Raw genomic sequence first — 265442 nt, forward strand, 5'->3', positions numbered from 1 at the left:
TTTGGCAAAAAAAATAAAAAATGCTTCCCTGGATTTTCCATTGCCAGTGAAGGTAACACCAAGCAGTGGGGGTTAGCAGCCAGTAGCTGCTTGGATTACCCTTAGCTAGCAATACAAAAAATGCAGCGGGAGCCCATATATATTTTTTTTAATTATTTATTTAAATAACTAAAAATAAAATGGGCTTCCCTGTATTTTGATTGCTGGACATCACAGTGCTATAAAAATAAATCTTTAAAAAAATGACGTAGCGCTCCGCGGTATTTTTGATTCTCAGCGCAGATAAAGCAGACAGCTATGGGTTGCCACCCCCATCTGCCTACCGTTACCTTGGTTGGCAATCAAAATACAGGGAAGCCCATTAATTTTTTCTATTTAAAAACTAGTTAAAAAAAAAAATGACGTTGGGTCCCCCCATTTTTGATAGCCAGCTAGGGTAAAGCAGACGGCTGTAGCCTGAAAACCACAGCTGGCAGCTTTACCGTGATTGGGGATCCAATGTGGAGGTCCCCTCAGGCTCTTTTTTATAATTATTTTATAAATATTAATAATTACACAATAAAAGTAGGGTCCCCCCCAAATTGGATCACCAGCCAAGGTAAAGCGGACAGCTGTGGTCTGGTATTCTCAGGGTGGGAAGGTCCATAGTTATTGGGCCTTCACAGCCTAAAAATAGCAGGCCGCAGGCACCCCAGACGTGGCGCATCCACTAGATGCGCCAATCCTGGCGCTTCACCCCAGCTCATCCCGTGCCCTGGTGCAGTGGCAAACGGGGTAATAAATCGGGTTGATACTAGCTGTAAAGTCACCTGAGATCAAGCCCAGCAGTTTGTGATGTCATGGCGTCTATTAGATACCCAACATCATAAACTGTCAGTAATAACAAAAAAAAAAAAAATCGACAAAAGAAATTTATTTGAAAAAACAGTCCCCAAAACATTTCCTCTTTCACCAATTTATTGTAAGAAAAAATATAAAGGGGTCCCACGACGACTCTGAACCATCTAGAATATGGGGGGGAGACACTCAGGGAACGTATCCCCCATTTTCTAGGAGTGTGGACCCTTCATGTGAGGAGTGTGGGTGCAATGAATCTGCACTCACTCTTCTCGGGTCCACAGCAGCAGAGTCCATGTCGTAATGGTTGCTACCAAAGCTGCAATGCCCTGCTCATGAGGTAAGGGCATGCCTAATCAGGAGAATTACTGTAGAGGAAGCTCTGCTCACTGGTATATAGGTGCTCAGAGGTAATAATAGATAAAATTAGTGAGTAACCTCGGCACTCTAAATCTCCCAGACTAAGTCAGTAAGTCACAACGGATAGTAATGCAAAATCACTCTTTATTGGTCCGTATTAAGAAAAATAAATTTTTCATAAGCATATATGTTTTTGTCCAAAACAAGTTACAAATGACGTTTCGGCCTGAGCCTTCGTCAGATTGGACTTATCTGCATGTAATCATGAAAAATGACAATAATCAGTATCACATAAGAGTGAGAGAACAATAACATAAACTCGAACAATGTAGAGGTACAATTGGGATGCAGCAAAAAAATTGCAACACAGCAAGAAATGAAACACATGATACAAATGTCATAATACAGTACAAGGACAATATAGTAATGACAAATATGGGGTCAGAGTAGGCTTAGACAGCTCTGGTACGAAAGAGATGTCAATCATAAAGTAACATGTGCAGTAGGTGTAGAGCTACAGTATGCATGGCAGAGCTAATGGGTAGACCGACCATAGAAAAAGAACGGAGAAAAAGTGGAGAAAAAGTGGAGAAAAAATGGAGAAAAAAATGGAGAAAAAGTGGAGAAAAAATGGAGAAAAAGTGGAGAAATAATGGAGAAAAAATGGAGAAAAAGTGGAGAAAAAAATGGAGAAAAAGTGGAGAAATAATAGAGAAAAAATGGAGAAAAAGTGGAGAAAAAATGGAGAAAAAAGTGGAGAAAAAAGTGGAGAAAAAGTGGAGAAAAAGTGGAGAAATAGTGGAGAAAAAGTGGAGAAAAAGTGGAGAATAAGTGGAGAATAAGTGGAGAAATAGTGGAGCACCCTTTGGTGCCTTTCATGTGGCACTAAGGGGTGCTTAGCTTTGTATTTAGCCAAAAAAATGAAAAAAAAAAAAAGACGTAGGGTTCCCCCTAGTTTTGTAGCCAGCTAGGGTAAAGCAGACGGCTGCAGCCTGCAGACCACAGCTGGCAACCTCACCTTGGCTGGTAATCCAAAACTGAGGGCACCCCACGCTGTTATTTTAAATTAAATAAATAATTAAAAAAAAAAAACACGTAGGGGTCCCCCCAAAATTGGATCACCAGCCAAGGTAAAGCAGACAGCTGGGGCCTGATATTCTCAGACTAGGGAGGTCCATGGTTATTGGACTCTCCCCAGCCTAAAAATAGCAGGCCGCAGCCGCCCCAGAAGTGGCGCATCCATTAGATGCGCCAATCCTGGTGCTTCGCCCCAGCTCATCCCGCGCCCTGGTGCGGTGGCAAACGGGGTAATATATGGGGTTAATACCAGATGTGTAATGTCACCTGGCATCAAGCCCTGGGGTTGGTGAGGTCAGGCATCTATCAGATACCCGACATCACCAACCCAGTCAGTAATAAAAAAAAATAGACGACAAACACATTTTTATTTGAAAAAACACTCCCCAAAACATTCCCTCTTTAACCAATTTATTAGAATGAAAAACAAATCCAGGTCTGGTGTAATCCAAGGGGTTGCCATGACGATCCACACTGTCCCAGTCAATGAAGAGCAGGATGTTCCCCATTGGCTGGGAGAGCAATGCAGTGACCTGAGCTAACATCAATGGGTCAGCCCAGGTCACTGCAGGGGGATGACAAGTGCTGCTGTCAGCGAGGTACATTACCTGCGCTGATCTCCAGCACTGCCGACAGCCCCTGTCACTGAGTTCAATGACCGGCGCCTTCACAGCAAGTCTCGCGAGAGGCCCGTGACGTCACCGCTAGTCAGTCTCGGGTCGGAAGCGAGAGAAGGGATGTGACAAGCGGCGGCCATGGAGGACAGTGACAGCGCTGAGGTCGGGATGGCGGGACTTCATCACCGCAGGTAAGCCGAGCGGGACCATGTGTGTGTATGTGTATGTGTATGTGTATGTGTGTGTGTGTGTGTGTGTGTGTGAGTGTGTGTGTACATGCCGCGGGCAGGAGGGGGCGGAGCGAGCTGAGCGGGGAAGTGTGGGCTTCCTGCACGTAACTAGGATAAACATCGGGTTACTAACCAAAGCGCTTTGGTTGGATACCCGAAGTTTATCTTGGTTACCAGCTTGTGGCAGGCTGCCAGCGATGGCTCCTGCACACTGTAGCTGTAAAAAGCCCTGCTTTTTGCTGCTAGAACCGTTCTCGAACGTTTCTAGAACTATCGAGCTTTTGCAAAAAGCTCGAGTTCTAGTTCGATCTAGAACAGCCCCCAAAATCACTCGAGCCTAGAACTGGAGAACCACGAACCGCGAACCGCGCTCAACTCTACTGGAGACCTTATGCTACTAACTCTGATTTAAGATCTGGAATTGGAAAATACACCTGATTATCACACTATTCAGTCAATTATATAAAAATATACATGTCTGTGCTAAACCAAAAACATCTTATATAAAGACCTGTTTATTGCAAAAAGAAAACAAAACATATACATTTTATACACGATTTACTAGTTTCCACTTTTCTATAAAATATACACTTTTTGTAAACACATATTTTTTTACATACCACCTGCATGTGCTTCTCAACAATAATGTCGTTTTCTGCACTGGAATGCCTCTGACCAAACCTGGAGAGAAATTTACACAACACGCACAGACTTGCATACAACGTGCTCGTGATATACATCTATAATCAGTTTGCAGTCTCTAAAAATGGGTAGAGTAGGTGCAGGGTGTTTCTACGGACTCTTTACAGTTTTCCTCCTCACTTCGTTCTAGGCACATGTCTTACAAGACTGGGTGAGTCTACCCACCTGGGTACTGAACCCTGGTGTCACCAAAGCACACACTGACAATTGTCTTTCACAGATGTTACCTGGACCATCATTAAGAAGAGCTCTCATGGCAGAGAAAGCTTACCACCCTTTATCCACAGACCTTCCTCAGTCAGCTGGCTCCCTGCATGTCACACTCCATTCCTTGTTGATTTGCTTGCTCCTGTAGGGATTTAAGAACACAAGGAGTCACAGAAGTCACTGACGTGACCGGTGTCACCGAGGCATGGTCTTTATGCATGGTAAAGGACTCCTCAACTCTAGGCCCGTTCACTGCTTCTTGGTCAGCTGCACCTGTGTGGGGATCTCCATCCAATTCCATCAGCTCAGATCTAGACTTTCTTTTCGGCATACCTAATTCATTTGACAACAGGAAAAAATCTACAACCTACATACACATCTAAAAACTCTTACCCACTCCTGTTCTACCCATCTAGAGAGGCATTAATGCATCACTGTCTCCTGTATCAATAGGATTGGAGGGAGTGGTCGAATTTAGACTACCTCATGTGGTGTAAACAGCAGCACATCCAGTGCAGAATCGACCACCATCTGGTTTTATCTATAAAAACAAAAACTAAAAAATATTCATTAGATCATTCTTATAACTTTATCTCTGATCATAATACAGTTAGTGGTCATCTATACATCACATGACTAAAAATACTAAATAAATAAATAAACAAACAAATAAACATATAAGACAAGACTTTCCTATTTCAGTTAACAGATATACCTCATAGTAATCTAATAAACATAACCTGTGGGAAAAAGATCAGCTTCAAAACCTAAATAATATGCCTGCTGCACCCTCGAAGAAACTGGAGAATATAATTAATACCTTATTCCCCCCTTGTTTAATTGTTTATTTACCAATATGGCAAAATTCAGAGTTTTTATACTGGTATTCCCTAAAAGAAAAATAAAACAGCAGGTAATAAATTAGCTACATACTAAAACCTAAAATGAACAAACACTGAAAATAACGTATATCTTACAACAATATACATTGCTGGGGAATTTTAAAACCTTACGATAAACAACACTGTATCCATAAAGAAAAGAAAAACCTTTAATAGTAGAAATAACTGAGACATGATTAAATGACAGCTGTGACTGGGCGACTAACCTGCAAAAATATATATATTGTTTAGAAATAATCATAAAAACAGAAAAGGTGACAGAGTCACAAAATAAAAATATATTGTTCAAATAAATCGCCATTAAAAAACAAAACAACACTAAATCGCACATCCCATGAAATTTAATATTCCCTATTCAGGTATCAGCAGTAAACTAAAAATGGGAAATCCTGAACTCTGAGGGTTAAACCAAACTTATGTCACTATTGGGGAAAGACACATTCCATCCTTATCTCTGACTATTTATCAATTCAGTAAAAATTTCACTTACTTATCTTTGACTTGCATGTATTGGATAGCTGAGTAAACAAATATACTATTTATACTTATTCAAATGTGTTAGTCATATATACCAGAGAACACCTCCCACCGGGGATGGGTGGAGAGCTTTGAACAAAGAGCCATTGTAAGGGGTGTGGCTTATGAGGTGTACTGCCATCAGTGGGTGTAGCAAGACGGCTGCCACAGGAAGTTCCAGGCACCTGACTTCCGGGTGTAGCATCCATGTTGTGACTCCCTGGGTGTACTGGGAGTGGCTGGAACTACGTAGTAAACCAGGGATACTTTTAGTGCCTGTAAATTTGCATTCCAGCATACAAAGGAGAGATTTGATTAGCACCAAATATGATGACTTCTAAAGGAAAACAATGAGGCAGAGCTAGAGAAAAACATTTAGTGATTCTACAAACAGCAACACACAGTGAATAGGGTCTTTGTCCTTCAGTATACTCTCACTGGAGATTTAATCTGAACTTCAGTACATGGGTTGCAGCCTGCCATCTAGTGGTAGTCCAACGATTTTACACAAGTTTTTACAATCTTTTATATATTTTCCCGCTCTTTTTTTTTTGTAACTAGGGCGACAGCGTTCTCAGCTCCTACTAAAAACAATCTCTTCTTGAACAGAGTATACAGTGCTCTATTGGACCGGCCATTCCAACTGAACCCTTTTTCCCTCCTCCCTGTTATGCAATAAGGACACACTTAGACGTCCAACGTAGAATACAAACCGTTCCTCGTACGTTCCTTTTTCCGGCATCTCACATAGCAGTGCATGAGTTAATACTCAGGGGAAATACGCTGATTAAAAACACTTATTTACCACCACCGGAATCCCTCCCCCTCTTTCCCGTGTATAGAGGACGCACATTTCGGCGTCCAACACGTGGATACTAATACCGTTCTCCACTTGTTCCTATTACCAGCTATAAACACAAGAATCGATGTGTTATAAAAAACACTGGGGGACACGCCGATTCCCTTATCTCTCTGTTCCAAAAACAAACCAACAATTACAAAATGCTGAAAAACGCATAAACCAGTTAATTTCTCTCTAATCCAAAGCAAAATAACACTTGTCTTTCTTTCAAATCATTACAGCTCCTTCGTTTGCTTTACTATACAAAGGCTGCAGCCACCTCCTGTTTGTTAGCCCACTGACCCCTCCTTTCTCCTCACTCCAAAGAGCTGCGCTGTCTCTGCCTCTCTGCTGGGCGCATGACCCTCCTTCTTCCTTGCTTCCTGCTCTCTTCTGTTCTCAGCGAAAAAATGCAGGCTGCGTAATTCGATCTCAACTCTGTCTCTGTGTAAGCAGCCAGTGAGGGACTGACCCCCCCTTCTCACATTCTTTGTTCTCAATAGAAAGACTGTCAGGGATGTCCCTGGGCTCTACCAGACCCCCGCTGTCTGCCTCTTCGCTCTAAACAGCGATGGGTAATTCACTAACACCCTTAGCTTCCTTTGTGTAAGAGACTGCAGGCACAGCTGCGTAATTTGACTCCCCTCTTCTTCTTAGTGAAGAAGATAGACTGCAGGCACGCTGGGCTTCTCCACCATCTCTATAGCTAGCAACAGACAATTAACTCTCCGAGAACCAAACAGAGAAATCACAAGCCTGATTAACCATACACTATATACAAATCAACAGCTACTCAAAAAGCCCCCCATTTCTACCTTCCTTACAGCTCAGAAATACAGACAGTCAGATCCTTTAACACCTACACCTAGCCCCTATGGGGACTGGGTCCTTCTCTAGGTCACCGGCGAGTGACAGTCACACAGTTAGGTCTCCGGTGCACTACCATTCTCCGGACTAGTGACCACCCCCTTTCGCCAGGTGTCTCTCGAACCACAGGTAAAACAGCACACACAATGTATATGATTCTTACCGCGGAATGGAGGGTGATCAAGTCCTCGATATCGAGCAACACCTGGATACTTGTGGAGTAGCCCCCAGACGTCCGGAAAATGGAAGATCTGACTCACCCTTCTTGGTGGCCCCACACTTGGTGCGCCAACTGTCAAGGTTAAAATGACGATGATGATGATGAGACTCAAAGGATCTCTCGGGATCTGGCTGCTGTTTCAAATTAAAATGTCATGAGTGCACTTCGAGACTAAACAACTGGACAGCAAGTCAGTTACATCTATCTCCATGACTGGCTCTCACCAAGTAATCTTTATTATTTGAAAAAAACTCTAGACTGAGCAGTAAGGGGGTGTAAACAAAAGTTTTAGTCCAATCAAGTATCGTAGGTCGGGGCTTCATGACGTATAGAGATCTGCACATCCTCCTTGGATTGGTCAGTCCAGGCTCCAGGAATTTCTTTTGTCCATCTGTCTCATGTGCAAAACAGGAAATGGCAGCCATCTTCAAGCTGTATATACTGTGTCTAAGGAAAATACACTGAATATGCAATATAGAGTTAGGTGCAGAAATATTTTGACAGTGACACAATTTTCGCGAGTTGGGCTCTGCATGCCACCACATTGGATTTGAAATGAAACCTCTACAACAGAATTCAAGTGCAGATTGTAACGTTTAATTTGAAGGTTTGAACAAAAATATCTGATAGAAATTGTAGGAATTGTACACATTTATTTACAAACACTCCACATTTTAGGAGGTCAAAAGTAATTGGACAAATAAACCAAACCCAAACAAAATATTTTTATTTTCAATATTTTGTTGCGAATCCTTTGGAGGCAATCCCTGCCTTAAGTCTGGAACCCATGGACATCACCAAACGCTGGGTTTCCTCCTTCTTAATGCTTTGCCAGGCCTTTACAGCCGCAGCCTTCAGGTCTTGCTTGTTTGTGGGTCTTTCCGTCTTAAGTCTGGATTTGAGCAAGTGAAATGCATGCTCAATTGGGTTAAGATCTGGTGATTGACTTGGCCATTGCAGAATGTTCCACTTTTTTACACTCATGAACTCCTGGGTAGCTTTGGCTGTATGCTTGGGGTCATTGTCCATCTGTACTATGAAGCGCAGTCCGATCAACTTTGCGGCATTTGGCTGAATCTGGGCTGAAAGTATATCCCGGTACACTTCAGAATTCATCCGGCTACTCTTGTCTGCTGTTATGTCATCAATAAACACAAGTGACCCAGTACCATTGAAAGCCATGCATGCCCATGCCATCACGTTGCCTCCACCATGTTTTACAGAGGATGTGGTGTGCCTTGGATCATGTGCCGTTCCCTTTCTTCTCCAAACTTTTTTCTTCCCATCATTCTGGTACAGGTTGATCTTTGTCTCATCTGTCCATAGAATACTTTTCCAGAACTGAGCTGGCTTCATGAGGTGTTTTTCAGCAAATTTAACTCTGGCCTGTCTATTTTTGGAATTGATGAATGGTTTGCATCTAGATGTGAACCCTTTGTATTTACTTTCATGGAGTCTTCTCTTTACTGTTGACTTAGAGACAGATACACCTACTTCACTGAGAGTGTTCTGGACTTCAGTTGATGTTGTGAACGGGTTCTTCTTCACCAAAGAAAGTATGCGGCGATCATCCACCACTGTTGTCATCCGTGGACGCCCAGGCCTTTTTGAGTTCCCAAGCTCACCAGTCAATTCCTTTGAAGAGGAGGCTATGCATTACAGAGCTATGATTCCTAAACCCTTTCTCCGATTTGGATGTGAAAATTCTCATATTGCAGCTGGGAGTGTGCACTTTCATCCCATATTATATATATAATTGTATTTCTGAACATGTTTTTGTAAACAGCTAAAATAACAAAACTTGTCACTGTCCAAATATTTCTGGCCCTGACTGTACATGTTAGTAAGAAACAAAGCATTCACAAATATGTGTGTTAGTTCACATCTACTGAACTATATAACTGAGTCTATGAAATGGCTGAATTAAGTATTTTTGGATACTCAATTCTTTATCCTCAACAATTGCACCTGACAGGTTCACTTTAAAGGGAACCTGTCACCAGATTTGGGGCCTATAAGCTGCGGCCACCACCAGTGGACTCTTATATACACATTCTAACATGCTGTATACATACCTCCCAACCGTCCTGGATACAGCGGGACTGTAGCGGATTTCAGTGGGTGTCACGATAGTGAGGCTTTTGTCCCGTGGCTCCGCCCACCCGCTCTCTCCCCATCTGACTTTCTCCCCCTCCTAATGCACATGAGCAGAGCCGAGCGCTGCTTCCCTGCTCTGGCTCTGTGCTGCCGCTATTATGGGTAGGCGGCAGCAGCATTTTCCTGGCTGCCGGCGCTTTAAATCGGCACCTGCAGCTCAGCGTGCACTCACTGCTCTCAACTGAGCTGCTTGTCTATGGAAGTTCATCTGTGGGCGGAGCTACCGAGCAACATGCTGAGCTCTGTCCACAGATGAAGAGACTGGAGGAAGAGGAGCTGCAACACCAAGGAACGATGTATGTGACCCCCACCTACCCAGAGCTGTATGCCCCAGCCCCCTCCTCACCAGAGCTATATGCCTCCAGCCACCCCCCCTCACCAGATCTGTATGGCCCCCAGCCCCCTCCCACCAGATATGTATCCCAGCCCCCCTCACCAGATCTGTATGCCCCAGTTCCCTCCTCACCAGAGCTATATTCCTCCAGCCACCCTCCCCTCACCAGATCTGTGTGCCCCCCAGCCCCCACACCAGATTTGTATGCCCCCATCCCCCCCATCGGAGCTGTATGTGCCCCCAGAGCTGTATAAGCCCCAACACCAGAGCTATATGCCCCTTAGTAATATCTATGCTACCAGTAATTTGTATGCCCCACAGTAAAGTTTATTTCCCCCAGTAATGTGTATACCCCTTAGTAACGTGTATGCCCCTCAGTGAAAAACACAGACGTTCTTCACTTATGTGTTAAACACGCATATGTCCCTTCATACTCCGTGATTCACGGCACACAGTGGTTGTCCATGTGCAATCCATGATACGTGATCCGTACTCCGTGATTGCACATGGACATATACTCACCTGACCCCACTCCTGCTCTCCGTGGTGCTGAAGAGTCCCACGATTCAGCATCCAGCCACCGCTCTCTCACCTCTGCAGCTACTTCCGGGTCGGCTCTGGCTGCATAAATGAATATGCATGCCATAATGAACCAGGCAGGAAGAAGCAGAGAGCAGCTGCCGAACTCTGCATCGCTGGAGAAGGTGAGTTGAAAAAGCTTTTTATTTTAAATGTCCGTGTTTTTCTGGTACGTGTTTCACGGATCACACCATAGTGTGGTCTGTGGGACATCAGTGATGCCAGAAAAAAACTGGACATGTTTCTGTGCGGCATTCACGGATATGCATGTACGCCGCACGGAGACACGGTCAGTGAAAAATCTCTGATGTGTGAGCAGACCCATTGATTATAATGTGTCTGCATAGGTCAGTGATTCTGATACGTAGAAAAACTAGCACATACATACCAGAATCACTGACATCTGAAACAGGCCTAATATGTATGCCCCTCAAGTACTGTCTATGCCCCCAGCCCCTCCTGTGCTGTATATACTGTAGCCCCCAGCCCCTCCTGTGCTGTATATACTGTAGCCCCCAGCCCCTCCTGTGCTGTATATACTATAGATACATATATATATATATATATATATATGCTGTTTATGTATCACAAGGGAGGATGGGAGTTTTATATATTAGTATATAAAACCCCCATCCTCCCTTGTGATACATACACAGCGGTGTCAGTGTGCACTGTGCATGGCTAGGTCTGTTAAAGTGATGCCAAGTGATCACATGCCGAGGAGGAGCTGGGTAGAAACAAGCGGGGTAAGTGAGTGCGGCTGCTGCCAGCTTCCCCATATTATTACCTCCAATGTGTGTATATGTATGATGTATATATCTATGTATGTCAGTGTAGATGACTGTGTATAGATTTGTCTCTTTATATGTATTTTAGGGAATTTGTCTTCAAATATGTACCGTATATGTGCCTATGCCTACGATCAGGACTCACTGTGTCCTGGAGGCAGCGGGTCCTGACCTGCGGGGCTGCACGTCTCCTCCGCAGGAGACCACAGCTGCCTGTGCCCACGATCAGGACTCGCTGTGTCCTGGAGGCAGCGGGTCCTGACCTGAGGGGCTGCACGTCTCCTCCGCAGGAGACCACAGCTGGCTGTGCCCACGATCAGGACTCGCTGTGTCCTGGAGGCAGCGGGTCCTGACCTGCGAGGCTGCACGTCTCCTCCGCAGGAGACCACAGCTACCTGTGCCCACGATCAGGACTCGCTGTGTCCTGGAGGCAGCAGGTCCTGACCTGCGGGGCTGCAAGTCTCTGCAGGAGAACGCAGCTGCCTGTGCCCACGATCAGGGTTCAGCGCGCTGTGGTCTCCTGCTGTGTTCTCCCCACGGAGGACGCATGCAACTGCAGCAAACAATTGATATGCTGCAGTCTGGAAAGACGCTCCGCAGGTCAGTGTTTGCTGCAGAAAAAACAAGCACAGTGGGCACGAGATTTCTAGAAATCCCTCCACTGTGCTTGTACTGTACAATGCAGCGTTTTAGACACAGCAAAAACACGCTACATCCAAAATGCTGCAAATACTGATCGTGGGCACGCAGCTTTAAACAATGTGATCAGCAGTGCTGAAAAGGATTGGATGTGGTTAGGGGGCGTAGCTTCCTCACTGGACTCGGGGAGCCTCATGACCCTGGTGAGGGCCAACCTAGTATCGCCCTCTAAGTTCACCAGCCGAAAAACAAGTGTGTTGTGTGTCCATGGGGACTTTAAAGTCTATCCCACTGCACAGGTAATGATAAACACCCCAGCCGGAAAGCAATACCATGATGTGAGGGTGGTTTTAAATCTGCACTACAACCTAATAGTTGGGAGGGACATCCCCTTGTTTTCTGTCCTATCGCCAACTATAGTGCCACCTGGTGAACGTGAGTCAGCACAAATGTCGGCCATGTTGCCTTGTACGGAAGCGGTGCAAGAACCTTGTGTCCCTAAGGAAGAGGTGCAGGCTATAAGGGGGACCTCCACTCTGGTGGGAAGGGTGAACCATAAGGTTACATTAAAGCCATATTGGGTGCCTGTGACTTAACGGCAAGCCATTCCACAGGAGGTGAATTTGAGTGTTCAACTGCCGGTCACTAGAGGGTTCCGAAGTGAGTGGGCTAGCCTAGTAGTCCACTGTATGGCATATGTTCACCCCCTCAGGGTTGAACAAAGGAGGGGGGATATGTGACGCAGTACAGGGTATGGTGGTGGATGGCAGATTTATTCTACCTAGCAAATGCCTTTTGCACTGGTGAGCAGCAGGGAAGAGGTTAATCCTGGCCTGACTCTTTTCTGCTAGGTCAGGTTCTGTGGTGCACAGGTTTATAATTGGGACATCAAAAAAAGCCAGCCAGAACTCCTCACTTTGTGGGTGAATGGGCTGGGGAGCTGGTGGAAATTTAGATGCTGAAACATGTTTTTTTGTGGACTGGTAGGTCCTGGACAGTTTGCTGAGCTGAATGCCAAGCTAACCTTTCTTTTCACTTTCTTTAAGCTGTGATGAAAGACTGTTTAAGTGTGATTAAAACACTGTTTTAGGACTGTGAATCCGCCTGAGCTTCTTTCCTGCGTCCCTGCCTATGCCTACCAGAGCTAAACCCCTATAGTACATATATAAATACTTATCCAGACTCCTCTGAGGTTGTGCAATTACAGGCACAACACTGCAGACAAATAATGGAGAAAACCAAGACTTAGGGGTACTTTGCACGTTGCGACATCGCAGGTGCGATATCGGTGGGGTCAAATCGAATGTGACGCACATTCGGCGTCGCTGTCGACATCGCAGTATGTGAATCCTTTTACATACAATTAATGAGCGCAAAAGCGTCGTTATCGTATTATCGGTGTAGGGTCCATTTCCATAATTTTGCAGCAGCGACGGTACGATGTTCCTCATTCCAGCAGGCAGCACACATCACTGTGTGTGAAGCCGTAGGAGCGAGGAACATCACCTTACCTGCGTCCTGGCTGCAATGAGGAAGGAAGGAGGTGGGCGGGATGTTTACGTCCCGCTCATCTCCGCCCCTCCGCATCTATTGGCCGCCTGCCGTGTGACGTCGCTGTGACGCCGCACGGCCCGCCCCCTTAGGAAGGAGGCAGGTCGCGGGCCAGAGCGACGTCGCAGGGCAGGTAAGTGCATGTGAAGCTGCCGTAGCGATAATGTTCGCTACGGCAGCAATCACAAGATATCGCTGCTGCGACGGGGGCGAGGACTATCGCGCTCGACATCGCAGCATCGGCTTGCGATGTCGTAGTGTGCAAAGTAACCCTTACTGCTAGTTACTCATAGTTATGAGAAATAAGTAAACTATAAGAGGAAAACAGTTCAGATCTTATACTAGAAATAATAACATATGCAGCTAATGATAGATGTGTTATCCAAAAAGAAAATATAGAGCAATAGTCCATGTGCATTGTATATATCACATTATGTATTTTTATTCACTATATGAACGAATGATATTGCAGCCCACCCCAATAAAAAAAACCTAGAATTTCCCCTTCCCTCTCAATCCCAGTTATCTGACATTCATTGCAGTTAAAGCCATCATCTATGGCACAGACCAATGGTTGTGTTGACTGCAAATACAATTGTTTGGTGAGCATTAATTTTGGGTGCATGTGCTCTTATGGCCAGAAAACTGCTCCCTTGATGAGTCCACCAATGAAACGCGTAGGAGGGTCCACGAGCACTTCATAGCACTTAGGTTGCTGTTGCTCTCAAGGGGAAATGTGTGGCCTTGGTATTTGTGCCACACCCTACTATCTATCTATCAGCCTGTGGATTGACTCCCCACCATGACAGTGCTTGATGGTGTTGGTGAGATCCTTCTGTTTACATGCTATTGTTTCTGCTCAGGTGCTCTCTATATATTCTTTCTGGATCTCAGAGAACAGTGTAAGGAATGACTTGAGCACAACTATATTGGAGCAGTTCACGTGTTGGTTTAGGCAAACTATTGTGCTTGATATATTTATCTTCCCACAGCGTACACACACGGCTCCGCTCTGTACACTGTTGTGAATACATTTGAATTAGATTCCAGTTTGTGGCTCCATCTTGTGGTCAGTGCTGGTAGTGTAGTTGACTTACTGAATAGGAACCAGACAGCTGAGGAGGATTGGCAATCAGGCCATTCGGATTGGGCCTATATAACTGAGTAGTTTCCTCCTGTTTCTTGCCGGTGCTCAATGTATCTCCTGTGTGCTAAGGACATTCTGAAACCAGCCCTTTTCTCTGTGTCTACAAGAATTCCTATCAGATAAGTTGGTCTTTGTACCTCTGCTTATGGTTTCCACTTTCTTGTTATTTTGCTTGTGTGGAGTTCTTGGTGAAGTTTCATCATTTCCTACTGGGAGTATCTGTGTACCTTGCTCCATGGTCTTATATGTATTGTGTTTTGTCATGCCAGAGTACTGATATAGTGGGGGAGGGAGTCCAGTTTGTGTCTAGATTTTGGAGAGCTTTTTGTTCTAGGCTGGGAATTGAGTTGTCCTTCTCCACGTTTCATTCTCAGACCAATGGACAGACTGAGAGGACAAATCAGACTTTGGAAACTTATTTGAGATGTTTTGTGTCAGCTGATCAGGATGACTGGGTTTCTTTTTTGTCTTTGGCTGAGTTTGCTCTTAATAATAGAGCTAGTTTGGCCACTTTGATGTCTCTTTTCTTTTACAATTTTGGGTTTCATCCTCAGTTTTCTTCGGGGCAGATGGAGGCTTCAGCCTGCCTGGGTGTTGATTCTGCAGTAGAGAAAATGCAGCAAATTTGGGGTCAAGTGGTGGATAAATTGTCCCACTCCCAGGAAAATGCCAGTTTTCCAACCGCATAGGACTGTGAGTCCCCGGTTTAAGGTAGGGGACTTGGTCTGGTTGTCTTCCAGACATGTTCCTATGAAAGTTTCTTCTCCGATATTTAAGCCATGGTTTATTGGACCTTATAAGATTTTGGAGATAATTAATCCTGTTTCTTTTCATTTGGCTCTCCCAGAGGCTTTCAAGATTCACAATGTCTTTCATAAGTCTTTGTTGAAAAAGTATATTGAACCAGTAGTGCCCATTGCTGCGCCTCCTGATCCTGTGTTGGTCGAAGGGGATCTGGAATATGTAATGGAGAAGATTTTGGATTCCCATATTACCAGACAGAAGCTCCAGTACCTGGTCAAGTGGAAAGTTTATGGTCAGGAGGATAATTCTTGGGTGGATGCTTCCGACATACATGCTGATTGTTTGATCCATGCTTTTCATCGAGCCCATCCTGACAAACCCGGGGGTTCTGGTGAGAGTTCGATGACCCCTCCTCAGGAGAGGGGTACTGTTGTGAATACATTTGAATTACATACCAGTTTGGGGCTCCTTTTTGTGGTCAGTGCTTGTAGTGCAGTTGACTTGCTGAATGGAAACCAGACAGCTGAGGAGGATTGGCAATCAGGCCATTCAGATTGGGCCTATATAACTGAGTAGTTTCTTCCTGTTCCTTGCCGGTGCTCAATGTATCTCCTGTGTGCTAAGGACATTCTGAAACCAGCCCTTTTCTCTATGTCTACAAGAACTCCTCTCAGATAAGTTGGTCTTTGTACCTCTGCTTAAGGTTTCCACTTTCTTGTTATTTTGCCTGTGTGGAGTTCTTTGTGGAGTTGGATCATTCCCTACTGGGAGTATCTGTGTACCTTGCTACATGTTCTGCTATGTATTGTGTTTTGTCATGCTTGGTACAAAATTCAGTCCCTCCTCTATATCAGTGTTTTTCTTGAATCCCAGTAACACCAGAGTACTGATATAGTGGGGGAGAGCCTGTGCAGGCTCAGTATTTTTCCATATCAGGCGTGCTGGTATTTACTAGGGTTTTTACGGCTGCAGACAGTGCTCTTTCCTATCCTTTCCTATGCAGATAGTTTGGGCCTCATCTTTGCTGAATTGTTCTCTAGCTACATATTGTGTTTTCCTATATCACCGTAGTCTTTACATGTGGGGGGCTATTTATATCTTTGGGGACTCCTCCTAGGCAGGTTAGCTTTTTTAATATTTCTCTCTGGAAGAATATTTAGTTCTCCAGCTGTGTCGAGGCGACCAGCTCATCGGAGGCATGCCCCACGGCTACTTCTAGTTGTGTGTCAGTATTAGGTCTGCAGTCCGTTAAGGTTCCAGCCACTCTGGTTATTTTTTGGGTTTTCGAGTTTTTGTCCTTTTCTGATCTTTCTCGGTCACTAAATCATAACAGTACACGTCTTCTCTCTGCACACGTTGTACACACATGGCTCCGCTTCTCACATGATACACACACAATTCCGCTCCGTACATGTCTTCTCTCTGCACACATCGTACACACATAACTCCACTCTGTACACATCGTACACACACGGCTCCGCTCCGTACAAGTCGTACACACATGGCTCCGCTCCGTACATGTCTTCTCTCTGCACACGTCGTACACACACACAACTACACTCCGTACACGTCGTACTCACACGGCTCCGCTCTGTATACGTCGGTAACACACGTCTCCGCTCCGTACACATCATCTCTCTGCACAGGTCGTACACACACACAACTCCACTCCGTACACGTCGTACATGTCCCGCCCGGTGTTGGTCGGGACACTCGGATCCAGGATCGTGACTCGAGTGGGGTTCCGGAGCTATCCGGTGCCGGGAATATTTACAAGGGAGAAGTTTGTGATGCCCCCTGTGGATTGCTGTAATGGGAGTACCGCCGCTGCTGTTTGGAGTATCGGGGCAGATGGACTTGAGCAGCCTGATGTTAGTCCCTCCACAGGTAGGGAATGCCCCGGACTCGGGGGAAATTGGTGGATAGTTGGGAGGACAGGGTACAGGGATCAGGGTACTCACTGTGATAGTCGTGGTGCTGGATGAGGATTATAAAGTAGACGAACACGCTGTGGTAAACCAAAGTCTCTGTATACTGCTGCCACTACGGGGAGTCCGTCCAGGTGTCCGCTCCCACCGGAGTCACTTGGTAATTCGGACCCTGCCTCCGTGCAGAATTGTATCTGTCTGTTGAGCCCCTTGGCTTGAAGCTGTTGGGGCCCCGCTACCTATGTGAAGTGTAGCTGTGCTCTTGATGGCTGGCACTTTGGATTTCAGTGGGTTGTTTTATCTGGAGAACCCTCTCCCCTGCATTGTGCTGATGCCTTCAATCTCTGAGCTCTTAGGGAAGTTCATGAAAATACTCTCCCTCCCAGGTTATCAGGACGTTGAATAGATTCCTGACCTAGGGTCCTGTACCCCGTTGTGCTCTGTACCAGTCCATTTATTGGGCTTGCTAGTGTCGACTGTCCTCCAAGACCATGTCCGTCGCACCCTTTTCCAATGTCACTGCTACCGGTCCCCGACTCTTGTGGTCCTGGACCACCATCTGCGACCCAACCAAGGTCTCACTCCTCGGGAGCTACTACTCGCAGCTCCTCACTCTTTGAGGGCTCTCACTGCTCTGCTCTCCACTTCCTCCCTTCCACCAGTCTGCCTGACCCCTAGGTGGGTGGCCCTGCTCCAATTTGACCATCCTACTGGTGTGTCTGACAGGTTTGATGTGAGGTGTGGTTGAGATTTGTTGTGCTGATGGAGGTGACACCGGTTATTAGGAATCTGGAACCAGGTGTGGTATGTCCAGGATGTAATGCTCTGTAGCACCCTGATGTAGTCAGGGGCGCTACATACAGACACCGTTCCGCTCTGTACACATCTTCTCTCTACACACGTTGTACAAACACGGCTCCGCGCATGCTGTAAATCCCTCTTGACACCACTAATAAACTTCCCCTCATCCAGCACCATGACACCCAGCACAGCAGAGTGCTGCATACACTGAGGAGCTGATCATGTGACCCCTGACTCCTCCCCTCCATGTGACATCATCACAGGTCCTGTAAGCACAGAGCAGCCATATATCTAGTAGTGATGGGCAGTCCGGCTCTTTTTGGTGATCCGGTTCCTATGGCTCCGTTCACCAAAAAGAGCCGGATCTTTCATCTCGTTCTCGGCTCCTTATTAAATATGTGTTCACCCCAGGTGAACACATATTTAAGATTATAGAACCGCCGCCAAAGCCCCGCCCACCTGTGTCTAAGCCCCGCCCACATACAAATGACCAATTAGACTGCTGAGTGGGCGGAGTTTAGTCGCGGGTGGGCGGGGTTTGATGGCGAAAACAGCCGTTTAGATATTTTTAGTGGCTCACACTAGTGATCCGTCTCCTGTCGTTCACAGCAAGGAGCCGGATCTTTGTGTCGGATCGTTCGCGACCGACACATCACTAATATCTAGTGTGCGTCTCTGCAGGAGGAGGTATGTGGAGATTCCCCATTATTGGACGCAGGCGGCATTAATTCTTTCAGCTCTGAGACGTAGTAGAAGACTATATAGGTAATATAGTCTTCTACTAGGAATTGCTCCCACTAGCCAGTTTCCTACTCCACACTGATGAGGGGCAAATACCCCGAAACAGCTGTCTGGATGGATACCATGTTTTGGCATAGGTGGTTTCCTTGACTGGAGACTGCCCTTCCCGTGGTTTTTCCTTCCCGGTGAAAGACCTGGCTAGTTACCTGCCAGCGTTGAGAAACATGTGATGGTGTCTCCGCGGCTTCCTTGTTTTTCATATTTCCCAGGGGGCATTGCTCTAGAATCACTGCGTTGAGAAAACACGTGATGGTGCTCTGCGGTGCTGGATGTTGATCTCCCTAAGGTCAACCATCCTTACCTATATATATATATATATATATATATATATATATATAGTGATGTGATCACTGGTGATGTGCACGAGGGGGGATATGTGTCGCTGCGACCACTACAATCAGTGATGTGAACCCGGATGTAGTACTCCAACATAGTAGGTGCTTAGAGGGTTAATTTGTATTACCTGGGCGGGGTTTGTTGTGGACAGCTAAAGAGATGGGTGGGATGGCTGTTCACCATATCTCCACCTTGGGATGTGGTCCCAGAGGTAAAAGCCAGGCCTCTGGACACACTCATGGTTCTGCTCTGTATTTTCCTGTGCTGGAGGAAGTAGATCTGTCTTTTTGTCAATGGATTGTGACTGATGATAATAAACCAGGTGAAAATCGACACGTGAGGTGTTCCTGCATCCATCTACTGCTGAGAGAGTGGCTCTACGACAAGTGGTGGAGAATGCGGGCAGGAATCACAGGGCCGTTTATACCTGCTACAGAGGAGCTGGATGTCCTGAGTGAAGGCAGCCATGAGCCAGGGAACATGGTCAGACACCATGGAGGATCTGATTAAGCACCTGGTGCAGGCCCAACAACAACAGCAGCAGGCCCAGCAGGAGACAAACAAGCTGTTGATACAGCAGCTGCAGCAACAACGGGAGCAACAGCAGCGGCAGATAGACGTCCTAGCAGAGGTAATCCGTGGTAGTGCGACCAGTAGGCGAGCTATACAAAAGATGACTCCGGGGGATGATGTTGAGGCCATAAAAATTTCAGACCTCTCCATTCTTTGTAGGTGGGAATCGACAGTGTATCAAATACTTATTTTTCCCACTGTATAATTTTAGATAGAAATAATACAATTTTTGCATAAATCAATAGTACAGATGACAAATCTAAAGTTTGTAAAATATGTCATTAGATCACTTTACTTTGAATTTCCAATCTCAGGCTTTTCTTAGGTACAGCTCACTAAATGTTTCACATCAGATTGCTTCAGTCTATGAAGAGGGAGGAGGGAGCAAGTTTGTTGTGTATCATACACCAGGAACAAATAAAATGATAACAGAACTAATAACTTGATGTTTTGGCTTCTATACCTATACAAGTCCTCATATACAGTTAGGTCCAGAAATATTTGGACAGTGACACAAGTTTTGTTATTTTAGCTGTTTACAAAAAACATGTTCAGAAATACAATTATATATATAATATGGGCTGAAATTGCACACTCCCAGCTGCAATATGAGAATTTTCACATCCAAATCGGAGAAAGGGTTTAGGAATCATAGCTCTGTAATGCATAGCCTCCTCTTTTTAAAGGGACAAAAAGTAATTGGACAAGGGACTCTAAGGCTGCAATTAACTCTGAAGGCGTCTCCCTCGTTAACCTGTAATCAATGAAGTAGTTAAAAGTTCTGGGGTTGATTACAGGTGTGTGGTTTTGCATTTGGAAGCTGTTGCTGTGACCAGACAACATGCGGTCTAAGGAACTCTAAATTGAGGTGAAGCAGAACATCCTGAGGCTGAAAAAAAAGAAAAAATCCATCAGAGAGATAGCAGACATGCTTGGAGTAGCAAAATCAACAGTCGGGTACATTCTGAGAAAAAAGGAATTGACTGGTGAGCTTGGGAACTCAAAAAGGCCTGGGCATCCACGGATGACAACAGTGGTGGATGATCGCCACATACTTTCTTTGGTGAAGAAGAACCCGTTCACAACATCAACTGAAGTCCAGAACACTCTCAGTGAAGTAGGTGTATCTGTCTCTAAGTCAACAGTAAAGAGAAGACTCCATGAAAGTAAATACAAAGGGTTCACATCTAGATGCAAACCATTCATCAATTCCAAAAATAGACAGGCCAGAGTTAAATTTGCTGAAAAACACCTCATGAAGCCAGCTCAGTTCTGGAAAAGTATTCTATGGACAGATGAGACAAAGATCAACCTGTACCAGAATGATGGGAAGAAAAAAGTTTGGAGAAGAAAGGGAACGGCACATGATCCAAGGCACACCACATCCTCTGTAAAACATGGTGGAGGCAACGTGATGGCATGGGCATGCATGGCTTTCAATGGCACTGGGTCACTTGTGTTTATTGATGACATAACAGCAGACAAGAGTAGCCGGATGAATTCTGAAGTGTACCGGGATATACTTTCAGCCCAGATTCAGCCAAATGCCGCAAAGTTGATCGGACTGCGCTTCATAGTACAGATGGACAATGACCCCAAGCATACAGCCAAAGCTACCCAGGAGTTCAAGAGTGCAAAAAAGTGGAACATTCTGCAATGGCCAAGTCAATCACCAGATCTTAACCCAATTGAGCATGCATTTCACTTGCTCAAATCCAGACTTAAGACGGAAAGACCCACAAACAAGCAAGACCTGAAGGCTGCGGCTGTAAAGGCCTGGCAAAGCATTAAGAAGGAGGAAACCCAGCGTTTGGTGATGTCCATGGGTTCCAGAATTAAGGTAGTGATTGCCTCCAAAGGATTCGCAACAAAATATTGAAAATAAAAATATTTTGTTTGGGTTTGGTTTATTTGTCCAATTACTTTTGACCTCCTAAAATGTGGAGTGTTTGTAAAGAAATGTGTACAATTCCTACAATTTCTATCAGATATTTTTGTTCAAACCTTCAAATTAAACGTTATAATCTGCACTTGAATTCTGTTGTAGAGGTTTCATTTCAAATCCAATGTGGTGGCATGCAGAGCCCAACTCGCGAAAATTGTGTCACTGTCCAAATATTTCTGGACCTAACTGTATGTCCTCATCTATCCTGTTGCTGTATTTTCCCTGTATATATTATGTATATTGTATAGAAGCTATCCTCCCAAAAGTACATGAGCTCAAAACAAAAACAAACAAGCATCAAGAATACAAAGAGAACATACAGTATACTGGACTATTGATTTATGCACAGTTTATTGAAAGTTTAAATATGCTTTAAGAAGTAATTACTTTAATCTTGTTATCCTGTTCACGCTAGCAATTCTGAGATGAGTGCAGGCCTTCCTTCCTTCTGAGTGTGTTTATTTTTTACCCTTGCCTGTAGAGGAGGAGCTTCACTGGTGCTCAAGTGCAGCACAGACTTATCTCAGCTAAAGGTACCGTCACACTAAGCAACATCGCTAGCAACATCGCTGCTGAGGCACAACTTGCTAGCGATGTTGCTGTGTGTGACATCCAGCAACAACCTGGCCCCTGCTGTGAGGTCGTTGGTTGTTGCTGAATGTCCTGGACCATTTTTTAGTTGTTGCTCTCCCGCTGTGAAGCACACATCGCTGTGTGTGACAGCGACAGAGCAACAACTAAATGTGCAGTGAGCAGGGAGCCGGCTTCTGTGGACGCTGGTAACCAATGTAAATATCGGGTAACCAAGAAGCACTTTCCTTGGTTACCCGATATTTACCGTCGTTACCAGCGTCCGCCGCTCTCACACTGACAGTGCCGGCTCCCTGCACACGTAGCTGGAGTACACATCGGGTAATTAACCCGATGTGTACTGTGGCTAGGAGTGCAGGGAACAAGGAGCCGGCACTGGCAGTGTGAGAGCGGCGGACGCTGGTAACGAAGGTAAATATCGGGTAACCAAGGGAAGGGCTTCTTGGTTACCTGATGTTTACCGTGGTTACCAGCGTCCGCAGAAGCTGGCTCCCTGCTGCCTGCACACGTAGCAGAGTACACATCGGGTAATTAACCCGATGTGTACTGTGGCTAGGTGTGCAGGGAGCCAGCGCTAAGCGGTGTGCGCTGGTAACCAAGGTAAATATCGGGTTGGTTACCCGATATTTACCTTAGTTACCAAGCGCAGCATGCTTCCACATGTAGTGACGCTCCAGCGATCCCTGCCAGGTCAGGTTGCTGGTGGAATCGCTGGAGGGTCGCTTAGTGTGACATGTCACCAGCGACCTCCTAGCAACTTACCAGCGATCCCTATCAGGTTGTATCGTTGTTGGGATCGCTGGTAAGTTGTTTAGTGTGACTGGGCCTTAAGACAAAGCCTAGATCCTCAGGCTACATACATTCACACACAGCGTTTTTGCGGATCCGTTTTTTGCAGAGAAATGCAGTGACTCTGGGCATCCCAGCAAAGTCAGTGGGTTTCAAAATATGACATTCAGACACATCGTTTTGTGAGGATCCGTTTTTGGGCTCAAAAACGGATCCTCACAAAGAATGAGCATGTCAGTTTGTGTAGCGTTTTTCTAATCTGCTTTTGCTATTAAAAACATTATCTATCAGCTCAAAAATCTTTCAGGTGATGCAGTTTTTTAAAAAGCTGATCTGCTTTTGCAGCTGAATAATGGATCCTCAAACGCAGCAAAAACTCTGTGTGTAAATGACGCCTTAGATCAGGAACAGAATAGCCATTTATAGGACATTTCATAACTTTCCCAAATTCCCATGAAAAAATATTCAGCACATTCTGCATTGAACTATTGTATCCAATTTATTATATATTTTAGGAGTCCATCCATTTTATACCAACTCTGACTCCACCAAAATGAACACCGACTCCGACTCCACAGCACTGCTTTGTAGGACACCATTGTTAGGCCCCAGGCTGTCATGACAATATATTGGGATGTGTCTGTGGGGAACACAGGCCTCCCCACTCAGACAAAATGTAAAATGAATAACACTGAGAGTTCTCATTAGTTTATAGATTCATTATCTGACTGAAAAGATGGTAACTATTGATGAGTGGACACTACCATGCTCGGTCGGGTACTTAGTACTCGTAACTAGTGATGAGCGAGCACTACCATGCTCAGTCGGGTGCTCAGTACTCGTAACTAGTGATGAGTGGGCACTACCATTAGCAGGGGCTCGGTACTTGTAACTAGTGATGAGCGGGCATTACCATACTTAGGTGCTCGGTACTTGTAACTAGTGATGAGCGGGCATTACCATACTTAGGTGCTCGGTACTTGTAACTAGTGATGAGCGGGCACTACCATGCTCAGGTACTCGGTACTCGTAACTAGTGATGAGCGGGCACTACCATGTTCGGGTGCTCAGTACTTGTAACTAGTGATGAGCGAGCACTACTGTGCTTTCGTAACGAGCAGGTTGGGCGCTCTGATTGGCTCGACTCGTGTACAAAGTAAAAGGAAGTCAACGGGAAATTCCAGCATTTTTCCAGATTTTCCAGAAATATGGTCGAGGTTCCTATTGACTAACATTATACTTGGTATACAAGTCGAGCCAATCTGAGCATTCGACCTGCTTGTTACTTGTGTGCCACCCCAGCAGCGGATCAAACCGCTCGGATCCGGGGGTAGTGTCCGTTCGTGGCTCGAGGATCTCTGGACTCGGGGGCTTAGGACCACACTCCAAAGTAAAAGGGAGTATTTACAGGGGAATTTGATATAGTTTGTGACGCCACCTGTGGTGTGCGGTAATTGGGAGTACCGCCGCTGATGTTGGGAGTACCCGGGGTGATGGAGTGGGGCAGCTAGGTGACGTTGCCCTCCACAGGTAGGGATAGCCAACGGGACTCTGGATGGTTATGCGGGGACGCAGTGCAGGGGTCAGTCGAGTACTCAGTCAGCAATGAAGCAGACGCTGACAACAGGGTAAACCAAGTCTGTGAACGCCGCTGCCTCTCAAGGGGGGCTTGTCCAGGTCCTGTCCCATGCAGTGCTGCTGGTGGTCTTGTACCTGCCTCCTGGGACTAAGTTTTAGATTGTCCGTTGTGGTCCGGTAGCTTGGAGCTATCCGGGCCCCGCTCCCCACTGTGGCTAAGTGGAGGAGCCTGCTCTCAGGGCTCATGCTTGGGATTTCAGTGGGCCGCTTGCTAGGAAAGCCCTATCCCCCTCGTTGCGATAGTGCCCCGATTCTGGAGCTGTAAGAACAGTCCATAAAGGCCCCGTTCTCAGGTTAATTGCCGGGTTGCCTGAAGCTTCTCCCCGACCTAGGGTCCGTGTACCCCGTCATGCCTTCGGTCCCAGACTGGTGACAGGACCAGGCTGCCGGCCGTCCTCCTTGACGGGTTCCAGGCACCTAGCCTCAATCCCCTGCGACCAGGGTTCCGACTCCTCTAGGTCCAGACCACCGTCTGCGACCTAGTTTACTTCCCCTGGGAGCCGCTACTCCCAGCTTCCTCAGAGCTCCTCTCAGCTCGAGGGCTACCACTCGACTCTCGGGAGCTGTTACTCCCAGCTCCTCACACTCTGGGAGCTACTTCTGTTCTCCCTTAACACCTCCCACCTCCCTGTCTGACCCCTAAGTGTGCGGCCCTATTCCTGCTTGAGTAGCCCACTGGTGTGCCTGACAGGTGTGGTGCAAGATGCATCTAGGATTTGTGAATGCTGATGGAGGCAGCACTGCAGGATGGAGACCCAGAACCATGGTGGTTGAATACCGCACGGGGAGGACAGTTTGTGCAGTACCCTGTGACGACCTGAATAGTCCAGGGGCGTCACACTTGTACCGAGCACCCGAGCATGGTAGTGCTCGCTCATCACTATTGACTGCTTTCCAGACTCCTCCGGTCTCTCCATCACTTTATATTATATTATTACCAAGTTTTCATTCAGACATTAAACGTATCAAATACTGAGGATCTGAATATTGATTATTTTTTTTATCTACTGGATAATGAGGTACAAAAAAATATATTTCCTGTAAGATAAAATGGAGGAGTTGGATATTTTCCTCAGATAAAATAATGGATGCTTTCTTACCTCAGTGAACTGGCTGAAGGGGGCACTTTGCAGCCTATTGCGGTAGTTGAGTGGACGAGTGAGAAGCAGAGTCTCCTTTACTATCACATGTGTGTGAAGAGAGCAGCATTTGACATTCTACTTTATAGGATCCAAGAATACTACATCTGCACATTATATCTTCTCATATGTTTCCCCTTTTTATCTCCAGTAATTGTTTTATTACACGGGATTCTTTATGATGTTACATCATCATCTTCTCCTCATTCAGGTCGCTACAATATCGGATTCTCACAGTGGAGATGTTCTATATGACAGACTTTTCCTTACTGACCCTTCACGGATGGATAAGGACAGGGACAAGATGGCCCTAGAGGTCCTCTTCCGGCTTACTGGAGAGGTGAGAGATTCTGATGACGTCACATTACATCATTCTTATCTATGGGAATAACAGATGGACAGAACTGGAGAGGTGAGGACTCTGGAAATGTCTGTAGTGAGATTTATTAATGTGTCTCTCCATAACCAGGATTACACAGTAGTGAAGAAGACCTCTAGTGAATGCTGTCAGGCCCCTGTGTCTGAGGGATGGGGAAGATCCCTGAGGCCAATCACAAGGCCTCCACCTCATCCCCTGATACATGAGGACATCAATGACCAGAAGATCCTAAAACTCATGTACAAGATGATTGAGCTGCTGACTGGAGAGGTGACCCTGCTGGGAATGCTGGGACATTATACAGTAACGCTATGAAGGGATCTGGGGATGATCATTGTATGTGTCAGGTTCCTATAAGGTGTCAGGATGTCGCTGTCTATTTCTCCATGGAGGAGTGGGAGTATTTAGAAGAACACAAAGATCCGTACAAGGACGTCATGATGGTGGATCCCCAGCCCCTCACATCACCAGGTAATAGGACTAAATACACATGGCCTATAATTATCTGTATGTAAAGAGTGAATTCAGTCCCTGTATGTGTTTCCTCCAGTTCTATCCAGTAAGAGGACAACTCCAGAGAGATGTCCCCGTCCTCTTCTCCCACAGGACTGTAATCAAGGAAATCCCAATGTTCCTCAGGATTATCAGGTAGATGGAGAGAAGGAGTCATGAAATCTCCCTATGATGTGTAGATGGCTGTGAAGGTCTTGTGTTCAGTCTTGTTTTATCCTCCAGTATTATATGTTTTATACTTGTGTAATGAGAACGGTGGACATGGCAGGATTAGAGCTGATCATAGATGTGACTTCTTCATCTGTCTGTGAATTTTACAATATTTGTTTCAGGGTGAAGATCTGACCCATGTTAATACTACAGAGATATATGCATACCTCCCAACTTTTAAAGAAGGAAAAGAGGGACAAAGTTTGCGGCGCGCGTAGCGCGCCGCGGCAAATTTTTAGGCCACGCCCCCTAACCACACCCATTTCACAGTCACGCCCATATCCACTCCCCATCCACACCCATTCAGCACAAACACGCAGGCAGCCGGCGGGCCTCCAGCACGGACACGCAGGCAGCCAGCGGGCCTCCAGCACGGACACGCAGGCAGCCGGCGGGCCTCCAGCACGGACACGCAGGCAGCCGGCGGGCCTCCAGCACGGACACGCAGGCAGCCACAGTGAGGCGGCCGGTCGCCTTCACAGACAGGCGGCCGGCCGCCTTCACAGACAGGCGGCGGGCCGCCCGCACAGAGAGGCGGCCAGCCGCCCGCAGAGAGAGGCGGCCGGCCGCCCGCACAATGAGGCGGCGGGCCGCCCGCACAGACAGGCGGCAGGGGGGCGCCCGCACAGACAGGCGGCAGGGGGGCGCCCGCACAGACAGGCGGCAGGGGGGCGCCCGCACAGACAGGCGGCAGGGGGGCGCCCGCACAGACAGGCGGCAGGGGGGCGCCCGCACAGACAGGCGGCGGGGGGGCGCCTGCACAGACAGGCGGCAGGGGGGCGCCCGCACAGACAGGCGGCAGGGGGGCGCCCGCACAGACAGGCGGCAGGGGGGCGCCCGCACAGACAGGCGGCAGGGGGGCGCCCGCACAGACAGGCGGCAGGGGGGCGCCCGCACAGACAGGCGGCAGGGGGGTGCCCGCACAGACAGGCGGCAGGGGGGCGCCCGCACAGACAGGCGGCAGGGGGTGAGGGGGGAGGGAGGGAAATCAGTGCTGGGGAGATTAGTTTACTGTACCAGCAGCAGCACAGGCAGCGCTCCTCTCTATGCCACGTCTACTAGGATGGTAGGAGGGAAAAGCAGGGAGGCGGAGAGAGAGTGGGTGGGCGGAGCCCGGGAGCCGGCCGTCCCGCCCGTGGCAACGGGACAAACAACGTAAAGCGTGAAAGTCCCGCTGTATCCGGGACGGTTGGGAGGTATGCAGCATGTTAGAATGTGTACATAAGATCCCGCTGGTGGTGGCCGCAGCTTATAGGCCCCAAATCTGGTGACAGGTTCCCTTTAAAGTGAACCTGTCAGGTGCAATATGCACTCAGAGCCAGGAGCAGTTCTGGGTGTATATTGCTAATCCCTGCCTAACCGTCCCTGTATACACTAGCATAGATAAAGAGATCAAGAACAAATATTTTTAAAGATCTTATATCTTATGCTAATGAGCGCGGGGACTAGTCACAAGGGCGTTACTTCACTTGGCTAGTCGGCTCGCATAGCATGTTAGCATGTTATTACGCCCCTGTGTGAGTACTAACACGCTATATGAGCCGACTAGCCAAGTGAAGTAACGCCCTTGGGACTAGTCCCCGCGCTAATTAGCATAAGATATAAGCTCTTTAAAAATACTTTTTCTATAGATGCCTTTATCTATGCTAGTGTATACAGGGACAGTTAGGGAGGGATTAGCAATATACACCCAGAACTGCTCCTGGCTCTGAGTGCAGATTGCACCTGATAGGTTCCCTTTAAAGGGAACCTGTCACCAGAAATTTAGCAAAAAAAATAAAAGATTCCCCTCTGCAGCTCCTGGGCTGCATTCTGGAAAGGTTCCTGTTGCTATTGTGCCCCCTTTGAGACCTAAAATAATACTTTATGAAGTCTTACCTTTTTGTATGCAAATCTGTTTTTATGGTCACGGGGGCGGGCTGCCTGGCGTCCGTTATTCCCCCTCCTGCCGTTGTACGCCGTCCCCCATTGCTCATTTCCATACATGAGGACGCCTTCCTCATGTAACTGTCCTCCTGAAGTTTTGTGCATGCCCAGTGCCACTCTCGCGGGAGTAAGCACTGTGCAAAGTGTGAACGCTTTTGAGGTGATTGCGCAGGCGCGAGATTATGGGCGGCGCTGTGATTGTCATCAGCAGCGTCATCCAAGTACCTTCCCATAATCTCGTGCCCGCGCTTCTCACTCTGCCTCCACCGTTATGCGCAAGCACTGGCCATATGAACCACGTTACCTATTACCATGGGCGCGAGATTATGGGCGGCGCTGTGATTGTCATCAGCAGCGTCATCCAAGAACCTGCCCATAATCTCGTGCCCGCGCTTCTCACTCTGCCTCCACCGTTATGCGCAAGCACTGGCCATATGAACCACGTTACCTATTACCATGGGCGCGAGATTATGGGCGGCGCTGTGATTGTCATCAGCAGCGTCATCCAAGTACCTGCCCATAATCTCGTGCCCGCGCTTCTCACTCTGCCTCCACCGTTATGTGCAAGCACTGGCCATATGAACCACGTTACCTATTATCATGGGCGCGAGATTATGGGCGGCGCTGTGATTGTCATCAGCAAAGTCATCCAAGTACCCGCCCATAATCTCGTGCAAGCAGTAATAGGTAACATGGTTCATATGGCCAGCACTTGCGCATAACGGTGGAGTCAGAGGGAAAAGTGCGGGCACGAGATTATGGGCGGGTACTTGGTTAACGCTGCTGATGACAATCACAGCGCCGCCCATAATCTCGTGCCTGCGCAATCACCTGAAAAAGCGTTCACATGCGCAAAACTTCGGGAGGACAGTTACATGAGGAAGGCGTCCTTGTGTATGTAAATGAGCAATGGGGGACTGCGTAAAGCGGCAGGAGGGGGAATAACGGACGCCAGACAGCCCGCCCCCGTGACCATAAAAACACATTTGCATACAAAAAGGTAAGACTTCATAAAGTATTTTTGTAGGTCTCAAAGGGGGCACAATAACAACAGGAACCTTTCTAGAAGCAGCCCAGGAGCTGCAGAGGGGAATCTTTTATTTTTATTGTGAAATTTCTGCTGACATGTTCCCTTTAACTGGTAGGGGAGCCAGGATAAAGCAGAGCTGAAGTTGTTGGGAAGCTAGGACCCAGCAGCTCTGCTCCACAGGCAGGAGACCACTGATCAGTAATAGAAGCCTGCAGATGCCACTCTGCATAGGTTATTACTGGCCAGTGCTATCTGCAGGAGAGAGAAGTGCTGATTGCACGGTCTCCTCAGCTTCCTGACTCCCCGCGTGTCTGCAGCAGTGAGAAGCCGCACACGGGGAATCAGAGAGAACAGCTGCAGACAAACGCAGGCTCCGGGACTGGGGGGGGTCGGCTCTGCTGCAGGGGGGGGGGGCTCTGCTGCAGGGGGGGGGTCGCTCTGCTGCAGGGGGGTCGCTCTGCTGCAGGGGGGTCGCTCTGCTGCAGGGGGTGATTCATACCTCAGCAGCAGTCACAGGAGTAGGTGCGCGCTCGGCTCTGTAATGAATAGTAGAAGGGAGAAACAGCGAGGCGGGGCTACAGTGGGTGGGTGGAGCCGTGACAAACAGCCTCACGGGCGGGACCCGGGATCAAAGGCTCAGAAGAGGGACTGTCCCGCTGTATCCGGGACGGTTGGGAGGTATGTATATGTGAGGGGTGATGAGCGGTGTAAGGCTATGTGCGCACTGGGAAATGGAATTTTCTTGAGAAAATTCCGCATGCTCTCAAAGATTACCGCACCCGCGGTAAAAAACCGCGGCAAACCGCACCCGAAAACAGGATGCGGTTTGCCGCGGTTTGCTGCGGTTTCACTGCGGTATTGTTCGCAGTTTTGCCGCGGTTTTGCCGCGTGCGGGTTGGGATGTGCTTTATTGCATTCAATGCAATAAAGCACATTGGAAAAAAAAAAAAAAGTCATTTAATTCTGAGATAGTAGATAAACAGAAGAATAGATAGAGGACAGATAGATAGATAGATAGAGGGATAGATAGAGGACAGATCGCTGCATCTCCCACGGTCGGCAGTGAGTTCACATTACCGGCCGTGGGAAATGACCGGTAATTACCTCTGCTGTCTGCTGCATTCATTCAGCGCTGTGTCTGTGACACATCGCGGCTGGATGTCAGCAGCACAGGACCTGTGGATTATGCCGGAGCTGTGGATTACGCCGGAGCTTTGGTGCGGGAGGGGTTAATAAAAGGGTTAACGAGGCTTGTTGGTTTTATTTAAAATAAAGGATTTTTCGGTGTCTGTGTTTTTTTCACTTTACTTACGGGTTGATCATGTCAGCTGTCACATAGACGCTGCCATGATCAAGCCTGGGGTTAATGGCGGTGATCCACCACCATTAACCCCTTATTACCCTGACCGCCACTGCTACACGGCGGCAGGAAGAGCCGAGGACACTCCCGGTGCTGCCGCATAATGCATTCGACAGTCCCGGGGCAGCTGCGGCTGATATTCTCGGCTGCGGGAGGGGGAGTGAGGCGGGGGACATTAACCCTGCCCCTCTCCCTCCCCAGCCTGAGAATACCGGGCTGCCGCTGTGTGCTTACCTCGGCTGGATGGTAAATATGCAGCGGAGCCCACGTTCTTTGTTTTCTATATTTCCGTTTGCTTTCTATGTGTGTTCTATGTGTCTGTGTCTGTGTTTTATGTCTCTGATGTGTGTGTGTCTGTGATGTCTGTGTGTGTTTACTCTCTGCTCCGCTTCCTCTTCCTGTAATGACATCACTTCCCTGCAAAACCGCAGCAAGTGATGTACATTACCGGAGGTAAACCACGAAATACCGCAGGGAATAACGCAGGAAAACGCAGTGAACCGCACAGAATTTGCTTCCTGCGTTATTCCCTGCGGGATTTCATGATTAACATTGGAGTCAATGGAGTGAAATCCCGCAGCGATGTGCGGAAAAGAAGTGACATGCACTTGTTTTTGCTGCGGGATTCCCGCAGCAAAACATGCAGCTGTCAAATTCCGCATAGTGCGCACAGGATTTTTTTTCTCCATAGGATTTGCTGGTGGTTCACTGCAGAGATGTTATGAACATTTTCTGCAGCGAAACATGCAGCAAATCCGCGAAAAATCCGCGGCAAAATCCGGTAAGTGCGCACAGGGCCTAAAGAGGAGATTCCTACGTATGACTACCCAGGTGAGTAGTAACCGCTAAATGCAGAGAAGTTACAGATTCATCTCAGTCACCAGCTGTGGGTGCTTTATCTGTGATTTAGTCCGACCATATCACAAGTATCTTTATCATTAGTGGGTCTGAGTCCAACTCCATCTTCTGTGATAGCAGCTTCTGTCTATGGAAATGTACACTGAAAGCCTTGTGGGAGGGGGCAGCTCCCAGAGCTCTGCTACATGCTAAAAATAATATCTCACTAATTAAGTGATACATCATTAGATTCAGAATCTCTGTACCTACGTTATGCTGCTCTTAGATGAGGTAGCAAAAAAATGCTGACAGATTCCCTTTTAATATAGCTGATCTTATGCATAAAGTCCGGGGACCATGTAACCTGTGAATGATCATAGATTGAAACATTATCTCACTTGAGGAAGAGAAGAGAACAATATCAGAATTTATAATTATTTCTCATTGTTTAAGGTAAATCCAAGATCTGATTCCAAAGAATTTATTCATTTCTGAAAATCGATTGATCGAATATTTTTATAGGGAACTTATTCTCCCTTTACAGATATCACTTCATAATAAATAATCCATGAAAGGGAAATGTCCCTCAAACCAAAAAGCCAGGGTGAAGACTGAATAGAACGTTTTTATAACAAATACCAAAACAAATCTACTAGTATAAGTCTCTAGTTTAATAATGTGACAGTTATTATTCCATTCTATTTCCAAAGTTCGGCACCAGGTAACAAATTAAGAAGATTAGTATTATCCCACAGTGGGTTCATTGGGGCTGGGCAGCTCACCCACATGATCTTTTCAAATGTCTCCCAAAATGTAGTTATATTATAAATAATTCTAAATTAAAAGGGTGGTTCACCCATATTTTTTATTGTCTAGATCGATATTATATTGAGAAACAATGTTTCTCTCAAATACCTTGTGTTGGCAATAGTGCCTGTGAGAGGCGATATTGCAGATCGCTGTTCCCCACTCTGGTGACATCACATCAAGTACCGCACACGTCACATCCATGCAGCCGGCTGCATTCTTCCAGACTCTCTGAGCTGTGAGCGGTGTTTCACTGGATCCAGTGACAGCGGGTAACCTCAGTGACAGCTCAGCTGATCACGCTACTCACCTCAGTTGCTGCATGGAGCTGACAGGAGCTGCGGTGTCTGCTGCAGCTCCGGTCACCTCCATGCAGCAGAGCTGGAAGCGACGCTGGACCATCCTGGATTACGCCGGACATGGAGGGCTTTTTGGGGCTTATTAAATTGGTGATGAGGGAATTTGTTAATGTTTTTTATTTCTAATAAATTATTTTTTCAGGTGTGTGTGTGTTTATTTACTGTAATTTACAGATAAATCATGGAAGGTATCTCGGGGAGACGCCTGACATGATTAATCTAGGATTTAGTGGCAGCTATGGGCTGCCATTAACTCCTTATTACCCCGATTTGCCAACGCACCAGGGTAAATCGGGAAGAGCCGGGTACAGTCCCAGAACTGTCGCATCTAATGTATGCGGCAATTCTGGGCGGCTGCTGACTGATATTGTTAGGCTGGGGGGCTCCCCATAACGTGGAGCTCCCCATCCTGAGAATACCAGCCTTCAGCCGTATGGCTTTATCTGGCTGCTATTAAAATTGGGGGGGACCGCACGCCGTTTTTTTTTAATTATTTAATTATTTATTTCATTGCACAGTATAGACCCGCCCACCAGCTGCTGTGATTGGGTGCAGTGAGACACCTGTCACTCAGCGTGTGGGCGTGTCTCACTGCAACCAATCATAGGCGCCTGTGGGCGGGGAAAGCAGGGAATACGAGATTGTTTAATGAGCGGCCGGCTTTTTCAAAATAGTAAAAGCCGCCGCAGCAGTGTGAACGCCGTGCAGCGCCGCGCCGGAGATCGGGGATCGGTGAGTATGAGAGAGGGCTGCTAACTTCAGTCACTTGGGGGATTAGCGGTCACCGGTGAGCCCTTCACGGGTGACCGCTAATCAGGACGCGGCACAGACAGAGCCGCAGCATGACAATGAAGTCAGGTGAAGTTCACCCAAGTTCATTCTGACAGTGCGGCTCTGTCTGTGTCTGCTGTCATCTGCCATTCAGCTCTGCTACATGGCTGTTATGTGTCTGCTGTCTGCGGGCATGTAGCAGAGCTGAATGGCAGATGACATAGTAAAAACTACCATTACACACACTAGTAAAATCATTAATTTATTCAGAAAAAGCATCGCACTTGCGTTTCACTCGGACCTAACGTGAACTAAAATCAGCCGAGTTTTTTTCAGCCCAGTCGGACCGATTTTACTATCATAGATGTGTTTCCAGCCTCAGAAGACGGCTGATGCTCCCTCTCGCACCCACTCAGCTCTCCCGCTATTTGACCCTGGGATCTGATGGTTGTCATGGCAGCTGGAGATCAAATAATGATCTCCTGGTCTGCCAGTTATGATGGCCTGTTAGGCCCTGCCAAGAGCAGGATCTAAAACAGGGGTCTCAAACTCGGCTGGGTATATAGGCCACACATAGTAAAGAACATTTATTTGGGGGGCCGCATTCTTTGCAGGACAAAGTTAGATTTTTAGTAATAACATAATTTTTTTATATTCACATTAGGATCACTTTTTTACATTTTTCACTCTTTTTTATTTATTTATTTTTTTTTAAATAGCATTCATTGTATGGGTTATGGTACGGTTCTATAGCTTTAATTATTACGGATGTGGCGATAACATGCGCTTTTTTTGTTTATTTTAGTTGATATATAAAAAAGCATTTTTAATGGTAAAAAAATCCATGCTTTATTTAGAATTTTTTTTTACATTTTCTCCCCTTTTTGTAAGTAATATTGTTTTACAATTAGCGCCATATAGTAATTTAGGCCAAAATCTTGTGGTAATTTTCCCATGGGGTCTTCATCCTGTAGTAATCACCATCCTCCATAAAAAATACCCATAGTAGTAAGCCATGTCCTCAAATGATTCTGGTGGATGAAATGATCTGAACCACCAGAATTTAAATCCTAAAGGGGGCTTTACACGCTACGATATTGTTAATGTTTTATCGTCGGGGTCACGTTGTTTGTGACGCACATCCGGCGTCATTAACGATATCGTAGCGTGTAACAGTTTTGTGCGATCTAAAACGATCGCAAAAGCGGCACAAATCGTTTGCTGTGGAGAGCTCGTCCTAAAACCAAAAATTGTTTATTTCTAATTAGCGATGTTGTTCCTCGTTCCTGCGGCAGCACACATCGCTGTGTGTGACACCGCAGGAGCGAGGAACATGTCCTTACCTGCCTCCACCGGCTATGCGGAAGGAAGGAGGTGGGCTCGGGTCCGGCGCTGCTGCTGCTGCTCGATGGCTCGAGCGGTGGGTCGGATCCGGGGACTCGAGCGGCGCTCCTTGCCCGTGAGTGAAAGGGGGTAGTGCGGTTTGGGGGATTTGGTCCGTGATGCCACCCACGGTTTGTGGTGAGGTTGGAGCACCACCGCTGCTGTTGACGGGGATCCCGGGAGCGATGGCAGGGAGCAGCTGGGATGTTTCTCTCCCCTCCGTAGGGTAGGGGGGTTGGTGGTCCCGGGGCCCGGGGAGGCGACGGGGAGGCAGGGTCGGGCAAGGTGCAGGGTCACTTGGACTGCGCAGCGCGGTGCCGGATGGCACGGTAGTACTCACTCAGCCACAAATGGATGCAAAGTCTCTGGTAAAACAAACGGCTGGATGGACGGGTTCCGCAGCCGGCTGCTGTGGTTTCTCCCGGACGGTTGGTGGTGGTTGCCTTTCCCTGCACCTTTTGTGTATCTTCGGTCCCGATGGCTTCCCACCGGTAACCCGCTCCCCAGCGTGTATATGGGCCGGAGGAGCCCTTTTGCCCGCAGGCTCTGGCCCTGGGAACTCTAGCTGTGGCGGTAGCTGTATTTCCCTTGTTCTGGTTGGACGGTTGCCTTCAATCGGGTCTTGGCTGTTTGGAAACCCCTGGGGTTCCGGTCACTAACGGATTTGACCTGTTTAACGGCGACTCCAAGCCTGGTCGGGGTCCGCAGGCCCTGCCGGTTTGTGCTGACTTCACTTCGCTCCCCGGTTCGGTACCGGCGGGCCACCACCCGTCCATGGTCCTACGGTTCCGCGTTGATCTGCCTCTCCTGCAGACGGCCACCACCGTCTGCCAACCTTGCTCTCGGTGCCCGGGCCACGTACCCGGACACAGTTAGTTTGCTCCTCTACTACTACTTCCCTAACTGCACTCGAGCTCTGCCCGAGCTGAACTCTCAACTCCACTGCACTCAACTCAACTGACTTCCTTCTCCCGCCTCCAGGACTGTGAACTCCTCAGTGGGTGGGGCCAACTGCCTGGCTCCACCCCACCTGGTGTGGACATCAGCCCCTGGAGGGGGCAACAAGGATTTGTGTCTGACTGATGTGCCTATATCGGGGTGGGGGTGTTGTGTTGTAGCCCCTGTGACGACCTGGCTAGTCCAGGGCGCCACATTCCCCCTTGGTTAAATGCAGACCGTCCGCGGGCTGCCCGTCCATCACCGGTTTTATTTTTTTCAAAACTGCAAAAGGTAAAAACATATGAAAACATTCAATAAAAGCATATTTATGAACTTCCCTTAGCGGGAGGCATGGCACTTTAACGTTACAAAAACATTTTTTATTAATAACGGTCGTCTTCCGCTCTCCCACCCAAACAACCTGGCCCTGATGCTGCCCCTAAGAAGTGGGCAGCACCCCTTGACCCCAGTCCAGATCCAGGCTGCCCGAGCGGGAACGGGTACGGTGTCTCGTACCCTACGGTCACTTCAGGGGACCCCACGTCCATGGGGGACCCCTGACCCCCGGAGGATCGCCACCGGTTGCGGTGGTGGCGGGCCTGGGCCATCACTTTCCTCCAGGCCCATCCTCCAAATCAGCCTCTCCGGAGGCGGCAACGGAAATATGCCCAAAATATTTACATTTCCACTAGTTTGTGGGTGCCCTGCTAGTTCTCAGGCATGTTCATAAGCAGTTTTTTATGCAACGGTACAAAGGGTCCCCACGGGGACTACTTGCTGGCAACAGCCGGATCAATCACAGTCGACAATCAGGTAAAACTTCGGTTTGATTACTTTTCATTTAACAGGTTAACGGTACTGGTGGTCCCAACGGGGATAACGGTGCAACGGAGGGACCGCTGCCTTCACTTTAGATCCACAACGCAGGCCGGATGAGGGGGCTGGGCCGGTTCTTGGGCCTTCTGGCCTCCTCTCAACTTGGCATCCAGGGCAAACCAGCCCCTCTCTCCACAGTGCCGCGTGTACGTGACTAAGTCGCCTGGGAGCAGGTTGCGGCCCGGGTGGCCCTCTGGCAGATGAGCATTAACGTCCCGGCGGGCCACAAACACCTCGGCCTCCAGGTCCGGCTCAAAAATAAATCCATATCCCCGACGGATATCAAACCTTCTTACTTGCCCCTTGTGGATCGGGCCCCGTACCCGGAAGGTGGCTCTGTGGAGGCTCTCCTTTTCCTGTATGGTGCGGGCTATCAGCTCAGCCTTCCGCTTCTCCCTCTCCGCAATCTCTCGGCCCAGCCGGGTCGGTTCCCTGTCCCAGTAAGGGGCTGCTGCTTGCCCCTGCGCGCGGGTCGGGCCCCGCGGGATTTCCACTACACTGCCCACTACTGGCGCCCTCGGTGGAAGATCCCGCGGTGACATGGCCTGGGGCGCTGCCTTGCAGCAACAACCCGGCGCAGCCTCAGCCGAGGCATGGGGGATGGGTACAGGGGTCCTCTCCCGCTTGACCTCCGCCTCCTCCTGCACGGGACGGATCACCGGAGCCAGAACGGGACTAGGCACGGTCACTTCTGGGGCCACTGGTACGTCTTCGCCGACAGGTGACGCCTTCGGGAGCTTCCAGGGAAGCGGCTCGGGGCGGCTGCGGGCTTCAGCTGCAGGCTGGTCCGCTTGGGCGGACAGGCTGGGTTCCGCTACCGGTAGTAGGGGTAGCGGGCCTAGTGGCGGGGCGGCAGCAGCCAACTCGGGTAGCGGGGGAGGCAGCAGGGCGAGCGTGCGCAGACCGGTCCCCTCAGCCGCGACGACTGATCCTGTAGGAACACAGGGGCGTGGGTCGCTTACCCGCTCTTCCAAATCTTCCTCCACCTCGCGTCTCCGTATGGCCGGCACCACGTCCGCCATGTCGGCCTCCCACTCCTCCAGGAGGAGCTGCATTCGGACCTGCAGGCGGCTGCTCAGCTGAACGGTCCGGATCTCCACCCACGCCGCGGTGCCAGGCGCGCGCGGGGACTGCGGCTGCGGTGTTATCGGACGGACGGTGCATACTGGCAGCGGTATCTTCCAGGAACCAAATATGGCCGCAGAGTCCTGGCGTCCCTGCTTTTATAGCCGCGGTTTACATGCGGCCGGACGCCATCCGTCCCCCTTGGTCTTTTCTCAGCACCTTCTCTTCAGGGGCGGGGCTTCGGCTTTCGCGCCTCCACTGCTCGAGAAGACGCTCGAGCGGGAAAATCTTCGTGGCGAAGATGGCGGATTTAGAAATTTTTCGGCCGGACACCGCCGGCGCGACACAAGGCGCACCTCTACCAGCCGGTAGAACGGTAAGATCCTGTTCGTAACGCCAAGTTGTCGCGGGCGGGGAGGGCGCTGCGCTCACCACACTCGGGTCCGGCGCTGCTGCTGCTGCTCGGTGGCTCGAGCGGTGGGCCGGATCCGGGTACTCGAGTGGCGCTCCTCGCCCGTGAGTGAAAGGGGGTAGTGCGGTTTGGGGGATTTGGTCCGTGACGCCACAAACGGTTTGTGGTGAGGTTGGAGCACCACCGCTGCTGTTGACAGGGATCCCGGGAGCGATGGCAGGGAGCAGCTGGGATGTTTCTCTCCCCTCCGTGGGTAGGGGGGTTGGTGGTCCCGGGGCCCGGGGAGGTGACGGGGAGGCAGGGTCGGGCAAGGTGCAGGGTCGCTTGGACTGCGCAGTGCGGTGCCGGACGGCACGGTAGTACTCACTCAGCCACAAATGGATGCAAAGTCTCTGGTAAAACAAACGGCTGGATGGACGGGTCCCGCAGCCGGCTGCTGTGGTTTCTCCCGGACGGTTGGTGGTGGTTGCCTTTCCCTGCACCTTTTGTGTATCTTCGGTCCCGATGGCTTCCCACCGGTAACCCGCTCCCCAGCGTGTATATGGGCCGGAGGAGCCCTTTTGCCCGCAGGCTCTGGCCCTGGGAACTCTAGCTGTGGCGGTAGCTGTATTTCCCTTGTTCTGGTTGGACGGTTGCCTTCAATCGGGTCTTGGCTGTTTGGAAACCCCTGGGGTTCCGGTCACTAACGGATTTGACCTGTTTAACGGTGACTCCAAGCCTGGTCGGGGTCCGCAGGCCCTGCCGGTTTGTGCTGACTTCACTTCGCTCCCCGGTTCGGTACCGGCGGGCCACCGCCCATCCCCGGTCCTACGGTTCCGCGTTGATCTGCCTCTCCTGCAAACGGCCACCACCGTCTGCCAACCTTGCTCTCGGTGCCCGGGCCACGTACCCGGACACAGTCAGTTTGCTCCTCTACTACTACTTCCCTAACTGCACTCGAGCTCTGCCCGAGCTGAACTCTCAACTCCACTGCACTCAACTCAACTGACTTCCTTCTCCCGCCTCCAGGACTCTGAACTCCTCAGTGGGTGGGGCCAACCGCCTGGCTCCACCCCACCTGGTGTGGACATCAGCCCCTGGAGGGGGGCAACAAGGATTTGTGTCTGACTGATGTGCCTATCTCGGGGTGGGGGTGTTGTGTTGTAGTCCCTGTGACGACCTGGCTAGTCCAGGGCGCCACACTGGTCATCATCTTGTAGTAATGTGCCCATCCTTGTCCTCATCTTGTAGTAAGGTACCCATCCCGGTCCCCATCCTGTAGTAATGTGTCCATCCTTGCCCCCATCCTTGTACTAATTTTGTAGTAATGAGCCCATCCTGCTCCCCTTCTTGTAGTAATGTACACATTCTTGTTCCTTGTAATAATATGCCAATCCTGGTCCCTATCCTGTAGTAATGTGCCCATCTTGGTCTCCATCCTGTAGTATTGTGCCTCTTCTGGTCCCCATCTTTTAGTAATGTGCCCATCCTTTTCCCCATCCTGTAGTAATGTGCCCATCCTTGTCCCCATCTTAGGCTACAAACGCACACTGCTTTTTTATCGCATTTTTGGTGCAGTTTTGTTGTCAGAACTTTCTGACATTTGACTTCAAAGCAAAATATATGAGAAGTCAGATTTGCTGTGCGCACGTTGCAGTTTGTGATCCCTTTTTTTGACAAAAGTTTGTGACAAAAAATAAGCAGCATGTTCAGTCTTTCCTGCCTTTTTGTTAATATTTGTCACCCATTGAAATCAATGAGGGGATGAAAATCGCATGACAAAACACAAGGTTACAAATTGTTTGCGTTTTGCATACATTTTACCCACAGTTTTGTTAACAAAAACACAGCTCACCAACTTGGTTCCAGAATGACAAAATCAATGCTGGAGTGATTTTGGCACGTTGGTGTTGGTGTTTCTCTCTCTCCAAGTACTACATACTCACCAATCACTGGCGCGCGCAGCTGTCACACTACTCCCGCGACCTCTCATTCTTCTTCTCGACCCGCTCATTAGCCTCATCAGATATTTACTGCACCCGCTCATTAGGCTCATACATATTCAGTCCTCCCCCGTCTTTGATTGGTTGCAGACACACGCACCCCCATGTTGAGTGACAGCTGTCTGACTGCAACCAGCTACAGCCGCCAGGATGACATGACGTGTCTACATCGTACAGTACAATAAATAATTTTAAAAAATGGCGTGCGGTCCCCCCAATTGTGATACCCAGCCAAGGTAAAGCCTTACAGCTGAGGGGTGGTATTTTCACGTTGGGGAGACCCACGATATTGGGAGCCCCCCAGCCTAAAAATATCAGCCAGTAGCTACCCGAAATTGCCGCATCCATTAAATGCGACAGCTCCGAGACTTTACCGGCTCTTCCTGATTACCCTGATGCAGTGGCAATCGGGGTAATAAGGAGTTAATGGCAGCCCATAGCTGCCACTAAGTCCTAGCTTAGTGATGGCAGTCGTCAATGAGACACCCCACATCTATTCTGTAAGTGAAAGTAAATAACCACAAACAGCCAAAAAATCCTTTATTTGAAGTAAAAGAAAAAGCCCCCTCTTTCACCACTTTTTTTAACCCTTCAAACACCCCTTCATGTCCGAAGTAATGCACTTCTGGGGCAGCTGTGGGCTGCTATTGTCAGGCCAGAAAGGGACAAATAACGATGGCTCTTCCTACCCTAATAATATCAGCCCCCAGTTGTCTGCTGCACCTTGGATGGTATTAGAAAAATTGGGGATCCCACGTCATATATATATATATATTTTTTATATATATATATATATATATATATATATATATATATATATATATATATATATATATTTTTTTTATATATATATATATATATATATATATTTTTTATATATATATATATATATATATATATATATATATACACACAGTATATATACTGTATATTATATATAGAATTTGTTTTTTTAAATCAAATAATTAAAAATAAAGCATGGGATCCTCTCTATTTTTCATAACCAGCCAAGGTACAGCGGACAGCTGAGGGTTGCAGCCTGCAGCTGCTGCTGTTCCTGCGCTGGATATGAAAGAAGGGGGGAACCCACATCATTTTTTTTTCCCCTAAAAAAACGGCTGGCCAAGCTGGCTATCGCTCTATCTTTTCTTTCTTATAATCTATTCTATATGTTCTTTCTATCTATCCATCTTTTCTAGCTATCTATCCATTACTTTATCATATTTTGTTTCTCCTTTAAAAAAACGCAATATCAAAATGGTACCTACATTACAAGCATTTCGAGGCTCTCTCTGACAAGGTGCAGTTTTGGTTGCAGTTTCTGTGCAGAAAAAACTGCAGCATGCGCATATAGCCTTATAGTAATGTCCCATCCTATTGTAATTTCCCCTTATATGCTGTTCTTCATATACACATGAAAAAAAAAGATTCTTCTTACCTGTCCTCCATTCCATCGGTGTACTCTTCAGGATGCTCTCTACTGTGATTGGGCCGCACGCTGTAGGCTGTACTCCTATGAATCACCGGAAAAGACAGGGCAGGCAAAGGGAGCAAGTCCAGCCTCTTCTGCACTGAGGAAAGATGAGACGCACACTGGCCAAGATGTATGTGGAGTGCGTGTCTTAAACCAACCTGTGTGGTTGCGCTGAGGAACCGAGCGACATGTGCTGGGTAGGATGACTGCAGGGGGTATCTATACTCCAGCTTGTGAGCTGCGCATTATCGCAGCACTGCACAAGTGTGAATGGAAGGAAGGGCCTGTGCTCATCCCGCTAGAAACCGAGGATCATACCGATGTGGGCGGCGTTTGTTGCTACCGCTGTGAAAGATAAGCAGGGTTGTGCTGCTCAGGAGCCCCTATGCCGAGGTTGAGACGGGGAGGGTAGGGAGGCCAGGAACAGAGGCTTACCTTGATTCCACAGGACTGAAGGTACCTGGGCTGTTCCTGTGGTGCGCTTCCTTAATTGTCCTCTTCTGTCCCCTGGCCGCACTTCGCTGTGGTGGGCAAGCGGGCTGGTGAGTTCTGGCTAGGAACTTTATGTCTCCCTGTCTTAACCCTAAACGCCGACACGCTAGGGTTTTATGATCCTGCCTTCCAGACCTGAGAGACAACAATGTGACTTTTTCATCCTGTGCTCTCCGTCTCTAGGTGGGATGACAGAGTGACCCATACACTCTGTTGCCCTCAGAAGACGCTTGTTTTCTGAAATACAAAAGGAGAGATTAATGCAAAGAAATGGCGATTGTGGAAAAACCGGGGCTATTGGAAAAAATTCTCTATAATGAGGCAGCAGGAGTCACTTTGGCCTCTTTCTGGCCTATGATCCAGCGATATCCGGCTTTTTAAAGGGAACCTGTCACCAGGATTTTCCCTTGTGAGCTGCGGCCACAACCTGTGAGCTCTTATATACAGCATTCTAGAGCTTTCAGTGCAGTATAAGGTGGCTAACTTGACTTTATTTTTTTTCTGGACAGGTTATCAAAAAATTACAGATAATATTTTTAAGGGGTAATTGGAAAATAACGATAAGTCATGATGTTTATAAGTGATACATCTCTACAGACCCTAATTCTGATATGAACACATCAGCTCCATTCACTTTAAACTGTAAAATTATAATTACAGTAATAATCATCTGTTAGGACAGGGCAAAATAGTGCTTTATTTTTATGGAATGTCCTAGTATTTCTGGAGGGTTGGCAACACAGGTGCGGTGGTCGGTAAGCTTTGGAATGCTATTAACTTGATCATATCGAGGCGTGTCACGAATGAAAATGAGGCATGTCAGGTGATCACGGAGTCATCCGATGATTGATACGGCCAAGACACATCAGCGCACATACGCATGAATCGGCGTGCATTCAGTATAACACAATGAGCACCGGAAACTATATACCATAGGTATATTTGAAATGCTTCATTACAGAAAAAGGTAAAACTTATGGATAGCAGCATTGGACCCATGAAAGAGAATCTGCCAGCAAGTTTTTGCTACCTCATCTAAGTGCAGCATGATGAAGGCAAAGAGATGCTTAATCTAACAATGTATCACTTAGATTACTGGCTGCAGCCGTTCTGACACAGTGCAAGATATATTATTTTTCACATGCATAAGAGCCCTGGGAGCTGCCCCAGCCCACACCGGGCTTTCAGTGTACATTTCCATAGACAGAAGCTACCAATCACAGAAGGGGGCGGAGTCAGACTACATACAGCTCAAGTGCTGCTGACACCCAATAATGATGACGTTCAGATGCCTAAGCTAACATTGCAGGTAAACAAAAGCAGACTTTGGGATAAGAGATGGCTGGCTGTAAACTGCTGGTTAATTTATAGCATGCTAGCTTCAGATTACATAGCAAAAATGTCCTGACTAAGTCCTTTTGAAGTGGTTACAGATATGCAATTGACATCAGAATATTTAACAGAAAGTGCAAATGACAATAAATACATATCTAATATCACTGTGCGATTATAAAAAAAAATACATATGCATCATATAAAGGTGATGATATAATACATTACATAGTATAGAAAACAAAATATATAATATATTTTTAGTGTATGTGTATGAAGTATATTTTGTGTTGTGCAAAATAAAGAATGTGATAAAAAAAAAACATCAAAATTGATATTTAAAATTCTTCTAGTGTGTGTCAGGTAAAATATATTTTTGTACCGTGTTAGCCAGTAGAGATAAAAAAAGTTTGTTTAAAACAACTGAAAGGCCCAGTAGTTAATACCTTTTAATGTATAACTGAAAAGATGGTAATAATAGCAAGCTTTCGAGACTACTCAGGTCTCTTCTTCAGGCGTGGTATAACACAAAATCTGAAGATTCAGATTTTGTGTTATACCATGCCTGATTAAGAGACCTGAGTAGTCTCGAAAGCTTGCTATTATTACCATCTTTTCAGTTAGCCATTAAAAGGTATCAACTACTGAGGACTCTCAGTTCTTTTAAAGAAACTTTTTTTACAAGTGTGTGTGTGTGTTATATATATATATATATATATATATATATATATATATATATATATATATATATATATATATATATATTGCTGCGATGCGAGGTAGCGTAGGAAAACACACAATTCAAATAAAGTCCAGCAGCTTATTAAACAAGAGATAAATCGCACTCCGGGTACATAACAAACAAAAATCTCTTTCTTCAAAAAGGGACCCACGGCTTACTGGCCATCACACTCTCACGGTTTTTCAGTCCGATAATTCAGCTGTTCGCCCACACAGGTTTGGAACCACTTTCCTCAGTGGTATCCAGAGAGGCCTCAATACCTCCGTGCAGTGGAGCAGCCTCTCCACGCAGGCTGCTTTTCACACACACTCTGCCTCCTGGCAGTCTCTCAGTCTGGCTCCTGCCAGTTTCTCTCGGTCTGGCTCCTGCCAACCTCTCAACACAGGCTGACGTTCCATCCTGAGGCTCCTGCCTCTTGGAGATTAGCAACCTCTCTCCTCTCAGAGCCTGCTTCTCCTACAGTGCTGTTCCACACACTGCCTTCTCAGACTCCACACCGTCTGCTGTGTGCCAAACAGACTCCATTAAAAAACCATGTAGCCTGTCAGATACATGTGAAACACACCCGTGGGCGGGGTATGTACGTGGCCAGACCAAATGACCTATAATACAAACAAGTGGCACTACAATTACCACAGCGAACTTTCAGGCTTCCACCACTTCTGTGGTTCATACTGGCCATTAGCAACGTAGCAGGTCGCCATCTCACTATATATATATATATATATATATATTTCTGTATATAATAAGAAACTAATACATACTCACTCCTTTGGTATACTACAAATTAGATGTGATGAAGAAGTACAAATGATAAAAAAAGGAAAAGAGAAGAACTGAAATAAAAAGTATAATACATAATTACAGCTTTCTGTATACGGTAATACTTTTTTATGTACATGAATATATAGGGTGGGCCATAAGTATGGATATACCCTGATAAAATGGAAGTGGTTGCTGATATCACCTTACCGTTTGTGGCATATTAGGACATTGGAGGGGCAAAACATTTGAGGCCGGGTGATGCCCATGGCAGCCATCTGCAAAGCCGCTGTTTTGAATTTAACTTTACTTTTTATTATCAGGGTGTATCCATACTTATGGCCCACCCTGTATACACATGCATATACACATATGTGGGCTAAATGGGAAAAAAGGTAAAAAAAATAAATATGAAAAAAGCTCTTGAACTGTTTTTGTCTTGGTAAATAATTACATATTGCTCCATAACTTGCAATTTCTATGGATATTTTTCAAAAATGTTAGGAAAATATAATTTTAAAGGATATTTTATTAAAAAAAATAATCTTTATTCTTGACAGATAACTGTACATGGAGATTAGATGGAACAATGACAGCTTCAATTTTTAAACCAGATGACCTTAATATCATACAAGACACAACTGAACTGAATGCCATTATTCCAGATATCCCATTATCCCTTCACAGCAAAGAACTATCATTTGATAGTGTTAAACAAGTCCTATCTTTGGATTTATCCCAGACTGTTAAGAATAATAAAACTCACAAAAGATACATGAAAAATCAAACTACTCTTATAGCAAAGAAGTCATTTTCAAGTGTAGAATATGAAAAAAGTTTTCCCCCAAAAATGTCTTTTGTTGCAGATCAAAAAATTCACACAGAGGAGAAAAAAATGTCTTCAAAGTGTGGTGAAAATAATCAGAAATCAGGACTTTTTGGACATGAGATAATTTATACTGGAGATAAGCCATATTCATGTTCAGATTGTGGGAAACATTTTGTAAAAAAACCAAAACTTGTTCTACATCAAAGAATTCACACAGGAGAAAAACTATATTCATGTTCAGAATGTGGGAAATCTATTGTAGATAAATCACATTATATTAGACATCAGAGAAGTCACACAGGGTAAACACCATATTTATGTTCCGTTTGTGGGAAATATTTGGTAGATAAATTCAATCTCCTTATACATCACAAAAGTCACACAGGGGAAAAGCCATATTCATGTTCAGAATGTGGGAAATGTTTTGCTTGCAAAACATATCTCGTTAAGCACCAGAAAATACATACAGGGGAGAAGCCTTTTTCATGTTCAGAATGTGGAAATGTTTTGCAAGTAAAACAAATCTTAGGCACCAAAAAATGCATACCGGTGAAAAGCCTTTTTCCTGCTCAGAGTGTGAGAAATGTTTTACACAGAAGTCAGATCTTGTAGTTCATCAAAGAATTCACACAGGGGAGAAGCCATATTTATGTTTAGAATGTGGGAAATGTTTTTCATATAAAAAACGTCTTGTTGAACATTGGAAAATTCACACAGGAGAGAAGCCATTTTCATATTCAGAATGTGGGAAATGTTTTGCAAAGAAATCACAGCTTATTTCACATCTAAGAACTCATACAGGGCAGAAACCTTTTTCATGTGCAGAATGTGGAAAATGTTTTACACGGAAGTCAGATCTTGTAACCCATCGGAGAAGTCACACAGGAGAGATGCCATTTTTTTGTTCTGAATGCGGAAAATGTTTTTCAAATAAATCATGTTTTATTAGACACCAGAAAGCTCACTCAGAGGAGAAGCCATTTTCGTGTTCAGACTGTGGGAAATGTTTTTCAAATCAATCATATTTTATTAGTCACCAGAAAGCTCACTCAGTGGAGAAAGAGAAGCTATTTTCATGTTCAGATTGTAGGAAATGTTTTCCAAGAAAAACACAGCTTATTTCACATCAAAGAACTCACACTCGGGAGAAGCCTTTTTCATGTTCAGAATGTGGGAGAGGTTTTGCAGAGAAAAAATATCTTGTTAAACACCAGAAATTACATACGGGGGAGAAGCCTTTTTCAAGTTCAAAATGGAAAATGTTTTACCCAGAAATGCCACCTTTTTGAACATCACAAATCTAACATGGGTAGAAGCCATATACAAGATAAGTGTTTTACTTGAACTTCATATTTTGCTAGGACAGCAATAAAATGTCACATGGAGAGAACCATATATTTGAACAAACTGTACAAGAAACACATAATAAACAGAGCTGAAGTACAAATAAAAGAAAGATAAAGCAATTTAGAATATATATTATGATTAATAATATTTGCAGTTCGACATCTGTTATGTAAAAAGCAATATTGTATGTGCATTGAATATTTCGTATTTTTTTTTTATATGCACTATATACCCAACAATTCCTCCTCCCTCTATTTCCTATACCCAATCTTAGTGATCTGCCATTTATTGCAGAATCTTTCAATCCATTCAATTCCATGTGTGAACAAATCTCTTTTACTTATCTAAGTTGCAATAATAAACAGGTTCATATTTCAAATGAATAATAATCTATAGAATCCATTCCTTCTTTGTAATTCCTCCAGAGAAGATCGGGTAAATACATGTTGAGGATGAGACTACAAAGGGTCTCTTAAGGTCAAATTGCAAATTTCAAATTATAATGTCATGTGTGCACACAAGAAATAAATAACAGACTTAAATCGGTTATTATGAACCTTCTCTCCATGACTGACGCCAGTGAGATTCTGACTCTCTTTACTGTTTGAAACTTTTTATAGCTTTAGAGAAGTGAAAGGTGTAGACAAAATACAGCCCAATCAAGTGTCACAGGCTGGAATCAGGATGTATAGGAATTTGCATAGCCTCTGCTGTATTGGTTGTTCCAAACTTTAGGAATTCCTTTGTTCCTCAGCTTCTTTGGGAGTTGGCCAGGATGTAGGAGCCATCTTTAAGTTACATGTGCTGGTATATTGTATTAAGGAAAATCACTGAATATGCAATATTTATGTGTGTATATATATATATTAGGTTACATCAACTAAACTATATATTTGAGTCTATGAAATGGCTGAATTAAGTACCGTATTTTTCGCTTTATAAGACGCACCTGATTATAAGACGCACCCCCAAATTTGGTGGAGGAATAGAGAATTTTTTAATAAATGGGGTCCGTCTTATAATGCCAGTGTCCGTCTAACAAATAATATAGGGTATATGTCCCTCATAGCCCCCTCATCCTAAAATTAGCCCCCTTAATCTGCATATGGCCACCTTATATTGAACACGTCCCCCAGTGATGCCACATTTCCACTGTGGCTGGCACACAGGCCTACTGTGGCTGGCACACAGGCCCACTGTTGCTGGCACACAGGCCCACTGTGGCTGGCACACAGGCCCACTGTGGCTGGCACACAGGCCCCCTATTGCTGCACACAGGCCCACTGTGGCAGGCACACATCACCCTTTGTTAGATATCGCCCCCATGTTGCTGCTTTTAGTAAAATAAACTCTTTCCTTACCTTCTGCAGCACTGTCTTGTCTCGTGTCTCCCTCCTCGGGGTTGAGCTCCTCCTGTCTCCTGCACTTCCTACTTCCTGGTTCTAGTGCCGGTCATGTGATCGGGACAGCAGAGCGATATCTCTGCGTGCATGATCACAGCACCAGGAGGGAGACCGGGCAGACACACTGGAGGAGGTGAGTAAAGAGTTTATTATTTTACTATGGGCAGCAGCATGGGGGCCATATCTAACACAGGGGGAGGGGGCATGTGCGATCAAAGGTAAGCACAGGCAGATATAATATGCCCCGCTGCCCCAGCCCATCAGCGCGATGCAGTTTCAGCACCACGCTTGATGGACAGCGGCTGTGCATATTATATGAGCGGGAGCAGGAGATCTAACGCTGCCGCCCACAGCTTCACCTGCCCCCACCAGCCCCCAGCACCGCTCCAGAGCGGCCCGCACCTCTACTGGACATATATATATATACCCCCCTCCCGTATATTCGGATTATAAGACACACCCCCTACTTTCCCCCAAAGTTTGGGGGAACAAAAGTGCGTCTTATAAAGCGAAAAATATGGTATTTTTGGTTACTTAATTCTTATCCTCAACATACATAAGATCTTGTCTGGACTCCAATGAGGTTGTACAATTGTAGGCACAACACTGCAAACAAATATTGGAGAAAAACACGACTTACTGCTCCACCTGCAGAACCGAAGATAATCCGCTCTCAAGCGGGTAAGGTAGGTAACTAGACTACTACAAGGAATGGAAGGCCTCCCATATGATGAGAGGTTGAAAAATTTAGATATGTTTAGCTTAGCAAAAAGACGTCTCAGAGGCGAGCTCATTTATATGTATAAATACATGTTTGGTCCATTTAAAGGACTGGCACATGACTTAAGGCCCCGTCACACTAAGAAACATCGCTAGCAACATCGCTGGTAACGAACAACTTTTGTGAAGTTGCTAGCGATGTTGCTGTGTGTGACATCCAGCAACAACCTGGCCCCTGCTGTGAGGTCGTTGGTTGTTGCTGAATGTCCTGGGCCATTTTTTAGTTGTTGCTGTCCCGCTGTGAAGCACAGATCGCTGTGTGTGACAGCGAGACAGCAACAACTAATGTGCAGGCAGCAGGAGCCGGCTTCTGCGGAGGCTGGTATCCACAGTAAACATCGGGTAACCAAGAAGCCCTGTCCTTGGTTACCCGATGTTTACTGTGGATACCAGCCTCCGCCGCTCTCACTGTCAGTGCTGGCTCCTGCTCTGTGCACATGTAGCTGCAGGACACATCGGGTTAATTAACCCGATGTGTGCTGTAGCTTGGAGAGCAGGGAGCCAGCGCTCAGTGTGCGCTGCTCCCTGCTCTCTGCACGTGTAGCTCCGTGCAGTGGTAACCAAGGTAAATATCGGGTTGGTTACCCGATATTTACCTTAGTTACCAAGCGCAGCATCTTCCATGCAGCGCTGGGGGCTGGTCACTGGTTGCTGGTGAGCTCACCAGCAACTCGTGTAGCCACGCTCCAGCGATCCCTGCCAGGTCAGGTTGCTGGTGGGATCGCTGGAGCGTCGCTAGTGTGACATCTCACCAGCAACCTCCTAGCAACTTACCAGCGATCCCTATCGTTGTTGGGATCGCTGGTAAGTTGCTTAGTGTGACGGTACCTTTATTCCTTCCAAAGGCAATACTAAGGAGCAGGGGGCAAACACTGCGAGTGGAAGAAAAGTGATTCCAGTAGCTTTACAGTTAGAGCAGTCAAACTGTGGAATGTCCTACCACAAGAGGTAGTAATGGCAGATACTATAACGGCTTTTAAAAAAAAGGGCTGGATGATTTCCTCAGTACACACAACATTGTTGGTTATAAATGACTTAGTGACAAAATGTAGAACTGGTGGAGGAAGGTTGAACTAGATGGACCTAGGGCTTTTTTCAACCTAAGTAACTAAGGAATATCAAGAACAGACTGTGCACACAAAGAACAAGGATCCATATATTCCAAAATATCACACAGGGAAATGCCTCTAAAAGGTGAGACATGTTTTACTTCACAAACATATTTTGTTACCAGCAACAAAATCACTATATATTTTGGAAAAACTACAAACAAAAGACAATAACATAGAGACAGCCATAGTAACGAGAAGTAAATTACTATATAAAAAGAAAGCAGTTCAGATCTTATATTAGAAATAATAATATATGCAGTTATTGATAGACATGTTATCCAAAAAGAATATAAAGAACAATAGTTCATGTGCATTGTATATTTCACATGTATTTAGAAATTCACCATATGGACAATGTTATTGCAACCCACTAAAAAAAACTAGAATTTTTCATTCATTACAGTTAAGTCCATAATCTATGGCATAGACTAATGGTTGTGTCGGTGGCTTACGGTAACAAAATACAATTGCTTGGTGTCCATTAATTTTGAGTGCATGTGCTCTTATGAACACCAATGAAAGGCGTAGGGTGGTCCACGAGAACTTCATAGCACTTAGGTGTAGGCTGTTGCTGTCAAGGGGAAATGTGTGACCTTGGTATTTGTGCCCCCCTCCCCAGTTTCTGATTGTCAGGATTCACTCCCCACCCTGACGATGCTCAAAGGTGTCAGTGAGATCCTTCTATTTACAGATTATTGTTTGTGCTCAAGTATTGTATATACACTGGAGGTCAAAATTAAAGAACAAGACACAATTTCCTAAATGCTAAGGTCATTGTGTTGTCTTATGTGATTATTTCCTAACATGAGTAAACTTGCAATATTTTAAAGTTATTTCATAAATTGAATTTTTTCAAAAGAACATAAAAACGTAACTGAGAAAATGAAAAAGAACACTGATTAAAACTAGAAAACATTTTCAGATACCTGCAAGTTATTGGTGTTAATATGGCACCTGGTGCTAATTTCCTTAATTATCTGACATACCCTATTTAACTGGCAGCTTAAATTTTCAGTTTGCACTGATTTAGTAAAAATGGTGTGCCATTCCAAAGTGACTGAAACCCTCCGGCACCAGGTTGTCCAGAAGAAGGCCAAAGGGGTGACCCTATCAGCCATAGGCTGGTTTCAGACGTCTGTGTTTTAGGTACGTGTGACATCCGTTTTTAACACGGATGTCACACGTACCCATGTTACCCTATCGTGTACTTTCACACGGCCATGTTTTCACACGGACCGTGTGGCCCTGCTATTTCACACGGAGACGTGCCTGTTTTTTCTCCAGCAGCACGGGTGTCACACGGACCACACACTGATGTGATCGATGTGACATCAGTGTGACACGTACCGGAGAAAACACGGGTTTTTAAATAAAAAAAATTTCTATATTTACCTGTTCCAGCGATGCTGTCTCTGGCTCTGCTGCCTCCCGCTCCTGACCCCCGCTCATTATTTTCATTGATTATTCACTGGAGTGAGCAGCTGGGAGCAGGGGCATCGCGGTGACAGCGCAGGAGACAGCACCGCCGAGGACAGCATGGCTGGGGACATCGCTAGTGACAGGTGAGTATCCTGCCAGCAGTGTGTGTGCAGGGACGTCCAGGAGGTCATCGGAGTTCCCAATGAACTCTGATGACCTCGTGATGACACCCCTGCGACAACTGCGCTACAGCAATTGTCATGATGGTGATTTCCAGGGGTTCATGAGAGTACATTGGGAACCCTGATGAGTCTCTGGATGTCACTGCACAAACTGCTGTATACTCACCTGTCACCGGCGATGTCCCCGGTGATGTTCCCGGTGGTGCTGTCCTCGGCTGTGCTGTACCCAGCCTGTCCCCGCGATGCTCTAGCTTCCAGATCCGCAGGCAGTGAATAATCAATGAAAATAATGAGCAGGGATCAGGAGCGGGACGCAGCAGAGCCGGAGACAACATCGCTGAATACAGGTAAATATAGAACATCTTTTCATTACAGAGACACGTGTTTTACCCGGTACGTGTCACACGTATGCAAACACGGATGTCACATGTGTGACACACGCGTGACACACATATTACCATAACCATGCGTGTGACAGGTACCTGATTAAACACGGATGTCTGAAACCAGCTATAGCAAGAGAAGCAGGTCGTTCCAAGTCTGTGATTTCAAGAATATTGCATCTTTACAACAGCATAAACTCTTTCAAGTCCCTCAAGAAGGGTGGGCACCATCAAAAGACAGATGCAAGAGAGGCCAGGATAATGCGGAGACTCTTCATGGGTAATCATTTCAACACTGCTGCTGGAATTGCTCGCTAGTTCAGCACTGAACAAGGTAAGGATTTGTCTCGTCATACAGTGTCACAACGTTTAAGAGCATTTGGACTGAAAGCCCACTCTGCAGTGACCAAACCTGTCAGCAGAAAAAAATCAAACGGCTAGACTCACTTTTGGTGAGGAGCATGTTGTGTGGACAGAGGAGAAGTGGTCCACAGTTCATTTTAATGATGAAAGCAGGTTTAATTTATTTAAGTCTGATGGGAAACGTTATGTTCATCGACAAACTGGAGAAAGACTGAACCCAAAGTGTGTTAAGAAGTCACTGAAAGATGGTGGAGGAAGTGTCATAGTTTGGGGAATGTTTCCTGCAGCAGGAGTTGGACCTCTCATTGAGCTACATGGCAGAGTGAATGCAAGTGTGGATCAGAACCTTCTTCAACAACACGTGGTTCCTTACTTCCGTTCATTACTCAATCAGCCAGCAATTTTCATGCAGGACAATGCCCCCTGTCACACAACAAAATGGGTAAAGCAGTTCCTTGAAACAGAAAACAATGAAATGGCCAGCCCAAGGTCCTGATCTAAACCAATTGGAAACCTTTGGAAAATCCTTGGTGACAAAGTTATGGCCAGGATACCCACAACAGTCAAAGAACTGTGGAAGAGACTGGAAGAAGAGTGGCCCAAAATCACACCAGAGCAGTGTGAGAGACTAGTGATGTCCTGTGGCTGCATATGTGCTGAAGTCATTCAAAGCAAAGGCCTGTACACGTCCTACTGAGTGGTGACTGCGGTTACCTTCAGAAAATTTACTTATAATCTTTCTCTGTGCTGCAGTCATTGCTGTTCTCTAATTATGATCATCACATTTTGGGCAAAATAATGGTTTTATGTAGTCGGCTACAGGCTCTACGGTAGGGACGGGCTGCACCTCAATGGGGAAGGTGCAGCTGTGCTGGGGGGAGAAAATGGTCAGACGGATGGAGGAGCTTTTAAACTAGGATCGGGGGGGGAGGGAGGCTAGTGGAGCAAATAAGGGGAGAGATAGAGGGTCAATGAAGGATTAGGAGGGATGGGACATACAAGGAACGTAGGGAGGCTAGGAGTAATAAAGGTGTTAATAGGATTAAATGTCTACTGGCAAATGCAAGAAGTCTTGCAAACAAAATGAATGAATTGGAGACTCTTATGTCAACCATGGATTATGATGTGGTGGGCATTACGGAAACCTGGCTGGATGAAAGCCATGACTGGGTGACAAACATACAGGGTTATAGTACATTTAGGAAGGACAGGAAAGGCCAAAAAGGTGGTGGGGTGTGTATATTTATTAAATCTAACCTAAAACCTGTGTTGTATGATGACATTGAGGGGAACAGCAACAATGTAGAGTCAGTATGGGTAAATGTACATGGGGAGGGGAATAATGGAAAAATGCTAATTGGAGTTTGCTATAAGCCTCCTAACATACCTCAACAAATAGAGGGTGAAATGCTGGAACAAATTGAAAAGGCAGCTAATAATAATAATCGGGTTCTTATTATGGGGGATTTCAACTATCCAGACATACAGTGGGACATAGAATCTTCTGGTTCTGCTAAAAGCTGTAAGTTCTTATCTACCATTCAAGACCATTTCCTCTCTCAGATGGTAGATGAACCGACGAGGGGAGATAATTTGCTAGATCTAGTCCTGTCAAATAGACCGGATACAATTTCAGATCTACAGGTCCGGGAGCACTTGGGCACCAGCGATCATAATATGGTAAGCTTCAACATAATATTCAATAGAACATTTCAAAGGGGGAATGCTAAAACCTGGAATTTTAGGAAAGCTGATTTCAACAAATTAAGGGAAGAGCTTAAATGTGTAGATTGGGACAAAGTCATAATAACTGGGGATACCGAACATAAATGGGGTAAGTTTAAGGATATACTACTAGAGTCCTGTAAAAAACGTATACCCTCTGGTAATAAAATGTCCAGGAATAAAAAGAAACCACTATGGATAAATAAGACTGCACAAAGTATAATAAAACAAAAACAAAGGGCATTTAAAATCTTAAAGGCTGAGAATACAGAAATAGCATTTCAGAAGTATAAAGATATCAATAGGAAATGTAAAAAAGAAATCAAACAAGCAAAATTAGCTACTGAAACAAAAATCGCCAATGACATTAAAATAAATCCCAAAATCTTTTATAAATACATTAATGCCAAAAGGAAAACAAAGGATAGTATCGGCCCCTTAAAATATATTAACAAGTTAGTTATAGAGGACAAACAAAAGACTGAGATATTAAATAGGCATTTCTCATCTGTATTCACCAAGGAACTGACTGTACCAGGGATCATTCAACAAGTGAAAAATCAAAGTTCACCACCCGATATAATTAATTTAACACAAGATGAAGTACGCCTACGTCTGAGTAAATTAAACATTGACAAATCCCCAGGGCCAGATGGCATTCATCCACGAATATTGAGGGAATTGAGCTCCGTAATCGACAGACCGATGTATCTCATCTTTTTAGACTCACTTGTAACAGGGTTGGTGCCTCAGGATTGGAGGATTGCTGATGTGGTACCGATATTTAAGAAAGGTAAGAGGGTAGATCCAGGCAACTACCGTCCAGTAAGCCTGACATCAGTAGTATGCAAAGTTTTTGAGGGCATTTTAAGGGATGACATGCAAAAATATATTGCAGAAAATAATATGATAACTGACAAACAGCATGGATTCATGAAAGATAAGTCGTGTCTAACCAACCTGTTGGGGTTCTATGAGGGGGTAAGTTCAAACCTGGATATTGGTAATGCAGCTGATGTGATTTATTTGGACTTTGCAAAGGCATTTGATACTGTTCCCACATAATAGCCTTATACTACAGCTCCAGAAGAAAGGACTAGGGGAAACTATATGCAACTGGGTAAGGAATTGGCTAAAAATAGGAAACAAAGAGTAGTCATAAATGGTACATTCTCTAAATGGGCTATAGTTAGCAGTGGGGTGCCGCAGGGATCTGTGCTTGGACCGATTCTTTTTAATCTCTTTATTAATGACCTTGTGGATGGGATTGATAGTACAGTGTCAGTCTTTGCCGATGACACCAAACTATGTAGGATATTAAAAACTGACCTGGATAGTACAATATTACAAAAAGATCTGGATAAGATGTCAGAATGGGCAGATACTTGGCAAATGAGATTTAATGTTGATAAATGTAAAGTAATGCACCTAGGACGGAGTAATCATATAGCTGCGTATACATTAAATGGAAGTAAACTCGGGACTACAGAACAGGAGAAGGACTTGGGTATTCTCATTACAAATAAGCTGAGCAGCAGCACTCAATGTTGTCACGCTCCCCGGCTCCCCTGTCACGCTCTCCGGCTCCCCTGCCACGCTCCCCGGCTCCCCTGCCACGCTCCCCGGCTTCCCTGCCTCGCTCCCCGGCTCCTCTGCCAGGCGTCCCCCGCTCCACAGCCTCCATGCCCCATCACCTGCGGTCCCCAGGCAGCCCGGTCCCCGCTCCCGGCGCCCGTCGGCAACTCTGCTCCAGCCCGGCTCTCCTGCCTCCTGTTCACCGCTCCCTGCTCTGGCTTCTGGCACCCGGGCCTCACGCATGCGCATTAGGGCGTGCGCGGTCATTGACCCTCTCTTAAAGGGCCAGTGTCCTCAAACAGGATATTAAAGAATCAGGTACAGGGTATATAGGGAGATCCTTTCCAAGTGGGCGGGGCCTGTTCTTCGTGTTTTGCTAAGCTAGGAGTCAGGTCCCCTTGTGTCTTGTGGTATACTTACCTATCTCTCTCCTAGAGCAGCTCCTGCGTCGCCAACCGGTCCTGACGATACCCGAACCCCGAACGGTGAATGCCTGCCATCCCGTCAGTTCATACCATCTCCGATCCCTGTGGTGACCCGTCTTCTCGCTCCGTCGGTTCCGGACTCTGCCTGACGTCATCTCGGCCTCCGAACCTGAGCTCCGTCACCCGGACTACCTTCAGTGACTCCGTGGTCCCAGGGACTTCTACTCTCCACACCTCTGAACGGACTGTCCTGCTACCCGTAGTGCTCCGGCTACCGGGCACCTTGCCTTTGGTGAGGTGTTCAGCCCAGTGGATCCACCTCCTGGGTCTGCCCGTCCACCTGGCCCTAACAAATGTCAAGCAGCAGCTGCTAAAGCAAACAAGATTTTAGGGTGTATAAAAAGAGAGATTAGATCCCGTGATCCCAACGTATTGTTACCCCTCTATAAATCACTTGTAAGGCCACATCTGGAATACGGGATCCAGTTTTGGGCTCCACATTTTAAAAAGGACATTCAGAAATTAGAGTCAGTTCAAAGGCGGCAACTAGACTACTACAAGGAATGGAAGGCCTCCCATATGATGACAGGTTGAAAAAGTTAGATATGTTTAGCTTAGAAAAAAGACGTCTCAGAGGAGATCTCATTTATATGTATAAATACATGTGTAGTCAATATAAAGGACTGGCACATGACTTATTTCTTCCAAAGACAGTACTAAGGACCAGGGGGCACTCACTGCAAGTGGAAGAAAAGCGATTCCGACAGCTAAATAGGAAAGGGTTCTTTACAGTTAGAGCAGTCAGACTGTGGAATGCCCTACCACAAGAGGTAGTAATGGCAGATACTATAACAGCTTTCAAAAAAGGGCTGGATGATTTCCTCAGTATACAAAACATTGTTGGTTATAAATGACTTAGTGACTAAATGTAGAACTGGTGGAGGAAGGTTGAACTAGATGGACCTAGGTCTTTTTTCAACCTAAGTAACTATGTAACTATGTAACTATGTTGTAAAATCAGATGATGTACCCCTCACAAAAAAAACCTTCAAATGTTAATGTAGATTACGTTATTGCTGTGACCATACATTGTTCTCCAATTTTGATCTCCAATGTGTATATTCTTTCTGGATTTGAGAGATCAGTGGAAGGAATGACTTGAGCACAACTGTATAATTATTATTTGTAGCAGTTCAACTGTTGGTTTAGACAAACCATTGTGCTTGATATATTTATCTTCCCACACCGTACACACACGACTCCGCTCCGCACACCTCGTACACACACGGCTCCACTCCACACACCTCGTACACACACACACGGCTCTGCTCCGTACACACGCGGCTCTGCTTCGTACACCTCGTACACACACGACTCCGCTCCGCACACCTCGTACACACACATGGCTCCACTCCGCACACCTCGTACACACACACACACACACACACACGGCTCGGCTCCGTACACACGCGGCTCTGCTTCGTACACCTCGTACACACACGGCTCCGCTCCGCACACACGGCTCTGCTCCGCACACACGTGGCTCTGCTCGTACACACACACACGCGGCTCGGCTCCATACACCTCGTACACACACACACACACACACGGCTCTGCTCCATCCACACTGTAAACCCCTCCTGACCCCACACATAACCTTCACCTCATCCAGCACCATGACACCCAGCACAGCAGAGTCCTGCATACACTGAGGAGCTGATCATGTGACCCCTGACTCCTCCCCTCCATGTGACATCATCACAGGTCCTGTAAGCACAGAGCAGCCATATCTAGTGTGCGGCTCTAATTGACCCTAGAATGTATGACCTGCAGTCAGGTCATGGGCGTGACCGTTTTGGTTGGGGGGCGTGCCAATGTTTTTTCCTGTCCACTCTAATCATGCAAGGGGGGCTTTCGCGTCCCCCTGTACCCCCCCATCTGGAGCTCTTACCCCCACACACACTTCTATTATAATCCACTCTATGCCCACGTGGACTTAGAATAAACATTGTTTTTCTGTATGGAAAGGTCGGGCTGGAAACATCCGGCTGCATTTTGTACACGCCCCATCACATGACAAGTTACGTCATACCTGGCAGGAGCCCGTACATTCTAGCATCTACTGTGCGGCTCTGCAGAAGGAGGTATGTGGAGATTCCCCATTACTGGGGCAGGGGGCATTAACCCCTTCAGCTCTGAGACTTTCTTGGGGTTTTCCTCTCGCTGATTTCTATGAATCGTGAGGTTTTTGTTCCTCTTCCTCTGATAGATACAAACGCCCCAACTATGAGAGGCCGGAAGTGAGGAAACCCGTATTCACATAGTATGATTCCCATTTTCATAAGCCCCACACACAGTATAATGTAGCCACAGTTATGAAAAAAAGACCTCGCATCACCTCACGTAGGTGCTCTGGAGAAAACGGACAATAATATAGGATAACTCCGGCACACTACTTATTTCCCATAAGAACCAAGGAGACACAGTAAATTGATTTAAAAAATCTTTTTCTTTTGTTTTGCTGGTGCAAATGTGAAAAAGTGCTGTACAAGGGTCCGCCAAGTAACGTTTCGGCCAATCGGCCTTCCTCAGGTCGGACAAACTGAATATTTACAATAGTGAAGACACAAAACAAAACAAAAAGACATCCATCAATATAGGTAATAAGGCATATTTAAGATACAAGATCATGTATGAACAAGTGTATAATCAGGTACAACGAATTAATGGAGAGACAATGGTACAGAATCCAGGGTATTGGTCACAGTACAGGGACTGAACAATGAATCAGGGAGACAAGTCTTAAAGAGGAATAGTGGGTATTGCTAATATAGATATGTATAAAGGGGGCTTTACACGCTACGATATCGTTAATGTTTTATCGTCGGGGTCACATTGTTAGTGACGCACATCCGACGTCATTAACAATATCGCAGCGTGTAATACCAGCGACCTTAGGCGACCTCAAAAATGGTGAAAATCGTTCACCATGGAGAGGTCGTCCCAAACTCAAAAATTGGTAAGGGTTGTTTAGCGTTGTGGTTCATCGCTCATGCGGCAGCACACATCGCTATGTGTGACACCGCATGAGCGAGGAACGTCTCCTTACCTGTCGCCGGCCGCAATGCAGAAGGAAGAGGTGGGCGGGATGTTTACATCATGCTCAGCTCCGCCCCTCCGCTTTCATTGGCCGGCCGCTTAGTGACATTGCGGTGACGTCGCTGTGATGCCAAACGTCCCTCCCCCTTGAAGGAGGGATTGTTCGGCAGTCACAGCGACGCCGCTGACCAGGTAAGTATGTGTGACGCTGCGTAGCGATAATGTTCACTACGGCAGCGATCACAAACAATTGCATGCGCGACGGGGGCGGGTACTTACACGCTCGCTATCGCTAGAAATTGCTAGCGATATCGCTACTGTGTAAAGCCCCCTTAAGTCATATGAGTATCTATGTTTATAAGAGAAGATTTAGTCATATGTTCTCATGTTTAGAGTATGACTAGAGTCAGTGGTGGCATGCATGGCGTCACCGTTAACCTGTGAGAGAATGGGATGTGGGGGTAGGAGGATATGTAGAACATATGTGAGGGGGGACCGCTCACCTGGAGAGCAACAGGATATGAAGGAGTAGAAGATATAAGTAGATGTACTTGACCTGTAGTGTGAAAAATAAGCGATAAGAACAAGTGAAAGATATGGATAAGGCAGGCTAGGTAGTAAGTAATGACATACCGTATGCTGAACAACAGGGTAAATGGTGGTGTATATAGGAGTACCTATATGTGGTTGTATTGCGGGTAGTGGGTGACTCTGAAACCAAGGACAACATGTTAGGTTATGTCATAAGGCATATTAAACGCTAGCAAAGTAATATAGGTCCTGGACTTACACAGTGGGATATGTAAGGAATACCTATCGTCAGAACACATCAAGTACAATGCTCCTATAGTAGCCGCGGTGTGGTGACTGGTAATCATGTAAAGGGAGTCACCAGAGTTGGTAAATATAACATGAGACCTGTGTGTGGAAATAAAATGAACAGAATCCAAGAGGGCAACATATGGCAGGAGGGAAGAAGACATTAAGGGAAGACGGTTACCTCATGGGTCACCTGTGTTGGCGTATGTTTCCAGCACGCTTTAATGTACAGGAATCATTATGCTTCCATGCTATGTGTATGCTTCCAGCACATTTGAGTGCTAAGGGATCATATTATTCCAGAGCAGTTGTAGCTGTGCCATATTATAGATGTAGGGGATAAAGAAAACAGTAAGTGTCAGAAGAGAGGGTGGAAGAGGAACAAGAGAACATTAGTAGTAATGAAGAGGATAAGGAAGGGTTAAAGATATATCATAACTCAAATGATAACTCACGACCAGGGGCTAGGGACCCTGATATGGTCAAGGAGTATATGGAGTAAATCGGGACCTTATCCAGGTAGTTGCCTGAATAAGAGGAAAGGATATGGGAATTGTGTAGAATGTCACAGGAGGAATGTAGGTAAAGGACGAGAGGAAAAAGATGGAGAAGGTGGTGTATACCTATGGCTCCAATGGTTTGGCATAGGAGTAGAGTCCAGGATATGATGGTGGGAGTCCAGGCAACCACCGGCTGAAGATAAAAGGGTGAGGATTTAAATCAATGTTGGAGGTGTCATGAGGGAGGTCTGCTGCTATCCATGTGTGCCACTTACCGAGTGTCAGAGGTGCTGGAGGGCTGATCCGCACGTCCTATGGAGTGCAGCGCATGTTAGAAAGGGGTGTGTTTAATAGGGATGGTGCCGCGACGTCACTTCCTGTTTCGGATAGGACGCATGATGCTGGAGCAAGGAGCGTGGTGTACCGTGCATGCGCGGGTGGGGATACAAGTTATAGTGATAGACAGGGAGTGGAGGCGTTGTCATGTGCGTCACTACCGCTACTTGGAACGCGGAAGTGAGGTGGTGGAACGCACGTGTCTAGGGGGCCGTGCCAGGAGGTCACATGGTGAAACTGGCCAATGGTCCTGGACGGGATTTGCTGCTCCAGTGCTCGGGCTGGTGATAGGCTGTATAGGGCTGGAGGAGTGACGTGCGTGTTCTACCACAGGGGTGATGCTAATTCTTTAAAAAAGGGGAAGAGAGGGGGAAAAAAGAAAACAGAGAACGGATGGAATAAATGGTGCACATGCTCGACATATAAGGAATAAGAGTAATAAGGTAGTAAAGTAACACTGTATACAGTGTGAGTATGTTCTCAGGATCTAAATAGTAGTGGCATTGAGGCTTTTAAAGGGTAACCTCATAATGGAAATCAAATGGTGATCTACAAGGTGCATATGCAAATGACTGTCGTGCATATGGGTAAAATGATCCATACAATGTGGTGCTTATAATAGGGGAATGGAACAGTGTTGACAGTGTTATCTTGTACAATACTTATAAATAGGTAATGGAAAGAAAACCATAGGAAAACATCATCATGATTACCAGATGGTGAGCCGCAGTAAATATACAGGTACTGACTTGCATACGTGTATGAAGGAAAAAACATATTATTACTATGTCATACAACAACCATGGAACACATGTAAAACAATCATTAGAAACCAAGCTCATATTTACAATTCAACCCATGGGGTTCAAGGGTACCCAGGGTATGAATCCAACGTGATTCTCTTTCACGGAGTAATTTGACCCTATCACCTCCCCTACGGTTGATACCCACATGGTCAATGACCTGAAATTTGAGTTGGGAAATCCTGTGGCCAGCCGACATGAAGTGGAAAGGGATGGGTAATAGAGTCCTTCCACATCTGATGTCGGATTTGTGTTTATTGATGCGGTCCCGGATATGTTGGGTGGTCTCCCCAACATATCCGAGACCGCATGGGCATTTTATATAGTAGACGACAAGGTACTGACGCAAGTGAAAAAATCTCTGATGGGGAAGGATTTACCCGTTCTGAGGTGTGTGAATGAACATCCCCTGGTGACATTGGAGCATTGGGCACATCTGAGACATGGGAAAGTGCCGAATTGTGGGTTACCGAGAAATTTTTGTTTGGGACCCTTGACCATATCAGGGTCCCTAGCCCCTGGTCGTGAGTTATCATTTGAGGTATGATATATCTTTAACCCTTCCTTATGCTCTTCATTACTACTAATGTTCTCTTGTTCCTCTTCCACCCTCTCTTCTGACACTTACTGTTTTCTTTTTCCCCTACATCTATAATATGGCACAGCTACAACTGCTCTGGAATAATATGATCCCTGAGCACTCAAATGTGCTGGAAGCATACATAGCATGGAATCATAATGATTCCTGTACATTAAAGCGTGCTGGAAACATACCCCAACACAGGTGACCCATGAGGTAACCGTCTTCCTTTAATGTCTTCTTCCCTCCTGCCATATGTTTCCCTCTTGGATTCTGTTCATTTTATTTCCACACACAGGTCTCATGTTATATTTACTAACTCTGGTGACTCCCTTTACATGATTACCAGTCACCACACCGCGGCTACTATAGGAGCATTGTACTTGATGTGTTCTGACGATAGGTATTCCTTACATATCCCACTGTGTAAGTCCAGGACCTATATTACTTTGCTAGCGTTTAATATGCCTTATGACATAACCTAATATGTTGTCCTTGGTTTCAGAGTCACCTACTACCCGCAATACAACCACATATAGGTACTCCTATATACACCACCATTTACCCTGTTGTTCAGCATACGGTATGTCATTACTTACTACCTAGCCTGCCTTATCCATATCTTTCACTTGTTCTTATCGCTTATTTTTCACACTACAGGTCAAGTACATCTACTTATATCTTCTACTCCTTCATATCCTGTTGCTCTCCAGGTGAGCGGTCCCCCCCTCACATATGTTCTACATATCCTCCTACCCCCACATCCCATTCCCTCACAGCTTAACGGTGACACCATGCATGCCACCACTGACTCTAGTCATACTCTAAACATGAGAACATATGACTACATCTTCTCTTATACAGTGCCTACAAGTAGTATTCAACCCCCTGCAGATTTAGCAGGTTTACACATTCGGAATTAACTTGGCATTGTGACATTTGGACTGTAGATCAGCCTGGAAGTGTGAAATGCACTGCAGCAAAAAAGAATGTTATTTCTTTTTTTTTTTTTTTTTAAATTGTGAAAAGTTTATTCAGAGGGTCATTTATTATTCAACCCCTCAAACCACCAGAATTCTGTTTGGTTCCCCTAAAGTATTAAGAAGTATTTCAGGCACAACGAACAATGAGCTTCACATGTTTGGATTAATTATCTCTTTTTCCAGCCTTTTCTGACTAATTAAGACCCTCCCCAAACTTGTGAACAGCACTCATACTTGGTCAACATGGGAAAGACAAAGGACCATTCCAAGGCCATCAGAGACAAGATCGTGGAGGGTCACAAGGCTGGCAAGGGGTACAAAACCCTTTCCAAGGAGTTGGGCCTACCTGTCTCCACTGTTGGGAGCATCATCCGGAAGTGGAAGGCTTATGGAACTACTGTTAGCCTTCCACGGCCTGGAGGACAGCCTTTGAAAGTTTCCACCCGTGCCGAGGCCAGGCTTGTCCGAAGAGTCAAGGCTAACCCAAGGACAACAAGGAAGGAGCTCCAGGAAGATCTCATGGCAGTGGGGACATTGGTTTCAGTCTATACCATAAGTAACGTACTCCACCGCAATGGTCTCCGTTCCAGACGAGCCCGTAAGGTACCTTTACTTTCAAAGCGTCATGTCAAGGCTCGTCTACAGTTTGCTCATGATCACTTGGAGGACTCTGAGACAGACTGGTTCAAGGTTCTCTGGTCTGATGAGACCAAGATCGAGATGTTTGGTGCCAACCACACACGTGACGTTTGGAGACTGGATGGCACTGCATACGACCCCAAGAATACCATCCCTACAGTCAAGCGTGGTGGTGGCAGCATCATGCTGTGGGGCTGCTTCTCAGCCAAGGGGCCTGGCCATCTGGTCCGCATCCATGGGAAGATGGATAGCACGGCCTACCTGGAGATTTTGGCCAAGAACCTCCACTCCTCCATCAAGGATCTTAAGATGGGTCGTCATTTCATCTTCCAACAAGACAACGACCCAAAGCACACAGCCAAGAAAACCAAGGGCTGGTTCAAGAGGGAAAAAATCAAGGTGTTGCAGTGGCCTAGTCAGTCTCCTGACCTTAACCCAATTGAAAACTTGTGGAAGGAGCTCAAGATTAAAGTCCACATGAGACACCCAAAGAACCTAGATAACATGGAGAAGATCTACATGGAGGAGTGGGCCAAGATAACTCCAGAGACCTGTGCCGGCCTGATCAGGTCTTATAAAAGACGATTATTAGCTGTAATTGCAAACAAGGGTTATTCCACAAAATATTAAACCTAGGGGTTGAATAATAATTGACCCACACTTTTATGTTGAAAATGTATTAAAATTTAACTGAGCAACATAACTTGTTGGTTTGTAAGATTTATGCATCTGTTAATAAATCCTGCTCTTGTTTGAAATTTGCAGGCTCTAACTTATTTGTATCTTATCAAACCTGCTAAATCTGCAGGGGGTTGAATACTACTTGTAGGCACTGTAAACATAGATACTCATATGACTTATACGTATCTATATTAGCAATACCCACTATTCCTCTTTAAAGGGAACCTGTCATCAGAAATTTGGCTTTCAACCTAAAAGTTTCCCCCTCTGCAGCTCGTGGGCTGCATTCTAGCAAGGTTTCTATACTTTTTGCGCCCCCTTTTAAACCAAAATAAATACCTTATAAAACTGTACCTTTCGGTTTGAAAATCTTGTAAATCGTCCATGGGGGCGGGCCGTGTGGCATCCGTTGCTGTATCTTACGCCGTCCCCCATGCTCCAAATCATCCCTCAGAACGCTGCCCACTGCGCCTGAGGTCCCGTGCACGCCGGGACACCTAGTGACGTGGTCGCAGGCATGAGAGTATGGGCGGCGCTGTGATTGGATCACAAGTGCCCGCCCATACTCTCGTGCCCGCCCTTTCCCCACTGCCTCCAGCGTTCTGCGCCGGCCCGACGTCACCTCCTTCCCATCGTACCCTGCAGCAGGAAATAGATGGAGCAGGCCACTACAGGAGAAGCGGAGAGGATCTGAGCGACGTACAGAGGGGAGAGCGCGCCCACGAGAGTATGGGCGCGCACTTGCGATGCAATCACAGCGCCGCCCATACTCTCGTGCGTGCGACCACGTCACCAGGTGTCCCGGCGTGCACGGGACCTCGGGCGCAGTGGGCGGCGTTCTGAGGGATGATTTGGAGCATGGGGGACAGCGTAAGATACAGCAACGGACGCCACACGGCCCGCCCCCATGGACGATTTACAAGATTTTCAAATCGAAAGGTACAGTTTTATAAAGTATTTATTTTGGTTTAAAAGGGGGCACAAAAAGTATAGAAACCTTACTAGAATGCAGCCCACGAGCTGCAGAGGGGGAAACTTTTAGGTTGAAAACCAAATTTCTGATGACAGGTTCCCTTTAAGACTTGTCTCCCTGATTCATCGTTCAGTCCCTGTACTGTGACCAATACCCTGGATTCTGTACCATTGTCTCCCCATTAATTCGCTGTACCTGATTATACACTTCTTCATACATGATCTTGTATCTTAAATATGCCTTATTACCTATATTGATGGATGTCTTTTTGTTTTGTTTTGTGTCTTCACTATTGTAAATATTCAGTTTGTCCGACCTGAGGAAGGCCGATTGGCCGAAACGTTACTTGGCGGACCCTTGTACAGCACTTTTTCACATTTGCACCAGCAAAATAAAAGAAAAAGATTTTTTAAATCAATTTACTGTGTCTCCTTGGTTCTTATGGGAAATAAGTAATGTAGCCACAGTACCGCCATCTCCCCACAGTGTAATGTTCCCACAGTACCGCCATCCCCCACAAACAGTATAATGTTCCCACAGTACTGCCATCCTCCCACACACACAGTATAATGTTCTCACAGTACCGCCATCCCCCCCACACACAGTATAATGTTCCCACAGTATCGCCATCCCCCCACACACAGTATAATATTCCCTCCATACTGCCATCCTCCCACGCACAGTATAATGTTCCTACAGTACCGCCATCCCCCCACACACAGTGTAATGTTCCCACAATACTGCCATCCTCCCACACACACATTATAATGTTCTCACAGTACCGCCATCCCCCCACACACAGTATAATGTTCCCAAAGTATCGCCATCCCCACACACAGTGTAATGTTCTCACAGTACCGCCATCCCCCCCCACACACAGTATAATGTTCTCACAGTACTGCCATCCTCCCACACACACAGTATAATGTTCTCACAGTAGCGCCATCCCCCCACACACAGCATAATGTTCTCACAGTACTGAAATCCCCCCACACACACTATAATGTTTTCACAGTGCCGCAATCCCCCCACACACAGTATAATGTTCTCACAGTACTGCCATCCCCCCACACACAGTATAATGTTCTCACAGTACTGCCATCCCCCCCCACAGTCTGGTCCTCACTCAGCCCCTTTCCTGCTGCAGATCCCGGTGACCCCAGGATACGGCACCGACCTCCCGCACCAGTTTCCCCAGTCTGGTGGATCCGGTGGTCGTCAGGAGCTATAGATGTATGAGGGGCTGTTATCTGTTGTCTGAGCTGTACAGTGTAATGGAGACATTCTGGGGAAAGATTATTCCAGAAGTAGAAACTTTGTATCTTTTTTTCTCCATGTAGTTGTATTTTTATGACTTTGTTCTAGGACACAATTGTGGAACGTTTTATCTTTTTTTTTTGTCAGTATAGTGAATTTTAACTTGTTTTTTTTATTTTATTTGTCACTTTTCTAGGACACCATTGTTGGGCTCCCGGCTGTCAATATCTCAGGATGTGTCTGTGGGGAACACAGGCCTCCCCTCCCCCCTTTTCGTTTGCTTCAGACAAAATGTAAAATAATCAAAACTGAGAGTCCTCAAGCTTTATTATCTAACTGACTGAAAAGATGGTAACTAGTGATGAGCAAGCACTGCCATGCTCGGGTGCTCGGTACTCGTAACCAATGATGAGCGAGCACTGCCATGTTCGGGTGCTCAATACTCGTAACTAGTGATGAGCGGGCACTACCATGCTCGGGTGCTCGGTACTCGTAACTAGTAATGAGTGAGCACTACCATGATCGGGTGCTTGGTACTCGTAACCAATGGCACTACCAAGATCGGGTGCTCGGTACTCGTAAAAAGTGATGAGAGAGTATTACCGTGCTTGGTACTTGTAATGAGCAGATCGGATGCTCTAATGGGCTCAACTTGTGTACCAAATAAAATGAAGTCAACGGGGAACTCGAGCATTTTAAGATCTTTCAGAAATATGCTTTATTTTCCCATTGACTGCCATTACACTCAGTATACAAGTCAAGCCGATCCGAGCATCCAACTCGTTACACGTATTGAGCATGGTAGTGCTCGTTCCTCACTAATGGTAACAATTAGCCACTTTCCAGACTCCTCCGGTGTCTCCATCACTTTATGTTTGTTGTTATCTTTTCAATCAAACATTAAAGGCATCAACTACTGAGGATCCGAATATTGAATATTTTACTATTTACTGGATCACAAGGTACAAAGATGGATTTTTCCTGTAAGATAAAATGGAAGAGACTGGATATTTTTATTTTTTCCTGAACTAAAATAATAAATGCTTTCTTACCTCAGATATAGGGAAGAATCTTGCTCTATGTCTTCATCAAGAATCCAAAATGTTCTCTTTTTGTTTTGTTGAAAGATATTTTTTTTGTACTTAAAAACTTTTTTAAAGTTTTGTTTGTTTTTTTGAGTGAACTGTCGTGGGGGGGAATTGCGCTTAGCTCATTTCAGCCTTTTGTGGTAATTGAGTGGATGATCCAAGAATAAAACATCTACATGTTATATCTCCTCATATGTTTCCCCTTTTTATCTCCAGTAATTGTATTATTACAACGGATTCTTTATGATGTTACATCAGCTCATTTCTTCAGCGCTCTATTGGGAGACCCAGACGATTGGGTGTATAGCACTGCCTCCGGAGGCCACACAAAGCAATTACACTAAAAAGTGTAAGGCCCCTCCCCTTCTGGCTATACACCCCCAGTGGGATCACTGGCTCACCAGTTTTCTGCTTTGTGCGAAGGAGGTCAGACATCCACGCATAGCTCCACTGTTTGTAGTCAGCAGTAGCTGCTGGCTATATCGGATGAAAGAAAAGAGGGCCCATATGGGGCCCCCAGCATGCTCCCTTCTCACCCGCGGTGGTGCTTGTAAGGTTGAGGTACCTATTGCTGGTACAGAGGCTGGAGCCCACATGCTGTTTTCCTTCCACATCCCCTTAGGGCTCTGTGGAAGTGGGATCTTACCGGCCTCCAAGCCCTGAGGCCGGGCTCCATCCACAGACCCAGAGAACCTGCTGGATTTGGAGCGGGAGTGCCGTTCAGGGACAAGGCCCTGCAACTTTCAGGTACTCTGTGTCCCCGGCAGGCACGGACACTCTCAAGGCTTGCTGAGCGTTATAGTGCGCCGGGGACAGTAGCGCTGTGCGCTGGGGTTAGGTCACTGCAGCTTTGCTGAGTGACGTTACATGTTGGGAACTACTGCGCCGACCGCTGCTGGAGCGGCGGCGCAGCTGCGACTTGTGGTGCGCCGGGGACTTTACGCCGACCGCGCTTTTACGGCGGCGGCGCTTCTAACTTTAGCCCCCGGCTTCTGCGGCCTAGCGCCGCTTCGTTCCCGCCCCCACCCTGTCAATCAGGGTAGGGGAGAGACGCTGCTCAATTGGCAGCGCCGAGGGCTGGAGCTTTATTTACATGCTCCAGCCCTCTCACTAGGCACAGTGGGAAGCAGGCTTCCCGCTCTTCGTCTGTATACGCCCAGGGCCCGCCCCCCTCTCCACAAGGACGCCGGCAGCCATTACACATGCGGTCTGGCTGGGGAAAGGCAGCAGGCTCTGGGAGACCCAGACTAAAGGGATTTCGGCGACCACACACCCGCTCCTAAGCGGGCGGTAAGCTGCACTTTAGTGCTGGCCCCACTTGTGCCTCAGTGTTAAATTAGTGTACTTTTTTCTTAGTACCATATATATTTATAGTTGCACTGTAAGGTCGCTTCTTGGCTGGACACCCTGTACTGCTCTGAGGAGGCAGCAACATGTCATCCGCAAAACGCAAGGGTGCCAAGGCACAGGCTGTGTACACTGTTTGTACTGCATGTGGGGCTGATCTACCGGCAGGCTCCAAAGACTCACATTGTATGCAATGTTCAGTCCCAGTGGCACTCCGTCAGCCAGAGCCTAATGTGGTGGTAGCCCAGGCAGAGACGCCCGTGAACCCTGCCCCGGTGACGGGGACAGACTTTGCAGTTTTTGCTGACAAAATGTCTGTGACTATGTTAAAAATCCTGGAGACCTTGCAGTCCAGGCCAGTTACTCAGACCATGGACACTGCTGTGTCTATGCTCTCCGGTCCCCCTCAGTTGGAACTAATCCGTACTTCAAGGGGGTCTCAAGCATCACAAGCTGAAGTCTCTGACTCAGATGACAGTCCCAGGCAGCCTAAGCGAGCTCGCTGGGAAAGACCCTCCACGTCCTCACACTGCTCAGGGTCTCAGCGAGAAGAGTCTCTCTGTGATGAGACTGAGGACGGTGATCAGGATTCTAATCCTGAGGCTCCTTTCAATCTGGATGCCCCTGATGGTGACGCCATGGTTAATGACCTTATATCGGCGATTAATAGACTGTTGGATATTTCTCCCCCAGCCCCTTCTGAAGAGGAGGCAGCGGCACAGCAGGAGAAGTTCCATTTCCTGTATCCCAAGCGTAAATTAAGTGCTTTTTTGGACCACTCTGACTTCAGAGAATCGATCCAGAAACACGACGCTCATCCAGATAAGCGTTTCTCTAAACGTTCTAAGGATACCCGTTACCCTTTTCCTGCTGAGGTGACCAAACGCTGGACCCAGTGTCCAAAGGTGGATCCCCCAATTTCCAAGCTTGCGGCTAGATCCATAGTCGCAGTAGAGGATGGCGCTTCACTTAAAGATGCCAACGACAGACAGATGGACCTTTGGTTGAAATCTGTCTATGAAGCTATCGGCGCGTCGTTTGCTCCAGCATTCGCGGCCGTGTGGGCACTCCAAGCTATTTCAGCTGGTTTAGCACAGGTGGATGCTATCATACATCCAGCAGTGACGCAGGTGGCGTCCCTAACTTCGCAAATGTCTGCGTTTGCGACCTATGCTATCAATGCTGTCCTAGAATCTACGAGCCGTACCGCTATGGCGTCCGCCAATTCTGTGGTTTTGCGCAGAGCCTTGTGGTTAAAGGACTGGAAAGCAGATGCTGGTTCCAAAAAATGCTTAACCAGCCTGCCATTATCCAGAGACAGACTGTTTGGTGAGCCATTGGCTGAAATCATAAAACAGTCCAAGGGTAAGGACTCTTCCTTACCACAGCCCAGAACAAGTAAACCTCAACAGAAAAAGTGGCAGTCGAGGTTTCGGTCCTTTCGAGGCTCGGGCAAGGCCCAATTCTCCTCGTCCAAAAGGACTCAGAAAGAACAAGGGAACTCAGATTCCTGGCGGGCTCACTCACGCCCCAGGAAAGCAAATGGAGGAACCGCTTCCAAAGCGGCTACCTCATGACTTTCGGCCTCCTCCCTCCGCATCCTCGGTCGGTGGCAGGCTCTCCCGCTTTTGCGACATTTGGCTGTCACAGGTCAAGGACCGGTGGGTAACAGACATTTTGTCTCGCGGGTACAGAATCGAGTTCAGTTCTCGACCTCCACTTCGGTTCTTCAGAACCTCCCCACACCCCAACCGAGCAGATGCCCTGCTGCAGGCGGTGGACTCTCTAAGAGCAGAAGGAGTCGTGATCCCTGTCCCCCCTCAGGAACGAGGGCGAGGATTTTACTCCAATCTCTTTGTGGTTCCAAAAAAGGACGGCTCCTTCCGTCCTGTTCTGGACCTAAAACTGCTCAACAAGCATGTGAACGCCAGGCGGTTCCGGATGGAATCCCTCCGCTCAGTCATTGCCTCAATGTCTCAAGGAGATTTCATAGCATCAATAGACATCAAAGATGCTTATCTCCACGTGCCGATTGCTACAGAGCACCAACGCTTTCTACGCTTCGTGATAGGAGACGACCATCTTCAGTTCGTAGCTCTGCCATTTGGTCTGGCGACAGCCCCTCGGGTGTTCACCAAGATCATGGCGGCAGTGGTAGCAGTCTTGCACTCTCACGGACACTCTGTGATCCCTTACTTGGACGATCTACTGGTCAAGGCACCCTCTCAAGAGGCATGCCAACTCAGCCTGAATGTTGCACTGGAGACTCTCCAGGCGTTCGGGTGGATCATCAACTTCCCAAAGTCAAATCTGTCACCGACCCAATCACTAACGTATCTTGGCATGGAGTTTCATACTCTCTCAGCGATAGTGAAGCTTCCGCTGGACAAGCAGCGGTCTCTACAGACTGGGGTGCAGGCTCTCCTTCAAAGTCAGTCGCACTCCTTAAGACGCCTCATGCACTTCCTCGGGAAGATGGTGGCGGCAATAGAGGCGGTTCCGTTTGCGCAGTTTCATCTGCGTCCACTTCAATGGGACATTCTCCGCCAATGGGACGGGAAGTCAACATCCCTAGACAGGAAAGTCTCCCTTTCCCAGACGGCCAAGGACTCTCTGCAGTGGTGGCTTCTTCCCACCTCATTATCACAGGGAAGATCCTTCCTACCACCGTCTTGGGCGGTGGTCACGACAGACGCGAGTCTGTCAGGGTGGGGAGCAGTGTTTCTCCACCACAGGGCTCAGGGTACGTGGACTCAGCAGGAGTCCACCCTTCAGATCAATGTTCTGGAAATCAGAGCAGTGTATCTTGCCCTACTAGCCTTCCAGCAGTGGCTGGAGGGAAAGCAGATCCGAATTCAGTCGGACAACTCCACAGCGGTGGCATACATCAACCACCAAGGGGGGACACGCAGTCGGCAAGCCTTCCAGGAAGTCCGGCGGATTCTGATGTGGGTGGAAGCCACAGCCTCCACCATATCCGCAGTTCACATCCCCGGCGTAGAAAACTGGGAAGCAGACTTCCTCAGTCGCCAGGGCATGGACGCAGGGGAATGGTCCCTTCACCCAGACGTGTTTCAGGAAATCTGTCGCCGCTGGGGGGTGCCGGACGTCGACCTAATGGCGTCACGGCACAACAACAAGGTTCCAACCTTCATGGCAAGGTCTCGCGATCAAAGAGCGCTGGCGGCAGACGCCCTAGTGCAAGATTGGTCGCAGTTCCGGCTCCCTTATGTGTTTCCACCTCTGGCACTCTTGCCCAGAGTGCTACGCAAGATCAGATCCGATTGCAGCCGCGTCATACTTGTCGCCCCAGACTGGCCGAGGAGGGCGTGGTATCCGGATCTGTGGCAGCTCACGGTCGGCCAACCGTGGGCACTACCAGACCGACCAGACTTACTGTCCCAAGGGCCGTTTTTCCATCGGAATTCTGCGGCCCTGAACCTGACTGTGTGGCCATTGAGTCCTGGATCCTAGCGTCTTCAGGATTGTCCCAAGGGGTCGTTGCCACCATGAGACAGGCTAGGAAGCCCACGTCCGCTAAGATCTACCACAGAACGTGGAGGATATTCTTATCCTGGTCCTCTGCTCAGGGAGTGTCTCCCTGGCCATTTGCATTGCCTACCTTTCTTTCTTTCCTGCAATCTGGGTTAGAAAAAGGTTTGTCGCTCAGCTCCCTTAAAGGTCAGGTCTCGGCGCTATCCGTCTTTTTTCAGAGGCGTTTGGCACGCCTTCCTAAGGTGCGCACGTTCCTGCAGGGGGTTTGTCATATTGTACCCCCGTACAAGCGGCCGTTAGATCCATGGGATCTGAACAGGGTACTAGTTGCCCTCCAGAAGCCGCCCTTCGAGCCTCTGAGGGAGGTTTCACTTTCTAGACTATCACAGAAAGTGGCTTTTCTGGTAGCGATCACATCTCTTCGGAGAGTGTCTGAGCTGGCAGCACTATCATCCAAGGCTCCCTTCCTGGTCTTCCACCAGGACAAGGTTGTGCTGCGCCCCATTCAGGAGTTTCTCCCGAAGGTGGTATCCTCTTTTCATCTTAATCAGGATATCTCTTTGCCTTCGTTTTGTCCTCATGCAGTTCATCGGTATGAGAAAGATTTACATTTGTTAGATCTGGTGAGAGCACTCAGAATCTACATTTCCCGCACGGCGCCCTTGCGCCGTTCGGATGCACTCTTTGTCCTTGTCGCTGGTCAGCGCAAAGGGTCGCAGGCTTCTAAGGCCACCCTGGCTCGATGGATCAAAGAACCAATTCTTGAAGCCTACCGTTCTGCTGGGCTTCCGGTTCCTTCAGGGCTGAAGGCCCATTCTACCAGAGCCGTGGGTGCATCCTGGGCATTACGACACCAGGCTACGGCTCAACAGGTGTGCCAGGCAGCTACCTGGTCGAGTCTGCACACTTTCACCAAACATTATCAGGTGCATACCTATGCTTCGGCGGACGCCAGCCTAGGTAGAAGAGTCCTGCAGGCGGCAGTTGCCTCCTCGTAGGGGAGGGCTGTCTTGCAGCTCTAACATGAGGTATTTCTTTACCCACCCAGGGACAGCTTTTGGACGTCCCAATCGTCTGGGTCTCCCAATAGAGCGCTGAAGAAGAAGGGAATTTTGTTACTTACCGTAAATTCCTTTTCTTCTAGCTCTTATTGGGAGACCCAGCACCCGCCCTGTTGTCCTTCGGGATTTTTGGTTTGTTTGCGGGTACACATGTTGTTCATGTTGAACGGTTTTCAGTTCTCCGTTGTTACTCGGAGAGAATTTGTTTAAACCAGTTATTGGCTTTCCTCCTTCTTGCTTTTGCACTAAAACTGGTGAGCCAGTGATCCCACTGGGGGTGTATAGCCAGAAGGGGAGGGGCCTTACACTTTTTAGTGTAATTGCTTTGTGTGGCCTCCGGAGGCAGTGCTATACACCCAATCGTCTGGGTCTCCCAATAAGAGCTAGAAGAAAAGGAATTTACGGTAAGTAACAAAATTCCCTTCTTTCTCCCCATTCAGGTCCCTACAATATCGGATCCTCTCAATGGAGATCTTCTATATAAGAGAATTTTCCTGATTGATGGACAGGTACAAGATGGTGGAGAGGATGTTACACCTCACCCTAGAGATCCTCTTCCGGCTTACTGGAGAGGTGAGAGATTGTGATGACGTCACATTACATCATTCTTATCTATGGGAATAACAGATGGACAGAACTGGAGAGGTGAGGACTCTGGAAATGTCTGTAGTGAGATTTATTAATGTGTCTCTCCATAACCAGAATTACACAGTAGTGAAGAAGACCTCTAGTGAGCGCTGTCAGGACCCTGTCTCTGAGGGATGGAGAAGACCCCTGAGTCCAATCACTGGGCCTCCACCTCACCCCCTGATACATGAGGACATCAATGACCAGAAGATCCTAGAACTTACCTACAAGATGATTGAGCTGCTGACTGGAGAGGTGACACTGCTGGGAATGCTGGGACATTATACAGTAATGCTATGAAGGAATCAGGGGGTGACGGTATCATTGTATGTGTCAGGTTCCTATAAGGTGTCAGGATGTCACCATCTATTTCTCCATGGAAGAGTGGGAGTATTTAGAAGAACACAAAGACCTGTACAAGGACGTCATGATGGAAATTTCCCAGCCTCTCACATCACCAGGTAATGGACAGGACTAAATATACACGGCCTATTATTCTCTGTTTGTAAAGAATGACGTCCCTGTATATGTTTCCTCCAGTTCTATCCAGTAATAGGACAACACCAAAGAGATGTCCCCATCCTTTTCTTCCACAGGACTGTAAACAAGAAAATCCCAGTGTTATTCAGGATCATCAGGTAGATGCAGAGAAGGTGTCATGAAATCTCCTTATGATGTTTAGACGGCTGTGAAGGTCTTGTGCTCAGTCTTGTTTTATCCACCAGTATTATATGTATTATACTTGTGTAATGAGAACGGTGGAGATGGCAGGATTGGAGCTGATCATAGATGTGACTTCTCCATCTGTCTGTAACTATTACGATATTTGTTTCAGGGTGAAGATCTGACCCATATTAATACTATAGAGACATATGTGAGGGTCAATGAGTGGTGTAAAGAGGAGATTCCTACATATATCTACGTAGGTGAGTAGTAACCAGTAAATGCACAGAAGTCACAGACTCTTCCCAGTCACCAGCTGTGGCTGTTTTATCTGTGGTGTAGCTTGATCATTAGTGGGTCTGAGCTTTGTCTTGAGCTGTAGTCCAACTCGGCCCTATTTTAATAAATTTGACAGTTATTATTACCTTCTATTTCCTAAGTTCGGCATCGGGTAACAAATGAGGGAGGTTAGTATTAATCCATAGTGGGGGCTGCCTGCACCTGTGCAGATACCTGGATCCGTCTCCTGTCCTGGATGTCAGCTGCCACAGTCCCGGTCACTGCCCTAGAAGTGGTAGCTGGCATCCGCCTCACAGTAGGTGCTTAATTAAGCTCCTCCCACTAAAGGGTAAGCCCGGGTCCCCCCTGTGGTCCAGTGGGTCCACTACTCCCACTCACTGCCTCTACTCCGGCCATGAGTGCTACAATAATCCACTACAATGATCGAGCATTGTAGTGAATATCAGTGATCAGGGCACTGAAAGTTAGTGTCCCAGAAAGGGAAAAAATATAAAAAAAAGTAAAAAAAAAAAGATAAAGCTATTAAAACAAAAAATTAAATTTGAAATTGTAAAATCAAGCAAAGTACACATTTGGTATCGCCGCATCCTTAACAACCCGATCAATAAAACCGTCACACTAGTTAACCCCTTCAGTGATCACGGTAGAAAAAAAGAAAACTGTTTTTGCTATGTCTTCTCATCATACAGCTGACAAAAAAGTGGAATAAAATGCAATCAAAACTTCTTAAATAAATAAAAATGGTACCGCTGAAAATGTCATCTTGTCCCCCAAAAATCAGGCTACTACATACCTCCAACAGCAAAAAAAAAATAAAAAAAGCTATTGCTGTCAGAATAGAGCAATGAAAAAACTATTTTTTTCTATAAAAGTTTTAATGGTATAAAAGCATCAAAACATATATATATATATATATAAATATGGTATCACCGTAATTGTACTTACCTGAAGAATGAAGCTATCTTATCACTTTTATGACATGATGAGCGGCGTAAAAAAAAAGAAAATTCCTGAATTACTATTTCTTCATGATTCTGCATCACAAAAAGTGGAATAGAAAGCGACCAATAAATATTATGCGGCACAAAATGGTAGTAATAAAATTTCCAACACATCTCACAAAAAACAAGGCTTCACATGACCGTGTTAGCAGAAAAATAAAAGAACTAGCCTTCAAACTCCAGTCATGCCAAAAACCTTTAAACGTGGTATTGCTGTAATTGTACTGACCGGAAAAATAAAGCCATTCACTCACTAATACTGCAACGTGAAGGCTTAAAAATAAACAAAAGATCGCAGTAAGGCTCAGTTCATATTTATCCTTCGCTCAATACTGAGTGCTTACACCTGCGATTACATGTAATTCTCTGAAAAAACATGATTCAGTCAAAATTCAGAAACTGACAATTCACTGTAATGAGGCAGAGGGAGTCAGTTTGAACTTCTGTCTGACCAGTGATCCAGATCTTTTTAGGTGTGCGCAAAAGTACAGTCATCAACAGTTTTATTCAACTTTGAAAAGATGGACACCGCTCAACAGAGGCCAAACAAATGTCCAGGGTAACTCTGCTGCTTCATTAGTGAATGGATCCGTTGGGGGTCTCATCTGAATTACGTGTTGTGGAGATGTAGATGGAAACCCCTATGTAAGTGCTCAGCATAGACCACAGAATAAATGTGGACTGATCCAAAGTGTTCTGTACCCAACTAGTATTCAACTCAACCCACAAAAACACAAGTCCCCACTTAGGACTGTTAACAAAAATATAAGGGGCTTCCACGTTACTGGTAGCACAAAGTTCAATTCCTCCCTGTAGCCGATCTTTCAGTGCATTGGCCAGTCAGCTTTAGAATGCTATTAACTTGCTGATTAACCCTATATCTGCATGTTATTAGCTTTTGGGGACATGACAGGTTACCATTAATATATATAGGACTGATATTTTTACCCTCAAGAGCCTGAAAGATTCTTTTTATCTATTTAGAATTCTACAAATGTCCATTATATAAGAACTTGTACTGGAGCTGCTATTGTTGAGCCTGAGAAGCCAGAAAATAAAAATCTTCCTTTCTTAAAGGAGGAAGTGAAGTTAATTTTTAGCCTTGGCCAAGTGTTAATTTCTGTACTATAACAGCAGAGCATTATTTTAGCCTGAGTTTTCAGTTTCTGTGGTAAATGAACTGACTAACTTCAAAGAGCATTGCGATAAACAACACGAAAAGACATTATACTAATGCCAAGATGTATCTCCAAGCTGTGCGCAGTTGATGGCTCTAATATAGATTTCTTCACTAGATGTGTTGGCATCACTCCAAATCAAACTCCATTATGTGTTCAATTCTAAGAAATTCAGATTACTGTACAATCTCTCGCTCCTGAAATGGGGAGCACTAATACTTTCCCTAGTTTTCTGGTCAGAATCAGAGCACAAATTTTGCTGGAATAGTTTGCCAGAACCAATAAGAACCCTGAAGTGCCAGAACAGCAGAGAACCAGAAGAGAAGAAATCCCAACAAAATGACTCCATGTCCATCAAGAGAGAGGGATTATTAGTGGTTAATCCGCGCTGTCGGTTAATAACAATACTGTACGTTATTCAAGAAACGTGGTTTATGGATTCAATGAGTTTGAAGATGCTTTGCTTCTTCATTAGGAAAGACCATCAGATTGTGGTTTTTCATTTTTCTGATGAAGAAGCGAAGCAGCTTCGAAAAGTTTGAATCAATCTAACATGTTTATTGAATAACGCACAGCATCATTATTGACCAGCAGCGCAGATTAACCACTAATCATCCCTCTCTCCTACTTATCAGCTATTTCAGCCTTTGGGTATGCAGCAAGGGTAATTGTTATGCCTTTTTTCTTCCACCGAGGTGAGCACATATGATCTCTATTTCTTTTTCTCTTAGATAACACCCTTTGTGCTGTTTCCCCCTCCTAGCATTCCATTTACCTCTGTGAATTTATGTATAGGTGTAGTGACTATTTTGACTCCACAAGAACTTTCTGGAAATTAGCACATAGGGGATGTTTGCAAACTGAATATGCCAAATAGTGCCCAATAAATAGTGCCCAGCTTACGCTTCTCTCGACACGTACACCTTAAATTTGTAAGCAAGTTATTCCCACTACAGCAATGCTAAACATGGGGAAGCTAACAGTGTTTGGGCACATGGCAAAGCTGAAAAGTGAGGGGGACATTTGGCTTTTGGAGCCCACATTTTGCTGAATTGGTTTATGGAAACTGTACTGCTTTTAGAGGCTTTAAGCTTCTGGTAATGTGGAAACCCTCTATTTTTTCATTTACAAATGTCGGGGGAAGCAGAAGGAATAAGAAAGCTTGAACATCATGCTCTACTGGTTCCTGCTCTGAGGTGTACTCTTAGCTTTTGAACAGTTATTGTTTTAGTAAATAAGTACATTTTGCCACATAACTTGTAATTTATCTGGATATTTTTTAGAAATGTTATAAAAATATTTTTAGGGACAATTTATTAAAAAAAAATAATTTTCATGTTTGGCAGATGGCTGTACTAGGAGTTCAGATGGAAAACTGACATCATCAATTTTTAAATCAGATGACCTTGATGTCACACAAGAGATAACTGAAGTGAATGCCATTATTCCAGATATCCCATCATCCCTTCACAGCAAAGAACTATCAATTGATCCTTTTAACAAGGTCCTATCTTCTGATTCATCTCAGACTATTAAGAAACATCAAACTCTCAAAAAAAGCATTAAAAATCAAACTGCTCTTACAGCAAAGAAGACATTTCCAAGTGTAAAAGATGGAAAAACATTTTCACTCAAAATGTCTTTTGTTGCACATAAAATAATTCACTCAGAGGAGAAAAGATTTTCTTCTACAGAATTTGGCAAATATTTTAACCAGAAATCGGAGCTTGTTAGACATGAAAGCATTCACACAGTTGAGAAACCATATTCTTGTTTTGAATGTGGGAAATGTTTTGCTGGTAAATCACATCTTGTTAAGCACAGGAAAATACATACAGGGGAGAAGCCTTTTTCCTGCTCAGAATGTGGGAAGTGTTTTGCACGTAAAGCACATCTTGTTGATCATCAGAGAACTCACACAGGGGAGAAACCGTATTCCTGTTCAGACTGTGGGAAATGTTTTAAACAGAAGTCAGATCTTGTAACTCATCAGAGAGTTCACACAGGGGAGAAGCCATATTCCTGTTTAGAATGTGGGAAATGTTTTTCATGTAAACAACTTCTTGTTGAACATCGGAGAATTCACACAGGGGAAAGGCCATTCTCATGTTCAGAATGTGAAAAATGTTTTGCAAGGAAAACACAGCTTAATTCACATCGAAGAACTCATACAGGGGAGAAGCCTTTTTCATGTTCAGAATGTGGAAAATGTTTTTCAAATCAATCAAATTTTAATAGACACCAGAAAACTCACACAGAAGAGAAGCCATTTTCATGTTCAGAATGTGGGAAATGTTTTACACGGAATGCAGAACTTGTAACTCATCAGAGAATTCACACAGGGGAGAAGCCATATTTATGTTCAGAATGTGGGAAATGCTTTGCAGGTAAAGCATATCTTGTTAAACACCAGAGAACTCACACAGGGGAGAAGCCCTTTTCATGTTCACAATGTGGAAAATGTTTTACCCAGAAGTGTAATCTTCTTGAACATCACAAATCTCACAAGAGGAGAAGCCATATACGAGGGGCTGGTGATAAGTCTTTGGCTTTGTGATCCTTTTTTGTTTCTATGGTATCGAATGTTAAATGGCATGAAAGCCTTGTGTCGATATGTTTTCAAAATTTTGTGTTTGTTGCATATGGAAACAGTGGGAAAACCAAAATGACGTGCGTAATGAGATATTCACAGCAACTGAGAGCAGAGGACATATACATTTTTGTTTCTTCAGGGAAAGTCCGTGAAGGATATTTATGGTGATATGTCGCAGACATTGGAGGATGAATGCTCTTTATATTCCACAGTTAAGAACTGAGTTGCCAAATTTAAAACGGGCCACTTGAGTACCAATGATGAGGACAACTGAGAGTGGTGGTTGTTCTGGAGATAGTCGATGCTGTGCACAACCTCATACTAGACAGTTAACGAATTTCAGCTAAAGCAATTGTAGACATCATGGGAATTTCCTGTGAACGTGTTTGTGTCATTATCCATGAACATTTAGACATAAGGAAGCTATCTGCAAAGTGGGTCCTCAAATGTTTGACAACAGATCAGTGAAGCAGGAGAGTGAAAACATTCTGGTCCATTTGTCAGCGTTTCCAGACTGATAAGAACTTCCTGGAGTGACTGGTCACAATGGACGATACCTGGATTTATTTGTATGACCCTGAAAATAAGGAGCAGTCAGAAGAGTGGAGGCACAGTGGTTCTCCTTGTCCAAAGAATTTCAGGGTACAAAAATCAGCCACTAAGGTGATGGCGTCTGTGTTCTTGGATAAGGAGGGTGTGTTGCTTGTGGACTACCTTTAAAAGGGTTCCACCATCAATGCAAGGTATTACATTGAACTTTTGGACCAATTGAAGGCAGCTCTGAAAGCCAAAAGGCAAGGCAAGCTGTCCAAAGGAAACTTGTTCCTGCAAGACAATGCCTCTGCTCACACTGCACAAGTGACCACGGCAAAACTGGCAGAGCTGGGCTTCCAGCTGGTTGACCACCCACCTTATTCACCAGATCTAGCTCCTTCTGATTATTCTCCTGTTTCCAAACCTGAAGAAACATCTCAAGGGTACCAAATTTCACACCATTTCTGATGCCATGGCTGCTATGGATGCCTGGTTTGAGTTACAACCGAAATCCTTCTTTTTGCTAAGCTTACAGAACTTGAAATACCAATGTAAGAAGTGTGCTGATATCAGTGGAGAGTATGTGGAATAAATGTAAAGTTTCATCATCCTATCTCATTTCTTTCTGGGTAAAGCCAAAGACTTATTAGAAGCCCCTAGTAGAAAATAAGTGTTTTACTTCATATTTTCTCACACGGAGAGAAACCATATATTTTAACAAACTATATAAGAAACACATAACAGAGACAGTCATTGTAAACACATAATTAAAAGAGAGAGGAAAAGCATTTTAGAACCTGCATTATTATAAAAAATATGTAGTTTATAATAGACATCTGTTATGTAAAAAGCAATATACCATGTGCATGGACTATTTTGCATTGCTATATTTTTAAAGATCCTCTATATGGACGAGCATCGCAACACTCTCCTCAAGCCTCCCAAAAATATCCAACAATTCCTCCTCCCTATTCGTCCTAATACTCCATCTCAGTGATAAAACCACGGCTCACTGCTCAACCTGAAGAACTGAAGACAATCAGCTCTCAAGGAATACCAAGAATGGACTGTGCACATAAAAAGCAGGATCTATATATTCCAAAATCTCACACAGGGAAATGCCCCTAAAAGGTGAGAAATGTTTTACTTGACAAACATATGTTGTTTATGAGCATTAAAATCATGGGGAGAAACCTGTTAAAAAAAAGGACCATGACAGAAATAGTCATAGTTGCGACAAGCAAACTAGAAAAGGAAAGCAATTTAGATCTTATATTAGAAATAATTACATATGCAATTACTAATAGATATAGGTTATCCAAAATGAAGAGCAATAGTCCATTGTGCATTAATATATTTTTATTCTCACTATATGGACAATTGTATTGCAAACCCCCCAACACTCTCAAAAAACCCCTATAATTTCCATAGTCTCTATGAACGCCTTTATCTTACCTATATTATAATAATAAAAAATATGTTCTAATTACGATTTACATATACGATCCAGTGTTTCTTTGTTAAAACATTTGAAGTGATAAAAACAAAAATTTCCCTTACCCATGACAGCATCGTACATAAAAGAGTGTATCTGTCCTCAGGAACAGGAAACCTATTGAAAATAAAATGGACGGCACCTCTCCAAAGCTCCAGTGTGGTTTCCTGTTCCTGGAAGAGGGTAACGAATAAAGCATGTGTACCTGGGGAAGCTTTTCCAACAGATGGGGATCCTGTGTGGGAGGCTGCCAGGATCCTGATGCCATTGGAGGCTATCACGCAGTGAAGGAGTTTGTGAGGCTGCCTGGTATCCCCCGCTGGGGAACCGTCCCATGTGAGTGCGCCACGAGGTTACTCAGAGTCTCTGGAGAGGTAGCATCACGGCTGGCCGCTTCCTGGTCGGAAAGGCGCAGAGGCAGCATTGTCACGTTCCGGAAGATGCACACAGTTGTGCTCACAGGTGCAGGTCCCATACCACTTCCAGGGTAAAGGTCTAAGAGAGGTGGCTGTGAGTGTCTCCAACATCATGGAAAATCCCACGGTGCCCAGCAGCAATGCTGATGATCCCAAGCCTGCTCCTAGCGCGGTAGCTTCTGGAGCGCAGGATGGGTGAGTGTTTCCCCCAAATGTCATATACTGATCCCTTATTATTATTATTATTATTATTATTAATAATGTTTTAGGCCAGGAAGGCGGTGGTGAAGACCAAGAATAGGAAGTGCATGCTGTGCAGGAAAAGGTTACCGAGAGCCTATGAGAAAAGCTCTGACAGTCTTGTATAGAGAAGACTGTGTACAATTGACAATTTAAGACAGCTGTCTTTAATTTAGGTAACAAGTTGATTAGGAGTGTCTAAGTGGTCTGTAGGAGACAGAACTCTTAATGGTTCGTAGGGGATCAAATATTTCTCTCTGCAAAATGCAAATACATATAATATGATTTTCTGGATTATATTTTGGATATTCTCTCAACGTTTAAAATTTACGTACTCTTAAAATTATAGACTGGTCATGTCTTTGTCAGTGGGCAACCTTACAAAATCACGAAGGGATCAAATAATTATTTCCTTCACTCTAGGCACAGGCACTCTAGGCACAGGGTATTTCCGGTCCATAAGAGCATTCTCTATCTAATAAAAAAAAGAGTGGAGAAAAACAGTCAAAAAAAGTGTCAGTTCCCCAGATTTAAAGCGGACATATCCATTCACAGCAGAGCTGTCAGGCGTGGGAATAATTACCTTAGATATATGCAGCAATAGCTAAAATATGAAAAAATGTTGCCCTTCCTTTTGAGGACTTGGGATCACTGAAGGATCCCCTAGATAAAAAGGCGGATACTTTTCCTAAAAGAGGCTTGGGAAGCAGCAGCTTGTTCTTTTATGACACTTGTACAGCAAGACCCTTGATAAAGTTGCTTCAAGAGATAATCACAAATAAAAAATAAATGTGTCAAAGTAAGCAAATACTGGGGGCTCTGCCAACCATTCAGAAAGCTGCAAGTTTCCTGGCGGACACATCAGTGGACAGTGTAAGGTTGGCCACACACGCTTGTACTCTCTCCAATTGTGAAAGGAGAGTACTGAGGTTAAAAAATTGGAATGCAGATTTTTAGAAAAAAACGAGGTTATGATCCGTGCTGTGTCAGGGAGATTACCTGTCCAGGTCAGCTTTGGATGATATCTTAGAGAAAGTGGCAGACCGAAGAATTTTATGCCTCCTCCTCCCGTAACTAGTTTCAGAAGTGCCTTTTGTGCCTCGGGGTCGGGTGGGGGGAAGGAAGTGTCAAAGGGAAGCAAGGAGCTCACTTGGGGGAGAGATAAGGGACAAACCAAAGGCTCCCTGTTTTATAAGCCCCCTTTAAGAGAATACCCCAAATCGCAATGATGCCAGGCTCCAGGTGGTGGTGGGGGTTAAAACATTATTTTCCCCAGTGGGCCGCTTTACTGGACTTAGAGTGGGTTCTAAATACGTTATCTAAGGGACTCAAATTAACTTTTTCCTCCCTCCCTCCTCAACGGGTAATGAGTTTCCTTCCACATAGCTTTAAAAAAAAAAAAAAAAAAAAAAATTCTGGAACAAGAAGTGCGACTCTTGTTGAAGAAATAGGTGTCAGTTAGGGAGCCAGAGTTAGAGGTCGCATTGGAGTTCTACAGCAATCTATTCCTGGTTAAAAAAAAGTCTTAGTTACTTACCGGTAACGGGATTTTCATGAGCCCATGACAGCACCACCTGAGAGGTCTGCCCCTTCAGGACAGGAAACCCACTGAAATAAAAAGGCGGTACCTCTCTACCGCATCAGTTGGTTTACAGAGCATGAGAGGCACGCCCAACAAGGTTAATTAACCACCACCAAAGGAAGAGGAGGATAAGGAGAACACCACTAACACTCCCCGAAGCGTGACCACAACCAGTGAATAGGGGGGGGGGGGACTAAGGGTGCTGTCATGGGCTCATGAAAATCCCGTTACCGGTAAGTAACTAAGACTTTTCCCCCTCGCCCATGACAGCACCACCAGAGAGATTTATAGAGATCTACCACTTTAGGGAGGGACCACCGCCTGTAACACCCGTCTCCCAAAGGACAGGTCAGTTGTGGAGGCTAAGTCCTGTCTATAATGGTGAAAGAAAGTAGAAGGGGACGACCAAGTAGCCGCCCGACAGATCTGTTCAATGGAGGCATCCGCCCTTTTCGCCCAAGAGGTAGAGATGGATCTAGTGGAATGCGCCTTGATCCCCCCCCCCCCCCCCCCCGGGAAGAGGAGTGCTCTTGGCCGAGTACGCAAGGGAGATAGCGTCCCTAATCCATCTAGCAAGGGTACATTTTGTAGCCCCCTTGCACTTAGAAGCCCCCTGGAAAGTGATGAACAGTGACTGTGCCCTCCTCCATTCACTAGTCCTATCGAGGTATGTAACCAGGGCCCTCCTGACATCCAGAGTGTGGAGCCTGGCCTCTTTAGTATTGTGCGGGGGGTCACAGGGAGGAGAGTACAATCTCCTGGGTACGGTGGAAGGGACTTGCTACCTTAGGAAGATATCCCGGATCAGTGCGTAACACCACTCTATCCCCCAAGACCTGCAGGTAGGGGTGAAGTATCGACAACGCCTGGAGGTCGCTCACCCGCCTAGCCGATGTGAGGGCAACTAGAAGAAAAACCTTCAGGGTTAAATGCTTCAAGGAAACCTCCCCCAAGGGTTCAAAGGGTAGCTCCGTGAGGGCGTCAAGGACAAGGTTTTGGTCCCAAGGGGGAACGCAGGGAATACATGCCGGCCCTGCCCTAGCCCGGGAGCAAATAAACCTAGCCACTTATCTATCCTGTGCGAGGCTGAGATTAAAGAAAGCCCCTAGGGCTGAGACTTGCACCTTGAGGGTACTGGTGGAGAGACCCAACTCCACCCCTCTCTGGAGTAACTCGAGTATGGACGGGATGGGAGGTGGGTCCTCCGCCCGAACGCCAGTCTGGAGGAGAAAACGTTTCCACACCCGTCCATATATAGCCGTAGTCACTGGCTTCCTACTACCGAGAAGGGTATCCACCAGTCCTGGGGAGAACCCCCGGTCAGTCAACAGTCGCCTTTCAAAAGCCAGGCCATCAAATGGAAAGCCGGGTCCTGGGGGTGATGAACTGGGCCTTGGCTGAGGAGAGGCCGGTCGTCTGGAAGAAGCCAGGGATCGGCCAGAAACATTCTCCGAAGCCAATAGAACCAGGCCTGTTTGGGCCAAAAGGGGGCAATGAGAATGATGGTAGTCCGGTCGTCTCTGATCTTCCGGAGGACAGAGGACAGTAGTACTAGGGGAGGAAATGCGTACAGGAGGCCCCGGGACCACGAAATCTGAAGGCCATCCACTGCTACCGGATGATCCCTGGGGTTGAGGGAGCAGAACCCCTCCACTTTCCGATTCGCCCTGGTCGCGAACAAGTCCAGCTCGGGTGTCCCCCATCGCCGACAGATGAGACGAAAAATCCCCGGATCTAGGGACCACTCTCCCTGGCTGAGGCGGTGCCTGCTCAGGAAGTCCGCCTCCTCGTTCTCTGCCCCCCGTATATGAAGTGCCGTGAGGGCCAATAGATTCTGTTCTGCCAGCTGAAAGATCCGAAGGGACAGGAATAGCAGTGCCCGGGACCTGGTCCCCCCCTGATGGTTGATATACGCCACCGTCACCCTGTTGTCTGAAAGGATCCGCACCTGGCGCCCGTGCAGGGATGGCAAAAATGCTTCTAAGGCTTTCAACACCGCCATGAGTTCCCTGAAATTGGAGGAGTGGGAACCCATCTGAGCGTCCCAGGGGCCCTGAACCCCTCGATGCCGAAGATGCGCCCCCACCCCCAGCAACTGGCGTCGGTGACTATAGTGTCTGAGATGTGGGGGCACCACGGGACTCCCCGCAGGAGATGGGAGGTGTGCTGCCACCATCGCAGGGAGGCCAAGGCTTCTCGGGACAGGGACAGTTTGTTTTTCAAACAGTATGGGGAGATAAGGTATGTACACCAGTGACTATGTAAGGGGAATACATGGAATAGCAGAAACTGCTGTGTGAATACTGACATGAAAAATTCAATAGCTGTATGTTAGGATGAAATGTGAAAAATGGAACCTGCATTACTGCCATGAATATATGAATAAAGAGAAATTTAGCTACTGAATTGATCAATGCAATAGAGCCCCAACACTACGCCAATGTATTTCTCTACGTTGGGGTCCCTAGCTTGTGTGTGTCCTCTCATGCAGTTAAAAAACTTACCGTGTATGGGAAGCTGAGACCCAGGCTATATATACGATGTGGATTGGCAATAGGTGTGTATGGGGAGGGTTCACAAACGAAAAACTACTAACAAATACAAAATAACGTTTGGAACTCCATTCTATGTCTGAACTGGGTGCAAAAACCTAAAAAAACATCACTATGGGGAGATAAGGTATGCAACACCAGTGACTATGTAAGGGGAATACATGGAATAGCAGAAACTGCTGTGTGAATACTGACATGAAAAATTCAATAGCTGTATGTAAGGATGAAATGTGAAAAATGGAACCTGCATTACTGCCATGAATATATGAATAAAGAGAAATTTAGCTACTGAATTGATCAATTCAATAGAGCCCCAACACTACGCCAAAGTATTTCTCTACGTTGGGGTCCCTAGCTTGTGTGTGTCCTCTCATGCAGTTAAAAAACTTACCGTGTATGGGAAGCTGAGACCCAGGCTATATATACGATGTGGATTGGCAATAGGTGTGTATGGGGAGGGTTCACAAACGAAAAACTACTAACAAATACAAAATAACGTTTGGAACTCCATTCTATGTCTGAACTGGGTGCAAAAACCTAAAAAAACATCACTATGGGGAGATAAGGTATGCACACCAGTGACTATGTAAGGGGAATACATGGAATAGCAGAAACTGCTGTGTGAATACTGACATGAAAAATTCAATAGCTGTATGTAAGGATGAAATGTGAAAAATGGAAACTGCATTACTGCCATGAATATATGAATAAAGAGAAATTTAGCTACTGAATTGATCAATGAAATAGAGCCCCAACACTACGCCAAAGTATTTCTCTACGTTGGGGTCCCTAGCTTGTGTGTGTCCTCTCATGCAGTTAAAAAACTTACCGTGTATGGGAAGCTGAGACCCAGGCTATATATACGATGTGGATTGGCAATAGGTGTGTATGGGGAGGGTTCACAAACGAAAAACTACTAACAAATACAAAATAGCGTTTGGAACTCCATTCTATGTCTGAACTGGGTGCAAAAACCTAAAAAAACATCACTATGGGGAGATAAGGTATGCACACCAGTGACTATGTAAGGGGAATACATGGAATAGCAGAAACTGCTGTGTGAATACTGACATGAAAAATTCAATAGCTGTATGTAAGGATGAAATGTGAAAAATGGAACCTGCATTACTGCCATGAATATATGAATAAAGAGAAATTTAGCTACTGAATTGATCAATGCAATAGAGCCCCAACACTACGCCAAAGTATTTCTCTACGTTGGGGTCCCTAGCTTGTGTGTGTCCTCTCATGCAGTTAAAAAACTTACCGTGTATGGGAAGCTGAGACCCAGGCTATATATACGATGTGGATTGGCAATAGGTGTGTATGGGGAGGGTTCACAAATGAAAAACTACTAACAAATACAAAATAACGTTTGGAACTCCATTCTATGTCTGAACTGGGTGCAAAAACCTAAAAAAACATCACTATGGGGAGATAAGGTATGCACACCAGTGACTATGTAAGGGGAATACATGGAATAGCAGAAACTGCTGTGTGAATACTGACATGAAAAATTCAATAGCTGTATGTAAGGATGAAATGTGAAAAATGGAACCTGCATTACTGCCATGAATATATGAATAAAGAGAAATTTAGCTACTGAATTGATCAATGCAATAGAGCCCCAACACTACGCCAAAGTATTTCTCTACGTTGGGGTCCCTAGCTTGTGTGTGTCCTCTCATGCAGTTAAAAAACTTACCGTGTATGGGAAGCTGAGACCCAGGCTATATATACGATGTGGATTGGCAATAGGTGTGTATGGGGAGGGTTCACAAACGAAAAACTACTAACAAATACAAAATAACGTTTGGAACTCCATTCTATGTCTGAACTGGGTGCAAAAACCTAAAAAAACATCACTATGGTGAGATAAGGTATGCACACCAGTGACTATGTAAGGGGAATACATGGAATAGCAGAAACTGCTGTGTGAATACTGACATGAAAAATTCAATAGCTGTATGTAAGGATGAAATGTGAAAAATGGAACCTGCATTACTGCCATGAATATATGAATAAAGAGAAATTTAGCTACTGAATTGATCAATGCAATAGAGCCCCAACACTACGCCAAAGTGTTAACTGCATGAGAGGACACACACAAGCTAGGGACCCCAACGTAGAGAAATACTTTGGCGTAGTGTTGGGGCTCTATTGCATTGATCAATTCAGTAGCTAAATTTCTCTTTATTCATATATTCATGGCAGTAATGCAGGTTCCATTTTTCACATTTCATCCTTACATACAGCTGTTGAATTTTTCATGTCAGTATTCACACAGCAGTTTCTGCTATTCCATGTATTCCCCTTACATAGTCACTGGTGTGCATACCTTATCTCCCCATAGTGATGTTTTTTTAGGTTTTTGCACCCAGTTCAGACATAGAATGGAGTTCCAAACGTTATTTTGTATTTGTTAGTAGTTTTTCGTTTGTGAACCCTCCCCATACACACCTATTGCCAATCCACATCGTATATATAGCCTGGGTCTCAGCTTCCCATACACGGTAAGTTTTTTAACTGCATGAGAGGACACACACAAGCTAGGGACCCCAACGTAGAGAAATACTTTGGCGTAGTGTTGGGGCTCTATTGCATTGATCAATTCAGTAGCTAAATTTCTCTTTATTCATATATTCATGGCAGTAATGCAGGTTCCATTTTTCACATTTCATTCTTACATACAGCTATTGAATTTTTCATGTCAGTATTCACACAGCAGTTTCTGCTATTCCATGTATTCCCCTTACATAGTCACTGGTGTGCATACCTTATCTCCCCATAGTGATGTTTTTTTAGGTTTTTGCACCCAGTTCAGACATAGAATGGAGTTCCAAACGTTATTTTGTATTTGTTTTTCAAACAGTGACCGAACCACTGCTGAACCCGGAGTACCTCCCACTGTAGCACCCTGGTATGGAATTGTGCCCATGTCACCCCTGGAATGCAGGCGGTCAGGGAACCCAACACTGACATGGCTGTGCGTAAGGTCAAGCGAGGATGGGCCTGTATGGAGGAGATCAGAGACCTTATTTTGGTGATCTTTTCTGTAGGGAGCTGACACAATTGGCTGGTGAAATCCAGGATGAGGCCCAGGAAGAGTTGACGCTGCAAAGGTTGTATCCTGGACTTCTCCCAGTTTACCATCTATCCCAGATCGTGGAGGATGACTTTGACCCTGGACAATATGCGGGAACAGTGGTCCACCAAGCGGCCCACCAGCAGAAAGTCGTCGAGGTATGGAATGATCAAAACCTCCTGTTCCCTGATGTGGGCGAAAACCTCTGCCATCACTTTGGTAAAGATCCTTGGAGCCATAGAAAGCCCAAATGGCAGCGCTGAAAATTGGAAGTGTCTTAAACTGCCCTGCATGAAGAGACCAAACCTCAGGAACTGCTGGTGGGGTTGATAAATAGGGATGTGATAATATGCGTCCCTTAAGTCGAGAACGACCATGACACAATCCGGAAAGAGCAGGCAAATAGCAGATTTTATGGCTTCCATCTTGAAGGACCGTTCCACGAGATGGCGATTCTGGTTCTTCAGATTGATAATCGTGCAGAAGGTGGAGTCGGGCTTCTGAATCAGGAAGAGGGGGGAGTAGAACCCCATACCCTTCCTGACCCCTGGGAACGTCCTGAACGACCCTCTTTTCCAGCAGGGAGCTCACTTCTGCCTGCAGTGCCTGTTGCTGGATCGGTGACTGTAGGGACGTTATAACGAAAGACCCCCGAGGGGGCGAAGTGAACTCCAACCTCAGCCCGGTCGACACGAGCTGAAGCAGCCATTGGTTGGCCGAGATTCTCTTCCAGGCTGTAAGGAACTGGGATAACCGGCCTCCCACTGGGCACCCGGCGTCATTGTGCAGGCTTACATTTGCCATCAGGGTGTTTACCAAAGAGGAACCCTGAGGATCTCTTCCCGCGATCCTTCCACCGGTCCTGCGGTTTCTGTGACCCTTTGCCAAAGTATTGGCGCCTCCGAAAGGGCTGGCTCCCCGTAGACGGACCTGGGACGACTGGAAACCCTTGCTTCTTATCTGACGCCTTGGTAAGGAGGTCATCCAGACTAGATCCAAAGAGGTAAGGTACCTTGGATTGGGTATCCCCCCTCCAATTCTTCAGCCAAAGAGCCCTTCGCGCTGAGTTAGAGAGGCCCGTTGACCTCGCAAGGAGCTTGAGGGAGTCGATGGAGGCGTCTGCCATAAACGCCGCCACTCCCTGAAGCAGTGGGAGCGAGGCAACTATGTCCTTCCTTGGTGTATCCCCTTTCAGCTGATCCTCCAACTGCTGGAGCCACACCATCAAAGAGCGTGCCACACATGCACTTGAAACAGCCGGCCGCAGGCCTCCGGCCGCCAATTCCCAGGCACCCCTTAGGAAGCCGTCCACCTTCCTGTCTAGTTGGTCTTTAAGTGACCCCATATCCTCAAGTGGCAAGGTGGTGGAACGGGAAGCCTTGGCAATGGCCACATCAATCTTAGGGGTCCTATCCCAGGAACCCGAAGCTCCCCCCTCCACCGGGTATTTCCGTTTCAGCGAGGAGGTGAGATTCAACCGCCGATCCACCTTCCCCCATTGGTCGTCAATGAGGGACTCAACCTTCTGGGGAATCGGGAAACCTCTGCACTTCTTGGCATCAATGCCCCCAAACATAATATCCTGGGTCAACTCCGGCCACTTGGGGTCCACTATGCCCATGGTAGACCTTACGGCTTTGATCAAGTGTCCTACATCTGCGGCTGAAAAGCAGGGCCTACCCCCATCATCCGAAGAGGAGGAGGAAGAGTCCGAGTCAGACGTGTCAGCCACAGAGGAGGCTGAAGATCCCGAACCCTGGCCCGAAACCTCTGGTAGGGGGGAACGGTGAGACTTCCTGCGTTTGTTATGACCCTTGAGCGACTTCAGGGAGTTTTGCACCTCCGCTCGGATGATGTCTCTCAATTCTGCTGCCAACCCAAGGGCTTCTTTTGCAAGGGTTTGCTGGATACAGGCAGCGTACAGGGCTTTGGCGTATTCTGGGGCCAAGGATGACTGACAGATAGCACATTCCTTAAGTTTCTTCTTAGATGCACACTTTCTAGATGCCTAAGGAAAGGGGGGCAAGAAAACAAAAAAGGGGCTTTTAACACCCTGCTGACCACGAAGATCCACTCACCCCCTGACGCAAGAAGTACTACCAGATCCGATGGCTGAACCCTGTCCTTGGGTCTATCCCTCCTGGGACTGCCCGACCGACCGCTTCCTCCACCGGACCGGGTGCTCCTGGATTCGCACGCCGACGTCCGCCGGGTGCTGCGTGCAGGAGAAGTGGCATGCCGCTCACCACTGCGGGGTGAATGGGTGGCCCTGGATTTGCATGCAGATGCCTGCTGGGTGCTGCGTGCAGGTGAAGCAGGCTGCCGCTCACCGCTGCGGAGTGAATCGCCGTCCATTCCGGAGAGATCATACTCACGTTCCTGGTCGGTTTAAGAATCACCGCTGGTCCATGGGCAGCGCCATCTTGGATCCGGGTGCGCATGCTCAGACAGTAGCTTCCTGTCCGCACCGCGCATGTCTCCGCGTCACCTCCGGTCTTCGCTCCAGCGTGCAGCACGGCAGGGACAAGCCTTACGGCGGCAGCCATGCGTGCGCACAGTCCTGGAGCGACGTCGACCGAGCTCCAGCTCCAGGTCCGCGCCTCACCGCCGCATGGGTCTGAGACCGTGGGGGGGTGCTTCCAAGCCTGGACACCGGCTTCAGGTAAGAGACTCGGCTTCCACACCAGGCCAGGCCTGGGACAGCGATCCGTGGGTGTCCCATCGGGACAGGAAACCTAAACTGATGCGGTAGAGAGGTACCGCATTTTTATTTCAGTGGGTTTCCTGTCCTCAAGGGGCGGACCTCTCAGGTGGTGCTGTCATGGGCGAGGGGGGGAAAAAAACAAACTAAAAACGTTCAGAACCATTTTCAACCTAAAATCTCTGAACCACTACATAAAAAGGTAGAAAAACTCAAAACGGAAACCCCAAAATCGGCAGTGAAACACCTCTTTCCATTCTGCTACATGGCAGTGATAGATTTAAAGAACACATACTATCACGTCCCGATCCACAAAGGCCATCAGAAATATCTCCAACTAGCGGTAAAGATCGACGAGAACCTAGTTCACCTGCAATATCAGTGTTTCCCATTTGGCATCTCATTAGCTCCAAGGGTTTTCACCAAGATTGTAGTCAAAATGAAATCCTATATAAGAAAGAGAGATACAGTATCTAGGTAATTCCTTATTTAGATGACTTTCTAGTAGTGGGAAGGCCAGAAAGGGACTATTTTTAGTGACGGTCAACCAGGTACTCTCAGTTTTGGCAGAGTTGGAGTGGCTAATAAACGGGGCAAAATCTAAAACAAACCCTGCTCAGTTCCAGGTTTTTCTAGGGATCTGTTTAGACTCAACCCGCCAATATTGTTTCATTCCAACTAAAAAAAATATTCCGGATAAGGCAGAGAGTTCTTACTGCTCAGAGTCAGCAGAAAACGTCTCTAAGAGAAGCAATGTCCCTATTAGGTTCTCTGACAGCCATGATTACAGCCATTCAGTGGGCACAGTTCCACACGAGAGATCTTTAGTGGCAAATTCTATCAGCGCAATAGGCAGAAGTGGCTCATCTAGATCACACTTTCCAGAAAACGTTTGGGGTTCTTTGGACAAACAAAACCTTTTAAAGGGAGTTCCTTGGGCTACTGAATACCCCATGGTTATTAAGACACCAGCCCAGTTAGCTGGAGAGCTCACCTACAGGGTCAGTACTTCCAGGGGGGTTGGAGTCCTGCTTTCAGAGACAGCTTCTCAAATCTTAATAATTTTATTTCATTTTTTCAGGATCTCATTTATATCTCATCTCATCATGTCTCATCTCATGGCTCATCTCAACGCCTTTCACTCCATACACAGTAGCCGACGGAGCTCATCAGGAGATTTTTTTCATTTTTCAAAGAAGCATAATAGCCTTAGGTGTTAAAGCCTCCAGGATCAGAGCGGTGTGACCACCGCTCTGATCCTGGAGGCTTTAACACCTAAGGCTATTATGCCTGATGAGATCCTGAAAAAATGAAATAAAATTATATGGACTCTGGATAAAGATCATGATGGGCAAGATTTGACGAGATCATGTGAAGATGAAATGTAATCATATGGACTCGGTTTAAAGAAATTATTGGAGGTCTCTAGGCACCTAGAAGACAGAATTGGAGATAAGTGGATAAGTTCCATATTTCTGAATTATTAGTATTCATGAGCTGATATATATCTCAGGAATACAGGGTCATTTTTAAGGCAAGTCGTTGAGGAAGATCATTGAGGGATAGCTCCTTCCTCATAATTATTGTTTGCCTTTACTATTTTAACTCTTGTAATGTGGATGTGCCAGAGATAATGGTGGTACTCACCACTTTTTGAGACGTTTATATTACTACCCAATAGGGATAGAGAAGGGATTGTTAAGGGCGAGCCGCCGAGGAATGGGGGCATCGTTTAACTTAGGATGTGCTCCATTGTTAGGTAGGGACATTTTTTGAGGGGAAGACTAGGGATTGAATATAGTCCTACCCGTCTCTCTGAGTATTGACGCTTTCCCGGGTGGAAGTATTGGTTGTCATCCACTCTAAAACCTCTCTGTTTGTCTTTAATGAAGTGGGTGAGACTACCTATTGTCTTTTATTTTATGTATTATTGACATTCATTTTTTGGTGTATTGTACGTTTGGGTCAAAGGACTCCTTTTTAATATATCCAAATAAAGTATATAATTTTTTAAAAAAATTCTTCTTTGTCACTCAAAGTGAATAGGTATATTTCTGATAGAAAAAAGATGATAATTACTCACCGATAATTGGATTTTCCAGAGCCATGACGGCACCGTGCTAGTTCCCTCCCTGGTTTGGTGGCAAAGTTTTTTTCACAATAAAAAAAAAAGGGGGGGGGGGATATGTACAGTATATAACACAAAAGGGTTCCTCCTGTATGGTAGTGGATATCTATTAATATGGCAGTTATCTCTTATGCTCTGAAAACACACTGGGACTTTGGCGAGATGGTGCCCCTTTTTATATTATAGTAATTCTCTTTTTTCATGCTAAATACTTGGTCGAGACATCAATATAATAATGGCATTCAAATAACGCTTCATCAACCCATCACCAGCCAGTATGTGTACAACTACGGATACAAAGTGTTACTGAGTGCACGGAGGGTGTAGAAACATGAAAGGAGGGATCAGATTCTGAGGAAAAGTTATGAAGGGAGAAAAAGGAATCATGAGATAAGTGATGTGATAGATAGACCCGTCTAAATAAAAAACAATTAGGGTATGATTAAAACTGTGGATACTTGGAATTACCGTGTATCCCTGAAAATAAAACCCTATCATTTTATTTTGCCACGAAAAATGCGATAGGGCTTATTCTCGGGGATAACACGGGTGAAAGTTTACCCCCCAAATAAATGCAGATCCCCATTCCCAGGAGAATCATTTACCAGACCCAGGTCCTCATGCGATCTTCGGTGGACGCTCCCAGGAGGTACCGTATTTTTCGCTTTATAAGATGTACCGGATTATAAGACGCACCCCCAAATTTGGTGAAGGAATAGAGAATTTTTTTTAATAAATGGGGTCCGTCTTATAATGCCAGTGTCCGTCTAAGAAATCATATAGAGTATATGTCCCTCATAGCCCCCCCATCCTAAAATTAGCCCCCTTAATCTGGATATGGCCACCGTATATTGAATATAGCGTTCTTGTGCTGGCACACATCCCCTAGTGATGCAACATGTCCCCTATTGCTGGCACACTGCCCCCTGTGGCTGGCACATGGCCCCTATGGCTGGCACACGGCTTCTGTGGCTGGCACACATGGCCCCCTGTGGCTGGCACACACGGCCCCCTGTGGCTGGCACACACTGCCCCCTGTGGCTGGCACACACGGCCCCCTGTGGCTGGCACACACGGCCCCCTGTGGCTGTCACACATCACCCTGTGTTAGATATCGCCCCCATGCTGCTGCTTTTAGTAAAATAAACTCTTTCCTTACCTTCTCCAGCACTGTGCTCCCTCGTGTCCCCCTCCTTGGGGTTGAGCTCCGGCCTCCTGCCTGCATTTCCTGGTTCGCGGCCCCGGTCATGTGATCGGCACAGCAGAGTGAAATCTCTGCATGCATGATCACAGCACCAGGAGGGAGACCGGGGAGACACGCTGGAGGGGGTAAGTAAAGAGGTTTTTTTTATTTTATTATGGGCAGCAGCATGGGGGCCATAGCTAACACAGGGGTGCATGTGCGATCAAAGGAAGCACAGGCAGATATAATATGCGCAGCTCCCCCAGCCCATCGCCGCGGTGCGGTTTCAGCACCACAGTGATGGACAGCGGCTGTGCATATTATATTAGCGGGAGCAGGAGATCAAAGGCTCCCTCCCGCAGCTTCACCAGCCCCCCCAGCAGCCCCCAGCACCGCTCCAGAGCGGCCCCCACCTCCCCTGGACCCTGCAGTATATAATCCGTATATTCGGTTTATAAGACGTACCCCCTACTTTCCCCCAAAATTTGGGGGAACAAAAGTGCGTCTTATAAAGCGAAAAATATGGTATGTTTCATGTGGTCCTACCCAGTTTCTGGTCGAAATCACATACATCAGATCACACAAACACACTCACCACATCCGTCGATAATGAGTGCTTCCGCCCAGCAGAGGAACCTGGGACGCAGTGCAGTGGAGAGGACGGACCTCTGACCTTTCTGGTGCCATCCGCTCTGTGGCAGCATATTGCGATGGACTTTATCAATGACCTGCTGAAGTCCTCTGGCTGCACAGTCATCTGTTAGTAGTGGACAGGTTTTCCACAATGATCCATTTCATTCCTATGACTGGTTTACCCTCTGCGTCCAGCACATCTAACTGCATGGACTACCACTCCACATCATGTCTGACAGAGGCATCCAGTTCATTTTTTGTTTCTGGAGGGCCAAGGGTAAGCTGCTGAATTGTTACCTTGGACTTCTCAATGGCCTATCATCCGCAGTCCAACGGCGAAGTAGAGCGGGTCAACCAAATCCTGACAAATTTCCTGTGGCACTTTGTCGACGAAGCACCACAGTAAACGGGTCAAGTTCCTTCGTTGGGCGGAGTTCTCATACAATATTTACGTGAGTGAATCCTTTCCTAAATCTCCATTTCACGTAGAATATGGACAACAGCCCAAAATCCCGTTCCCAGCAGAGATCACCTTTGGCAATCCAGCAGCCGATGATCTTGTCAAAACTTTCTCTGAAATCTGGGCAGAGACCAAGTCCTCCTTGGACCAGACATATGAAGAGGCATGCTAATAAAGGAAGCTTAGACCCTCATTCGTTCCGGTCCAGAGACAAAGTATGGCTCTCTTCCAGATATGTCCGCCTCAAGTTGCCATCCTACCAGCTCGGTCCCTATTTTATCTGTCTCTTCAAGGTGCTCCAGCAGATTGAGGTATAAGGAAAGCACCCGGCTTCCTTACAAATTCCCAGCTTGTTCCATGTGTTTCTCCTCAAACCCGTCATCCTATGCCATTACTACAGGGATACAGGTACCTCTCCTCCACTAGTCAGTGATGAAGACACCTTTAAGGTAACATTCATCCTAGCTGTAAAAGGGTTTGAGGTAAAACCTCTGTAGCGCATGGTCCCGGCGCGGAACCCCTGCACGCTCCCGCTGTCATGCCTTGGCGGGGGAGCCATTCTCACCTGTCCGGCGGTTCCATGCGCCATGTTCCTGCAGCGGGAGCCTGCCGCAACCTCCTCCTGCTGCCAGGCCACATGCAGGCCTTTTGGGAGCGCCTGAAGGGTGCGCGCGAGGCCACACCCCATTCTTAAAAGGCCAGCGTCCTATTACACGAAATTGATCTTTGAGGTCAGCAATCACTCTTAAGATATTTAAGGCACTCTTCCATTAGTAGTCATCTGGCAAGAAGCTTCTTAGGGGTCTTGTTGCAGGCACATCAGGGGTTGGCCGAAACAAACTGCAGAACATCTTGGTGCAGCTTTGGCCACCAGTAATGCTGAGAGATTAGCTGAATAGACCTTCTATCCAGTGTGGCCGGCCAACTTGGAGGAAGGACCCCACTGCAGAACACGCTTCCTGTCTACTTCAGAAATTAACGTCTTTCCAGGACGGACTCAAGACATGTCTATTGGAGACACTGGATCATCTTGGAAGACTCGATATTGTGCTGAGGCTCCTTCTCTTGATTGTCTGACAGAAAATATCTGGACAGCACGTCTGCCTTGACGTTGTTCTCGGACGGGTGGAAGTGCAGAGCGTAATAAAAGCGGACAAACAATAATAACCACCAGGCTTGACGTGGATTCGACTTCATAAGTTCTTTCAGGTTATCAATCAAGTTCAAATAATAAAATACATATCAAGTATAGAAAAACATAATTTCGTCATTATGTATCTATTATAATATTAGAAATCAATAATAATATCCTTAATAATCACAAGAATCAACCTAATTCTTGTTATTTTCATTGGCATCACTGCCAGAGAGGGGAGAGACATATGTCCCGCCCCCACGCCAGCCGTCGGGCTGCTCGGATCCGCAGTGTGGCTCAAGGGATTCTTCCGGACCTGGGGGTCGCACGGACACGTCAAATAAAAGGGGATGTATTTGTACGGGATTTGCCGTAGACACTCTGTGACGCCACCCACGGTGTTTGGTGAAGTGTGGCACCACCACTGCTGTTGTGGGGCACCCGGGGGCGATGGGATGGCAGCTGGATGTTAACCCCTCCGTGGGTAGGAATGGATGCCCCAGGGCCCAGTGTCTCTGTGCTGAGGATGGTGATTGCAGGGGGCGGCGCGCCCGGTCAGACCGAGGAATGTTAGTTTACTCACAATTGAATGAATCACAAAAGTCCAATGGTAAACCAAGGTGCTGGTGGCCGGCCGCCGCAGCCGGGTGTATTCTGGTCCCTCACCCGGGGAGATGGTCTGTGTCCCTTTCCTCTACACTGTGTTTTTGGTGTGGTGGACTTCCCGGTGTGGAACACGGGAGTCTGCTCCCGGTACTTTGGTTGAGAGTCTTGCCCGCTGATGCTGACCCTTGAGATCTACCGGGCCCTGGCGGATGCCCTATCCCCCGGGGTGGGTGGTTGTCTGCTTTCAGGACTTTGGGTGGGAGAGGACCTATAATCCTGTCCTCAACTGGTTAATTAACAAAGCCGGTTGTTCCGGTCTCTGCTTCAGGGTCCAGGTACCCCCTCTGTGCACGGTTTCCGGGTCGGTTCTCCGGTGTCGGTACTGGCGGGCTCCAACCCTGCCCCGGTCCACCTCGGATCTCCGGCAGCCATCTTCCCGTCTCCTGACAGACAGGGACCACCATCTGCCACCTAGCCAGTACACCGGGGCTCCAACCTCGACGCCTTTCCTTTTTGGCTCTGCACTTGAGCTTCACTTTCTCCTCAACTCTCCTCCTACTCCACTCAACTTGAACTTCAAACTCCCACTGACTCTTTTCCCGCCCCGGGTTCTCTAGACCCCTAGGTGGGCGTTCTCGATCTGCCTGGTACTGCCCACTGGTTTGCCTTTCCTACCCTGGGGGGGTGACTAGGGTTTTGTTGGCTAAGTGTAACTCTGTGAGGGAAGGTGTTATGCGGGGGTCTATTCTGTGTGAACACCTGGCGGCGCCAGGGCGTCACACAAATAAGAGTAGAAAAGAAGAGCATAACATGCATATGTAAGTGAAATCGTATATTGCACATTTAGATTTCACCTAAGCTTTGTGCAAGTCATCCATCCAGGGGATGTGAGTATGACCTGTGATTGGCACCCATAGCAGTCATATTTGTCTGAAGCTTTTCCAAGAAGAGTCTCCATATGCAGGGCTGTATTTTGCCTCCATGCTACCCTAGGCACTTTAAGTGGTCGCGCCCCTTAGTGACAACGTAAAACTGAGTTTTCCCACATGACATCTGTTTAAGGTAGATCTACTCTGTAAAACACTTTAAAAAGTATCAATGAGAAATGTAGGGCACTAACCCCCCCAATGGGGATCACCACAGGCACATCAAAACATAGCATGAGTATAAAATATTCCCACCACACCGTCCCCAGTTATATACTGTGACTGTCACACTGCCCCTAATAAACTAAAACACCACACTGTCCTCACTTATAAATTATACCCACCACACCTTCCTCAATTATGAAATATGATCTGTTCATTGTGAGGAGGGAGCAGCATGATGTGAGGACAATGTCCCATGCATGCTGTTCACTCCTCACAGTGTCCCATGCATACTGCCTCCTCTTCACAATGTCCCATGCATGCTGCTCCCTCCTCACAATGTCCCATGCATGCTGCTCCCTCCTCACAGTATCCCATGCATGCTGCCCCTCCTCACAATGTCCCATGCATGCGGCCCCCTCCTCACAATGTCCCATGCATGCTGCCCCCTCCTCACAATGTCCCATGCATGCTGCCCCCTCCTCACAATGTCCCATGCATGCTGCCCCCTCCTCACAATGTCCCATGAATGCTGCCCCCTCATCACAATGTCCCATGCATGCTGCTCCCTCCTCACAGTGCCCCATGCATGCTACCCCCTCCTCACAGTGTCCCATGCATGCTGCCCCCTCCTCACAATGTCCCATGCATGCTGCCCCCTCCTCACAATGTCCCATGCATGCTGCTCCCTCCTCACAATTTCCCATGCATGCTGCCCCCTCCTCACAATGTCCCATGCATGCTGCCCCTCCTCACAATGTCCCATGCATGCTGCCCCCTCCTCACAATGTCCCATGCATGCTGCCCCCTCCTCACAATGTCCCATACATGCTGCCCCCTCCTCACAATGTCCCATGCTTGCTGCTCCCTCCTCACAGTGTCCCATGCATGCTGCCCCCTCCTCACAGTGTCCCATGCATGCGGCCCCCTCCTCACAGTGTCCCATGCATGCTGCCCCCTCCTCACAGTGTCCCATGCATGCTGCCCCTCCTCACAATGTCCCATGCATGCTGCCCCCTCCTCACAGTGTCCCATGCATGCTGCTCCCTCCTCAGTGTCCCATGCATGCTGCTCCCTCCTCACAGTGTCCCATGCATGCTGCCCCCTCCTCTCAGTGTCCCATGCATGCTGCTTCCTCCTCACAGTGTCCCATGCATGCTGCCCCCTCCTCACAGTGTCCCATGCATGCTGCCCCCTCCTCACAGTGTCCCATGCATGCTGCCCCCTCCTCAGTGTCCCATGCATGATGCCCCCTCCTCACAGTGTCCCATACATGCTGCCCCCTCCTCACAGTGTCTTATGCATGCTGCCCCCTCCTCACAGTGTCCCATGCATGCTGCCCCCTCCTCACAGTGCCCCATGCATGCTGCTCCCTCCTCACAATGTCCCATGCATGCTGCCCCCTCGTCACGGTGTCCCATGCATGCTGCCTCCTCCTCACAGTGTCCCATGCATGCTGCCTCCTCCTCACAGTGTCCCATGCATGCTGCCCCCTCCTCACAGTGTCCCATGCATGCTGCCTTCTCTTCACAGTGTCCCATGCATGCTGCCCCCTCCTCACAGTGTCCCATACATGCTGCCCCTCTCCATGAGCTGCTAATGCTGCCTTCCTCTTTTCCATAATGACACCTCCATGTTGCCCCACTCATGCTAAGACCACCACACTAACGTTTATGCTGAGACACCCCCCCACACACACACACACTATTCCACTCTTGATATTGACTCCCCTACATGGCTCCACTCCATACTGAGCCCACACATGCTGCCCCTTCTCCATAATGAGCTCCCAATGCTGCCACCCTCTTATTCTGAGTCCTTACACTCCCCCCACCCAATCGATTTTGTCATTGCACTATCCCTCAACCCTTGTCCTCTGTCTCTAGCATCAGCCTCTATCTTCCCTCAGCATCAGCCTCTATCTTCCCTCAGCATCATCCTCTATCTTCCCACAGCATTAGCCTCTATCTTCCCTCAGCATCAGCCTCTCTCCCCCAGCCTCCCCAAGCATCAGCCTCTATCTTCCCTCAGCATCAGCCTCTCACCCCCAGTCTCCCCAAGCATCAGCCTCTATCTTCCTTCAGCATCAGCCTCTCTCCCCCAGTCTCAGCCTCTGACTCCCCCCAGCCTCAGCCTGCCCCAGTCTCCGCCTCAGCCTCCCCCCAGTCTCAGCCTCCCCCCAGTCTCAGCCTCCCCCCAGTCTCAGCCTCCCCCCAGTCTCAGCCTCAGCCTCCCCCCAGTATCAGCCTCTCCCCAGTCTCAGTCTTAGCCTCCCCCCAGTCTCAGCCTCAGCCTCCCCCCAGTCTCAGCCTCCCCCCAGTCTCAGCCAGTTTTTATCTTCCCCTGCAGGAATTTTGCAAAACATGCCCAAAGAGGGAGTAGCTGTAGAAAAGCAGCTCTGAAGGAGCTGCCAAGCAAAGGAAGTGAACAGTATTTGACAGATATTTTTTCTGTGATGTTTTGGCCATAACGGCCTTGTTCACAGAGTTTACTGTCGTTGGTGGTTTAGTGTGTTGTGGGTATATGATTGCAAAAAATTCCCAAAGAAGAGTATAGCTGTCATTGGTGGTTCAGTATCCTAATGTAATGGCTAGAAAAGCAACCCTGCGGGAATTTACTGTCATCTGTGGTTCAGGGTTTGATGGGTATAGCTAGGCAATCGGCCCTGGGTGAGTAAGCTCGCCTTTGCTCTGTGGGAATCTATCTTATTCCAGGGCCGATTGCCTAACTATACCCATCAAACACTGAACCACTGATGACAGTGACCAGGTAACTTGCACCAAACACCTGCCACGGGTGCTTGGTGTATTGTGGCATCCCTAGCTTACTCTGGGTTATCTGAACTGGATTTACTGGGAGTGCAGGGATGTCTGTGAATATAGGAGGATCGTTATCTCTAAACAGATTCGCTCTTTATGTGCATAAGAACTGATAAGTTTATTAGCAAGCACAGACAGTTCACCTGGGCAGTGAATTATCCACCATGAACATCTAACACATTGTATGTCTTTTATCTTCAGAACGTCTCATTCTCATTGACATTGATGTGAATAGACTTTGGACAGATGAAAACGGCGGTTTTTAAGGAAGTTTTTGCAAAAATCGAACCAAAATTTTACAACTAAATAAATATATTTCTTAAACCATATACATTTTTACTAATATTGCAGGTTTAGGCCCAGTCTCAGCCTCTGCCTCCCTCCAGCCTCCCCCCAGTCTCAGCCTCTGCCTCCCTCCAGCCTCCCCCCAGTCTCAGCCTCCCTCCAGTCTCAGCCTCCCTCCAGCCTCCCCCCAGTCTCATCCTCCCTCCAGCCTCCTCCCAGTCTCAGCCTCCCTCCAGCCTTCCCCCAGTCTCAGCCTCCCTCCAGCCTCAGCCTCTTCCCAGTCTCAGCCTCCCTCCAGCCTCCCCCCAGTCTCAGCCTCCCTCCAGCCTCCCCCCAGTCTCAGCCTGTGCCTCCCTCCAGCCTCCCCCCAGTCTCAGCCTCTGCCTCCCTCCTGTCTCAGCCTCTGCCTCCCTCCAGCCTCCCCCCAGTCTCAGCCTCTGCCTCCCAACAGCCTCAGCCTCTGCCTCCCCCCAGTCTCAGCCTCCCTCCACCTCTGCCTCCCTCCAGCCTCCCCCCAGTCTCAGCCTCTGCCTCCCTCCAGCCTCCCCCCAGTTTCATTTAACCTACAATAATTGTACAGGAATCCATAAATTCTTAATCAAAAGTGAATTTTTATTTTTACTCATAATTTTCTCATAATATAATTCAAAGATAGACATAGGACAACAGTTTCGTGAACATCAGGGAATGATAGTATAGCCGCACATATATAAATAAGATGACGATTTCCAAGCAGATGGTGACCAGCACTCATGTATTATATATCAGACTCCAGTATTTATAGACACTAATGCAGGAATTGGTACATATTTAATTCTGTTCTCACACCAGTGTGTTTTCACATGAAAAATATTTCAAATATGACCCCTGTTGTCTAAAGAGACAAAATGATTTTTAATAGTATAGCAACTAAATGTCACACTGGGACCATAGATGGATACCACTTAGCGTTCGAACCCGTATAGTCAGAATAACTGACTCAAATTTACTTCAAATGGTCTTGGTGTAATGACATGCATATATGTATCCATATATGGACCACAAGTGATGTTCCTATCCCTCAAATGGGACCCATAGTATTAAGGTAGTATCTCAAACTTCCATATTTGTGGGCATTCATGCAGAAGTTAGTATATTTTTGATTCTGTTATCATACCAATGTATCTTCACATGAAAGGATCTTATGTAACCCCTTTTATCTAATGAGGCATATGACACATCACACCGGGACCATACATGGACACTATCTATCATACGGACCAGCAAAGTCAAAGTAACTGACCCAAATTAACTTTAATTGATGGTGCCAAGCAATGCATAGGTCCTAAGGTAAAAATACGAAAACACATATGTACCCATATATAGACCACCAATGATATACCTATATCTTAAATGGGGAATTTACTGTCATCTGTGGTTCAGGGTTTGATGGGTATAGCTAGGCAATCGGCCCTGGGTGAGTAAGCTCGCCTTTGCTCTGTGGGAATCTATCTTATTCCAAGGCCGATTGCCTAACTATACCCATCAAACACTGAACCACTGATGACAGTGACCAGGTAACTTGCACCAAACACCTGCCACGGGTGCTTGGTGTATTGTGGCATCCCTAGCTTACTCTGGGTTATCTGAACTGGATTTACTGGGAGTGCAGGGATGTCTGTGAATATAGGAGGATCGTTATCTCTAAACTGATTCGCTCTTTATGTGCATAAGAACTGATAAGTTTATTAGCAAGCACAGACAGTTCACCTGGGCAGTGAATTATCCACCATGAACATCTAACACATTGTATGTCTTTTATCTTCAGAACGTCTCATTCTCATTGACATTGATGTGAGTAGACTTTGGACAGCTGAAAACGGCGGTTTTTAAGGAAGTTTTTGCAAAAATCGAACCAAAATTTTACAACTAAATAAATATATTTCTTAAACCATATACATTTTTACTAATATTGCAGGTTTAGGCCCAGTCTCAGCCTCTGCCTCCCTCCAGCCTCCCCCCAGTCTCAGCCTCTGCCTCCCTCCAGCCTCCCCCCAGTCTCAGCCTCCCTCCAGTCTCAGCCTCCCTCCAGCCTTCCCCCAGTCTCATCCTCCCTCCAGCCTCCCCCCAGTCTCAGCCTCCCTCCAGCCTTCCCCCAGTCTCAGCCTCCCTCCAGCCTCAGCCTCTTCCCAGTCTCAGCCTCCCTCCAGCCTCCCCCCAGTCTCAGCCTCCCTCCAGCCTCCCCCCAGTCTCAGCCTGTGCCTCCCTCCAGCCTCCCCCCAGTCTCAGCCTCTGCCTCCCTCCTGTCTCAGCCTCTGCCTCCCTCCAGCCTCCCCCCAGTCTCAGCCTCTGCCTCCCAACAGCCTCAGCCTCTGCCTCCCACCAGCCTCCCCCCAGTCTCAGCCTCCCTCCGCCTCTGCCTCCCTCCAGCCTCCCTCAGTCTCAGCCTCTGCCTCCCTCCAGTCTCCCCCCAGTCTCAGCATCCCCCCAGTCTCAGCCTCTGCCTCCCTCCAGCCTCCCCCAAGTCTCAGCCTCTGCCTCCCTCTAGCCTCCCCCCAGTCTCAGCCTCCCTCCAGCCTCCCCCCAGTCTCAGCCTCTGCCTCCCTCCAGCCTCCCCCCAGTCTCAGCCTCTCTCCAGCCTCCCCCCAGTTTCAGCCTCTGCCTCCCTCCAGCCTCCCCCCATCTCCAGTCTGCATTAGAGACACCCCCACGCTCCTTATGAATTTTCAGCTCTGCGAGCACTTACCTGATCCAGTGCCTGCCGCCATCTTCCTGGCTCATGTGAGTATCCTCTTCTGACACCGGCTTCCATCGCGTCGTCCTCCGCGGCGTCCTGCTGTGAACTCTGCATGTGACGTCCACACAGCAGTGGACGCAGCACAGAGGAAGGAGCGGATTGGCGTGCGCCTGTGACCCCAGAATTGCAGGCGCCGGCAGTTCCGGGGTCAATCAGCTCCCTGTGCTCGGTGGCCGCAGTTTGTTTGCATTCGTGTCTTAATTGATGCGGACACAAATAAACGGAGGTGCGCCTCTCCCCCCCTCCGGGGGGTAAAAAAAAAAATTAAATATTTTTTTTTTTTTGCTGCCAGAGGGTGCCGCCCCCCGCAACCTGCCGACCCCCGCAACCTGCTGCCCCAGGCACCGGACCACGGGTGCCTAATGGTAAATACGGCCCTGTCCATATACAATAATTTTTTCGTATATAAAAGTATTATTAATAGTTTGGATGACTTCAGCTATGTCTGGTATATGAGTTGTTCTCCAATGTCTTGTCAAGACTGTTTTTGCTATAACCAGAATTTTACACATTAATACTCGGGTCATTGGTGAGAAGGCTTGAAGTCCAATAAACAGAATCGCCATTACTGGATCTGGAGGGATTGGAAATGAGAAAACCTCAGACAACAGCCGGAATACAGATCTCCAGAATCCTGTTACGTTACCTTATTACAGTCCCATAGAGTGTGTTTCAAGGTGACCATACCCCCACAGTCTCACCAGCATTTCGGAGAGGCATTATGATACATTAAGGTGATTCTCACTGGAATGTAATACCATCTTAATAATGCCTTAATAAGGCCAAACAATACTATATAGTAAGCTATGTAAATTGTATGGTAAGGCTTCTGCCTCCTCTATTCTCATCCATGGCATTTTAGCAACTTCCTGAACCCTCTGAGATAGAAATGAAATTTGGGTGGCTATGTAATAGTTCCAGATATTCGGAATGCCAAGGCCACTGGCTTTTTTATCTTTGCTTAGTATCTTTGCCGCTATTCTGGATCTGAGGAATTTCCAGATAAATTATATACCAAGGTAAATCGTGTAAAGTAGATATTATTTGCAAACCTAAATGTCTTACTACTTTTGTTAAAAAATAATTTTATTTGATAATCATTCACAAACATACATAAACAAAAAAATTAAAAAGTAAGGAGGAAGTAAGGAGAAATCTCCCTATCCTATTTCCTTCCTACCGTACGGGGGTCGGCGTCCTAGATCAATGACGCCCCCGTTCAACGATGACTAAGTCCCTATAGTCCGCCCTCCTTAAACAGAATAGTGCACCCCATCTAACAGATAGAAATCTTAGAATTTTATCACCACAGTGAAAATAGTGCACAGTCCAGGATGATTTGAGGTTGCTAATAGTATAGCAAAGAGGTTATGGGATGGGGCTTAGGGGTCGTCAGCTGTTTTGTCAAATCTGTCAGTGTGCTCGAATAGATAGCTGTAAAGCACAGTTTAGATAATTATGCTGTTTAAGAGTATTCAGCACAGAAGTGTGCTCAATTTAAGACAATTTTTGAGACACAATTCATAATAAGGATTATCCACAATTACAAAGATGCCCGACGCGTTTCGCCCATTAACATCTTAATGGTGTAGGGCTCATCAGGGGCTTGAAGACAATTGCTTGATAGACTCCTTATTTTGATATCTGTTAACATATAAAAACATACAGAAAGTCCTTGTTACTGTCACGCTCCCGGTGTCCCAGCAGCCCTCCTTACCCACTGAGCCGGTTCCTGCATCGCACCACCGCTCCATACCCACTGATCCAGTCGTACCTGCATTGCACCACCGCTCTGTACCCACTGATCCAGTCGTACCTGCATTGCACCACCGCTCTGTACCCACTGATCCAGTCGCACCTGCATCGCACCACCGCTCCATACCCACTGATCCAGTCGTACCTGCATTGCACCACCGCTCTGTACCCACTGATCCAGTCGCACCTGCATCGCACCACCGCTCCGTACCCACCGATCCGGCCTCACCGTCATTGCACTGCTCCTTACCCACTGATCCACTCCACGTGTCCACCGGTCATGGCTGCCGCTCGTGCTCTCCTGTGTCCTGCTCCTGGTCTCATGAGTCTGACTCTGAGTATTAGCCTCATGCCTCTGTATAGGACCAGGCCGCGCCCACTCTCCTGGTTTTATGGACCCAGCACACCTGAAGCAGGATGTGACATACGGCTGTGCTGGATATATAAGACTGGCCTTTCCATAGGGGCGTTGCCTGATCAACGTGTCTAGAAGCTTTGTCTTTTGTGCTAGGTGCTCAGGCCCCCTGGTGCCGTGTCCTGTAGACTTCTTGTCTTTGCTCCCTGGTACCTGTGCCTGTCTTCCTTACCGTCCTGAAGAACTTTGTGACTCTGCTGACCTGGTTATACCTGTCCCGGCCACGCCAGTGCTCCGGCTGCCGTGTACCCTGCCCTCCGGTGGGATACTCGGTCCAGTGGATCCACCTCCTGGGCTTACCAGTCCTCCCTGCCCTGACAGTTTGATCAGGCCATGGATCCCGCTGGAGCACAAACATCTGAGCTGGCCGAACTACGCCAGGAACTGGTGCAACAGCGTGACACCTTACACCGGATGCTAAAATTCCTGGCGTCCATGGACTACCGGTTATATACGCTGCAGACCGCTGCCTCGTCTGAGTCCACGCAGCAACCAGTCTCCGGCTCCGAACCAGTTTCCGCCACGGCCTCGCAACTTCGCCTCGCTGCTCCGCCTCGCTATGCAGGGGATCCCAAGTCCTGCCGCGGCTTCTTGAACCAGTGCTCCCTGCATTTCAAGTTGCTTCCTCATTTGTTTGTCTCAGACCAGGCTAAAGTGGCGTTCCTGATGTCGCACTTGGAAGGCGAAGCTCTAGCCTGGATTAACCCCCTGTGGGAGACTGAGGGTCCAATGACCACTAACATCCGGGAATTCCTGCACGCTTTCCGAAGTACATTCGATGAACCCGGACGTACCACCACAGTGACCTCTTCGCTCCTCCGGCTACGCCAAGGGACCCTGACCGTCGGCCAATACGCCATCCAGTTCCGCACGCTCGCCTCTGAGCTGGGCTGGAACAATGAGGCCTTGACGGCGGCCTTTTGGGAAGGACTCTCTGGCCGCGTCAAAGACGAGCTTGCTGGCCGTGACGTTCCACGCACCTTGGACGCTTTAATATCCTTAGCCACCCGGATTGACCTCCGTTTCCAGGAGCGAACCAAAGAGGTATTCCGGGAGAAGCTACCACCCCGTCACGCCTTGTCCCCGCAGAGGCCTACCGCTCCTTTGCCCCTGCCTTCCTGTGACATGTTCCCGGAACCCATGCAAATTGACCGACTGAACCAAGCCAAGCAACGCCGTGCAGAACGGCTCGCCCTGGGCCTGTGCTTCTATTGTGGAGACGGGTCACACATGCTTCGGGCATGCCCTGAGAAACCTGGTAGACCCCAGGCCCAAGGGATGGTGGGAACCGCTACCCTTGGCACCGGAATCCCCTCCGTTCCACTTACACAGACTGTCCAGGTGACGACGAAGAAGACCAGGTTCACAGCAGAGGCCCACATCGATTCTGGGGCGGCGGGTAATTTCATACACCAGTCTGCAGTGGACCGATACCAAGTACCTGTGATCCCGCTTGCCAAGCCCCTCTGGTTCGCCTCCGTGGACGGCAAACTGCTATACGAACCTGTCCGATATACCACTGAACCAGTAAGACTCCAGGTTGGCACATTGCATACTGAGACCATCACCTTCTTTGTGATCCCAAGGATGGCTCCTGAGCTCCTGTTGGGCCTGCCCTGGCTTCAACTTCATGACCCTGCCATTAGTTGGCACTCTGGCGCTATTAACCGCTGGGGGTCCTCGTGTCATGACCACTGCCTACAGCCCGTTCCTCGGCCCCTGTCACCCGAGCCTGCTATGCCGCAGGAAGAAGAAGAGGCGACGACTCAGTCCAGCGGTGTACCACAGCTCCTGGCACTTGTGCCTGTGGTGCCACCGGATCCAGAAGCACAGTCGACGCAGTCCAGCGTCGTTCCACCATCCCTGGCACTTGAGACTTTGATGCCCCCTGCTACTGAGGATGACACACCTTCCTGTACCCGGTCCGAGACGCCCGAACCGGTCGCCCACGACTCCAGTCCTGCTTCTGACTGTCTTCCCTTATCCGTTGCCTCCGTTGCCGCTGACTTGGGTTCTCCGATACGGGACATAGTGGCCATGAAAACGGTCCGGGGTAGGCAGTCCTTCCTGGTCGATTGGGTGGATTGCGGCCCCGAGGCTCGGTCCTGGTTGTCCCGGAAGTACGTTGCTGCCCCTCTTCGGCGCGCCTACATGTCCCGGCCGCGGGGAGGGGGGCTTCAAGGGGGGGGTACTGTCACGCTCCCGGTGTCCCAGCAGCCCTCCTTACCCACTGAGCCGGTTCCTGCATCGCACCACCGCTCCATACCCACTGATCCAGTCGTACCTGCATTGCACCACCGCTCTGTACCCACTGATCCAGTCGTACCTGCATTGCACCACCGCTCTGTACCCACTGATCCAGTCGCACCTGCATCGCACCACCGCTCCATACCCACTGATCCAGTCGTACCTGCATTGCACCACCGCTCTGTACCCACTGATCCAGTCGCACCTGCATCGCACCACCGCTCCGTACCCACCGATCCGGCCTCACCGTCATTGCACTGCTCCTTACCCACTGATCCACTCCACGTGTCCACCGGTCATGGCTGCCGCTCGTGCTCTCCTGTGTCCTGCTCCTGGTCTCATGAGTCTGACTCTGAGTATTAGCCTCATGCCTCTGTATAGGACCAGGCCGCGCCCACTCTCCTGGTTTTATGGACCCAGCACACCTGAAGCAGGATGTGACATACGGCTGTGCTGGATATATAAGACTGGCCTTTCCATAGGGGCGTTGCCTGATCAACGTGTCTAGAAGCTTTGTCTTTTGTGCTAGGTGCTCAGGCCCCCTGGTGCCGTGTCCTGTAGACTTCTTGTCTTTGCTCCCTGGTACCTGTGCCTGTCTTCCTTACCGTCCTGAAGAACTTTGTGACTCTGCTGACCTGGTTATACCTGTCCCGGCCACGCCAGTGCTCCGGCTGCCGTGTACCCTGCCCCCCGGTGGGATACTCGGTCCAGTGGATCCACCTCCTGGGCTTACCAGTCCTCCCTGCCCTGACAGTTACCTATATGTGCAGTAACCCCTTTCCACTATAGTGTACTTTTATATATACTGACCGGAGTGAGTACGGTCCTATTGGTCACTGGGCTAGCGACAGGGATATTATGATCCTAGGATCCAACTGGTACCTCATCTGGATGATCATCTGTGTATATATATACACGTATCATTCAATATGTTGAATAGTATCATATCTTATCCTGTCTCATATCTTTAACCATGGGAAAAGCATCCTCTTAAGGGCAACGATGTAAAAGGATACTAAGATATGCATTAAAAGGACATGTTGTCTATATCCATACTTAGGTACCTAATAGTAGTCCACAATACAGGCAAGACAGATCATAGGTTACCTTATTGCATTTGAACTCAAAACAACATAGTTGCCACTTGAGGGGTATTGTGTAACACGACCACCATAATCAGCAAGGCAGCCAACCTGTCAAAAGCCCGAGGGAACCAGTCATCATATTTGTCCCCCACGGACTGTATCTCACTACATCTCGTTAGTTCAAAAAGAAAAATACCTTAAGGATGTATGCGGGTAGTAGAATTCATCCCCAAGATGGATAAACCTCCATATGTAGTCAGGGGTTACAGTAAACACGACAAAGATCCTAAATATAAAATGAATCTGCATTAACCCTATGTCCTCATGCACATTCCTTGATTATAACCAAAGTAGGAGCATACCTAGTTGCTGACCACAGCAGGAGCAGCCGTTTATAACATGCAGTGGTGACCTCAGCAAACCGATTATCTAGTAATAAATGCCTTTGGTTTTCAGAATTATGCCCTCAGACCTCTATACCAGGATCAATCTCCATACATAGTCATGGCTCACAGTGTATAGGACCCAAACCTAGGCACAAGGAGAAACTTAATTACCCCTCTATCACCATGCTAATCGTTAATTTATATACAGTGAGGAGGCATACCTGATTGCTAACCCCAAATGGAGCAATCGTTTATGTTAGATAATAATGACAGCAAGTAAGGTATCTAATAAAGAAAATAACTCACGTTCTGGAATCATATTCTCAAAGCCCAAGGAATATGGGTCCTACCTTACGTCCGTCTGCGTGGAATATAGGTCCTGAACTGGTACAGCAGAGCCATTCCTGCAGCGGTTCCCGGTTTTTAAATGAATTATTGGCGCCATGCTAAAGAGAAACCGGAAGTGACGTTACGCCTCATCTTCCCTATAGTAAATGTAAGGGGGAGGTGATCACATTTACTCGTCACGTGGTCGGGTGAGGCGCATCTAATAATGGCCTCCCCTGAACCCGTGATATTGGTTCCTAGTCGCTTTTGCGAATATCACGTTCCGTGTTAGCGCATGCGCTGTAGTACTATACATTAGTAATCTAGTGTTGGGAAAAAGAAACCGGAAATGACGTTACGCTTCAGCCTAGCCTATGCTGAATGCCAGGGGGAGGTGATTTTACTTACTGGTCACATGGTCGGGTGAGGTACACCTAATAATGACCTCCCCTAGATGCGTGATACTGGTTCCTAGTCATTTTTAATAGTATCACGTTCCGTGTTAGCGCATGCGCAGTAGTGCTCTAGATCAATAATATAGCGTTAGGGACCAATGCCAGCACGGCTGTGGTACAGGGCAATTGTTAATTAAATAAGGTCGCTTCCGTTACCGACGGTGATATGCTCAAATTTGACAGTGTATGTATTCTACCATGAGGTATATATTCCAAGGGATGAACAAGTGGACCAATATGAGTTCCCTGACATTAGAAATAACGTAACAATGTACTGGGGGTTACTTATTCTAGCAACAAGGACCAAGCACACACACATTTATGTATGTTATCATCCAGATTCTGATAATAGCATATTTTTTCATGGCTCTAACTGGTTTTTAGAGTAATAATACAGGGGGGGGAGTTGTCTACTACAGACCTAGTATCCCACAAAAAATTGGGTGGCTCGGAATTATTTGTCTAAATAAAAGGCGTATAGCTAATATGTTCATTAAGACCATCTGGATGCACCGAGGCCATCCAAAAGATCCACCTCGCTTCTCTCTGCAGAAGAAGGGTATTCCAATCCCCTTTTCTTACAGGTTCTGGTATCGTCTCAATGGATGAGAACTTAATCTCATCCGTCTGGCCTGCATGTACCATATTGATGTGTCGGGCTATCGGCGTATCACGTTGGTTACGTATATCACCAAGATGTTCTCCTATCCGAACCCTGAACTCTCGTTTAGTTTTTCCTACATAGTTCTTGGGGCATCCACAACTAAATAGGTATATGACTTCTTGAGTTTTACAATTGGCGAAACTCCTATTCTTACATATTCTCCCCGTTTTAGCACTTTGGAACTCTCTTGATGGTAGAATAAACCTGCAAAATTTGCAGGTTCCACATTTGAAGGTTCTATTTTCACGTGTCGTTAGCCACATACTCCCAGTGTTCTCAGGGGCTTCATAGTGACTTTTTACTACAAAATCCTTTAGATTGCGGCCTCTACGGAAGGTTACCGAAGGGTAGGGGAGAATGTTGTCTTTAATATCGGGGTCCTGTTTAAGGATTCCCCAATATTTTCTAAGAATTTTCATCACTTGAGCATTCTGGTCGTCAAATGTCCCAACCAATCTAGTCTTTCCTCCTAGTTTTTCTTCATGTTTTGTATTAAGTAATTCATGTCTATCTCTACCTGCCGCAAAATTGAAGGCTTGATGAATCACTTTCTCCGGGTATCCCCTATCGAGGAATCTCCTACTAAGTTGGGATGCCTGCCTCTTGAACTCATAATTGTCCGAACAGTTCCTGCGCACTCTAAGGAACTGTCCTTTTGGTATTCCTTTCTTCAAATTGATTGGATGATAGCTATTCCATTGGAGAAAATTGTTTGTAGCGCTGGGTTTCCTATATAGGGTAGTTTGTAAGCTCCCGTCCGTTTCTTTTTTTATATAGATGTCCAGGAAGGCGATCTTGTCAATTCCAATTTCATATGTGAATCTCAAACCAATCTGATTATTGTTCAATTCCTTCACAAATTCCTTAACCCCTTCACGACCTTTGACGGATCTAGCCGTCATGGTGCCCTGGTACTTAAAGACCCATGACGGCTAGATCCGTCATGGCGAAATCGCGGCCCCAGAGCACCGGGCACCGCGATCGGTTTTAAAAAACTGTAGATTCGGGAAGGAGAGGACTTGTACCTGACCTCAGGAGGGGTGGTGTCTCCTTCCCGGACCTACGGAGGCTGTGATTGGCTGAACGGCGTTCGTCAGCCAATCACAGCCAGTGTTATGTTTCAGCCATTGAAAATGGCTGAAGCATTGCAATCCAGCTATGTCAGTGCTGCTGCAGCACTGGCCATTGGCTGGAGCTCAGTGAGCTTTACTGCACCCGCCCCCAGCTCTGATTGGAGAGATCGGCCTTGTGACCGATTTCTCCAAGCAGCACCGTGCCTCTGGAACCGGGTGAGCTCGCTGTAGGAGATCGCTCTCCTTAGCTTCTCCCTCCGTGGAATCTGAGGAGAGCGATCCCTGCAGGCGCCCATCTGTGAGTCACAGCCCTCGATCCACCGCTGCCCTGCTCCATGTGCTTCGCCCCCTGCTCTCCCGCTGCGCTCCTGCATGTGACGCCGCTACTCAGCAGTAAGAGCAAGCGGCGTCAGATGCAGGGGGTGGCGCAGCGGGAGGAGAGCGTCACGGCGGCCGCTGCACTCGCCCCATCTGCTGCTCCACCGCCCCAGCATCTGCCGCTCCCCTCTCCCCATCAGTCACTGCCCTCGCCCCATCTGCTGCTCCACCGCCCCAGCATCTGCCGCTCCCCTCTCCCCATCAGTCACTGCCCTCGCCCCATCTGCTGCTCCACCGCCCAGCATCTGCCGCTCCCCTCTCCCCATCAGTCACTGCTCTCGCCCCATCTGCTGCTCCACCGCCCAGCATCTGCCGCTCCCCTCTCCCCATCAGTCACTGCTCTCGCCCCATCTGCTGCTCCACCGCCCAGCATCTGCCGCTCCCCTCTCCCCATCAGTCACTGCTCTCGCCCCATCTGCTGCTCCACCGCCCCAGCATCTGCCGCTCCCCTCTCCCCATCAGTCACTGCTCTCGCCCCATCTGCTGCTCCACTGCCCCAGCATCTGCCGCTCCCCTCTCCCCATCAGTCACTGCTCTCGCCCCATCTGCTGCTCCACCGCCCAGCATCTGCCGCTCCCCTCTCCCCATCAGTCACTGCTCTCGCCCCATCTGCCGCTCCACCGCCCCAGCATCTGCCGCTCCCCTCTCCCCATCAGTCACTGCTCTCGCCCCATCTGCTGCTCCACCGCCCCTGCATCTGCCGCTCCCCTCTCCCCATCAGTCACTGCTCTCGCCCCATCTGCTGCTCCACCGCCCAGCATCTGCCGCTCCCCTCTCCCCATCAGTCACTGCTCTCGCCCCATCTGCTGCTCCACCGCCCAGCATCTGCCGCTCCCCTCTCCCCATCAGTCACTGCTCTCGCCCCATCTGCTGCTCCACCGCCCAGCATCTGCCGCTCCCCTCTCCCCATCAGTCACTGCTCTCGCCCCATCTGCTGCTCCACCGCCCAGCATCTGCCGCTCCCCTCTCCCCATCAGTCACTGCTCTCGCCCCATCTGCTGCTCCACCGCCCAGCATCTGCCGCTCCCCTCTCCCCATCAGTCACTGCTCTCGCCCCATCTGCTGCTCCACCGCCCCAGCATCTGCCGCTCCCCTCTCCCCATCAGTCACTGCTCTCGCCCCATCTGCTGCTCCACCGCCCCAGCATCTGCCGCTCCCCTCTCCCCATCAGTCACTGCTCTCGCCCCATCTGCTGCTCCACCGCCCCAGCATCTGCCGCTCCCCTCTCCCCATCAGTCACTGCTCTCGCCCCATCTGCTGCTCCACCGCCCAGCATCTGCCGCTCCTCTCTCCCCATCAGTCACTGCTCTCGCCCCATCTGCTGCTCCACCGCCCCTGCATCTGCCGCTACCCTCTCCCCATCAGTCACTGCTCTCGCCCCATCTGCTGCTCCACCGCCCAGCATCTGCCGCTCCCCTCTCCCCATCAGTCACTGCTCTCGCCCCATCTGCTGCTCCACCGCCCCAGCATCTGCCGCTCCCCTCTCCCCATCAGTCACTGCTCTCGCCCCATCTGCTGCTCCACCGCCCCTGCATCTGCCGCTCCCCTCTCCCCATCAGCCACTGCTCTCTCCCCATCTGCCGCTCCACAGCCCCTGCATCTGCCGCTCCACCGCCCCAGCATCTGCCGCTCCACTCTCCCCTGCATCTGCAGCTCCACTCTCCCCTGCATCTGCCGCTCCACTCTCCCCTGCATCTGCCGCTGCACTCCCCAGCATCTGCCGCTGCACTCCCCAGCATCTGCCGCCGCACTCTCCCCATCAGTCGCCGCACTCTCCCCATCAGCCGCTCCACCGCCCCCGCATCAGGCGCCGCACTCTCCCCATCAGCTGCTCCACCGCCCCTGCATCTGCCGCCGCACTCTCCCCATCTGCCGCCGCACTCTCCCAATCAGCCACAGTTCTCTCCCCATCTGCCGCTGCGCCCCTGCATCAGCCACCTCACTCCCCCATCAGCCTCTGCGCCCCTGCATCTGCCACCTCACTCCCCCATCAGCCTCTGCGCCCCTGCATCTGCCACCTCACTCCCCCATCAGCCTCTGCCCCCTCCCTGATCTGCTGCCTGCTCTCTCTCATCCCCTTAATCCTCTGCCCCCTCCCCCCCCCCCTCCCGGATCTGCTGCAATCCTGCTGCCTAGATCCATTCTGTAAGGTAGCTATCCCCAATCTCACCTCCCACTCCCCTTCCACCCTTCCCCTCGCCCCCCCTTCCTCCGCCACTCCTGCATCCGTTGTGCCCTCACCCATCCTCCACCGCTCCTCCATCCGCCACGCCCTCCCATCCTCCGCTGTGCCCCCTCACCCATCCTCCGCCGCTCCTCCATCCGCCGCGCCCTCTCCCATCCTCCACCGCGCCCCCTCTCCCATCTTCCGCCGCCCCCTCTCCTATCCTCCGCCGCGCCCCCTCACCCATCCTCCGCCGCTCCTGCATCCGTTGCGCCCTTCTATCCTCCATCCATCTTTTTTCCATCCCACCTAGTCCCCCCCTTTTTGCAGCACATCCATGCGTTCGTCCTAATTTTTTTTTCTGTAAACTAAGAAAGAAATACAAATAAACTTAGTTTAGGGCCAGTAAAATTATACTGTAGTAATCATCAACTACAGTATTTTTTACTGAATATTGTAAGGGTCAGCCCAGTGCCACACATGAGAGCGATGCTCGAGTCTCACACCGCATCATCCAGCACGGTCGCTCTCTTCCAGACAGGAGTGTGCGGCTGTGTCGGGTGATGTGATGCGAGATTTGTGCATTGCTCTCACGTGTGGCACTTGCCTTAGTGTCAGTTGCAGGTGCATATATTTTTTTTTTTTTTACTGACGTCTGTATTTTTTATTATGCCAAACTAATATTTCTTTGTATTGGGGGGGGTCTAGTTTCCAACATGGGGTCACATGTGGGGGAGCTCCACTGTTTGGGCACATCAGGGGGCTCTCCAAACACGACATGGTGCGGCTAACGATTCCAGCTAATTTTCCATTTAAAAAGTCAAATGACGCTCCTTTCCTCTGGAGCTCTGCCGTGTGCCCAAACAGTGTTTTTCTGCCATATATGAAGTATCAGCGTACTCAGAACAAATTGCCCAACAAATTTTGCGGTCCACTTTATCCTGTTACCCCTGTACAAATGAAAAAATGGAGCCTAAAATAACATTTTGTGGAAAAAAAAGTACTTTTTTGTTTTTATGCCTCAATGTATGAAGCACGTGAGGGTTCAAAGTGCTCATTACCCATGTAGATTTATGCCATGGGGGTTTAGTTTCCAAAATGAGGTCACTTGTGGGGGAGCTACATTGTTTAGGCACCTCAGGGGGTCTCCAAATGCAACATGGCGTACGCTAATAATTCCAACTAATTTTGCTGTGAAATGGCGCTCCTTCTCTTCTGAGCCCCGCTGTGTGCCCAGACAATTACTTTCCACCACATATGAGGTATCTGTGTACTCAGGAGAAATTGCACAATACATTGTATGGTGCATTTTTTCCTGATACCCTTGTGGAAAAAAAGCTACCTGGTTGAAATAACAATTTCATGGTAAAAAAAAAATATATATATTTTCACGGCTGAACGTTCTTAACTTTTGTGAAACCTCCAGGGGTTCAAAGTGTTCAGTAAACATCTAGATAAATTCAATGAGGGGTCTAGTTTCCAAAATGGGGTCACTTGTGGGGGAGCTCCATTGTTTAGGCACCTCAGGGGGTCTCCAAACACAACATGGCATCCACTAACGATTCCAGACAATTTTGCGTTTGAAAAGTCAATTGTCGCACCTTGCCTTCCGAGCCCTGCTGTGCGCCCAAACATTTGATTTCCACCACATATGAGGTATCTGTGTACTCAGGAGAACATGCACAATACATTTTATGTTGCAATTTTTCCTGATACCCTTGTGAAAAAAAAAGCTACCTGGTTGAAGTAACAATTTCGTGGTAATTTTTTTTTTTATTTTCATTGCCCAAAGTTATTAACTTTTGTGAAGCCCCCAGAGGTTCAAAGTGCTCAATAAACATCTAGATAAATTCCATGAGGGGTCTAGTTTCCAAAATGGGGTCACTTGTGGGGGAGCTCCATTGTTTAGGAACCTCAGGGGGTCTCCAAACGCAACATCACATCTGCTAATTATTCCAGACAATTTTGCTTTCAAAAATTCAAATGATGCTCCTTCTCTTCCGAGCCTTGCCGTGCGCCAAAACAATTGATTTTCCCCACATATGAGATATCGGTGTACTCAGGAGAAATTGCACAATTAATTTTATGGTGCATTTTTCCTGATACCCTTGTGAAAATGCTAAATTTTATGGCTAAAGTAACATTTTTGTGTAAAAAAGTAAAATTTTCATTTTTTCCTTCCACATTGCTTTGGTTGCTGTAAAGCTCCTAAAGGGTTAATAAACTTCTTGGATGTAGTTTTGAGCAGTGTGAGGGGTGCAGATTTTAGAATGGGGTCACTTTTGGGTATTTTCTGTCACCTAGGCCTCTCAAAGTCACTCCAAATGTGATGTGGTACCTAAAAAAATTTTTTTGTAAATTTTGTTGGAAAAATGAAAAATTGCTGATGAACTTTGAACCCTTCTAACTTCCTAACGGAAAAAAAATTTGTTTCGAAAATTGCGCTGGTGTAAAGTAGACAAGTGGGAAATGTTACATAGTAACTATTTTGTGTGACATATCTCACAGATTTATGGGCATAAAATTTCAAATTTTGAAAATTGCGAAATTTTCAAAATGTTCGCCAAATTTCCAAACTTTTCACACATAAACGCAAAAAATATCGGCCTAAATTTACAATTGACATGAAGTACAATATGTCACGAAAAAACAATCTCAGAATCGCCAGGATCCGTTGAAGCGTTCCAGAGTTATAACCTGTCAAACTGACACTGGTCAGAAATGTAAAAAATGGCCGGGTCTTTAAGGTGAAAACAGGCTGGGGGCTGAAGGGGTTAAAGGACTGGATACTTCCGGTCCATACTACCAGAATGTCGTCAATATAACGACCCCATAGTATAATTTGTGAGCTGTGGTTGTCCCCATCGTCCCTAAAGACAATGGTGTTCTCCCACCAACCCAGGAGCAGGTTCGCGTACGTGGGGGCACATGGGCTCCCCATCGCTGTGCCCCTGAGTTGGTGGTAGAACTTGGAATTGAACAAGAACGCGTTCCTGGTAAGAACAAACTGTAAGAGTTCTCCTATAAATTTATTATGAGCAGCAAATTGATTACCTCTCATACTTAAGAAATAATTAACTGCTTCTAACCCTTTGTCATGAGTGATGCTGGTATATAGTGATTCCACATCAATCGAAGCGAGGATCATGTTATCACTTAGAGTGATGTCTTCAATTTTAGCAAGTAAGTCCAAGGTATCTCGTATGTAGGAAGGTAGAGTGGTAACGAAAGGTCTCAAAATTTGGTCAATATAAGTACTACAGTTTTGGGTTATTGAATCTATCCCTGAGACTATGGGCCTGCCTCGTATGGGATTAGTCCCTTTGTGAATTTTTGGGATGGAATAAAAAGTTGCCAGTTTAGGGAAGCGTGGAAGTAGAAACTCATACTCATTGATAGAGATGAGTTTCTGTTGTTTTGCCAGGTCCAAAATCTGTTTAAGTTGTACAAGATATTGGGGGGTGGGATCTGTTCTCAGCTGCTCATAGGATTTATGATCCCTCAAGAGCTGGGTGCACATCTGTACATAAGTGACCCGATCCAGGATCACTATGTTACCCCCTTTGTCTGAGGGTTTGATTATGATGTTGTTATTCGATTCTAGGGAACGTATGGCATTCCTCTCCTCTTGTGTAATATTGGATACACTAGCGTTCTTTTTAGGTTGTATGTTCTTGACCTCGTCTGTTACTATACTACAAAATAGGTCAAGGTTAGCATAGTCACCGATTGGGGGACTCTTTTTGCTTTTATTTTTAAGAGTCGAGAAAGGTCCCGCCCCTATTTCACGTATTCCCTCATTTTCTAATTCAATTAAGGTATCAATATCCTCCAACATATCCCTTGACACCCCAAGGTCTTGACATCTTTTTCTGTCCTCATGGGCAAAATGTTTCCTCCACTTTAGCTTCCTTACAAAGAGATGAATGTCTTTAACCCAATTGAAAGCATCAAAGCGTGTGGTTGGTACAAATGTTAGACCTGCTCTCAACATTTTTTCCTCATCAGATGATAATACATATTTGGACAAATTAATAATTTGTAACTGAAGTTCTCTGTTAGTTGTTACTACATTAGTTTTGGTCTTGACTCCACTCCGCTCCTCAGATTGTAAACACTGCTCCTGCCCTGCTCTAAAAAAGAGGAGGATGAGCCAGAGGAGGCAGAGGAGGATGATGGAGCTCGTGGTGTAAATGTTTTCATTAGATTACTGTCGTTTTGAAATCCATTGTTTTGGTAACCAAAACTCTTCCCTCTTCTCCAACTGCCTTGGCCTCTCCATCTCCTTTTGGGTTCTTTGTACCCACCAGATGTATTTGCCCTAGAATCAGTATCTGAAGTCTCACCGTCAGTGGAAGAGACGTCCACTGTAGACAGTGTTTTAGTGAGAAACCTATAGGCCTGTCTATCCTTAAAATCTGCCAGGTCTCTGATAAACCTCTTATGTTTTCTCTCTTTCAGTGTTGTACGATACCTATCAACAGAGGTTTTAAGTGACAATTCTCTCGTCTTAAAATCGCTTTCTGTTTTACACTTAAGTATATCATTAATTATTTCCTGTAGCTTAGTGGACGTCTGTTCCAGGGTCACTTTTTCTTCATCCCTCAAAAGAGTCATGAAGCGAATCGAGGAAGCTATTGATTCCTCCTCCCACTTCCTAAGGAGCTCCGGAGACTTACATCTGTTTGCTGGAGTGAGCTGAATTCTGAGTCCTCTAGGCACTATTTTTTGTTGACTATAATTGTCCAACGATTGCACCTCCCACCAAGATTTAATGTTTTCTTTGTAGGCTTGGTATAATTGTTCAAATTTAGTTTTAAGCGAAACAGTTTTATTTAAAGATTCATCAGTGGATGCTTCTGAAAAAACCTCTCTAGCATCGTCAAGCCAAGTCTGATCGCTAATTGGCCCTGACAAAAAACCGGCCATCCCCTAATACAATAAATTATATACCAAGGTAAATCGTGTAAAGTAGATATTATTTGCAAACCTAAATGTCTTACTACTTTTGTTAAAAAATAATTTTATTTGATAATCATTCACAAACATACATAAACAAAAAAATTAAAAAGTAAGGAGGAAGTAAGGAGAAATCTCCCTATCCTATTTCCTTCCTACCGTACGGGGCTCGGCGTCCTAGGTCAATGACGCCCCCGTTCAACGATGACTAAGTCCCTATAGTCCGCCCTCCTTAAACAGAATAGTGCACCCCATCTAACAGATAGAAATCTTAGAATTTTATCACCACAGTGAAAATAGTGCACAGTCCAGGATGATTTGAGGTTGCTAATAGTATAGCAAAGAGGTTATGGGATGGGGCTTAGGGGTCGTCACCTGTTTTGTCAAATCTGTCAGTGTGCTCGAATAGATAGCTGTAAAGCACAGTTTAGATAATTATGCTGTTTAAGAGTATTCAGCACAGAAGTGTGCTCAATTTAAGACAATTTTTGAGACACAATTCATAATAAGGATTGTCCACAATTACAAAGATGCCCGACGCGTTTCGCCCATTAACATCTTAATGGTGTAGGGCTCATCAGGGGCTTGAAGACAATTGCTTGATAGACTCCTTATTTTGATATCTGTTAACATATAAAAACATACAGAAAGTCCTTGTTACCTATATGTGCAGTAACCCCTTTCCACTATAGTGTACTTTTATATATACTGACCGGAGTGAGTACGGTCCTATTGGTCACTGGGCTAGCGACAGGGATATTATGATCCTAGGATCCAACTGGTACCTCATCTGGATGATCATCTGTGTATATATATACACGTATCATTCAATATGTTGAATAGTATCATATCTTATCCTGTCTCATATCTTTAACCATGGGAAAAGCATCCTCTTAAGGGCAACGATGTATAAGGATACTAAGATATGCATTAAAAGGACATGTTGTCTATATCCATACTTAGGTACCTAATAGTAGTCTACAATACAGGCAAGACAGATCATAGGTTACCTTATTGCATTTGAACTCAAAACAACATAGTTGCCACTTGAGGGGTATTGTGTAACACGAACACCATAATCAGCAAGGCAGCCAACCTGTCAAAAGCCCGAGGGAACCAGTCATCATATTTGTCCCCCACGGACTGTATCTCACTACATCTCGTTAGTTCAAAAAGAAAAATACCTTAAGGATGTATGCGGGTAGTAGAATTCATCCCCAAGATGGATAAACCTCCATATGTAGTCAGGGGTTACAGTAAACACGACAAAGATCCTAAATATAAAATGAATCTGCATTAACCCTATGTCCTCATGCACATTCCTTGATTATAACCAAAGTAGGAGCATACCTAGTTGCTGACCACAGCAGGAGCAGCCGTTTATAACATGCAGTGGTGACCTCAGCAAACCGATTATCTAGTAATAAATGCCTTTGGTTTTCAGAATTATGCCCTCAGACCTCTATACCAGGATCAATCTCCATACATAGTCATGGCTCACAGTGTATAGGACCCAAACCTAGGCACAAGGAGAAACTTAATTACCCCTCTATCACCATGCTAATCGTTAATTTATATACAGTGAGGAGGCATACTGATTGCTAACCCCAAATGGAGCAATCATTTATGTTAGATAATAATGACAGCAACTAAGGTATCTAATAAAGAAAAGAACTCCTTCACGTTCTGGAATCATATTCTCAAAGCCCAAGGAATATGGGTCCTACCTTTCGTCCGTCTGCGTGGAATATAGGTCCTGAACTGGTACAGCAGAGCCATTCCTGCAGCGGTTCCCGGTTTTTAAATGAATTATTGGCGCCATGCTAAAGAGAAACCGGAAGTGACGTTACGCCTCATCTTCCCTATAGTAAATGTAAGGGGGAAGTGATCACATTTACTCGTCACGTGGTCGGGTGAGGCGCATCTAATAATGGCCTCCCCTGAACCCGTGATATTGGTTCCTAGTCGCTTTTGCGAATATCACGTTCCGTGTTAGCGCATGCGCTGTAGTGCTATACATTAGTAATCTAGTGTTGGGAAAAAGAAACCGGAAATGACGTTACGCTTCAGCCTAGCCTATGCCGAATGCCAGGGGGAGGTGATTTTACTTACTGGTCACATGGTCAGGTGAGGTACACCTAATAATGACCTCCCCTAGATGCGTGATACTGGTTCCTATTCATTTTTAATAGTCCATCCAGATTCTGATAATAGCATATTTTTTCATGGCTCTAACTGTTTTTTAGAGTAATAATACAGGGGGGGGAGTTGTCTACTACAGACCTAGTATCCCACAAAAAATTGGGTGGCTCGGAATTATTTGTCTAAATAAAAGGCGTATAGCTAATATGTTCATTAAGACCATCTGGATGCACCGAGGCCATGCAAAAGATCCACCTCGCTTCTCTCTGCAGAAGAAGGGTATTCCAATCCCCTTTTCTTACAGGTTCTGGTATCGTCTCAATGGATGAGAACTTAATCCCATCCGTCTGGCCTGCATGTACCATATTGATGTGTCGGGCTATCGGCGTATCACGTTGGTTACGTATATCACCAAGATGTTCTCCTATCCGAACCCTGAACTCTCGTTTAGTTTTTCCTACATAGTTCTTGGGGCATCCACAACTAAATAGGTATATGACTCCTTGAGTTTTACAATTGGCGAAACTCCTATTCTTATATATTCTCCCCGTTTTAGCACTTTGGAACTCTCTTGATGGTAGAATAAACCTGCAAAATTTGCAGGTTCCACATTTGAAGATTCCATTTTCACGTGTCGTTAGCCACATACTCCCAGTGTTCTCAGGGGCTTCGTAGTGACTTTTTACTACAAAATCCTTTAGATTGCGGCCTCTACGGAAGGTTACCGAAGGGTAGGGGAGAATGTTGTCTTTAATATCGGGGTCCTGTTTAAGGATTCCCCAATATTTTCTAAGAATTTTCATCACTTGAGCATTCTGGTCGTCAAATGTCTCAACCAATCTAGTCTTTCCTCCTAGTTTTTCTTCATGTTTTGTATTAAGTAATTCATGTCTATCTCTACCTGCCGCAAAATTGAAGGCTTGATGAATCACTTTCTCCGGGTATCCCCTATCGAGGAATCTCCTACTAAGTTGGGATGCCTGCCTCTTGAACTCATAATTGTCCGAACAGTTCCTGCGCACTCTAAGGAACTGTCCTTTTGGTATTCCTTTCTTCAAATTGATTGGATGATAGCTATTCCATTGGAGAAAATTGTTTGTAGCGCTGGGTTTCCTATATAGGGTAGTTTGTAAGCTCCCATCCGTTTCTTTTTTTATATAGATGTCCAGGAAGGCGATCTTGTCAATTCCAATTTCATATGTGAATCTCAAACCAATCTGATTATTGTTCAATTCTTCAACAAATTCCTTAAAGGACTGGATACTTCCGGCCCATACTACCAGAATGTCGTCAATATAACGACCCCATAGTATAATTTGTGAGCTGTGGTTGTCCCCATCGTCCCTAAAGACAATGGTGTTTTCCCACCAACCCAGGAGCAGGTTCGCGTACGTGGGGGCACATGGGCTCCCCATCGCTGTGCCCCTGAGTTGGTGGTAGAACTTGGAATTGAACAAGAACGCGTTCCTGGTAAGAACAAACTGTAAGAGTTCTCCTATGAATTTATTATGAGCAGCAAATTGATTACCTCTCATACTTAAGAAATAAGTAACTGCTTCTAACCCTTTGTCATGAGGGATGCTGGTATATAGTGATTCCACATCAATCGAAGCGAGGATCATGTTATCACTAAGAGTGACGTCTTCAATTTTAGCAAGTAAGTCCAAGGTATCTCGTATGTAGGGAGGTAGCGTGGTAACGAAAGGTCTCAAAATTTGGTCAATATAAGTACTACAGTTTTGGGTTATTGAATCTATCCCTGAGACTATGGGCCTGCCTCGTATTGAGTTCAAATGCAATAAGGTAACCTATGATCTGTCTTGCCTGTATTGTAGACTACTATTAGGTACCTAAGTATGGATATAGACAACATGTCCTTTTAATGCATATCTTAGTATCCTTATACATCGTTGCCCTTAAGAGGATGCTTTTCCCATGGTTAAAAATATGAGACAGGATAAGATATGATACTATTCAACATATTGAATGATACGTATATATATATATATATACACAGATGATCATCCAGATGAGGTACCAGTTGGATCCTAGGATCATAATATCCCTGTCGCTAGCCCAGTGACCAATAGGACCGTACTCACTTCGGTCAGTATATATAAAAGTACACTATAGTGGAAAGGGGTTACTGCACATATAGGTAACAAGGACTTTCTGTATGTTTTTATATGTTAACAGATATCAAAATAAGGAGTCTATCAAGCAATTGTCTTCAAGCCCCTGATGAGCCCTACACCATTAAGATGTTAATGGGCGAAACGCGTCGGGCATCTTTGTAATTGTGGACAATCCTTATTATGAATTGTGTCTCAAAAATTGTCTTAAATTGAGCACACTTCTGTGCTGAATACTCTTAAACAGCATAATTATCTAAACTGTGCTTTACAGCTATCTATTCGAGCACACTGACAGATTTGACAAAACAGGTGACGACCCCTAAGCCCCATCCCATAACCTCTTTGCTATACTATTAGCAACCTCAAATCATCCTGGACTGTGCACTATTTTCACTGTGGTGATAAAATTCGAAGATTTCTGTTAGATGGGGTGCACTATTCTGTTTAAGGAGGGCGGACTATAGGGACTTAGTCATCGTTGAACGGGGGCGTCATTGACCTAGGACGCCGAGCCCCGTACGGTAGGAAGGAAATAGGATAGGGAGATTTCTCCTTACTTCCTCCTTACTTTTTATTTTTTTTGTTTATGTATGTTTGTGAATGATTATCAAATAAAATTATTTTTTAACAAAAGTAGTAAGACATTTAGGTTTGCGAATTTCCAGATAAACCTGGAAGTTATTGCATGTAAATTTTGACAGAAATGCCTGGGAAGGGCTACAGGAAGCATCCTAAATAGATAAAGGATTTTGGGTAGGAAAAGCATTTTGAAGGTTGCTATCCTTCCCACCCAGGACACGCCTGCTTTAGGCATGTTTCACACATAAGAGAAAAACACAGACATTTTTCACTGACATGCTAAAAACGCATGGTTCTCCGTGTGCCGTGATTCATGGCACACGTGGATTCTCCATGTGCAATCTGTGATACGTGCTCCTTTTTCCATGATTGCACATGGAGGTATACTCACCTGTCATCGCTCCTACTGTCCGTGGTGCTGAACTGTTTGGCTCTGCTGTGTTTCCACCTCCGCTGCAGCTACTTCCGGGTCGGCTGTGCCTGCATACATGAATATGCATGCCAGTAATTAGCCGGCTCTGAAGCAGCAGACAGCAGAGGCCAAACACAGCATCGCTCGAGAAGGTGAGTTAAACATTTTTTTTATTTTCAATGTCCGTGTTTTTCTGGTGTTTCACAGATCACACCATAGTGTGGTCCGTGGGACATCAGTGATACCAGAAAAAAACTGACATCTCCTTGCGGAGCACACGGACATGTCCGAGATTCTGGTACTTAGAAAAACTGTCACATATGTACCAGAATCACTGATGTGTGAAAGAGGCCTTAGAGAGGTTTACCGTTTCAGATGACAATTTTTCTATCAGTGGTTTAAAATTACTATTTGCAAGGGATGAGATAGGAGTTAACTTCACCCCCAGATAAGTGACTCTTTTAGTTGCCAGTCAAGTTCAAATTTAGACCTAAGATTGCAGAGCAGATCTTGTGGGATATTACACAGTAGCACCTGGGATTTCGTTTTATTTAGTTTTAAATAATCAAAACCATAAAAAATCCAGGCTGTGTGTGATTGTGCTTCTGTAGGAGGCCAGAGCGGGTTGATCTTTTTTAAGAATTATTATGTCCACATAATCCACATACAACACGTTTTGGTTAGCAACCTTTCTTCTTCAGGTATAATATAAGCAATAACATAAAAAGCAATATAATATCCCCTTAAATAGAAAGGTTCTTTTTTGAACAAATTAACTAAAGGGTTTGGTGAAAGACTAGGATAATTGATAAACACACCCTGAAGTTAGGCTGACAACAGAGAATGAGGAAGCATTAGTTTTAACATTAAATTGTAGAAAATGTATTCCAATGAGATATAGTTTGTAATAAAATAGGGTTCCAAAGTAATTCAATAGGTTTAACGCCACAGATAAAGAGTTTTCAGGGTCCGACAATGTTAATATAATGTCATCCGCATAGAGAGTGAGGACATGATCCTCACCCTCCACTGGGATTCCTCTAATATTGGGATCTTGATGAATTGCCTGGGCAAGTGGCTCAAGGGATAAGTTAAAGATCAGAGGGGATAGTGGCCATCCTTGTCGGGTACCGTTTGAGAGGGGGAAACAGTTAGAGATAGATCCATTAATAAAAACCCTAGCAATTATCGAACCCTTTTTGACACCCGTCACTCCTAGCTCTCCTTCCCTTCCCCTTGGCCCTTCTTGTGCACCCTTCTAATACTACCCTTCTTTTCTTCAGTTCTTACTCTTTCTTACCTCGTTCTTACTTTTTTCTTTTCTTTTGATCAAAAAATTAAAGTTTGGAAGTGCATATAACCTCAGTGGGGTATTAGAATTTTTTCAATGTAAAGGTGTGGACACAAAAGAGATTCTCCACATGATGTGAAAAACTGATTTACAACAACTGATATATAAGTAATCCTTCTGTTTCAAATGTAAGAATATATAGTAGTTTTAGCTACAATAAGTTGTTAGTTAATATAGGGCATAATTGTGGCAATAATATGAGGAATACAGGATGAAAATCAATCTAAGTCTGTAACAAGATGTATACGTCATGTTGATGATACTGATGATCTTTTTCTCTTTCTGTTCTTTGTCTTTTTGTTGTGAATTATTCAATAAAGAAAGATTATACATAAAAACCCTAGCAGACGGAGAAGAGTAGAAGGACGAATTTGGCCTCAAGATGTCACCTTTAAAACCAAAGCGTTCTAGAGCTAAGAAGGCGAGTCGTCAAAAAATGCGGTCAAACATCTTCTCGGCGTCTAATGAAACAGCTAAGAACGGGGTCTTTGTTTTCTCTATTCTATGTAGGATGTGGATTAGTCTTCTTGAGTTGTCTGCACTTTGTCTACCCTGTCTGAAATCCGTTTGATCGACTCTGATTAAACAAGGCATAATTAGGGCCAGTCTGAGGGCGAGGAGTTTAGAAAAAATTTTGATATCGCAGTTAAGGAGCGATATTGGGCGTAAGTTCTGTGGGGAATCTTTGGACTTCCCTGGTTTTAGACTAGTTATTATAAGGGCCTCTTGGTTTTCCCTGGGAAATTTTCCTCTAGATATGGCTTGTTGAAAGAACTTCTTTAAATGTGGGGATAAGATAGAGGAGAAGGTTTTGTAATATTTATTAGAGAACCCATTGGGGCCAGGAGCTTTACTTTGAGGGAGTTTTTTTTAATGATGGTTTCTATTCCCTCTGTGGATATGGGTTTGTTTGAAACTAATAGGTGGGATTCAGACAATTGTGGGAGGGCCAGGGACTTCAAGAAGTCTGTAATATTAGAGATATCCGGTTTAGGCACTTACTGGTTCTCTTGTAGGTTATATAGCTTACAGTAGTAATCCTTGAAACAATTAGATATTTTTTGGGGATTTAATATTTTCTCTTGTGTATTTGGGTGAATTACATAGGGGATCCTGTTTTTCTGTCTTTTAGCTTTCAGTCTGGTGGCTAGCAGTATACTGGCTTTATTGTCTTGTGAACAGTAAAGAGACTTGCGGGTTAATCGCTTTTCATATGTATATAGTAAGCATTCTCGTAAATCACTTCTAAGAGCTATTATTTGGGATGCAATAGAGGGATTTGGATTTTTTTTGTTAATGTCCTCCAGCGAATGTATCTCATCCACCAGGGATTTGACTTTTCCTGTAGTTTCTTTCTTTAAAGGGAACCTGTCACCAGTTTTTTCACTATTAAACCAAAAATATCACCTTCTGCAGCTCCTGGGCTGCATTCTAGGAAGGTGCACCTTGTTGCTGGCCCCCCTTGCAGACCCCTAAAAGAACTTTATAAAATCTTACAGTTTCCTATGCAAATGAGTTTGGTTGGCCAGATGGGCGGGCTCTAATTCGGCTCCTGTCTCCCCTCCTGCCGCTGTTCGCCGTCCCCCAGTTATGATTTACATGGATGACACCTCCCCGTCATCATCCACACTGCTGTAGTCTCGCGCAGGCGCATTTCGCTGTGCCCCTATCGCGGGGCTGAGCATAAAGTTTCCCTCTCGCGAGTGTTGGTGATGTAGTTGCGCAGGCGTGAGATTATGGGCGGGTACGAGCAGGGCCGGCTCCAGGTTTTTGTGGGCCCTGGGTGAAAGAGTCTCAGTGGGCCCCATCCACACATAGACATGCACAGATACATACACATACAGGCTTACGTACACATACTTATTTAAAGAGAAATTCACAAAAACACATAAATAGACATAAATCTATACACAGTCATATACACTGACATACATAGATATACATCATACATGCACACACACACATTATTTTTATATATTTATCCTGTATATATATTTCTAATATTGAGAAGCCGGCAACAGCCTGATTCACCTCCCGGCTTGTCTAACAGACATGGCCGCACATAGAGCACACTAACACTGCTGTATGTACATCACAAGAGAGGCTGGGGACACACACATTACTGGGGGGAATACATATTACTGAGGAAAGGGGTATACAGCAATGGAGGGCATACAGCTCTAGAGGAGAGCAGTGACTCTGAGGTGGGGGGCCAAACAGCTGTGATGTGGGGGGGGTGACATGCAGCTCTGGGGGTATACAGCTCTGGGGTGGGGGAGGACATACAGCTCTGGGGGGTATACAGCACTGGGGTGGGGGGACATACAGCTCTGAGGGGGGTATACAGCACCTGGGTGGAGGGAACATACAGCTCTGAGGGGATATACAGCATCTGGGTGGAGGGGACATACAACTCTGGGGTTATAATAGTATGCAGCCCCCCATATTGTGTTATGAAGCCCCCATTGTCCTCCATATAGTATTATGTAGCCCCCATATGCACTATGCAACCCCCATATAACATTAAGCAGCCCCCATATAGCACAATGCAGACCCATATAGCATTAGGCACCTTCATGTAGTATACAGCCCACATATAGCACGATACAGACCCAGATAGCATTAGGCACCCTCATGTAGTATACAGCCCCTATATACCACAGTGCAGAGCCAGATAGCATTAGGCACCCTCATGTAGTATACAGCTTGTATATAGCACAGCCTGTATATAGCACAGTGCAGCGCCAGATAGCAGTAGGCACCCTCATGTAGCATACAGCTTGTATATATCACAGCCTGTATATAGCACAGTGCAAAGCCAGATAGCAATAGGCACCCTCATGTAGCATACAGCTTGTATATAGCACAGCCTGTATATAGCACAGTGCAGAGCCAGATAGCAATAGGCACCCTCATGTGGCATACAGCTTGTATATATAACAGCCTGTGTATAGCACAGTGCAGAGCCAGATAGCAATAGGCACCCTCATGTAGTATAGAGCTTGTATATAGCACAGCCTGTATATAGCACACTGCAGAGCCAGATAGCAGTAGGCACCCTCATGTAGTATACAGCTTGTATATAGCACAGCCTGTATATAGCACAGTGCAGAGCCAGATAGCAGTAGGCACCCTCATGTAGCATACAGGTTGTATATAGCACAGCCTGTGTACAGCACAGTGCAGAGTCAGATAGCAATAGGCACCCTCATGTAGCATACAGCTTGTATATAGGCTATATACAAGCTGTATGCTACATGAGGCTGCCTATTGCTATCTGGCTCTGCACTGTGCTATATACAGGCTGTGCTATATAATATAGCACAGCCTGTATACAGCACAGTGCAGAGCCACATAGCAATAGGCTGCCTCATGTAGTATACAGTGATTAATACTCACTTCTCCTCGTTCCCCCGCTGATCCGGTCTCCTCGGTGCGTCCATTGCTGTCGCTTGCTCTGACCTCTCAGCCGGCGCGCAGTGATGACATCACCGCGCTCTGCTGCAGAGCTGTCAGAACGCCGACAGTTACAGTGGGGAGAATGATAAGAGAGGCAAGCACCTGCGATGCTGATACAATTGAAAGCGCGATCCTCGGCAGGGGGAGGGGGGCGGTGACAGCGCAGCCACCGGGCCCCCCTGAGTAACAGTGCGCCACACCTGCCACCGCGAGTGGGCCCCCCGGCAGCTCAAGGTCCCCGGCATTTGACCGGGTTTGCCGGGTGATGGCGCCGGCCCTGGGTACGAGGATGACGCTGGTGAGGCCATACACAATCTCGTGCCTGCGCAACTCTATCACCGGCGTGAGCGAAACTTTATGCTCGATAGGGTCACAGCGAAATGCGCCTGCGCGAGACTACAGCAGTGTGGATGATGACGGGGGAGGTGTCATCCATGTAAATCATAACTGGGGGACGGCGAACAGCGGCAGGAGGGGAGACAGGAGCCGAATTAGAGCCCGCCCATCTGGCCAACCAAACTCATTTGCATAGGAAACAGTAAGATTTTATAAAGTTCTTTTAGGGGTCTGCAAGGGGGGCCAGCAACAAGGGGCACCTTCCTAGAATGCAGCCCAGGAGCTGCAGAAGGTGATATTTTTGGTTTAATAGGGAAAAAACTGGTGACAGGTTCCCTTTAAGATATTTCCTAGTTTAATAAAGATTCCTCTCATGAATGCCTTATGGGCATTCCATAAAATTTCAGGATCTCTTGTATATGGTACATTTATGTCGAAATATTCCAGCAGATGTTTTTCTAGTAAAGTATGGATTTTGGGTCAGAAAAGAGAAATTCGTTGTTGCGCCAAGGAAAGGACGGTGAGACCTTTATAAGGTCTTCAACTTCCATTGTAATGGGAGTGTGGTCTGACCACATGATAGTATTGATTTTTGAGGACACCAGGAGTGACAGAGTATCTACATCCACCAGGAACATATCTAGTCTTGAGTATGAGTTGTGGTGGGCCACTGAATAAAAGGATTCATCCATTTCTGATGGATACAGAACCCTCCATGCGTCATACACCTCCTCCTGCCAGAGAATGTCTCGCAGTGAAGTATGTCTAGTAGAAGTGTTAGGGGTACTTTGCACACTACGATATCGCAGGTGCGATGTCGGTGGGGTCAAATCGAAAGTGACGCACATCCGGCGTCGCTGTCGATATCGTAGTGTGTAAATCCTTGATGATACGATTAACGAGCGCAAAAGCGTCATAATCGTATCATCGGTGTAGGGTCCGACATTTCTATAATTACGCTGCAGCGACGGTCCGATGTTGTTCCTCGTTCCTGCGGCAGCACACATCGCTGTGTGAAGCCGCAGGAGCGAGGAACATCTCCTACCTGCGTCAGTGCGGCTCACGCCGGCTATGCGTAAGGACGGAGGTAGGCGGGATGTTTACGTCCCGCTCATCTCCGCCCCTCCGCTTCTATTGGCTGCCTGCCGTGTTACGTCGCTGTGACGCCGCACGACCCGCCCCCTTAGTAAGGAGGCGGTTTGCCGGCCGGAGCGACGTCGCACGGCAGGTGAGTGCATGTGAAGCTGCCGGAGCGATAATGTTCACTATGGCAGCAATAACAAGATATCGCAGCTGCGACGGGGGCGGGTACTATTGTGCTCGGCATCGCAAGCATCGGCTTGCGATGTCGTAGTGTGCAAAGTACTCCTTAGAGCAACCCATTTGTGGATCAACTGGGGCGTTCGTTAAAATCTCCTCCAATAATACACCTTTCTTGTATTTTTTGATCACTTTGATCAGTTTCTTTAAAAATCTGGGTTGGTGTCTGTTAGGTGCGTATGCTGATACTATAGTATATATCAGACCTGTGAAAAGTTGGAGTTCTGCACTGGGAATTGGTGAAAAAAAATAAAAATAAATAGAAAATAAAGCAAAAAAAATAAAATGGAAAAACACTTTCTATGTAAGAAGTAAACAGAAAAGTGAAAATATTTGCTACTATCACCACATCCAGAACAGGATGATCTATATACTGCTATTTATGCAAACTGTGAACACAGTAAAAAAAAAAAAATGATATATATATTAAAAGATTAAAAAGTCATCACACATGGCCGAGCAGTACACACCTACTACTCTCACACATTTTCACTCCGCAGATAAAACATAAACCTGTCTTTGCTCTGCACATGTTGTATCCACGCGGCTCCGCACACACCAAACACACGCAGCTCTGCTCCATACACCTCGTCCACACGCGGCTCCGCTCCGTACACCTCGTACACACGCGGCTCCGCTCCGTACACCTCGTACACACGCGGCTCCGCTCCGTACTCCTCGTACACACGCGGCTCCGCTCCGTACTCCTCGTACACACGCGGCTCCGCTCCGTACTCCTCGTACACACGCGGCTCCGCTCCCTACACCTCGTACACACGCGGCTCCGCTCCGTACACCTCGTACACACGCGGCTCCGCTCCGTACACCTCGTCCACACGCGGCTCCGCTCCGTACACCTCGTACACACGCGGCTCCGCTCCGTACTCCTCGTACACACGCGGCTCCGCTCCCTACACCTCGTACACACGCGGCTCCGCTCCGTACTCCTCGTACACACGCGGCTCCGCTCCCTACACCTCGTACACACGCGGCTCTGCTCCGTACACCTCGTACACACACGGCTCCGCTCCGTACACCTCGTACACACACGGCTCCGCTCCCTACACCTCGTACACACACTGCTCCGCTCCTTACACCTCGTACACACACGGCTCCGCTTCGTACACCTCGTACACACGCGGCTCCGCTCCGTACACCTCGTACACACACGGCTCTGCTCCGTACACCTCGTACACACGCAGCTCCGCTCCGCACACCTCGTACACACGGCTCTGCCCCGTACACCTCGTACACACGCGGCTCTGCTCCGTACACCTAGTACACACACGGCTCCGCTCCGTACACCTAGTACACACACGGCTCCGCTCCGTACACCTCGTACATACGCAGCTCCGCTCCGCACACCTCGTACACACACGGCTCCGCTCCATTCACCTCGTACACACATTGCTCCGCTCCGTACACCTCGTACACACGGCTCTGCTATATCCACACTGTAAACCCCTTCTGACCCCACACATAAACTTCTCATCCAGCCCCATGACACCCAGCACAGCAGAGTCCTGCATACACTGAGGAGCTGATCATGTGACCCCTGACTCCTCCCCTCCATGTGACATCATCACAGGTCCTGTAAGCACAGGGTAGATGCTAGAATGTAGGGCTCGTTCCCGTTATGACGTAATTTGTCACGTAATAGGGGGCGTGTTCAAATTGCATCGACCTCTAGCTGGGAGGGTGCGGGGCGAAGCCTACATGATTATAGTGGAGGAAACATGCCCACTAACCAAGGCGGTGACGCCTACCACCCTGGAAGGAACCCGTTCATTCTAGGCTCAACTGTAAGAGCATACATATATCTAGTGTGCGGCTCTGCAGGTGAAGTTGAGCCTAGAATGTACGGGCTCCTTCCAGGGTGGTAGGCGTGGCAATGTTTCCTCCCATCCACTCTAATCATGCAGGCTCCGCCCCCTGCCCCCCATCTGGAGCTCTCACCCCCAGACCCCGCTTCTATTATAATCACCTCTGTGCCCACGTGGACTTAGAAGATAATGTTTATTCCGGCAGGAAAACATCCAGCTGCATTTTGAACACGCCCCTATCATGTGACAAATTACGTCACACCAGGAAGGAGCCCATACATTCTAGCATCTACCAGCGGCTCTGCAGGAGGAGGTATGTGGAGATTCCCCATTACTGGGCATTAACCCCTTCAGCTCTGAGACTTTCTTGGGGTTTTTCTCTCGCTGATTTCTATGAATCGTGAGGTTTTTGTTCCTTTTCCTCTGATAGATACAAACGCCCCAACTATGAGAGGCAGGAAGTGAGGAGACCCCCATATTCACATTCTTCGTGTTTCCCCAAAAATAGACCAGTGTCTTATATATGTTTTGCTCTGAAAAATGCGCTAGGGCTTATTTTCAGGGGAACACGGTTGGGGGAAAGTTTAAACCATATCCCCCAAAATGCAGATCCCCCCTCTTCCCAGGAGTGTCACACTTACAAGACCCTGGACATCTGCGTGGCTCCGAGAACCATCCCTGCTTTTGGCTGACACTTGCACACATCAGATCGCACACACACGCGCCACATCCTGCGATACCGGTTGGTTGCGGCAGTCAGAGAATCCTGGGACGCAGTGCAGTGGAGCACAAGGATTTTCTGTAGAATGCATTGATGCGTTCCACCGTTGGGTCCTCCATGCGTTCCACCGCAGGTTCTCGCGCTCTACTGCACTGCGTGCCAGTATTCTTTGCCAGTATCGCCGGATGTGGTGTGTGCCATCTGACGTGTGTGTGGGTGCGCAATCTGACTTGTGTGTGGGTGCGCAATCTGACGTGTGTGTGGGTGCGCGATCTGACGTGTGTGTGGGTGCGCGATCTGACGTGTGTGTGGGTGCGCGATCTGACGTGTGTGTGGGTGCGCGATCTGACGCGTGTGTGGGTGCGCGATCTGACGTGTGTGTGGGTGCGCGATCTGACGTGTATGTGGGTGCGCCATCTGACGTGTGTGTGGGTGCGCCATCTGACGTGTGTGTGGGTGCGCCATCTGACGTGTGTGTGGGTGCGCCATCTGACGTGTGTGTGGGTGCACCATCTGATGTGTGTGTGGGTGTGCCATCTGATGTGGGTGTGCCATCTGATGTGGGTGTGCCATCTGACGTGCGTGTGCCATCTGACGTGCGTGTGGGTGTGCCATCTGACGTGTGTGTGGGTGTCTGATCTGACGTGTGTGTGGGTGCGCCATCTGACGTGTGTGTGGGTGCGCCATCTGACGTGTGTGTGGGTGCGCCATCTGACGTGTGTGGATGTGCCATCTGAGGTATGTGTGGGTGGGCCATCTGATGTGTGTGGGTGGGCCATCTGATGTGTGTGGGTGCACCATCTGACGTGTGTGTGGGTGTGCCATCTGATGTGTGTGGGTGCACCATCTGACGTGTGTGTGGGTGTGCCATCTGATGTGTGTGGGTGTGCCATCTGACGTGGTTGTGCCATCTGACGTGGGTGTGGGTGCGCCATCTGACGTTTGTGTGGCTGCGCCATCTGACGTGTGTGGGTGCGCGATCCACTGCAGCCCGTTCGACGTCTGGTGAGTATGATTGTGGAGTCTTCTATCTGCAGTATTCACTTTTTAAGCTGCATGGACACTTCATTATTGAACCGCGGCTAGGGTTTATTTTCAGGGTAGGTCTTATATTTAAGCTTTACTCCGAAAATGCTGAAAATTCCTACTAGTGCTTATTTTCGGGGGAAACACTGTAGTATGATTCACCTGTTCATGACCTCCACACAGTATAACGTTCCCACAGTACGAGTATCCCACCTACACACATTATGATACTACAAGATGCCACCTGTTAGGGCCAGATGGATGGGCAGACCCGGGAGGTGGATCCACTGGGCCGAACTCCCCGATGAGGGAAAGGAGTCCGGTAGCCGGAGCACTTTAGGTAGCAAGACAGTCCGTGCACTAGAGCACAATGGAGAAGTCCCTGGGACCACGGGGTCACTGATGGTGGTCCGGGTGACGGAGCTCAGGTTCGGAAGCCGGGATGATGTCAGGCGGGGTCCGGAACCGTTGGAGCGAGATGACGGGTCACCGCAGGGAACAGAGATGGTATGGACTGTCAGGATGGCAGATAGGCAGCGTTCGGGGTTCGAGATACAGCAGGACCGGATGGCAATGCAGGATCGGCTCTAGAAGAGAGAGAGGTAAGTATCTCACAGAAACACAAGACCTGACTCCTAGCTTGGGAAACACGAAGAACAGGCCCCGCCCCCTTGGACATTAAACCCCTTTATACCCTGTACCTTAGTGCATCATTTCCTGTTAGTGGACACTGGCCCTTTAAGAAAGGGTCAGTGACCGCGCGCGCGCCCTAATGCGCATGCGCGCGGCCCGGGTGCCAGAAGCCAGGGCAGGAAGCTGAGAGGAGGAAGCAGCAGAGCCGGGCAGGGGCTGGGAAGCCGACGGGCGCCGGGAGCGGGGACCAGGAGGCCTGGGAAGCGCGGGCAATGGAGGCTGGAGAGCGGGGAGCGTGGCAGGTGAGCCGGGGAGCGGAGCAGAGGACCCGGGGAGCGTGACAGTACCCCCCCCCCACGCCCCCTCCCCGCAACCGGGACAGGAAGGCACGGATCAGAGGAGTGCCCACATTCTCCCTGGGCTCCCAGGACCTATCCTCAGGACCATACCCTGCCCAGTCCACCAGAAAGAACTGTCGACCTCGTACGGTCTTCATGGCCACGATATCCCTTACCGCATAGATGTCGTCCTCAGCAATAGGAGGAGGAGCCGGACTGGCAGCAGCGGAGAAGGGACCAAGGACAACCGGCTTGAGCAGAGAGACGTGGAAGGAGTTGGGTATCCTCATCGTGGCCGGGAGCTGCAGTTTGTAGGAGACCTCATTGATCTTGCCGAGGACTTTAAACGGTCCGATGTAGCGAGGTCCCAGCTTGTAGGATGGTAACTTCAATCGGACGTACTTAGAAGCAAGCCAGAAGAGATCTCCTGGAGAGAAACATGGAGGATCCAGACGTCTCTTGTCCGCGTGTCTCTTCATCCGCAGAGATGCACGTGCAAGGGACGCCTTAACTGAGTCCCAAATGGTTGTAAAGTCACGGAGTACTGCATCAGCAGCAGGGATATCCGAGGAAGAGGATACAGGCAATGGAACAGACGGCTGAAGTCCGTAGACGACATGGAAGGGAGAACTGGAGGAGGACTCACTGACGTGGTGATTATGGGAGAATTCAGCCCAAGGAAGAAGCGTGGACCAATCGTCATGATGGGCGTTGACGTAGTGACGTAAGAAGGAGGTCAATATCTGATTGACCCGTTCCACATGCCGTTCGACTGAGGATGGTAGGCAGAAGAAAAGTCCAGAGTTACTCCCAGATGTTTACAGAGAGCCCTCCAGAAGCGGGAGGTGAACTGAGTTCCTCTGTCGGACACAATATGTGATGGAAAGCCATGCAAGCGGAAGATGTGATGTATATAGGCGTCCGCGAGTTCCTGGGCAGAGGGCAGTCCAGCCATAGGGACGAAATGGGCCATTTTAGAGAACCGATCCACCACGACCCATATGACTGTGTGTCCGGAGGACAAGGGCAAGTCCGTAATAAAGTCCATCGCAATGTGTTGCCAGGGAACTGAGGGTATAGGCAGAGGCAGAAGACGGCCATATGGCAGGTGTTTGGGCGTCTTGTTCCTGGCACAAGAGGAGCAGGCAGAGACAAAAGAGGCGACGTCCGTGCGAAGGGATGGCCACCAGTAATGACGTACAATCGCACTCCATGTTCTCTTCTGACCCGCATGACCGGCTGTTTTCGAGGCATGGCCCCAGTGTAACACTTTTTGCCTGTCAGTCTCAGAGACATAGGTCTTCCCGGGCGGTATCTGGGCCAGGGTGACAGGAGCCACCGGAATAATCTTACTAGGACAGATGATGGGTTGGGATGTCTCCTCCTCTTGCTCCATGGGCATGAAAGACCTAGACAAGGCATCAGCGCGTACATTCTTGTCCGCAGGTCGGAAATGGAGCTGGAAGTCGAACCTGGCAAAGAACAAGGACCACCTGGCTTGCCGTGGGTTCAGTCGCTGAGCAGACCGCAGGTATTCCAGGTTTTTGTGGTCCGTGTAAATAATGACGGGGTACACTGCTCCTTCCAGTAGATAGCGCCATTCCTCCAGAGCCAGTTTGACTGCCAATAGCTCTCGGTCACCGATGGTGTAATTGCGTTCAGTCGCGGAGAAGCTCTTGGAGAAGAAACCGCAAGTCACCATCTTCCCGGAGGAGGACTTCTGCATGAGCACTGCTCCGGCTGCCGAGGAGGAGGCATCCACCTCCAAGGTGAACTGGCGGTTTAACTCTGGACGGTGGAGTACAGGAGAGGAGGCAAAGGCTCGCTTTAGAGAGCCAAATGCGGCGTCGGCCGCAGGTGACCAGTCCTTTGGATTAGCCCCCTTCTTGGTCAAGGCGGAGAGAGGAGCAGTCAGAGCAGAGAAGTGAGGAATGAACTGGCGGTAATAGTTGGCGAATCCCAAAAAGCGTTGGATTGCCTTCAGTCCAGAAGGAGGAGGCCAGTTGAGAATAGAAGAGACCTTCTTTGGATCCATCTGCAGTCCGGTATCGGTGATGAGGTAACCCAGGAAGGGGAGAGAAGACTGTTCGAAGACACACTTCTCGTACTTGGCGTACAGACGATTCTCTCGCAGTCTTTGTAGAACCAGTTGCACGTTCTCTCGGTGGGTCTGGAGGTCCGGAGAGAAGACAAGGATGTCATCCAGATATACCACCACACAGACGTAGAGAAGGTCCCGGAACACGTCGTTCACTAATTCTTGGAAGACTGCTGGTGCGTTACACAGGCCGAAGGGCATCACGCAATATTCATAGTGCCCATCGCGAGTGTTGAACGCGGTCTTCCATTCGTCCCCCGAGCGGATACGGACCAGGTTGTAGGCACCCCGAAGATCCAACTTGGTGAACACACGAGCTCCTCTGAGCCGATCAAACAATTCGGGGATGAGCGGCAGGGGGTACTTGTTTTTTACGGTGATTTGGTTCAATCCCCGGTAGTCTATGTATGGGCGTAGGTCGCCCTCTTTCTTCTTTACGAAGAAGAAGCCTGCTCCAGCAGGAGAGGAGGATCTCCGAATGAATCCCCTAGCCAGGCTCTCTGTGATGTACGTAGACATGGCCCTTGTTTCGGCTGGAGACAGTGGATATATCCGTCCTCGAGGTGGTGTAGTTCCCGGGAGCAGGTCAATGGCACAATCGTAAGGACGATGTGGCGGAAGTACCTCTGACTCCTTCTTATCAAAGACGTCCGCGAAGGACCAATAGGCTGAGGGCAGTCCCGGTAGGGACTCTGGAACCGGAGGTCGCCGGATGGGTTGTATGGTCTTCAGACAGTTCTCATGACAAGAAGACCCCCATCGAGTGATATCACCAGTGCCCCAGCTGACTGAGGGTTCGTGTGTCCGCAACCAAGGAAGGCCCAGCAGGATTTGATGTGACATGTGTGGGAGGACGTAGAGAGCGATGTTCTCGGTGTGCAGAGCACCGATACGCAGTTCAAGCGGCTTGGTGATCCAGGAGATGGTGTCAGAGAGGGGTCTCCCATCCACAGAGGCAATCACAAGAGGTTTGGCGAGTGGAGTAACAGGCACCTGGTACTTGTCCACCGTGGCCTGCTGGATGAAATTGCCTGCTGCCCCAGAATCGAGGTACGCCTCAGCCGTGAACCGCGTCTCTCCCGTTGTCACTTGCACAGTCCATGTAACCGGGTCTGAGAGAGTCCCAGCACCTAGGGTGGCCTCTCCTACCAACCCTAGGCTTTGGAGTTTCCCGGCCTCTCTGGACAGGAGCGTAGCAGGTGTGTGCCTTCTCCGCAGTAGAAGCAGAGGCCCTTGGCGAGCCGCTCTGCTCGACGTTGTTCAGACTGTCGCACACGGTCAATCTGCATGGGCTCATGGACGGAGACACCAGAGGCCGTTGACTGGAGTACGGCGGGCTTCTGTGGAGGAGAGGAATGCCGTACTGGACGTCTCTCACGGGACACCTCTTTGGACCGCTCCTGAAAGCGAATGTCCACTCGAGTCGCTAGGGTAATCAGGGCGTCCAGGGTGGACGGTACGTCACGACCAGCCAGCTCATCTTTGATTCGACCCGAGAGTCCTTCCCAGAAGGCGGCGGTTAGGGCCTCGTTATTCCACCCGAGTTCCGAAGCCAAGGTGCGGAAACGGATGGCGTATTGACCCACCGTCAGAGTTCCCTGACGTAACCGGAGAAGAGATGAAGCAGACGCGGAGGCGCGTCCAGGCTCGTCAAAGGTGCCGCGAAAGGCCTGCAGGAACTCCTGGAGGTTCTTGGTCATAGGGTCCCCCTTCTCCCACAAGGGGTTCATCCACGCCAGTGCCTCGCCCTCTAGATGAGACATCATGAAGGCGACCTTGGCTTGGTGGGAGGCAAACAAATGCGGCAGCTGCGTGAAATGGAGGGAGCATTGGTTTATAAACCCCCTGCAGGTCTTAGGATCTCCGGCGTACCGGGGTGGTGAGGCCAAACGAAGTCTGGAAGCATCCGAGGAGGCTGCCACGGGAGCGGGAGCCGTGGATTGACTAGTGGAGACCCGGGGCGCTGAAAATGTGACCGAGGCTTGTAGCGTGTTCAAGCGGGCGTCCACGGAAGTCATAAAGTTCAGCATGCGGGTCTGGACTTCACGCTGGCGTTGGAGTTCCTCATACAAGGCCGCTAGTGCTTCGGCGGGATCCATGGCCTGTTCTTACTGTTAGGGCCAGATGGATGGGCAGACCCGGGAGGTGGATCCACTGGGCCGAACTCCCCGATGAGGGAAAGGAGTCCGGTAGCCGGAGCACTTTAGGTAGCAAGACAGTCCGTGCACTAGAGCACAATGGAGAAGTCCCTGGGACCACGGGGTCACTGATGGTGGTCCGGGTGACGGAGCTCAGGTTCGGAAGCCGGGATGATGTCAGGCGGGGTCCGGAACCGTTGGAGCGAGATGACGGGTCACCGCAGGGAACAGAGATGGTATGGACTGTCAGGATGGCAGATAGGCAGCGTTCGGGGTTCGAGATACAGCAGGACCGGATGGCAATGCAGGATCGGCTCTAGAAGAGAGAGAGGTAAGTATCTCACAGAAACACAAGGAGACCTGACTCCTAGCTTGGGAAACACGAAGAACAGGCCCCGCCCCCTTGGACATTAAACCCCTTTATACCCTGTACCTTAGTGCATCATTTCCTGTTAGTGGACACTGGCCCTTTAAGAAAGGGTCAGTGACCGCGCGCGCGCCCTAATGCGCATGCGCGCGGCCCGGGTGCCAGAAGCCAGGGCAGGAAGCTGAGAGGAGGAAGCAGCAGAGCCGGGCAGGGGCTGGGAAGCCGACGGGCGCCGGGAGCGGGGACCAGGAGGCCTGGGAAGCGCGGGCAATGGAGGCTGGAGAGCGGGGAGCGTGGCAGGTGAGCCGGGGAGCGGAGCAGAGGACCCGGGGAGCGTGACACCACCTATATATAAATCATCCCCCCCGTCCCCCATTCCTGCTGCAGATCCCGGTGACCCCAGGACACAACACCGAGCTCCTGGACCAGTTTCCCCTGTCTGGAGCTGTGGATCCGGCGGTCGGCAGTGGCGCTATAGATGTATGAGGGGCTGTTATGTGAGGTCTGAGCTGCACATTGTAATGGAGGCATTCTGGAGACACATTAGCCATTGTCAATATAGTTCAAGTTTAGCTTGCATTTTTAATTTGCTTTATGTTTTCATAATGTCACCTTTCTGGGACACCATTGTTAGGCCCCCGGCTGTCATGACAATATATCAGGATGTGTCTATGAGGAATACAGGCCTCCCCTCCCCCTCTTTGCTTCAGACAAAATGTAAATGAATCAAAAGTGAGAGTCCTCAGTAGTTAATATCTTTTAATCCCTTCCCATCCTTGGTTATACCTCTAATGTCTAAGCACTGTGCCCCCTCTATCGACACTGGGAACTCTGCTTATTTCACAGTTGCGTGACAGTACCCTGCGCTGTTCCTGGCTGTTCAACCCCCTAAATGCCACAATCGATTTCAATCAATGCACTTAGCGGATTGGGAGAGAAATTGCGCTCCCGCTCCCCTCCAATCGGTGCCCCTGCAATGTAATCGCAAAGGTCTGATTGTTCCCATGGTGACCCAATGTCGTCATGCTGACTTCCGGGTAACCAAGCTCAAGGAAGCCGCAGAGATCAAGCCAGGAGCCTGATCCCTGATGCCCTGACATTTACACTGTACTGCAATGATCAAGCATTGCAGTATATTGTAGCTGCAATCAGAACAATGAAAGGTAATGTTCCATATAGGTACGAAGTAAAAAAAAATAAATAAAAAAGGACAAAAAAATGAAAAAAGTATTCCAATGAATATATATATATTTATGTAAAAAAAAAAGTACACATATTTGGTATTGCCGCGTCTGTCACAACCCGATCTATAAAACTCACATTAGTCAACCTCTTCAGTGAAAAAGTAAATAAAAAAGGATCAAAAACTGTCTTTTCATCGTACAGCTAATAAAAAAGTGATCAAAAAGTCATATATAAATAAAAATGGTACCACTGACCACGTTATCAACAAGCCACCTTACAGGGCGTGGCCTGCACGCTGATGGCAACAGCTGCTTGAAGGAGAGCTCTGTGCTGACAGCAGGATAAACCGGCTCTTATCAGCTCACAGATAACAGGATTACCAGGTTACAGGAGGTGTGAGTAACCCCAGCCCCCAGCTATGCCTAAGGGGAGACCTAAAAAAACTGGCACTCCAGCCAAACTGATGGTCTTCTACCCCCGGGATAGGGATCTCTCCTCACCAAGCAAGATGGCGCTGGCTTCCCACTCAGCTTCTTCCCACTCCTCACAAGGAGATACAGGCTGCTTGAGAGGCTGCACAGGCATTCCTCTGACAGAGGAAACAATGCAATCTCTGCTGAAAACGCTGAGGGCTTCCTTGCAGGCTGATCTCAGAGAAATAGTAAGAGAGCTGAAGGAAGAGATCAGGTCTCTGGGTGATCGCACAGAGCATGTAGAAACTAGAATGGCTGAACTTGCAACATCACATAACAATCTGATAGATGCTAAAACAGCTTTGGAAAAGGAGGTGGAGGCACTAAAACTTAAAATCAGTGATATAGAGGACAGATCCCGAAGAAATAACCTAAAAATCAGAGGGATTCCCTCATCAGTAGCAGATAAAGACCTCCAGGAATACTTCCACAAATTTCTGCAGCTTATACTCCCTGGATGGGACACCAGAGACCTGATAGTGGACAGGATTCATAGAGTCCCTAAATCCAAAGGCATAGATCCAGCTCTGCCTAAAGATGTCCTGGCTAGACTTCATTTCTATAAAACAAAAGAAGCTGTGCTTCACACACTGAGGGGAAATCCAGCCCTGCCAGACACTTTCATGGGACTAAAAATCTTCCCAGATCTTTCTGCTGCAACTCTTAATAAAAGAAGAGAATTTGCCCACCTTTCTAAACTCCTTAGAGATCAAGACATCAAGTACAAGCGGGGTTTTCCGGTGAAGATGATAATTTTCAAAGATGGAGGCACTCACATATGTCATACTCCTCAGCTGAGCAAATTGCTGGATGACTGGGGAATAGCCCACCCACCAAACCCTGGTGGGCAGGAGAATCATGGAGGCCCTCCAGACAGGATTAACCCTGAATGGTCAGTAGCTTAGCTGGGACTCCTTCCTGCTTATGGCACCTGCTGTCCCTGCTCCTGTGACACAGGATGTCACGTAGCCCCCCTGATGTTCTCGCCTATGGCGAGCGGTTATACACCGGGCACCCTACTCGGGGCAAACCGGTGTTGTTGGAATTTTTTTTGGTTTTGTTCCTCTTCTCACAAATGTTCCTTAATTTTTCTGGAAATTTCTCTCAATTCCTTGCTGGTCTAGCCCCTCTCATCCCTGATGGCGTTCCTAGGAATTCAAACCCCCCTGCGGCTCCAATATGAGAATTAAGATATTGTCTATTAATGTGAACGGACTCAACTCCCCAGCAAAAAGGTCAATGATGTGGAGAGAGGTGAAGGCATCTAACTGTGATATAGCGTGCATTCAGGAGACCCACCTTCTTTCCACAGATAATAAACGGCTACTTCATCCAAGGTTCCAACACACCTTTTTTGCTAATGACTCAAAAAAAAGAGGAGGAGTGGCCATTTTAATAAAGAACTCAGTGGCCTTTAAATTGATAAATGTCAGTTATGGAGCGGATGGAAGATATATTATTTTGTCTTGTTATATCAACAGCGTCCCTTATACCTTGGCAACGGTCTACTCCCCAAATTCATCACAATTGACCTTTGCTAGGAAATTTTTCCAAGCATTCAAAGATACTGCCACAGGGGCGGAAATCATCTGTGGAGACTTTAATATACCTGTAATACGCTCCATGGATTGCTCCAACACCAGCATCCCACATGCTAAGGAACTTAAGCATCTCATCAATGAATTCCATTTTCATGACATCTGGAGATATTTGCATGCATCAGAAAGAGACTATACATTCTTCTCTTCCAGGCATCGCTCATACAGTAGAATTGATTTTTTTTTGGTCGACAGCAAATCTATAAGTAATTGTGTGGCAGCTGATATTGGTTTAATTACTTGGACAGATCATGCGCCGATCTCTTTGTCTGTTCAGGGTAGCTTTAATGTTCAAAATTCCCCTGGGTGGAGACTGAATACCAGCTTGCTTGGTAGGCAGAAGGTACATGATGAAGTAGAGTCAGTGTTAACAGAATATTTTAAACTTAATAATAATGGGGAAATTTCTGACGAGACCCTGTGGGCTGCTCATAAAGCAGTAGTCAGAGGGCAGCTCATAAAAATAGCCTCCATCCAAAAAAGGAAAAAAGACGCAGATATTAAATATATATTAACCCGTATTCATCACCTTGAATCCCTGAATAAAGCCAAAGCATCCCCTAACTTGACTAAAGAAATTGTAACCCATAGATTCCAACTAAGATCCCTACTCCTGCAAAAATACGAACATAATCTTAAAAAAAATAGATCGACATTTTATGCTATTTGGGATAGAGCGGGGTCCTTATTGGCAAGAAGGACGAAAAAACGTGAGATCCAATCTAAAATAGAATTCCTGAGGGACCCAATCACTAGACATCCCATTGAAATAGCAGAAGCATTTGCGAAATACTATGAGGCCCTGTATAATCTTAGATATGATTCCAATACGTCACAGCCGACTCAAGTGGATATACAGGGTTTCCTAGACACCCTGGATCTTCCCCGGGTCTCAGATGAGCAATTAGAGGAACTTAATCTTCCCTTTACTACACATGAAATCCTAGGTGCCATCAAAATGACTAAGTCTAACTCTGCCCCAGGCCCCGATGGGCTGCCATACGAATATTACAAACAATTTACATCCACTCTGTCCCCCTTTATGTCAAAAACCTTCAATTTTTGGCAAAATAAAGGGTCAATTTCCCCAGACAACTTAGAAGCGATTATTATCACGCTACCCAAGCCAGGGAAACCTGCAGACACCCAGGGTAATTTTAGGCCCATTTCACTCCTAAATTGTGATGTTAAAATTTATGCCAAACTAGTGGCAGATAGACTTCATAAAGTGATCCCGACTTTAGTGGCTCCAGACCAAGTTGGGTTTCTGACAGGGAGGCAATCTAAGGATGGCATAAGACGGATGCTTGACTTGATTGGACTGGTGGAGATATCGGGTGAACCCAGTGCATTCCTGTCTCTTGATGCTGAAAAAGCCTTTGACAGGGTGCACTGGGGATACCTGGAGAGAGTTCTAACAAAATTCGGGTTCTTGGGGAAAATCAAGTCATCCATTCTAGCCCTCTACTCTTACCCAAATGCGTCAGTGTTGGCATCGGGGTTTCTGTCATCTAAATTTCAAATAAGTAATGGCACCCGCCAGGGGTGTCCATTGTCTCCCGCTATTTTTCCTTTAGTGGTGGAACCTCTGGCGGAAGCTATACGAAAAAACATAGCCATTTTTGGTATAAGAGTTGGGGAATTTGAACATAAACTTGGTTTATACGCAGACGATGTGATAATTTCCTGTTCTAACCTTGCAGTGTCGATTCCAGCAGTGGTGAACACACTATCAAACTTTTCTAAAGTGTCGTATTATAAGCTTAATGCGGCAAAGACTTTGATACTGCCGTTTAATGTACCGGTGGAGGCCAGGAGTGCGCTGGAGGGGGCCTTTCAATTCAAATGGTGTGACAGGGGGATACCTTATTTGGGTATTAAGCTGACACCATCGCAGATGTTAATTAAAGAAAATTTGGAACCTCTGATCCAAAATTTAGAAAAGGAATTGGGAAGGTATAAAAAAATATCATTGTCCTGGATGGCCAGGATACAGTCCTTTAAAATGGTTTTCTTACCCAAAATATTGTATGTGCTCAGATGCCTTCCCATCAAAATTTCTCACAAAACCCTGATGAAACTTCAATCGTTGACTAACAAATTTGTCTGGGGTAATAAAAGGGCTAGGGTCGCAGGTAAAGTGTTATACCCCCCATATGACTTAGGGGGATTGGGCAACCCAAACATATCGGCATATTATAAAGCCTTACTAATTGAATCACTAAAGGAATGGTGGCGTCCAGGTAATTCACATAGATGGGCTCAGATTGAAAATTTCCTGTCCCGCCAGGGCTCGGTCAGAAGAATGTTGGAAGCAGAATATTTGAGCCGTTCACGGTTCTCCCCGTGTGTTCCCACCATGTCAGCCTCCCTGGAGGTCTGGCGAAATGACTTGATTCATAAGATTCAGATTCCTCTTTCAGAGATTTCCCTCAAGTCGTTGGAATCTCAAATCCCCTTTTTGAATCTGGCCAGGTGGGAGGGATCGGGCATTACAGTGCTGGCGGATCTATACTCTGATTTGGGTGTTAACCCCTTTAATGAAATAGTACGGGAACACCCCTCTTTAAAGGGCTGTTTCTATCAACACATCCAAATTAGTCATTTTCTGGCCTCTAAATTTCCTCCAAAGTCGAATCCTCTGTTACCTACAACAAAGGCTTTGGTATTTAAAAAGATAATTAAATCCAAAGGTATCTCCTCGACATACAAATGGCTCAATAACCCCCCCGAAGAGCAAAAATCTCCTTATATGAATAAATGGGACGTGGAGTTGAGTGTCTCTACCTCTCCTTCAAACTGGCACTCGGCATCAGCAAATATCCAAAAATATTCCAAGTGTATAAATCATCTGGAGCAACTGAAAAAAGTACACCTGCGATGGTATCGGTCCCCAGCCAACTTAGCACAGTTCCTCCCAAATTATTCGCCACATTGTTGGAAGGGCTGCCTCCAAAGGGGTACTCTTGGTCACTGCTGGTGGGCTTGTCCCAAGGTTTTCTTGTTCAGGTTGGAGGTGTTTGGCCTGATGGGTGAGCTGACAGGCAATCCTATTAATCCGAATCCAGGTCTCGCAGTGCTAAACGTGGGTATAGAGGAGTTCTCTTGGGAATCCAGGGGTTTATTAGTTCACATTCTAGTAGCTGCCAGATATTGCATAAGTTTGCACTGGAAATCCCCAAAGACGCCTACATTAGTTGAACTATATAACCAAATTAATCTCCAATGCCAATACGAGTTCTGTCTGGCTCACTCCATCCGCGCCAAAAACAAAATACTTCAGATTTGGGACACGTGGCAAAACTCTGTATATGCATCCCCTGTCAGGCATCTGTCTCCAGGGCAAACTGTTGATAATTAAAAATGGGTCAAATAGGGTCAAAGAGAGTGTTACGCAGGGAGTTCACCCATAACACATGTCAATATTCAAGGTGTTTAAATCTCTGTTGTTGTTACTGCTCGGGCTACCCCGAAACGCCATCCAATTCCCTCCCCCCCCTCCCCCTCCCTGGTTGCTTCCTTGCAACCATCCATGGTTCTCCCCCTCTCCCCCATCTCTCTCTCCCCTCCCTTTTCTTATCTTCCTTTCTCACTCTCTGGTTCTGGTTGTTTGGATAATAATAATAATAATAATAATTTTATTCACTTATATAGCGCTATTAATTCCACAGCGCTTTACATACATTGGCAATACTGTCCCCATTGGGGCTCACAATCTAGAGTCCCTATCTGTATGTCTTTGGAGTGTGGGAGGAAACCGGGGTACCCGGAGGAAACCCACGCAAACACGGGGAGAACATACAAACTCCTTGCAGATAGTGTCCTTGGTGGGATTTGAACCCAGGACCCCAGCGCTGCAAGACTGCAGTGCTAACCACTGAGCCACCGTGCCGCCGGTTGTTTGGATCCCTCGTTTTGAGGATTAAAGAGTAAATTGGTAGGTTGACTCTATATGTATTGGGTATTGATTAACCTAAAAAAAGTTGCAACTTGCATCAGACATGATTGGTGGTGGTGTGACAGGAAATGTGAATCATAATCAAAGGTGATACTACCACATGTTACAGCATTGTTTTCTTTGTGTATTATTGCCAATGATACCTGAATTTCTCCTTTTTGTAATGTAACTTCCTACAATAAAAAATTGATTGGATTAAAAAAAAAAAACAAGCCACCTTACAGCTCCGTCTGCGAAAAAATAAAAAAGGTATAGGTCTCAGTATATAGTAATGTAAAAACTATTCTTTTTTGCTATAAACGTTTTTTTGTGTAAAAGCAGCAAAACATTAAAAAAATATATAAATATGGTATCGCTCTAATTAAACTGACCTGAAGAATAAAACTGTCTTACCATTGTTATGACATGGTGAACGTTATAAAAATAACAAAAAAAACCCACAATTCCTGAATTGCTATTTTTTCTTGATTCTGCCTCAGAAAAATCAGAATAGAGAGCAATCAAAAAATAAAATAATGTGTTTCAAAATAGTACCAATAAAAACACCAACTCATCTGGTAAAAAACAAGCCCCCATATGACAAAAAAAAATTTAAAAAAACTATAGCTTTCATAATTTACTGATTCAAAAATCTTTATTTTGTAAGAAAGCATTCTTAGTATGATAGCAGCCAAACCTAAAAAAAATTATAAATCTGTTATCGTACTGACCAGAGGAAAAAGCCCGCTAATGACCTATACCGTAAGGTGAACGGTGTAAAGAATAAATAAAGCCAATTCTTCTACTACCATTGATTTGTTCATTCTGCTTACTAAAGAACGCAGTACAGCGCAGCTCATATTTATCCAGCTCTCTACTCTGAGATCCTTACAACGGGGATTACATGTAAATCTCTAAAAATCTTGATTCAGACAAAATTCCAAACTAAAAATTCACTGTAATGAGGCAGAGGCAGTCACTTTGAACTGCCATCTTACCTGTGGTGCGATGGTGTCCATGTTTTTATACTTTTTATTTTTAGGCGTGCACAATACTGTGATTAAGTTTTGTTCACCTTTCAAAAGATGGACACCGCTGAACAGAAGCCAAACAGAGTCCAGAGTAACTCTACTGCCTCATTAGTGAATGGATCCATCGGGGGTTTCACCTGAATCACGTATTTCGGAAATGTAGATGGAAACCCTTATGTAAGTGCTCAACATAGAGTACAGAATAAATGGGAACTGATCTAAAATGTTCTGCACCCAAATCGCCACCAAATAATTTCAACTCAACCCACAAAAAACACAAATCCTCACTCAGGTCTTTCATCTGTTAACAGAAATATAGGGGGCTTTCCTGTTACTGGTTGCACATAAGCCCTGGAAAAACGCTATGGCTCACCTAATAAAAGAAATCCACCGAAATCTGAGCTATAAAATTCAAATGGCCCCCTCCCTTCTGAGACCCACAATGTGCCTAAACCACAGTTAATGTTCGTATGTTTGGAATTATTGTAGTGAGGAGAGCCTGCTTAATTTGCGAGGTGCAGGTTTCCAGAAGCACAAGCTGGGCACAATATACTGGGCACTTAAGACCTTCTTCTGCCCATTACATTTATTTGCAATTTTTAATTCTGCAACGTTCACTCTGTTTTACATCATGGGTGTATTGCAAAGGCTAAATCATTGCTACACCTGTAAATTAATTTCCAGAGGAGTCAAATTTCTAAAACTTGGTCATTTGAGGGAATTTCTGTTGTTCTGGCACTTGGGGGCCACTGGAAATGGAGTCCACAAACTAATATAGGAAAATCTGTACTCCAAAGATCCAATGGCGCTCCTTCCCTCCCAAGCCCTTCGGTGCATCCATATAGTATAGTACCGTTGAGTCACGTAGTGTATTGCCACATTAAGGAGAAATTGTGTGACATATTATGGGCCTTTTTTTTTTTTTTTACCTGTTCCCCTGGTGAAAATTAGAAATCTGGATTTAAAACATCATTTTAGTGGTAAAAATGTAATTGTTTTTTGTTCACCGTTCGATAGTATATAATTTTGTGACACACCTGTAGTGTCAATATGCTCACTGCACCCCTGGATGAATTAATTGAAAGGTGCAATTTATAAAATGAGGTAACTTGTGGGGGGAGTTTCTGCTGATATGGCACCTCAGGGCCAATGTGACATGGCACCCACAAACTATTCCAACTAAAACTGAATTCAGATATGGCGCTCGTTCCATTCTTCACTTTGAACTGAGCCTCAAAAGTTGTTATTGACCACATATGGGGTATTAGCGCTCTCAGGAGAAATTGCACAAGAAATTGTATTGTCAATTTTTTCCTGTGACCCTTCAATGAAAAATTGAGGGTTTAAGCAACATTTTTATGGTAAAAATGTATTTCTGTTTTCACGGCTCAACGTTATAAAATTCTGTGAAGCACCTGAGGATTCAAGGTGCTCAGCAAACATCTAGAAAAATTCCTTGAGTGGTCTAGTTTCCAAAATTGGGTCGCTTGTGGGGAGTTTCCGCTGTTTAAGCGGGTCTCCAAACGTGACATGGCGTCCGCTATCCCAGACAATTTTGCGCTCTAAATTTCCAGTGGCGATCCTTCCCTTCCAAGCCCTGCCATGTGCCCAAAATGTAGATTTCCATCACACATGGGGTATTGGTGTACTCAGGAAAAAATAGAAAACAAATTGTACAATGCATTGTCTCCTGATACCCTTGTGAAAATGCAAAATTTAGGGCTGAAGTAACATTTTGTGGGAAAAAGTAACATTTTCATGTTTTCCTATCACATTCCTTTAGTTCCAGTGAAGCACCTAAAGGGTTAATAAACTTCTTGGATGTGGTTTTGAGTAGTTTTAGGGGTGCAGTTTTTAGAATGGCATCACTTTGGGTATTTTCTGTCACCTCAAATGTGATGTAGTGACTGAAAAAAAGATTTTGTAAAAAAATGTTTTTAAAAAAAAGGAAAACATTTTGATGAACTTTGACCTCCTTTCATTTCCTAGCAAAAACCAATTATGTTTCAAAAATTGCGCTGATGTAAAGTAGACATGTGGGAAATGTTATTTATCAACTATTTTGTGTGATAACTCTCTGTAGTTTACGGGCATGAAAATTAAATGTTTGCAAAGTGCAAAATGTTCAAAAATATTTGACAAATAAATGCAAAAAATATTGTCTACATTTTCATGTACAATATGTCACGAAAAAACAATCCCAGAATCACTGGGATCAGTTGAAGAATTCCAGAGGTATAACCTGTCAAAGTGACACTGGTTGAAAAAATTGGCCTAGTCATGAAGATGAAAACAGGCTGGGGGGATGAAGGGGTTAATATCTGACTGAAAAGATGGTAACTAGTGATGAGCGAGCACTACAATGCTCGGGTGCTCAATACTTGTAACTAGTGATGGGCGAATACTACCATGCTCGGGTGATTGATACTCATAACTAGTGATGAGCGGGCACTACCATACTCTGGGGCTCAGTACTCGTGATGAGCGAGCACTACCATGCTCGGGTGCTCTGTACTCGTAACTAGTGATGAGCGGGCACTACCATGCTCGGGTGCTCTGTACTCGTAACTAGTGATGAGCGGGCACTACCATGCTCAGGTGCTCGGTACTCGTAACTAGTGATGAGCGAGCACTACCATGCTCAGTACTCGTAACTAGTGATGAGCGGGCACTACCATGCTCAGGTGCTCGGTACTCGTAACTAGTGATGAGCGAGCACTACCATGATTGGGTGCTCAGTACTCGTAACTAGTGATGAGTGAGCACTACCATGCTCAGGTACTCGTAACGAGCAGTCAGATGCTCGGACAAGCTCTTCCAGAAATATGCTTGCGTTTACCATTGATTTCCTTATACTCGGGTACACAAGTCGAGAGTGTCGGAGTGCTTGTTATGAGTATGGAGCATGGTAGTGCTCGCTCATCACTAGTGGTACTGTTTAGCTGCTTTCCAGACTCCTCCGGTCTATCCATCACCTTATATTACATTTGTTACCATCTTTTCAGTCAGACATTAAACGTATCAACTACTGAGGACTCTGAATATTGATTTATTTTTCTATCTACTGGATAAAAAGGTACAAAGATATATTTTTCCTGTAAGATGAAATGGAGGCGGCTGGATATTTTCCTCAGATAAAATAATGGACGCTTTCTTACCTCACATACATGATAGATGCTTCCTTTATGTCTTCATCAAGAATCCAGAATGTTCTTTTTTTGTTTTGTTGAAACTGATATTTTATGTTTCAATTAAAAACTTTTGTAAACTGGCTGAGAAGTGCGCTTAGCTCATGTCAGCCTTTTGCGTTAGATCAGTAGACGAGTGAGAAGCGGAGTCTCCTTTACTATCACATCTGAGTCACGAGTGCAGCGATTGACATTCCAGTTTATACTATATAAAAATACATCTACATGTTATATCTCCTCATGTTTCCCCTTATTATCTCCAATTATTGTATCATTACTTGGCATCTTTGATTTTACATCGGCTCATTGTCTTCTCATTCAAGTTCCTACAACATTGAATCCTCTAAGTGGAGATCTTCTATAGAAGAGAATTCTCCTGATTGACTCTTAAAGCATGGATATGGACAGGGACAAGATGGCGGAGAGGATATTACACCTCACTCTAGAGATCCTCTTCAGGCTTACTGGACAGGTGAGAGATTCTGATGACGTCACATTACATCATTCTTATCTATGGGAATAACAGATGGACAGAACTGGAGAGGTGAGGACACTGGAAATGTCTGTAGTGCGAAGTATTAATGTGTCTCTCCATAACCAGGATTACACAGTAGTTAAGAAGACCTCTAGTGAGCGCTGTCAGGCACCTATATCTGAGGGATGGGGAAGACCCCTGAGCCCAGTCATGGTGCCTCCACCTCACCCCCAGATACATGAGGACATCAATGCCCAGAAGATCCTAGAACTGACCTACAAGATGATTGAGCTGCTGACTGGAGAGGTGACACTGCTGGGAATGCTGGGACATTATACAATAACGCTCTGAAGTGATCGGGGGATGACGGTATCATTGTATGTGTCAGATTCCTATAAGGTGTCAGGATGTCGCCGTCTATTTCTCCATAGAGGAGTGGGAATATTTAGAAGGACACCAAGATCAGTACAAGGACGTCATGATGGAGGTTCCCCAGCCCCTCACATCACCAGGTAATAGGACTAAATACACACGACCTATAATTATCTCTATGTAAAGAATGAATTCAGTCCCTGTATGTGTCTCCTCCAGTTCTATCCAGTGAGAGAACAACACCAGAGAGATGTCCCCGTCCTCTTCTTCCACAGCACTATAAACATGAAGATCCCAATGTTCCTCAGGGTCATCAGGTAGATGGAGAGAAGTTGTCATGAAATCTCTCCTATGATGTGTAGACGGCTGTGAAGGTCTTGTGCTCAGTCTTGTTTTATCCACAAGTATTATATGTTTTACACTTGTGTAATGAGAGCGGTGGAGATGGCAGGATTAGAGCTGATCATAGATGTGACTTCTCCATCTGTCTGTGACTTTTACAATAATTGTTTCAGGGTGAAGATCTGACCTATATTAATACTACAGGGACATATGTGAGGTGTGATGAGTGGTGTAAAGAGGAGATTCCTACATACGACTACCCAGGTGAGTAGTAATCACTTAATGCAGAGAAGTCGCAGATTTTCCTTAGTCACTGGCTGTGTTTGGTTTATCTGCCGTGTAGTCTGGCCATATCTCAATCAAGTGGTCACCATTCTCCTCCTAAACAATTACGCGCCAATGACTTTGTGCATTGGAAGGCTCTCTGTTGGATTGAGACTGGTTTTGTCAAGAGCTGAAAACCCAAAGGATCCACACTACATGATGGAATTAGAAGATGCTGACCTTTACCTGCCCGGATCTCTAAACTACAAAGACAAATAACACCGGATGTAGAATGTGCTGACAACTTACAAAATCATGGAATCATGAAGAAAAATATGATCCGTTTGGTGGATCTTGTTTTTAAGACAAAATCACTAGAGATGAGAGGGTCGAGCAGGTCAGATGCTCTAAAAGTGCTCAGCTTGAGTACTGAGTATGATGTAAGTAAATAATTGGGCAGTTCGTTTCTCCGCCCAAATGCAGCCAGCCATTAAGAGAGCACTTCCGGGGAAAAAAGGAAAAGTGTTTTGGTTTTTTTTGACACACTACATCTGAACACAATGCTTTAATCCCAGTGAGAGCCATTCAGAGACTTGAATGTCTCTCGCTGGGGTGCCTGCACACATCATGTAGTGAAGCAACCATGTGTCTTGTGATCATTGTTTTGTTGACTAAACATCCGAGCACCTGTAATACTCAGCCGAGTACCTTAGCACCCCGATGCTCGATTGAGTACCGAACAGAGGCAAGGATGCTTGCTCAACATTACAAATCACCATGAGAGCGGAGTGTGAATTTTTTTTTTTCTTTAATCTTTGCTTTTTCTTTTACACTCCAGTATAAAGAGTAGAAGCTAAAACACAGGAAAGAGAATACAAATATCTGTTTTCCTTTTTTTTTGTCTTTAAAAACTTTCCTGACCTCCACTCACTCAGAAAAGGATATTTATAGACGTTGTCCAGTTACAATTCCCATTGCAGTTAATGCCGTATATTGCTACCAGTGCCTCCAGTTCCTTTTGCATTGTCTTCCACCCGGTCCACACCTGAAACCTCAGAGTTCCATGGTCATCATCCTTCTACCTCAACCTATTCAAAATCAGCCAAGCACTATAAGCCACAAGTCATGCAGTAGTCACTTATGCTTTTTGCTGACTCTACTGGCTGGGGTTTAGTAGCCCATCAACCCGGCCCTGCCCTAGAAGTGGAAGAGACTGAGTGCACCGACGCTCAACCACTTGTTTTGGAGGATGAGTCAGTGGGAATGCTGGTAGACATGGTCTGCAGATCACCACAGCTCAGAGGATGATGAAATACAACTGCTGCAGCTTTCGTCAGTGTGCAGACTGAGAAGTAGGGCAGGGCTGAGGAGTGAGTGGAAGACAATGCGAGGGATGATGACGAGATGCTCGACCCTTCCTGAAGCGAAGGCCGTGATAGTGACATGCGCAGTTCTGATAAGAAGGTGTTCAGGTCAACGTACCAGCAGCACAGCAAAAGAGGGAGCATAGGGTAAAAGCTCTGTGGACGGTCCATAGCCAGTAAGTTGTTGGCTTCTGACGGCCATCGTGCCAGTGCAAACCTCCCAGCAAAGCCAGCTGAAAAGACCTACCTGTCATGGCATTTTTTTCTCCAGGAATGTGCTGATGACTGGTGGTTTTCAAGATGTGCCGTCAGAGCCTGAAGGGAGGGAAAAATCTTCTCAACCTGAGCACCACCTGCATGATGTGTCATATGACTTCCAGGCACGAGGTGCAGTGGAGTAGTTCCTGAGAAATCATGAAAGAACTCCGGCTCCTATTGCTCACTCTTCAGCTGTGGTGTCGGCATCTTGCTTCCACTCATGATCACCAAGGCCACCTTCCTCCCCACAAGCAGATGATGTGGCAGTGACAGCACCACGACCACTACCAGAATCATCTATTATATCCACATCGTTCCATGGAAGTCTGCAGCTCTCCATCCCCTAAACCCTCAATAGAAAGAGGAAATACCCCCCTATCCACTCACGAGCCCTGACCCTGAATGATGGCATTTTCAAAATGCTTTCCTTTGAAATGCTGTCATTCAGGCTGGTGAGACAGGCAGTTTCCAACAAATTATGTCTGTGGCTGTACACCAGTATATTGTTCCCAACCGCCACTATTTTTCCAGGAGTGCCATCTCTGCCTTGCACACACACTTGTGGCCGAACAAATCCGTTGTTTACTTCGCAATGCCATAAGAGGAAAAGTCCATGTAACTATGTATCCTTGGACCAGTAAGCACGGGCAGGGACGGTATATCCCTAAGTGCACACTGGCTAAACGTAGTGATGGCTCTGCTTGAGATGCCAGCTGAATGCTATTATCCTGCTGCTTAACCCTATATCTGCAGACATAGAATCATAGAATGGTAGAGTTGGAAGGGCCATCGGGTCCAACCCCCTGCTACTGCAGGTTTTCCTAAATCATCCCAGCTATATGTTTATCTAGCTTCCACTTGACGTTTTCCATTGATGGAGAGCTCACTACCTCACGCGGTAGCCTGTTCCATTCTTTGACTGCCCTCACTGTCAGAAAGTTTTTCCTAATGTCTAATCTGAATCTCCTTCCTTTTATTTTCATCCCATTGCTTCTTGTACTTCCTTGTGCTAATGAGAATAGGGTAGTTCCCTGTGCACTGTGACTTTTTTTCAGATATTTGTAGACCCCTATTAAATCTCCTCTCAGCCTTCTTTTTTGCAAACTAAACATCCCTAGTTCTTTTAGCAGGTCTTCATATGACATGGCTTCAAACCTTCTACCATCTTGGTTGCTCTTCTCTGGATGTGCGCCAATATCTCGATGTCTTTCTTGAATTGGGGTGCCCAATGTAATCCTGTTGGGGGACACCACAAGAACAAGTTCCCATTAATAAAGGTCTGATATTTTATTAAAAATGAGCGGACCCGTGGAAGTTCGGTTCAGACGAACTTTAAATTAAGATCAGTTTGACACCTGAACTTGACCTAAACCCCAATGGAACTTACAAGCTGGGCAGTTGGGGTCTCTGCCAACATATAGCCAGCCATAAACAGATCACTTCCAGGGGCGTTCTTTTCCCATTTTTCTTTTTTTGGTGCACACTACATCTGATCACGCTGTTGTTAGTCCCAGTGCGAGACGTTCAAACACTGCAAGCGTCTCGCACTGGGCTGAGAACCGAGCATAGTAATGCTCGCGCGACTGGTTTTAATACATAAAGCACCCAACTCCGAATCTTTGATTTTTGTGTAAAGTCTGTGTTTCGTACAAACACCGAATACCAAACCTCGGGTTCGCTCATCTCTAATTTTTATCTTCAAGAGCCTGAAAGATTTTTTTCTATGTTTTGAATTCTACAAATGTAAATTATATAAGAACTTATACTGGAGCCGCCATTGTTGAGTCTAAGAAGACCGAAAATAAAAATCTTCCCTTCATAAAAGAGGAAGTGAAATACATTTTTAGCATTGGCCAAGTGTGCATTTCTGTACAATAACAGCAGATTATTACTTTATCTTGAGTTTTCAGTTTCTGTGCGAAATGAGCTGACTAACTTAAAAGAGAATTGTGATAAACTACACGAAAAAACATTACACCTATGCCAAGATATCTCTAAGCTGTGCATGGTTTATGGATCTAATATACATTTATTCACATTTTCAGTAGATGTGTTGGCATCACTCCACGTCTACCTTCATTATGTTTTTGATCCTAAGGAATTCAGATTACTCCACAATCTCTCCTGAAATGGGGAGCACTAATACTTTCTCTCCTTCCCTGGTCAGAATCCGAATGCAAATTTTGCTGGAATAGTTTCCAGAAACCATTTCCAAAAACCTAAGGTGCTAGAACGGCAGAGAGTCAGAACGGAAGAAATCCCAACAAAATTACTTTATTTCCCCCAGTGAATTCATCTATAGGTGTAGTGACAATTTTGACTCCACCAAAACGTTATAATTAGAACAGTGGATGTTGCAAAGTGATAATTCCATTTGTGCAATTTTAGTGCCCAATTGTGCCCAACTTGTGCTTCTGCAGATATACTGTATACACTATAAATTTGTAAGTGGCTTATAGCCACTACAGCAATGCTAAACACGTGGTGGCTACTAGTGTTTGATCACACTGTAAGACTCAGAAGTGAGGGGGACATTTGACTTTGGGAGACAAGATTTTAATGAATTGGTTTATGGAAACTCTACTACATTTTAGAGACTTTCAGCTTCTAGTAATGTGGAAACCCTCTACTTTTCCATTCCAAATGTCAGACGAAACAGAAGTAATAAGAAGGGTTAAACATTCATGCTCTACTGGTTCCTAGTAATTACATTTTGCCATATAACTTACAATTTTTATGTACATCTTTTAGAACTGTTCTAAAAATATAATTTTTAGGGACACTTTATTAAAAAAATAAAAATCTTCTTTCTTGGCAGATGATCGCAGCAGGAGATCAGATGGAAAACTGACATCAATTTTTAAATCCGATGACCTTGATTTCACACAAGAGATAACTGAAATGGATGCCATTACTGAAGATATTCCATCATCCTTTCACAGTAAAGAACTATTATTTGATCCTATTAAACAGGTCCTATCTTCTGATTTATCTCAGACTACTAAGAAAAATGGCATGAAAAATCGAACTTCTCTTACAGCAAAGAAGACATCAAAATGTGTGGAACACCAGATAATTCACACAGGGGAGAAGCCATATTCGTATTCAGACTGTGGGACATGTTTTAAACCGAAGTCAGATTTTGTAACTTATCAGAGAATTCATACAGGGGAGAAGCCATTTCCATGTTTAGAATGTGGGAAATTTTTTGCAAGGAAGTCACAGCTTAATTCACATCGAAGAACTCACACTGGGGAGAAGCCTTTTTCATGTTCAGAATGTGGAAAATGTTTTTCAAATCAATCAAATTTTATTAGACACCAGAAAACTCACAAAGAGGAGAAGCCATTTTTATGTTCAGAATGTGGGAAATGTTTTACACAGAAGTCAGATCTTGTAACTCATCAAAGAATTCACACAGGGGAGAAGCCATATTTATGTTCAGAATGTGGGAAATGTTTTTCATGTAAAACACTTTTTGTTGAACATCGGAGAATTCACACAGGGGAGAAGCCATATTCCTGTTCAGAATGTGAGAAATGTTTTGCAAGGAAGTCACAGCTTAATTCACATCGAAGAACTCATACAGGGGAGAAGCCTTTTTCATGTTCAGAATGTGGAAAATGTTTTTCAAATCAATCAAATTTTACTAGACACCAGAAAACTCACACAGAGGAGAAGCCATATTCATGTTCAGAATGTGGGAAATGCTTTGCAGAGAAAGCATATCTTGTTAATCACCAGAGAATTCACACAGGGGAGAAGCCCTTTTCATGTGCAGAATGTGGAAAATGTTTTACCCAGAAATGTAATCTTCTTGAACATCACAAATCTCACATGCGGAGAAGCCATATAGAAAATGTACATAGTTACATACCGGTAATGTGTTTTTTCACAACACCTGACAGCCAGCTCAGCAGCTAAGTTGGGTTATGGGGTTCCTGTCAGATCTATATTAGAGTTCCTGCAGAGAGGGTTGGATCTAGGTGTCTACTAACACTCTAAAAGTGTAGGTTTTAGCAGCCCTCTATAACGTTGACCTACCAGGTAACTCTTGAGTGTTTATTTATTAAAGCTTGCTGAAGATCAACATCTGTTGACCAAATTTGCCTTGGTGGGATTTTAATCTTGTAGTGTCGACCCTGACTGAGCCTTTTTTTGAACACATTGATGCTGTATTAATTAAGCTGCTCTCATTTAAGAATGTTCTCCTGGTAGCCTTAACATCAGCCCTTAAGGCCTATTTACACACAACGATATCGCTAACAAGATATCGTCGGGGTCACGGTGTTGGCAACGCACATCCGGCCTCGTTAGCAATGTCATTGTGTGTGACACCTTTTTGCGATCAGTAACGATTGCAAAAAGGTGTCAAATCATTCGTCGTGTACACGTCGTTCATTTTTAAAAAATCGTTCCTCGTTTGGAACGCAGGTTGTTTGTCATTCCTGCGGCAGCACACGTTGCTATGTGTGACACCGCAGGAACGAGGAACAACATCGTACCTGCCGCTGCCGGCAATGAGGAAGGAAGTAGGTGGGCAGGATGTTCTGGCCGCTCATCTCCGCCCCTCCGCTTCTGTTGGGCGGCCGCTTAGTGACGCCGCTGTGATGCCGAACGAACCTCCCCCTTAAAGGAGAGATTGTTCGGCGGCCTCAGCGACGTCGGTGAACAGGTAATTGCGTGTGACGCTGCTGTAGCGATATTGTTCGCTACGGCAGCGATCACTCCGTGACGCGCCTTCGACGTGGGCGGGTGCTATCGCTCTCGACATTAATAGCGATGTCGCAGTGTGTAAAGCCCGCTTTAGATTGAGTGATGTTCAGGCCCTATCAGTAGACCAGGGGTCTCAAACTCGGCTAGGTGTATGAGCCGCACATAGACAAAAAATAATTTTGGGGGCTGCCTTGATTGCAGGACAAAGTGACATTTTATTAATACCATATTTTTTTCTCTACACCTTTAGATCACTATATATACCAAACAAATCTATGGTTTTAAACTTATATCCCCTGGGTAGTCATGGGAGTAAAGAGAAAAAATTCCAGCAAGAGAATCTTCTAAAATCTAAGACTTTAATTAATCCATAAAAAAATATTCCATTACAATACGTGCATAAAACCAAAAAAGGAAATATTCCGACGCCACATCATAGAGGTCCAGAAACAACCCGAACCTCTATGATGTGGCATTGGAATAGTTCCTTTTTTGGTTTTATGCACGTATTGTAATGGAAACTTTTTTTATGGATTTTAGAAGATTCTCTCGCTGGAATTTTTTCTCTTTACTCTCAGTGTACCCCCCGCTTGCTCACCAGGATTTGTGCTGGAGATAGTCTTCTGGATGGGGTGAGCTGATCCTTAAATGTTTGTTCCTGGGTAGTCATGTTACAATGCATAATAATGTGAATACCCGGAGAAATACACTCTCCTACATAAGATATAAACCAAAAAACAATGGAGATTTTATGTGTATATATAATTAAGGAATCTTTATTGAACATTTACAAAAATGTATGTTAAAAAATACAAGATTTGATGTAAGATGGAAAATAGACACTGTGCCTGTGCTAAACCCACAAAATATTACATAAAGTGGATACAATCATCTGCCCAAATGGATAGGGACATAAAGTGCAGTTGTGCATATAAGGTGCAATTAAATTGAGTTCCCACAAGAGGTCGCCTGTATACCAACACATCTAATCACAGTTACTAAGCATAAGGGTAGCGGTAGGGCAGGGGTCCCCAACCTTTTTGACCTTGAGAGCCACATTCGACTTTGAAAGTTGGTCGAGAGTCACATTGTAGAAATCAAGACGTAGTCAAAGCCAATTTAGCAGTAGAAAACAGGAAACAACAATTTTTAAATAAAGAATCTTCCCCATATTGATATCAGAGAGAAAAAGTGACCTCCATACACAACACAATCCACTATACCAAGACCAATAATACCACATACAAGGGAGAAATATTGCCACACTGTGACTAGACAACCTATTACCACCACATAGTAACTGAATAAAGGCACATACAAGAGAGTAATACCACTACACCATAATTAGACCACGTAGTAACCGAATATTACCACATACAGGGGAGAAATACTGCGACACTATGACCAGATCACATATCATATCACCGATCATGGATATAATCTGGTATATATGGCCCCATTCTGGTATATATGTTCCCATCATGGCCCCATCCTAGTATATATGTTCCCATCATGGCCCTTTTTTGGTATTTATGCTCCCATTATGTACCCATCCTGGTTTATATTGCTCCATCATGTCCCCATCCTGGTGTATATCCCCATCCTCCTGGTATATAGCCTTTCCATCCTCCTGGTATATAGCCTCCCCATCCTCCTGGTATATAGCCTCCCCATCCTCCTTGTATATAGCCTCCCCATCCTCCTTGTATATAGCCTCCCCATCCTCCTTGTATATAGCCTCCCCATCCTCCTGGTATATAGCCTCCCCATCCTCCTGGTATATAGCCTCTTCATCCTCCTGGTATTTAGTCCCACCACAGCACACAGTAAAAAAAGAAAAGATTGTTCTATCCTACCCTGCGCTCCCCCGGCGTTAAGTTTACATTTTATCCTTTTCTTCTAAGTAGTATAGTTTTACAATTAGCACCCTATAGTAATTTTGGCCAACATCTTTTACTAATGTCTCCTGTCCTTGTCCCCACCCTATAGTAATGTGCCCATCCTGTAGTATTGTGCCAATCTTGTAGTAATGTGCCCATCCTTGTCCCCGTTTACAAATGTGACCCATCCTTGTCTCCATCCTGTAGTAATGTGCCCCTCCTTGACCCCATCCTCTAGTAATGTGCTCCATCCTTGTCCCCTTTTACTAATGTGCACATGCAGGTTCTCTTTTTGTAGTAATGTCCCCTTTACTGAACCTCTTCTTGTAGAATGTCCCATCCTGGTCCCCTATTGTGCCATTCTACACAAACAAACACACACACACACTAGCAATGTCCCATCCTGGTTGCCTATTGTGCCATCCCACACACATACACACACACACACACTAGCAATGTCCCATCCTGATTGCCTATTGTGCCATCCCACACACATACACACACACACACTAGCAATGTCCCATCCTGGTCCCCTATTGTGCCATTCTACATACACTAGCACTGTCCCATCCTGGTCCCTTATTGTGCCATTCTACACACTAGCACTGCCCCTTGCTGGTCCCCTATTGTGCATGCACGAGCTCCCCGTCGATGATTGCGTCCACTGTCAGCACTTTATCTAAATTTCAAATCAACGTACCGGGTCCACTTGCCAGCGGGACGCATTCGGTTCGCGGGCCGCGTGTTTGAGACTTCTGCAGTAGACCCGTCTTTCACTCAGACTCTAGACAATAGAATTATCTTGAGATGAGATACAGCGTAAGGTGGCATCCACATTTAGAACTCAGTAGAACTCTGGAGGTGGTTCATCCTTTTAAAACAATCCGAAGAATCATAAGGAGAAGCTACATACTCTAGACAGTAAGAGGTGTCTTATGAAGTACTTAGCAGTCACGAGCTCTTGGAGAGTAAATGACTCCTTATTTGTCGTCTTTCAGTGTCAGGAGAAGGGGCTTAGGGCTTCGAAATGTACACTTGCTAGGTGGATTAAAGAAGCCATTAGTTTAGCCTATTCTATTATCGGCAAGATTGTTCCAGATTGGTTGAAAGCTCACTCGACAAGAGGTATGGCATTCTCCTGGGGGCGCAGAAGTCCGATGTATCGATCAAGCAGATTTGTAAGACAGCAACATTGTCTTCTTCCTCTCCGTTTTACAGGCACTACAGACTGGATTTGTCTTCTGCCTCTGATCTCTTATTTGATAGAAAGGTTCCTAGAGGCTGTGGTTGCTTCTTAAAATCCTTATTCTCTGTAACTCTCTCCGTGGTACTGTCGTGGGTGAATGAAAATTCGTAGTTTACTTACCAGTAATGCATTTTTGTAAGAACCAAAGACAGTATTTGTATATTGACTTTCTTCATGTTGTTAGGTGTTTGTTTAAAACAAAATAAATAAAAATTTATATACTAGCTGTAGTACCCAACGTTGCCCGAGATAGTAACTTATGTTTCTCTCCCTCTGTCTCCCTCCTCCCTTCCTCTCTGTCTGTCTGTCTCTCTCTATCCATCTCGCTGTCTGTCTGCCTCTATCTCCCTCTGACTGTCTCTTTCCCTGTCTGCCTCTCTCTCACTGTGTCTCTGTATGGTTTGTCTGTCTGCCTCTCTAACTCTGTTTCTCTCTCTGTCTCTCCCTATCGCTCTGTTGCTCTCTCTGTTGCTCTTTCTTTGTCTCTTTCATTCTGTCTCGCTCTCTCTCTGTCTCTCTATCCATCTCTCCACCGAAATCATATTAGCTGACACATAAGCTGTCTTTTACTAAAAATGTCCTTTGTTGCCTATAGCAACCAGAGATCCTATTAATGACCTGTTCCAGCTCCATTGACTTTAATGTAAGCAGGTTTTTTGACCATTCTAAAGCGCAGGGTTACATTTTCCTCTCAAAACATAATTATGACGTTCCCTGAGTAAAATGAGGTGACTGTGCAAATTTCTTTAGCGAACACACATACACATACTTACACACACACACACACACACATACACACACACACACACACACATACACACACACACACACACACACACACACACACACACACATACATACACACACATACATACATACACACACACATTCAGCTTTATATATCTTATACAGTGGAACCTTGGTTAACGAGAACAATACGTTCTGGGAGTGTGCTTGTTAACCAAGTTACTTGTTCAGCAAAGCAAGATTTCCCATAGGAAATAATTGCAATGCAGACAATTCGTTCCACAACTTGTTAAATGTCCCATCCTGGTCCCCTATTGTGCCATTCCACACACGTGCAAACACGCACAGACACGCATAAACACACAAGCACGCACGCACACACACACATATTATGCTCACCTTACCTTCTGTTCCATCGCCGGCCTCCTGGATCTTGCAGTTCGCCGCGAGGATTCCTCCCTCGTCGCGATGTACCGGCGAACTACAAGAACCATGAGGCCGGCGATGGAAGGTAAGGTGAGCATAATACTGTATGTGTGTGCGTGAGTGTGTGCGTTTGTGTGGACTGCAAGAGCGGGTCAGAGCGCGGTGGATGTACGGAACCGGAAGTGTGTGCGGTGAGTATTTTGCTCGTACAGCAAAGCTTTCTTGTAAACCGAGTTACAAATTTACAGCAAGCTTTGCTCATTAGGCGAAATACTCGCTAACTGGGTTACTCGTTAAGCGAGGTTCCACTGTATATATTTACAGTCATATGAAAAAGTTTGGGCACCCCTATTAATGTTAACCTTTTTTCTTTATAACAATTTGGGTTTTTGCAACAGTTATTTCAGTTTCATATACCTAATAACTGATGGACTGAGTAATATTTCTGGATTGAAATGAGGTTTATTGTACTAACAGAAAATGTGCAATCTGCATTTAAACAAAATTGGACCGGTGCAAAAGTATGGGCACCCTTATCAATTTCTTGATTTGAACACTCCTATCTACTTTTTACTGACTTACTAAAGCACTAAATTGGTTTTGTAACCTTATTGAGCTTTGAACTTCATAGGCAGGTGTATCCAATCATGAGAAAAGGTATTTAAGGTGGCCACTTGCAAGTTGTTCTCCTATTTGAATCTCTTATGAAGAGTGGCATCATGGGCTCCTCAAAACAACTCTCAAATGATCTGAAAACAAAGATTATTCAACATAGTTGTTCAGGGAAAGGATACAAAAAGTTGTCTCAGAGATTTAAACTGTCAGTTTCCACTGTGAGGAACATAGTAAGGAAATGGAAGAACACAGGTACAGTTCTTGTTAAGCCCAGAAGTGGCAGGCCAAGAAAAATATGAGAAAGGCAGAGAAGAAGAATGGTGAGAACAGTCAAGGACAATCCACAGACCACCTCCAAAGACCTGCAGCATCATCTTGCTGCAGATGGTGTCTATGTGCATCGGTCAACAATACAGCACACTTTGCACAAGGAGAAGCTGTATGGGAGAATGATGCGAAAGAAGCCGTTTCTGCAAGCATGCCACAAACAGAGTCGCCTGAGGTATGCAAAAGCACATTTGGACAAGCCAGTTAAATTTTGGAAGAAGGTCCTGTGGACTGATGAAACAAAGATTGAGTTGTTTGGTCATACAAAAAGGCGTTATGCATGGAGGCCAACAAACACGGCATTCCAAGAAAAGCACTTGCTACCCACAGTAAAATTTGGTGGAGGTTCCATCATGCTTTGGGGCTGTGTGGCCAATGCCGACATCGGGAATCTTGTTAAAGTTGAGGGTCGCATGGATTCAACTCAGTATCAGCAGATTCTTGACAATAATGTGCAAGAATCAGTGACGAAGTTGAAGTTACGCAGGGGATGGATATTTCAGCAAGACAATGATCCAAAACACCGCTCCAAATCTACTCAGGCATTCATGCAGAGGAACAATTACAATGTTCTGGAATGGCCATTCCAGTCCCCAGACCTGAATATCATTGAACATCTGTGGGATGATTTGAAGCGTGCTGTCCATGCTCGGCTACCATCAAACTCAACTGAACTGGAATTGTTTTGTAAACAGGAATGGTCAAATATACCTTCATCCAGGATCCAGGAACTCATTAAAAGTTACAGGAAGCGACTAGAGGCTGTTATTTTTTACAAAAGGAGGATCTACAAAATATTAATGTCACTTTTATGTTGAGGTGCCCATACTTTTGCACCGGTCAAATTTTGTTTAAATGCGGATTGCACATTTTCTGTTAGTACAATAAACTTCATTTCAATCAAGAAATATTACTTAGTCCGTCAGTTATTAGATATATGAAACTGAAATAGCTGTTGCAAAAACCCAAATTGTTGTAAAGAAAAAAGGTTAATATTAATAGGGGTGCCCAAACTTTTTCATATGACTGTATGTACGTGTTTGGTGGTGTGGTTATGTATATAGGTTAAGAAAAAAGGTTAACAATGTCCACTTGGAGGTCTCATTCTCTGTAATCCAACTGATGCGTGGTAGAGGTACTTCCCTTTTATTCAGTAGGTTTCCTGTTCTCAAAGGGCCAATCCCCTCTCTCCGTGGTGCTGTCATGGGTGAATAAAAAAAGTGTTTTACTTGAACTTCATATTTTGTTTGACACAAAGAAAATATCACATGGAGAGAAACCGTATATTTTAACAAACTATGTAAGAAATAAATAACAGTCATAGTAAAGACATAAAAGAAAAAGGGAAAGCATTTTAGAACTTAATTAGCATTAGTAATATACAAGTGCATCTCAATAAATTAGAATATCATCAAAAAGTTAATTTATTTCAGTAATTCAAGACAAAAAGTGAAAATATTATATAGTCATTACACACAGAGGGATCTATTTCAAGTGTTTATTTCTGTTAATGTTGATGATTATGGCTTGCAGCCAATGAAAACCCAAAAGCCATTATATCAGAAAATTAGAATATTATGTAAGACTGATTGAAAAAATGATTTTAAACTCAGAAATGTTGGGCTACTGAAAAGTCTGTAAAGTAAATGCAATCAGTACTTGGTCGAGGCTCCTTTTGCATGAATTAATGCATCAATGCGGTGTAGAATAGAGCCGATCAGCCTGTGGCACTGCTGAGGTGTTATGGAAGCCCAGGTTGCTTTGATAGCTGCCTTCAGCTCATCTGCATTGTTGGGTCTGGTGTCTCTCATCTTCCCTTAGACAATACCTCATAGATTCTCTATGGGGTTTAGGTAGGGCGAGTTTGCTGGCCAATCAAGCACAGTGATAGTGTGGTTATTAAACCAGGTATTGGTAATTTTGGCAGTGTGGACAGGTGCCAAGTCCTGCTGGAAAATGAAATTTCCATCTCCAAAAACCTTGGCGGCAGAGGGAAACATGAAGTGCCCTAAAATTTCCTTGTATACAGCTGCGCTGACATTGGGCTTGATAAAACACAGTGGACCTACACCAACAGATGACATGGCTCCCCAAACCATCAATGATTTTGGAAACTTCACACTAGACCTCAATTAGGATGGATTGTGACCTCTCTACTCTTCCTCCAGACTCTGAGACCTTGATTTCCAAATATTTATGAAAAATTACAAACCCAGGAGTGAGTAAAACATGCTGAAGTGGTGCATGTGTTTTATTAAGCTACTAGCTGTACTACCCGGCTTCGCACGGGTCAATAACTGCTGTTAAAATAGAATGTATTAACAAAAATGTATTCTGCACACAAAAACCACAAAACAAATAGAAATGTAATTATTAAAAGTCAAAAACTGAGCTAATAGAAGCATTTCACAACATATATTTCAACACCACAGATATTCCACACAGATGTCAGAAAGTTCATGTCTTGTTTTCATGTCTGCAAGCCTCGCTTCCCTCTCCTAAGAAAGTTCATTGACCCTTGAGCAAGCAGCTCTTGTTCTCTAGTCTGCAAGCCTCGCTTCCCTCTCCTCAGAAAGTTCATTGGCTCTTGAGGAAGCAGCTGCTGTTTTCGTGTGTGTCAGCCTTGTTTCTCTGTCTTCACATTTTTCATTGGCCCGTAATGCAGCTTTTCTTTTCGCATCAGCTGACATTCGTGCCAAGGAATTCCTTTTCTTATGAGGCATTATTCTGGTAAAAATAGTCTGTAACTGACAGTTTCTATATCCTCTCACATAGAGGTAATGTGACTGACATCAGCCTTTCCACCAACACACCCTAACTGACATCCTGTTACCTCACACACGCTTTGTTATACTGAGAATGTCCTTTGTTGCCTACATTAACCAATCAGAGCTCAGAATAAATAACTGTAGCAAAATAGCTGAGCTGTGATTGATAAATCCCCAGGCAACATAACAACAGAAAGCCCTCCCCCCTGAAAGTATATATTAGCTCAAACATACACATAATAGACAGGTCATGTGACTGACAGCTGCCGTATTTCCTATATGGTACATTTGTTGTTCTTGTAGTTTGGCTGCTTATTAATCGGATTTTTATTTTTGAAGGATAATACCAGACTTGTGTGTGTTTTAGGGCGATTATGTGGTGAGGTTGGTATATGTCTGGTGAAATGTGTGCTGAGGATGTACCAGACTTGTGTGTGTTTTAGAGTGATTATGTGGCGAGGTTGGTGTATGTGTGGTGAAATGTGTGCTGACGGTGGTATATGTGATCAAGCATGTGGTAGTGTGTGGCGCATTTTGTGTGTGTGTTCATATCCCCGAGTGTGGTGAGTATTCCATGTCGGGGCCCCACCTTAGCAACTGTACGGTATATACTCTTTGGTGCCATCACTCTCATTCTTTAAGTCCCCTTTTTTTTTTACATCTGGCAGCTGTCAATTTGTCTCCAACACTTTTCGTTTCACTTTTTCCCCATTATGTAGATAGGGGCAAAATTGGTAAATTGGAATGCGCGGGGTTAAAATTTCGCCTCACAACATAGCCTATGACGCTCTCGGGGTCCAGACGTGTGAGTGTGCAAAATTTTGTGGCTGTAGCTGCAACGGTGCAGGTGCCAATCCCGGACATACATACATACATAGATACATACACACATTCAGCTTTATATATTAGATGTTCCCATGATCAGGAGGACACTGCAGTAGAACGCAGTATCCATGACCGTGATCAGGATTCTGGGCGCAGCTTATTTTTACTGTGTTCTAGCACTGAGAACACTTGCGTCTCCGCAAGCATAAATTGACCTGCTCTGGCTTGGAAAGCCGTGCCACAGGTTAGTTTACGCTGCATATAAAAAAGCTCAGTGGCTGTAACACTCGCCGCTGGTGTTGAGGCGGCGAGCAGGAGTGGACCCACTGGACCTGGGCTTACCCTTTAGTGGCAGTGGCATAACTAGGCGCCTGCTGCGAGGCAGATGTCAAGTACCACTCGCAGGACAATGACCGGGACTGTGGCAGCTGACACCGAGGACAGGAAATGGACTTGGGTATGGACACAGGTGCAGGTGAGTACAGCCGGGATCGCTGGGGCAGGCAGGTTTGGTGGGCACAGAGACAGGCAATAGCCACAGGGAAACAGGATCTGACAGGAAGCAGACATTACACTAACTGATCAAGGATGTTGTGCAGGCACCTCCTCTAGTGGGAGTATACCTTAAGTACCTAGTGACTCTCAGCCATAATGAGTCAGCGTCCCTGGTAGGGAGAGGCAGGGTAGTGCAGGGACGCCAACGCTACAGTACCCCCTTTTATGCCTCCTCTTTACCAGGCTTGAAGGAAGTTTCTTCTCCAGCAAGATGTTTTTGGAAGCTGTAGGAATGGCCGGTGGAAGAGGTAGAGCAAATGGCTGTTGCTTGAGAGGCCTCTTCTTGGACCCTGAAAGGCAGTCTCCACCAGCTTCCAGGGTAGTCATCAGTGAGGCTTCAAAGATCAGAATAGGAGGTGAAAAAAATCCAGCACCAGCAAATAAAATGTAAAAATTTTATTTAAGCATAATTAAAAAGCACATAACAAAAATTGTTAGAGCGGGTACAGAGCAAAGAAACATCAATGCGTTTCAAGCGATAAAAGGCTCTTAATCATCACAAAATTACATTGTTCTTGAGTGAGTCAGGATCTCGATGCCGGCCTGTGTGCATGACGTAGAACGCGTCATACACCCAGGCTTCAGAAGAAAGAGGACAAGGATGGCCAAAAGAGGAGGCGCCGCACCTGGAGAACGGAGACACTCATCTAACCAGTCTGCACCATATCAACCATTTAGGTGAGTATTTTAAAGTAATTTTTACGTTCTACACCGTGGCCTGCGCGCTTATATACACAGCATGTTAGAATCATGTATATAAGAGCCCACTGGTGGTAGCCGCAGCTTATAGTCACCAAATCTGGTGGCAGGTTCCCTTTAAAATAATTTCCAGATGGTACCCAGCTCTTTATGCCTTACATAAATGATATCCAGAAGTTTCGGACCTATGCTGGCACTGTGGGAGGTTGGTCGGAACAATGACTCATATCTGGTGGTCACATCTGGACTTGCAGGTCTTTTGGAAGGGAGTGATTAAGGTAATCAAAGAAGTTACAGGAGTTATACATGTCCCCACCTCCAGAGGTTACATAGTTACTTAGGTTGAAAAAAGACCTAGGTCCATCTAGTTCAACCTTCGTGGTGACTTTACCATGTATGGTCGCTATGTCTAAATCCTAGTACAAGAAGTTTTTCTTGTGACACCTTCCCCAAGCTGCTGTGACAGTAATTCCCCGATACTGAAGGTAAGCAGAGCTGCCATACTTAGCGGCAGGGGCGTGCTGGCCCGGGAGGCAAGCAGGCAATTGCCCCCCGGGCCGCCCTCTCAAACGCTGTTAAGGGTCGACCGCCTGCTGCATGATGTCATTATAACAGTGAACTGCGCCCGACCGTGTCTCCTGTATTGTGATGCCACGGTGCCTGCACTGACACATTTACAGGTGCAAACAGTGTCAGCCGGCAGCATTATAGTACAGGAGACACGGCCGCGCGCAGTTCACTGTGCGCAGCCATGTGTGTTATGACGTCATGCCAGGGCCACCATCAGCGCATTACTGCCCTGGTTTAGGGGTCGCCCGGTGAGCAGAAGCAAAGATCCTCGCCGCTCACAGAAAGCTGCCCTCCCCCTGCAGCTCTGCACTAACCTATGTGATCGGTGCAGGGGAGGAAGCTACCGTGAGATGAACAGAGGCTGTTGGACTCCAGTAGGTGAAATGAGTAATTTCAGGACCTTACAGGTCATGTGCCTGATCACATGACCGATGACCCGGCAGGCCCTGTTCTTCAGCTGCTGCAGCCTCCATGCAGCTCCCAGTGTCTCCTCTCCTGCCTGTACCAATCAGAAACTGCAAGATGTGGTAATGTATAGTGTGTGTAAGTAAATATGCTTGTTGTAGAGCTGTGTGTGTAAATGTGCCGCATTTAACTGAGTTGTGTTTGTTAATAGATGCATGTATTAGAGCTACAGTTAGGTCCAGAAATATTTGGACAGTGACACAAGTTTTGTTATTTTAGCTGTTTACAAAAACATGTTCAGAAATACAATTATATATATATATAATATGGGCTGAAAGTGCACACTCCCAGCTGCAATATGAGAGTTTTCACATCCAAATCGGAGAAAGGGTTTAGGAATCATAGCTCTGTAATGCATAGCCTCCTCTTTTTCAAGGAACCAAAAGTAATTGGACAAGGGACTCTAAGGGCTGCAATTAACTCTGAAGGAGTCTCCCTCGTTAACCTGTAATCAATGAAGTAGTTAAAAGGTCTGGGGTTGATTACAGGTGTGTGGTTTTGCATTTGGAAGCTGTTGCTGTTACCAGACAACATGCGGTCTAAGGAACTCTCAATTGAGGTGAAGCAGAACATCCTGAGGCTGAAAAAAAAGAAAAAATCCATCAGAGAGATAGCAGACATGCTTGGAGTAGCAAAATGAACAGTCGGGTACATTCTGAGAAAAAAAGGAATTGACTGGTGAGCTTGGGAACTCAAAAAGGCCTGGGCGTCCACGGATGACAACAGTGGTGGATGATCGCCGCATACTTTCTTTGGTGAAGAAGAACCCGTTCACAACATCAACTGAAGTCCAGAACACTCTCAGTGAAGTAGGTGTATCTGTCTCTAAGTCAACAGTAAAGAGAAGACTCCATGAAAGTAAATACAAAGGGTTCACATCTAGATGCAAACCATTCATCAATTCCAAAAATAGACAGGCCAGAGTTAAATTTGCTGAAAAACACCTCATGAAGCCAGCTCAGTTCTGGAAAAGTATTCTATGGACAGATGAGACAAAGATCAACCTGTACCAGAATGATGGGAAGAAAAAAGTTTGGAGAAGAAAGGGAACGGCACATAATCCAAGGCACACCACATCCTCTGTAAAACATGGTGGAGCAACGTGATGGCATGGGCATGCATGGCTTTCAATGGCACTGGGTCACTTGTGTTTATTGATGACATAACAGCAGACAAGAGTAGCCGGATGAATTCTGAAGTGTACCGGGATATACTTTCAGCCCAGATTCAGCCAAATACCGCAAAGTTGATCGGACGACGCTTCATAGTACAGATGGACAATGACCCCAAGCATACAGCCAAAGCTACCCAGGAGTTCATGAGTGCAAAAAAGTGGAACATTCTGCAATGGCCAAGTCAATCACCAGATCTTAACCCAATTGAGCATGCATTTCACTTGCTCAAATCCAGACTTAAGACGGAAAGACCCACAAACATGCAAGACCTGAAGGCTGCGGCTGTAAAGGCCTGGCAAAGCATTAAGAAGGAGGAAACCCAGCGTTTGGTGATGTCCATGGGTTCCAGACTTAAGGCAGTGATTGCCTCCAAAGGATTCGCAACAAAATATTGAAAATAAAAATATTTTGTTTGGGTTTGGTTTATTTGTCCAATTACTTTTGACCTCCTAAAATGTGGAGTGTTTGTAAAGAAATGTGTGCAATTCCTACAATTTCTATCAGATATTTTTGTTCAAACCTTCAAATTAAACGTTACAATCTGCACTTTAATTCTGTTGTAGAGGTTTCATTTCAAATCCAATGTGGTGGCATGCAGAGCCCAACTCGCGAAAATTGTGTCACTGTCCAAATATTTCTGGACCTAACTCTATGTATGTAGGTGCATGTAGTAGGGCTATGTGTTTGTATATATGCATGTAGTGGAGCTGTGTGTGTTTATATTTGAATGAAGCAGAGCCGTGTGTGTGTATATCCCTGTGGCAGAGCCGTGTGTGTGTATAGGCCTGTGGCAGAGCCGTGTGTGTGTATAGGCCTGTGGCAGAGCCATGTGTGTGTATAGGCCTGTGGCAGAGCCGTGTGTGTGTGTTTGTATAGGCTTGTGACAGCCGTGTGTGTTTGTATAGGCTTGTGGCAGAGCCGTGTGTGTGTGTATAGGCCTGTGGAAGATGCCGTGTGTGTGTGTGTGTGGGTATAGGCCTGTGGCAGAGCCGTGTGTGTATAGGCCTGTTTCAGAGCCGTATGTGTGTAGGTCTGTGGCAGAGCAGTGTGTGTGTATAGGCCTGTGGCAGAGCCGTGTGTTCGTGTGTGTGTGTATAGGCCTGTGGCAGAGCCGTGTGTGTGTGTATAGGCCTGTGGCAGAGCCGTGTGTGTGTATAGGCCTGTGGCAGAGCCGTGTGCTCGTGTGTGTGTGTGTGTGTATAGGCCTGTGGCAGAGCCGTGTGTGTGTGTATATGCCTGTGGTAGAGCTGTGTGTGTGTGTGTGTATAGGCCTGTGGCAGAGCCGTGTGTGTGTATAGGCCTGTGGCATAGCCGTGTGTGTGTGTATAGGCCTGTGGCAGAGCCGTGTGTGTGTATATGCCTGTGGCAGAGCTGTGTGTGTGTATAGGCCTGTGGCAGAGCCGTGTGTGTGTGTGTGTATAGGCCTGTGGCAGAGCCGTGTGTGTGTATAGGCCTGTGGCAGAGCCGTGTGTGTGTGTATAGGCCTGTGGCAGAGCCATGTGTGTGTGTGTATAGGCCTGTGGCAGTGCCGTGTGTGTGTGTATAGGCCTGTGGCAGAGCCGTGTGTGTGTGTATAGGCCTGTGGCAGAGCCGTGTGTGTGTGTATAGGCCTGTGGCAGAGCCGTGTGTGTGTGTATAGGACTATGGCAGAGCCGTGTGTGTGTGTATAGGCCTATGGCAGAGCCGTGTGTGTGTATAGGCCTATGGTAGAGCCATGTGTGTGTATAGGCCTATGGCAGAGCCGTGTGTGTGTGTGTATAGGCCTGTGGCAGAGCCGTGTGTGTGTGTATAGGCCTGTGGCAGAGCCGTGTGTGTGTGTATACTGTGGCAGAGCCGTGTGTGTGTATAGGCCTGTGGAAGATGCCGTGTGTGTGTATAGGCCTGTGGCAGAGCCGTGTGTGTATAACATATATACACTGTATAAAGACACTAACAATAGAGTTATTACCTCCCTATTCTACCCTGGTACATTTATTAGTAATCATGACCCCTGCCCTTTACACCGCCAGGGATGTTTTAATAGGAAAAATGTTTTTTTCTATTTTCTGCTGTGTAATTGTCGCGGGCGGAGGGGACGCGCTCGCCATGCTCGGGTCCGGAGCTTCTGCTGCTGCTGCTCGGTGGCTCGAGCGGTGGGCCGGACCCGGGGACTCGAGCAGCGCTCCTCACCCGTGAGTGAAAAAGGATGGTTTGTTTGGGGAGAGAGTTCGTGACGCCACCCACAGGACGTGGTGATGATGGCTGCTGATGACGGGGATTCTGGGAGAGATGGTAGGGAGCAGCTAGGATGTTGTCCCCTCCGTGGGTAGGGGGTCGGTGCTCCCGGGGCCCGGTGATGTAACGGTGAGGCTGGATGGCCGGGGTGCAGGGTTGCAGGGACAGCGCGGCGCGGTGCCGGACAGCACTGGTGTACTCACTCAGACAATCAATGACAGAGTCTCTGGTAAACCAAACGGCCGGATAGACGGGTCCCGCAGCCGGCTGCAGTGTTGTTGTACTCTCCCCGGACGGCTGATGGTGGCTGTCTTTCCCTGCACCTGTGTAAACTGTGTTGACTCCATGGTTTCCCAACGGTAGTCCGCTCCCCGGCGTATAGGTACCGTAGGAGCCCTTTTGCCGCAGGCGCTGGCCCTTGGATCTCTAGCCTGTGGCGGTGGCTGTATATCCTCACGGTGTGGACTGTTGCCTTCTGTCGGGACTTGGTTGTTAGGAAACCCTGGGGTTCCTGTCACACTCGGATTTGACTATTGTCGGCGGCTCTAAACCTGGTCGGGGTCCGATGGCCCTGCCTGTGTGCTTAGCTTCACTCCGCTCCCCGGTTCGGTACCGGTAGGCCACCGCCCAACCCCGATCCTACGGTTCCACAGAGTTCCGCTAACTCCTGCAGACGGCCACCACCGTCTGCCAACCTTGCTGTCAGTGCCTGGGCTCCTACCCAGACACACGCAGTTTGTGACCTCTCACTTTCACCTCCTAAACTGATCTACTGCTTTTCCCGCCTCCAGGCCTGTGAACTCCTCGGTGGGTGGGGCCAAACGCCTGGCTCTGCCCCACCTGGTGTGGACGCCTCCTCTTTCGGCCATCTTTGTCCTCCTTCTTCTGAAGTCTGGGTGCATAACGCATCCTATCTCATCCACAATAGCCGGCATTGAGGTCCTACGCACTACAATTCTTTGATCTGATCAGGGCAGGGCAGATCAAAGTGCGCCTGCGCAGGACCTCAATGCCGGCGCGTGTGCATGACGTAGGATGTGTCATGCACGCCGACTTCAGAAGAAGGAGGGCAAAGATGGAAGTGGAGTTTTTTCCAGAATGGCAATGAGACTGTGGAAGGTTTGAGGGGTGAGGTGGAGCTAGGGTGGAACCTGGGCGGAGTCTCAAAGGGCCTGAAAATATTGCCAGTATGGGGCCCTGAAATTCCTATGCAGTAAGCATGGTTTTGCTCCCATATCTATATAGTAAGCTCAGTTATGGTACAATATTTGAGTAGTAAGCTTAGTTATGGTACTATTGGTATGCAGTAAGATTGTTCTGTTTCCGTATATATGTAGGAGGCTTGGTTCTGTTGCTGGTTCTATGTTGATGACTGAGTAAGTACGATTTTGTTCCTGTATTGATACACTAAGCTCTGTTCTGCTCCCATATCTCTGTAGTAAGCTTGGTTCTGCACCCATATCTCTGTAGTAAGCTCAGTTCTGCACCCATATCTCTGCAGTAAGCTCGATTCTGCTCTCATATCTCTGCAGTAAGCTCCGTTCTGCTCCCATATCTCTGTAGTAAGCGCGGTTCTGCTCCCATATCCCTATAGTAAGCTCGGTTCTGCTCCCATATCCCTATAGTAAGCTCGGTTCTGCTCCCATATCTCTGTAGTAGGCCCAGTTGTGCTCCCATATCTCTACAGTAAGCTCGGTTCTGTTCCCTTATTTCTAGTAAGCTCGGTTCTGCTCCCATATCTCTGTAGTAGGCCCGGTTCTGCTCCCATATCTCTGTAGTAAGCTCGGTTCTGCTCCCATATCTCTGTAGTAAGCTCGGTTCTGCTCCCATATGTCTGTAGTAAGTTCGGTTCTGCTCCCATCTCTCTGTAGTAAGTTCGGTTCTGCTCCCGTATCTCTGTAATAAGCTTGGTACTGTTCCCTTCTCTCTCCAGTAAGCTCAATTCTGCTCCCATATCTCTGTAGTAAGCTCGGTTCTGCTCCCATATCTCTGTAGTAAGCTTGGTTCTGCTCCCATATCTCTGTAGTAAGTTCGGTTCTGCTCCCGTATCTCTGTAATAAGCTTGGTACTGTTCCCATATCTCTATAGTAAGCTCAGTTCTGCTCCCTTATCTCTGTAGTAAGTTCGGTTCTGCTCCCATATCTCTGTAGTAAGCTCGGTTCTGCTCCCATATCTCTGTAGTAAGCTTGGTTCTGCTCCCTTATCTCTGTAGTAAGTTCGGTTCTGCTCCCATATCTCTGTAGTAAGCTCGGTTCTGCTCCCATATCTCTGTAGTAAGCTCGGTTCTGCTCCCATATCTCTGTAGTAAGCTCGGTTCTGCTCCCATATCTCTATAGTAAGCTCAGTTCTGCTCCCTTATCTCTGTAGTAAGTTCGATTCTGCTCCCATATCTCTGTAGTAAGCTCGGTTCTGCTCCCATCTCTCTGTAGTAAGCTCAGTTCTGTTCCCTTCTCTCTCCAGTAAGCTCAATTCTGCTCCCATATCTCTATAGTAAGCTCAGTTCTGCTCCCTTATCTCTGTAGTAAGTTCGGTTCTGCTCCCATCTCTCTGTAGTAAGCTCGGTTCTGTTCCCTTCTCTCTCCAGTAAGCTCAATTCTGCTCCCATATCTCTGTAGTAAGCTTGGTTCTGCACCCTTATCTCTGTAGTAAACTCAGTTATTTTCCCTAATCTCTGTAGTAAGCTCGGTTCTGCTCCATTTCTATAGTAATCTCGGTTCTGCTCCCATATCTCTGTAGTCAGCTCGGTTCTGCTCCCATATCTCTATAGTAAGCTCGGTTCTGCTCCCATATCTCTGTAGTCAGCTCGGTTCTGCTCCCATATCTCTATAGTAAGTTCAGTTCTGCTCCCGTATTTCTGTAGTAAGCTCGGTTCTGTTCCCATATCTCTATAGTAAGCTCGGTTCTGCTCCCGTATTTATGTAGTAAGCTCGGTTCTGCTCCCATATCTCTGTAGTAAGCTCAGTTCTGCTCTTGTATCTCTGTAGTAAGCTCTGTTCTGCTCTCATATCTCTGTAGTAAGCTCAGTTCTGCTACCATATCTCGGTTCTGCTGCCATAAGCTCGCTTCAGTTCCCGTATCTATGTAGTCATTTTGGTTCTGTTGCGGTATCTATGTACACAGTAAGCTAGGCTCTATTCCCATATATATGCACCAGCCTGTTCATAAAGCCTGCTACCACTGCCACTTTAATGCAGCGGCCAGAGATGAACATTCCAATAGTGGGCTGCCGTAACTTGAGGGCAACTGCTTTGTGATTTCCCCCCTGACTAAATTGTGCCAGCCCCTGTTTAGCGGAATGGCTTGCTGAAATCTCGTCTATTTATTCCATAGAGACCTTCATCATCCATTCCCAACAGGAGGGGACAAATACGGCCACTGATGGATTAATTGGGAGACTTTTCTGGCCTCCCCCTCTTTCTAAATATCTTGAGATACTGTAATTATTGAATGATCCTGTGCTCTCTGCCCTTCTTCTCTATTCCCTTCTTTCTATCTGTCTCTTTTTATACCTGTTGATCTCCCCTCTTCTCTATTCCCTTCTTTCTATCTGTCTCTTTTTATACCTGTTGATCTCCCCTCTTCTCTATTCCCTTCTTTCTATCTGTCCCTTTTTATACCTGTTGATCTCCCCTCTTCTCTATTCCCTTCTTTCTATCTGTCCCTTTTTATACCTGTTGAACTCCCCTCTTCTCTGTTCCCTTCTTTCTATCTGTCCCTTTTTATACCTGTTGATCTCCTCTCTTCTCTATTCCCTTCTATCTGTCCCTTTTTATACCTGTTGATCTCCCCTCTTCTCTATTCCCTTCTTTCTATCTGTCCCTTTTTATACCTGTTGATCTCCCCTCTTCTCTATTCCCTTCTTTCTATCTGTACCTTTTTATACCTGTTGATCTCCCCTCTTCTCTATTCCCTTCTTTCTATCTGTCCCTTTTTATACCTGTTGATCTCCCCTCTTCTCTATTCCCTTCTTTCTATCTGTCCCTTTTTATACCTGTTGATCTCCCCTCTTCTCTATTCCCTTCTTTCTACCTGTACCTTTTTATACCTGTTGATCTCCCCTCTTCTCTATTCCATTCTTTCTATCTGTCCCTTTTTATACCTGTTGATCTCCCCTCTTCTCTATTCCCTTCTTTCTATCTGTCCCTTTTTATACCTGTTGATCTCCCCTCTTCTCTATTCCCTTCTTTCTATCTGTCCCTTTTTATACCTGTTGATCTCCCCTCTTCTCTATTCCCTTCTTTCTATCTGTCCCTTTTTATACCTGTTGATCTCCCCTCTTCTCTATTCCCTTCTTTCTATCTGTCCCTTTTTATACCTGTTGATCTCCCCTCTTCTCTACTCCCTTCTTTCTATCTGTACCGTTTTATACCTGTTGATCTCCCCTCTTCTCTATTCCCTTCTTTCTATCTGTACCTTTTTATACCTGTTGATCTCCCCTCTTCTCTATTTCCTTCTTTCTATCTGTCCCTTTTTATACCTGTTGATCTCCCCTCTTCTCTATTTCCTTCTTTCTATCTGTCCCTTTTTATACCTGTTGATCTCCCCTCTTCTCTATTCCCTTCTTTCTATCTGTCTCTTTTTATACCTGTTGATCTCCCCTCTTCTCTATTCCCTTCTTTCTATCTGTCTCTTTTTATACCTGTTGATCTCCCCTCTTCTCTATTCCCTTCTTTCTATCTGCCCCTTTTTATACCTGTTGATCTCCCCTCTTCTCTATTTCCTTCTTTCTATCTGTCCCTTTTTATACCTGTTGATCTCCCCTCTTATCTTTCCCCTAATTGTAACTGAAGCTCTTTGTTATTGGTGGAATTCTTCCCTATCTCCCCTCTTTTTCTTCTCATATCGTTCTTTTATTTTGATGACTTTTCTGTTTGAAAACTAATAAAAATCTAACAATGAAACTGAGTATTTCCTTTGGAAAGTGGGTGGGATTATTTTTTCTTTCTCTCTTGTACACACTACATCTGATAAGCCTTATTTGCGCACTAGGAGTTTTTCGGGTGTGTTTTTGGGCTCCAAACTGCATGACTTTGCTTCCCAGCAAACTCTATGACTTTTCATTTTTGCTGTCCGCACACAACTTTTTATTTTTGCTCCGTTTTTTAGCTAAAAAAATAGACATTTTTAATTCTTTCCTGCATTTTTCACCCATGCAATGCACTGGAGAAACGCAGCAAAACGCAGTGATCAAAAATGCAGTTAAAAACGCACCGAAACGCGGTAAGTATGCACAAAAACGCATCAAAATAACGCTGTGTGCGCACATAGCCCAACGCTGATATTACCCCCAGTACGAGGCATTCAAACACTACAAGCGGCTCACACCGGACCGAGCACTGAGTGTACACCAGCACAGTGATGCTCGCGAGAGTGGTCAGCATACGTAAAGCACCCGAACAGTGTTTGTTTGTTTTTTTTTGTGAAGTCTGTGTTTAGGACGACCACAGAACTTCACTGTTTGGGTCCGCTCATCTCTAGTCATCTCTACTCCTGACATGACATCACTGATGGACACAGATAAAAAAGGGCCCCAGTGCAAAACCTGTAAATGGGCCTTTTCAGTGCAATAACTCATCGAAAAGCAAATGTACAATTCCACCGACTTTGGAAGTAAAGTTGGACCCCCACAAACCTCACAGGATGCACCAATGATATAGCGACCCCTGCGTCATCTCACCTAGCACCATGACACCCAGCACAGCAGAGTCCTGCATACACTGAGGAGCTGATCATGTGACCCCTGACTCCTCCCCTCCATGTGACATCATCACAGGTCCTGGAAGCACAGAGCAGCCATATATCTACGGTTGAGCTTAGAATGTATGGGTTCCTCCTCTCCACTATACTCATGCTGGCTTTGACCCCCCCCCACCCCCCCATCTGGAGCTCTTACTCCCTCCCCCGCTTCCATTATAATCAACTCTATGCCCACGTGGACTTAGAAAATTATGTTTATTCCGTCTGGAAACATGGGCTGCATTTTGAACACCCCCACTCCGTCACGTGACAAATGTGTCATACCAGGAAGGAGCCCGTACATTCTAGGCTTAACCCTTCAGGTGGAGGTATGTGGAGATTCCTCATTACTGGGCGCAGGGGGCATTAACCCTTTAGTACTGAGATTGTTTTGGTGGGGTTTTTTTGCCACTTTCTAAGGATCAGCACACACAGCGAGTAATACGAAGCGAAAGGAATGTGATAAAAAAATCACATTCCACTCGGACCAATATTACTCTATGCGGCAGCTCCATTGAGTGATTTTTTTTCTCAGCCCTAATCGGACCGAGAAAACAGTCTCAGCATGCTGCGGGTGCAATGCGAGCTTGTTTCACTTGCACCCATTCAAGTCTATGGGACGAGAGAAACATCGCAGTGCACTCGCATTACAGCGGAGAGCAATGTGATTCTCGCATCAGGTGGCAACGGAGGAGATAGGGATTTAAATCCCTCCCCTCCGCAGCACCGACCCTCCCCTCTGCAGCTGTGGTCTGATCGCACCTCAATCGCATGACACTCGGCTCCCGCTGTGCACTCGCACTTATCCCCGTGTGCCCCCAGCCTAAGAACCAAAACGTTTTTGTTCCTTTTCCTCTAATAGATACAGACGAGCAATACCAAAATATGTATATGCAGCACGCAGGGGGGCAGGGGTTGTCAGGCACGGGGCTCTCACGTACCTGAGTTACTCGTTTCCAGGCTAGTGGGATGATCTGGGATGTTCCAGTGGCCTGCCCGGCTTCATGCCCAGAGGTGTACACCAATAGAGAGATGGATAGGATGAATGTCGTGATGCCACCTGTGCATACCTCCCAACTTTTAAAGAAGGAAAAGAGGGACAAAGTTTGCGGCGCGCGTAGCGCGCCGCGGCAAATTTTTAGGCCACGCCCCCTAACCACACCCATTTCACAGTCACGCCCATATCCACTCCCCATCCACACCCATTCAGCACAAACACGCAGGCAGCCGGCGGGCCTCCAGCACGGACACGCAGGCAGCCGGCGGGCCTCCAGCACGGACACGCAGGCAGCCGGCGGGCCTCCAGCACGGACACGCAGGCAGCCGGCGGGCCTCCAGCACGGACACGCAGGCAGCCGGCGGGCCTCCAGCACGGACACGCAGGCAGCCGGCGGGCCTCCAGCACGGACACGCAGGCAGCCGGCGGGCCTCCAGCACGGACACGCAGGCAGCCGGCGGGCCTCCAGCACGGACACGCAGGCAGCCGGCGGGCCTCCAGCACGGACACGCAGGCAGCCGGCGGGCCTCCAGCACGGACACGCAGGCAGCCGGCGGGCCTCCAGCACGGACACGCAGGCAGCCGGCGGGCCTCCAGCACGGACACGCAGGCAGCCGGCGGGCCTCCAGCACGGACACGCAGGCAGCCGGCGGGCCTCCAGCACGGACACGCAGGCAGCCGGCGGGCCTCCAGCACGGACACGCAGGCAGCCGGCGGGCCTCCAGCACGGACACGCAGGCAGCCGGCGGGCCTCCAGCACGGACACGCAGGCAGCCGGCGGGCCTCCAGCACGGACACGCAGGCAGCCGGCGGGCCTCCAGCACGGACACGCAGGCAGCCGGCGGGCCTCCAGCACGGACACGCAGGCAGCCGGCGGGCCTCCAGCACGGACACGCAGGCAGCCGGCGGGCCTCCAGCACGGACACGCAGGCAGCCGGCGGGCCTCCAGCACGGACACGCAGGCAGCCGGCGGGCCTCCAGCACGGACACGCAGGCAGCCGGCGGGCCTCCAGCACGGACACGCAGGCAGCCGGCGGGCCTCCAGCACGGACACGCAGGCAGCCGGCGGGCCTCCAGCACGGACACGCAGGCAGCCGGCGGGCCTCCAGCACGGACACGCAGGCAGCCGGCGGGCCTCCAGCACGGACACGCAGGCAGCCGGCGGGCCTCCAGCACGGACACGCAGGCAGCCGGCGGGCCTCCAGCACGGACACGCAGGCAGCCGGCGGGCCTCCAGCACGGACACGCAGGCAGCCGGCGGGCCTCCAGCACGGACACGCAGGCAGCCGGCGGGGCCTCCAGCACGGACACGCAGGCAGCCGGCGGGCCTCCAGCACGGACACGCAGGCAGCCGGCGGGCCTCCAGCACGGACACGCAGGCAGCCGGCGGGCCTCCAGCACGGACACGCAGGCAGCCGGCGGGCCTCCAGCACGGACACGCAGGCAGCCGGCGGGCCTCCAGCACGGACACGCAGGCAGCCGGCGGGCCTCCAGCACGGACACGCAGGCAGCCGGCGGGCCTCCAGCACGGACACGCAGGCAGCCGGCGGGCCCTCCAGCACGGACACGCAGGCAGCCGGCGGGCCTCCAGCACGGACACGCAGGCAGCCGGCGGGCCTCCAGCACGGACACGCAGGCAGCCGGCGGGCCTCCAGCACGGACACGCAGGCAGCCGGCGGGCCTCCAGCACGGACACGCAGGCAGCCGGCGGGCCTCCAGCACGGACACGCAGGCAGCCGGCGGGCCTCCAGCACGGACACGCAGGCAGCCGGCGGGCCTCCAGCACGGACACGCAGGCAGCCGGCGGGCCTCCAGCACGGACACGCAGGCAGCCGGCGGGCCTCCAGCACGGACACGCAGGCAGCCGGCGGGCCTCCAGCACGGACACGCAGGCAGCCGGCGGGCCTCCAGCACGGACACGCAGGCAGCCGGCGGGCCTCCAGCACGGACACGCAGGCAGCCGGCGGGCCTCCAGCACGGACACGCAGGCAGCCGGCGGGCCTCCAGCACGGACACGCAGGCAGCCGGCGGGCCTCCAGCACGGACACGCAGGCAGCCGGCGGGCCTCCAGCACGGACACGCAGGCAGCCGGCGGGCCTCCAGCACGGACACGCAGGCAGCCGGCGGGCCTCCAGCACGGACACGCAGGCAGCCGGCGGGCCTCCAGCACGGACACGCAGGCAGCCGGCGGGCCTCCAGCACGGACACGCAGGCAGCCGGCGGGCCTCCAGCACGGACACGCAGGCAGCCGGCGGGCCTCCAGCACGGACACGCAGGCAGCCGGCGGGCCTCCAGCACGGACACGCAGGCAGCCGGCGGGCCTCCAGCACGGACACGCAGGCAGCCGGCGGGCCTCCAGCACGGACACGCAGGCAGCCGGCGGGCCTCCAGCACGGACACGCAGGCAGCCGGCGGGCCTCCAGCACGGACACGCAGGCAGCCGGCGGGCCTCCAGCACGGACACGCAGGCAGCCGGCGGGCCTCCAGCACGGACACGCAGGCAGCCGGCGGGCCTCCAGCACGGACACGCAGGCAGCCGGCGGGCCTCCAGCACGGACACGCAGGCAGCCGGCGGGCCTCCAGCACGGACACGCAGGCAGCCGGCGGGCCTCCAGCACGGACACGCAGGCAGCCGGCGGGCCTCCAGCACGGACACGCAGGCAGCCGGCGGGCCTCCAGCACGGACACGCAGGCAGCCGGCGGGCCTCCAGCACGGACACGCAGGCAGCCGGCGGGCCTCCAGCACGGACACGCAGGCAGCCGGCGGGCCTCCAGCACGGACACGCAGGCAGCCGGCGGGCCTCCAGCACGGACACGCAGGCAGCCGGCGGGCCTCCAGCACGGACACGCAGGCAGCCGGCGGGCCTCCAGCACGGACACGCAGGCAGCCGGCGGGCCTCCAGCACGGACACGCAGGCAGCCGGCGGGCCTCCAGCACGGACACGCAGGCAGCCGGCGGGCCTCCAGCACGGACACGCAGGCAGCCGGCGGGCCTCCAGCACGGACACGCAGGCAGCCGGCGGGCCTCCAGCACGGACACGCAGGCAGCCGGCGGGCCTCCAGCACGGACACGCAGGCAGCCGGCGGGCCTCCAGCACGGACACGCAGGCAGCCGGCGGGCCTCCAGCACGGACACGCAGGCAGCCGGCGGGCCTCCAGCACGGACACGCAGGCAGCCGGCGGGCCTCCAGCACGGACACGCAGGCAGCCGGCGGGCCTCCAGCACGGACACGCAGGCAGCCGGCGGGCCTCCAGCACGGACACGCAGGCAGCCGGCGGGCCTCCAGCACGGACACGCAGGCAGCCGGCGGGCCTCCAGCACGGACACGCAGGCAGCCGGCGGGCCTCCAGCACGGACACGCAGGCAGCCGGCGGGCCTCCAGCACGGACACGCAGGCAGCCGGCGGGCCTCCAGCACGGACACGCAGGCAGCCGGCGGGCCTCCAGCACGGACACGCAGGCAGCCGGCGGGCCTCCAGCACGGACACGCAGGCAGCCGGCGGGCCTCCAGCACGGACACGCAGGCAGCCGGCGGGCCTCCAGCACGGACACGCAGGCAGCCGGCGGGCCTCCAGCACGGACACGCAGGCAGCCGGCGGGCCTCCAGCACGGACACGCAGGCAGCCGGCGGGCCTCCAGCACGGACACGCAGGCAGCCGGCGGGCCTCCAGCACGGACACGCAGGCAGCCGGCGGGCCTCCAGCACGGACACGCAGGCAGCCGGCGGGCCTCCAGCACGGACACGCAGGCAGCCGGCGGGCCTCCAGCACGGACACGCAGGCAGCCGGCGGGCCTCCAGCACGGACACGCAGGCAGCCGGCGGGCCTCCAGCACGGACACGCAGGCAGCCGGCGGGCCTCCAGCACGGACACGCAGGCAGCCGGCGGGCCTCCAGCACGGACACGCAGGCAGCCACAGTGAGGCGGCCGGTCGCCTTCACAGACAGGCGGCCGGCCGCCTTCACAGACAGGCGGCGGGCCGCCCGCACAGAGAGGCGGCCAGCCGCCCGCAGAGAGAGGCGGCCGGGCCGCCCGCAGAATGAGGCGGCGGGCCGCCCGCACAGACAGGCGGCGGGGGGCGCCCGCACAGACAGGCGGCAGGGGGGGCGCCCGCACAGACAGGCGGCAGGGGGGCGCCCGCACAGACAGGTGGCGGGCCGACCGCACAGACAGGCGGCCGGCCGACCGCACAGACAGGCTCCGGCCGGGGGTGAGGGGGGAGGGAGGGAAATCAGCGCTGGGGAGATTAGTTTACTGTACCAGCAGCAGCACAGGCAGCGCTCCTCTCTATGCCACGTCTACTAGGATGGTAGGAGGGAAAAGCAGGGAGGCGGAGAGAGAGTGGGTGGGCGGAGCCCGGGAGCCGGCCGTCCCGCCCGTGGCAACGGGACAAACAACGTAAAGCGTGAAAGTCCCGCTGTATCCGGGACGGTTGGGAGGTATGCAGCATGTTAGAATGTGTACATAAGATCCCGCTGGTGGTGGCCGCAGCTTATAGGCCCCAAATCTGGTGACAGGTTCCCTTTAAAGTGAACCTGTCAGGTGCAATATGCACTCAGAGCCAGGAGCAGTTCTGGGCACATATTGCTAATCCCTGCCTAACCGTCCCTGTATACACTAGCATAGATAAAGAGATCAAGAACAAATATTTTTAAAGATCTTATATCTTATGCTAATGAGCGCGGGGACTAGTCACAAGGGCGTTACTTCACTTGGCTAGTCGGCTCGCATAGCATGTTAGCATGTTATTACGCCCCTGTGTGAGTACTAACACGCTATGTGAGCCGACTAGCCAAGTGAAGTAACGCCCTTGGGACTAGTCCCCGCGCTAATTAGCATAAGATATAAGCTCTTTAAAAATACTTTTTCTATAGATGCCTTTATCTATGCTAGTGTATACAGGGACAGTTAGGGAGGGATTAGCAATATACACCCAGAACTGCTCCTGGCTCTGAGTGCAGATTGCACCTGATAGGTTCCCTTTAAAGGGAAACTGTCACCAGAAATTTAGCAAAAAAAATAAAAGATTCCCCCTCTGCAGCTCCTGGGCTGCATTCTGGAAAGGTTCCTGTTGCTATTGTGCCCCCTTTGAGACTTAAAATAATACTTTATGAAGTCTTACCTTTTTGTATGCAAATCTGTTTTTATGGTCACGGGGGCGGGCTGCCTGGCGTCCGTTATTCCCCCTCCTGCCGTTGTACGCCGTCCCCCATTGCTCATTTCCATACATGAGGACGCCTTCCTCATGTAACTGTCCTCCTGAAGTTTTGTGCATGCCCAGTGCCACTCTCGCGGGAGTGAGCACTGTGCAAAGTGTGAACGCTTTTGAGGTGATTGCGCAGGCGCGAGATTATGGGCGGCGCTGTGATTGTCATCAGCAGCGTCATCCAAGTACCCGCCCATAATCTCGTGCCCGCGCTTCTCACTCTGCCTCCACCGTTATGCGCAAGCACTGGCCATATGAACCACGTTACCTATTACCATGGGCGCGAGATTATGGGCGGCGCTGTGATTGTCATCAGCAGCGTCATCCAAGTACCCGCCCATAATCTCGTGCCCGCGCTTCTCACTCTGCCTCCACCGTTATGCGCAAGCACTGGCCATATGAACCACGTTACCTATTACCATGGGCGCGAGATTATGGGCGGTGCTGTGATTGTCACCAGCAGCGTCATCCAAGTACCCGCCCATAATCTCGTGCCCGCGCTTCTCACTCTGCCTCCACCGTTATGCGCAAGCACTGGCCATATGAACCACGTTACCTATTACCATGGGCGCGAGATTATGGGCGGCGCTGTGATTGTCATCAGCAAAGTCATCCAAGTACCCGCCCATAATCTCGTGCAAGCAGTAATAGGTAACATGGTTCATATGGCCAGCACTTGCGCATAACGGTGGAGTCAGAGGGAAAAGTGCGGGCACGAGATTATGGGCGGGTACTTGGTTAACGCTGCTGATGACAATCACAGCGCCGCCCATAATCTCGTGCCTGCGCAATCACCTGAAAAAGCGTTCACATGCGCAAAACTTCGGGAGGACAGTTACATGAGGAAGGTGTCCTTGTGTATGTAAATGAGTAATGGGGGACTGCGTAAAGCGGCAGGAGGGGGAATAACGGACGCCAGACAGCCCGCCCCCGTGACCATAAAAACACATTTGCATACAAAAAGGTAAGACTTCATAAAGTATTTTTGTAGGTCTCAAAGGGGGCACAATAACAACAGGAACCTTTCCAGAATGCAGCCCAGGAGCTGCAGAGGGGAAGCTTTTACTTTTATTGTGAAATTTCTGCTGACAGGTTCCCTTTAACTGGTAGAGGAGCCAGGATAAAGCAGAGCTGAAGCTGTTGGGAAGCTAGGACCCAGCAGCTCTGCTCCACAGGCAGGAGACCACTGATCGGTAAGCTAATAGAAGCCTGCAGATGCCACTCTGCATAGGTTATTGCCACTGCTATCTGCAGGAGAGAGAAGTGCTGATTGCACGGTCTCCTCAGCTTCCTGATCCCCGTGTGTCTGCAGCAGTGAGAAGCCGCACACGGGGAATCAGAGAACAGCTGCAGAGAAACGCAGGCTCCGGGACTGGGGGGGTCGGCTCTGGTGCAGGGGGGGGGGGGCTCTGCTGCAGGGGGGGGGGGGTCGCTCTGCTGCAGGGGGGTCGCTCTGCTGCAGGGGGTGATTCATACCTCAGCAGCAGTCACAGGAGTAGGTGCGCGCTCGGCTCTGTAATGAATAGTAGAAGGGAGAAACAGCGAGGCGGGGCTACAGTGGGTGGGTGGAGCCGGGATAAACAGCCTCACGGGCGGGACCCGGGATCAAAGGCTCAGAAGAGGGACTGTCCCGCTGTATCCGGGACGGTTGGGAGGTATGCCTGTGGTATGCGGTCAGGGAAACTGCCGCCGCTGCTGGTGCTCAGCAGCTGATGGTTTTGCAGCAGAGATGGTATCGCTCCCCACAGGCAGAGCAGGCCCCAGGGAGGATAATGAGGGGAATAGAGATGGCTTTAAGTGCCAAGGCACGGGGGGGCGGCGGCGGCGGGAACAAAGAGTCTAAACCAGTTGTTGCGGTTCCAGGTGGTTTACTCAGTCTTTAGAGCTGCTCGCCCCGGGTTATGCCGGTTACCTGCTGTGATGGGCTCCGTTGAACCCGGATCCTTTCAGAGGTGAGACTAGTGAGGTGATCGGGGGCTCTTTCCTCCTAGCACCATGTGTGTTGGATCCCTGTGGCTTGAAGCTACTTGGGGACCCCAGTCTGTCTCGAGTAGTACTCTTGTGACGCCCTGGGCAAGCCAGGGGTCACAGGTCATCACACCACCACACCCTACATCCCAGTTAGGAACACCAAAGCTAAACTAAAATCCTTGTTGCCTTCCTCCAGAGGCTGATGATTCACACCAGGGGGTGGGCCAGGCGGTTGGCTCCGCCCACCGAGGAGTTCACAGCTCTGGAGGCGGGAAGAACCAGTCAGTCAGCTCAGGGAAGAGCTTGAGTTAAGTCAGGGAAGTGAGGAGATAGAGTTTGGAGGAGGAAGTGGAAGGAGTGAAGTGAAGGAAGTAAAGTGGAAAAGGAGGAAAGTGAGAGCGGTGACAGTAAGAAAGCCTGAGGTAGTCCAGCTGAGTGCAGGACAGGGTCAGCAAGGTCAGCAACGGCGGTGACTGTCTGGAGGGGGACCGTTTGGAAGTTCCTGGAAGGACCGCGGACGGGTAGTGACCCGGCGGTCTGGAGCAGCGGACCAAAGGACAGTCAGCACCAGGGCAGGGGCCTCTCGGACCCCAGCAAGGCTTGGAGTCGCCAGAATTTGCCACATCCGTTAGTGAAGGGGACGCAGATCCCCCAACAACCAAGTCCCGATAGAAGGCAACAGCCCAACCATTGTAGCAGAAACACCGCCACCGCCAGGGCACCAGTTTCTCAGGGCCAGCGCCTGCGGGCAAAGAGTAGAGCTCCTCCGGTCCAGCTTGAAACCGGGGAGCGGGTTACCGGTGGGAACCCATCGCTACCAAAACAGAAACAAAGGTGCAAGGAAAAGGGACATCACCGTCACCTACTGGGAGAGCAAGTGCAGCCGTCCGTGGGAACCGTCTTTCCAGCCGTGTGGTTTACCGTAAAACTGTGTCAACGTCTCAGGCTGAGTGAGTACCACAGTGCCGCAAGGCACAGCGCTGCCCCCGCGTCCCTGCGCCCACCAGGCCAAGCATCTCCCATCTCATCACCGGGCCCCGGGAACACCAACCCCTACCCACGGAGGGGCAACGCAACACTTGGCTGCTCCGCATCACCATCCCCGGGATCCCCATATTGAGCAGCGGTGGTGAAATCACCACAACCGTGGGTGGCGTCACGGACAATAAACTATCCCCACACCCAACAACCCCCTTTCACTCACGGGCGAGGAGTGCCGCTCGAGAACCCCCGGGATCCGGCCCACAGCTCGAGCCACCACTGAGCAGCAGCCGCCGGACCCGAGCAGAAGGGGTGAGCGTAGTGTGCTGGCACCCTCCTCCCCGCCCGCGACAACTTGGCGTCACGAACAGGATCTTACCGCTCTGCCGTTTGGTAGAGGTGCGCCTTGTTACCGCCGGAGGTATCCGGCTGAAAAATTTCAGAAGTCGCCATCTTTGGCGCGAAAAGTTCCCGCTCGAGCGTCTTCTCGAGTAGCAGAGGCGCGAAGGCCAAAACCCCGCCCCGAGAGAGGAGGGGCCGAAAAGAGCTAAGGGGGACGCGATGGCGGCTGGCTGCATGTAGCTGCAGCTAAAAAGCAGGGACGCCAGGACTCTGCAGCCATACTGGGTTCCTGGAAGGCACGATTGCCGAGCTGTACAACCCAACTCCCAACGAGGAAGCGCCCGGCACGGCGACGTGGGTGAGGGACCGGACCGTCCCGCTGAGTAACCGTCTGCAGGCCCATATGCAACTCCTCCTGGAGGAGTGGGAGACCGACATGGCGGACGTGGTGGCTGCTATGTGGAGACGCGAGGTTGAAGAGGAGTTGGAGGAGCGGGTAAGCGACCCACGCCCCTGTCTTCCTAAGGGATCGGCCGTTGGAGCTGAGGGGCCCGGCCGGCTTCCGCTCACCCTGCCTCTCTCCCCGCTACCCGTGATAGCTGCTGCCGACCCGCCATTAGGCCCGCTACCTGCCCAACCGGTAGCGATACCCTGCCCAGCCGCTCCGGCGGACCAGCCGGCTGCAGACGTCCAGGACGGCCCTGAAGTACACCAGGGGGAACCGCGAGGACCGCGGCCTCTTAACAGCATGGTGACAGAAGTCCCAGTAGAGACTGTGCCAGACCCTGAGCCCGTGACCGTGGCCTGGATGAAGGCCCGGGTGATTCAGTTCCACCAGCGTCAGCGGGAACAAATCCTCCAGATGATGGAGCAGTGGACCAGTGAGGTGGAGATGCTGATTACAACTACCCCAATGTACGAAAGGGGAATAGATGTAGCAGAACCGACTGGTGACCCACGTCCCTATGTCCTACCAGGACCGGCCGCTGCGGCTGAGGGGCCCGGCCTAGTCTCGGCCTATGCATCACCCTTGCCGTTACTTCTGGGGCGCCTCAGTGTAAGCTCGCCTGATTTGCTGCTCCGTGCTACCGCGGAGGGGGCTGAAGTGCTGGATGCTGGAGGCCAAGAGGCTGCGGCAGCTGGCGGTGACCCGCCTGACGCAGGAACAAGAGATGATGACCTCGGCCCCAGCCCCGGGTCCGCTGCTGAGCTTGAAGAGGCAAGTGAGCGTTCCCGCTATGTGGGAGACCCCGTGGTTTACCACACCCCGCGTACCGGTGGAAATGGGTACCGGGTGCCCCTGTCACAGCAGGCATGTCAGTGCATGTTTGATATGCTGGTGGAGGGTGATGGATCCGCTCTAGCTGAATACTCGGAGTAAGGGCAGCGGATGCCCGCTGCAGCAGTCCCCGTTGGGACCACAAGAGTGGTTTGTTGGTTTGAAAGTTGGAAAAGTTTACAGAAAATGATAAGAAAAATGATTACCGTGTACTTCACCTGATTTCAAAAAGTGATTTGCAACCGGCCGGAGCCGGCACCGTTGTCCCAATGGGGACCGTTTAAAAAGTTTGCATGGGAACTATCCATGGACAAGCCCGTGAACTTGCAGGGCAACTACAAACGTTAAGTGGCTTGTAAATATGTTGTTTTACCGTACCGTTTTCCGCAGTTGCCGCCTCCGGAGAGGCAGGTTGGAGGGAGGGCCCTCAGCAGAGCAGGCTGGGGCCCAGCCACCAAAGGAACCGGTGGCTACCCTCTGGAGGGGAAGGACAGATCCCGCTCGGGTAACTTGTGCTGGACTGTGGGTCAAGGGGTGCTGCCTGGGCTTTAGGGGCAGCATCAGGGCCAGGTTGCTTGGGTGGGAGAGAGCGGAAACCGTACCCGTAAAACCGTTTAGTAACGTTTAAGAAATGTGCCTCCCGTTATGGGAAGATTCATTAAAAATGTATATATGTTACCGTTTACAATGTTATATTTTGCAGAAAAATAAAACCGGTGTTGGACGGGCAGCCCGCGGACGGTCTGCATTTTGCTAAGGGGGAATGTGACGCCCTGGGCAAGCCAGGGGTCACAGGTCATCACACCACCACACCCTACATCCCAGTTAGGAACACCAAAGCTAAACTAAAATCCTTGTTGCCTTCCTCCAGAGGCTGATGATTCACACCAGGGGGTGGGCCAGGCGGTTGGCTCCGCCCACCGAGGAGTTCACAGCTCTGGAGGCGGGAAGAACCAGTCAGTCAGCTCAGGGAAGAGCTTGAGTTAAGTCAGGGAAGTGAGGAGATAGAGTTTGGAGGAGGAAGTGGAAGGAGTGAAGTGAAGGAAGTAAAGTGGAAAAGGAGGAAAGTGAGAGCGGTGACAGTAAGAAAGCCTGAGGTAGTCCAGCTGAGTGCAGGACAGGGTCAGCAAGGTCAGCAACGGCGGTGACTGTCTGGAGGGGGACCGTTTGGAAGTTCCTGGAAGGACCGCGGACGGGTAGTGACCCGGCGGTCTGGAGCAGCGGACCAAAGGACAGTCAGCACCAGGGCAGGGGCCTCTCGGACCCCGGCAAGGCTTGGAGTCGCCAGAATTTGCCACAACCGTTAGTGAAGGGGACGCAGATCCCCCAACAACCAAGTCCCGATAGAAGGCAACAGCCCAACCATTGTAGCAGAAACACCGCCACCGCCAGGGCACCAGTTTCTCAGGGCCAGCGCCTGCGGGCAAAGAGTAGAGCTCCTCCGGTCCAGCTTGAAACCGGGGAGCGGGTTACCGGTGGGAACCCATCGCTACCAACACAGAAACAAAGGTGCAAGGAAAAGGGACATCACCGTCACCTACTGGGAGAGCAAGTGCAGCCGTCCGTGGGAACCGTCTTTCCAGCCGTGTGGTTTACCGTAAAACTGTGTCAATGTCTCAGGCTGAGTGAGTACCACAGTGCCGCAAGGCACAGCGCTGCCCCTGCGTCCCTGCGCCCACCAGGCCAAGCATCTCCCATCTCATCACCGGGCCCCGGGAACACCAACCCCTACCCACGGAGGGGCAACGCAACACCTGGCTGCTCCGCATCACCATCACCTGGAATCCCCATATTGAGCAGCGGTGATGAAATCACCACAACCGTGGGTGGCGTCACGGACAATAAACTATCCCCACACCCAACAACCCCCTTTCACTCACGGGCGAGGAGTGCCGCTCGAGAACCCCCGGGATCCGGCCCACAGCTCGAGCCACCACTGATCAGCAGCCGCCGGACCCGAGCAGAAGGGGTGAGCGTAGTGTGCTGGCACCCTCCTCCCCGCCCGCGACACTCTTGTCCCTATTTGCAGGCACCACGGCTCCGTCGTGGGGCCTGGATGTGTTCAAGCCCCCGGATCCTATATGGCACTGTGCTTTCGGGCTCTTTGTGGCCAGGGAAGCTTGAAACCTCCCTATCCCGGCAGATTCGGAGGAACCAACATAAGTATGATTTCTCCTGGGGTCCTGCACCCTGTGTGGCACCGGTCCCAAGAGAGCAATGAAGCTCTCTCCTCGGTGACCGCTGGTGAAACTCCTGTGTCCCACCGGAGCACCAGTGAGGCACATCTGCTCCATTCCTCTCCTGCTCGAAAACTCCTCAAAACTGTTATGTTGACTCCTAACTCCCCGTTGGTGGCTGCTCCTCCGAAGAGCCCCTGTCACTAGTGGGTGGTGTCCTTCATGTTCGAAGGCACACTTAAGACCCGACCCTAGCCCGGTCCCCATTGGGGAGAGCTATTTGATTGTGAATGTGAGCGTGTAAGTGGTGAAACCAATACCGACCTCCTCTGGATCCGGGTGTAGCATTACACCTTAAATCAGGTGCAATACTCTGTGGCGACTGAAGCCTCAGGGGCGCCACATATACAGGAAATTAACAATAAATATAAACCTTTATTGGGTCTATTAAAAGATAAAATCACACAAACAGACAAAAAATGGGGACTGCCCAAATCAGCCAATGTCCCACATGGAGAATTCACATAGAAGAAAAAAACATGATATGGGGACAAAAAAAACCCACACTCGGTTATTCTTACACAAACTGTTGTCAAGCGACCAACAGCTTCCCAAAATTCATAAGGGGAATATAGCCTAGTTAGCCAGAGAGTTATTAGACATGGCAGAGAAGGAGCATGTGAATGAGTGTGATCTGCAATTAGTACCTAACCACGCTACATGGGTGACTTGACAAATTACTAAAGCCTAGAATTACATAAGAAAGAAAATACACTCCAAGTATTTGTAGCGCCCAGGAAAGGGTGTACTCGGTCCCGGGCGGTAACAAATGGGAATGTCTCTCTGAAGGCCCTTGCCCGGTTCCATGCCCTGGTCTCCTTTTTGTAAGGGGGTATATTTACAAGGGGTGAATAGAGTTAATGTCATGTGACGCCACCTGCGGGTTGCGGTTAAGGATAGAGAACCGCTGCTGCTAAATGTGAGTACTCCCAGAGCTGGTGGTGATTGCAGCAATGGTCTTAGGCCCTCCGCAGGTAGAGCCGTGCCTGGGAGATGATGAGGGATAATAACAGAGACCACACCAGGTTGTCTTTAACAGTCTATACTCACTTGGACCCAGGAGTTGCTGGTTTAAGTCCCTTGGAGTATCAGTGCCAATGTAGTGACCCAGGTTGCTCTGTCCCCGGTACTCTCTGTTGGTTGGGTCCCCGTAGCATGGAGCGTTTGGGGCCCGACTGTTCCTTTTGGGGGTACAGTCTCCTTCTCCATATGGCAGGCAGTGCGGACCCTGTGTGGGAGGTAAGTGTCCGAACCCCGATCCTACTTTACTGCTGATGCCCCCGGATTATTTGGTTCGGTGAAGGTGTCCTCACCGGGCAGGTATTTATTAAGCCTTATAGAACTGGTGCCTGATCTGGGGCCCTGTACGTGCTCTGGTCCCAGCGGTATCTCTGGTACCCGACCTAGCGACCTCTCTCCTGTGCCCCCGGGTCACCACTACACGGACCCAGCTCAGGCACGTCCGCACACCTCTCCTGTGTACTGCACTCTCTAGACTCCCTACTGACTGCTGACCCCTCCCACTAGGCTGGCTAATCCCAGGGACTCGTTCCTTTCCATGGCGACCATCCCCTTATATGGTTAACCTACTATGCCCGGTGTGGAGTGGAGAACTAGGATTTTGGTTGTGCTTTGGTGGTATCGGCACTGGTACTCCAGGTCCCAGGGGGTAGGTCCTGCATCCCCAAGAGGATGCAGTTCTTTGTAGTGCCCTGAGGGTCACAGGGGCGCTACACATTTCTAAAACAAAAAGCCCAGCCACACATTGTACAGAAACCTATGGTTCAAAAATAAATAACTGAATGTCAGATATGTCTATCCAATAGGGGGTGATACTGTTATCCTTATCACAATCCAAACCCCTGACAGTTACTGACAAATATGATAATGACCATATGGATCAATATACAAAAAGTAATGACAAAGAAAAGGTGTTACCACCATACACCAAAGGGGGGAGCGCTAATATCACAGCCACACCATACCCTCCCATCTGGCAACACTCTGACCTCAATCATCCAAGCTCCTGGACCTCCTGACTAGGGCTGAGCGGGCCCGGGCTGTAAATGTCCGGATCCGCGCGGTTTCAGCACTATTCCCGGGCCCGATCCGGGCCCGGGATTCCGGCAGCAGGATCTGGAACCGGCAATTAATAAAAAATGAAAAAAAAAACAATAAATAAATAGCGTTTCATACTTACCAGACTCTGTCATGGCGGCACACTTGCTTCCGGGTCGCGCTTTCACTTCCTGTGCTGTCATACAGCTTTCCATGTTTTCCCCGCCCACCGGCCATCCTCTCAGCTGTGATTGGTTCCTGGCTGACGCGCCCCCAACCTGTGACAGTGTCTGCTATGCAGTCATCGCTTATCGCGGTCAGTACGACGCTGCACTCAGAGCGGGCGGTCGTGCTCTATGGCTGCTCGCTCTAACATGTAGCAGAGCCGGAGGTGTCGCCGCGGGACTTCTCCTGTGGATTACGTCGGAGCTGCAGGGTGGTTGGGGTTAATAAAGTGGTGAAGGAGGAGTGTTTTGCATTTTATTTCGAATAAAGGATTTTTCCGTGTGTCTGTGTTTATTTACTGTCACAGGTTTGTGTGATGCAGGTATCTGACAGACGCCTGTACCATCACAAACCTAGAGATTAGCAGCAGCTATGTGCCGCTATTAACCCCTGCTATTACCCCGACTGGCACCGCATCACGCCAGCGGGAAGATCCGGTATCGCATCGGTATGTCGCATCTAACAGATGCGACATACCGGACGGCTGCGGGCTGAGGATATACCAGCCCCCCGGCCGGCGTTATCTTGGCTGGATGTGAAGATTAGGGGGACCGCACGTCGTTTTTTTTTTTACTTTCACCGGAATCACAGGTGCGAGGGGCTCTGGCAGCACCCGGCAGCCTCGCACGTGTGACTCCGGGCACTGGATAAACAGCACAGATACTGCGCGACGGCTGGGGCTGCAGCCGAGCGCTATAACTGTGCTGCCCAGTGTGTTTACCACCGTGACCGACAGTGCACTGCTTTCCCCGCCCACCGGCCATCCTGGAGCCTGTGATTGGTTGCAGTTAGCTGACGCGCTGCCACTCAGGATGGGGGCGTGTCTAGCTGCAACCAACACACGCCGGTGGGCGGGGAAAACTATGAATATTGAATTGTCGGCTCCGGAAGGTAACAGCGTGACCCGGAAGGAGTGTGCCGCCATTACAGCGCCTCGGTGAGTATGTCGCGCTCGCTGCTAGCCCCCTAGCCCCTCCACAAACGTTTTAACCCTCCGGATTCCGGTCCCCATTGACTTATATGGGCACCAGATTCCGGAGCGGATCGGACTTATTTTTAAGTCTGTTAACGACTCGCCGGCCCCGGATTATTGCCATCCCGCTCAACTCTACTCCTGACGCATTTCGTTGGACTCCTCAGAGGAGAAGCAATGGCCAGTAGAGCACTCTTAATATTGCAAAAAGACTGGCATTATAGACAAATGTCTGGGCTTAATATTTTACGTGGACGGGCATTATAAACACGTGTCCAGGCTGTGCTGGAGACAGAGAGGTAGGGGAGGTAGAGGCTTTCAAGGTGGTAGATCATCAGTGGTACAATCTACAGTACCGCCATCTCCCCACACAGTATAATGTATCCGCAGTACCGCCATCTCCCCACACACAGTATAATGTATCTGCAGTACCGCCATCTCCCCACACACAGTATAATGTACCCACAGTATCGCCATCCCCCCCCACACACACAGTATAATGTACCCACAGTACTGCTATCTCCCCACATACAGTATAATGTACCCACAAAACGGCCATCCCCCACACATAGTATAATGTTCCCACAGTGCTGCCATCCGCCCACACACAGTATAATGTATCCACAGTACCACCATCCCCCCACACACAGAATAATGTTCCCACAGTACTGCCATCCCCCCACACACAGTATAATGTACACACAGTACCACCATCTCCCCACTTATAGTATAATGTACCAACAAAACGGCCATCCCCCACACACAGTATAATGTACCCACAGTAACGCCATCCCACCACACACAGTATAATGTACCCACAGTACCGCCATCCCCCCACACACAGTATAATGTACCCACAGTACCGCCATCCCCCCGCACAGTGTAATGTTCCCTCAGTACTGCCACCCCCCCACCCACAGTATAATGCTCCCAACAGTACCACCATCCCCCCAACCCACAGTATAATGTTCCCACAGTGCTGCCATGCCCTCCCACACAGTATAATGTTCCCACAGTACCACCATCCCCCCAACACACAGTAAAATGTTCCCACAGTACTGCCATCCCCACACAGTATAATGCTTCCACAGTACCGCCATCTCCCCACACACAGTATAATGTACTCACAGTACCGCCATCCCCCCACACACAGTGTAATGTTCCCACAAAACCGCCATCCCCCCCCACACACAGTATAATGTACCCACAGTACTTCCATCCCCCCACAAATGGTATAATGTACCCACAGTACTGCTATCCCCCGACATCCTCCCACAGTCTGATCTTCAGCCCCATTCTTGATAGAGTACGAGCCTTTAATAGGCAAGTAGTCTCTGACTGAGTGCTCAGGTATGGAGGAGAAAGCAATGGAGCTTGTGTCCGGCAGTGTGTTTTGTGCCTGGGGCACATGGTTAATGTTATTAGAAAAAAAAAATGGGATTGTGGAATGTGCCAGGGGGTGCCCTGGTATTTTTGGCTTGATTAGGGTACGAGCCCCTCCCCTCTCTGCGTCATGGATCTCACCCCATAGTTTTGGATTGTTGGTTTAACCCTTTGGCTTATATGTTCCCCACCTCCCTGCTAGCTGCCTCTTCCGGCACTGGCTGACAAGAGCTCCCCACCCTCCCTCCCGGTTTTGTGGTTTTGTGGTTTTGTAATTTGCTAAGGAGAATTCTTTACAAGTCACAGCTGACGGTATTTTCAATAGGAAAGGGACCGAGGACGCGTATGCCCTACAGGAGCTGGAGGGGCAACTGTTTTGGTTCAGAGAGAGATGTCACTCACGTTCTGAGTGGAATTCTATTAAAGTGAGTTTAAGGTTAAAATAAAGCTGTGGCCGACCCTGTCCACTAAAGGTTACGAAGTTGTTGTGTTTTATTTCTGTGCCGGGACACATGGGTACGGGTTATGGGCTTGGTTCATGTCATCAGTCTGATATAGATGATCTCAGGACAGCACCATTGTAATAGACATTCTGGGGACATATTATCCCAGAAGTAGACCTTTTATCTTTTTTAATCAGTGGCGCTGTATTTTAGCTCTGTATTTTTTAATTGTTTTATATTTTTAATGTCACTTTCCAGGACACCTTTATTAGGCCCCCGGTTGTCATGGCGATGTTTTGGGATATGTCTATGGGGAACACAGGCCTCCCCTCCCTCCTTTCTTCATTTGCATAAGATAAACTGTAAAATAATCCAAGTTGATTCCTATTAATGACTGTAGCATTGGTAACTATTAGCCGCTTTTCCTCCTGTCTCCATCACTTTATATTATATTTGCTACCATCTTTTCATTCAGCCATTAAAGGCATCAACTACTTAGTAGAGATGAGTGAACACGAACTGTAAAGTTCGGTGTTCGTACCAAACACAGAATAAAAACCCAGTGTTGGAGTTAGGGTGATTTATACAGTGTGTCCACCCATATCCTGTCCACCACCATTAACTTGAGAATGGCGGCAGCTATATGCATAGAAGTGGTGTCTAGGTAGAGTAAAGTAGCCATGCGCTACGCAATGAAACCACCTATAGCGCCACCTGGTGGAGAACAACGGAGTTAGCATTTTTATCTCGAAAACGGAACGAGATAGAAAATAAAAAAGTGAATTACAAAGTTGTAGGGCATCATCAATTCAATACGAATCGACACCTTGCATACAGAAATGCTATGATTAGAACGTGTAAAACTCACAAGGCTGCGGACGTGAAGGGATACCTCACGGAGACCTTCCTACAAGTCATTGGGTATGGTGGCTGCGTGGAGTGGCCTCCACGCTCACACGACATGACCCCATTGGATTTTTTCTGTGAGGTCACATCAAACAGCAGGTGTATGCGACCCCTCCACTAACATTGCAGGACCTACGACGACGTATCACAGTTGCTTGTGCAAACGTGTCACCTATCATATTGCACAATGTGCAGCAAGATACAGTATGCTGTCCAGACTCCAGATGTGCATTGCAGCTGACGGTGGCCACTTAGAGCATCAAAATTAAATGAGCGCCATATGCGTCACCAGCATTCAATGTTTTGGGGGGTCATGGGTTTCATATCAGGGCCGGACTGGGACTCACATTCAGCCCTGGCATTTGGGGGTACACAGGCCCATTTGTCGCGTGGTGAATGTGTGATACCTTTGTGCACTTGTAGATTGTGTAACACAACCATATAACGTAGTCACAGCTGTGACCAGCTTACAGTCCTATTTATTGCTTTATTTGCTGCTATTTTCCCTACAGAGCTCATAGATAATGAAGAGGATGCTGCCCTCTATAGTGCTGTGGCTTCTTCATATTGCTGATGGGCAGGGATACAAAATCAGATTTTTTTTCCACCAATTTCTGAGACCCATAACTTTGCTTTTTTTGGAAAGGGGGAATGGAAGGAAGCTGTAGTTTTCACTGGTGATAATTTTGGACACATATCACTTAGGGAAGGTGCAATGCCATTTTTTGGGGGCAGATCCCACCATGGACACCACTATGAAAAATACTGGAATGACCATATGCATCTACTCGCTGTGCACAGGTTCAGGATTTTCAGCATCTTTTAACCAGTTCAGGTTTCTAAAACCACCCAGTGATTAAAAGCAGTGACTGCTCCATTCTTCTGGTGTTTACCACTCGGAAGACGCTCTGTACTTTACTATGCAGGTCAATAGGAAGGCTCGGAAGATGCCCGGACGTCTTTTTTGTTGCGTTTTACCATTGCTTTTTCTTAGAAGCGCAGTAAAAAATGTGACAAAAACAATGAGAAAACACGGAAAAAAAAAAATATGGTCAAAAAGCAGAGAAAAATGCCCTGAAAGTGGTTTTCCGGTTTTGGAAACCCATTCCCTGGATTGTTTGTTTGAAAACAAACTGCTTTATTGTCTCTCCCCGTCCTGCTATTGTCTGCAACGCTGATGTCACGTCACAATGACTGCGCTGAAACCAATCAATTATAGACAGCAGACACAACAGCAGTTTATAATTTTTATAACAAAAAGGAAGCATCAGACATCAAGAGGATGTGAGCAGTTAGTATCATGTTAGGGGCACTTACATGAATATATCACTAGAACCACCATGAGTACATTAATGCATCCCTGGAATAAAGTTTGTAAGGATTTAATGAGGATTTGGTGAGATTATTCTCAGTTTCAGCTCAAAAAATCAATATGAACATAAGCTAATTTACACTGTTTTTGGATAAGAATCTCGCCAAATTCTCCTCAATCTCAAAACAGTTTTGAAGATTTTTTTTAGATTTCAACTTGAAGCCATGAAGCTTGTTTTGGATTGGTAAATGTGTACAAGATCAGATCCACTGTCATTACAGAGGTGCAGCACCAGAACCACCATCTGTACATAAATGCAACACCAGAATCAGCGTCAGTACATGAATGCATCTCAATAATCACCATCAGTACATAAATGCAGTGCAAGAACCATTAGCACATGAATGCAGCATCAGAACCAAGCTCAGCACATGAATGCACAGCCAGAACCACCTTCAGCACATGAATACAAAGCTAGAACCAAGGTCAGCACGTGAATGCAACGCCGTAACCACCGTTAGCACATGAATGCAAAGCCAAAACCACCGTCAGCACATAAATGTAGCACCAGAACCACCATCAGCACATGAATGCAGAGTCAAAATTACCATCAGTACATGAATAAATAGCCAACCTTAGCCCCATGTACAATTGCATTGTACAAACCAACTCCCAGGTTGTCCTGAAAAATGATAAGGAGATGCTGTGAGTTGGGAGTTGTTATCAGGCATCATCAGATTGCGGAGCATAGAGAAACCACAGTACTGATGAGATTCAGGCAGTATCACATTGATTTACATGCAGGTACCTTATAGGTGATGTAATCTCAAATCAGAGTTGTTCCCGTGCCTTGTGTCTCCATGAAATAAAGACACCATGATGAGATGTCGCGCACAGTGCTCAAGTGTCCAGATTTCCCTCTTCTCCACCTTCCGCAACACTTCCCAACATGGCGCTCTTAAAAATAAAAGTATCATTATACTGCCCCATAAATGTCTCCTATTCTGCACTCCTGAAAAAAAAATTGCAGTGCTTCCTTCACAAAATATCCCCTCCACAAACTGAACCTCTCCATCATATTCCCCCACAGGCTACCCCTCTCCATCATATTCCCCCCCCTGCTGCCCCTCTCCATTATATTATCCCCAGGCTTCCCCTCTCCATTATATTCCCCCCAGGCTGTCCCTCTCCATTATATTCCCCCCAGACTGTCCCTCTCCATCATATTCCCCCACAGGCTACCCCTCTCCATCATATTTCCCCACAGGCTGCCCCTATCCATCATATTCCCCCATAGGCTGCCCCTCTCCATCATATTCCCCCCCATGCTGCCCCTCTCCATTATATTACCCCCAGGCTGTCCCTCTCCATCATACTCTGCCACAGGCTGCCCCTCTCCATTATATTACCCCCAGACTGTCCCTCTCCATTATATTCCCCCCAGACTGTCCCTCTCCATCATATTTCCCCACAGGCTGCCCCTATCCATCATATTCCCCCATAGGCTGCCCCTCTCCATCATATTCCCCCCCATGCTGCCCCTCTCCATTATATTACCCCCAGGCTGTCCCTCTCCATCATACTCTGCCACAGGCTGCCCCTCTCCATTATATTACCCCCAGGCTGTCCCTCTCCATCATATTTCCCCCACAGGCTGCCCCTATCCATCATATTCCCCCACAAGCTGCCCCTCTCCATCATATTCCCCCCAGGCTGCCCCTCTTCATCATATTCTCTCCCGCCAGGCTGCCTCTCTCCATCATATTCCCCCTACGCTGCCGCTATCCATCATATTTCCCCCAGGCTGCCCCTCTCCATCATAGGCTATGTTCACATTTCCGTTGTTTTGCATCAGTCACCTGTGTTGCTTGACGCTTGTGACTGATGCGTTGTACAACGAGTGACAAGAAATGGAATTCATTGTCATGAGAAAGCGCATTCCGTTGTAAAATGAGAAAAAGAGAACGATCAGCTGATCACTCTCATTATCCGGCCGCCGGGAGATCAGCTGATCGCTCTCATTAGCCGGCCGCCGGGAGATCAGCTGATCGCTCTCAAAAGCTGGCGACCGGCTTTTGAGAGCGATCAGCTGATCTCCCTCATAAGCCGGTCGCTGGCTTTTGAGAGCAATCAGCTGATCTCCCGGACGCCGGCTTTTGAGAGCAATCAGCTGATCTATTGTGAACGATCAGCTGAATGCTCTCATAAGTTGGCCGCCGGGAGATCAGCTGATCTCTTTCATAAGCCGGCCGCCGGGAGATCAGCTGATCGCTCCCAAAAGCCGGCGGCCGGGACATCAGCTGATCGCTCACAGAAGCCGGCCGCCGGGAGATCAGCTGATCGTTCGGCCGCCGAGAGAGAGACAGTCATTTGAATGATTAAACACAAGATCTGAGCATGCGCAGTGAAAACATAAGGATTCCGCTGCTCAAAAAACGTTACATGCTGCGTTTCTGCCGCCCGACGGTCAGTCGTTCCACGACTGATCAGCCGGTTGGCGGACGCAACGCAAGGGCATCAGTCGCAATCCTCCACTCATACAAGTCAATGGGAAACAACGGAATCTGCCAAACGGATTGCGTTGTTTATCGGAACGGCGGATTGTGACTGATCATAAACAACAGAAATGTGAACATAGTCATTTTCCCCCCCAGGCTGCCCCTCTCCATCATATTCCACCCAGGCTGACCCTCTACATCATATTCCCCCCAGGCTGCCCCTCTCCATAATATCCCTGCTTCTCTCTCACACACCCACACCCAGAGCCAGGCTTCACACACACACACACACACACCCAGCCAGGCCATATACACACACAGCCAGGCCTCATACACACACACACACACAGCCAGGCCTCACACACACACACACACACACGCACAAACACCAGGCCTCATACACAGACACACACACCCAAGCCTCATACACACACACACACACACACACACCCAAGCCTCATACACACACACACACACACAGCCAGGCCTCATACACACACACAGCCAGGCCTCATATACACACACACACACACACACACACACACACAGCCAGGCCTCATACACACACACACACAGCCAGGCCTCATACACACACACACACAAACACAGCCAGGCCTCATACACACACACACACACAGCCAGGCCTCATACACACACACACACACACACACACACACGCACAAACACCAGGCCTCATACACAGACACACACACCCAAGCCTCATACACACACACACACACACACACCCAAGCCTCATACACACACACACACACCCAAGCCTCATACACACACACACACACACACACACACACCCAAGCCTCATACACACACACACACACACACCCAAGCCTCATACACACACACACACACACCCAAGCCTCATACACACACACACACACACACACACCCAAGCCTCATACACACACACACACACACCCAAGCCTCATACACACACACACACACACACACACAGCCAGGCCTCATATACACACACACACACACACACACAGCCAGGCCTCATACACACACACACACACACAGCCAGGCCTCATACACACACACACACACACACAGCCAGGCCTCATACACACACATAGACACACACACACACAGCCAGGCCTCATACACACACACACACAAACACAGCCAGGCCTCATACACACACACACACATACACACAGCCAGGCCTCATACACACACACACACACACACACACACACACACAGCCAGGCCTCATACACACACACACACACACATAACCAGGCCTCATACACACACACAGCCAGGCCTCATACACATACACACACACACACACACACACACAGCCAGGCCTCGTACACAGACACACACAGTTCCTCTCCAAAACATTCCTCCCCACACTGCTTCAGTACAAAATCCCCCCCTCCCACCTTACAGACACACATTGTCCATCTGTATAAAGTACTCCCTCCACTTTTTTTTGCAAAGCTGTGCCCTCTTTCACTCATCTTGTGCCCTAATCCTCTCCCCTCCTCTCTCATCCACGTTGATAAAACTTTTCATCTTCGGCTCCGTGAAGCGCTTACCGGAACCCGACGTGTGTCTGCGCACCATGTGATGACGTCAGCAGTGCAGTATCATCATGACGCTGCCGCACTTCAGGGCCCGGTCACCGCGCTGCATTGATCAGGGAAGCAGGGAGCAGCATTGGCGCCCACATCTCGCGGGCCGGATGGAGGCTCGATCTACTGTCACTGTCTAATCACCAGGAGCAGGGGCCGGCACAGAGCACACCACCCCCTCCTCCTGCTCCTGCGGATTTTAACTGTGCAGCGAGTGCAGCATAATCGTGCAGCTCAAGGCAAATGCTGCCTGCCGTTCATGCTGCAAAGGAGAGAGTGGCCGCAGATCGAGCGGCCCACTACAGGGACTGGCCCATCTATGGCCAATCCGGCCCTGCCTCTGTCTATATCATATTACATATTATACGGTCGGCTACCAGCAGCATTGAAAATTGGCGGCGGGGGCCGCTCACCGGACCCCGCCGCTATAGTGGCGGCCGGCGGGTGGCGGCAGCCACAAAATAATTTTAAACAGCAGGCAGTGCGGGAGAGGCGGGGGGCGGCCCCCCCACCCCTCCACCGGCCAGCCCACCTGCCCCTCCCGCCTGTCAGTCCGGGCCTGTAAAATTCATATCATAGCATTTCTGTATACAAGGTGTCGATTCGTATTGAATTGATGATGCCCTACAACTTTGTATTTCACTTTTTTTCTCTATCTCGTTCCGTTTTCGAGATAAAAATGCTAACTCCGTTGTTTTCCACGAGGTGGCGCTATAGGTGGTTTCATTGCGTAACACATGGCTACTTTACTACACCTAGACACCACTTCTGTGCTTATAGCTGCCGCCATTCTCAAGGTAATGGCGGTGGACAGGATATGGGTGGACACACTGTATATGCAAAGCACTTGAGAGAGCATTGCTGTGCTTAGGAACGCTCAGTGCTCGGCCCAGTGAAAGTCGTATGAAGTGTCTGACCGGTATGCACTGGGGGAAAAATCAGCGTGATCCGATGTAGTGTGCACAATAAATAAATAAAAAATACCCACCCTTCGGCAGTTGTGCTCTGTTTATGGCTAGCTGCATGTCTGCGGAGAGCCGGACTGCCCCTCAATGACTTCCAATAGGGTTTAGGTCAAGTCCAAGTCTAGAACTGAACTTTATATAAAGGTCCGCTCATCGCTATTACTCTGAATTTTGATTATTTTTCTATCTACTGGATAATGAGGTTCAAAGATATAATTTTCCTGTAAGATAAGATGGAGGCGGCTGTATATTTCTCTCTTTCTGCCTCAGATACTGTAGATAATGGCTGCTCTCTCCATTACCTCAGATATATGGAAGATGCCTTCTCTTTGTTTTCATCAAGAATGGAAACTGTTCTGTTTCTCTCTTACTAAAACTAATAAAAATGTTTTCACTTTAAACCATTTTTAAACTTTTGGTTTGAATTTTGATGGGTGAACTGTCTGAAGGGGGCGTTTTGCTCATTGCCGCCTATTGCAGTAGTTGAGTGAGAAGCGGAGTCCCCTTTACTATCGCATCTGAGTGACGAGTGCAGCGAGTATCCGGTGTTTATGATATTCCAGTTTATACGATCCAAGAATGTAAAATCTACACGTTCTGTCTCCTCATATGTTAACCCCTTATTATCCCCAGTAATTGTATATTACGTGAGATTCTTTATGATTTTCCATCTTCTCAGCCAATTTCCTACAATATCGGATCCTCTCAGTGTAGATCTTCTATATAAGACAATTTTTTTGATTGACCCTTCAAGGATGGACAGGGATATGGACAAGATGGAGAAGAGGATATTAGACCTCACCCTAGAGATCCTCTTCCGGCTTACTGGAGAGGTGAGAGATTCTGATGACGCTACATTACATCATTCTTATCTATGGGAATAACAGATGGACAGAACTGGAGAGGTGAGGACTCTGGGAATGTCTGTAGTGAGCTTTATTAATGTGTCTCTCCATGACCAGGATTACACAGTAGTGAAGAAGACCTCTAGTGAGCGCTGTCAGGACCCTGTGTCTGAGGGATGGGGAAGATCCCTGAGCCCAATCACGGGGCCTCCACCTCAGCTCCCGATACATGAGGACATCAATGACCAGAAGATCCTAGAACTCACTTACAAGATGATTGAGCTGCTGACTGGAGAGGTGACACTGCTGGGACATTATACAGTAACGCTATGAAGGGATCAGGGGATGACGGTATCATTGTATGTGTCAGGTTTCTATAAGGTGTCAGGATGTCGCCGTCTATTTCTCCATGGAGGAGTGGGAGTATTTAGAAGAACACAAAGATCTGTACAAGGACGTCATGATGGAGGTTCCCCAGCCCCTCACATCACCAGGTAATAGACAGGACTAAATACCCACGACCTATAAGTATCTGTATGTAAAGAATGAATTCAGTCCCTGTATGTGTTTCCTCCAGTTCTATCCAGTAAGAGGACAACACCAGAGAGATGTCCCCGTCCTCTTCTCCCACAGGACTGTAAACAAGAAAATCCCAATGTTCCTCAGGATCATCAGGTAGATGGAGGGAAGCTGTCATGAAATCTCCTGTATGATGTGTAGACGGCTGTGAAGGACTTGTGTTCAGTTTTGTTTTATCCACCAGTATTATATGTCGCGGGCGGGGAGGACGCCGCTGCTGCTGCGCTCTCGCTCGGGTCCGGCGCTGCTGCAGCTGCTGCTCGGTGGCTCGAGCGATGGGCCGGATCCGGTGGCTCGAGCGATGGGCCGGATCCGGTGGCTCAAGCGGCGCTCCTCGCCCGTGAGTGAAAGGGGTGGTTGGTTTGGGGGATTTAGTCCGTGACGCCACCCACGGGTTGTGGTGAAGATGGGCACCACCGCTGCTGGTGACGGGGATCCCGGGAGCGATGGTAGGGAGCAGCTGGGATGTTGTTTTCCCCCTCTGTGGGTAGGGGTCGGTGGTCCCGGGGCCCGATGATGTGACGGGGAGGCAGGGTTGGTGAGGTGCAGGGACAGCGCGGCGTGGTGCCGGATGGCACGGGTGTACTCACTCAGTAAGAAATGTACAAAGTCCTCGGTAAACCAAACGGCTGGATGGACAGGTCCCGCAGCCGGCTGCTGTGTCTCTCTCCCCGGACAGGTGATGGCGACTGTCTTTCCCTGCACCTTGATGTTCTCGTTTGACTACTATGGATCCTCAACGGTAGTCCGCTCCCCGGTGTATGGGTACCGGAGGAGCCCGTTTGCCCGCAGGCGCTGGCCCTTGGGTCTCTAGCCTTAGGCGGTAGCTGTATACCCTCACGGTGTGGGCGGTTGCCTTCAATCGGTACTTTTGCTGTTAGAAAACCCCTGGGGTTCTGGTCACATTCGGATTTGACTATTGTCGGCGGCTCCAAGCCTGGTCGGGGTCCGATGGCCCTGCCTGTGCGTGCTGGCTTCACTTCGCTCCCCGGCCGGTACTGGCGGGCCGTCGCCCGACCCCGGTCCTACGGTTCCGCGTTGCTCCACCACTCCTGCAGACGGCCACCACCGTCTGCCAACCTTGCTGTCAGTGCCTGGGCCACAAACCCAGACACCCAAGCGTTTACTCCTCACTCCTCAAACTCCAAACTCTATCTGTCACTTTTCCCGCCTCCAGGACTGTGAACTCCTCGGTGGGTGGGGCCAACCACTTGGCTCCGCCCCACCTGGTGTGGACATCAGACCCTGGAGGGAGGCAACAAGGGTTTTGTGTTTGGCTGGTGTCCCTGTCTAATGTGGGTGGGGGTGTTTGTGTATTATCTGTGACGACCTGGCTAGGCCAGGGCGCCACATTATATGTTTTATAAATTTATATTTTCTTGCTACAATGGCAACCAATCAACGCCTTGCTTCCAAATAGCAACTGCTCATGATTGATCGGAGGACATGGGGAGTTAAAAATTCAGATTCTGAAGCCCTTCAATCAGCATCATGTAATAGTACCTAAAAGTGAACATCGGTTTACAGTGGCTCATTATCTTCCTATTCAGGTCCCTACAATATCGGATCATCTCAGTGGAGATCTTCTATATAAGAGAATTCCCCTGATTGACCTGTCAAGGATGGATATGGACAGGGACAAGATGGCAGAGAGGATATTACACATCACCCTAGAGATCCTCTTCCGGCTTACTGGAGAGGTGAGAGATTCTGATGACGTCACATTACATCATTCTTATTTATGGGAATACCAGATGGACAGAACTGGAGAGGTGAGGACTCTGGGAATGTCTGTAGTGAGATTTATTACTGTGTCTCTCCATAACCAGGATTACACAGTAGTGAAGAATACCTCTAGTGAGCGCTGTCAGGACCCTGTGTCTGAGGGATGGGGAAGACCCCTGAGCCCAATCACGGGACCTCGACCTTACCCCCTGATACGTGACGACGTCAATGAGCAGAAGATCCTAGAACTCACCTACACGATGATTGAGCTGCTGACTGGAGAGGTGACACTGCTGCTGGGAATGCTGGGACATTATACAGTAACGCTATGAAGGGATCGGGGATGACGGTATTGTTGTATGTGTCAGGTTCCTGTAAGGTGTCAGGATGTCGCCGTCTATTTTTCCATGGAGGAGTGGGAGTATTTAGAAGGACACAAAGGTTTGTACAAGGATGTCATGATGGAGGTTCCCCAGCTCCTCACATCACCAGGTAATAGACAGGACTAAATTACACACAGCCTATAATTATCTGTATGTAAAGAATGAATTCACTCCCTGTATGTGTTTCCTCCAGTTCTATCCAGTAAGAGGACAACACCAGAGAGATGTCCCCGTCCTCTTCTCCCACAGGACTGTAAACAAGAAAATCCCAATGTTCCTCAGGATCATCAGGTAGATGGAGAGAAGGTGTCATGAAATCTCCCTATGATGTGTAGACGGCTGTGAAGGTCTTGTGCTCAGTCTTGTTTTATCCTCTAGTATTGTATGTTTTATACTTGTGTAATGAGAACGGTGGAGAGAGCTGATCATAGATGTGACTTCTCCATCCGTCTGTAACTTTTACAATATTTCTTTCAGGGTGAAGATCTGATCCATATTAATACTACAGAGACCTATGTGAGGGGTGATGAGTGGTGTAAAGATGAGATTCCTACAGATAACCGCCCAGGTGAGTAGTGACCACTAAATGCAGAGAAGTCGCAGATTATTCTCAGTCACCGGCTGTGGCTGCTTTATCTGCGGTGTAGTCTGGCCAAAGGATCCACGCTACCTGCTGGAATTTGAAGATGCTGACGTTTACCTGCCCAGATCTCTAAACTATAAAGACAAATGACACCTTATGAAGAATGTGCAGACAACTTAGAAATTCATGGTAAGAAATATATAATCCAAATAGTGGGTCTTGTTTTTAAGACGAATCACTAGAGATGAGTGAGCATTAAAATGCTCTTGTGCTCGGTCCTCGAGTCGAGCAGGTGAGATGCTCTAAAACTGCTCAACTGGAGTAACAAGTACAATGGAAGTCAATAATTGGGAAGTTTGTCTGTCCACCCACCTACAGTCAGCCATAAAGAGAGCATTTCCTGGGGGAGGTAAAGCTGTTTTTGTTATATATTTGACACACTACATCCGTAAACGTTGCCTTAACCCCAGTGAGAGCCATTCAGAGACTGCAAATGCCTCTCTCTGGGGTGCCTGCACACATCATGCAGTGAAGCAACCTTGTACGTTGTATCACGGATGCAACATATGAGCACCCATGATACCCGAGAACTGCGAGTTCCAGAGCACCCCGATGCTCGATCGAGTACCGAACAATGACCACAAGTGACCTAATTTTATAAACTGCACCCTTCAATTAATTCATCCCTTGGTGCAGTGAGCATATTGACACTATAGGTGTGTAACAAGATGTTCTACTATTGGGCGGGGAACAAAAGAGTACATTACTTACCGGTAATGGGATTTTCCTGAGTCCACGACAGCACCCACGAGAGAGGGATCCGCCCCCTCCAGGACAGGAAACCTACAGATAAAAAAGGGGCAGTCCCCCTCCCTCATCAGTTGGTTGCAGAGAACCGGGAGAGGAACCGCCAATGAATGAATACACAAAAAAGCCAGACCCCAGGACACTAAATGGTGACAAACAAACAAGAAAGGGTAGGGGTGTAAAGGGTGCTGTCGTGGACTCAGGAAAATCCCATTACCGGTAAGTAATGTACTCTTTTCCTTTCGTCACGACAGCACCCACGAGAGACTTAGAGAGATTACACTCAGAGGGAGGGAAAAACCCATGCGAAGGGCCAAGCCTCCAACGGAAGACAGCGGAAGAACAAAGGCTAGCCGGCAAAGACCGGAAAAGCGGACGGAGAGGACAGGATACAGCCGTACAATACCACCGAAGGAGACACAGGCCACATCCATCCAAGGAGGAGGCAACCGCCCAGGAGAAGGATCCGACACCGAGGAGGCCAGGGGAACTCGCAGCATCACAGACGAGAGGGGAACAGTATCCCACAGCCATCGGGACAAGGGACGGCACGCCACGCGAGGACCACCGCCGGAATCCTGAAAGACAAAGAACAAAAAACAAAGACCAACCCCGCCGCCAAGGGGCCGACCGAGCGACACAGACGAGGACAGACCCCCCCCAACGAACAGGCAGCGAAACGAAGAACGGAGAAGACACCCTGCACGGGAAGAAAAAACTCCGAAGACACCCGCTCGGCAGAAGAACAACCGGACCGGAACACCGCAAGGCAGGAAGGACCAACGGACAGGGCCGGACAGGCGCGAACATGCCCCCCAGAAGCAAGGGCGACCAAGAGACAGCACCGCAACGGACGAGGAGGAGAAGAGACGTAGAGGCGAAGCAGGAAGTCCAAGGCGCCAGGCCAGGCGGAAGGCCAGGGAGGCGCAAGGCGGCAGCGGCGCAAGGCCAAGGCAGGAAGGACCAACCAGGAGCGTCGCAAGAAGCAAGCCCATACCACCAGGAGGCCCCAAGGCACAGAGGCCAAGAGGTATAGAGGTACAGAGGCCAAGAGGCCCCAAGGCCCAGAGGCCCAGAGCCCAAGAGGCCCAGAGCCCAAGAGGCCCAGACCCCAATAGGTCCCGAGCCCAAGAGGCACAGAGGCCCAGAGACCAAGAGGCCCAGAGGCCAAGAGGCACAGCGCCCAAGAGGCACAGCGCCCAAGAGGCACAGAGACCAAGAGGCACAGAGACCAAGAGGCACAGAGGCCAAGCGGCACAGAGGCCAAGAGGCACAGAGGCATAGAGGCACGGAGGCAGGGAGGATAAGAGGCCCAAAGGCCCGGAGGCCCAGAGTCCAAGAGGGCCAGAGGTCAAGAGACCCCGAGGCAGAGAGGCGAAGAGGCACAGAGGGCAAGAAGCACAGAGGCACGGAGCGGAGGCCAAGAGGCAAGAGGCAATGCGGCACAAGGGCCAAGAGGCACAGAGGCCAAGAGGAACAGAGGCCAAAAGGCACAGAGGCCAAACGGCACAGAGGCCAAACGGCACAGAGGCCAAGAGGCACAGAGGCCAAGAGGCACAGAGGCCAAAACGGCACAGAGGCCAAGAGGCACAGAGTCCAAACGGCACCGAGGCCAAACGGCACCGAGGCCAAGAGGCACAGAGGCACAGAGGCCAAAGGGCACAGAGGCCAAGAGGCACAGGGGCCAAGAGGCACAGCGGCACAAGGGCCAAAACGACAAAGGCCAAGAGGCACAGAGGCCAAGAGGCACAGAGGCAGAGAGGCCGGAGCCAGGAGGCACAGGGTCAGGAGGCCCAAGCCAGCAGGCACAGAGACCAGGAAGGCCCAGAGGCCAAGAAGGCCCAGAGGCCAAGAAGGCACAGAGGCCAAGAAGGCACAGAGGCCAAGAGGCACAGAGGCCAAGAGGCACAGAGGCCAAGAGGCACAGAGGCACAAGGCCGGAGTCAAGAGGCACATAGGCCAAGAGACCAAGAGGTACAGCGGCCGGACACAGCAGGCACACAGGCATGGGGCCGGGAGGCCCAGAAGCCAAGAAGGCCCAGAGGCCAAGACAGCACAGAGACCAAGAAGCCAAGAGGCACAGAAGGCCAAGAGGCACAGAGGCCAAGAGACACAGAGGCCCGAGCCAGAAGGCACAGAGGCACGGGGCCAGGAGGCCCAGAGGCCCGGAAGGCACACAGAGGCCCGGAAGGCACACAGAGGCCCGGAAGGCACACAGAGGCCCGGAAGGCACACAGAGGCCCGGAAGCCACACAGAGGCCCGGAAGCCACACAGAGGCCCGGAAGCCACACAGAGGCCAGGAAGCCACACAGAGGCCAGGAAGCCACACAGAGGCCAGGAAGCCACACAGAGGCCAAGAAGCCACACAGAGGCCAAGAAGCCACACAGAGGCCAGGAAGGCACACAGAGGCCAGGAAGCCACACAGAGGCCAGGAAGCCACACAGAGGCCAGGAAGCCTACACAGCAGCCAGGGAGCCACACAGAGGCCAGGGAGCCACACACAGAGGCCAGGCAGCCACAGAGACCAGGAACCCGAGAGGCCAGAGGCACCGAGGCAGGCGGCATGAGGCCAGGAGGCAACCGAGGCACGTGGCCAGGAGCCCAAGGCGCAGAGACAGTACACACAGAGGCACGAAGGCAGGAGGCACCGAGGCCAGGAGGTACACAGACCCGAGGCTAAGAAAGCACAGAGGCCCGAGGCCAGAAGTCACAGAGGCCCGAGGCCAGAAGTCACAGAGGCCCGAGGCCAGAAGTCACAGAGGCCCGAGGCCAGAAGGCACAGAGGCCCGAGGCCAGAAGGCACAGAGGCCCGAGGCCAGAAGGAATAGCGGCCCCAAGGCCAGGAGGCACAGTGGGCAAAGGCAAGGATGAACAGCGGCCCCAGGCCAGGAGGCACCAAGGGCAGGCAGCACAGAGGGCCAAGGCCATGAGGTACAAAGGACCAAGGGCAGGCAGCATAGAGGAACAGAGCACCAGCCAGGAAGCACGCGGCCCGGAAGCACGAGGCCGAGAGACACAGAGGCTCGAGGCCAGGAGGCCCGGGCCAGGAGGAACAGGGACCAGGAGGCCCCGAGACCCAACGACAGAAGGCGCAAAGGCCAGGAGGCTCAGAGGCTGGGAGGGCCCGAGGCCCGGAGGACCCGAGACCAGAGGTCAGGAGGTCCATAGGACACAGAGGCCACAGAGACCAGGATGTCCCGAGACCAACAGAGGCCAGGAGGCCCAGAGGCACACAGAGGCCCGCCACAGAGGCCCAGATGCTAGGAGGCCCAGAGGCTTGGAGGTCCAGGCTCTAGGAGGCCACAGAGGTCAGGAGGCTCAGGGGCCACAGAGGTCAGGAGACCCAGAGGCCAGAAAAAACACACAGGCCACATGGGCCAGGACATACAGAAGACACAGGGGCCCGGAGGACACAGAGGCCACAGGGGCCCGGAGGCCACAGGGACCAGGAGGGCACAGAGGCCCCAGGGGCCAAGAACCCACAGAGGCCAGGAACCCACAGGGGGCCATCACGAGTCCATAGAGCCCACAGGAGCCAGGAGCCTACAGGGGTCACAGGGGCCAGGAGTCCACAGAGGCCACGAGGGCCAGGAGTCCATAGAAGCTACGAGGGCCAGGAGTCCACAGAGGGCACGAGGGCCAGGAGTCTCAGAGAGGCCACGAGGGCCAGGAGTCTCAGAGAGGCCACGAGGGCCCGGAGTCCACAGAGGCCACGAGGGCCCGGAGTCCACAGAGGCCACGAGGGCCCGGAGTCCACAGAGGCCACGAGGGCCCGGAGTCCACAGAGGCCACGAGGGCCAGGAGTCCACAGAGGCCACGAGGGCCAGGAGTCCACAGAGGCCACGAGGGCCAGGAGTCCACAGAGGCTACAGTGGCCCGGAGTCTACAGAAGCCGTACAGGGGCCATGAGTCCACGGAGGCACAGGGTGCCAGGCAAAACACAGGGGTTTACAGGGGCCCCTGGCCATGCGGCAGAATCCAGCTCCAAGTCCGATTAGGAAGCCACACAGCCCGGCCCGAAGCCACGTACCGACCCCGGACAATCGCAGGCAGGGACTCCGGGACGATCCTCCTTGCACTGCCGGGACACCGCCGAGGAGACAGAGCGGGGACGCGGCCTCGGACACATCGCACCCGCCGTGCAACCGGAGGCGCAGCCCGCTCCACAGGGAGAGGCGCCGGCCGCCGAGCACCGACAGCAACTTACCCCGCGTCCGGCTCAGGAAGGAGGGATCCACGGCCTTCACAAGGAACCTGCCCGGTCCACTCCCCCGGAAGCGCTCCAGTGCACTTCCGGGTCACGGCAGCAGAGAGCGCGCGGACACGGCAGGGTCCCCCCTGCCGTCCACAGAGCCAGGCGCGCGCAGGTGCCGGCGTCATTACCCCGGAGGCAAAGCCGAACCAAGGGGAAGAGGACGAGGCGCACCGGAGGACGGAGTCCACGAGGGGAGCTCCACCGACCGTGCTTCTGGACCTAGAGCTCCACCGTTCCCACGGAGACCGCACGGACTCAACCGGACCCAGGTACTGTAGGTTCCTCTCCATTCAGGACAGGAAACCAACTGATGAGGGAGGGGGACTGCCCCTTTTTTATCTGTAGGTTTCCTGTCCTGAAAGGGGCGGATCCCTCTCTCGTGGGTGCTGTCGTGACGAAAGGAAAAAATAATTACATTTTTACCACTAAAATATTGTTTTAACCCCAGATTTCCAATTTTCACAATGGGAATAATTAAAAAGGCCCCATAATGTGTTACAGAATTTCTCCTAAAAATGGTTTGGCTGCAACACAGGGCTCGGGAGGGAAGGAGCACCATTTGATTTTTGGAGCACCGATTTTACTATAATAGTTTGCAGGCTCCATTTGCAGAGTCTATAAGTGCCAGAACAGAAGAAATTACCTCAAGTGACCAAATTTTGGAAGTTGCATGCCTCTGGGAATTCATCTATGGGTGTAGTGACAATTTAACCCCTTCATCCCTGTGCAATTTCCCATTTTTGTTTTTTGCTCCCATTTATCCAAGAGTCGTAACTTTTTTTTATTTTTCCTTCAATCTTTCCATACCAGGGCTTGTTTTTTGTGGGACAAGTTGTACTTTTAAATGAAACCGTGAGTTTTACCATATAGTGTATTGGAAAACGGCAAAAAAAATTCCAAATGCAGAAAAATTGCAAAAAATGTGCGACTGCTTGATTGTTTTTGGGTTATTTTATTCCCCGTATTCAATATATGGTGAAACTAATGTGGTGATATGATTAGTGATGGGCGAATCCCCCTGATGATAGGAAGCCTTGCTCGAGCTGTTTGTAAAGTCCATGTTTGGAGTTGGAGATAACGTGAACTTGCGTCCGAACCCCAAGCTTATACTTTACAGTTTTCGGATGGGGCGGGGGGGGGGCTGTAAAATAAAGAATATAGTTAATAATAAACATTGTCATTATACTTAAAAGTCCCGCGACGTGTCCTGCAGACGCTGCCTCCTAGCCGCTTCTGCTTCCGGGTCTGATCATTAACTTCTGGGGGTATTCACTGCACTGCTCCTCACTCGGCAGTCTTCGGCTGTTTTCAGCTGTGTTCGCGGTGACATCAGGGTTCAGGGTTGAACTTTGACTGTCAGTGTCAGCCTGCTTCTTGCTCTGTACAGATGCTTGTCTAAGAGAAACCAAGGAAAAAAAAAATTGTGAAAACATACCCTGCTGTAACTAAATAAAAGCATAGTGCATATAAACATAGGGTACTTAGTAAACACTGTTTTTGATCAAAAAAAGCATAAAGCTATCCCACCAAACGTCAAGGTGTACCCAGTTGGGATAGTACCTACACTCTCTAATATTAAAACCTTACCATGGGTCTAAAATAGGCCTCAATGTGGCTAAGGGCTGAGAGCGACCGGGTCCCAACAGGACACACACAGTCAGGGGGATTCACAGAATGAAATGTCCAGCTCGCTGAGAAGGGGGCCACTCCCTGTTTGTACTGAATACAAAAAAACTACATAAAAACAAAAAAGTGAGCCGGAGTATGAGATGGTATACATGGAACTTGTGAGACCATGTTCACACTGGCCATGAGACTAAGAGAAACCAAGGAAAAAAAAAAAATTGTGAAAACATACCCTGCTGTAACTAAATAAAAGCATAGTGCATATAAACATAGGGTACTTAGTAAACACTGTTTTTGATCAAAAAAAGCATAAAGCTATCCCACCAAACGTCAAGGTGTACCCAGTTGGGATAGTACCTACACTCTCTAATATTAAAACCTTACCATGGGTCTAAAATAGGCATCAATGTGGCTAAGGGCTGAGAGCGACCGGGTCCCAACAGGACACACACAGTCAGGGGGATTCACAGAATGAAATGTCCAGCTCGCTGAGAAGGGGGCCACTCCCTGTTTGTACCGAATACAAAAAAACTACATAAAAACAAAAAAGTGAGCCGGAGTATGAGATGGTATACATGGAACTTGTGAGACCATGTTCACACTGGCCATGAGACTAAGAGAAACCAAGGAAAAAAAAAATTGTGAAAACATACCCTGCTGTAACTAAATAAAAGCATAGTGCATATAAACATAGGGTACTTAGTAAACACTGTTTTTGATCAAAAAAAGCATAAAGCTATCCCACCAAACGTCAAGGTGTACCCAGTTGGGATAGTACCTACACTCTCTAATATTAAAACCTTACCATGGGTCTAAAATAGGCCTCAATGTGGCTAAGGGCTGAGAGCGACCGGGTCCCAACAGGACACACACAGTCAGGGGGATTCACAGAATGAAATGTCCAGCTCGCTGAGAAGGGGGCCACTCCCTGTTTGTACTGAATACAAAAAAACTACATAAAAACAAAAAAGTGAGCCGGAGTATGAGATGGTATACATGGAACTTGTGAGACCATGTTCACACTGGCCATGAGACTAAGAGAAACCAAGGAAAAAAAAAAATTGTGAAAACATACCCTGCTGTAACTAAATAAAAGCATAGTGCATATAAACATAGGGTACTTAGTAAACACTGTTTTTGATCAAAAAAAGCATAAAGCTATCCCACCAAACGTCAAGGTGTACCCAGTTGGGATAGTACCTACACTCTCTAATATTAAAACCTTACCATGGGTCTAAAATAGGCCTCAATGTGGCTAAGGGCTGAGAGCGACCGGGTCCCAACAGGACACACACAGTCAGGGGGATTCACAGAATGAAATGTCCAGCTCGCTGAGAAGGGGGCCACTCCCTGTTTGTACTGAATACAAAAAAACTACATAAAAACAAAAAAGTGAGCCGGAGTATGAGATGGTATACATGGAACTTGTGAGACCATGTTCACACTGGCCATGAGACTAAGAGAAACCAAGGAAAAAAAAAATTGTGAAAACATACCCTGCTGTAACTAAATAAAAGCATAGTGCATATAAACATAGGGTACTTAGTAAACACTGTTTTTGATCAAAAAAAGCATAAAGCTATCCCACCAAACGTCAAGGTGTACCCAGTTGGGATAGTACCTACACTCTCTAATATTAAAACCTTACCATGGGTCTAAAATAGGCCTCAATGTGGCTAAGGGCTGAGAGCGACCGGGTCCCAACAGGACACACACAGTCAGGGGCATTCACAGAATGAAATGTCCAGCTCGCTGAGAAGGGGGCCACTCCCTGTTTGTACTGAATACAAAAAAACTACATAAAAACAAAAAAGTGAGCCGGAGTATGAGATGGTATACATGGAACTTGTGAGACCATGTTCACACTGGCCATGAGACTAAGAGAAATCAAGGAAAAAAAAAAATTGTGAAAACATACCCTGCTGTAACTAAATAAAAGCATAGTGCATATAAACATAGGGTACTTAGTAAACACTGTTTTTGATCAAAAAAAGCATAAAGCTATCCCACCAAACGTCAAGGTGTACCCAGTTGGGATAGTACCTACACTCTCTAATATTAAAACCTTACCATGGGTCTAAAATAGGCCTCAATGTGGCTAAGGGCTGAGAGCGACCGGGTCCCAACAGGACACACACAGTCAGGGGGATTCACAGAATGAAATGTCCAGCTCGCTGAGAAGGGGGCCACTCCCTGTTTGTACTGAATACAAAAAAACTACATAAAAACAAAAAAGTGAGCCGGAGTATGAGATGGTATACATGGAACTTGTGAGACCATGTTCACACTGGCCATGAGACTAAGAGAAACCAAGGAAAAAAAAAAAATTGTGAAAACATACCCTGCTGTAACTAAATAAAAGCATAGTGCATATAAACATAGGGTACTTAGTAAACACTGTTTTTGATCAAAAAAAGCATAAAGCTATCCCACCAAACGTCAAGGTGTACCCAGTTGGGATAGTACCTACACTCTCTAATATTAAAACCTTACCATGGGTCTAAAATAGGCCTCAATGTGGCTAAGGGCTGAGAGCGACCGGGTCCCAACAGGACACACACAGTCAGGGGGATTCACAGAATGAAATGTCCAGCTCGCTGAGAAGGGGGCCACTCCCTGTTTGTACTGAATACAAAAAAACTACATAAAAACAAAAAAGTGAGCCGGAGTATGAGATGGTATACATGGAACTTGTGAGACCATGTTCACACTGGCCATGAGACTAAGAGAAACCAAGGAAAAAAAAAATTGTGAAAACATACCCTGCTGTAACTAAATAAAAGCATAGTGCATATAAACATAGGGTACTTAGTAAACACTGTTTTTGATCAAAAAAAGCATAAAGCTATCCCACCAAACGTCAAGGTGTACCCAGTTGGGATAGTACCTACACTCTCTAATATTAAAACCTTACCATGGGTCTAAAATAGGCCTCAATGTGGCTAAGGGCTGAGAGCGACCGGGTCCCAACAGGACACACACAGTCAGGGGGATTCACAGAATGAAATGTCCAGCTCGCTGAGAAGGGGACCACTCCCTGTTTGTACTGAATACAAAAAAACTACATAAAAACAAAAAAGTGAGCCGGAGTATGAGATGGTATACATGGAACTTGTGAGACCATGTTCACACTGGCCATGAGACTAAGAGAAACCAAGGAAAAAAAAAAATAAAATTGTGAAAACATACCCTGCTGTAACTAAATAAAAGCATAGTGCATATAAACATAGGGTACTTAGTAAACACTGTTTTTGATCAAAAAAAGCATAAAGCTATCCCACCAAACGTCAAGGTGTACCCAGTTGGGATAGTACCTACACTCTCTAATATTAAAACCTTACCATGGGTCTAAAATAGGCCTCAATGTGGCTAAGGGCTGAGAGCGACCGGGTCCCAACAGGACACACACAGTCAGGGGCATTCACAGAATGAAATGTCCAGCTCGCTGAGAAGGGGGCCACTCCCTGTTTGTACTGAATACAAAAAAACTACATAAAAACAAAAAAGTGAGCCGGAGTATGAGATGGTATACATGGAACTTGTGAGACCATGTTCACACTGGCCATGAGACTAAGAGAAACCAAGGAAAAAAAAAATTGTGAAAACATACCCTGCTGTAACTAAATAAAAGCATAGTGCATATAAACATAGGGTACTTAGTAAACACTAAGGGGGCATGTCCAGGTCACAGCAGGGAGATCTCCGTGTTAAGTCAAGGGGTCGGTGTGCAACTATCAGATTCAATGCCCAGGGCGCTGCCATAAAGGAGGTGAGTAACTGTGGTTACACACAGCAAATCCAAGATGGCAGCGCCCCGTGTTTCAGTAAAAATAGAATTAAATAAAAACTAAATAGACAGTGAATTTAATTTTGTATTAAAAATACTTGATTTCATAATCACTATTATTAATACAAAAATAAAATAAACGCCACACCTTCCGTTAAGGTTCGACTGTACCTTCCGAACCGAACTTCTGAGGTTCACTCATTTCTAGTTCTGACCACATAAGGGGTTTTGACATACTTAGGAGAAATAGGACAACAAATTGTGTGGTCCATTTTCACCTGTTGCCCTTGTAAAAATGATAAAACTTGAGGCTAAAGCAATATTTTTCTTGAAAATAACAAATGTTTAATTTTTGATAAAACTTTGTTTTAATTACTGTGAAGCACCTGAAGGGTTAAGAAACTTCTCAAATGTTTAAAGTTATTGAAATAAAGAGTGCTGTTTTTAAAATGGGTCATTTCTGCTTTTTTTATATTTAGCCCTCTAAAAGTCACTTTAAATGTGAAGTGGTCCCTAATAATATAGGTTTTGTAAATTTTACAGGAAAAATGAAAAATTGCTGTTAAAGTTTTTAAGCCCATCAAACTTACCATCACGATAAGGGACAGCACAGGGGCCCCAGTCATAGGGCCAGCCTAGGAGGAGGAGTTTCATCCATACTACCTCGCGGCAGTGAATTTCTCTATAGGTGTAGTGACTATTTTGACTCACAAGAACTTTCTTCTAATTAGCACACAGTGAGGGTGATCAACGAGTGGAACATGAGAGGTGGTGAACTCCCCTTCAATGGAAGTTTTCAAAAAGAGACTGGACAGACATTTGTGTGGGACGATATAGTGAATGCTGTTTTGAGCAGAGGGTTGGACCAGATGACCTAGGAGGTCCGTTCCAACTCTACAATTCTAGGATTCTATGTTGCAAAGTGAAAATGCCAAAAGTTCCATTTTAGGGCCCAATAAATAGTGCCCAGCTTGTGCTTTTGGAGACATATACACTTTAAATTTGTAATTAGGTTATTCCCACTACAGCAATGCAAAATATGTGTTGGCTAGTAGTGTTTGGGCACATGGCAAGGCTAAGAAGTGAGGGGGACATTTGGCTTTAAGAGCCCAGATTTTGCTGAATTGGTTTATGGAAAGTATACTGCATTTTAGATGCTTTCTCTTTCTAGTAATGTGGAAACCCTTTATTTTTACATTTACAAATGTCGGACGAAGCTGGTTCCAGCTAATTAAACTTTGCCACATAACTTGCAATTTCTATGGCTATTTTTCAGAATAGGGATAAAAATATAATTTTTAGGGACACTTTGCTAAAAAAAAAATAATAATTATCTTCATTCTTGGCAGATGGCTGTACCAAGAGATCAGATGGAAAACTGACATCAATTGTTCAATCCGATGAACTTGATGTCACACAAGAAGTAACTGAAGTGAAAGCCAGTATTACAGATACACCATCATCCCTTCACAGCAAAGAAATATCGTTTGATCCTTTTAAACAGGTCAAATCTTCTGATTCATCGCAGACTATTAGGAAAAATCAAACTCCCAAAAAAGGCATGAAAAATCGAATGGCTCTTACAGCAAAAAATACATCAGAATATGTGAAATGCTTTGCAGATAAAGCATATGTTGTTAAACACCAGAGAATTACCACAGTGGAGAAGCCATATTCATGTTCAGACTGTGGAAAATGTTTTTCATCTAAAACATTTCTTGTTGTACATCAGAGAATTCACACAGGAGAGAAGCCTTTTTCATGTTCAGAATGTGGGAAATGTTTTACACAGAAATCAGATCTTGTAAATCATCAGAGAATTCACACAGGAGAGAAGCCATTTTCATGTTCAGAATGTGGGAAATGTTTTGCAATGAAAACACAGCTTAATTCTCATCAAAGAATTCACACAGGGGATAAGCCTTTTTCATGTTCAGAATGTGAGAAATGTTTTTCAAATCATTCAAATGTTATTAGACACAGGAAAACTCACACAGGGGAGAAGCCATTTTCATGTTCAGAATGTGGGAAATGTTTTACACAGAAGTCAGATCTTATAACTCATCAGAGAATTCACACAGGGGTGAAACCATATTCATGTTCAGAATGTGGGAAATGTATTGCAGATAAATCACATTTTATTAGACATCAGAGAAGCCACACAGGAAAAACACCATATTTATGTTCAGTATGTGGGAAATATTTGGTAGATAAATTCAGTCTCGTTAGACATCAGAAAAGTCACACAGGGGAAAAGCCCTATTCATGTTGAGAATGTGGGAAATGCTTTGCAGAGAAAGCATATCTTGTCAAACACCAGAAAATACACACGGGGAGAAGGCCTTTTCATGTTCGGAATGTGGAAAATGTTTTACCAAGAAATGGATTCTTCTTGCACATCACAAATCTCACATGCGGAGAAAATAAAATATTGAAAATATATATATGTGTTTTGGTTATGGGTGATGGGGTTCCAGTCAGATCTATTTTAGAGTTCCTGCAGACAGGGTGGATCTAGGCCTCTCTACTAGCACTCTAAAAGTCCAGGTTTCAGCATTAGGAGCCCTTTATAACTATGACCTACAGGTAACCATTGGGTGTCACGGTTCATTATAGCTTGCTCTAGATCAACACCTATTTCTAGATCGAATTTGCCTCCATGGGATTAGAATCTTGTATTGGCAGCCCTAACTGAGCCTCCTTTCAAACTCATAGATGCTATATCAGTTAAACTGCTCTCACTTAAAATCACCTGCGGAGCGATGGTGTTATTTTTTCCTCCCCTTCCAAGAGCCATTACTTTTTAATTTTTCCATCAACATAGCCATGTGTTTTGTTTTTTTTTGCGGGACGAGTTGACGCCACGTGAATGGTAGTTTTACCATATAGTCAGGGCCGCCACCAGGCATTACAACTATGACTGGTGTATGGGGCCTGATGAAGAGGCTAATTACTTAGGTTTATTTAGCCCCTCTTCACCAGACCCCAGTCACAGGCTCAGCAGACGGGCCAAGTAGTGTCGCTTCAGCCACTGCAGTGCCCACACTGCTAAATTGTATGCAAAGCCTTTATAGGGCATCTCATTCAAATTAGCCATGTGGCCAGAAGCAAGGTGAGTGGAGCAGAGCATGGTGCGTCATCTTGCAGCCCAGCGTGAAGTCATCACTCTGTTACTCCATAACACTGAGATAATCAAAAAGAATGGAGTCATATTCCAAATAGTAGATTTAAAAGTACAGCTTTATTAGATGCAATATATAATAAAAACCACACACAGTGTAAAAAAGGGGAGAGATAAAGTGCAAACAGGTAGGGCAGCAAAATTGCCGTGGATAAAGTGACTTGGGAGCACTAGTAGTGTAGTGGCACACAATACAGCGTGTACCAGAATTGCAGCTGACAATCACACAGTGCACCTCAAGTAAATGGTGAAGAACACGTAAGAGATATTTTGGCGGCACGTACCGCTGAGGAGCCGGCCCTCCTTAAACCCATACCCAGACACTTCCATGCTTTTCATAAATGTGATCCTGCTGGGTTTAAAGTCCGTGGAATTGAACAGGTTAGGATGGGGTCCAGAGGGGCTGATATGAAGCGCCTTTTGGCGCAGCGTGAATGCCGTTGGATTCACATTTTGGGTACACTTAAACCTAGTGGTCTTAATGAGCAGCAGAGTTTTGCTCCTTTTTTGTAAATTTATGCTGGATTTTTTGAGTCCTTAGTTTTAATTTTGTGTGTCATTTTATTATTCTTACACATGTCCTTCTATTTCTGTTTTCATTAGGTGTCAGGGATTTTTATTCTTACAACAGATGCCGTTACCTTTCTGGAGCGAAAACAAGTTATTTTTCATACTAGCTTGTAAATGCCCTTATATGTACTGTAATGTTATAATTGTCATCTGTGTATGAACCAAACCTTATGTATAATCTCTGCTCCCATACTTACCCTCCTTACGTTTTCTTTAACACTGTTTGCCCGTGAGATGCTACTGCGCATGCGCACCGTGGACGGACAGCTGGGACGCATCCCAGAAGGCTTCAGTGAGTGGTGAGGGCGGGATTATGAGACGTCACCAGGGATTTCCCTGACCCGCGTCAGCACTCTGAGGCCAGAAGTGATGCGTTCGTGGCGCCCGCTCGCGCTGCGCATGCTGTACTTTTAAATCTACTATTTGGAATATGACTCCATTCTTTTTGATTATCTGCATGTTGGGAGTTTCCATATATGAGTCTTTATGATGAATTGGATGTTTCTGATTACATACTCCATAACACTGCTGCGGGCAACGCAGAGGTGGTGAAGACGCGGCATCCGTCGGGGATAGGTAAGGCTCCGTGAGCTAAAGATCGCCGGGTGTGTTGGGTTCCCTCCATCCTCAGCCCCTGCCTTGCTTCAACTAGATGTGCGTCGGAGGACGCACATCCAGTTAAATTGCATTGTGGCTCAGAGAGGACGCTGCATGATGTGGGAGCCAGGGAGAGTGAGTAAAATGTTTTTGTTTTTTTTTTGTAGCATACAAATATACGAGGAGATGCCCAGGAAGGGGACATATATAAGAAGGAGGACATATACACCAGGAAGGGGACAAAAACCAGGATGGAGACATCATATTAAAATGTATACACACGAGGAAAAGCCCTGGAAATGGACATATATACAAGAAGGAGGACATACACCATGTTCCAAATTATTATGCAAATTGGATTTAAGTGTCATAGCGATTTTTTTTTTTTTTTTCAATTAAACTCATTGATGGTAATGTGTCTCAGGGTTCTTTGGATCACTGAAATCAATCTCAGATACCTGTGATAATTAGTTTGCTAGGTGAGCCCGATAAAAGTAAAACTGTATGTTCCACAATATTAAGCAGGCCACAGTTTTCAAGTAAAATGGGAAAGAAAAAGGATCTCTCTGCTGCCGAAAAGCATCAAATATTGCAATGCCTTGGACAAGGGATGAAAACATTAGATATTTCACGAAAACGTAAGCGTGAGCATCGTACTGTGAAGAGAATTGTGGCTGATTCAGAGCACATAGGTGTTCGTGCTGATAAAGGCAGAATGAGGAAGGTTTCTGCCAGGCAAGTTCCTCGGATTAAGAGAGCAGCTGCTAAAAAGCCATTACAAACCTGCAAACAGATATTTATAGCTGTTGGTGCCTCTGGTTTCCCTCCAACCTCAAGGTGTAGGATCCTTCAAAGGCTTGCTGTGGTGCACAAACCTACTAGTCGGCCACCCCTAACCAGTGCTCACAAGCAGAAACTGTTGCAGGGGACCCAGACATACATGAAGACTAATTTTCAAACAGTCTTGTTTACTGATGAGTGTCGAGCAACTCTGGATGGTCCAGATGGATGGAGTAGTGGATGGGTGGTGGATGGCCACCATGTCCCAACAAGGCTGCGACGTCAGCAAGTAGGTGGAGGAGTCATGTTTTGGGCCATAATCATGGGGAGACATCTGGTTAATCCCATTAGGGTTCCTGAAGGTCTTAAAATGACCTCTGCTAAATATATAGATTTTCTGGCTGACAACTTTCTTCCATGGTTCAAAAAGCAGAAATGTGCCTTCAGAAGCAAAATCGTCTTCATGCATGACAATACATCATCTCATGCTGTAAAGAATACCTCTGTGTCATTGACTGCTATGTGCATAAAAGGAGATAAACTCATGATGTGGCCAGCATCTTTCCCTGACCTAAACCCTATAGAGTACCTTTGGAGTATCATCAAGCAAAAGATCTATGAAGGCTGGAGGCAGTTCACATCAAAACAGCAGCTCTGGGAGGCTATTCTGACATCATACAAATTCAAGTAGAAACTATCCAAAAACTCACAAGTTCAATGAATGCATGAATTGTGAAGGTGGTATCAAAGAAGGGTTCCTATGTTAACATGTAACTTGGCCTGCTGGATGTTAGCTTTTTATTTCAGTGAATGTGACCTCCTAATCCTGCAAATTCCACAAATGAGCATTTTCAATTCTTTAAAACATATAAAATGTTTAGAAACGCCACTGTGCCTAATAATTTGGAACAGTGCATTTTGAGGTTTTTTTTATTTTGAAGATTATACTGTTATCATTGGGAGGTCTCTTCAATAAAATTCGATGTGTACTCTAACGGGTGATGACTTTTATTAGACTGACTGTCATTTGCACCAACCTTTTAAGAAAATCAGAGAAAAATATAATTTGCATAATAATTTGGAACATGGTGTATATACCAGGAAGGGGACAAAAACAAGAATGGGTATATATATATATATATACCAGAATCTGCCCAGGAGGGGGATATAGATACCAGGAGGGGCCCAGGATGGGACATATTTACCAGGATGGAGACATATATACCAGGAAGGGGACATATACAGTATATCAGGAGGCTATTATTCATAGGGGCAGCGTGTGTGTATGTGTGTGTGTGTGAGAGGATATATATATATATATATATATATATATATATATATATATATATATATATATATATATATACTGTATATACATACACTGTGTGTGTGTGTGTGTATATGTATGTGTGTGTGTATATGTATGTATATATATATATATATATATATATAATATAAAGCTGTATGTGTGTGTGTATGTCCGGGATTGGCATCTGCACCGTCGCAGCTACAGCCACAAAATTTTGCGCACTCACACGTCTGGACCCCGAGAGCATCATAGGCTATGTTTTGAGGGGAAATTTTAACCCCGCGCTTTAGTTATTCACCAAAAAACCTGCCTCCATTAAAGCGAATGGGGCTGGAAGCCACAGTGCAGCCAGAACTTCAGAAGAATGCACATCCACGCCCTTAAATGGAATGTTGGCATGTCACAATGCAGCCAGGGAAAGAGACAGACACGGACAGGGAAAGAAGCAGACACAGACAGGGTAAGAAACAGACATAGACAGGGTAAGAGACAGACACAAAGAGACAGACTGACAGGGAAAGAGACAGACTATAACGAATAACGTTTGGAACACCATGGTGTTCCAAACGTTATTCGTTATTGTTAGTAGTTTTTCTTTTGTGAACCCTCCCCAACCACACCTATTGCCAATCCATATCATACGCATAAATAGCCTGGGTCTCAGCTTCCCATACACGGTAAGTTTTTTTAACTGCATGAGAGGACACACACAAGCTAGGAACCTCAACGCAGAGAAATACTTTGGCGTAGTGTTGGGGCTCTATTGCATTGATCAATTCAGTAGCTAAATTTCTCTTGATTCATATGTTCATGGCAGTAATGCAGATTCCATTTTTCACATTTTCACAGAGATAGATAAACAGACAGGGAAAGAGATTGAGACAGACTGAGAAAGAGACAGAGACAGTCAGAGACAGACAGGGAAAGAGACAGACAGACAAAGAGATAGAGAGAGAGAGAGACAGAGATATATACAGAGGGGGAGACAGACATTATAATTACATTTATATCTATTTGTTTTGTGGCTTTTGTGTGCAGAATACATTTTTGTTAATACGTTCTATTTTAACAGCAGTTATTAACCTGGGCGAAGCCGGGTATTACAGCTAGTATATATATATATATATATATATATATACACACACAAACACACATTTTTCCAAGTGTGGCAGTGACAGTGTGGAAGGTTTGAGGGGTGGAGGCGGAGTATCAAGTAGGCCCAAAAATATTGCCAGTATGAGGCCCTGAAATTCCTAGTGGCAGCCCTGCATATAGTGTACTGAAAAAGGGAAAAAAATTCTAAGTGCGGTGAAATTGCAAAAAAAAAGTGCAATTGCACAGTTGTTTCTTGTTTGTTTTTTTTTATCCTGTTCACTATATGGTAAAATTGACCTGCCATTCGGATTCTCCATGTCAGTAAGAAATCGTAAATGCCAAACATGTATAGTTTTACTTTAATCTAGGTGGTGAAAAAAAAAGAAATTCAGAAGTTAGTCCAAAAAAAGAATTGCGCTTTTGTCGCCATTTTCCAAAACCCTTAGCGTTCTCATATTTCAAGATCTGGGGCTCAGTGATGGCTTATTTTGTGCGTCTTGAGCTGAGGTTTTTAATTATTTTTGCATAGATGCAATGTTTTGATTAGCTGATATTGCATTTTAATACAATGTTGCGACAACCCCAAAAACATAATTTTGGCATTTGGATTTTTTTTTCTTGCTACGCCGAGTACTGATGAGATTAATTTATTTTATATTTTGATAGACCTTCAATACCAAATATGTATTTTTTTTTGTATTACTGTTTTATTCTCAATGGGCAAAAGGGGGTGATTTGAACTTTTTAGGCTTTTGAACCTTTTAAAATGATTTTTTTTTTTTACATATTTTACTAGTCCCTCTTGGGGAATTTATGTCTGTACACTCTGATAGCTTGAAATGCTGATGTCCTGTGAGGGCCGGCGCTCCCCTGGGATTCATAGGAAGTTAGTTTGACATCGATAAGGGCATCATCTGACCCCCGTGCTGTCATGTCAACACATTGGCGCCCTTTTATCACGTCACGGGGCTGCAGGGAACAGCGCGGTCCGCACTGGAGCTCATTAGATCGTCCTGTTAGAGTTTGACAGCACGATCTAAGGGGTTAACAGCTGCCCACCCGAGCCTGTTAGCCACACATGTCTGCTGATCAGATCAGCAAACATGTGGGGGTATTCCGTGGGCTCGCCAAGGCAAGCCAGCAGTAACCGAGGGGAGGCGACCTAGGACATACATATATGTCCTAGGTCGTGAAGGCATGAAGACCATTATGGTAGCCTTAACATCAGCCTGTAGAGTGAGTGATATTTAGGGCCTATCAGTAGACCCTCCTTTCACTCAGATTCTAGACAATAGAATCATCTTGAGACCAAATTCAGCGTACCTCCCGACATTCAAGTTTTGTAGAACTCAGGAGGTGGTTCTCCCATCCTTTTGTAACAATTCGAAGAACCAGAAGAGAGGCTACATACTCTAGACGTTAGGAGGTGTCTTATGAAGTACTTAACAGTCACAAGCTCTTGGAGATTAGACAAGTCCTTATTTATTGCTGTGAAGTTCAGGGAGGGTACCGAACACATAGTGATCATATACAAGATCCCGATCACGAGCTGTCCTGTTACAGTTCGGGTCCAGGGGCTGTAAAAAAAAAAAGCACTTTATTAAAAAACATTATGATTATACTTACAGGTCCCGTGATGCTTCCTGCAGACTCTGTTTCCCGGCCGCTTCTGCTTCCTCGTCCGATCATTGCTGTGCCCCCAGTAAGCACCACTGACTTACAGGACCTGCCATGATGTCATAGCCATGTGACCAGTCTGGTGTGAATGTTGTACAGACATTGGCTTACAAGACATTGGCTTATCGAAGGTCCTGTTAACTGAACTTTGACTGTCACTGTGCGAGTGTCGCATCGGCATCACCCAGTATGGCCGCACACTCTCATGACAGGAGCGGTCGGCTGCATGTATTTCCATGTAGCTAAGGCACTAGTGTCCGGAGAGTGTCAGGCCGTGCGGGTTGATGCCGATGCGAGACTGCACAAGTCATACGCAAGTGGAACTGCAGCCTCAGTGTCAGCCTGCTTCTAGCTCTGTATAGACATTTGTCTGTACAAAGTGATAAAGCAGAGCTGACATTGCTCTACCTGTGGACTATGTCGGACTAAGGATTTTTTTTATAATAAAGATGGAGTCTCTAAATGTTTTTTTTTTATTTCGAATTAAAAAAAAATTCTGTGTTGTTTTTTTTTTTACTGTTTACTAGAAATTCATGGTGACCATGTCTAATTTGGTGTGACACCATAAATTTGGGGCTTAGTACCAGCTGAGAATACAAAGCTGGTATTAACCCCTTTATTACCCAGCATGCCACCGCCATCAGGGCCGCTGGACGAGCCGGGTAAAACACCTGGAAATGGCGCTATGAAACAATGCGCTTTTTCTGTAAAGCACGGACTGTAAGATATTAAAGCAGCAATAAGACAAGAGAAAAGTCCAAAAATGTTTACGCCAAACCTAGGAGTGAGTAAAACATGCTAAAGTGGTGCACGTTTTTTAATAGTCTATGTTCCCATTATTAGGAGGACACTGTGGGAGAACACAGCGTCCATGACTACGATCAAGATTCTGGGTGCACCTTATTTTCGCTGTGTTCTAGCACTGAGAACACTCGCGTCTCTGCAAGCATAAATTGACCTGCTGTGACTCAGAAAGCCGTGCTACAGGTTAGTTTACGCTGCACATAAAAGAAGCTCCATGGGAGTAACACTCGCCACTGGTGTTGAGGTGGCGAGCAGGAGTGGACCCACTGGACCTGGGCTTACCCTTTAGTAGCAGTGGCATAATTAAGTGCCTGCTGCGAAGTACCACTCCCAGGGCAATGACCGGGACTGTGGCAGCTGACACCTAGAACATGAAATGGGCTTGGGTACGAACACAGTCGCAGGCGAGTACAGCCGGGATGGCTGCGGCAGGCAGGAAAGTGGTTTGGTGGGCACAGACACAGGCAATGGCCACAGGGAAACAGGACCTGACAGCTAAGAAGCAAACAGTACACTAACTGATCAAGGATGTTGTGCAGGCACCTTCCCTAGTGGGAGTATACCTTAAGTACCTAGTCCCTGTCAGCCATAGTGAGTCAGCGTCCCTGCTAGAGAAAGGCAGTGTAGTGAAGGGACGCCAGCGCTAAAGTGCGCCCTTTTACGCCTCCTCTTCACCAGGCATGAAGGAAGTTTTTTATCCAGCAAGATGTTTTTGGAAGCTGTACGAATGGTCGGTGGAAGTGGTAGGGCAAATGACTGTTGCTTGAGACTGTCGGCACCAGCAAGCCCAAAATAAACTGACCGGTGCTGAGCACGTGGGGTACAGGATCCTAGGTCAGGAGCTGATTCAACATCCTGACAATTGACCTGCCGAAAAAGGAGACCTTCAGGGACCTTTCCACAGAGCTCAGAGATTGGGGGCATCAGCACAACGCGGGGGACAGGGTTTTCCAGCCAAAAGCAGCCAACTAAAGTCCCAAGTGCCAGCTCCCAAGAGCACAGCTACACTTCACAAAGTGAGCCGGGCCCTAACAGCTTCAATCCAAGGGGCCACAGACAGACAACTAAATTGTGCACGGAGGTGGGCTCCAGACTATCAAGTGACACCGGTGGGAGCGGACACCTGGACGGGCTTCCCCGTAGTAACGGCGGCACACAGAGAACTTGGTTTACTTGCAGCGTGCGTGTCTACTTTATAATCCTCATGAAGCACCACGACTACCCACAGTGAGTACCCTGCTTCCCCTGCACCCTGCGCTCCCAAATAAACACCAACACCCCTGAGTCCGGGGCCATCCCTACCTCTGGAGGGACTAACATCAGGCTGCTTAACTTCATCTGCCCCAGTACTCCTTACAGCAGCGGCAGTACTCCCATTACCGCAACCCACAGGTGGCGTCACAAACTTATCCCCTGTAAATACCCCCATTTTCACGGATCCAAGTGTCCGCCAAGCCGGGTCCGGGCTCCTCTAGCCACCACGGTCCCGGATCCAAGCAGCCCGACTAACACCGGGGCGGCACAGATCCCCCCTTTCTCCCCTCCTTTTCGTCCTGGCTATAGAACCCCTTGCAGACTTAATCAGAAACAATCCCAACATTTTAGGTATAAAAACAAGTAACTGCCATCGTAAAATTGGACATTTTGCAGATGACATTATTCTTTCCCTCTCGGACCCCCTAAACTCTATCATAGAAGCCCAAAAAATTCTGAATGACTATTCAAAGGCCTCCTAGTATAAATTAAACAACAATAAATCTAAACTTCTTCCCTTTTTCCTTAAAATTAGTACTATTACAAAGTCTCTTGAATGAGTTCATCTGGGACAAGAAAAAGCCAAGATTTGCCAAGAATACACTGACAAAACACAAAAGAAGTGATGGGTTCAGCTAATGTAACGCCCTGGGCAAGCCAGGGGTCACAGGTCATTGCACCACCACACCCTACACCCCAGTTAGGCACATCTAAGCTACCAAAAATCCTTGTTGCCTTCCTCCAGAGGCTGATGTCCACACCAGGGGGTGAGCCAGGCGGTTGGCTCCGCCCACCGAGGAGTTCACAGCTCTGGAGGCGGGAAGAACCAGGCAGTTCAGTTCAGTTTAGGAGGTGAAGGAGTAAACAAGTAGTCAAGTGAAAGTAGAAGGAAGTGAAGTGGTAGAGGAGCAAAGGAGAAAACTGGAGTAAAGGAGTAAAAGTGACAGTAAGGAAGCCTGAAGCTGGTCCGGGTGTGTGCCCTGGACTGAGACAGCAAGGTCAGCAGACGGAGGTGACTGTCTGGAGGGGTGATTGCTCGGAGGTTCCTGGAAGGACCACGGACGGGTGGTGACCCGGCGGTCTGGAGCAGTGTACAAAGAACAGTCAGCACCAGGGCGGGGGCCTCTCGGACCCCGGCAAGGCTAGGAGTCGCCATAATTTGCCAAATCCGTCAGTGAAGGGGACGTCTGTCTCCCAACAACCAAGTCCCGATTGAAGGCAAAAGCCCAACCATTAGAGCAGAGACACCGCCACCGCCAGGGCACCAGTTTCTGAGGGCCAGTGCCTGCGGGCAAAGAGTAGAGCTCCTCCGGTCCAGCTTGAAGCCGGGGAGCGGGTTACCGGTGGGAACCCATCGCAACCATCAACAACATAGGTGCAGGACAAAGGGACATCACCGTCACCTACTGGGGAAAGCAAGTGCAGCCGTCCGTGGGAACCGTCTTTCCAGCCGTGTGTTTTACCGAGAACTGTGTCATCGTCTCAGGCTGAGTGAGTACCACAGTGCCGCAAGGCACAGCGCTGCCCCCGCGTCCCTGCACCCACCAAGCCCTGCATCTCCCACCTCATCACTGGGCCCCGGGATCACTAACCCCTACCCACGGAGGGGCAACACAACAACTGGCTGCTCCACATCATCACTCCTGGGATCCCAATACAGAGCAGCGGTGGTGTCAACAAATCACCACAACCGTGGGTGGCGTCACAGACAATAGACTATATCCCAAAACCCAATCCCCTTTCACTCACGGGCGAGGAGCGCCGCTCGAGACCCCCGGGATCCGGCCCACCGCTCGAGCCACCACTGAGCAGCAGCAGCCGGACCCGAGCAGAGGGGTGAGCGCAGTGCTGACACCCTCCTCCCCGCCCGCGACACTTACCCAACATAATATGTTACTATAAGACTAATATCATCAAACAAAGTAGAAATTGGATACTAAACAAACACACGCTCCCATGGCTCGATTTGGAATTATCCCTCAATAACTACTCTTCCCTGCGATCCCTTATCCTACTTCATATCCTGAACCCTAAGCTACCTCTCCCAAACTCCCCTACAATTGCATCCACTATATCAATCTGGAAAAACGTTACCAAGCAAAAATCCAAATTAACCAAATTTGAACAAACCAGTAATTTCCCCTAAAATTCCTTGCCTTAATGACAAATGAGATCATTCCTGAAACATACACAATGGCAGAGATTTCATCTCATTCTAAGACATTAAAATAAAATATGATATACCTGACTCTGATTTTAAGTTCCTAATTTCTCTGAGGATCTCCCTCTGGAAAATCCTAAACACTAACTACCCCCTCCTGAACTTTATTAGTACCCTATTTTGCAACTTAGAGAAGCAAAGCATCTGGAGTACTAATACCATATATACATTCTTAAATGATGACTATGTATTTTGTAAGCAAACCTACATGGAAAGATGCGAGAAGGGTTTAAAGATGTGTTTCTCTGATGAGAAGTGGCAAAACTGCCTAAAAGCTATATACTCCTCCACCATCTCCACAATCTTGCAAGAAACCTTTTATAAAATGTTGTCAAGATGGTATCTTACTCCAGTACGTTTCAACAAATTTGGTAAATCAAACTCTCCTGATTGTTGGAGAGGATGTGGACATAAGGGTAGTCTATTACATATTTTATGGAATTGTCCTAAAATTGGAAACGTGGTCAGAGATCAACAACCTCTTGAATCAAATATCTACTTCAAAGGTTACAGTCTCCCCACAAATGGCCCTTCTGTCTCTAGATTTGGAGGACACTGATCCTGCCTTAGTTCCCATATTTATACATATCTTTTTGATTATTAAGCAACTTTTAAACTGGAGAAGTAACGTTATCCCCACCACCTCTGAAATAATTAAGCTCATGAATAAACATCAAGAATATGAGAGAAAGTATGCAACATACAATAATCTTTTCGGTTCATACTACAAAAGATGGAGTTTATGTCCTACAAACATCAGTAATGCCTCAACGTAAATGGAATTAACCCTTTCCCTCCCCCCTTCTTTTTTTTCTCTTTTTTCTTTTTCTCTCTTTTCTTTTTCATTCTTTGCTTGTTATTGCATTTAAATATGTCTTCACACAGTCAATTAATGATGTAAGCAATTGCAAATTTTATGGGTGTCATCATATGCAAGTCTACAATATTCATTAGTCTCATAGAATCTTTGTAAATAGTTTAATCCTATATGGTCTCCCATTTCCTTCCCACCTGTGGTTTTCCCTATATATTTCCAAAATTCCACCAATAAAAGCCTTTTTCCTTATTTATCCTCCCTCCCAATATATACCTCCCCATTAAATTTCAGCTAAAAAATCTTTATGGTAAAACATCTTTATGATTACTTATCTACTTTCAGCTATATTTACATAAGAGTGTTTGAAATGCTATGATTGTTAAATATTGAAACACAAAAGGCGGTCACTTGATTATTCCAGCCTAGCCCCGAGGAGAAGATGCGGAAGTGAACCGCATACTGACCGACAGTATGATGACCTTGACACAATTGCAAAAGTGAGGAAGTAGCAAAGGCGACATAACCCAGCTCATCAAAACTTTACCTTCTGTAAAGCCTCAAGAAGTGTTGGAACTCAGACATGACTGAGTCTCTTCTCTCCCACCAAGGTTTGACCCAAGCGAGAGACTCCCCACCAAGGTGTGACACTTTGGCCCACTCCGAATAAAACTGGTGGGCCAAAAGTTCAAAGTGCAGGGTACACTGATTTATGAATCCTTGGCATTGCTTGAGGTCGCCATCGAAATGTGGTGGAGCAGGCAGATTGAGATCCAGGTTAAGACAGAGCTGCAGGTTGGGTAAGTGCAGATGAAACAGTTGGACCCAGGTCGTTCAAATGGGTGTTCATGGTCTGCAGAAAGGACAGACTCTGATCCTGCTCGTCTTGTATCTGTGACATCTCCCCGTAAAGAGCTGAAAGTGAAAGGGTAGTCTGTGCAAACTCTAATGCTGGCTGGTGGTGAGGCGGCAGCAAGAGTGGACCTACTGAAACCAAGTTGATTCTGATGTGAGAGGGGCTTGACTAAGTGACCACAGGGGTAAACACCTGGTGCCACTCCCAAGGTAGTGTCGGGGACTGTGGCAGTGGACCCCCAGGGCAAGGGCTGTGTGTGTGTGTATATATACAGTATATACACTACAGTTCACAAATTTAGGGTCATTTAGATATTTCCTTATTTTTGAAAGAAAAGCACATTTTTTCAATGAAGCTAACATTAAATTAAACAGAAATACACTCAATACATTGTTAATGTGGTAAATTCCATGCCAGAAATTGCCACAAACTGAAGATTTCTTACAACGGTGTGTACTACTCCCTTCAGAGCAGAGCACAAACAGGCTCTAACCAGAGTAGAAAGAGAAGTGGGAGGCCCCGTTGAACAACTGAGCAACAAGACAAGTACTTTAGAGTGTCTAGTTTGAGAAATCGATGCCTCACAGGTTCTCAACTGGCAGCTTCTTTAAATAGTACCCGCAAAACGCCACTGTCAATGTCTACAGTGAAGCGGCGCCTCCGAGATGCTGGCCTTCAAGGCAGAGTGGCAAAGAAAAGGCCATATCTGAGACTGGCTAATAAAAGGAAAAGATTAATATGGGCAAAAGAACACATTGGACAGAGGAAGATTGGAAAAAAGTGTTATGGATGTCGAATCGAAGTTTGAGGTGTTTGGATCGCACAGAAGAACATTTATGAGATGTAGAACTACTGAAAAGATGCTGGAAGAGTGCCTGACACCATCTGTCAAGCATGGTGGAGGTAATGTGATGGTCTGGGGTTTCTTGTAAAGTGGGAGATTTGCACAATGTAAAAGGGATTTTGAATAAGTAAGGCTATCATTCCATTTTGCAATGCCATGCCATACCCTGTGGACAGCGCTTGATTGGAGTCAATTTCATCCTATAATAGGACAATGACCCAAAGCACAGCACACCTCCAAATTATGCATGAACTATTTAGGGAAGAAGCAGGCAGCTGGTATTCTATCTGTAATGGAGTGGCCAGCCAAGTCACCAGATCTCAACCCTATTGAGCTGTTTCGGGAGCAGCTTGACCGTATGGTATGTAAAAAGTGCCCATCAAGCCAATCCAATTTGTGGGAGGGGCTTCTGGAAGCATGGGATGAAAAATCACTAGAATACCGCAGCAAATTAACAGCTATAATGCCAAAGGTCTGCAAAGCTGTAGTTGCTGCAAAGGGAGCATTCTTTGTTGAAAGCAAATTTTGAAGGAGAAAATTCTTATTTCAAGTAAAAAGCATTATTTTCAACCTAGTCAATGTCTGAACTATATTTTCTATTCATTATGTAACTCACTTGATAAATAAAAGTATGATTGTTCATGGAAAAGACAAAATTGATGGGGTGACACCCAAACCTTTGAACTGTAGCGTATACACATATAATATATATATATATATATATATATATATATATATATATATAATTATACACATACGGTACCTAGTGACCTCTCGAGATTGAAATTAATAGCAAACAATCCCTTTTTGTCCAAATTAGAAGTTAGTTTTGGATCCTGAGACAGAGGAGAATTCTCTTCGTTTGGTACATCCTAACAGTGACAGTACTGGCAAGATTATTATACCTTCTACAAGCCATAACAATTCATATACCTTCCTCTTTTTGGCTTAAAATCCAACGTAATTTTTCCCTCATCCTATGACGGCACCACGAGAGAGGATCCACCCATCCAGGACAGGAAACCTTCAGGTTAAAAAGGGGCGGTCCTTTTGCCACCTCAGTTTGGTTTCCTGTCCTGGATACCTCAGGATGCAGCCCTGGAGGGCCGTGGATCTTCAAGCAAGACTTACCCGGTCCCGACGGGCGGTTCTGGCAGCGGCACGGGTCCTGCCTCGTTCCGTTCGGGTGCCTGGAGGCGCCATGGTGGACCCCCGGGGGTTGTGTCCATGAGCGGGTGCAGTGCATCGGGCGGCAAGTAAGTACAGCAGCCTGCCGGTCCTTCCAGGGCGGCGGGGCTGCTCGCGGCCGTGTGTGCTGCACACCGCCGCCATCTTGGGGGCGTGTCTTGAGTGCGGGCAAAGCGCATGCGCGGCAGCCGCACCGGACATGCGCTGACGTCGGCGGTGACGTCAGACCCCGGAAATGGGTCCACAGGCACGGGGGAAGAAGTGCTCCAGCGCTCAGTTTAAAAACGAAGCTCTGAGCTGGGACAGTGCTCCAGTCCTTCCTGTCTAACGGAGGTATTAGCAAACGTCCTTAGGTTCTTCAATGGACAAGGATGGGCACCGGGAGGAGGACCGGCACTCTGTGCGTAAGTCCTCATCCCTTCCTGCTGGCAAGAAGGTGGTGAAACGACCGGAGCGTCGCAGGAGCGACTCTGGCTCAGATGCCAGCTTATCTAGTGAACGTGACACCAGGGCCACTAAACAGACCCGAGAACCATCTGACGGCAAAGGCGCCTCCAGAGGGAAGAGTTTGATGAAAGCTCCTTCCCCAGAACCGGTACTGACCCTTCATCTCCTAGTGGGTGAGTGATCTTCGGGCATGTGTACCTGTTCTTCATTGTTTTCCTGGTGTTGTGTCTCCCCTCCATCCCTGTCATGCATAGGTTAAAAAACCACGGAAGTGTACTACCAAATCAAATAACAGGGAATCCCTCTGTAACCGGGAACTGACTCCGTCCTGGTCCAAACGGCTCTGCAAAGACTGTATCCAGCAGACCATTTCAGATGAGACTCCTGGGTTTGCTAGTGATCTTCGTGCCATCATCCGGTCCGAAGTCCAGAGTTCTCTGCAGTCCCTGAAAGAGCCTCCCCGTAAATGGCATAGACAGGCCTCCCCGGCTTCGCCATCCAGTCGATCCGAGGGAGAGTGTGGGTCTTCTGGTTCTGCATCCTCTTCCTCTGACAGTGAGGCTGACATCCACCTATGTTTCCCTGTAGAAGGCACGAGCAAATTGATTAAAGCTGTCAGGGACACTATGGGCATTACTGAAGAGAAATTGCAGCCTTCAGTCCAAGATGTCATGTTTAAGGGTCTGGAGCATAGAAAGCGCAGGACCTTCCCGGTGGTGGACAAGATACAGGCGTTGATCTCCAGGGAATGGAAGAAGCCAGATAAGCGGGGGTTCTCTTCCAGGTGGCTTCAAGCGCAAGTATCCCTTTGAGGACACTACCTGTTCCCACTGGGATAGGGCACCCAAATTGGATGTAGCAGTGGCTAAGGCATCAAAAAAGTTTTCCATTCCCTTCGAGGATATGGGATCCTTAAAAGACCCTATGGATCGGAAGGCGGATGTCTTCCTTAAAACCGCATGGGAGTCCTCAGCAGGTACTCTCCGGCCTGCCATTGCAGCTACTTGTACGGCACCATCTCTGGCGAAGTGGTTGTCCGAATTGGAGGAGAAGCTGAGGGCCAAGGTTCCTCGGGACAAGATTATTTCTTCTCTGCCCAGGCTGCAGGGAGCGGCGGCTTTCATCTCAGATGCATCGTCAGATTCCACTCGACTAGCTGCTAAGACTGCGGCTCTTTCTAATGCGTCTCGTCGGGCTTTATGGTTGAAATGTTGCCCGGGGGATCTACAGGTTAAGTCTAAGCTGTGTTCCATTCCCTGTCAGGGCGAGTTTCTTTTCGGATCAGTTCTGGACGATATTCTTGAAAAGGCTGGGGACAGAAAAAGGAATTTTCCGGCCCCGTCCTTTCCCTCCTTCAAGCGATCCTTTCGTAAGAAGCAGTTCACCCGTAAGTTCACCCCCAGGAATAGAAGTGCCTGGTCGGATCGAAAGAAGGAAGATAAGGGTTTCTTGTGCAAGGGCCCTTCCCAATCCAAGAAGTCTTCCCAATGACTCCCTTCCCCAGGTGGGGGGGGGGAGATTGACCTACTTTCTTCCGGCCTGGGAACGTATTTCTTGGAGTCCGTGGATTCTCAATATCATCCGATCAGGTCTGACATTTCCATTCCGCAGTGTTCATTGTCATATGGCTGTCCTGGATCTGAAGGACGCGTATTATCGTGTTCCCATCGCTCCTCCCTTCCAGAAATATCTCAGGGTGGCGGGGATGGTCGACGGGTCGGTGCGTCATCTGCAGTTCAGGGCCTTACCATTCGGCCTGGCAATTGCGCCCCGAATCTTCACAAAGCTCGTCCTGGAAATCACTGCCCACCTGCGGGAAGACAGAGTTCTCATTATCCCGTGTTACGAGGGGGACCTGGGGAAGCGTGCCAAGATGGGAAATGGACAGCTTCCGCCGGTCAAGGTCCACTGTGCGGTGTAAGGGACCGCTGCTATGGTGGGTGAAGAGTGAGCGGGTTGCTGCTAGCGATCGTCTGGAATGTCACAGACGATCTATGTACACCGGTCTGCCCTAACCCGTGAGGGTTGTATGGCACTGATCTCACGGCTCGGTGTACCTGTTGCACAGGGAAGCACAGAGGTGCCCACGCACGTGTGCCAGTGGAAGTCACGAGAATATGGCACGAGGGTAGCACAGAGGTGCCCACGCATGTGTGCTTTCAATAACCAGGTGAGTCCGGTGGAGACTCAAGGAGCTCACCTGGGACAGGAACACTGCCTGTTGAAGGAGATACTGCCGAAGCAGCAAGGCAGGAACACGGCCTGCAAACCAGGTGCTGCCTAAGCAGCAAGGGCCAAGCCCACAAAAGACAATAATGCCTGAGCAGTGGTGTGGCAGCGCGCTGCCAGACATAGAAGGACGGTCGCGCGCCGCCATGATGGCAGGGGGAGCTTTTAAGGAGGTGTAGCTCCACCCAAGGGCGGGCGCGAGGTGGAGATGACGGACTTGACCCAATCAGGGTCCACGATGTCCCAGCCTGGCCAGTCAGGATTCACCACGTCACCAGCCTTGTCATCAAGCCGTGTGACGTCAGTGGGCGAATCAGGACCCACCACGCATTGCACATGCTCACCCTCCTGCCTCTGGGAAATAGAGGCGGGATCCTAGGTCTCACAATGTGCAGAGATAACGGGGGGGGTCTCACTGCTTCCCTGAGCAGCAACCCTCTGCACATTGCGCAACCTCGCAGACCTTTGGGGCCGCTGAGCAGGAGGACCCACGGCAGGCCAGGAATGGGAGACTGCTTCACTCCTTGTAACAGGAGAACCACTAGGTGTCACCCTTCTGCTGCCTCTCTGAGAAGATATCTTCTGCGCAGTCTGGCAGACCTTTGGTGCTGCTGAGCAGGAGCACTCGTGGCAGGCAAGGAATGGGAGACTGCCTCAGTCCTTACCTCAGGAGAGCCATGAGGTGTAACATTACCCCCCCGTCTAGCCCCCCCCCCGTCCATGCTCGAAGGCCGCTATTAAACCCGGGGTGCGGATATGATCCTTTAATTCCCAGGATCTATGCTCCGGACCACGGCCGGCCCACTCCACGAGGTAGTACCTCCTTCCCCGTAGGACTTTTGTCTCCACAAGCTTCGCCACCTCAGGGTCGTCGGACGGGGAGTCGGTTTGAGCCAGCAGGGACCCCGAGAACTTATTAAGTTGTACGGGTTTCAGGAGGGACACGTGAAAAGTGTTGGCTATAGCCCAGCGTGGAGGGAGCTGGAGTCGGTATGCCACCGGGTTTACCTGCTCTAGTACTTTAAACGGACCCAGGTACCTAGGGGCGAACTTGGCTGCCTGTGCCCGTAGGTTAACATTCTTAGAGGACAGCCACACTAGGTCACCAGGGGCGAAGGATGGTGCAGGGCAGCGGCGGTCATCAGCCATTGTCACCATCCGGTCTTTAGCCCTCTTAAGAGCCTCTTGGGCGTTATCCCAGATCTCCCTGGCCTTGGTCACCCAATCCTCCACTCCAGGATCGGGTGACGTAATGAGCATCGGAACCGGAATTCTGGGATGTTATCCGTTATTGAGCAGGAATGGAGTCTGGCCAGAGGATTCATGGACCGAATTATTAATGGCAAATTCGGCCCAAGGAAGGAGGTTAGCCCAGTTGTCGTGGTGCGTGGAGATAAAATGGCGGAGGTAAGTTACCAAGGTCTGATTGGTCCTCTCCACCAGTCCATTGGTCTCGGGATGGTATGCGGAGGAGATGTTCAGCTCTATCTGCAGGAGCTTACAGAGCTCTCTCCAGAAGCGAGACGCGAACTGGGGACCCCGGTCGCTCACCACCTTGTCAGGCATGCCATGCAACCTAAATACATGCTGAATGAACAAGGTGGCGAGAGCACGTGACGTCGGGAGTCGTGGGAGAGGCACCAAGTGGACCATTTTAGAGAAGTGATCCGTGATGACCCATACGACCCTGTGCCCTGCTGACTTGGGCAGATCTCCCAGGAAGTCCATCCCCACCACTTCCCAGGGACGATCCGGCACTGGCAGTGGGTGAAGAAGACCTGCCGGTCTCTGCCGGGACGGCTTATTCCGAGCACACGACATACAGGTCCCACATACTCCTGTATGTCCTGGGGTAGTCTCGGCCACCAATAATGCCTGGTCACAAGGTCTCTGGTCCTTTTGACCCCGAAGTGACCTCCGACCTTGGAGGCATGGGCCCACGATTGCACCTCGTTCCGTAGTTCAGGGGGAATGAGGGTCTTGCCAGGTGGCACCTGGTCCAAAGAAGTGGGAGTGACCATCCTCAAAGCTGTCCGGGGGTAGTATAAGATGAGGCTCCTCCTCGTCCTCCTCCAACACAACCATACAACGTGACAAGGCATCGGCCCGTACGTTCTTCTCACCGGCCAGGTGGCGGATAATAAAGCGGAACCGGGAGAAGAATAAAGACCAACGGGCCTGCCTTGGGTTCAGTCATTGTGCTGTCTGGAAGTATGTGAGGTTTTTATGGTCAGAAAATACCTCAAATGGATGCTTCGCACCCTCCAGGAGATGCCGCCATTCCTGGAATGCTAGTTTCATCGCCAGTAACTCCCTATCCCCTATGGAGTAGTTCCTCTCGGCCGGAGAAAAGGTCTTGGAGAAAAAGAAAACACGGATGCTTCCTTCCTCGTTCGTTTTTCTGGTACAGGACTGCACCTGCACCGACCGAAGAGGCGTCTACCTCCAGTAGGAAGGGTTTGGAGATGTCTGGACGATGAAGGATGGGAGCTCTGGAGAAGTAAGTTTTGAGCGTGTGAAATGCCTCTACCGTTTCCCGTGTCCATGCTTTGGGATTAGCGCCCTTGCGGGTAAGGGCAATGATGGGTGCTGCCACCGTCGAGAAGTTGGGAATGAACTGGCGATAATTGATAAACCCCAAGAATCGCTGGATCGCCTTCAGCGAGCGGGGCTCAGGCCAGTTCATCACTGTCTCCAACTTCCCTGGATCCATTGCTAACCCCTGACTGTGTGTCGCCCTGGGCAAGCCAGGGGACACAGGTCACACACCACCACACCCTACATCCCAGGTAGGAACATCTAAGCTAACCAAAAATCCTTGTTGCCTTCCTCCAGAGACTGATGATTCACACCAGGGGGTGGGCCAGGCGGTTGGCTCCGCCCACCGAGGAGTTCACAGCTCTGGAGGCGGGAAGAACCAGGCAGAGTAGCTCAGGGGGAGCTTGAGTGAGGGGCTAAGTGGAGGAGTAAACAAGTAGTGAAGTGAAGAAAGTAAAGTGGTAAAGGAGGAAAGCAAGAGTGGTGACGGAGAGAAAGCCTGAAGTAGTCCAGCTGTGTGCAGGACAGGTCAGCAAGGTCAGCAACGGCGGTGACTGTCTGGAGGGGGACCGTTTGGAAGTTCCTGGAAGGACCCCGTAGGCTGTGTGCCCGGCGGTCTGGAGCAGTGTTCCGAAGGACAGTCAGCACCAGGGCAGGGGCCTCTCGGACCCCGGCAAGGCTTGGAGTCGCCATAATTTGCCGAATCCGTCAGTGAAGGGGACGTAGATCCCCCAACAACCAAGTCCCGATTGAAGGCAACAGCCCAACCAGAGTAGAAGAGACACCGCCACCGCCAAGGCACCAGTTTCTTAGGGCCAGCGCCTGCGGGCAAAGAGTAGAGCTCCTCCGGTCCAGCTTGAAGCCGGGGAGCGGGTTACCGGTGGGGACCCATCGCAACCAACAAGTAAACAAAGGTGCAAGGAAGAGGGACATCACCGTCACCTACTGGGAGAGCAAGTGCAGCCGTCCGTGGGACCGTCTATCCAGCCGTTTGGTTTACCGTAAAAACTGTGTCAACGTCTCAGGCTGAGTGAGTACCACAGTGCCGCAAGGCACAGCGCTGCCCCCGCGTCCCTGCGCCCACCAGGCCCTGCACCTCCCAAACCATCACCGGGCCCCGGGATCACCAACCCCTACCCACGGAGGGGCAACACAACACCTGGCTGCTCCGCATCACCATCCCCGGGACCCCCGTATTGAGCAGCGGTGGTGAAATCACCACAACCGTGGGTGGCGTCACGGACAATAACCAATTCCCGCACCCCACAAACCCCTTTCACTCACGGGCGAGGAGTGCCGCTCGAGAACCCCCGGGATCCGGCCTACAGCTCGAGCCACCACTGAGCAGCGGCCGCCGGACCCGAGCAGAAGGAGGTGAGCGTAGTGTGCCGACACCCTCCTCCCCGCCCGCGACAACTGGACACGATATACCCCAGGAATGGCAAGGATTCACGTTCAAAAACGCACTTTTCCAGCTTAGCATATAACGAATGGGTGCGGAGCCTCTTAAGTACTCGGATGACATCCCTCCGATGATGTCACGGCCGGGCGGTCGGGCAGACCCAGGAGGTGGATCCACTGGACCGAACTCTCTGAGATGGTGGTAGGGAGTCCGGCAGCTGAAGCACTGATGGGCAGTAGAACAGTCCGTGCAAGAGAAGGCAGCGGAGGAGTCCCAGGGACCACGGAGTCACAGAAGGTGGTCTTGGTGACGTAGCTCAGGTTCGGAGGCCGAGGTGATATCAGGCGGGGTCCGGAACCTCTGGAGCAAGATGACGGGTCACCGCAGGGATCCGGGATGGTACGGACTGTCAGATGGCAGACGGACAGCGTGCGGGGATCAGGACACGGCAGACTGGATGGCGAGGCAGGTACGGCTCTACAAAGACAGATAGGTGAGTACAGGCACATAAACACCAAGAGACCTGACTCCTAGCTCAGGGAACACGAAGATCAGGCCCCGCCCCCTTGGACAATGACCCCCTATATACCCTGTACCTGTGCAACCTCATTTCCTGTTAATGGACGCTGGCCCTTTAAGAAAGGGTCAGTGACCGCGCGCGCGCCCTAATGCGCATGCGCGCCGCCCGGGTGCCAGAAGCCAGGGAAGGAGGCTGCGAGGAGGACGCAGGGGAGCCGGCCAGGTCCAGGGAAGCTGTCGGGCGCCGGGATCGGGGGCCCGGAGCCCTGGGACGGACGGAATCCGGTGACTGGGGAGCGGAGAGCGTGGCAGGTGAGCCGGGGAACGGGGGTGAGGACCCGGGGAGCGTGACAGTACCCCCCCCCCCACGCCCCCCTCCCCCCAACCGGGACAGGAAGGCACGGAGAAGAGGAGTGCCCACGTTCTCCCTGGGCTCCCAAGACCTATCCTCAGGACCATACCCTTCCCAGTCCACCAGGAAGAACTGTCGACCTCGTACGGTCTTCATGGCCACGATATCCCTTACCGCATAGATGTCATCATCGGCAATAGGAGGAGGGGCCGGACTGGCAGCAGCGGAGAAGGGACCAAGGACAACCGGCTTGAGCAGAGAGACGTGGAAGGAGTTGGGTATCCTCATCGTGGCCGGGAGCTGTAGCTTGTAGGATACCTCATTGATCTTGCTGAGGACCTTAAACGGCCCGATGTAGCGAGGACCCAGCTTGTAGGAAGGTATCTTCAATCGGATGTACTGGGAAGCAAGCCAGACCAGGTCACCAGGAGAGAAACACGGAGGATCCAGACGTCTCTTGTCAGCGTGTTTCTTCATCCGCTGGGAAGCGCGCCCAAGGGACGCTTTGACAGAGTCCCAAATGGTAGCAAAGTCACGAACTGCAGTATCAGCAGCCGGGACATCCGATGAAGGGGATATAGGCAATGGGACGGCGGGCTGGAGTCCATAAACAACATGGAAGGGAGATTCGGAGGATGACTCACTGACGTGGTGGTTATGGGAGAATTCAGCCCAAGGCAGAAGCGAGGACCAGTCGTCGTGATGGGCGTTGACATAGTGACGTAGGTATGAGGTCACGATTTGATTGACCCTCTCCACTTGGCCGTTAGACTGAGGATGGTAAGAAGAAGAAAAGTCCAGAGTCACTCCCAGATGTTTGCATAGAGCCCTCCAGAAGCGGGAGGTGAACTGAGTTCCTCTGTCGGACACTATGTGGGATGGAAAGCCATGCAAGCGGAAGATGTGATGTATATAGGCTTCCGCGAGTTCCTGAGCAGAGGGCAGTCCGGCCATAGGAACGAAGTGGGCCATTTTGGAGAATCGATCAACCACGACCCATATGACTGTGTGCCCGGAGGATAATGGCAAGTCCGTAATAAAGTCCATTGCTATGTGTTGCCACGGGACTGAGGGTATCGGTAAAGGCAGAAGACGGCCATGGGGCAAGTGTTTGGGCGTCTTGTTCCTGGCACAGGAGGAGCAGGCAGAGACAAAAGCAGCGACGTCCGTGCGAAGGGATGGCCACCAGTAATGGCGTACAATCGCACCCCATGTTCTCTTCTGACCAGCATGCCCGGCTGTTTTTGAGGCATGACCCCAGTGTAACACTTTTTGCCTGTCGGTATCGGAGACATAGGTCTTCCCGGGCGGTATCTGGGCTAGGGTAACAGGGGCCACCGGAATGATGTTGCTAGGACAGATGATGGGTTGGGTAGTCTCTTCCTCCTGCTCCATGGGCATGAAAGACCTGGACAAGGCATCAGCGCGTACATTCTTGTCCGCGGGTCGGAAGTGAAGCTGAAAGTCGAACCTGGCAAAGAATAAGGACCACCTGGCTTGCCGTGGGTTCAGTCGCTGAGCGGACCGCAGGTATTCTAGGTTCTTGTGGTCCGTGTAGATGATCACGGGATACACTGCACCTTCCAGGAGGTAGCGCCATTCCTCCAGTGCCAGTTTGACTGCCAAGAGCTCTCGGTCCCCGATGGTATAGTTGCGTTCAGGCGCTGAGAAGCCCTTGGAGAAGAATCCGCAAGTCACCATCTTCCCGGAGGAGGACTTCTGCATGAGCACTGCTCCGGCTCCTGAGGAGGAGGCATCCACCTCCAAGGTGAACTGGCGGTTCAACTCCGGACGGTGAAGTACAGGCGAGGAAGCAAAAGCCCGCTTCAAAGAGCCAAACGCGGCGTCGGCCGCAGGCGACCAGTCCTTTGGATTTGCCTCTTTCTTAGTCAAAGCGGAAAGTGGAGCAGTCAGAGCAGAGAAGTGAGGGACGAATTGGCGGTAGTAGTTGGCGAATCCCAGGAAGCGTTGGATTGCCTTCAGTCCAGAAGGGGGAGGCCAGTTGAGAATGGCGGAGACCTTCTTGGGATCCATCTGCAGTCCAGTCTCAGAGATGATGTACCCCAGAAAGGGGAGAGAAGACTGCTCAAAGACACACTTCTCATACTTTGCGTACAGACGGTTCTCTCTTAGTCGTCGTAGAACCAGCTGTACGTGCTCTCTGTGGGTTGGGAGGTCCGGAGAGAAGACAAGGATGTCATCTAGATATACTACCACACAGGTGTAGAGGAGGTCTCGGAACACGTCGTTCACCAGTTCTTGGAAGACGGCAGGGGCGTTACACAGGCCGAAGGGCATCACGCAGTACTCATAATGTCCATCGCGCGTATTAAACGCGGTCTTCCATTCGTCACCAGAGCGGATGCGCACCAGATTGTAAGCACCCCGAAGATCCAGCTTGGTGAACAGACGAGCTCCTCTAAGCCGGTCAAACAATTCGGGGATGAGCGGCAGAGGGTACTTGTTCTTAACAGTGATCTGATTCAGACCCCGGTAGTCGATGCAGGGACGTAAATCGCCCTCTTTTTTCTTGACAAAGAAGAAACCTGCTCCAGCAGGAGAGGAGGATCTCCGAATGAATCCCCTAGCCAGGCTCTCTGAGATGTAAGTCGACATAGCCCTTGTTTCGGCTGGAGATAAAGGATATATCCGTCCTCGTGGTGGCGTTGTTCCAGGGAGCAGGTCGATGGCACAATCGTAGGGGCGATGTGGCGGCAGTACCTCGGATTCTTTTTTATCAAAGACATCAGCAAAGGACCAATAAGCCGAGGGCAGCCCCGGTAGGTTCTCAGGAACCGGAGGTCGTCGGATGGGTTGTGTGGATTTTAGGCATCTCTCATGACACGAAGCACCCCAGCGGGTGATTTCGCCAGTGCCCCAGCTGACTGATGGTTCGTGAGTCCGTAACCATGGAAGGCCCAGCAGGATCTGATGGGACATGTGCGGAAGGACGTAGAAGGCGATGTTCTCGGTGTGAAGAGCACCGATGCGCAGTTCAACCGGCCTGGTGGTCCAGGAGATGGTGTCAGAAAGGGGTCTCCCATCCACAGAGGCAATCACCAGGGGCTTGTTGAGTGGGATAACAGGCACCTGGTATTTGTCCACGGTGGCTTGCTGGATGAAATTGCCTGCTGCCCCGGAATCAAGATAGGCCTCAGCCGTGAACCGCGTCTCTCCCGTTGTCACTTGCACGGTCCATGTGACCGGATCAGAGAGAGTTCCAGCACCTAGGGTGGCCTCTCCTACCAACCCTAGGCTTTGGAGTTTCCCGGCCTTTCCGGACAGGAACGGAGGAGGTGTGTGCCCTCACCGCAGTAAAAGCAGAGACCCTGGGCAAGCCGCTCTGCTCTACGTTGTGCAGACTGACGCACTCGGTCAATCTGCATGGGCTCGTGGACGGAACTCCCAGCTGTTGATGACTGAGGTACGGAGGGCTTCTGAGGAGGAGATGCATGCCGTAACGGGCGTCTCTCACGAGATAGCTCTTTGGAGCGCTCCTGAAAACGTATGTCCACACGAGTTGCTAGGGCAATCAGGGCATCTAGGGTGGAGGGCACGTCCCGACCCGCCAACTCATCCTTGATGCGACTCGAGAGTCCCTCCCAGAAGGCGGCTGTTAGGGCCTCATTATTCCACCCGAGTTCTGAAGCCAAAGTGCGAAAACGGATGGCGTATTGGCCCACCGTCAGTGTTCCTTGACGTAGGCGGAGGAGTGATGAAGCAGAGGCAGAAGCGCGTCCCGGCTCGTCAAAGGTGCTGCGGAATGCCTGCAGGAACTGTTGAAGATCCTTGGTCATGGGGTCCTCCTTCTCCCACAAGGGGTTCATCCACGCCAGCGCCTCGCCCTCTAGGTGGGACATTATAAAGGCGACCTTGGCTTGGTCGGAGGCGAACAGATGTGGCAGCTGCGTGAAATGAAGGGAACATTGATTTATGAAGCCCCTGCAGGTCTTGGGATCTCCAGCATAACGAGGAGGTGACGCCAAACGGAGTCGGGAAGCATCTGACGAGGTTGCCACTGGTGCGGGGGCCATGGCTTGCCTGGCGGGGGACCTGGGTGCCGCAGGCGTCATTGATGCTTGTAATGTGTACAGGCGGGTGTCCACGGAGGTCATGAATTGCAGCATGCGGGTCTGGACTTCACGCTGGCGTTGGAGTTCCTCTTGCAGAGCCATTAGTGCTGCAGCGGGATCCATGGCCTGATCTTACTGTCACGGCCGGGCGGTCGGGCAGACCCAGGAGGTGGATCCACTGGACCGAACTCTCTGAGATGGTGGTAGGGAGTCCGGCAGCTGAAGCACTGATGGGCAGTAGAACAGTCCGTGCAAGAGAAGGCAGCGGAGGAGTCCCAGGGACCACGGAGTCACAGAAGGTGGTCTTGGTGACGTAGCTCAGGTTCGGAGGCCGAGGTGATATCAGGCGGGGTCCGGAACCTCTGGAGCAAGATGACGGGTCACCGCAGGGATCCGGGATGGTACGGACTGTCAGATGGCAGACGGACAGCGTGCGGGGATCAGGACACGGCAGACTGGATGGCGAGGCAGGTACGGCTCTACAAAGACAGATAGGTGAGTACAGGCACATAAACACCAAGAGACCTGACTCCTAGCTCAGGGAACACGAAGATCAGGCCCCGCCCCCTTGGACAATGACCCCCTATATACCCTGTACCTGTGCAACCTCATTTCCTGTTAATGGACGCTGGCCCTTTAAGAAAGGGTCAGTGACCGCGCGCGCGCCCTAATGCGCATGCGCGCCGCCCGGGTGCCAGAAGCCAGGGAAGGAGGCTGCGAGGAGGACGCAGGGGAGCCGGCCAGGTCCAGGGAAGCTGTCGGGCGCCGGGATCGGGGGCCCGGAGCCCTGGGACGGACGGAATCCGGTGACTGGGGAGCGGAGAGCGTGGCAGGTGAGCCGGGGAACGGGGGTGAGGACCCGGGGAGCGTGACAGATGAGTGGCAAGATCGGGGGAGAAGATAAGAATGTCATCCAGGTATGCAACCACGGAAAGATACAAATCCCAGAAAATGTCATTCACAAAGTCTTGAAATACGGCGGGGGCATTGCAGAGTCCGAAGGGCATTACTAGATACTCGTAGTGACCGTCCCTGGTGTTAAAGGCGGTCTTCCACTCATCGCCCTCTCGGACTCGCACTAGATTATACGCCCCGCGTAGATCCAGCTTTGTGAAGACCTTTGCCCCGCAGAATCGATCAAATAGCTCCGTAATGAGGGGCAAAGGGTATTTGTTCTTGATCGTGATTGCATTTAATCCCCTGTAATCGATACAGGAGCGTAAATCCCCTTCCTTCTTCTGCACGAAAAAGAACCCTGCACCGGCCGGTGAAATAGACTTGCAAATGAACCCCTTCGCCAGGCTGTCCTGAATATATTTGGACATAGCCTCCATCTCTGGAGCAGAGAGTGGATACACTCTGCCCCTAGGGGGCTCGGAGCCTGGCTTCAGGTCTATTCGGCAATCATATGGCCGGTGGGGAGGAAGGGTATCTGCGGCCCTTTTGGAAAAGACATCCCTGTAGGCCTCATAAGGTGTCGGTAAACCCGGCCCCCCTGTATTCCCTGAGGACCCAACCGACCTAATGGTAGCGGGTGGTTCGGTAGTCACGAGGTGCTCTCTACAGGATCCTGCCCAGGATGAGATCTCCCCTGTTGCCCAGTTGAGTATAGGAGCATGCTGTCTCAACCAGGGAAGACCCAGTAGGATCTCATCCATCCCCCCTGGAAGCACCAGGAAGGACACCTGCTCATGGTGTCCCGGTGGTACTTCCATCCTGAGAGGGATGGTGATCTGGGTGATGGGATCGAGTAGTAGGGACCTGTCGACTACCCAGACCCTGAGTGGCTTGGGCAACAGAACCAGGGGAACTGAGTATCGGGTTGCCAGGGAGGTTGAAATGCCATCAGCGCCTGAGTCCAAGCAAGCCAGGGCAGAGAAGAGAGTAGTGCCGAACTGCAACTGGGCGCTGATAGTCAACCTAGAGGGAGAGGTAGCGTCTAGAGTCCCCCCTCTGATAGAAACTAGACGCTGTCTTTTCCCGACGGTTTGGGACATCGGGTAGCTATGTGTCCCCTCTGCCCACAGGAAAAGTAGATGACACAAGAACGAGAACCTGGGGCAGAGGAGACCGCCTTGGACACCTCCATTGACTCCACGGAGTCACCTACAGGACTGGCTGGGAGACCTGTCTGATGGAAGACGGGAGCCAGACGCTTTTTAGGCCAAGAAGACGTGGGTGCTGAAGAGACCTCGAGCCTCCGCTCCGCCTGGCGGATGTCTATGCGAGAGGCAACCTGAATCAAGGACTCTAAAGTGGCATACACCTCACGCGTGGCCAGTGCGTCTTTGACAAACCCTGCCAGGCCCTCCCAGAACACAGGGACACGGACCTTATCCGGCCAGTCCAGCTCTGCGGCAAGTGTCCTAAAGTGTACAGCAAAGTCCCCGACTGAAGCGGACCCTTGCCGAAGTCGTAAGAGGCGCAGCGCGGAGTCGTGGGTGACTTGAGGACCAAGGAACACCATTCTCATGGCCCCAAGATAAGCTGTTAAGTTATTCACCACCCGATCTCCGCGCTCCCACAATGGCGTGGACCACTTCAGCGCTCTCCCTGTGAGCAGGGACTGGACGAAGGCTACCTTCGCCTTCTCGGTAGCGTAAAGAGTCACGGACAGCTCTAAGTAGGTGGTAACCTGGTTTATAAAACCACGGCACTCAGAGCTGTCCCCGCTAAAGCGCTCTGGAAGCGCAAGGCGAGGAGACCTTCCGCCCAATAGCACAGCCTGGGTAGCCGCCTGGGTGGCGACTGTCGTCAGAGTAGTCTTATCGGAGGAAGACTGCTCCACTGCTGCCAATCGTGACTCCAACTGCTGCACATAACGCAGCAACTGCTGCTGCTCTTCAGCCATAGCCAGACCTTTGGCGCGACCGTAATGTTACGAGGGGGACCTGGGGAAGCGTGCCAAGATGGGAAATGGACAAATTCCGCCGGTCAAGGTCCATTGTGCGGTGTAAGGGACCGCTGCTATGGTGGGTGAAGAGTGAGCGGGTTGCTGCTAGCGATCGTCTGGAATGTCACAGACGATCTATGTACACCGGTCTGCCCTAACCCGTGAGGGTTGTATGGCACGGATCTCACGGCTCGGTGTACCTGTTGCACGGGGAAGCACAGAGGTGCCCACGCACGTGTGCCAGTGGAAGTCACGAGAATATGGCACGAGGGTAGCACAGAGGTGCCCACGCACGTGTGCTTTCAATAACCAGGTGAGTCCGGTGGAGACTCGAGGAGCTCACCTGGGACAGGAACACGGCCTGTTGAAGGAGATACTGCAGAAGCAGCAAGGCAGGAACACGGCCTGCAAACCAGGTGCTGCCTAAGCAGCAAGGGCCAAGCCCACAAAAGACAATAATGCCTGAGCAGTGGCGTGGCAGCACGCTGCCAGACATCCAAACATAGAAGGACGGTCGCGCGCCGCCATGATGGCAGGGGGAGCTTTTAAGGAGGTGTAGCTCCACCCAAGGGCGGGCGCGAGGTGGAGATGACGGACTTGACCCAATCAGGGTCCACGACGTCCCAGCCTGGCCAGTCAGGATTCACCACGTCACCAGCCTTGTCATCAAGCCGTGTGACGTCAGTGGGCGAATCAGGACCCACCACGCATTGCACATGCTCACCCTCCTGCCTCTGGGAAATAGAGGCGGGATCCTCGGTCTCACAATGTGCAGAGATAACGGGGGTCTCACTGCTTCCCTGAGCAGCAACCCTCTGCACATTGCGCAACCTCGCAGACCTTCGGGGCCACTGAGCAGGAGGACCCACAGCAGGCCAGGAATGGGAAACCGCTTCACTCCTTGTACCAGGAGAACCACTAGGTGTCACCCTTCTGCTGCCTCTCTGAGAAGATATCTCCTGCGCAGTCTGGCAGACCTTCGGCACTGCTGAGCAGGAGCGCTCGTGGCAGGCAAGGAATGGGAGACTGCCTCAGTCCTTACCTCAGGAGAGCCACGAGGTGTAACAATCCCGTATCTCGAGGACTTCCTCGTGGTGGGGGATTCGGCGAACCATTGTACTGCCGTCCTTCAGACTGTCTGCTGGAAGGTCTAGGCTGGATTTTGAACAGGGAGAAATCAAGGTTGCTTCCAGCCACGGTGCAAGTTTTTTTGGGACTTACTTTGGACTCTCTCCTACAGGAATGTCGTCTCCCACCTTCCAAAGTGGAGAAGATTCGCGCTCTGGTGCAGCAGGCGGTGGTGGTTTCGCACATGTCCCTGCGACGGGCTATGTCTCTTCTGGGCTCCCTGACCTCTACTCTCCCCGCAGTTTTATGGGCTCAAGGACATACCGTGCTGGCCAAAAGTATTGGCACCCCTGCAATTCTGTCAGATAATACTCAGTTTATTCTTGAAAATGATTGCAAGGACAAATTCTTTGGTATTATTATCTTCATTTAATTTGTCTTCAATGAAAAAATATAAAAAAAATTGTCATAAAGCCAAATTAGATATAATTCCACACCAAACATAAAAAAGGGGGTGGACAAAAGTATTGGCACTGTTTGAAAAATCATGTGATGCTTCTTTAATTTGTGTAATTAACAGCACCTGTAACTTACCTGTGGCACCTAACAGGTGTTGGCAATAACTAAATCACACTTGCAGCCAGTTTACATGGATTAAAGTTGACTCAACCTCTGTCCTGTGTCCTTGTGTGCACCACATTGAGCATGGAGAAAAGAAAGAAGACCAAAGAACTGTCTGAGGACTTGAGAATCTAAATTGTGAGGAAGCATGAGCAATCTCAAGGCTACAAGTTCATCTCCAAAGACCTGAAAGTTCCTGTGTCTACGGTGTGCAGTGTCATCAAGAAGTTTAAAGCCCATGGCACTGTGTCTAACCTCCCTAGATGTGGAAGGAAAAGAAATATTGACGAGAGATTTCAACGCAAGATTGTGCGGATGGTGGATTATTATTATTATTTTATTATTATTATTATTTATTTATAGAGCACCATTGATTCCATAGTGCTGTACATGAGAAGGGGGTTACATACAGAACACATATACAAGTTACAATAGACAGACTAGTACAGAGGGAAGAGGGCCCTGCCCTTGCAGGCTTACATTCTAAAGGATTTTGGGGAGGAGACAGTAGGTGGGGTGGGGGGAGTCGGGCGGCAGCTCCGCACGGTGGTCGGGCGGCAGCTCCGCACGGTGGTCGGGCGGCACCTCCGCACGGTGGTCAGGCGGCAGCGCCGCACGGTGGTCGGTCGGCAGCTCCGCACGGTGGTCGGGCGGCAGCTCCGCACGGTGGTCGGGCGGCAGCTCCGCATGGTGGTCGGGCGGCAGCTCCGCATGGTGGTCGGGCGGCAGCTCCGCACGGTGGTGAAGCAGTGAGGTCATTGAAGGTTATAGGCATTTCTGAACAGATGAGTCTTTAGGTTCCGTTTGAAGTTTGCAAGTGTAGTAGATAATCTGACATGTTGAGGCAGCGAGTTCCAGAAGACTGGGGATGTTCGGGAGAAGTCTTGGAGGCGTTTGCATGAGGAGCGAATGAGAGAGGAGGAGAGAAGGAGATCTTGGGAGGACCGGAGATTACGTTTTGGAGTGTAGCGAGAGATTAGTTCAGAGATATATGGAGGAGACAATTTGTGGATGGCTTTGTAAGTCAGTATTAGTAGTTTGAATTGGATACGATGGAAGATTGGGAGCCAGTGAAGGGACATGCAGAGAGGAGAAGCAGGGTGGTAGTGTGGCGAGAGGTGGATCAGTCGGGCAGCAGAATTAAGGATGGACTGGAGAGGGGCGAGCGTGGATAAAGAACCTCGACTAACATCCAAACAAGTTCAAGCTGCCCTGCAGTCTGAGGGTACAACAGTGTCAACCCGTACTATCCGTCGGCGTCTGAATAAAAAGGGACTGTATGGTAGGATACCCAGGAAGACCCCACTTCTTACCCTGAGACATAAAAAAGCCAGGCTGGAGTTTGCCAAAACTTACCTGAGAAAGCCTAAAACGTTTTGGAAGAATGTTCTCTGGTCAGATGAGACAAAAGTAGAGCTTTTTGGGAAAAGCCATCAACATAGAGTTTACAGGGAAAAAAAAGAGGCATTCAAAGAAAAGAACACGGTCCCTACAGTCAAACATGGCGGAGGTTCCCTGATGTTTTGGGGTAGCTTTGCTGGCTCTGGCACTGGACTGCTTGACCGTGTGCATGGCATTATGAAGTCTGAAGACTACCAACAAATTTTGCAGCATAACGTAGGCCCCAGTGTGAGAAAGCTGGGTCTCCCTCAGAGGTCATGTGTCTTCCAGTAGGACAATGACCCAAAACACACTTCAAAAAGCACTAGAAAATGGTTTGAGAGAAAGCACTGGAGACTAATAAAGTGTCCAGCAATGAGACCAAACCTGAATCCCATAGAACACCTGTGGAGAGATCTCAAAATGGCAGTTTGGAGAAGGCACCCTTCAAATCTGAGGGACCTGGAGCAGTTTGCCAAAGAAGAATGGTCTAAAATTCCAGGAGAGCATTGCAAGAAACTCATTGATTGTTACCGGAAGCGGTTGTTCGCAGTTATTTTGGCTGCGAGCCAAGTATTGGGCTAAGGGTGCCAATACTTTTGTCTGGCCCATTTTTGAAGTTTTGTGTGAAATGATCAATGATTTGATTTTTGTTTCATCCTCTTTTGTGTTTTTTAATTGCAAGCAAAATATATGAAGATAATAATACCAAAGAATTTGTGATTGCAATCATTTTCAAGAATAAACTGAGTATTATCTGACAGAATTGCAGGGGTGTCAATACTTTTGGTTAGCACTGTACCAGAGCCCTCCAGTGGGACATTTTGGAGCATCAGTCGTTTTTGGGGGACAGGTTGAACAATCAGATTACTCTGAGCTCCAGCTCCGTCGCCTCCCTGCACTGGTGGCTGGTTCCTACGCACCTCACAAGGGGAGTCCCATGGTCTGTCCCGGTGTCCCGAATTGTGACCACGGATGCCAGTGTGTCCGGATGGGGGGCTCACCTGCTGGACCGTCCGATTCAAGGTCTCTGGTCACCCAGGGAGGCAGCTTCCTCCTCCAATATCAGAGATCTGCTGGCCGTGGAACGGGCACTGACTGGACTTCTCCCTTCACTGACCGGTCACCATACCCGGGTGTTGTCGGACAATCAGGTAACGGTGGCTTATCTGAACCATCAGGGGGGCACAAGGTCCAGGTCCCTTATGATGATAGCCGACAGGATTCTGTTACTAGCAGAAACTCACCTTCTGTCCCTCACTGCTGTTCACATCAGGGGGAAAGACAACCTTGCAGCAGATTTTCTGAGTCGCACTCGCCTGCGCGAGGGGGAGTGGGCACTCAACCCATCAGTCTTCAACCTCATCACGGCCAGGTGGGGGGTTCCAGTCATCGACCTTTTTTCCACCAAACAGAACAGGAAGGTTCCTCAGTTCTGCTCTCTCAATCCCAAGGAACTTCCGTATGCTGTGGACGCCCTGTCAATCCAGTGGGACTTTCCCCTGGCATATGTGTTCCCCCCCGCTGGTCCTTCTCCCCTCGGTCCTGAAGAAAATCAGGGACGACGGGGCCGGAGTCCTTCTGATTGCTCTCTTCTGGCCAAAGCGACCATGTTTTTTTTGGCTGGTTCAGATGTCCCTGACCGACCCGTGGGTCCTCCCGGATCTTCCGAATCTCCTGTCCCAGGGATCGGTGTGCCATCCTCCGACGGTCAAATTGCACCTGACGGCATGGAATTTGAGAAGGTGTTACTGATCAGTAAGGGGTTTTCCCCCAATTTAGTTTCCACGCTGTTAGGTTGTAGAAAACCCGTGACAACCAAGATCTACTGTAGGACTTGGAGGAGGTTCTTATCTTCCTCAGGTGCTAGTGTGACCGGGGAGGTTCCCATCGGTCCCATCCTAGAATTCCTGCAGTGTAGGTTAGACAAGGGGTTGGCGGTTAGCACACTCAAGATCCAGATCTCCGCGTTAGCAGAACTCTACAATTATGATGTCGCGGGGAACCCTTGGGTGGCTCGGTTTATCAGGGCTAGTTTGCGCCAGCGTCCTAAACGGGTAGTCTCCCTCCCCCCTTGGGACCTTAACCTGGTTTTGGCGGCCCTGACGGATTCTCCGTTCGAGCCCCTTGACTCCATCCCTGTAAAATGTCTTTCCCTTAAGACGGTCCTCCTGGTAGCCCTCACCTCGGCCCGTAGGATTAGCGACATTCAGGCCCTTTCTATTGACCCTCCTTACACTCAAATACTGGACGATAGAGTAGTGTTGCGCCCTGACCCTGCGTAGCTCCCCAAGGTGGTTTCTCGGTTTTATACGTCCCAGGAGATTGTGTTGCCATCCTTTTGCACTAACCCGACGCGTGCGGAGGAAAGGCGTTGGCATTGTCTGGATGTACGTCGTTGTCTGATCCAGTATCTTCTTGTCCCCAGTTCCTGGAGGAAGAACAAGTCTCTGTTTGTCTGTTTCCAGGGGCACCAAAAGGGGGTTAAGTGTTCCAAATCCACGCTGGCCAGGTGGATTAGGGACGCCATTGCATTAGCTTACATGGCTAGGGGTGCGGCCGTTCCTGTGGCTCTGAAGACACATTTCACACGGGCTGTAGCATCTTCTTGGGCAGAACGGGCGGATGTTTCCATTGCTTAAATTTGTAAAGCTGCCACATGGTCATCACCCTCGACCTTTTATAAGCATTATAGGTTGGATCTTTCCTTCTCCGACCTCACCTTTGGGAGGCGTTTTCTACAGGCTGTGGTCCCTCCCTAATTTTTCCTTTCACTGTAATTCTCTCGTTGTGCAGTCATAGGGTGAGGGAAAAATACGTAATTACTTACCGGTAATGTGTTTTTTCCGAACCCATGACGGCACCCTTATATTCCCACCCTGCACTGGGGATTGTTGGTTGGTTCACCTTCCTTTCTTCCTTCTTCCACAATTTTTCTGGTGGTGGCCTTATACTAACCTGTTGTTTTTTTCGGTGGTCCTCTCATGTTCTGTAATCAAACTGAGGCGGCGAGAGGACCGCCCCTTTTTAACCTGAAGGTTTCCTGTCCTGGATGGGCAGATCCTCTTTCGTGGTGCCGTCATGGGTTCGGAAAAAAACACATTACCGGTAAGTAATTAGGTATTTTAGACGGTTCTTATGGTCGGCGAGGTGTCTGAGATTTAGGAATACCATCTTTACCTGCCCTAAGGAAGAGGGTGGAGTGGGTTTACCAGACTGTCACTGCTACTACTTAGCTGCTGCATATGCAAGGCTACTTGATTTATTACACTGCTCTGGGTAGAAGCTTCTACCAGTAGCGACCCTGTCTTGGACCTAGCCTGACTTGCCAAGATGAGATATAGATGTCTCATTTAGTGTCAAACAAACACTGAAGACGATTCATGTTTCTGTGAAAGGCTTCCTAATTGATCTGAATGCTACCCCATGTCCCATGCTACCCATAACAGACAACCCACGATTTTCTTCTTTTCTTGGTGGGTCTAAAAAAAAATCATTCTTACGTATACACCAGAACGCTACACATGGTGAACTCCTACCTCTCCCCGCTATCCTTGGAAACTGACCTTCAATGACTCAACATGGGTTTGAATATACCCAACTCCAATAATTTTTCTTTTCTCTTAACAATCGGCACAAACTTGCTCAACCTATGATGACATTTGTGAAATTGTGTTTATCCTTAACACCTTCTATACAATGTATTTCAAATATCTATAAACTATTGTCGGACCTGTGGCTCAAACGCCTCCCTTCTTTCTGTGTAGCATGGGAAACCAAACTCAATAAAACCTTTATGAAAGAACAATGGGATAAATGTTTCTCTCTGTCCGATAAATCGGTCCTTGCGTCAAAATCACAGGAAACTAGTTTTAAAATAATTTCCAGATGGTACACAGCTCTTTATGCCTTACATAAATGATATCCAGAAGTTTCAGACCTATGCTGGCACTGCGGGAGGTTGGTCGGATTAATGATTCATATCTGGTGGTCATGTCTGGCCTTGAAGGTCTTTTGGAAGGGAGTGATTAAGGTAATCAAAGAAGTTACAGGAGTTATACTCGTCCCCTGTCCAGAGGTGACTTTACCATATATGGTCCCGATGTCTAAATCCTAGTACAAGAAGTCTTTCTTGAGACACCTTCCCCAAGCTGCTAAGACAGTAATTCCCCGATACTGGTGGTAAACAGAGCTGCCAAACGTAGCGGAATAGCTTGCTGAAATCTCGTCCTCTATTCATTCCATGGAGACCTTGATCATCCATTTCGAACAGGGGGGACAAATACTGCCACTAAATGGTTTAATTTGGAGACATTTCTGGCCTCCCCCTCTTTCAAAATATCTTGAGACACTGTAATTATTGAATGATCCCGTGTTCTCTACTGCCCCTCTTCTCTATTCCCTTCTTTCTATCTGTCCCCTTTTTATACCTGTTGATCTCCAGTCTTCTCTATTCCCTTCTTTCTACAGTCATATGAAAAAGTTTGGGCACCCCTATTAATTTTAACCTTTTTTCTTTATAACAATTTGGGTTTTTGCAACAGCTATTTCAGTTTCATATATCTAATAACTGATGGACTGAGTAATATTTCTGGATTGAAATGAGGTTTATTGTACTAACAGAAAATGTGCAATCCGCATTTAAACAAAATTTGACCGATGCAAAAGTATGGGCACCTCAACATAAAAGTGACATTAATATTTTGTAGATCCTCCTTTTGCAAAAATCACAGCCTCTAGTCGCTTCCTGTAGCTTTTAATGAGTTCCCGGATACTTGATGAAGGTATATTTGACAATTCCTGTTTACAAAACAATTCCAGTTCAGTTAAGTTTGATGGTCGTCGAGCATGGACAGCACGCTTCAAATCATCCCACAGATTTTCAATGATATTCAGGTCTGGGGACTGGGATGGCCATTCCAGAACATTGGAATTGTTCCTCTGCATGAATGCCTGAGTAGATTAGGAGCGGTGTTTTGGATCATTGTCTTGCTGAAATATCCATCCCCTGCGTAACTTCAACTTCGTCACTGATTCTTGCACATTATTGTCAAGAATCTGCATGATACGTGATCCGTACTCCGTTATTGCACATGGACATATACTGACCTGCCCCCGCTCCTGCTCTCCGTGGTGCTGAAGAGTCCCGCGATTCAGCATCCATCCACTGCTCTCACCTCTGCAGCTGCTTCCGGGTCGGCTATGGCTGCATAAATGAATATGCATGCCATAATGTGCCGGTCAGGAAGAAGCAGAGAGCAGCTGCCGAACTCAGCATCGCTGGAGAAGGTGAGTTGAAAAAGCTTTTTATTTTAAATGTCCGTGTTTTTCTGGTACGTGTTTCACGGATCACACCATAGTGTGGTCTGTGGGACATCAGTGATGCCAGAAAAAAACAGACATGTTTCTGTGCGCCAATCACGGATACGCATGTACGCCGCACGGAGACACGGTCAGTGAAAAATCACTGATGTGTGTGCAGACCCATTAATTATAATGGGTCTCCATAGGTCAGTGATTCTGGTACGTATAAAAACTAGCACATACATACCAGTATCACTGACATCTGAAACAGGCCTAATATGTATGCCCCCTCAAGTACTGTCTATGCCCCAAGACCCTCCTGTGATGTATATACTATAACCCCAGCCCCTCCTGTGCTGTATATACTGTAGCCCCCAGCCCCTCCTGTGCTATATATACTGTAGCCCCCAGCCCCTCCTGTGCTGTATATACTGTATCCCCCAGCCCCTCCTGTGCTGTATATACTGTAGCCCCCAGCCCCTCCTGTGCTGTATATACTGTAGCCCCCAGCCCCTCCTGTGCTGTATATACTGTAGCCCCCAGCCCCTCCTGTGCTGTATATACTGTAGCCCCCAGCCCCTCCTGTGCTGTATATACTGTAGCCCCCAGCCCCTCCTGTGCTGTATATACTGTAGGCCCCAGCCCCTCCTGTGCTGTATATACTGTAGCCCCCAGCCCCTCCTGTGCTGTATATACTGTAGCCCCCAGCCCCTCCTGTGCTGTATATACTGTAGCCCCCAGCCCCTCCTGTGATGTATATACTGTAGCCCCCAGGCCCTCCTGTGCTGTATATACTGTAGCCCCCAGCACCTCCTGTGCTGTATATACATATATAGTATCTAAAACACCATCATCCCTTGTGATACATACACAGCGGTGTCAGTGTGCACAGGAAGTGGTCAGTTTGCTAGAGCTGAATGTAAACAAGGAGCTGCAGAGAATAAAGGGATAATTCAAGAGCAACAAAAGTTAGTAAACAAAAAATAACAATGTAGGGGTGTTTATATGACAATACAGCACAGATTAGCTTAACAAAAATGTTTGAGTTTATGTCGAACAACTCCTTTAAATGTTGGGAGGTATGCATCACTGGCGGACACAGATAGAAAAGAGCCCCTGTGCAAAACCTGTAAATGGGCCTTTTCAGTCCAATAACTCATCAAAATGCAAATGCACAATTCCACCGACTTTGGGGGTAAAAATGGACCCCCCCAAACCTCACAGGTTGCACCAATGATATATCGACCCCTGCGTCACACATAACCTTCCCCTCATCCAGAACCATGACAACCAGCACAGCAGAGTCCTGCATACACTGAGGAGCTGATCATGTGACCCCTGACTCCTCCCCTCCATGTGACATCATCACAGGTCCTGGAAGCACAGAGCAGCCATATGGCTAGGGTTGAGCCTAGAATGTATGGGCTCCTTCCAGGTTAGTGGGTGTGACCTGCTTGGCTGGTGGGCATGGTGATATTTCCTCCTGTACACTATAAACATGCAAAGGGGGGCTAAGCCTCTCTGTACACCCCCCATCTGGAGGTCTTACCCCCCTTCTCCCCTGTCCCCCTCCCCTTTTTGTATTATAAACAACTCCATGCTCACATGGACTTAAGAAAAGAATGATTATTCGGTTGGGAAACATCGGCTGCATTTTGAACACGCCCCCATATCGCGTGACAAATATGTCATACCTGTAAGGAGCCCATACATTCTAGGCTCAACCCTTCAGGTGGAGGTATGTGGAGATTCCCCATTACTGGGTTCAGGGGGCATTGCCTCTTTCTAAGAATCAGAATGTTTTTATTCCTTTTCCTCTGATAGATACAGATGAGCAATACCGAAATATCTATACAGGAAATCTAATATATAAAGCTGAGTGTATGTATGTGTGTGTGTGTGTGTGTGTGTGTATATGTATGTCCGCTAAAGGAATCCACACCGTCGCATTTACAAGCACAAAATTTAGCACAGACGCCCCATGTGACTCAGGGAACGTCATATACTATGTGTTCACAGGAAAATTTAACCCCGCGATTTACAGTTACTCTCCAAAAAACATGCCTCCATTAAAGTCAAGAGAGAGAGAGAGACAGACAGTCAAAGAGACAGACAGAGGCAGACAGACAGTGAAAGAGACAGACAGGGAAAGAGACAGAGAAACAGAGACAGGGAAAGAGACAGAGACAAGTAAAGAGACGGAGAAAGAGACAGATAGGGAAAAGAGACAGAGACAAGGAAATAGACAGACAGGGAAAAGGACAGACGGGGAAAGAGACAGAGACAAGGAAAGAGACAGACGGGGAAAGAGAGACGGGAAAAGAGACAGACAAGGAAAGAGACAGACGGGGAAAGAGACAGACAGGGAAAGAGACAGACAAGGAAAAAGACAGAGACAGACAAGGAAAGAGACAGACAGACGGGAAAAGA

The 265442-nt window shown here is 48.1% G+C and overlaps 2 protein-coding genes across 2 annotated transcripts; both read left to right on the plus strand.

The window, feature by feature from the left end:
• Positions 1 to 26283: 26283 nt before the first annotated feature.
• On the plus strand, positions 26284 to 162156 carry LOC142312925 (uncharacterized). The gene is given in 20 exon segments (XM_075351913.1): positions 26284 to 26706; positions 46068 to 46844; positions 46847 to 47623; positions 62477 to 62545; positions 63693 to 63770; positions 63848 to 63900; positions 75420 to 75593; positions 75676 to 75799; positions 75879 to 75976; positions 76174 to 76264; positions 79827 to 81036; positions 90952 to 91135; positions 98112 to 98297; positions 105823 to 105848; positions 155383 to 155461; positions 155591 to 155770; positions 155853 to 155976; positions 156056 to 156153; positions 156352 to 156442; positions 160883 to 162156. Coding segments are annotated over 20 exon segments (5685 nt in total). The 5' UTR covers positions 26284 to 26546; the 3' UTR covers positions 161989 to 162156.
• Positions 162157 to 183078: 20922 nt separating this feature from the next.
• On the plus strand, positions 183079 to 225415 carry LOC142312120 (uncharacterized). Its single transcript, XM_075351006.1, has 11 exons — positions 183079 to 183357; positions 209159 to 209237; positions 209367 to 209546; positions 209620 to 209743; positions 209827 to 209924; positions 211379 to 211528; positions 211658 to 211837; positions 211922 to 212045; positions 212130 to 212227; positions 212414 to 212504; positions 224346 to 225415. Exons 2-11 carry the CDS (start codon positions 209160 to 209162, stop codon positions 225266 to 225268), a joined length of 2046 nt encoding a protein of 681 aa, XP_075207121.1. The 5' UTR covers positions 183079 to 183357; position 209159; the 3' UTR covers positions 225269 to 225415.
• The last annotated feature ends 40027 nt before the right edge of the window (positions 225416 to 265442 follow it).

The sequence above is a fragment of the Anomaloglossus baeobatrachus genome, chromosome 5 (genome assembly GCF_048569485.1).
Source record: "Anomaloglossus baeobatrachus isolate aAnoBae1 chromosome 5, aAnoBae1.hap1, whole genome shotgun sequence".
Taxonomy (NCBI): Eukaryota; Metazoa; Chordata; class Amphibia; order Anura; family Aromobatidae; genus Anomaloglossus; species Anomaloglossus baeobatrachus.

Coding starts and splice junctions, on each gene's coding strand:
- LOC142312120 (XM_075351006.1), top strand. CDS start 209,160: ATGGACAGGGATATGGACAAGATGGAGAAGAGGATATTAGACCTCACC. Junction 209,925..211,378: donor ATGTTCCTCAGGATCATCAG/GTAGATGGAGGG, acceptor CTTCCTATTCAG/GTCCCTACAATATCGGATCA. Junction 212,505..224,345: donor TCCTACAGATAACCGCCCAG/GTGAGTAGTGAC, acceptor CATTCTTGGCAG/ATGGCTGTACCAAGAGATCA.